At 36.9% G+C, this 288,358-nt stretch overlaps 1 protein-coding gene and 1 long non-coding RNA gene across 3 annotated transcripts in view; both read right to left on the reverse strand.

Moving 5' to 3' along the window:
- Positions 1 to 40,860: 40,860 nt before the first annotated feature.
- LOC101887757 (protein CBFA2T2) lies at positions 40,861 to 206,743 on the reverse strand. 2 transcript variants are annotated; one of them, XM_059128442.1, is made up of 7 exons: positions 205,252 to 206,743; positions 79,003 to 79,102; positions 49,177 to 49,799; positions 48,374 to 49,111; positions 48,121 to 48,300; positions 47,931 to 48,038; positions 40,861 to 44,769 (listed from the first exon to the last, which is right to left on the reverse strand). In XM_059128442.1, the coding sequence occupies exons 1-7, from the start codon at positions 205,252 to 205,254 to the stop codon at positions 44,554 to 44,556; spliced, it is 1,968 nt and encodes a 655-aa protein (XP_058984425.1). In that variant the 5' UTR covers positions 205,255 to 206,743; the 3' UTR covers positions 40,861 to 44,553. The 2 variants fall into 2 exon arrangements, with proteins under 2 accessions (XP_058984425.1, XP_058984424.1); XM_059128441.1 differs by lacking the exon at positions 205,252 to 206,743 and adding an exon at positions 101,028 to 101,171.
- Positions 206,744 to 287,947: 81,204 nt separating this feature from the next.
- The window catches only part of LOC109613206 (uncharacterized), a 2,554-nt gene continuing 2,143 nt past the window's right edge, over positions 287,948 to 288,358 (reverse strand). Inside the window, exon 2 of the long non-coding RNA XR_002194865.2 lies at positions 287,948 to 288,147. This is a non-coding gene — a long non-coding RNA (uncharacterized LOC109613206). The remainder of the gene's footprint in view (positions 288,148 to 288,358) is intronic.

Below are 288,358 nucleotides of genomic sequence, written 5' to 3' on the forward strand. Positions count from 1 at the left end.
CCAAAAACTCAATATTTAAGGAGTTATGGCCATTTTAAAGTATTCAATAATTCATGCCTTAAAAAGCGATCACAAATAATAGCTAAAAACGCCAAAAACTCAATATTTAAGGAGTTATGGCCATTTTAAAGTATTCAATAATTCATGCCTTAAAAAGTGATCACAAATAATAGCTAAAAACACCGAAAACTCAATATTTAAGGAGTTATGGCCTGCCTTAAAAAATAATAACTAAAAACGCAGAAAACTCAGTATTAACGGCCAGAGGAATAGTTCCTACAATTTTCACTTTACGTTAGATTGAGTTTTTTATGTTTTATAATTACTTTTAGGCGCTAACGACAGAAGCAAAATATTTACATACTAGAATGTGTCAGCGAAGAGTCCACCTTTAAATTTTAGGTTCGTTCCAACTGTTTGTGTTTGACATTTTAAGACTTAAAATTCACAAGTTTTTCATTTGGACAAACTTTTTTTTAGTCAAAACTTTATAGATCTTACTAAATTTTCAGACTTCCATTATTTTATATATTATTCAAGTTTTGCATTTTTCAGAATGAATTAGAGGAAAATATTTACCTTTAATAGCAAAAAGCCTCTAAAATCTTTCACGCCGACGTTTACCATGAAGGATATTAGTAAAACCATTGTACAATGGACCCATATCCAATTTTTTCTGTCCCTAACTATTTAAAAGTTTCCGAATAGCAACCCCAGAAACCAAAAGAAATCTGAATATCAAATTTCCGAATTTCAGCTCTACCTCTTTACTTAATACCAAAGGTAGTAACTTTTAGTACGCATATCCAACAGTGATCTAAAATAAGTACTTTTTGAACAATTATAGTACGCTTTGGTAAAACCACCATCAGATCTCAACGCTAAATACCAACAGAGACCTCAATATTAAATTTTGGGATCCCAACTCAATATATTGACTTTATGCCAAATTTAGTAACATTTAGTATTTTTCGAACAATTATAGGAGGTATTTCCAAAACAATCTCTATATCTTAAACAACAGTGACCTTAATATAAAATTTCAGTAATTCAGCTCTTTAATTTCCCCCATTACCAAATTTTGTACCATTTAGTACAATTATAGCACGCATATCTAAAACCAGGTCCTTCTCTCAACCACAGACACCAACAGTGACATCCATATCGAATTTCAGGATTTAAGCTTTATTCCTTCACTCTATGCCAAATTTAGTACAATTTAGTACTTTTCGTATAATTATAGCACAAATTTCATATCTCAACACCAGATACACACAGAGACCTAAATATCAAAATTCGGGATAACAGCTCTATCCCGTTTACCCAATATCCAATTTGGTAACATTTAGTACACATATCCAAAACAAGCTACATCTTTCATTGTAGACACCAACAGTAAAACAAATTTAGTACTTTTCGTACACTTGTAGTTCACATATCCAACACCATCTCGATATCTCAATTCCAGATACCAACAGGGGCCTCAATATCGAATTTGAGTTCTATCCCTTAATCCAATGCCAAATTTAGTACCATTTAGTTTTTTTCTCGCACAAATATACGACGCCTTTCCAAACCAACGTTAATCCTCAAACACAGATCCGTAATTTTATTATCAATTTTCAGAATTTTATCTCTATTCCTTAACTGAATAAGAAATATGGTACTATTTAGTACTTGTCATGCAATTATAGTACACTATTCTAAAACCACATTCATATTTCAATTCCAGATACCAATAGAACCCTCAATATTAAATTTGAGGATTCCAGCCCTATCCAAATTTAGTACCATTTTGTACTTTTCGTACACATATAGGACGTATTTCCAAAACCAAATCCATATGTCCAGCTTGCTCATGAATAGGGAGCCTAATACCAAATTTCAGATTCAAATTTCTAAATATTTTACTAAATTCTATTTAGTACTTTTCGTGTACTTGTAGTACACATTTCCAAATCCACCTTTTTATACCAAACCTACCGTCAACAGGGACTCCAATACAAAAAATTCAAAATTCCAGCGTCATCCGCACACCAAAAAATAACTGTTGCAAATTTAGTACCATTTAGACCATTTTCCACAGTTAGTAAAAAAAATTAGAATTTTTCGTATCCTTAAAGTTCGATTTTCCAAAAATCCCTTGGTACATCTATCCTACACTAAATCAGTGAATCTTATTCCAAATTGCAGAACTCTAGCTTATTCCGTATTCAATTTTTAGCACATTTTAGGATTTTTCGTACGCTTTAGTACAAATTTCCAAAAACCCAGCTCTATGACCTGTAAAAGCCTTCGATAGGACTTCCATCTTCCATAAAGCCTACCCTTTTTCCATTTCACTCCTCATTCCAATATTATTCATCATATACAATTGTCTTTCTTTTACTTTTACCCACCCTAATGTAGCGTTCTTTCACCACATTCCGTTGCTTTACGTGACGAATATTTTAAATTGCATAATTTTAGGCCCAACACTAACAAACTCAGTCACCTGGAAAAGCCTGATTCAGTCATTCATTGTTTAGATTTCCACGAAAACGACGATTACCACCGCCACCACCACTACCATGATAGCCACACCGCACCACATACTGTCCTTTAGCAGTTGGCCATTTATGTAATTGTATTGGTGACGGCGGTGCTGGTGTTGGTTTGAATTTTCAACAATAAACAAAATAAACAAACAAAAGATTAATTAATGTTTATTCGCAACAACATTTTATGGCAGCCGTGTCGTTGCTACACTGCTGCTACTGTTTCTGCTGATACCGGAAACTAAACAAATATCAACAAAAGTGTTCTATGAACATGAACAGGAGTGCGGACGGACGGACGGACGGACATAAGTGCATATGAAACATATTTACATTTGACAGCTTAAAAACGGTTGAAAGGGATAACAGCAAAAGCGTGAATGTGTTTTTGTAGTTTAAATAGCAAATAAACGAAGGCTGGCAAAAAGAAACGGGCCATCAACAACGGCTGGCAAATGAATAATTTGATGACAATGTTGTAACCCAAAATAGCCACTATTTTTAGTTACAGTGTTTAAAAAGGTACTAAACTTCTAAACTGGTACCATTTGGTATAAGGTGAAAGGATAGAGCTAAAAACGTAAAAATTGGTGCTAACATGTGCTAAAAATTGAATACCTTTTATTGGCCAAATGGAATGACTTTAGAATTCTGAAATTCGGAATAACAGTCACTGACGGAGTGTAGTTGATAGTTAATAGATAGTTGTACCAAAGGATTTTTGGAAATACAAACTTTAAGGGCACGAATAGTTCTAAAATGTTACTAAACTTCTAAAATGTTACCATTTGGTATTATGTGAGCGGATAGAGCTTAAAATTTGAAATTTAACATGAGAATCAAGGTTGGAAAGTAAGATTGATATATAAAAGGGGATTGTGGAAATGTGTAATAAATGTGCGAACTTGTCTAAATGGTACTAAATTTGGAACAGTTGCTATAGGGAGAACGCATAAAGCTGGAATTTTGAAAATTAGAAGTGATTTCGGAAATGTGTACCGCAGTATAAGTATTAAATGGTACTGTATTTTGTATTGGGTGAAGGGTAGAGATAATATTCAAGTGTTTGAGATTTCGCGGTGTTTTGGAAATGCGTACTATATTTACTACTATATATACTAAGCAGTACTTTAATTAGGCATTGAGTTAAGGGATTGGGATGGAATCCTAAAATTTAATATTGAGTTCTCTGTTGATATCTGGGATTGAGATATGGAGGTGTTTTTGGAAATGTGTACTACAAGTGCACGAAAAATAATAGGTAGAACTATATTTGGTACAATTTGATATTGGGTGAGCAGATTGTGCTTGAAATCTGAAATTTGGTATTGGTAATATTGTAGTCTGGACATATGAAGGATGCTTCGGTCAATGTGTACTATAATTGTACGAAAAGTATTGTTACGTTCTTGGATTTTACTTAATCCCGTGTAGACGTTGTTTTATTTCCCAATACAGCTCGTACCAAATAAAACGCGGGTTCTTTCGGATTACGATTATTACAATGATTTTATTCACACAACTTTACTTTGCACTTTACTTTACTCGACGGTTTCAATTCGCGATCTCATTCACAACTGACTAACTGCCTTTCCATTTCCCCTATTTATATGAGCCTCGCCTGTCGCTACAGAAGTTTCTAGACGATCTGGTAACGCCTAGATTACGAACAATCTACCAATGCAACAAACACATACAAACTTACATTGAGTGAACAATAACAACAACACATACAAACTTACATTGAACAATAACAACAACACATATACAGGAGAGGGGGTAACAAAGAAAGAGGAATTAAGCGATCACCAATGATGACGTTTAACAAGAATTGTACGTCAGCAACAAAATAGACAATGAAAGAGGAAATGGAAGGATGTAGAAAAATCTATACAGTAGTTGTTGTTGTGAAGTTATTCAAATAAACTGCGTAGTAGAAATTTACGTTACAATTCAAATTCTTAAATTAACGGAATTCATCTAAATTAACTTAAATCTAAAGTTATATTCGTAACATTGCCCCCCGCTTAAGCCTGTTCGTCCCGAATAGGCACAGTTCCCGTTCCGTAGGGGGTCAGCCGCTCCAAATGTACAACTTTCATCTTCGACCTGGGGCTGTCGCTCCTCTGGATGCGATAAACGACGTCATTTATTTTCGTGACAATCTTGTAGGGTCCTTCCCAGTGCGTTTGTAATTTGGGGCATAGTCCCTTCTTTCGTTGTGGGTTGAACAATAGTACCAGTTGCCCTTCTTGAAACCCATCGGTATTTGCCGCTCGATCGTACCTTGCCTTCATGCGGTTGCTAACCATTTTTATTCGATGTCGGACTGCATCGTGGACTTTACTAAAAGAGTTTTGACTGTCTTCATCTTGGTTCACATCGTCGTTTGGGGTAGCACCGAATATCAAATCGCCAGGTAGCTTTAATTCATTTCCGAACAGAACTTTGGCTGGGGTCCGGGATGTGGAATCATGAATGGCCGATCTATAAGCCAGTAAAAACTTGGGAATATGCTCATCCCAGTCGCGATTGAATCTTTCCACCATGCCATCTGATTGTGGATGTAGGGGCGTCGTTCTGGTTTTCTTGATTCCGTAGGAGTCACACATTTCCTTGAAGATCGCTGATTCAAAATTCCTCCCTTGATCGGAATGAACCTCAGATGGAACACCATAGCGAGAAATCCAATTTCTGCTGAACACATCCACAATTGTCCTGGCTTCTTGATTTGGGATAGCATAAACCTCTGGCCATTTACTGAAGTAATCCATGACCACTAAGACATACCGGTTCCCAGAGTCGCTTGTTGGGAACGGTCCAGCTACATCCATTGCGATTCTTTCAAAAGGGGCTCCTGAATTATACTGCTGCATGTAGCCTCGACTCTTCCGTGTTGGACCTTTAGCTCTTATGCACCTTTCACAATTGGCGATCCAGTCGGCAATGGATTTTTGACAGCCGACCCAGTAGAATCTCTGCTTTACCTTTTCAGCGGTTTTTGCTATGCCAAGATGTCCTCCACTTGGCCCATCGTGAAACTCCGACAAGACATCTCTTATTTTGGAGTCTGGGACGTCGATCAAGTTCCGGTGAGATTTACCGTCCTCACTTTCCCATTTGCGATATAGGCAACCATCTATTATAAGTAGACTGTCCCACTGGGCCCAATAGGATTTTAAAAGAGGGCTTTCGGAGGTAATTTCTTTGCGACTAGGTCGTTTGCCCGTTTCTATGGCCGAAATTACTTTGCCCAGAATGGGATCTCTTCGTTGTTCCGTCGACCAATCTTCACCCGACTCAAATTGCAATAGTCGGACATCAACGATATTCTCTTTATTCTCAGCCTTTGAGCAGTGCTTGCATTCTACTTTGCATGGCCGACGAGACAGGGCATCAGCATTACCGTGTTTTCCGCCGTTTCTGTGCTCGATTCTGAAGTCATAACTCTGGAGCCTCTCGATCCAACGGGCTAGTTGACCTTCCGGATTCTTAAACTGCAGCAACCATTGGAGAGCAGCGTGGTCGGTCCTCAGCAGGAAATGCTGGCCATATAGGTATTTGTGGAAGTGTTTAACGCACTCAAGGACAGCAAGCAGCTCTCTCTTCGTCACACAGTAATTCCTCTCAGGTTTCGACAATGTCCGGCTGTAGTACCCGATGACTTTTTCCTGTCCGTCGATTTCCTGGGAAAGGACGCCACCGATGCCGCACGCACTTGCGTCTGTGTCCAGGACAAACTTGCCGCCAGGTATAGGGTATGCCAAAATGGGGGCTCTGCATAGCATGTCTTTGAGCTTTCTGAATGCCTCCTCCTGGTCGTTGCCCCACTGAAACCTCTGGCCTTTTTGCGTCAAACGGTGTAGACAGGCGGCGATGTTGGCAAAATTTTGGACAAATCGACGGTAGTATGTGCAGAGACCCAGAAAGCTTCGCAGCTCATGGAGATTTCGGGGCTGCGGCCAATCTCTGACGGCTTGAATTTTCTCCTTATCCATCGATATGCCCTCCGGCGTCACGTGGTGCCCCAGGAACTTCACCTCTCGTTGGAAGAGACTGCACTTCTTTGAGTTCAGCTTGAGGCCTGAAGACGAAAGCTGCTGTAGAACATCCTTTAAGTTCTTGATGTGTTCGTCGAAGTTGCGTCCCATGACTATGATGTCATCCAGGTATATGAGGCACGACTTCCACTGCAGCCCTTTTAACACACGCTCCATCAGCCTTTCAAATGTAGCCGGGGCGTTGCAGAGTCCGAATGGCATGACATTGAACTGCCAGAGACCCCCATTTACGCCAAACGCTGTTTTCTCCTTATCTTTCTCGGCGATCTCTACTTGCCAGTACCCACTCTGCAGGTCGAGGGTGGAGAACCATGACGTCACGGCTAATGTGTCCAATGTGTCGTCGATTCTTGGGAGCGGATAGCTGTCTTACTTGGTGACATCATTCAACATTCTGTAGTCCACACAAAATCGGGTGCTTCCGTCTTTCTTCTTGACCAAGACCACTGGGGAGCACCATGGACTTGACGATGGTTCTATTACACCACTCTTTTCCATTTCACTTATCAGCTTCTGAACCTCGTCTCTTTTTGCCAGGGGAACACTTCTTGGAGGCTGTTTAATGGGTCTCGCGTCTGCTGTATTGATTTCATGATTCACCACTGATGTTCTTCCTTGGTGTTCTTTTGTCAACGCAAAGGTAGAGGCATATTTCCATAATAGGTGCTTAGCCTTGTTCCTCTCGGAAGGTGATAATTGGTGTGTCCACTCTTTTATGTAGCCGTCGAGGTGCTTCTTCTCCATGGCAGCTGGCTTTTCGGTGCTAGTTTCCAAATTAACTACAGCTTCAGCTGGTGTGCATTGTCCAACATCGGAAAATTGGCAAATTTGCTCTTGCTTGTTTGACAGGTTCAAAACTCTAACAGGAATTAATCCGTCCTTGTTGCTTTTCACCAGGGCATTCGCTATTAGGATGTTACTGTTTCTGTTTTCTGCTGGTTCCACCACCCACAACTTCTCGGCTCCACAATCTCCATTCATTGGTACCCATATTATTGCTTCGGCACAGGGCGGTATTATCTCTAGATGGTCCGTGGTCAGACGTCTAATGGGTGTACTTTCATCGTAGCCCACGTTTAACGGAATTTCGACGTTAGACCAGGTCATCACACGTTCTTTCATATCCAGATTGATACCAAAGGCAATCATAAAATCTGCGCCTATTATCACTTCGTCTACGATATCGGCAACTATAAACTCGTAATTCTCCGATTTATTGGCAATAGTTAGTCTCAGGGTAATCTTGCCGTGTACTGCCGCGGGCTCCCCCGTTGCTGTGCGCAGTCTGACTCCATTAAGTTGCGTTATTTTTCCCTTTACCAGATCTGATCTTACGATGGACTTTGATGCGCCAGTATCTAACGTCAGAACTCGCTTATCACCATTGATGTACCCAGTTGTTGTTAGGTTGTGACTTTCCTGTTGTACTATTGCTATGGAGATTGTGGGGCCATCGTCGATGGGAGCCAGTTCATGCCCCGCTGGACTGGCTCGATTTAGTTTAACTGTTGACTCATTGGTGGACTGTTGGGCCATTCTTCTACCATCTTTCGTTGGAGGTGGTGACGATGACCTGGATCGTTTGCGCTTAGCTTTGCATTCGCGCGCAATATGACCTGCTTTATCGCAGTTGTAGCATCTAACCCTGGGCTTAGTCATCCCAACTAACTTTGTCTCTTCTATTACCCGCCTCATGGCGTCTTCGATCGAGTTAACGAGAGATTTGGGTTCGCAACCTTCGGTCTCCAGTTGGCGAATCTTGTGGGTCTGGGGCTTAACAACTATTCTTGCCGTCTCTTGGGCAAGGGCAAACGACACAGTTTCGGAAAATGATGCTTTTGGTGACGCATATGTTGCATACTTAATCTCAGGGTCACGTATGCCATTCACAAAGGTTTCGATTTTCATACGGTCCAGCAATGGGTGATCCTCTCCTGGATACGTCATTAGCACCAAACGTACCACCTCAGCTGCAAAGTCTTGTACCGTCTCGTTTGCCCTCTGTACTCTTCCCCTTAATTCCATAAGGTAGATGTTTCGTTTATGTTCGCCACCGTACTTACGTTCCAGTGCAGCAATAACATCTTCATAGTTGTTTCTAGAAGCGACAGGAATACTCTGTATAACATCAGCAGCACTGCCCTTCAATGCCAGAAGTAGTGCAACCGCTTTGTCGCTGTCGTTCCACTAATTTCTAGAAGCCACTGTCTCGAACTGTAACTTGAAAAGATTGAATGACGTAGAGCCGTCGAATACAGGAGGTTTGATTTTTAGTGTGTTATCAGGAACTCGCACCGGACCACCTTTGATTTCCAGTTCCGAAATTTTCTTCTCCAGATTTGTAACCCTATGGTCGTGGGACAGAAATTTCTCGTCAACCGACTGCACTTTCTTATCCAACTCTTTAATTTGGACCTCCACGGTTTCCATTCTCCTTCCAATAACTTCTGTAATGTACTCGAGTTTCTCGTTCGTTATTCTCGAATTTTCTTCGACTGTTCTGAAATTTTCCTCAAACATTTTGGCTAGCATTTCTCTGAAATCGTCACCCCTGGCAGCTACTGACGAGACTTCCCCACCGTTGGATTCGCCCATTTCCGATAAATCCACTTCATCCTTACTGTCAAACTCATATGTATCGATGTTCATACCACGGCGCTCGAACTCATCCAACAGACGTTTTTGTAGTTCAGCCTTGTTGCCAGTAGAGGACAATTCCAATTTATTAAGTTCCTTCTTCAAGTCTTCCACTCGTAGATCCTTAAACTTCATCGTAGTATTATCGTAATCTCACTTCCGACACCAATTGTTACGTTCTTGGATTTTACTTAATCCCGTGTAGACGTTGTTTTATTTCCCAATACAGCTCGTACCAAATAAAACGCGGGTTCTTTCGGATTACGATTATTACAATGATTTTATTCACACAACTTTACTTTGCACTTTACTTTACTCGACGGTTTCAATTCGCGATCTCATTCACAACTGACTAACTGCCTTTCCATTTCCCCTATTTATATGAGCCTCGCCTGTCGCTACAGAAGTTTCTAGACGATCTGGTAACGCCTAGATTACGAACAATCTACCAATGCAACAAACACATACAAACTTACATTGAGTGAACAATAACAACAACACATACAAACTTACATTGAACAATAACAACAACACATATACAGGAGAGGGGGTAACAAAGAAAGAGGAATTAAGCGATCACCAATGATGACGTTTAACAAGAATTGTACGTCAGCAACAAAATAGACAATGAAAGAGGAAATGGAAGGATGTAGAAAAATCTATACAGTAGTTGTTGTTGTGAAGTTATTCAAATAAACTGCGTAGTAGAAATTTACGTTACAATTCAAATTCTTAAATTAACGGAATTCATCTAAATTAACTTAAATCTAAAGTTATATTCGTAACAGTATTAAGTGGTACTAAACTGGGTATTGAGTAGAGGGATAGAGGTGGAATCCCGAAATTTGATATTGAGGTCTCTGCTGATATTTTGGATTGAGACATGAAGGTAATTTTGGAAATCTGTACTACAATTGCACGAAAAGTACTAAATAGTACTAACTTTGGTATTGGATGGAGAAGTAGACCTGAAATTTGACATATACAGGGTGAGATGAAAAAACTGCAACCAACTTCAGACTGATGTTATTTCTAAGCCACTCGTCCGACAGCTGTTAAAATTATTTCAGTGACAGCTCATTATACTGTTTACAAGCGTACCAAAGCATTTTGGTAAGAATTTTCCAGAAAAAAAGTTATTCGTGATGAAATCAAAGCGTGATAGTGTGATTTCTTTATATTTGGCAGGAAAACCACAAGTGACTATCGTTAGAGTACTCCAGCATTTAAATGTGAATAAATCGTTTGTGTCTCGTACCATCGCTCGTTACCGTGAACCTGGTAGCGTAGCCCGACGTCAAGGAAGTGAACGGAAGAAAACAGCAACATCAGCAGAAATGGTTCGAAAAGTAAAGAAGCGACTTGATCGAAAACCGCGTCGCAGTGGCCGAAAAATGGCTCGCGAACTGAACATATCGCAATATTCCATTCGGCAAATATTGAAAAATGAGCTCAGGGTGAAGATATTTAAATTCCAAATAGTGCAAGAACTTACACCGCAGCAGAAAGAAAATAGACTCAAAAGAACTAAAGAGGTGCTTCGCTTGGCCGAAAGTGTTGAACTGCCAAATTTGGTTTTCTCCGATGAGAAAATATTCGTTGTTCAGCAGTTTGTATAGAAACAAAATGATCGTGTTTACTTGCCAAAGAGGTCAGCTAAAAATGTGCACCTTCGGTGGGCCACCAGAACTCAAGCGCCGGTCATGGCGATGGTGTGGGGGGCTCCATAACAGCCGATGGTCGCTCTCCGCTCATATTAATCGACCGTGGCATCAGAATAAATGCCGAAAATCATCGCGAAATGTTCTGGAGGCTGTATTAAAGCCTTGGGCACGCAAACATTTTGGCCGCAGACCTTAGACATTTCAACAGGACTCAGCACCATCGCACTCAGCACACGCCATTCAAGAATGGTTACAAAATTAGGTTCCTCGCTTCTTTTCCAGCGCACAAAATCTCCGGATTGGACTATTGTGTCTGGAGTATTTTGTATTTTGGCACTAAAAAATACCAAAGTGTCGATCACCTCAAATAAACGCAGAGCAACATTCGGGCAGCGTGTGACGGTTTCATTGGCCCTTTGAAGGCCATAATTCGTGCCAAAGGTGACCAATTCGAACAAATCTAAACTTTTTCTAAAATTTGATTCTATTTCCGACATTTTTTGCTTTCATTCAATAAAATTAAAAAAAATGTAAAAATTATAGCGTTTGCAGTTTTTTATCTCACCCTGTAAAAGAGTGGTAAGATAAATGACTGGCCCAGAATGAACACCCACACGAAACAACTGAAGCTAGAATCGTAGCGTAGATGTGTGATAAGGCTGGGTTTTTGGGAAATTCGTACTAAAAGAATTCTAAAATGTACTAAAAATCTAATACTTTTTATTGGACAGGAGAATGACTCTAGAATTCTTAGATTTGGAATAAGAGTTATTGATGGAGTGTAGGATAGACGGACCAAAGGGTTTTTGGAAATTCGAACTTTAAGGTTAAGAAATATTCTAAAATGGTACAATGGTACGAATAGAGCTAAAACCTTGAAATTTGGTACTAAAAATTGAATACTTTGTATAGGACGAACGGAATAATTCTAGAATTCTGAAATTCGGAATAAAAGTCTCTGACGAAGTGCCGAGATTATGAAAAGTTCTAAAATGGTAGTAAACTTCTAAATAGATACAATTTGTATTATGTGAACGGATAGATCTAAAAGCTTGAAAGACTACTGATGGCATCTGTGTTTGAAATTTGGCGGTGGTTTGCAAATGAGTCTTATATTCGTCCGATAAGTACTAAAGGGCACTAAATTCGATATTTGGTAAAGGATTAGGGCTGGAATCACGAAATATGATATTGAGATCTCTATTGGTATCTGGGATTGAGATACGGAGGTGTTTTTGGAAATGTGTATTGGGTGGACAGATTATGCTTGAAATCTTAAATTTGGTATTAGGCTCGCTCTTTATGTGTACCCTGGACATATGAAGTAAGTTTCGGCAAATGTGTACTATAATTGTATGAAAAATATTAAGTGGACCTAAATTGGGCAAATGAGTGGAGAGATAGAGCTGGGATCCCGAAATTTGAAATAGAGGTCTCTGTTGGTATCTGGGATTGAGATATGAAAGTGGTTTTTTGAAATGTGTACTATAATTGTACGAAAAGTACCATATCGTACTAAATTTGGTAGGGGGTGAAGGGATAGGGCTGGAATCACGAAATTTGAAATTGAGGTCTCTGTTGGTATTTGGACTGAGACATGGAAATGTGTTCTATAATTGTACGAAAAGTACTAACATGTACTAAATTTGGTATTGGGCGAAGGATAAGGGCGGAAATCTTAAAATATGATATAAATGTCACTGTTTGTGTCTGTGGTTAAGATATGAAGGTGGATATGCATTTGTGTATTATAATTGTTCGAAAAGTACTAAGTGTTACTAAATTGGGTATTTGGTGAAGGAATAGAGCTGGAAACCCGAATTTTGATATTGAGTTTTCTGTTTGTATCTGGAATTGGGATATTTGATATGAATGTCACTGTTGGTGTCTGTGGCTAAGTTGGTTTCGGATATGTGTACTAAAGTTGTACTAAATTGGTAATGGGGAATATGAAAGAGCTGAAATTCTGAATTTTAATATGAAGCCCTTCAACTAATATCTCGATAATATATGCAGGGGGTTTTGGAAATGTGAACTATAATTGTACGAAAAGTACTAAATTGTACTAAATTTGGTATTGAGTGAATGTATAGAGCTGGAATCCCGAAATTTGAAAATGAGGTTTGTGTTTAAATCTGTGATTGATATATGGAGGTGGTTTTGGAAATGTGTACTATAATCGTACGAAAAGTACTAAATAGTACTAAATTTGGTATTTTGAGAATGAGTAGACCTGAAATTTGATATTGATGTCACTGTTCGTAGCTTGGATTGAGATATACAGGTGGTTGTGGAAATGAGTACAATAGTTGAAAGAAAAGTGCTGAGTGGTACTTAATGGGGTATTGGATGAAGAAATTTTATATTGAGATTTTTCTTGGTATCTTGGATCGAGATATGGAGGTGGTTTTGGAAATGTGAACTATGAAAGTACTAAATAGTATTAAATTTGGTATTGGCTGGAACACCGAATTTTGATAATGAGGTCTCTGTTGGTAGTTAGAATTGAGATATGGGGTTGGTTTTGATATATGTACTATGAACGTACGAAAAACGCAAAATGTCACAAAATGTGCCGTTTGGTGTTGGAATAGAGATGGAATTCTGAAATTTGATATCGAGGTCACTATTGGTTTCTAGGGTAAACATATGGAGACGTTTAAATAGTTTTGGACAGAAAAACTACCATTGTGCAATGGTTTTACTAATATCCTCCTTGCTAAACTTCAAAATTAAAAATTTTGAAGACTTTTTTTTGTAAAAGGTGAACATTTTCCTATTATTCTTTCCGAAATATTAAAAACTTGAATAATATATAAAACTTTAAAAGTCTGCAAATTTGGTACGAAATACAAAGTTTTGATTTAAAAATCTTGTCAAACTGAACAAATTATATATTTTGGGTACTAAAAAGGCCTAACATGAACTGTTAGAACGAATCTAAAATTATTGGACTTTTCGCTGACGAAGTTGTGGTCATGTGCTAGTTCAGTATATTTCTGTACTTTTTGATTTGATTTTTTTTTTTTTGAAAAAAAAAAATATTTTATTTGTAACACCTAGAAACATACATTTAAGAGCCCCCGAAGCATATATATTTTTGATCAGCATAAAATTTAGCGATGTCCGTCCGTTCATATGTATTTTATGTCAGCAGGACTCTTGGTATTGAAAATGGGCCATATATGTCCATGTGTTCGTATAGCCTCCATATAACGGTTTTCATTTATTTTTTTTTTATTTTATTCCAAATGGTGTAGGAAATTAAAAGTTCGACTCGGCCGAACTCAAGTTCTGCTTTACTTGTTTTTCATTTAGAGTCACCTAGTTAGTAGGGCTATCATGTATTAATATTACTTCATTTGGCAAAATCCCATTAAAGTCTTCACTTCTTTATTTGTGTACAACTAAGTTGTTCCAAATTTTATTGTCGTTAAACCAATGTTCTTGTTTTACGTTTTTAATTCCAACTACCACCTTTCCCGCACTAATCCAAAGCCCAAAATCAAAAATCTCTAAAATAACCTGAGAAAAATAACCAGTGTTCATTTTCGCCAGGAGTGTTCCACACGTAGATATGTTCGTGTACCAAATGTGTTTATACACATGTATATGCGTGCGTGTGTGTGTGAATTTGTTTATTTGCATTAATGTGTGTGTTTGTATGTGGGAGTGTTTGTTTTTATACGATTACCCGACCACGGTCTGTCCTGCCTATCTCTCTATGCTCTATCCTGATTGTTTCCTTTCTTTTGTGGATTTTCTGAATGGGTGGCTTGCAATGGTTGGTGCCTAGGACGACTAGATGGTCGCTTGGCTGTCTGACTGCCAGCCTGACTGACTGTTGATGTTGACGTGGTGTAGTGTTTTGTTTGTTTTATTCCATTTAAAATGTTGAAATTGCGTGTTTTTGCATGCCAATGAAGCATAAAGTAAATTGTTGTTTACTATTTTCTCTGTCAGAAGCGAAGCGGATGGATGGATGGACGGCGAACCGATGAATTTCCCAAGCAGGCAGGCATGCAAACAAACAAACACATTAACATTATCTATCCAAACTCACACTCACAAACACAATATGAACAAACAGATACCCAGTAAACAATTTTTGCCGAATTCGGTCCGATTTCTGTCAGAATCTCTGAAAAAATGTCCGATTCTGATTCCGAATTCCTTCCGATTTCGGTACGAAAGTTGTATGGACGTGGTCACCGAATTCGGAAAGATTTTCTGAAAAAAATCTGAAAAAATATTAGATTTTCTGGACGAATTCGGTGAAAATTCTTGAAAAAATAGGAGAAAAAATTAGATTTTCGGAAAAGATTCGGAGGACAACTCCGAATTTCTGAAAGAAATCGGGCCGAATTCGTCTGGAAATTCGGCGGAATATTCAGATTTTCTAAAAGAAATCGGTCAGAATTCGAAAGAAAATTCGGAATAAAATTCAGATTTTCTGAAAAAAACGCTCAGAATTCGGGAGAAAGTTCCGATTTTCTGAAAGAAATCGTTCAGAATTCGGAAGAAATATCGAAAAAATCGTCACACCACTTAAAAATGAAAAAAAAAAAAAAAAACACATATTTATTTAAAAAACAAACAATTTATTTCGGGTTTCGTAAAAATGTAGTTTAAATATTACATCTATAATACATTTACATTATAAATATTATTTTTATTAGGAACATAACATACAGTATTTTAATGCACAAAAGAGTTGAACAGATAACAGATAATTCAATTATTTGTTGTTATTATATACATATATATAATTTTTGTAATTCACTGTATCTTTTTAAAACAAAAATAAAATTAATTCAGTCTTTCAGCCTAAGCTGATTCACAACAACAACAAAACGCACATTTTTACAACGGAAAATCTAACAGTTCACAATAACAATAACAAATAGCATTTTTGCTTTGCGCTTTGTTGTTGTTGAGATCTTGAAATGAATGATCACAACAACAACTACTATGGGAGAGAATGTGTCAAACCACCACAATCCGTTTACATGTGGGAGAGAATATGCCCGAGCAATAGACAATCTACTCTCTCCGTTTGTACATTTTTCGAGTTTTTTTCGCTTAAAAACACAGGAAAATGTGCAGAAATTCTAAAAAAAAAACGTTTAGAAAATCGGACCAATTTCTATCAGAAATTTCTGAAAAAAACGTCAGAAATTTCGGAAAAAAATCTAAAATCAGAGCAGTCGGAAAAAATTGTTTACTGGGTAGACATCCACGCATCCAGTCAGCCAATTCGCCAGGGTGACATCGCAGCACTCGGTCGTTGCTGATGGATGTGTGTGTTTTGGTTCACACGCTTTATTGACGCCAACACACAACAAAAACAACAAAGCGGCACACTACATCAAGTATGGGTAATTAGTGTGATTCTAATTTATTATTCCAGTTATTAGAGGTTGTGATTAATGACTAACTCGGTTTTCTATCTGAGAAATTGTGATACGATTTATTTGAGTATTGGATATATTTGGAAATTTGAAAAGAGGGATACTTTTGTGATCATCGCTTCTTTTCCCTCCGCGAGTACATGACTTTGAAAGCTTTAAGTGTTGCCACGGGTTTGAATCGTACTCCCAGATCTTTGGTTACAATCTTAAACGTAAAAGCCTGACGAACATTGTTCATCGTTTACTATAGGGTCATAGTTCGGCCTATTCGGCCAGGGGAAAAAGGTATATATATATACTAATATCCAGTAACATTTTGTGCGTTTATTAAAGCATACATATAGGCGTTTACCACAATTTTTAATAGAAGAGCATAAATTAATACATTTATAGTATACAGGATGAGATAAAAAAACCTGCAACCAAGTCAAACGCCATAATTTTTCCTTTTTTTTAAATTTATTGAATGAAAGCGGAAAATGTCGGAAATAGAATCAAATTTTACAATAAGTTTAGATTTGTTCGAATTGCTCTCCTTGGGCACGAATTAGGGCTTTCAAACGGCCAATGATACCGTCATAGCTGTCCGAATGTTCCTCTGCGGTTTTTGGCCTATTCCTGGTGAAGCGCTTGCTTGAGGTGGTCGACACTTTGGTATTTTTTAGTGCCAACCTTGCTTTCCAAAATACTCCAGACACAATAGTCCAACGGATTGATATCCGGAGATTTTGGTGGCCATTGTGCGCTGGAAATGAAGCGAAGAACGTCATTTTGTAACCATTCTTGGGTGGAATATCCAAGGTCTGCGACCAAAATGTTTGCGTGTCCAAGGCTTTAGTACACGCTCCAGAATATTTTCGCGTTAATATTCAGCATTTATTCTGATGCCTCGGTCGATTAATACGAGCGGAGAGCGACCATCGGCTGTTATGGCGGCCCACATCATCACCATGGCCGGCGATTGAGTTCTGGTGGCCAACCAAAGGTGCACATTTTCAGCTGACCTCTTTGGCAAGTAAACCCGATCATTTTGTTCGTTTGCAAACTGCTGGACAACGAATGTTTTCTCTTCGGAAAAAACCAAATTCGACAGTTCACCACTTCCAGCCAAGCGAAGAAACTCTTTAGCTCTTTTGAGTCGATTTTCTTTCTGTTGCAGTGTAACTTCTTTCTCTTTTTGGAATTTTAATGGCTTTAGCCCGAGCTCATTTTTCAATATTTGCCGAATGGAAAATTGCGATATGTTCAGCTCACGAGCCATTTTTCGACCACTGCGACGCGGGTTTCGATTAAGTCGCTTCTTTACTTTTCGAACCATTTCAGCTGATGTTGCTGTTTTCTACCATTCCTTGACTTTGAGCTACGCTACCAGTATCACGGTAACGATCGAGGTTGCAGTTTTTTCATCTCACCCTGTAAATATTCAAAATGTTGACCCTTTGTGGGGGAGGTACCATCTTCATAACAGATCTTGTGTTAGTAAAAATAATGGAATGGAAGTGAAATATAAAGAAAAGCTGATGCTTATTTCGGGTTTTTTAAAGTTTTTGGTTATTCAAAACTTTTGCCCTTTGTGGGGGAGGTACTCGAAAAAATTATCCGATCTCTATCGCCTTTATAACTGATCTTGTATTGATGGAAATAGTGTGATGTACCAAGTCTGAATGGAATCGGATGTTAATATCGCGTCTTATGAGCTTCATAAATATTCAAATTATTGGGAGATGTACCAGAAGGAGTTGACCGATATATTCCATCTTCACGCCAGAAGTTGGGTTAATAAAAATATTGTGATTTGTGTAAGTTGAAGACAATCGGACTCTTAAATCACATTTTATTAGATTTATAATTATTCAAAAAATTGAGCCTTTGTGGGGGAGATACTTTATGGAATGGACCGATATTGTTCATTTTCGGACCTGACTTAGAACTGATGCAAATAGGATTTGGAAAGTTGGAGAAAAATCGGATTATTCTTTCTTTCTCTCTCTCTGCAGTAAAATATTTTCGTTGAAAATTTCGACCTTTTGTGAAGGGAGGTACCAGAAGGAGTGACCCATATCCGAACTCTATCTAGGTATGATAATAATATTACGATGTACCAAGTTTGGACCAAATCGTATACTCTTCTGGGAGTTATCGTTCGCTCCAGCCAGCCAGATAGACGGACGGACATCACTAGATCGACTCTAAATGTCCTTAAACGGATTTGCTCCAAAGAGACCTAGGGTCTAAACTCGTTATTTCGATGAGGTACGTTTTGGCCCTATCAAATGTTAGGGTATATACCATCATTTGATTCTAGCCATATGGCTGAGGGTATAAAAAATGTAAACAATTGTACCTTCTTAATTCTACCATGATATTCATATTTTAGTTTATAAATTGATAGTGCGCCCAAAAGTATGCTATAAAAATGTTAATCATAAATATTGAATAAATCACTATACATATGTCACTAATATTATGTGTAAACTAGCCTTTAGGTCTAATAAATTTACAAACTGTACCTCTTGTTTCATTACCCTATCCATTTTTTTCACTCACTTACTCACATCCCTGTTTTTTAATGCAAATGTATTGATGCTGTTGTTTTCGTGTGTTTGTTTATTCCCTAAATTTTGCTTTTGTAAATATTTTGTGAGATTTGGAACACTTGTTCGTCGCCAATATAAACAAATGGTCATTTTGCTGTATGTTTTTGTTAATTGGTTGCAAAAAATTATGAATATTTAATATGGAAATAAATGTGAGGAATTGAATTAATCGACAGGTCTTTAAATCGTCGACAAAACCCTCTCCATGTATAGAATAAGAAAAATGCATGTTTACTAAAGGCTGGATTCCACATCGTATTAGTGTTATTGTGATGAAAAATTTTGAAGCACAGTTTTAAGCGCGCCCAAAATCTTTTAAACTTAAACGAAGCGCCATGTATTTTGAAATATATTATGTACAGTGTTATATAATATACATAAATATATTCATATTTACTACACTATAAAGAATTTCCTTTCAGAAAACAAATAATTTGAATCGCCTTAAAGTATGTTATAAAAATGGGTAACAGAAAAGTGAAAATCAAAATCCTATTTTGTACAAAGAGTGAAATTCGCTAGAATATGAGCGGAATAATAAATAGAAATAATCGAGCATTCTCTCTTTTCCTATCCTATTTTTCGATCTCGCTCGATTAGGAGGGAACATCTTTCGCCAGTTTTAGAATGAAAGTAGATTCTTCTCTTGCCGAGAAATTTATCAGTTTTTGTAATACCATTATTATTTTTGTAGGCATGTGTAGTTTCTCCAGACACAGCTGAAAACAAAACCATACACTTTGAAGATAATTATCGCCTACAAAATATATGTTTTAGTTCTTGCTTTCATAGGTTTTGTACACAAAATCCTCCGGCACATTGCTTCTCCTGTTTTTTATACCCTCCACCATACTATGGAAGGTATATTAACTTTGTCGTTTGTAACTCCTCGAAATACTCATGTCAGACCCAACAAAGTATATATATTCTTGATAAGCGTAAAATTCTAAGTCGATTTAGTGATGTTAACGGCACCTCCTTATATACGACATTTTGATAATTTTAGCTACATTATTCACCGTTTATTTCAAGTTTCGAATTTGAAGATGATAATGGCTTATGACAAACAATGCCTATGTAGGTCCACGTCCTATAGACCCCAATATAACGGCTATATTCGGTATTTTTAAAATTTTAACAGAATTTTTTAAGGATTTTATTTTTTGAAAATTTCCAACTTCGTTGCAAATGGTGGAGGGTATTAAAAGTTCGGCCCGGCCTTTTAACTTGTTTCTTCTTTGATTTTGTACACGATTAGCCCCTCCCAGGCTTTCCACCCGTTTCACACTTAAATGAAGCTCTTGCTCTATTTCGTGCGTTTCGACTCCTACTCTAATTTTTGAAATAAAAGTGACTTGGAGCGCTCCTGCATAAAATAAACCAGTGAAGAATAATTTTTCGACCACTCCCGATCGCGATCAAGTTTCGCTTCCGAGCAAAAACGAACAAATCTGATAAAAACCAGTAAAGAAAGTCTTAAAGTCGGGCGGGGCCGACTTTATGATACCCTACACCACTTTGCTAATTTAGTAGAGCTCCGCATAACAATTAAACGTTTTTATGGGAGAATTCTATCATACGCGCTATGATTATAATTATAATTTAAAGTTATGCCGAGGTACTTCTATCTTTTAAATTCGGACTTGTGTTGCCCATTTGGTGCACTAACAATTTAAAATCGGATAAAAATATATATGGGAGCTATATCCAAATCTGAACCGATCTCGATAAAATTTGGCAAAGATTTTTCTGAGCTGTATTTGATATATTTCCCTGAATATCGTTGTTACGGAGTGCATATTACGGTTGTGGGTAACAAATACCGATCTCGATAAAATTTGCCAAATGTATTTCTGAGCTGTATTTTATATATTTTCCCAAATATTGTTGTTGCAGAGTGCATATTACGTCTGCGGAGGACAAAAATAACAAATCGGAGAAACAATATATATGGGGGATATAGCTATATCTGAACCGATTTCTATCAAATTTGGCATACTTATTTTCAGGCCTAATTTGGGTGTATATGCAAAATTCCATACAATTCGGGCCGATATTACACGTTTGGTGCACAATAAAAGATAAATCGGACGAAGATATATATGGGAGCTATATCTAAATTTTGACCGATTATCTCCAATTTCAATAGGGTTCGTCCTTGGGCCAAACAAATGATCTGTTGAAAATTTCATCTGGATCAGACAATAAATGCGACCTGTACTTTGTTTACAAAAATACATGGACAGACGGACGGACAGATGGACGGACGGACAGACGGACATGCATAAATCGACTCAGAATGTGATTCTATGCAGATCATCAAAAGGAACTATGGGTCTATCTCGTTTCCTTTTGCCTGTTACAAACAAATGCGCAAAGACATAATACCCTGACCACCTTGTGATGTAGGGTATAAAAATATTATTACCCGAAGCCATCAGTCCGTCTCTCCATGTAGTTTTGTGAACAAAATGCATGTCGTATTTATTATCCGATTGAGATGAAATTTGTCAAACAATATTTATTTGTCCTAAGGACGAACCCTGTTGAATTGGTGAGAATCAGTTCAAATATAGGGTAAGATTAAAAAACTGCAACCAATTTCAGACTGCTGTCATTTCTAAGCCACTCGTCCGACAGCTTTACAGGCGTACAAAAGCATTTTTTTGATAATTTTCCAGAAAAAAACTATTCGCGATGGAATTCAAGCGTGATAGTGTGATTTCTTTATATTTGGCTGGAAAACCACAAGTGGCTATCGTTAGAATACTCCAGCATTTAAATGTGAATAAATCTTTTGTGTCTCGTACCATCGCTCATTACAGTGATACTGGTAGCGTAGCCCGACGTCAAGGAAGTGGGCGGAAGAAAACAGCAACATTAGGAGAAATGGTTCGAAATGTAAAGAACCGACTTGATCGAAACCCACGTCGCAGTGGCCGAAAAATGGCTCTTGAGCTGAACATATCGCAATATTCCATTCGGAAAATATTGAAAAAATGAGCTTGGGGTAAAGCCATTGAAATTCCGAAAAGTGCACGAACTTACTTTCAGAAAGAAAATAGATTCAAAAGAGCTAAAGAGTTGCTTTGCTTGGCCGAAAGTGGTGAACTGCCGAATTTAGTTTTCTGCGATGAGAAAACATTTGTTGTGCTGTAGTTTGTAAACAAACAAAACGATCCGCTCGTGTTTACTTGCCAAAGAGGTCAGAGGCCAAAAATGTGCACCTTCGGTTGGCCACCAGAACTCAAGCGCCAGTCATGGTGATGGTCTGGGCCGCCACAACAGCCGATGTTCGCTCGAATTATTCGACAGTGACATCAGAATAAATGCCGAATATTATCGCGAAAATATTCTGAAGGGTGTATTAAAGCCTTGGGCACGCAAACATATTGGCCGCAGACCTTTGACATTCCAACAGGACTCAGCCCCATCGCAATTAGCACGCGCCACGCATGAATAATTACAAAATGAGGTTCCTCGCTTCATTTCCAGCGCACAATGGCCACCAAAATCTGCGAATACCAATTTGTTGGACTTTTTTGTCTGGAATATTTTGGAAAGCAAGGTTGGCACTAAAAAATACCAAAGTGTCGATCACCTCAAGCAAGCGCTTCGCCGGGAATGGGACAAAATACCGCAGAGCACGGTTACGGTTTCATTAGCCGTTTGAAGGCCATAATTCGTGCCAAAGATGACCAATTCGAACAAATCTAAACTTATTCCAAAATTTGATGCTATTTCCGAAATTTTTTGCTTTCCTTATTTGGTTAATTGCTTGGCTTAAGGTCATTAAAAAAAAGCTATGTTTTTATTTTTGAATTTTTCCTTTTTTATTCATCCAATATTTCGATTTCCTCCGGAAATCATCTTCAGGGATCTGTTTTATAAAAAACACAAATTACAAACTGATTTTAACAATATATAACACAATAAATAACATACATTTTTAAAGTAAAAAGCTCGTCTATTGAGTTTAAATGTCACTATCAAACTAAGTTTTCTTTCGTCGGTGTTTATGAACTAGGCTTCTGTAAATGTGAGCACAATGGTCTGTATCAGTTTTATAATTAATTCGTTTGTCATTTGGTAAACTTATAATATGTAACATTTCCAATGTAAATTGTCTTTTGTAATTATTTTCTTGTGCTAATATGTCGACGGTTTTAAGGTCGGGTTTATGTCCTGTCAATGTGCAATGGCAGCTAAAGCAGTCTTCTGTTCGAGAGGCTTGTCACTTTTTTGATCCGATTTATGTCCGGAAAGTCTAGTTTTTAATTTCGTCTTTGTCGTGCCGACATATGACTTTTGGCATACGTCAGCGTCGTCCCCATTACATTAAATAAAATTTAAATAAAATTTAAAAAAAAAAAGTAAAAAAAGCTGTAAGTTCGACCGGGCCGAACTTTGAATACCATTTGGGATGAATTTGACAATTCTCAAAAACAATAAAATCCGTTAAAACTTCTGTTAAAATCTTAAAAATACCGAATGTAGCTATTATATTAGGGTCTATACGACGACATGAACCTGCGTAGGTAACATTTGTCATAAGCCATTACAATATTCAAATGCGAAACTTAAAAAAAATCGGTTATAATGTCGATAAAATCAAAATACCGAGTATCGGGAGGTACTGTTATATGGGGGCTATACGAAGACGTGGACCTGCACAGACAATTTTCTGTCGTAGGCTATAGTATCCATTACGAACTTCAAATGTCATATTTGAAACAATTCTGGTGAAAAATGTCCCTAAAATCATTAAAATACCGAATATCGGGAGGTACCGTTATATGGGGGCTTTACGAAGAGGTGGACGGACCTGCACAGACAATTTTCTGTCTTAGGCTGTAGTATCCATTACGAACTTTAAATACCAAATTTGAAACAATTCCGGTGAATAAATTCGCTAAATCATCAAAATACCGAATATCAGAAGGTACCGTTATATGGGGGCTATACGAAGACGTGGACCTTTCAAAATCCTCTCCATAGAAGGTCAAGAGTTTGAATAATCATAACAAAAGTTTTTTTTTTTTAAATTATCAAACATTGGCTGATGGTACGCATCTGTCGGCACAACCGACCGATACTTTTTTATATGGAAAGAAACGGAAATAGTATTTCGACAACATAAATCGAAAACACCCAATAAAGGATCTTAATTTTGAAAATTGTCCCGATTAAACAAATTTTGTAGAATAAATTTTTTCCAACACTTTGTCTAGATTAACTATGAGGTATATAAGTCCACTCCTTCTAGAACCTCCCCCGCTATAATGTATCGGTCCAATCCCCGAGAAGAGAAATTTTATAAACGAAATGGCCTTGTAGGAGCAATGGTCGAAATAATTATCGTTAGCCAGATAATTTCCCGAATGAGTAAATTCTACGTCATCGGGCAATATTTTAAGACTTTTTTATTGCCGCAATGAACAGTACTCCCAATAAGCTTCCCCATGGTACCCATTGTCTTTGTAGGAGCAGTGGTCAGAATAATTATCACTATCTCAAGATAATTTCTAAAATTAGTGAATTCGGTGGCATTGGGCAATATTCTTGAAATATTTTTGTGGCTATGGAGAGTACTCTCAGTAAGCTGTGTAATGGTACCATGTTGTCACGGTAGAATTGTCCTTGTAGGAGGAACAAACTCATACATATAGCTTGACAAAAATAATGCAACTGGCTGTAAAAAGATATCCAAAGGGTGGACGTATTTGGCAAAAATTTTAACAAATATAGTGAACGTTTGTATTTTATATTTAAAAATAATATTTTTGTTTAAAGTATAGTTTATTGTAAAAAAACAAAAAAAGAACTAGTAATGAAAGCCTTAAAGTCGGGCGGTGCCGACTTTATGATACCCTACACCATTTTGCCTACACAGTAGAGCTACACATAACAATTAAAAGTTTTTATGGGAGAATTCAATCATACACGTTATGATTATAATTATAATTTAAAGTTCAAAGGACTAAATATGCCGAAGCATTTGTATCTTTTAAATTCGGAATTGTATTGCCCATTTGGTGCACAATTAATTTGAAATCGGATAAAGATATATATGGGAGCTTTATACAAATCTGAACCGATCTCGATAAAATTTGGCAAAGATATTTCTGAGCTGTATTTGATATATTTCCCTGAATATCGTTGTTACGGAGTGCATATTACGGTTGTGGGTAACAAATATAACAAATCGGATGAAAAATATATATGAAAGCTATAGCCATATCTGAACCGATCTTCACCAAATTTGGTAAATATTAGACGTTTGGTGCACAATAAATGGCAAAATCGGACGAAGCTATATATGGGAGCTATATCCAAATCTGAACCGATCTCGATAAAATTTAGCAAAGGTATTTCTGAGCTGCATTTGATATATTTCCCCAAATATTGTTGTTACAGAGTGCATATTACGGCTGCGGAGGACTAAAATAACAAATCGGATGAACAATATATATGGGAACTATAGCTATATCTGAACCGATTTCGATTTCAAATTTGGCATACATATTTTCAGGCCTAATTTGGGTGTATATGCAAAATTCCATACAATTCGGGCTGATATTACACGTTTGGTGCACAATAAAAGGCAAATCGGACGAAGATATATATGGGAGCTATATCTAAATTTTTACCGATTATCTCCAATTTCAATAGGGTCCCTCCTTGGGCCAAACAAAAGATCTTTGCAAAATTTTATCTGGATCGGGCAATAAATGCGACCTGTACTTTGTTTACAAAAATACATGGACAGACGGACGGACGGACATGCATAAATCGACTCAGCATGTGATTCTATGCAGATCATCAAAAAGAACTATGGGTCTATCTCGTTTCCTTCTGCCTGTTACAAACAAATGCACAAAGACATAATACCCTGACCACCTTGTGGTGTAGGGTATAAATATGGTTCTGTTAACTTTAACAGAGCTCGGATAATAGAGTTGGTCATGATTGGCGTCTAGAGTCATAATAATCGAGTGTACCATCTTAGATGTCTTAATATTCGTGAAATATTTTTCTGTGTAAAGAGACGGGATCTTAAAACTTAGTACCTTTCAGCGGTCTTCAATGTTTTCTTTTTAGCAGATCACATTCCATTTAATACAGGGACGATATGTCCTTTTGTTTTTTCTTCAAGACTATTTACATCGAAATTATAACCCAACTCAACGATTTTAACTTCAATATGCCTCCAAGAGTATGGCAAAAAATTACTTACAAAATATAACGAAGGAATACTTAAAAAATAAATAAATTCTCTTTACAGGACATCGTTGCTCTGTTGTTGTTGCTGTTATTATTGTATATTGTAGGTAGTCGTGGTTATATCTGCTGCTGTTGTTTTGGCCCGTTCACTTTTGTTTTAACCACGACAATGATGGATTTTCAATTATCGTCAGCTGTGTACGACAAAAGTTTTCTACCGAAATGATGCTGGAACTGAACTGAACTGGCGATGGCAATGTGTGTGTGTTGTGTACATATGTATGTGTGTGTGTCTGTTTGTATTTTTTTCACATCAGCAAAACCCACATCGCATCAACATCATCATCAGCAGCAGCAGCATTATTGTCGTAGCCGTAGTCATCATCAGGAACATTCTCATAGCCGTCGTCATGAGCAGACATACACACACTCACACACAAAAGGAGCATTCACAGCCACTCTCTTTTCTAGTGATATCCATCCGACACACACACTCTCTCTCTCACACACATCTTCCTAGCCATTTTAAGGATTTCATATACCAATCTACACCTTAACATGTGTTATTTAAACAAGCAATTGCCATGCAAGCGTCAACGGTTGAAAGGCATTCCTGGGCGCTTTCCCCCCTCTCTCTCCCTTTTGCTGACAAAACAGCAGTTATCATTCTCATCCTTAGACCACAATGCAAAATAAAAAAGAAGGGCAAATTAACATAGAGGTAGACAGAGTAAGCAACAGGATCCATGAAAGAAAATATGATGGATGTAACACCGTTCGTTCTTATCACCAATGAGGAGTGAGTGGGTGGTTAGGTCTGTGTGGGAGAGAAATTAAAGCCAAAGATTTCTGGAATTGGTAAATTGAAATTTTCGAAAAAGAAACGAAAGATATATGTGACATCCGTCGATAAATAATGCAGCTGAGATGGAACAAAAGACCTCTCCAATATAAAATGCCATTACATAAGGAAACTACAAAGGTTGACCTCTATTGGTGTACCTCTAGAAATATTTTACTTTTAGCGCTGAATTCCATACTTTTAGATTTAGAATCTCGGAATGTCGTATGTACCAGGTTAGATAAAAAAAAAACAAACTCAAACGCCATAATTTTTACATTTTTTTTTAAATTTTCTTGAATGAAAGCAAAAAATATCAGAAGCATCAAATTTTAAAATAAGGTTAGATTTGTTCAAATTGGTAACCTTTGGCACGAATTATGGCCTTCGAACAGCCAATGAAAACGTCACACGCTGCCCGAATGTTGCTCTGCGGTATTTTGTCCCATTCCCGACGAAGCGCTTGCTTGAAGTGATCGACACTTAGTATTTTTTAGTGCTAACTTTGTTTTCCAAAATACTCCAGACACAATAGTCCAACGGATTTGTATTCGAAGATTTTGGTGGCCATTGTGCTCTGGAAATAAAGCGAGGAACCTCATTTTGTAACCATTGGTGGCGCCTGTTGAGATGTCCAAGGTCTGCGGTCAAAATGTCTATGGTCTGCGGTTTTAATAAACCCTACAGAATATTTTCGCCATAATATTCGGCATTTATTCTGATGCCACGGTCGATTAATACGAGCGGAGAGCGACCATCGACTGTTATGGCGGCCCACACCATCACCATGGCCGGCGCTTGAGTTCTGGTGGCAAACCGAAGGTGTAAATTTTCAGTTGACCTCTTTGGCAGGTAAACACGATCATTTTGTTTGATTACAAACTGCTAGACAAAGAATGTTTTTTCATCAAAGAAACCCAAATTCGACAGTTCACCACTTTCGGCCAATCGAAGCAACTCTTTAGCACTTTTGAGTTTATTTTCTTTCAGTTGCGGTGTAAGTTTTTGCACTTTTTGGAATTCCAATGGCTTTACCCCGAACTCATTTTTAAATAATTGCCTAATGGAATATTGCGATATGAGCCATTTTTCGGCCATTGCGACGCGGGTTTCCATCAAGACGCTTCTTTACTTTTTGAACCAATTCGGCTGATGTTGCTGTTTTCTTTCGTCCACTTCCTGTTTTGGTGTGACTGTTTTCTTCCGTCGGGATGGTACAAGACACAAAAGATTTATTCACATTTAAATGCTGGAGTGCTCTAACGATGGCCGCTTGAGGTTTTCCAGCCGAATATAAAGAAATCACACTATCACGCTTGAATTCCATCACGAATAACTTTTTTTCTGGAAAATTCTCACCAAAATGCTTTTGTACGCTTGTAAACCATATAATGAGGTGTCACTGGAATAATTTTAACAGCTGTCGGACGAGTGGCTTAGAAATGACAGCAGTCTGAAGTTGGTTGCAGTTTTTTCGTTTCACCCTGTACATTATTTGATAGGGCCAAAACGTGCCTCATCAAAAAAAAAAAAAAAAAACAGAAAAAAGGTTTTAGATTACGTTCTAAGTGTGCATGGTGTACTAAATGGTACTAAATTTGGAACAGTTTGTTATAACACTATAAGTACAAGAAAAGTACTATTTAGTACTACATTTGGGTGAACGGATAGTGCTTGAAATTTGGTGTTAGGGTCGCTGCTTATGTGCAGCCTAGACATATTGGAGTGGTTTTGGAAATATGAGTTATAATTGTATGAAAAATGCTAAATGATACTATCTTTGGTATTGGAGGAAGGGATAGGACAAAATTCTGACATTTGATATATAGATTACTGATGGTATCTAGAATTGAGATTAGGCAATGATTTGGAACTGTGTGCTATAATTGTAAGAAAAGTACAATTATTACCATTAAGTACTAAATTTGGTCTCTGTTGGTATCAAAAATTGAGATATGGAGGGGGTTTCAGAAATATATACTAAAATTGTACGAAATGTATACTGTTTAGCACTTTGGGTATTAGGTGAAGGAAAATAGCTGAAACTTAGAAATTTGGTATTGGGGTCAATGATGGTTTCTAGGGTGTACATATGGAGACGTTGAAGTAGTTCAGGAAAGAAAAATTGGATGTGGCTAATATCGATGAAAGACTTTGGAGACTTAATAATAATAATAATAATATAATAATAATAATAATAATAGTAATAATAGTAATAATAATAATAATAATAATAATAATAATAATAATAATAATAATAATAATAATAATAATAATAATAATAATAATAATAATAATAATAATAATAATAATAATAATAATAATAATAATAATAATAATAATAATAATAATAATAATAATAATAATAATAATAATAATAATAATAATAATAATAATAATAATAATAATAATAATAATAATAATAATAATAATAATAATAATAATAATAATAATAATAATAATAATAATAATAATAATAATAATAATAATAATAATAATAATAATAATAATAATAATAATAATAATAATAATAATAATAATAATAATAATAATAATAATAATAATAATAATAATAATAATAATAATAATAATAATAATAATAATAATAATAATAATAATAATAATAATAATAATAATAATAATAATAATAATAATAATAATAATAATAATAATAATAATAATAATAATAATAATAATAATAATAATAATAATAATAATAATAATAATAATAATAATAATATAATAATAATAATAATAATAATAATAATAATAATAATAATAATAATAATAATAATAATAATAATAATAATAATAATAATAATAATAATAATAATAATAATAATAATAATAATAATAATAATAATAATAATAATAATAATAATAATAAAATAATAATAATAATAATAATAATAATAATAATAATAATAATAATAATAATAATAATAATAATAATAATAATAATAATAATAATAATAATAATAATAATAATAATAATAATAATAATAATAATAATAATAATAATAATAATAATAATAATAATAATAATAATAATAATAATAATAATAATAATAATAATAATAATAATAATAATAATAATAATAATAATATTAACAATAATAATAATAACAATAACAATAATAATAATAACAATAACATTAAAAACAAGTAAAAAAGCAAGTTTTGGTACCTCCAGATATTCGGTATTTTTGGAATTTTTGAACAGAATTACTTCAAACTTAGTATTTTGAGTTCGTAATAGGCATCGCATACTCTTTCAGTAAATTGCCTTTAGGGGTCCATTTTTTCGTATAGCTCCCATAAAACTGTACCTTCAAGTATTCGGTATTTTGATAATTTTTGCCCACGTTTTTCCACAGAATTATCTTAAACTTGGTATTTGCAGTTCCTAGCAAACACCATCTTTTCAGGCAAATAATTGGCTTTAAAGGTCCACGTTTTTGTATAGCTTCATAACGTAACACCTGATTTCCTGATTGGTTTCATTTTATTTAAAGGATTTATTTTACATTGTGCAAGTTCCTTACAAATTGTGGAGGGTATTAAAAGTTGGGCCCGGCCGAACTTTGTTTTTTTATAGTTGTTTCTATTTGTATGCCCAAAATTTTCTTTATTTTACAGTCCTCTACAAGCCACAATTGTAGACCAATCGGCGTTTTGCATGCAGTTAGGATTTAGAAATGTTTTGTGTGAAAAATACCAAAATTTCCGTTTAACGGCCAATGTTTTTGACGATAAAAGTCACTTGCCTTCATAATCAAAAACACTTGAAAAGGGCACTTCTAACCTTTACCAATATGCTTTACCTTTACCGTGGATGACTCCCTACCAACAAAGATCTTATAGATCTTTTCGGGGGCACTTTCAAATGAAATATGTTGCCGCTTGCCAGTGTCAGAGCGAAAGAAATGAATAGGGCTAGCTCCCCGCAATGAAAAAGCTATGCCTGTGTAAACGTAGTGATTAGACTATTCCAACAATTGGTATTAGTTTCGAATGCCAAGTCTGGCCGAAAACTATTCTGATACCGCGGTTGTCAGGCCTCTGTTGATCTAGTCAGACTATCGAGAGGCTTCTCTTGTCGGGCCATATCGCGGGTAGAGCTTCGGCTCAATGTGATGTTGCATTCTCCACCGGGTGCTGTGATAGAGTAGCAGAGGTGTAAGATACTCCTAAACCCCATACACAACAAAGTGAAACCCCATACAAAGAGGGAAGTGAAGCTCATATAGCTGATAGCCGTGCTAAGGTCTGCCTGTATGGTCGGTGCGCACGAAAAGTATCGAAGGGAGTATTCGATTTGCTTCAAACTCGGTACATCCTAATATTATTGTCAATCTCATATATATATAGGGTTTGGAGATGGACAGTTTCGGTCCACTCTTTATTGTACCTCCCACACAAAAGGTATCATTTTTTAAAGAAAATAGTTTAGAAAGAGAAAGAATCATTCGTTTTTTCTCAAACATTGCAAATCCCCATATTTTTTCAATGCTAGGTTAGGTGCTAAAATGAACAATACCGGACCACTCCCATAAGAACCTTCCTCACAAAGGGTCAAAATTTCGAATAATTAGAAGTCTAATAAATGTGAAATAAGAGTCCTTTTGGTACCTCCCCCACAACGGGTCAAAATGTTAGTATCTGAATGAATATCCGAAATTTTTCGAATTTCACAGATTCCAACATTTAAATGGTATATATCGGTTCACTTCTTCCAATACCTCGGCCACAACGGGTCAACGTTTTGAATAATTATGACTCTCATAAAATGGTGTGAAGATGAAATATATCGATCCACTCTTTCTGGTACCACCCCGGGGATGAGTTTAACATTTTAAGTACTTATATCCTGCGAAACGAGTTAGCGATACTATTCAAATTTGCATACCAAATATTTCTTTCAACCAGGGACCTGATGTACCTTCTGGTACATTCTACACAAAAGCTTAAAATTCTGCTTAACAATTATTCGCATAAAGTAGTAAATAAATATTTCAATTTCATTAAATTTGGCACATCCCAAAATTTTTATCAGTATTAGATGAAGTGGAGTACTTCGATCCACTTTATCTGGTACCTCACGCACATGTTGGAGGTAGTATGGTAGTTGAGTATGGTGGAGGGTATAATAAGCACTCGCATTGTCTCGTCTCATTTCTATTGTTAAACCTCCATCCATTATACTGTGATATCTCCAGACGATATAGCGACACCAAATATTTACCCAATTTCCATTTGAAGGAAAAATGCATATAAGCATATGGGCGATGAGAAAGCCAAACAAAGCTTCAGGTCTAAGTAAATTTGCAATTAATGGGTGGATGATGTATTGGACATGTCTAGCTATTTCTGGTGTGATATCCATCCTTCCACCTCATTACCGGCTGGCTATTTCCATCTATTGAATTCTTATCCCCACAACATTAGAATGGCCTTCCCATTGGAGAAATACGAATCACCTGTAAAGATTGGGTGAAATAAAATATGTGGGAAGCTAAAAATATTCCAATAGTTGCTACTTTGGCACATGGAAGGATGCTGGAAGTACATTTTCAAATACTAGTACACTGTGTGTCTGTTTGTATGTATGTTATAGAGAAGTTGATTGTCTGGTATGATACAACAATGATGGCCTGCTGATGACGATGCTGATGGTTGCTGCTAGCCGTCCAGCCATATGGACACAGTTCTCACAGGATGTCGTTTCGGACAAATGGATGTGGACAAAGGACATGATTTTGTTTGAGAAGGTAAGGTGGGTGGCAGTGGGTCCTCGAGCCTTTAGCTTTATATACATACAAACATATAACTATACATATACATGTATATGTATTTGTGTGTTGCGTGCGTTTGCGACTGGAAACTTCGTTAGTTTATATCTTTTGTGGTTTTGCGCCAGCAGCTGTGTCTCTTCCAAAAAAAATGTATATCTGTGTATGTGTTTATATCAGTGTACATGTGTCCTCACAGTTTTTGTCGTTCCTTTTTTTGTTGTGAAATATTCTTACCGTTTTTTGCAGCATCCTTTGAAAATAAGTTTCTGCTATTTTAAGGATGTTGTTGTTGTTGGTTCGTCATCAACATCATTCATGTCGTTGACACAATACTCTGTTATGTTATATTACCTGAGTAATTTTGTGCATGTTTGTTCATGTTTTTAACCCTTGAGTGAATATTCCGAAAGTTTCTTCATCACAACCAAGCCATGCAACGACATCATCTGCATCGGCAGCAACATCGGGGACCACAATGACATATCCAAGAAAAAAAAGACGTCATTGTTTTTATGTAATTCATGCAAGTAAAAGGGTTATAAAGAGACCATGCCATAACTTTTGGATTTCCAAGAATGCTGTAGTGCCTTGAAAACAAACAAAGCTTAATATGTGGTTCGGACTTCTCCAGAATTTTTATACATTCAAAAAAAATCTGTGGATTGCATCCAAAATCATTGGCACAGAAAATTTAAGGCCTTTTTATACTCTACACCACAAGGTGGTCAGGGTATTATGTCTTTGTGCATTTGTTTGTAACAGGCAAAAGGAAACGAGATAGACCCATAGTTCCTTTTGATGATCTGCATAGAATCACTTTCTGAGTTGATTTATGCATGTCAGTCCGTCTGTCCGTCCGTCTGTCCATGTATTCTTGTGAACAAAATGCAGGTCGCATTTATTATCCGAATGAGATAAAATTTTGCAAACAACATTTGTTTGGCCCAAGGACGAACCCTACTGAAATTGGAGATAATCGGTAAAAATTTAGATATAGCTCCCATATATATCTTCGTCCGATTTACCTTTTATTGTGCACCAAACGTGTAATATCAGCCCGAGTAGTATGGAATTTTGCACATACAACCAAATTAGTCCTGAAAATAAGTGTGCCAAATTTTATCGAAATCGGTTCAGATATAGCTATAGCTCCCATATATATTGTTCATCCGATTTGTCATATTTGTTACCCACAGCCCTAATATGCACTCCAACGAGTGCATATCCACGATATTCAGGGAAATATATCAAACACAGCTCAGAAATATCTTTGCCAAATTTTATCGAGATCGGTTCAGATTTGGATATAGTTCCCATATATATTTTTATCCGATTTCAAATTAATTTTGCACCAAATGGACAATACAAGTCCGAATTTAAAAGATACAAATGCTTCGGCATATTTAGTTCACTATATATTATATATTTAGTTCATATTATATTCTCCCATAAAAATTTTTAATTGTTATGCGGAGCTCTACTAAATTAGCAAAGTGGTGTAGGGTATCATAAAATCGGCCCCGCCCGACTTTAGGACTTTCTTTACTGGTTTTCCTATTAAATATGAATATACAGATTTCTTTTTTTCAGAGACCCACAATGAAATTTGATCTAAAATAATTCTTCCATTGAGACTTTATCCAAAAAATGAAGTATTAAAGGATATTTTGAATTGAATTGGAAACGTGTTAAATTGAGAGTGAAAACGCAACGACATAATTTTCACTTGTAGTACATGAATTTCGATTGTAATTTTCATAAAAACCATTGTACCTAGATCTATAGTTTATTCTGAGATTTATAGTGAAATTTAGTGTAGAATATTTCCTCTTTTGACTTCTTCAGTCTAAAACTTAATTTTATATAACTTCTAGGCATAAACTCAAACAAAGGTCGCAAAAAATGTATAAAAAAATTAAGAAATATTTTCGGTTTTTGCGAACATTAATGCCAATATTTTCTTAGTATATAATAAAAATATATATTTCTTTTCGTTGGTGGCTTATAGTGAAATTTGATGAAGAATATTTTTCTCTTTGACGTCATCCCTCAACAACGATAATTTGTTGGAGATTTTTGCAAAAACTCACATAAAGTACGGTTTTAGCCCTAAAATGTGTTGTTAATATTTTTGAATTCCTGTTGTTTAGCTAATATTTAGAATTTTGATGTCTTCTAGGACCTATAGTAGAATTTTATGACAAATCATTTTGTAAACATTTTGATTTTCTACGATCCCGTTTAAAGGGAGTTTTTAACCATTTTTTTGGAAAAAGGACCAAAAAGATTCGCTTGAGGGTTAAAATTTCTGAGCAAAATAATCCTTGTATTCCATGGAATCATAATTCGAAAATATCAACAATTGTGAAAGGGTGGGCGGGGACTTGCTCCCTCTATTCTGCATACTTTGGTTAAGTTACCTTTCAAAACACCCATACACATGTCATCTATTTTTTATATCCTCGACCTTGAAAAGGAGGGTAAATTAACTTTGTCATTCCGTTTGTAACATCTCTAAATATTCGCCGATGACCCCATAAAGTATATACAGGGTGAGATGAAAAAACTGCAACCAACTTCAGACTGCTGTCATTTCTAAGCCACTCGTCCGACAGCTGATAAAATTGTTCCAGTGACAGCTCATTATATTGCTTACAAGCGTACAAAAGCATTTTGGTGAGATTTTTCCAGAAATGAAGTTATTCGTGATATTTAAGTGTAATAGTGTGATTTCTTTATATTTGGCTCGAAAACCACAAGTGACTATTGTTAGAGCACTCCAGCATTTAAATGTGAATAAATCTTTTGTGTTTCGTACAATCGCTCGTTACCGAGATACTGATAGCGTAGCCCGACGTCAAGGAAGTGGACGGAAGAAAACAGCAACATCAGCAGAAATGGTTCGAAAAGTAAAGAAGCGACTTGATCGAAACCCACGTCGCAGTGCAATATTCAATTCGGCAAATATTGAAAAATGAGCTCGGGGTAAAGCCATTGAAATTCCAAAAAGTGCAACAACTCACACCGCAACAGAAAGAAAATAGACTCAAAAGAGCTAAAGAGTTGCTTCTCTTGGCCGAAAGTGGTGAACTGCCGAATCTGGGTTTCTCCGATGAGAAAACATTCGTTTTTCAGCAGTTTGTAAACAAACAAAATGATCGTGTTTACTTGCCAAAGAGGTTAGCTGAAAATGTGCAGTTTCAGTTGGCCACCAGAACTCAAGCGCTGGCCATGGCGATGGTGTGGGCCGCCATAACAGCCGATGGTCGCTCTCCGCTCGTATTAATCGACCGTGGCATCAGAATAAATGCCGAATATTATCGCGAAAATAATCCGAAGGGTGTATTAGAGCCTTGGACACGCAAACATTTTTGCTGCAGACCTTGGACATTCCAACATGACTCAGCCCCATTGCACTCAGCTCGCCCCGCCCAAGTATGGTTACAAAATGAGGTTCCCCGCTTCATTTCCAGAATCTCTGGATACCAATCCGCTGGACTAATGTGTCTGGAGTTTTTGGAAAGCAAGGTTGGCACTAAAAAATACCAAAGTGTCGATCCCTCAAGCAAGAAATGGGTCTAAATACCGCTGAGCATTATTCGGGCAGCATGTGACGGTTTCATTGGCTGTTTGAAGGCCATAATTCGTGCCAAAGGTGACCAATTCGAACAAATCTAAACTTATTATAAAATTTTGATGCTATTTCCGACATATTTTGCATTCATTCAATAAAATTCAAAACAAAAAATGTAAAAATTATGGCATTTGACTTTGTTGCAGTTTTTTTTATCTCACCCTGTATAGGTCCACATTTTGGTATAGCCCCCATATAACGGTACTTCGGGATATCCAGTATTTTGATGATTTCTACCACATTTTTTTACGAATTTGTCCACAAATATTTATTTGTAGATCGTAAGGTTCTAGCTCCTGTGGCGGAACATAGTATATATAGGTCTACGTTTTCGTATAGCCCCAACATAATGGTACCTCCGGATATTCAGTATTTTGATGATTTTTGCAACATTTGTCTAAAAAATTGGTAGTTCATAACGGATTTTAGCTCCGGCGGCAGAACATTGAATATTAAGGTCACGTTTTCCTGTAGCCCACATATAAATATACCCACCGATATTCAGTATTTTGATTATCTTACTCACATTTACCTACGAAATTGTTTAAAAATTGGTATTTAAGAAGATTTGGTAGATGACAATCCTTGAAGTATAAAATTGTCTATAGATGTTCCCGTATTGGTATAGCCCCCATACAACTGCCTCACCCACTATATGGTTTTTTGAAAAGTTTAACAGGATTATCCAAACGGTCTTACTGGTATTTGTTTTTGAATTTGAACGTTTGAATTCAGATTTTTTTATATAGAAATGTTTTCTTTACCCAATGGTGAAGGGTATTAAAATTTCGGCCCGGCCGAAGTTGATATTAGCACCACTTTCATAATCTGTTCGTTATTATTGAGAATTAAAAAAAATGTTGCACAGTTTAATTTTCAATTATAGTTTTTTTAGTTTTCAATTGGTTTCCATGAGATCATGAAATCTCTGCAAATGTTACTTCTAAGCCCTATAATTTGTAATTAATTCCCCTATGTGGTTGGGCGCCAACAGGCTAATTTTAGGGAATTGCAACTCAAATAAACCCAAATGTTTGGTCTCTTATAAATGTATCTTGGCAAAGCCTCCAACCGTTTTATGACATTTTTATAAAAAGACAATTTACTGAAATAATTACATGAGCTGAAATATTCCTAGCCTTTTATAAAAGTGATTTCCATTTCTTTTTCAGTTAACTTCCAAAGCAATAACCCCATTCTTCATATGACATGCAGCCTGTGACTCACTATCCATGTTTCTTAACAATTTACATTGCATTTAACGAATGTTATCGCCTTAAGGACACCTTCATGCATTGCCTGTCAAAGTTGCCTCATTCCAACTCTGTCGGTAGTCGGTAGTCATTTGTACCGACACATAACGAAACAAATTTACTTTCATTGCCGGCATTAAGTCTCATCAAACTATCCTCAGTGTTCAGCTTCAAACGATGTATTTTTTGTTTGGGGGGGGAATCTCCCAAAAGGTAAACCCATCAAATTTGATTGCCACAAACACAGGTGCCGACACACACACACACACACATACATGCATCACAACATTCACATAACCACATTTCAAAAGACAAGCTGTTGCAGTTGATGGAAGATCGGAGATTCGGTTATGCCTTTGTTGTTTTAGGATTGTTTTATTTCGACAGCATTCTCCCCAGAGTCGTCCTTGGTGCCTGGATGTGTTGTAGGTTTGTGTGAATGTTGTTGTTTTTGCCATTGCATGAAGGAGCTAATTTTTTTCTGTGTAGACTTTTTTGATATTTTCTTTGTGTGTGTTGTGGTTGTTGCACAAATGTTTTGATTTAATTCGGAATATGGTCGACTTTATCATCTGGCAACAGATAGGTTTTTTTTTCAATTTTCTGGGATTGTCAATAAAGTCTGGGCAGATTGCAATTTCTTAAAGTGAATTTTTGTAGCATTCTTAAAAAAAATATTGTGTGGAAGTTGTTTTTGGAATTTAAATAAAATTGGTAGTGTGACCATACTGAACTCGGGGATCCAAATGCCAATTGTGGTGTATTAGAAATTAATCCAAAACGAAAATGACATCCGTAATGTAGCATTTTATTATTTTTGATTCAAAACGTTGACTGGGGGAGGATCTTTCGAACTGAAAATGACAGAAATATTAAGATATTGAGGCATGATATGTGAGATATATGGTTGTTTTCTTAATTTGGAACTTTTGAAAGGGAGAATTTTAAACAGGAAGTTTCGATTATTTTATTATTTTGAAATACAAGTAAAAACAGAAGATACATCTTTATTTAAATGGAACGATACTATTGCACTAATAGTAACCACAATATAAATTAACCAGCGAGCATAAACAATAACAACAACATCCACACACGAGCAGCATCATCCAAAAATCCAAGTATCCCTCAGCGGTCTCATTAAAAAGTTGGCTATCGACAAATTGCCGTTCACTGCATAGGGTAAATAATTATCGTTTACTTGGCGATGTCCATCACTACTGCTACTGCAGGTGGCTTGCATAGTTAGTGATTTTAACACATTCGCTGTCCTCAAATTAACTCAATTTTTAGCTGGAAACCCCACTTTGAACTGACTCTCATTAAGTTGAATCGACGGACTTTAATTTACACAGGAGTCTTTACCTCGTTGTTCCACAGAGTTATGTTTGTTTTAAATTTTAGAATTTATTAAATTATATTAATTTAAATTTTTTATTTTACTAACTAACTTTTTCATGAAAATTCATAGATTTATATTTTAATTAGAAGAACAAAAAAGCTAGAATAAGCTCTTTAAGATACCACAATTACTTATAATATTAACTAAATTGGGGTAGGAGAGTGGGAGTAGTGGATGAGTGTGTGATTAGATCGGAAGAGAGAGAGAGAGAGATGATTAGAAATTCATGAAGAAACTAGAGAGTTTAACTTTCAACTGTCGTGGTGATATTTTGCCAGGTATTGTATGGCGTGGGGTTAAATTTTAGCCCCTTCTTAATTTTACAATAAAGGTTATTTAAAGATATTTTTCGATAATTACTGGTTAAATGAGTATAAGCTTGCATATTTCAAATTACAATATTTAAAAAAAAAAATATTCTTGCCCGTAGCGGAACATCGCTACTGTCAGTTGCAGATCGAAGCATAAACGATTATACAACAAATTTCTGATTCATATAATGCGACGTGGACACAATCTATCAAATTTCCTGATTACCTTTAAATCTTCAACACAACAACCTGACATGTCTACATTTTAGTTCCCGAATATCTACAAATTATTAACCATCGGAATATCATCAATTTTATTCTCGATTGCCTACGAATCGTGGTGATCATATGACTTACACCCCCCAGGAAAGGTAGAAATATAGTCTTCTCATTCCATTCTCATTCTTGGGTTCTTATGGAGAATTTTACTATAATACCCTCTATATCAGATCAGAATTATGTGAAGTTTTAGGAAAATCTAGTGCCGAGGAAAAAAGGGCGAGGAAAAATGGATCAAAACAATTAGATAATATTTTCGCTTTTTATACCCTCAGTCATATGGCTAGGTTATATATTATTTGATATGGCCAAAACGTGCCTCATCGAAATTACAGTTTCAAGACATTTGGAGTCGATCTATTGATGTCCGCTTAAAGGCTTGACTTGCTACGATCCCGTTTTTTAACCATATTCTGAAAAAAGACCAAAAAGACCTCATTGTTGACTGACTTGAGGGTTAAAATTTTCAAACAAAATATTCCTCGTATTTATACCCTACACCAGAAGGTGGTCAGGATATTATGTCTTTGTGCATTTGTTTGTAACAGGCAAAAGGAAACGAGTTAGACCCATAGTTCCTTTTAATGATCTGCATAGAATCATATTCTGAGTCGATTTATGCATGTCCGTCCGTCTCCCATAAAAACTTTTAATTGTTATGTGGAGCTCTACTAAATTAGCAAAGTAGTGTAGGGTATCATAAAGTCGGTCCGCCCGACTTTAAGACTTTCTTTACTGGTTTTATCTGAATTATTGACAAAGAAAAATTGATATTTGTACTCTTCGCACTTTAGGCACTACGCATTTCGAATTGTCTAAATTTACATAAGCACTACCATTCTTATAACCAATTCCACCTCTATTCCATAACGACCTCTAATACCCTCATTCCAAATTTCAGATTTCCTGCTCTATCTCTATCGCAAATACCAATTTTAATACTGTTCACCACGTCCATATTTCAAACCCACCTCAAAAAAGTGACCCTAATAACAAATTTCAGATTTCAAATTCCATTCCTTTGTCCCATACATTTAACCAATGCTGTTTCTTAATAAATACTTGGCATATTTGAGTGAATTTCATCCATTTGCAGCCTAACAGTACTCCCATGTAGTACTATCTTTACCTTCTAAAAAATTAATACTCACCCATTTTAATTTTGATATTCACCCAAAATTTCCAAAAAAAAATGAAACATTTTAATAAAACCATTCCACTTTGTTTTTGTTTTGAACATTTGATTTATTTTTACGATTTTTCAATTGGGAGAGATTTTTCATATTGGGTTGTAATTAAGTTTTCTCGTCATCGTTACAATGGGGTTTTTGTTTTTGTTTTTTTTTTTAATTTTCCACTTTGTTGTTGTTGTTTAATATTAAATATTAAGAAAAAATTAACATAATTTTTCAATAGTATACTAATTACGTAATATTTAATTGATAGTGTGTGTGTGTACGTTGGTGTGTGTTTTTCTTGTGGTTTCATATACAATACAATAATTAAATATTTATTTGAATACAAAATAATAAAAATTATATAATAATAAATATTACAAGCTAGAGTTATGATAGAAGTTTGCTAAATGTAAATTTAGAAAAATATTTTCACGATTTTCCATTAAATTTTGTTTACTTTTGAATTCTTAGAATAATTGGGTGGCATTTTATTTAAATGCCTTAAATAATGAACATTAAATAAATATTATTATAAATAAAATAACAAAAATATATGTAATTTTTTGAAAAAAAAAAAAAAAAAAAACTTAATATAGCAGAAAGAGAAAATGCAAATTATTCCTTTTTGCTCTAAGAGCCTGTGAGATGGGTAATGCCGAGTATGGAATTGAAATATTTTCCAAGAAGTATTGGACGTGAGAGAGAGAAAGAAATCTGTAGACAGGAAAATCGTTATTCTGGTGAAAACAATTTCGTGTGGAGAGTTTAATTTCACTGAGTTATTTGTAAGCCTATTTACCAGGCGAAGATGTAGACCCGCGCTCGCCAACACACCGCCCATGGGCAATTCACCACACCCTACACATATTCATAGTGGCTGGCTAGCATTGGTCTACCAATACGAGAGCTTTGATTGTGTATGTTTCACAGATATGAACATCGAGAGAGTCTCTTCTTCTCTTGTGCTAATTCTATGCGAAATTTAAAAACATGAAATCAAGCGACCGGACGTCCTGCTTCATTGACCTCCTGCAATTGAAATTTGCGTTGGTAAATCAGCGAAAAGTTCTTGTGATGAGTTTACAGGTTGAGATGAAAAAACTACAACCAACTTCAGACTGCAGTCATTTCTAAGCAACTCGTCCGACAGCTGTTAAAATTATTCCAGTGAGAGCTCATTATATTGTTTACAAGCGTACAAAAGCATTTTGGTGAGAAGTTTCCAGAAAAATGTTATTCGTGACGGAATTCAAGCATGATAGTATGATTTCTTTATATTTGGCAAGAAAACCAAAAATAGCTATGGTTAGAGCACTCTAGCATTTAAATGTGAATAAATCTTTTGTGCCTCCTACCATCGCTCGTTGACGTGATCCTGGTAGCGTAGCCCGACGTCAAGGAAGTGGACGAAAGAAAACAGCAACATCAGCAGAAATTGTTCGAAAAGTAAAGAAGCGACTTGATCGAAACCCGCGTCGCAGTGGCCGAAAAATGGCTCATGCGCTGAACATATCGCAATATTCCATTCGACAAATATTGAAAAATGAGCTCGGGGTAAAGTCATTGAAATTCCTAAAAGTGCAAGAACTTACACCGCAATAGAAAGAAAATAGACTTAAAAGAGCTAAAAGTTGCTTCGCTTCGCCGAAAGTGGTAAACTACCGAATTTGGTTTTCTCCGATGAGAAAACACTCGTTGTCCAGCAGTTTGTAAACAAACAACATGATCGTGTATACTTGCCAAAGAGCTGAAATGTGCAAATTGTTCGGTTGGCCACCAGAACTCAAGCGCCGCCCATGGTGATGGTGTGGGCCACCATAACAACCGCTCTCCGCTCGTATTAATCGACCATGGCATCAGAATGAATGCCGAATATTATCGCCAAAAAATATTCTGGAGGATATATTAAAGCCTTGGCAACGCAAACATTTTGGCCGCAGACCCTGGACATTCCAACATAACTCAGTACCATCGCACTCAGCACGTGCCACTCAAGAATTGTTACAAAATGAGGTTCCTCGCTTCATGTCCAGCGCAAAATGGCCAGCAAAATCTCCGGATACCAATCCGTTGGACTATTGTGTCTGGAGTATTTTGGAAAGCAAGGTTGGCACTAAAAAATACCAAAGTGTTGATCACATCAAGCAAGCGCTTCGCCGGGTATGGGCCAAAATACCGCAGAGCAACATTTGGGCAGTGTGTGACGGTTTAATTGGCCGTTTGAAGGCCAAAATTCGTGCCAAAGGTGACCAATTCGAACAAATCTAAACTTATTCCAAAACTTGATGCTATTTCCGACATTTTTTGCTTTCATTCAATAAAATTTAAAAAAATATAAAAATTATGGCCTTCGACTTTGTTGCAATTTATTTTATCTCACCCTGTATATGTTTCACAGACATGAACAACGAGAGAGTAACTCTCCCTCTCTCTGTAAACATTGTGTGTGTTAATTTTATGTGAAGTTGAAAATCGTGAAATCCTGCTTCATTGACCTCCTACAATTGAAATTTGCGTTGGTAAACAAGCGAAAAGTTCTGGTGGTGAATTTACTGATCGATGGTGAGTTCTATGTACAAGGTATGGTGAATTTCCTATGGGCGGTTTGTTGGCGAGCACTGATGCAGACTGTATTTGTCCGTGTCCGTTTTTGTGCTAATGTGGATCAATGTACACTCTCTCGCTCTCTCTCATGGCCTGATTGCAAGAAGAGTGAAATGTTCCCTCTACAAAATCATATTTGCATACAATCTAAAGAGTTCTCTCTCTTCTCCAATTGAGATAAATTTTCGAAATTCTTTAAGAAAATATTTCAAAACTCAGAAATTTTAAACAAATATGAGAGATATTTTTTACCACATCTAATTCTAGTTTTTCTTTCTTTCTGTTCGTAACTGCAATTATGAAGTTTATATCTGTAATTGATTAATTAAATTCTCTGTTTTTGGTTTGCTGTAAGTCTGACAACTAGTCCTTGGGGGATAGGACCACAAAATTGACAGATAGTTTTTGAGTTATGAGAGAGAGAGAGTTGTATAAACAATTCTGAAATGAAATTTTATGACAAAGGCTTCTACCTTCAAGATTCCAATGAGATTTAAGTTTTTTATCTTTTTTTAATAAAAGAGAATATGCTATTATTTGAGATTTTAGAGAGTTAATTTCTCTGTCTCTCGAATATCATGAAAGTATGCTCGATGGTGAGAATACACACACAGAATTGTAATTGTGTGTGTTTTCTCTCATTAAGAGCCCAAGGGCGAAGTCATAAAGTTTCATTCCTGGATACATCCCACTCTCTCTTCGCTTAGTTTTATTGTTGTATTCTGGGGGAGGGCTGGTTAAGACTATTTTTGGGAGCATTATAATTTACTTATGTATTTCTTTCTCTTGTTTTAACTTCTTCAAATAATTTTCTCTTTTAAATATTAATTTGATTTAAAAATTCTTAATTTCTTTAATGTTCTAAGATCATTAATTGGGCTTGTGTGGGTGTGTTGTGTTTATGTCGGAATTATTTTTAATTGTATTAATTTTTTTAATGTTTTAAGTAAGTTAATCCGTTTTTCTTTTTTTGCAGAGAATCGACATGGTTGTCAATGTTGGGGGCGGGGCTTTTTCTTTCTTCTTCTTCTTATTTTCTTTTTGTTAATTGTAATTCTAGTAATAGTAGTTGTAGTAATTTGACTAGCACATGTACTTCTTTTTGGGTTTCATCATGCGAATACGTCATTTGGAACCAATGCCATTGGCTACCAATGAACTCGGCTGCGGTGCCGATGCTGCACTGCTGGTGGCTTGACTCGTCTGCGCTGGTCCATGGCCGGTTGACTGTACGGGTGTGGGTGGCGAGCGGGTGACGGCACCGCGTATTGTCGCCGACAGGGGTATAACTTGAGATGGATGTTTGGTGGAAAGATCTGTTGTTCGGGTGGTGCCGCAAATCTGAAAGAGCGAAAGAAAACGAAATGGAAAAGCATATTTAATAAAAATTTTTAATTTGAATTTTTTTGAAACATTATTCATTATGGTCGTGTGAAAATTACACGATTAGTATTCAGAGCTCCATTGAATTCTTTACCCAAAATCGAGTGAGAGTACTCCTCGGAGTAATAAAAAGAAATAAAAGCTCAATTTAATTCTTTACCAAAATCGAGGGAAAGTAATTCGGAGAGTAATAAAAGACTCAACTGTACTCGAATAAGAGCGATTATGCTATGCTCGTTTTCAATTGGGAGTAAAATTCACTCGAACTCAAGCAGATTCAACATTTGCGAGTATTCCTTTAGTTTCGGTTATAAAATGTGATGTTGGAGCTATTATCTTAGCTAAAAAAGGAAGACTAGTGTATCGCCGTTTTAAAAGTAACCTAAACAAAGGTGGCAAGTTCCCCTCTTCCACACTTTTGGAAATTTTCCCTTTAAGATTTTTTCGGAACCCGTGCATTTAAGGTATATCATGTCTTCGGCAATGCTGCAGATAAAAATAAGAGGAATACTTTGGCCAAAAATGTTAACCCTCAAGCGGGTCTAAAAGGGAGTATTTTTGGTCCTTTTTTAAATATGTTTGAAAACTCCATTTAAATAGGATCTAGCAATTTATGATATTCTAAAGAAAGATATATTTATGAAAAAAAAAACGAATATAGGTCCTAGAAGACGTCAAGAGTTTGAATCTTACCTAAACTCCAGGAATTCATACTAATTCATATTAAAGAGGCGCATTAGGGTTAACATCAAATTTTGTCTAAGTTGGTGCAAAGATCGGACCAATAGATATAATATATAATATTTACATTTTTTTTTAATTTTATTGAATGAAAGCAAAAAATGTTGGAAAGAGAATCAAATTTTAGAATAAGTTTAGATTTGTTCGAATTGGTCACCTTTGGCACGAATTATGGCCTACAAACGGCCAATGAAATTGTCACACGCTACCCGAATGTTGCTCTGTGGTATTTTGGCCAATTGCCGGCGAAGCGCTTGCTTGAGGTGATCGACACTTTGGTATTTTTTATGCCAACCTTGCTTTCCAAAATACTCTAGACACAATAGTCCAACGGATTTGGTATCCGGAGATTTTTGTGGCCATTGTGCGCTGGAAATGAAGTGAGGAACCTCATTTTGTAACCATTCTTGGGTGGCTCGTGCTGAGTGCGATGGTGCTGAGTCCTGTTGGAATGTCCAAGGTCTGCGGCCAAAAAGTTTGCGTGCCCAAGGCTTTAATACACCCTCCAGAATATTTTCGCGATAATATTCGGCATTTATTCGGATGCCACGGTCTATTAATACGAGCGGGGAGCGACCATCGGCTGTTATGGCGGCCCAAACCATTACTATGGCCGCCGCTTGAGTTCTGGTGGCCAACCGAAGGTTCACATTGTCAGCTGACCTCTTTGGCAAGTAAACACGATCATTTTGTTTGTTTACAAACTGCTGGCCGATGAGTGTTTTCTCATCGGAAAAAACCAAATTAGGCAGTTCACCACTTTTGGCCAAGCGAAGCAACTCTTTAAGTCTTTTGAGTCTATTTTCTCTCTTTTGCGGTGTAAGTTCTTGCACTTTTTGGAATTTAAATGGCTTTACTCCGAGATCATTTTTCAATATTTTCCGAATGGAATATTGCGAGCCATTTGTCGGCCACTGCGACGTGGGTTTCGATCAAGTCGCTTCCTTACTTTTCAAACCATTTTGCTGATGTTGCTGTTTTCTTCCGTTCACTTACTTGACGTCGGGCTACGCTACCAGTATCACGATAACGAGCGGATCGATGGTACGAGACACACAAGATTTATTCACATTTAAATGCTGGAGTGCTCTAACGATAGTCCCTTGTGGTTTCCAGCCAAATATAAAGGAATCTAACTATCACGCTTGAATTCCATCAGGAATATCTTTTTTTTTGGAAAATTCTCACCAAAATGCTTTTGTACGCTTGTAATGAATATAATGAGCTGTCACTGGAATAATTTTAACAGCTGTCGGACGAGTGGCTTAGAAATGACAGCAGTCTGAAATTGGTTGCAATTTTTTCATCTCACTGTGTATGGTGAGCAATAGCCGTAAAATCGTATGAAGAAATCTGAACCGATCTCGATAAAATTTGGCAGAGGTATTTTCGAGCCGTATCTGAGGACCAGTATCAAGTATCATTATTGTGGAGTACATATTGCGCATGTTAGGGACTTTAACCCCAAATCGGATGAAACATATATATGAGATCTATAGCTATGTCTGAACCGATTTTCACCCAAAGTTGAAGCACTTGCTTTTAGGCTGAATTCCGTCGGAAGTGTCAAAATTCAGTCCATTTGGTCTGATATTTGCAATTTGGTTCCAAAAACCCTAAAATCAGATAAAGGTATATATGGGAGCTATATCCAAAATCTGAACCGACCTTTGCAAAATTTTAAGCACTTATTTCTGAGCTGCATCTGATATTACGCATGTGAGGGACTTAAAACTCAAAATCGTATGAAACGTATATGTGGGAGCTATAGCTACATCTGAACCGATTTTCCTCAAATTTGATATACATTCTTCTGGACTGAATTTGGTACGATGTGCCAAAAATCAGGCTATTTGGACTGATATTGGCCATTTGGTGCACAATTAACCCGAAATCGGTTGAAGATATTAATGGGACCTATATTTAAATTTAAACCGATTCTCACCAATTTCGATAGGATTCGTTCTTGGGCTAAACAAATATGGTTTGGAAAATTTCATCTCAACCGGGTAATAAATTCGACCTGTATTTTTTCACAAAAACACATGACAGACGGATGGAAAGACGGATTGACATGCATAAATCGATTCAGAAAGTGATTCTATAAAGATCTTCAAGCATAATTATAGGTCTATCTTGCTTCCTTCTCCATGTTACAAACAAATGTACAAAGACAAAATACCCCTACCACTCTGTGGTGTGGGATATAAAAATCGACCCCATTCCTCCGAAAAAATTTATTATTATTTCTTTAAAATCCACTTATTTTCCAAAAAAAAAAAAATTTGAAAGAAATCTACGAAAATCCCCGGAATAAAATCTTTTAAAACTCCCCGGAATTTCTTCTTCCGAAAAAAGTACACATTTTTTTAAATTACCTGATGATGATGTTCCCAATCCTTATGCTGGCAAAATGCACCACAATATCTGGCTAAATTACAGCCGGAGCATGTTTCTGTTGCCTTGCGACCGCAATTCCAACAAGCCTAAAAAGAGGGGGAAAAACCAAAATAATATTCAAAATTTTGTCGAAACTTATATCGCTTTACTCAATTCGAAAGAACTTACATTTTGACTAGAACCAATGGAGGGTGATTTGTTGTCCAATTCACGTTCACTGCCGGAATGTCGACTCATTTCAACGAAGAATTTTTCCATGCGCAAACGTTCCTGGGCCATTACCTCGGCTGCCCGGGTTTCGGCAGCTACCACGGCTCTTTGAATTTCAATTACGGCTTGGCGTTTGACCTGGAAACAGGAAAAAGAAGCATTTGATTAAAATAAGTTCCATAAATCAAACTCTCTCCCACCCTCCACTTACTTGATTGACAGCATCTTCAGCATTCCTCTTGAATTCGGCTACCTTCTCCTCAGTTTGTCGCCTAATTTCCATCAACGTTGCTGGCGTAACTTCTCCATAACTCGGCTGCTGTGGTTCCACCCCTCTCTGCTGTAGTATGGTTATGGCTCGCTTTGTCTTGTCCACCATGGCAGAGATACAATTCAACATGGTGTGAATATTTTTCCATTCCTCCTCACCCTGCATGGGTCCACTACCACCCGGAGCTCCTCCGCCCGGACCACTACTGGCGGCTGGCATAACATTGCGTGCCAGCGGCCGATGGGCAGCTGGCTCTTGCGGCACCGAAGAACGTAGTTCCCGTTCATCTCGATGATTTGCCTTTTCCATTAAATTGTTGAAGGGTCCATCTGACTGGGCAGCTGCCACCCCGGTGGCGGAATAATCAAAGATGGTGGGTTGAGCCGAGGCGAATGGGATGCGAGATTCAGGCGCCGGTGCATGAGGATTGTGGGTATGTATACGTTTGGGTGGTGGATAGGCGGCCATGTAATCACTCCACTCTTGGGCGCCATTGTGGCCATGTGGTTCCATTAGAGTATCGGAAGGTCTTCGCTTGAATACCAAACTTGTGGCGCCGCCACTGCCATTGGGCTGGCCCTCAATTTGCACAAAAATATCGCTGTACTCAGCCGGCGGACCATGGGGAGAGAATTCCATGACTGTGCTTTCATTGCTGGTTACATACTGGAGAGTGGTCTGAAATGGGGGAGAATATATTGAACTTAATACCCAATAAGTAAATAGTTTTTGCTTAATCTTACCTGATTGGTGGCCCTTGCCAGGGCGGCAATTTCCCGTTGCAACAGGGAAACGTGATTCTTCAAAAGTGGAATGACATAGGGCCTTAACGGCAAATTAATGGCCTCCTGCAGGGCCATGCGAAACTCATCGATATTAATACCACCACTGGCCAGCGATATGACCAAAGCCCTCACCCGATCACTCACCTCAGGATGGACATCCTGAGCCAGTTGGACCAGGGAGCCAAGAAATTTACGTATCTTACCCAGCAGACGAGCCTGTTCCACATGGGCCGCGGCCGCAGCAGCTGCTGCCACAGCGGCCTGGCTGGCTGTTTGTTGTGCGTTTGTTGCTTGCGTTGGTGGTGGCGGCGGTGTTGTTGTTGCTCCATTTATAACCGGCGATGCACTCGCATTACGATTCGGTCTTGGCGGTGGAGCTAAACTGGAGTGATGTTGATGCAGCTGCGGAGACATTGGTGAGCGGGGCGCTATCGCTCTGGCCGATTCTGGAGAATCGGGTGTACGGCAAGATCGAGAATTCGAAGATGAACCGGTGGGATTTGTGGCTGAATTGGAATTGCTACCGTTGGAGTTGTTGGTGCTGGTGGAATCTTTACTGCTGCTGGAAGAGTTTGATGTGGCTGGAAAGGAGAGTAGAGAGAGTGAAGAGAAGTTGATTACTTTTTTTTCTCAATACCTCGAACATTAAAGATATGCAAGATGATTGGGTTCTTGAATCTTAACCTCTTAGATAATGAATATATTGTATCTATGGTACTTAGATAACTATGATATTGTATCTTAGGCAGCTAGACAATGGGGATATTGTATCTATGACACCCAGATAATTCGATATTTTATATAATTATATTTTATCTAAGGCACATAGATAATAAGATATTGTATCTAAAGGATTTTCATGATGTACATATTGTATCTAAAGTATGGGTATACATTGAATATTATATCTAAAGCAATAAATGTCGTAAATATTGTATCTAAAATATGTTTCAATGTTTAGATATTGTATCTGAAGCATTTTCATGAGGTGTATATTGTATCTAAAGTATTTTTTTATGATGTGGATATTGTATCTAAAGTATTTTCACGACGTGGATATTGTATCTACAGAATTCTTATGTATTTATGAAGTAGATATGGTATCTATAGTATTTTAATGGTGTAGATATTGTATCTAAAGCATTTTTGTGACTATCTAGAGTATTTTTATGAAGTAGATATTGTATTTAAAATATTTCTATGAGACTGATATTGTATCTAAAGAATGTTGATGACGCGGATATTGTATCTTAATTATTTTTATGAGATGGATATTGTATCTAAAGTATTTTTGTAACGTTAATATTCCATCTGAAGTATATTTTTGATGCGGATATTTTATCTGAAATATTCTATGACGCAGATATTGCATCTATAGTATATTTTTGACATGGATAATGTATCTAAAGTATTTTTATGAAGTGGATAAAGTATCTAAAGTATGCTTTTAAAGCAGATACTGTATTCTTTGACACGGATATGGGATTTAAAGAATTTTTAGGGTGTATTTTTATGACGTCGATATTGTATCTAAAGCATTTGTATGACATAGATAATGTATCTAAATCATTTGTATGATATAGATATTGTGTCTTAAGCTTTTTTGTATAACGTAAATATTGCATTTAAGATATTTAGATAGTATATGGAACAGTATCTAACGTATACTTCGATATTTTTTTTAATAATTTGGATATCTTGTCTAAGGCATTCAAGTAACGTAGAATTTGTGCCTAAGACTCTCAAGTGACGTGAATGACTTAAGTTAGTTAGAATTTGTTTTTAAATCGTATCTGAGACTGTTACGTAACATGACATATATCTAAGAATTTTACGTAACGTGATAGTAAGGTATAAGACTCTGAGTTAACGTGGAAATTTTATATAGTACTCTCAAGTAACGTGGAAGATCCTTACGATCCTTAAGTAAATATATTCTATCTAAGACTTATACGAAACGTGTGTGTTCTACATAAGACATTTAGATAACCCTGATCTCCGCTTGTACTTGTTCGAATTCGAGTAGAGATTGAAACTCCCTTGAAGCCCTCTTGGGAGTAAAAAAATATTGAGCATACTCTTTTTTTCGATATCGTTCGAATAAGAGCAAGAATGATTTCCTCATTTAAGAGTAGGATTAAAATTCGCTCAAAATCGTGCAGATTCTACTCTGGCCGAGTACTCTCTTAGTTTTTAATAAACCTTTATTTAATTGGGAGTAAAAAAGATGTGTCTCCAATAAGAGCGACCATGATTTGTTCCTTTTAGAGTGGGAGTAAAATTCGCTCAAAATTGAAAAGATTCTACTTTTGCCGAGTACTCTCTTATTTTTTAACTAACCATTATTGTATTTTTCTGAATCTACATCTGCAAATGAAACGATACCAAATCATATGAGAGTATCGTTGCTTTTTTGTGTGCTCAAAATACACCGACTCTCTGAGTCGACTGTTTTTCTCTTCGCAGCTTTTGTACCCGATCATCGTTCCCACAGTTCACAGTCATATCAAACCCGGTTTGCTGCAACGTACAAGCCCATACAAATCAGCAAACTAAAAGATGATTGTTTGCACTCGATGTCTTAGAGTCTTTGAATAAACTCTCACCTCATTTCGAGCGTTTCGATTTCCATTCTATATCTTCAAACATAAGCAACTGGAAAGAGCTCCCATACAATACAAAAGAGTGGAGAGTAAACTTCTCGTGAGACGTGTACTCTTCGAGCATTCCTGCTAGAGAGCAAGTTTCACTTCCGAATTAAAACGAGCAAATCCGAGCTATGAGATGATAAACTTCTTGTAAAACTTTTACTCTTCGAGCATTCCCGCTCTCAAGTAAGTTTCACTCCCAATTAAACACAAGCAAATCTGAGCTCCGAAATAATCTGTACTGAAATTACGTCAATAGTGTATCCAAAATGGTTAGAAATTCTGAACTCTTTATCTTGAGTACATCTGGGGTACCTCAGCTATTTATATCCACAAATTCATTAAGATGCTATTTCTTGTAAAAACAACTATGAAAAACTTGTACAACAAGGGATATTGCAACGCAAAAAATGACCAACTGGCGACAGTATCAGCATATAACAATGAAAACAACAACACCAACAACAAAGTGCATTCACTGGCAACAACTGCTGCTGCTGCTACTACGACTGGTGCAGCAACAGCATTCATCGTTAAGCAATTTGTACAAAATGTTGCTAATTTATATGCCATGTTTCTTGTGTTCAACCAAAGTGGCCCATGTTTCTACTGATGTTGCTGCTCTTGTTCGAGTTTCTGCTTCGGGTTGTTCTTTTCCTTTTCTCCAACATTTGTCCCACACCCCTCCTCTCAGCGAAACATAATATCCATGTCCATGTAACGTAGCAACAACTGACCGAGCAAGCGACCGGCCAACAGCTGTTGGTTGCTTCCTGGGGCCTCTGCCTACCTAGCCCACGGAGAGCCACTGGTCATCGTCAATAACACGAACAGGAACAACAACGACAACAATGCAAGTGTTTTCTTTACATTGTTCCAACAAAGGAATTGCATTAAGGCCGCCTGGGTGGCACCACCCAGCTCTCTTTATTGTTCGACTAGATGGACGGATGAATGTTAAACATCTTTTGCAACTTGATGCAGTTTCTGTTCGTGTAGTTGTTGTTGCTGCTGGTGGTGTTGGTGATGGTGGCAGTGGACAGATCCTGGCATCCTTTTGTCTATTCATGTTGTTTAACTAATGCATTTATGATGTGTGTTGGACAGATGTTGTTCTTATTGTGCGCTTTTCAGTGTGTCTGTGTGTGTGTGCGTTGGTGTAACGAAGACCAAGCCTTGTAGCTGTTTTGTGGTGGGCTTTGTGAGAGTGTGGGTGTGTGTGTTCCTATTCATGTCGCTATATCTATGGCATACATATCCTTATAGTTGCTAACAAGCAAACCACCATTAGACAAATGCCTGTTATCCTTTGGTCAAACATCAGTCGTAACAACTTGAATGTGGGAGCCTATGTTATGCTATCGCCCCCTCTTTTTCTCCCTTCTCTCTATACTCCCATTATACTCTAAGGCTTGCATTGGGCTCCTTGTGTGTGTTGGGTGGGTGACTGTGTCAAAATTAAACATTCCGCCAGGGTGATAATATTATGGACAGCTGATGTTTGGCTATTTCGGTGTTTATGGAGTTGCAAGCAAAGATGCGTTCGCCAACAAAAATGAGGTTAGACCGACCGACCGGTCGACCCAGGCGAATGCATCGCTGCCAGCAGCTGTTGTTCCATAATTTTTATGCATTTGCCAAATGGCTGCTTTAATATGCAAGAAATTATTAAAGATCATAATGTGTTGGGGCGAGGAAGAAAATTGTCATTAAAGAGAGATGGAGATGGAAAGGATTTGGGGGTTGGGAGGGCTTAGAAGTTATGTTAACCCTTTGTGGAGTTTTCTCTGTACCTATATTAATAAAATAGTAAAGTAATTGACTGACTGGCCGATTACTGACTGTCTTAACGACTCATCAACGCCCAGACGAAACGGCTGATGCTAGAATCTTGAAATTATGGTTGAGTGTCCCTTTGATCCGAAGCCTGATCCCTTCGGATCAAAAGTGACACACGCTGTTTTTTAGAAATTCGTACTAAATATTGTACCCTTTGTATTTGAGGAAGCAGTAGAGATAGAACCCTTCAATTCGGAATGAGGGCCACTGATGGGATATATGATACATATGCTAGAGGATTCTTGGAAATTCATCCTATAAGTGTACGAAAAGTACTAAAATGTACTACATTTGGTATCATTTCGTATCATGTGAACGGTTAGAGCTAAACAATTGAATTTTGGAATGGGAATCAAAGTTGAGCAGTAGATTCGAAATAAGGTAGTTTTGGAAGTGTGTACTCATGTACTCGAAAAGCACTAAACGGTATTAAATTTAGTACAATTTGAATTTGAAGGAACGAATGGAGCTGGAATCCTAAAATTTGAAATTAAAATTACTGGCGAAAAGTAGGATTGGGATATGAAGGTAATTTTCGAAATTTGTACTTATGTGCACGAAATGTACTAAATGGTACTAAATTTACTACAATTTCGATTTTGGTGAACCGATAGAGCTGAAATTTTGAAATTAGGCAATAAGATTACTATTGCAGTGTAGGACTGAGAAATGAAGGTTGTATTGGAAATCCATACTTATGTGTACTAAATTATACTAAATATAGCACAAAATTAATTTTGGGAGAACCAATAGTATTGGAATCCTGAAATTTGGAAATAAGAGTATTATTGCATTGTAGGACTGAGAAATGTAGGTAGTTTTGAAAATTCGTACTTATGTGTACTAAATGGCAATAAATTTTGTACAATTTAAGTTTTAGACGAACCGGCAGAGTTGGAATTCTGAAATTTAAAAATAAATTTCTTTTGGAATTAACAAGCTTTGGAAATTCGTACTTACGTCTACTAAATGGTACTAATTGGAATTGTGATGAACAGGTGGAGCTGGAATTTTAAAAGTTTTTCTTGAGGTCCGTGGTATACTGAATGTGCACGAAAAGTACTGTATTTTGTACAATTTTGTGTTGAGTGAACAGATAGTGCACAAAATCTAAAATTTGGCGTTAAGGTATTTTCGGAAATTTATACTTTTATGGTACGAGAAGTATTAAATGGTACTAAATTTGGGAAGGGAAAGGGTTGCACGCATAAAATTTGGCATTAGGATAACCTTTTGTGCGGTTCGGATGATACATGGCAGTGGATTTGGAAATATGTACTAAAAAGTGCGAAAGTACTAAATAGTATTAACTTTGGTATTTGGGGAAGGAAGAGAGCTGAAAATCTGAAATTTGGAGTGAATGTTTTTGATGTTGTGTCGGATGGACAAATTACGGGGTTTGTCGAAATTCTAAAACAACGAGTACTAAAAGTATTAAAATACACTTAATTTGGTATCATTTGGAACTAAGTGAGCGGATCGTGGTAAAATCTTAAAATTTGCTATGAGAATCAATTCTTGGAAATGGGGTGGATGTAAGGGGGTGGTTTTGAAAATGGGTACTGAGCGTAAGAACTGTACTAAATGGTACTAAATTTGGTACAATTCTATGTTGGGTTGAAATAACCTGGAAATTTGAAATGTTGGTATTGGCGTCAGTGCTGCTGGATAGGGTTTAGATAAAGAGTTGAGGTTGGAAATTCGTTCAGTGAGCGTACGAAAGGTACTAAATGGTACTGATATTGCTCGAAATCTGAAATTTGGCATTAGGTTTACTGTTAGGATAAGATTGAGAATTAAAGTTTGTGTTGGAAATGTGTACTACAAGCGCACGAAAAGTACTCAATAGTACAATATTTGATACAATTTAGAATTGGGTCAACATATAGTACTGAAACCTGGAATTTGGTATTTAGGATAGTTGTTTTGTATATCCTGGACGTATGGAGGTGGTTTCGGAAATGTGTACTACATATGTGCAAAAAAATTACTAAATCGTACTAACTTTGATATAAGTTAAAATTTTGAAATTTTATATTTAGGTTACTGACGGTATCTGAGATTTGGGCGTGTGTTTGAAAATGCGTCCTATATTTGTACGAAAACTACTAAATGGTACTAAATTTGGTATTGGGTGAAGGGGTAGACCTGGAGTTCTCAAATTTGGTATTGAGATTTTAAGGTGGCTTTGGAAATGTGTCCTAAGTGTGCGAACTGTACTAAATGGTACTAAATTTGGAACAGTTTGCTTCAGGGTGAACGGATGAAGCTTGAATTTTGAACATTTGTATTAGGGTCTCTGTTGATGGTAGGTTTGTGCTAAAGAGGTGATTTTGAAAATGTCTACTACATAGTTGGATGAAAAGTTCTAAATAGTATTTGGTACAATTTTGTACTGTCTATGGATTTGCGTACTATAACTGTACTAAATTTGGTCATGGGGGAAATTAAAAAGCGTAAGTCCGGAAATTTAGATCATGTAGTGGTCTTGGAAATTATAACGAGTAGTTTTAACTAAAGCTGAGATAAGCTCAGTCGCTGCCAGGGTCGGCCTAAGGACCCACAAACCTTAAGTGAAACACGAGTGCTTATAATTTCAATATTTATTATAATACTCTGGTGTCTACAGAACGAATAATATGTGAGGAATCAGGATTGGGTATGGTGCTCTGGTAGATGTTTTGATGATAATCGGATGTCGTTCCGATGGTAATCGGGCTATCACCGCCGATTCGTCGGTATTCGGATGCTGGGGTGGTTGACGTAAGGTTCGGCTCTGTACCCTTCCATGGCTGTCGATTCGGCAGTATATATATGACTTGGCCCTGTGGCAATCGGCTCGGTTCTTCAGTACTCTAATTACGGTCGACAGACTTCGGGTTGGTGACTGTGCTCTGCACAATTCGACTTTGCTGTGAGGAAAGTGATCGGTTAGAGGGAGCTGGCTAAGAGCATTGAGCTGGCTGTGAGCTTGAGCTGGCTAAGAGCTGGGAGCTTGTTAAGAAGCTGGGAGCGTGCTAAGCGCTGGAAGCTCACTAAGAGCTGGAAGCTTGTTATGAAGCTGGGAACGTGCTAAGCGCTGGAAGCTCACTAAGAGCTGGAAGCTTGTTATGAAGCTGGGAACGTGCTAAGCGTTGGAAGCTCACTAAGAGCTGGAAGCTTGTTAGAAGCTGGGAGCTTGTTAAGAAGCTGGGAGAGTGCTAAGCGCTGAGAGCTGACTAAGAGCTGGATCGAATCGTGGCTAACTGCGTACGAGCCACACGTCTGTTCGTACTCTGTAGGCTATTGATCGACGACTCTCGGTTCATATTGGAATATATATATATTTTAGTAGTCACACGAAGTAAATGTGAATTATTATCAGGTAGGATAGTCGTTAAATGCAATGGAGCTAACATTGGGGGGGGGGGGGGGGGGCATATTATGTATGGGGTATATTTAAAATGTGATCTAAAAGAGATGTAAGGGTTGTATGAAACGGTCACGTTACAAAATGTCTACTAAGTGGTACTAATTGGGGTTTTGGACAGAAAAATTGAATGGGTCTATTGTGCAATCGTTTTACTAATATTCTCCTCGGTATACGTCAAAATGAAAGATTTTGAAGACTTTTTGGTTTAAAATCTAAAATATTTTGTCAAACCGAACAAATTGTGCATTTCGAGTACTGGAAAAGTACTAATAAAAGACCTAACGTTGAAACGAATCTACAATTTTTAATCTTCATTAATAGTTCTTAGGTATAACCAATACCTGGAAATCAACAATCCACCCAACAAACACCCCACCCCCTTAATACAAAACTAGTTTCTATATAATCGCCTACTAAAAAATCCAAAAAAATCCTAATTTGAAACAGGTGTTCAACAACACACACTACACAACAACAACAAAAAACATTTAAGTTTTATGCAGTAGCATCTTGCAAATTTATGACAACATTGAAAGCAATCAAAATTGTCAAATTGAACATCTGAGACAAATTCAACCCCACACATCATTGCTTTAAGCTGGCCCAACCTCTCCTCATCACTGGGGCAAGAAGAGAACTAGGATTGACAGTGAAAAGATATTGGCAATTCTCTTCCACATAGATGCATATGAGTGTGTGTGTGTGGGTGTGGGTGTTGGAGAAATACAATGAAAACATTCGAATGTTGGAGAAAGGGTACACTAAGACAACATGGAAAATGGGCCTTGAAATGTTGCCTGTCGTTGAGACTGTGCTGCTGATGATGCTGCTTCTGGTGATGATGAGGTCTATCAATAAAATATTCATGATATGATCCATCATATTCTATGTTTGCAAACTAAATGGGAAAAAATGCCCTCAACTCAAATACATGTAAATAATATTTATAAATGTGCATATGTATGTATGCGTGTGGGTATGTGTGTGCACTCTGTATGTGTGTGCTCTTTGGCAAAAAGAAACATTCAATTTACATGAATTTAAACTTGAGATAGATATTGTTACACTGAGCACAAAAAATGAGAATAAATAGGAAATACGATCAGGACTTTTCAGGGTAGATCCATAGGGAAAATTAAAGAGCTGAAATCCTGAAATTTGATATTAAGACCACTGTTGGTGTCTAAGGCTGAGATTTGTAGATTGTTTTGAAAATGTGTCCTATAGAGGGTGAGATAAAAAAACTGCAATCAACTTAAGACTGCTGTCATTTCTAAACCACTCGTTCGACAGCTGTCAAAATTATTCCAGTGGCAGATCATTGTTCACAAGCGTACAAAAGCATTTTGGCGACAATTTTCAAGAAAAAAAGTTATTTGTGATGGAATTCAAGAGTGATAGTGTGATTTCTTTATATTTGGCTGAAAACCCCTAAGGGGTTATCGTTAGAGCACTTCAGCATTTAATTGTGAATAAATCTTTTGTGTCTCGTACCATCGTTCGTTACCGTGATACTGGTAGCGTAGCCCGACGTTAGGGGAGTGGACGGATGAAAATAGCAATATCAGCAGAAATGGTTCGAAAAGTAAAGAAGCGTCTTAATCGCAACCAGCGTCGCAGTGGCCGAAAAATGGCTCATGAGCTGAACATATCACAATATTCCATTCGGCAAATATTGAAAAATGAACTCGGCGTAAAGCCATTTAAATTTCAAAAAGTGCAAGAACTTATACCGCAACAGAAAGAAAATAGACTCAAAAGAGTTAAAGAGCTGGTTCGCTTGGCCGAAAGTGGTGAACTGCCGAATTTGGTTTTCTCCGATGAGAAAACATTCGTTATCCAGCAGTTTGTAAACAAACAAATTGATCGTGTTTACTTGCCAAAGAGGTCATCTAAAAATGTGCACCTTCGGCCGGCCATAGTAATGGTGTAGGCCGCCATAACAGCCGATGGTCGCTCTCCGCTCGTATTAATCGACCGATGCATCGGAATAAATGCCGAATATTATCGGGAAAATATTCTGGAGGGTGTTTCGTCGGGAATGGACAAAAATACCGCAGAGCAACATTCAGGCATCCTGGGACGGTTTCATTGGCCGTTTGAAGGCCATAATTCGTGCCAAAGGTGACCAATTCAAACAAATCTAAACGTATTCGTAAATTTGAGGCTATTTCCAACATTTTTATACCCTTAAATATTCGCCGTAGACCCCATAAAGTATATATATTCATAATCAGCATAAAATTCTAAGTCGATTTAACGATGTCCGTCTGTCTGCCTGTTGAAATCACGATACAGCCCACAATAATTTACGTAGAGCGCCAAAATTTAGCTGAGCAATTTGTATTGTGTCTAGGATGGTTGGTATTGAAAATGAGATATATCGGTCCACGTTCTGGTATAGTCCCCATATAACGGTACCTCCCGATATTCGGTATTTTGATGATTTATGCCACATTTTTTCGCGGATATGTCTGAAAATTGGTATTTGTAGGTCATAACGGGTCCCAGTTCGTGTGGCGAGACATTGCATGTATAGGTCCACGCTTTGGTATAGCCCCCATATAAAGGTACCTCCCGATATTTTGATTATATTTGCCACATTTTTTCACGGATTTGTCTAAAAATTGGTATTTGTTGGTCATAATGGGTTACAGCTCCGGTGGAGGAACATTCCATGAAAGGGTCCACGATTTGGTATAGCCCCCATATAACGGTACCTCCACATATTCGCTATTTTGATGGTTTTTCCACATTTTTTCACTGATTTGTCTAAAAATTGGTATTTGTTGGTCATAATGGGTACCAGTTCGTAGCCCTTACATAGCGGTACCTCCACATATTCGGTATTTTAATGTTTTTTGCCACATTTCTTCGCGGATTTGTCTAGAAATTGGTATTTATTGGTTTTAATGGATTCAAGCTCTTTTGGCGAAACACTGTATGTCTAGGTCCACGTTTTTGTATAGCCCCATATAGCCGTATTTCCCGATATTTTGATGATTTTTGACACATTTTCCCATGAATATGTCTAAAATTTGGTATATGTGGGTCATAGTGGGCTCTAATTTTTCCTTTACCCTAAGGTGGAGGGTATTAAAAGTTTGGCTTGGCATAAGTTTGTTTTTTTTACTTGTTTGCTTTCATTCAATAACATTTAAAAAATGTACAAAATTATGGCGTTCGACTTTGTTACAGTTTTTTTGTCTCACCCTGTATACACCGTCTTTTTCAGCTCTAATTTCACAATCTGCAGGATTTTCTCTGTAATTATTTTTTTTTGTTGCACAGGTTTCTTATAGTAAGAGCACCGATACGAGTTCGTACCCGAGGACCTCTGAGACAAATATTCCTGGCGTCAGTGAACATACACAATAGTAATTACAGCCAACAACACTCAATAGCAGCCATTACCCCACACTGCACTCTGACAACAACACCTCACATACAGCAACGTAATAGAGCGACGACTAACTCAAACACACCATAAGCAATTATTACAACGCTTATTGAAGCATAGCCACTCATTTACCACCAGCATCGCTACAACTCGTGAGAAATAATTCTCATTCACTTGGCTGGAGTTGTAACATATAGAGTTTCGTTGGTTAATCAGGCTCCCTACTGCAGATGGCTTGCCTAAAGGATACGTAGTGATTTTGAAATCATTTTCTTTCCACCGAATAACAGTTGTGAGCATATCATTTTTTTGGAATCGAGGAAAAACACCATCCAAATAAGTCTTACATTCGTAAATTGGCTTCCTTTGCATCTTTTAATTCCACTTCAATTTAAAATATCAAGATATCCAAATAAAAATTATCCCAGAATTGGATATTTACATCTAATTTCAGGAGACTGAGGTTTAGACAGTTTTTTGGACATTTAGATAGCGCCAGTCTCCTTTGTGATAAGCAGCTCTGAATATTTTCTCTCACATCTTTTCTCTCAGTGCAGATATGTTTTCTATTTTATCATAATTTAATTTGATCCTGAGAACTAAAACACCTTGTTCCAGAGGGGCAAATAAATGTTAGCAGCACGCTCTGGGTGCAAATGTAGACCCAAGCTGAGGCTTATGTCATGTGGACATTTCCATTTAGTATGCAAAATAAATGAATGAATGAAGCAACGAAAGAAAGGATGTTGGGAAGGATGGAAGTGGGTGACCACTGCTTCAACATCCATTGTTTTTCTGTGGGCTTTTTATGCTCCAGAAAAAATAATCTATTGTGTAAACATACAAAAAAAGGAAGAAACACAAGACATAAATGAATGAGTGAATGAATGAATGATAGACGAGCTGCTACAACATGACAAAAAGTGGTCATATTCTCTCGTATGAAGAGTGTGGTGAAGCTGAAGGATGTGGATTGTTGTAGGAAAGGAGGTTTGTATAGTTGAAAAGCTTGGAAATATAAGGCTCTTTCATTAGTAGGGCCCGAAAAATATCACATCTTCCTTATTAATTAACCTATCACTGTGAAAGTATATATTGTCTGGGAGAGGACAATCTCTGTAAATAAATTTGTGGGAAATTTTTCAATGGTCTTTCTTGAACTATGGAAGTTCTGGTAGAACCAAGCTGTAGTTTGTAGTAGTAACTGATGTATTTTTCAATGCCATCCCAAGTGTTAAGGGTATAGTAATTAATTTCGCAGTTTCCCGAAGACCACTACCATATATAACAAAAATATTGATCCGATATCGATTATTATATCCAAGAAATTACAATTTTTAATATTCTACGAAAACGTTTTTTATTTCTCAAATGACGAATATTTTCATTATACCCTCATCCATAGGCTATAGAGGATATACTCTCATTTGATACGGCTAAAACGAGCCTCATCGAAATAACGATTGCAGGCCCTAAGTCTCAGACATTTGGAGTCGATCTAGCGATGTCCGTCCGCTGGATGGTGCACACGATAACTCTCGAAGGGAGTATCCGATTTGGTCCAAACTTAGTACATGGTACTATTATTATCAAAATTAGATCGAGTCCGCAGATGGGCAATATAGCTTCTTCCGGTACCAACCCCACAAGAGGTCGAAATGTTCACAAAAAATATTTTACTGCACAGAAAGAGAAAGGATCATTCGATTTTGCTCCAACTTTGTAAATTTTAATGTTTCCGTCAGTGCTACTCCAGGTACGAAAATAAACAACATCAGTCTGCTACATCAAGTACCTCCCCCGAAGGGTCAACATTATGAAAATTACAATTCTAATAAAGAGTTATGTAAGAGTCCGACTGTCTTCATATTTCACACATACCAATAATTATATTAACCCAAGGTCTGGTGTTAAGATGGAATATATCGGTCTACTCATTCTGGTACCTCCCCCACAGAAGGCAAAAATTTTAAAAAATTTAATTTCTGCAAAAAAAAAGAGAAACGGTAATCCGATTTTGTTAAAACTTTGCGAATCCTAATATTTTCATCAGAGCTAGGTTAGGTATGACAAGTAAATAAGCAGTTTGAATACCCTCCACCATTTGGAACGAATTAGGACATTTTCAAAAAATAAAAATAAAATCCATTAAAAATTCTGTTAAAATCTCGGAAGGTGCCGATATATGGGGGGATAAACAAATTTATGTCTAAGGATAAAGTACTCACAAATAACTCCTTGTATAGAATTTAAAACAATTCCATTTAAAACTGTGGCTACAATCATCAAAAATACCGAATATCGGGGTGTACCGTTATATGGGGGATATACGATATCACGGACCTATATAGAGAACTCCCTGTCAGGGGATAAAGTGTTCACAAAGAACCCCTTGTGTAGAATTTCACACAAGTCCGTTGAAAAATGTGGCTAAAATCATCAAAATACCGAATATCGGGGGGTACTGTAATATGTGGACTATATGATATCGTGGACCTATATAGATAATTCTCTTTCAATGAATAAAGTACTCACAAGAAACCCCTTGTGTAGAATTTTAGACAATTCTGTCGAAAAATGCGGCTAAATTAACGAAATACCGAATATCGGGGGTACCGTTATAAGGGGGATATACGATATCTTGGACATATAGACAATTCTCTTTCAGGGGGTAAAGTGCTCACAAAGAACTCCTCGTGTGGATTTTCAGAGTATTCTATTAGAAAATGTGGCCAAAATCATCAAAATACAGAATATCGGGGGGTACCGTTATATGGGGGCTATACGATATCGTGGACCGATATAGCCCATCTTCGAACTTGACCTGCCTGCAGACAAAAGAGAGATCTGGGCAAAATTTTAGCTTTCTATCTTAATTCGTTTAGCCTGTAGCGTGATTACAAAAAACGGACAGACGGGCGGACAGGGCTAAATCGTCATAAAACTTTACGCTGATCAAGAAAATATATACTTTGTTGGGTCTAAAATAATTATTTCGATGAGTTACAAACGGAATGACGAACTTAATATACCCTCCTTACTATGTATGGTGAAGGGTATAACAATGGACAATATCCGTCCACTACATCAAGTATCTTCCCCAGAAAGAGTGAACATTTAGAATAATTATAGCTCGCATAAAATATGATGTAAGTGTCCGATTGTCTTCAAATCACAGTCATCACAATATTTTTATTACTCCAAGGTCTGGTGTGAAGATGGGATATATCGGTTCATTCCTTCTGGTACTTCCCCCACGAAGGGTCAAAATTTTGAATATCCATGAAGCTCATAAAACGCGAAATTAACATCCGTTCCGTTCAGACTTGGTACATGTCAATATTTCCATCAACACAAAATCTGTTGAAAAGACAGTAGAGGTCGAGCCATTCCTTCTGGTATCTGCCCCACAACGGGTCAAAGTTTTGAATTACCAAGACGTTTATAAAATCCGAAATAATCATACGATTCCCTCCAAATTACACAGATCACAATATTTTTATTAACCCAAGGTCTGGTGTGAAGATGGGATATATCAGTTCATTCCTTCTGGTACTTCCCCCACGAAGGGTCAAAATTTTGAATATCCATGAAGCTCATAAAACGCGAAATTAACATTCAATTCCATTCATATTTGACACATCTCAATATTTCTACTAACACAAGATCTGTTATAAAGATGGTAGAGTTCTGTCATTTCTTTCTGGTACCTCCCCCACACAAAGGGTTAAAGTTTTGCCAAGAACGATTATAAAATTCGAAATAAACATCCGATTATCTTCGAATCACACACATCACAATATTTTTATTGACCCAAGGTGTGCTGTAAAGATGGATACATCAGTCCACTCGTTCTGGTACTTCCCCCACAAATGGTCAACATTTTGAATATCCATGAAACTCATAAAACGTGAAATTAACTTCCAATTCCATTCAGACTTGGCACATCTCATTATTTCCATCAGCACAAGATTTGTTAAAAATATGGTAGAGATCGGAACATTCCATCTGATACCTCCCCCACAAAGGTTGAATATTTTAAATAACCAAAACGATCATAAAATCCGAAATGAGCATCCGATTCTCTTCAAATTTTATACATCCCATTGTTTCTACTAACACAAGACCTGCTGACCCCACAAAGGGTCACAAGTTTTAACACTTTTATCTGTCATAACTTGCGAAACAAGTTATCGATTCTTTACAACTTGATATATATAAATATTTCTCTCAACCAGAAACATCAGAAGAATATGGATTTTATGATCTCGCATGAAATTTGATATAAATGTTAGATGAAGTATCACAATGGAATACTTCGGTCGACTATATTTTCTAAACATTATCTCATATCTCATATAAAGTGAAGGAAGTAGTCGATACAGTCCAAACCTGGCACGTCGCAATATTTATATCACATTTATTTAGGTCCGATACGAAATGGACAATATTGGCCCATTCCTTAGGAACCTGACCCATAGAGGGCCAACGATTTAAATAATAATAACAGTGGTCAGTGGTCGGCAAAACCGACTGCCAGTTTTTAACTTGTTTTTATGCCGTATTAGTTTGAATATAATTATATTTAAATCTATAAATTATTCAAATCATATGAATTATTCGGAAAATTGTGATTTGACCAATACATTCGAATTTTAAATAAATGAGCGTCGGTAATTAATTATTTTTTAGCTTCTCACATGGGACCCATATTTAGATCCACCAAGAACCAAATATTATTATCCTCTCTGGAGGCCCATAATATAGGCCCTAGCTTGCTATAATGCTGCCAATTTTGTATTTAGAAAATTCCAACACAGTTAGCAAATCTTTTTGCCAGTACACACACGCACACCCATACATATTTTCAAACATTTGTATATTTTGATGTTGAAAATTTCACATTGAATGATGTATTATCCTGGGAAATCAAACACTCACGCACAGGCACACTTTTCAACACAACAAATTTATGATGAATGTTCCTTTTGTCTGTCTGTCTGTCCCTCTGTCTTTTTGCCTGTGTGTGTGAATTCATTCACATCCTTCAACCACAAACCCACAACCACCCACCCAAGCACACACACAGACAAAAATGGAATTCAATCAGACCATTTATTCATTGAAAGGAAACCGAAAAACAAAGATGATACAAAAACCAAGCATTTGTTGTTGTATTATATGTGAGAGAAAGGAATTATACCATTTGGTGGTGTTGCTGTTGTTATTTTTGTTTTGTTGTATTCTCTTTGTAAAAAAAAGCAGGTTAAAAGAAAGCTTATGCTTGAATGGCTGAGAAAACATCCAGTTGCAGCTGTATCCACAGCTATTATCGCAAAAGTAAACTCGACTAAATCCTGGCGTATAACACCGGCAGGACAATTTAAGCAACAACGACAACAATAACAACAGCTGAACTAGAATCCATAAAAAGGGATAACAACAACGAAATTGAAGTGGAAGGCGACATAAGCGACAAATGCTAACCCCAAAGAATGTCACAAAAAAGTAAAAAACGGAAGAAGCGATTTCGTTTTTAGAGGACCCAAGAATCATTGATACTGGCAATCAATTTTTGGTGGCAATATGTTTGACCAACATAAACCACACAAGAAAGACGAAAGTTGGGAATAGGGGGAAAATGATGGATACAATTCCATTAACTAAAATAAACAAAACTAATGGGAGATAAATGATTGTTTGGTGACCGATGAGAAGCAAATGAGGTAGGATGTTGGGCATTGATGATGAGGTGGGGGAGAGGACTCTAAACTTCAAAATAATTAAAAAAATAGCTCTCTCTCTCTCTTCTAGAGAGTCGAAAAGGGTAGGTGGTATAAGGGAAGCCATTTTTGCTGATTTATCGGCATTATGATGTTTTTTCACTCTAAAAATAGGAAAAATCCTATTTGCCGAAATTTAACGATTGATACAAATTGTCTTGAATGTAGCCAATCTTATTTTAGAAAATCTAAACGAAACAAATAATATGCGCCTGTCTTTTTTGAAAGGGTAATGAAGAAGAGGAATAGTTCTTTGTTAGATATTTTTTTTCTTCAAAACTTTGACCCTATGTGGGAAAGATACCAGAAGGAATGGTCCGACCTCTACCATCTTTATGTGTATGTGTTGATGGAAGTATTAAGATGTATCAAGTCTGAATGAAATCGGATGGTTACTTCGCGTTTTATGAGCTCCATAGGTGTTCTAAATTTTGACCCTTTGTGGGGGGTGTAGTAGAAGGGGTGGACCGTTATATCCCATCTTCACAACATATCTTGTGTTGGTGGAAATAATGAGATGTGTGAAAAATAAAGAGAATCAGATCGGTTTCTTTTTTCAGATTTTATGATCGTCTTGGTCATTTTGACCCTTTGTGGGTGAGGTACCAGAAGGAGTAAAACGATATATTTGTAATTTGAAGACAATCGTACTCTTGCATTCCGTTTTATAAGAGTTATAATTATTCCAAATTTTGACCCCTTTTGGGAGAGGTGCTTGATGGATATTGTCAATTTTCGCACCTGTCGTAGCACTGATGGAAATGTTGCAAAATTGGAGAAAAATCGGAACATCCTTTCTCTTTCTGTGCAGTAACACATATTTTTTGAATATTTCGACCTTTTGTGGGGGAGGTACCAGAAGGAGTGGACTGATGTTGTCCATCTCGATCTAAGTTTGATAATAATATTACGATGTATCAAGTTTGGACCAAATCGGATACTCCCTTCGAGAGTAATCATGCGCACCAGCCAGCCATATAGACAGACGGACGGACGGACATCGCTAGATCGACTACATGTGTCCTGAAACGAATGTGGCTCAAAGAAACCTAGGGTCTAAAACCGTTGTTTTAACTAGGCACGTTTTGACCGTATCAAATGATATATACCCTTTCTAGCCATATGGCTGAGGGTATAAAAAATTAATTCTGGGAAATGTGGTTGATATAAGAAGGTCGATTGGAAATGAGTTATAGGTGTAAAAACTGTACTAAATTGTATAATTCCGTTTTATGTGAACGGAAGGATCTGGTAATTTGAAATGTTGGTATTGCATTCACTGCTGGTGGGTAGGGTTTAGATAATGTATTGGGGTTGGAAATTCGTCCAGAAAGCGTACAAAAGATATTAAGGGTACTGTTATTGTTCGAAATCAGAAATTTGACATTAGGATAACGGTTAGTGTATAGGATCGAGAATTTTGTTAGGAAATGTAGACTACAAGTGCACGGAAAGTACTAAATAGTACTATATTTGGTACAATTTAATATTGAATGAACATATTGTGTTTGAAGTTTGATATTTATTATTAGGGTCGCTGTTTATGTGTCTCTCGGACATATGTAGTAGGTTTTGGAAGTGTGTATACTAAGTGTACGAAAAGTACTGAATAGTACACTATTTGTTATTGAAGGATTAGAGCTGAAATCCTGAAATTGATATTTAGATTTGACGGTGGTTTGGAAACACGATCTATATTTTTACGAAAAGTACTAAATGGTACTGAATTTGGTAGTGGGTGAAGCGATAGAACTGGAATCCTCTAATTTAATATTGAGGTCTCTTTTGGTATCTTGAATTGTGATATAGAGGTGCTTTTTGAAATGTGTACCATATTAGTTCGATAAGTACTAAATAGTACTAAATTTGGTATTCGGTGGAGGAATGGAGCTGAAATACGGAGATTTGATATTGAGAGCCTTTTGGTATCTGGAGGTGTTTTTGCAAATGCGTACTATAATTGTTTGAAAAGTACTAAATGGTACTAAATTTTGTCTTGGTTAAAGTAGAGCTGGAATCCTCAAATTTGATATTGTAGGTATCTGGAACTTCAAAATGAGATATTTTGAAGACTTTGTGGTGTAAAAGCTAAATATTTTCCTATTATTTCTTTCGAAAAAGGAAAGACTTTAAAAAAATAGAAAACATTAAGATTCGGAATATTTAGTACGATGTTGTGCATTTTGAGTACTAAAAAGACCTTAGAAACGAATCTAAAATTGTATGGGGGACTTTTCGCTGACGAAGTAGCGGGGACTTGATAGTCTCTTACAAAATCTGAAATCCCTTTGTTCTCGTTCTGGTACCTCTCCCACAGCGAGCTGAAATGAGCATTCGATTCTTTTCAAACAACCTAATTGTTCATCCAATGCAAGATATATTGAGATCATGATTCATCCGTCAATGCTTCAGGTGCATTCTACACAAAGGCCATAAAGGATCAATATTTTGAATAATCATAACTGATGTCAAGGTATATATTAATTAACGGACGTAAACTAAGGGTACACGTGTGTCGGAAAACCCGACTGATACTTAAAAAATAGATAAAAATAAATTGACTCAATGAAAATTATGAGATTCTATTCTTTCCATTAAATCATTTTTATTCCCATTCTACTTTCACACATGTTTCCCAAATTCTTAGACTCAACATTGACCTCCACATAAATCTCCTTAAGCCTCCGGCTCACACCACAAACGGTCAATCCACACCAACCCCTATAAAATAATGAAAAACTGTCGCAAAACATGTTTCCACACAATTACGAAAAACACAGAAGAGCGAAAGCGATGGAGATGGCGGAGACAAAACTTCAAACGATTACTCAACTATTTATGTTCTTGCCAGCCCCCCTGCAAAAAATAAACATTGGCCAAAACAACAATCACATGGTGCTCAATAAATTTCCATAGCCCGAAAAAAAAATATTCCCAAAACCGAAATTAGCCAAATATTGAGGCAAAACAAAAAGGATTTAAGTTTTTCAGTTCTCCAGCTTCCACTTCTCTCACACCACCAACGTCAAACTAAAGAGGTCGTGTGGGAGGCTAAAGTAGGTGTGGAGGCACTAGTTGGCATTTTAGTTCATAACAATAACTACAACTATCGATGGCTTAGCAACAGCTGATGTCATCTACTAAAACATAACCAAAATGGAATCTTGAATGGAGGAGAAAAAATGGCAGCTATGAATATTTTGCAAATCATCTAATCTAATGCGACTCGCTGCTGGACAAAGCGACAAACAATTATGCAAATTTTCAGATGTTGGTACTTGGTTAAGAGGTTTTGGGTGCTATGAGGCCTTTGATAGGTATTTCACCTGGAGAACGCTCTACAATGAGAGAGTTAGAATAAGGGAAGACGGGAGACAAACGGAATTACACCTAAGTATACTAATAATTATTTCAAACACTACGAGGTATACAGGGTGAGATAAAAAAACTGCAACTGCAAATGAAAGCAGCGAATGTCGGAAATAGCATCAAATTTAAGAATAAGTTTGGATTTTTTCGAATTGGTCACCTTTGGCACGAATTATGGCCTTCAAACGGCCAATGAAACCGTGACATGCTGGCCGAATGTTGCTCTGCGGTATTTTGGCCCATTCCCGGTGAAACGCTTGCTTGAGGTGATCGACACTTTGGTATTTTTTAGTGCCAACCTTGCTTTCCAAAATACTCCAGACACAATAGTCCAACGGATTGGTATCCCGAGATTTTGGCGGCCATTGTGCGCTGGAAATGAAGCGAGGAACCTTATTTTGTAACCATTCTTGGGTGTCGCGTGCTGAGTGCGATGGTGCTGAGTCCTGTTGGAATGTACAAGGTCTGCGGCCAATGGTCGATTAATACGAGCGGAGAAGGACCATCGGCGGCCAACTCCATCACCATGGCCGGCGCTTGAGTTCTGGTGGCCAACCGAAGGTGCACATTTTCAGCTGACCTCTTTGGCAAGTAAACATGATCATCTTTATACCCTCCACGTTGGAAAGGAGGTTATATTAACTTTGTCATTTCGTTTGTAATATCCCTAAATATTCGTCTTAGACCCCATAAAGTATATATTCATAATCAGCATAAAATTCTAAGTCGATTTAACGATGTCCGTCTGCCTGTCTGTCCGTCTGTCTGTCTGTCTGTCTGTCCGTCTGTCTGTCTGTCCGTCTGTCTATTGAAATCACGATACAGCCCACATTATTTGACGTAGAGCGCCAACGTTTGTGGGTCACAATGGGTCCTAGTTTGTGTAGCGAAACATTGTAATTATAGGTCCACGTTTTGGTGTAGCCCCCATATAACGGTAACTCCGGATATTCGGCATTTTAATGGTTTTTGCCACATTTCTTCTAATGGGTATTAAAAGTTTGGCCCGGCCGAACTTAATGTTTTTTTACTTGTTTGTTAACAAACTGTACAAGCTGGCCGGCCAAGCTAAGCAACTCTTTAGATCTTTTGAGTCTATTTTCTTTCTGTTGCGGTGTAAATTCTTGCACGTTTTGGAATTTCAATGGCTTTACCCCGAGCTCATTTTTAAATATTTGCCGAATCGAATATTGCGATATGTTCAGCTCAAGAGCCATTTTTCGGCCAATACGACGCGGGTTTCGGTCAAGTCGCTTCTTTACTTTTCAAACCATTTCTGCTGATGTTGCTGTTTTCTACCGTCCACTTCCTTGACGTCGGGCTACGCTACCAGCATCACGGTAAAGAGCGATGGTACGACACACAAAATTTTTATTCACATTTAAATGCTGGAGTGCTCTAACGATAGCCATTTGTGGGTTTCCAGCCAAATATAAAGAAATCACACTATCACGCTTGAATTCCATCACGAATAACTTTTTTTCTGAAAAATTCTCACCGAAATGCTTTTGAACGCTTGTAAACAATATAATGAGCTGTCACTGGAATAATTTTAACAGCTATCGGACGAGTGGCTTAGAAATGACAGCAGTCTGAAGTTGGTTGCAGTTTTTTCATCTCACTCTGTAGTCTATTGTAACGTCAGCGACATATTGACTTCAATGATGATGCCTTATGCTACAGAACATCGATAGAAATATTTAGGACCTGATTTTCTATGACAATACGAAAGATAATGCGAACGAAAAATGCAATTCCAAACATGATTTTAATTTTTAATTTTCTGTTTATTATATTTTTTTTTGATTTAATTAAAAAAAAATTTTTTTTGAAAGTTTCGTTTAGAAAGGAATTTTTTGTATTCGCATTCACTTTCGTATCGTCATAGAAAACATGTCCGTATTTTGTAGGGGTCTTAATTAGGCCTTCTGGTTATAAAATACGCGAATTTGTATCAATAGCTTAAAAGGTTGTATTTTAAAATTTTTAAATTAACCAATACAAATTTCACTCCATAGAAAATCCAAACGAATTCCGGAGACACCACTAAACTTATAAATCATCCCACACATCAGAGATTTAAATCTCCTTTACATGAACCCCCTATATACCTATCCCTTTTTCTATCACAAAAAAAGAAATGCAAGTAAAAGCCTCGAATATTAAGCCCATCTTAATGCAATCTCCCAATTTCATGTTCCAAACAATCCGCACAACATTCGCAGCATGGATTTAGTTATAAATTTTAGCTAGGCCCTCCTCTTTTTCTTCTTCTTGTTCTAGTTAATCCAAATACCTGTATTATTTGACCAAGCAAATTGATTTGGCGTTGCAAAAACTCCCACGAGTAACACATGTACATGCACACACACGCACACTCCGAAAACAAACATCCCAATATAACAAAGCAACAAAAACAAAACATAGAGAGAGCGAGAGTGGAGAGAGAAAAAACACACACAGTTTTATTATCTTTGTGTTATATCAAAAGAATTTTGCATTGTGAAAATATTTACACCTGTACGAATTCTCATACAAAATCACAAATACACACACACACGTACATGCAAACAAACAAATCGACAGAAGGACGATATACACGCTAAAAAATATCTATACAAATATTGCAAGGTAACAAGGATAGTAATTGTGAAATGAAAATGAAGAGGGGAATTTAAGAAAGCAGAAAATATGGAATTCTGTGGATAGGAAAAACGTCCATTACCAAATAAGGGGCTGCCTAATTCATTTTTGGACATGGTAATTACTTACAAATCAAACTACTCACCCCTTATTTTTACAAGGACATATCACTCGAAATAAGTGGTTATACTTTGGCCGCCAAAAGACGTCAAATAAGTAGAATAGAACAGCCATATGGCTACAGAGGACATATATCTTTTGATACGGCCAAAAGGTGCCTTTTCGAAATAACGGTTTTAGCCCTAGGACTTTTTGGACCAAATCCGTTTCAGGACATCTGAAGTCGATCTAGTCGTGTCCGTCCGTTTGTCTGGCTGGCTGGTGCTCACGATAACTCTCCAAGGCAGTATCCGATTTGGTCGTAACGATATTATCAAACTTAGATCGAGTTCGGAGATAGGCATTATGGGTTCATTCCTTCTGGTACCTCCCCCACAGAAAATAATTTATCATATACAACAAAGAAGGACCATCGCTGCCTTCTTTCGCAAGTTACGACAGATATAATTATTGAAAACTGTGACCCTATATGAGTCACGTACCAGAAGGGGTTGGCAGATATCTATTATTTTCACAACGGATCTTGCGTCAACTAAAATGTTGGATGTTTGAAGAGAGTTGGATGCTTATTTCGCTTTCTTTAAGCGTTTTGCCTTTCACCCTATGTGGTGGAGGTACCAGAAGAAATGGTCCAATCTCTACAATCTTTATAAGAGATCTAGTATAGAAATATTGAGATGTATCAAGTCTGAACGGAATCGTATATTTATTCGCGTTTTATGAGCTTCATGGTAATTTTAAATAACCTGGGCCTTTGTGGGGGAGGTACCAGAAGGAGTGGACCGATACATACCATCTTTTCAGCAGATCCTGTGTTAGTACAAAAATGGGATGTGTGACATATGAAGTGAACCGGACGCTTATTTCGGATTTTATAATCATTAAAACATTGACCCTTTCTGTGGGAGGTACCAGAAGGAATGGTTCGATCTCTACCATCTTTATAACAGATCTTGCTTTGATGAAAGTATTGACATGTGCCAAATTTGAATGGAATCGGATGTTAATTTCGTGTTTTATGAGCTTCATGAATATTCAAAATTTTAACCATTTTGGGAGGTACCAGAAGGAGTGAACCGACATATTCCATCTTCACACCAGACCTTGGCTTAATAAAAATATTTTATACGAGCTATAATTATTCAAAATTTAAAACCTTCGGGGGGAGGGGGAGAGGTACTTGTTGGAGTGAACGGATGTTGTCCATTTTCGCACCGGCCATAGCACTGATGAAAATATTAGGATTTGCAAAGGTGCAGCAAAATCGGAGCATCCTTTCTCTTTCTGTGCTGTAAAATATTTTCTTTGAAAATTTCGACCTTTTGTGGGGGGAGTGGACCGATATTGCTCATCTCCGAACTCGATCTAATTTTGAAAATAATATTAAGATGGACCAAATCGGATACTCCCTTCGACAGTTATTGTGCGCATAAGCCAGCCAGACTGATAGAAGGACGAACAGACATCGCTAGACCGACTCCAAATGTCCTGAAACGGATTTGGTCCAAAGAGACCTAGGGTCTAAAACCTTTATTCCGATGAGGCAACTTTTGGCCATATATACCCTCTTTAGCCATATGGCTAAGGGTATAATTATGCGATGAAACAAGTTTTGATCAAATCGGATACATTCAAGAATTATGCAGATCAAATCCAAATGTTCTACAACGCACCTTATCCAAAGACACTTGGGGTTTAAAACCATTGTGTCTATAAGGAGCAATTTGTCGTATTGGATGATAAAACTATAAGACTATTCATTTAACCTCTTCTATTTTGTGCTTTTTGTCTAAGTTCTGGTCGATCACAACACTAGAAATTAATTTTAGGCCTTATACCCCAAACTCCTCCTCCTTACTTATTATACCCTCCACCATGTTATGTAGGGTATATTTGCTTTGTCATGCCGTTTGTAATTCCTCGGAATATTCTTAATAGGCCCTAAAAAGTATATGTATTCTGGATCAGTGTAAAATTCGAAGACGATTTAGCGATGTCCGTCTGTCTGTCGGTCTGTTGTAATCAAGCTATTTTTCGAATGAATTAGAATACTACAATTTTGAACCAATATGGCTGGTTAAGTTCGTAAATGGCCCCTGTCGGTCTACGTTTTGGTATAGCCCCCATTTAACGGTACCTCCCTATATTCACCCGAATTGTTTCAATTTTCGTATTCAAAGTTCGTAACGGGTAGTATGTCCTATGTCAAAAAATTTCGTATGAAGATCCACATATTCGTAAAGCCCCCATATGACGGTACCTCCCTTTATTCGGTATTATGAATTGATTTTAAATGGGTACTACAGCCTATGACAAAGAATTACTAATGCAGGTCCACATCTTCGTATAGCCCCCGTATAAAGGTCATTATTTAAATTGTGTAGGGTATTAAAAGTTTGGCCTGGACAAACTTAGCTGCTATTTTACTTATTTCAACATAGGTTTTTCCTCGAGTGTATTTTATTTATTATCCTTAAATATTTTAAATAGCATTTCTATTTGCATGTTTTTAATGTTAACAAAATATTTGTACTAAAACCAAATAACCATTTGAATAAATTTCTTCAAAACAAATAAACAAACAACCAGGCGCACGGATGGACGGACAGACGAACAACAACGAAAGGGATTGTATTTAAAAGAAAACGAAGAAGATGTAAAAAAGATCGACATACACATTTAAAATGTTTTAATTGTTAAACATTTGCAAATGGTATTTTCTTCAGTTCAGCAAAAAAACAATTTTAATTAGAAAATTTCAAGTGTCTAATGGACATGTCAACAAAGATTTTTCGGCACACAAACAAATACATCCACTGACACACAGACAGACAGGCACACAAGTAATACATACAAGAGATTTTAGAGCAAAATGTAAAATTTCCTTTGGTCAATTTTTAAAGATATTTATTACAAGAGTTGTTTTTTCTCATGGAAGAAGGATTTTCTCGTCCTTTTCTTTGGTTTTCCATTTAAGATTGTGTTTGATTTCGAATATAGTGGAACCTTTGTCTTGTGCTTTTTTCGATATTTTGCTATTAACAATGTACCTCAATAAATTCAAGAACATTTGTGCTCAAAATAATCGAGAATGTTTTCAAATACTGTGAGGTCCCACTGTAGTTATTTAAATGGGCTGTAGCTTGGTATTTGTTTTTTTTTTTTTTTTAATCACAAATACTTGAACAGAATAAAGACATAAATTGAAAATGTGTTCTTTCTTTGGATCTTTCTAAAGTGGCAATGTTTTTGTGTAAATTGTAAGTAGAATTTTTATTAAGAATGTTTTACATGAAAATTAAATTGTTATTGACAATTACAATTTTTTGTGTAATTTAAATTGCTAAAATTTACAAAAATATGAATTTTAATAATCTTTTCGGGTTTGTTCATTAAAACAACAAAAGAAGAGTGGTTTTAAAAGGGTTGGCTTTAAGAAGTGATTTTTGTCAACTGCGTAATGTTATAATAGTATAGTATATGTTATATGTATATAACAATAAATAACCGATCTGAACCGAAATTTGGCAGCGGTATTTCTGACCTGAATCTGCTATCTTTTACCGAAAATCATTGCTATGGAACGGATATTACGTCTTTTTATGGGAATTATAGCTGTAAATCAACCGATTAAATAATATTTATGCCCTACACCACAAGGTGGTCAGGGTATTATGTCTTGTAACAGGCAAAAGGAATCGAGATAGACCCATAGTTCCTTTTGATTATCTGCATAGAATCACATTCTGAGTCGATTTATGCATGTCTGCCCGTCCGTCTGTCCATGTATTTTTGTAAACAAAGTACAGTTCGCATTTATTGCCCTACCCAGATGAAATTTTGCACAGATCATTTGTTTGGCCCAAGGACGAACCCTATTGAAATTGGAGATAATCGGTAAACATTTAGATATAACTCCCATATATATCTTCGTCCGATTTGCTTTTTATTGTGCATCAAACGTGTATTATCAGTCCGAATAGCATGGAATTTTGCACGTACGATCAGATTGGACCTGAAAATAAGTATTCCAAATTTGATGGTTCAGATATAGCTATAGCTCCCATATATATTGTTCATCCGATTTGTTATTTTTGTCCTCCGCAGCCGTAATATGCACTCTGTAACAACAATATTTGAGGAAATTTATCAAATACAGCTCAGAAATACATTTGCTAACTTTTATCGAGATCGGTTCAGATTTGGATATAGTTCCCATATATAACTTCGTCCGATTTACCTTTTATTGTGCACCAAACGTCTAATATTTGTCCAAATTGGATGAAATTTGGCACTTATGACCGTCTAGTCTAGAAGCTAGTATGTCAAATTTGGTGAAGATCGGTTCAGATATAGCTATAGCTCCCATATATACTCTTCATCCGATTTTTTATATTTGTTACCCACAGCCGTAATATGCACTCTGTAACGACGATTTTCCGGGAAATATATCAAATACAGCTTAGAAATATCTTTGCCAAATTTTTTCGAGATCGGATCAGATTTGGATATAGCTCCCATATATATCTTTATCCGATTTCAAATTAATTGTGCACCAAATGGGCAATACAAGTCCGAATTTAAAAGATACAAATGCTTCGGCATATTTAATCCTTTGAACTTTAAATTATAATTATAATCATAGCGTATATGATTGATTTCTCCCATAAAAACTTTTAATTATTATGTGGAGCTCTACTAAATTAGCAAAGTGGTGTAGGGTATCATAAAGTCAGCCCCGGCTGACTTTATGACTTTCTTTACTGTTTTTTTACTGATTATCTCCAATTTCAATAGGGTTCGTCCTTGCGAACTGTACTTTGTTCAAAAAAATACATGGACAGACGGTCATGCATAAATAGACTCAGAATGTGATTCTATGCAGATCATCAAAAGGAACTATCTGTCTATCTCGTTTTAATATATTTTCCGGCATACAATCGCTGCATTTTTAATGTCTCAATAAGCTTTCCCGGACTAAAATCGTAAATAAAAACAAATATTTTAAAAGGTCTTCTCGGAGGAAAATTTTAGATCTTTCAAGGACTTGCAATCACGGATTTTTAACCAATGTTTTTCTATTTTTAAATATTTTATTTGCAGTGAACATTTCAATTTATTATAACTTCAGCCATATGACTACAGAGACTCAGGTCAGAAGCGAAAATGGACAATATCGGCCCATTCCATCTAGGACCTCCCCCATAAGATGTGATGTGAAGATGGACCATTCCTTCTGGTACCTCCCCAACAACGGGTCATAATTTTGAATAATTTTATATCCAATAAATATTTTAAGCGTCAGATTTTTTTAAGTTTCTTGTATCCCAATATTTTTACTAAAGCAAGTTCCGATGTGAAATCGATAGATATTGGCTTACCCCTTTTGGTACCTCTCACACAAATTTTCTCGGTTTGCAACACTTATATCTGTAATAATGTGCGAAACAAGTCGGCTATTCTTTTCAAACTTGGTATATCTACAAACTTTTCTCAATCCTTTTTGTACCAATACCGAATCTCCAACTCACAATCTTCTATACCTACTACTTGCTAATTAGAAATGTTAAGAAATATCAGAAGGGTTTGCCGACAATGATCCTTAATATTTAAATATATTTTGACTTGCGTTATGATTATTCAAACTATTGACCTTAAAGGGAGGCTCCGAAGGGTGATGGGTCAACATTGTCCATTTTGACGCTGACATCAGATTTTATAAGAATTAAAATTAATCAAAATAATGACATTTTGTGAGGGAGGTACATGCTGGAGTGGACCGACAATTTTCATTTTCGCACCTGACCTACCGCGGACAAAAATATTGGAATTTTAAAAATTCGAACAAAATTGGTGGACCTATATTTTCCATCTCCGAATTTGATCTAACTTTGACAATAATATTACGATGTACCATGTTTGGACTAAATGGGATACTCCCTTCGAGAGTTAGCGTTCGCATTAGCTAGCCAGACAGATAGCTAGATCGACTCCAAATGTCCTGAAACGGATTTGTTCTAAAGAGACCTAGGGCCTTTAACCGTTATTTCGATGATACACGCTTTGGCCGTATCAAATGATGGCAGAATACAATTGTGGGTCTCCATATTTTCTTTGTGGTACTGCTCTATATAATCGCATTTTTACTATTAACCAAGTATATAAAACTGTCATGTTTGGACAAAATGCATTTTGATGTTTAATGAAGTAGTACAACTTTTAATATCCTCCACCATTTGAAAGGAACTTGAAAAGTTAAAAAAAATCCAAAAAATACCGCCTAAATGAATACCGTTTATAAGGGCTATATGAAGACGTGTAAGTATTTTTTTGTCATAGGCTGCAGTGTCGATTCCCAACTTGAAGTACGAAATTTAATACAATTATGGTCTATAATTTCTCTTAAATCATACAAATGCCGAATATTGGGAGGTACCGTTATACGAGGGATATACGGGGATGTAGGCATGCATATGTAATTTTTTGTTATAGGCTGTAGTACCCAGAATGGAAATGGCGCCCAAGCATTTAAGTTCAAACACATATTATAAATCTGACATTGTTACTCACCTTTATTTCTGCGTGTGGAATTTGCTGCGGATGCTGCTGCCTCATAGGCGTCCTTGTCTGTTATTTCCTCTTTTATGATTGTTTTGCCGTCGAGAGCCATCTGTGTAAAATGGGAAGGAAAAAATAAAACAAATACCAATTATTATTGGACACCAATTTGCACCCTTCGTGTGGAGCAGCAACTTAATATTAACATTAATAATAACAATAATAATAACAATGACCGAGCGAGCGAGCGAACGAACAAATGAATGAATAAATGGAAAATAATAACAAACAAAGAGCGAGCCATGATATTCAATCAGCAAGTGATGAATTTCTCACATTATTAAAAGCCACCATCACTCACTTACACACACACACACACCACTCACACACTAGTAGGGAGCTGCTGTTGTTGTTTACCTTTCCAAAAAGCATTTAAATTTATTTATGCCGGGAATTAGTGTCTGACATGCAACAAACAAACCCAACCAAAAATCAATCTGTCCACAGACCGAAATGTTCTCAGGCAACAAATCTGCGCGCGCACACACACACACTCACACATGGATATTACAATTTTTTTTCCCGAACTCTACAATTTGTCGATATTATCACCAAAAGCGGAATGGACATGACGTTTGCCATGTTCCGCAGAAAATGTAAAGCTGATGACGTTTCTCCTAATGTAACGACGAGGGCGGACGGAGGGGAGAAGAGGAGCTGTGTTGTCTGCCGATTTGCATGTGAAAAAGTTGTCAAAAAGAGTAAATTAAATGTGGGTATTGAACACCTCCCCCCTTCAAACCTTCTGCACCTCCTCATCCATGAGAAATAATGCCTAAACGCTACTGCTGCTCCAAATGTGAAAGCAAATTTGTAAACGGGAGTTGGGTCTATGGCAATAACCACCAATAAACAGTCGCGGTAACAGCTGCTGAAAATCCCTTCACAAATGGAGTAAATGACTAAATATGGATGTGTGTTTTGTATGGATCTGGGTGTGAGTGCGGCTGATTACCCGGGCACAATGTTCGCTGTTTATTCGTTCTCGGTTCCTCTGAATTATTCGCATAGTTAAAGCCATAAATTCAAACCGACTAATCAAATCGGCAACACTTGCTACCACACGCGGTCTGCACGATATGCCACCACCATCACCACTAACTGCCAGCCAGCTAGTCAGTCCGCCAGCCGTTCTCCCTTTCTCTGCTTGCCTGCCTGCCTGATTGAAGGCAATAAATGCAATACTGCCATTGTTTTGTTATTCCGGCCGAGGAGGGGTTAACAATCATTTACAACTCCATTAATACAAACACACAAATGACTAAACAAACAATCAAACGGACGAACGAATGAACGAACAACAAAGAACAATAGCAGCAACAACAACCAACGAAATTCTTCGATAAAATGCAATGAGGCAATTTGTGCAAGCAGCAGATGTTGAAGTTTGCCAAACAGGAACTTTGATTACAGCAGAAACGAACCAACAAAAACAAAAATTGGAACTTTTGAGCTGATTTTATTGAAAGATTTGTTTTGTTGTGCGTTTGCCTTACACTCGAGAAAAAAATGAACAGTGCAGCGAAGAAGATCTGATTCTCTAAATAGGTTTTTAGAACCCACAATTCAAAGTAAATATATATATATTCTTGATCAGCATAAAATTCTATGTAGATTTAGCGATATCCGTCCGGCTGTCCGTTTGTGGAAATCACTTTAGCTTATGAACGAAATGAAGTAGGTTAATGAAAATTTACTCAAATGTATATTATGTCCGCATGACTTTTGGTATTAGAAATGAGCCGTGTAGGTCCACGCCTACATGACCCCATATAACGGCACTTCCGAATTCGAAAAGTAAAGAAGCGACTTGATCGAAACCGACATCGCAGTGGCCGAAAAATAGCTCGTGAGCTGAACATATCCATTCGGCAGATATTGAAAAATAAGCCCGGGGGAAAGCTATTGAAATTCCAAAAAGTGCAAGAACTTACACCGCAACAGAAAGAAGAAAGACTAAAGAGAGCTACAAAATTGCTTCGCTTGGCTGAGAAAACATTCGTTGTCCAGCAGTTCGTAAACAAACAAAATTATCATCTTTACTTGCCAAAGAGGCCAAAGAGGTCAGCTGAAAATGTACACCTTCGGTTGGCCACCAGAACTCAAGCGCTGGCCATGGTGATGGTGTGGGCCGCCATAACAGCCGATGGTCGCTCTCCGCTCGTATAAATCGACCGTGGCATCAGAATAAATGCCGAATATAATCGCGAAAATATTCTGGAGGCTGTATTAAAGCCTTGGGCACGCAAACATTTTGGCCGCAGACCTTGGACATACCAACAGGACTCAGCACAATCCCACTTAACACGCGACACCCAAGAATGGTTACAAAATGAGGTTCCTCGCTTCATTTCCAGCGTACAATGACCACCAAAATCTCCGGATACTAATCCGTTGGACTATTGTGTCTGGAGTATTTTGGAAAGCAAGGTTGGCACTAAAAAATACCAAAGTGTCGATCACCTCAAGCAAGCGCTTCGCCGGGAATGGGTCAAAATACTGCAGAGCAACATTCGGGCAGCGTGTGACGGTTTCATTGGCCGTTTGAAGGCCATAATTCGTGCCAAAGGTGACCAATTCGAACAAATCTAAACTTATTCTAAAATTTGATGTTATTTCCGACATTTTTTGCTTTCATTTAATGAAATTTAAAAAAAATATATAAAAATTATGGTGCATGACTTTGTTGCAGTTTTTTTATCTCACCCTGTACGTTAAGCCTTCGTTAGCTCATTTTTGTACTTATTAAAGTCTGCCTTTTTGGAGCCTTTAACAACGTTACTCTCGAATCCATTCATAGCTCTCTCTTTCAAATCTTGTATAAAACCCAGATGACCGATATCCTACTGGAGCCGCTCCAAAGTGCGAACTGATGCTCCTAGTTTATAGCTGGGTCGGGATGTGTATTGGATCCGATCTTTTAAATTGATGGATGGTCGGTGGTGTAAGGTACTCTTATAGAAATGCGAAGTTCATAAATGGACGGAGAAAAGATTGTGACATACGAACATTTTTATTCGAAAACTTTCATTCAATCACATCGGCTTTATATTATCTGGAATGGAATGGGCTAAAATACAGCATAACAACATTCGGGCAGCGTTTGACGGTTTCAACCAATTCGAGCCAATCTAAACTTATTCTAAAATTTGGTACTATTTCCGTCTTTTTTTTCATTCAATAAAATTAAAAAGATGTAAAAATTATGGCGTATGACTTTGTTGCAGTTTTTTTTCTCGCCCTGTACGTTTAGCCTTCGTTAGCTCATTTTTGTACTTATTAAAGTCTGCCGTTTAAGCCTTCCAATCAATACCAAGTTTAGCTTTGCTGGCACTGTTATAGGTTCTCCGCCCAGCTTATATACATATAAGTGAATTAATTGGGCTATTTTGAGTGTCAGGAGAAATAATTATAGAGGGGGTTAAAATAAGTGATTAATTAGCTCGGAAACCGTTACCATTTTCAGTTCTGAAATTTCCTATTTTGAGGCTTCTTCAAACGAGTTAATTTTGGTATGACCAACATAATGCTCCGGTTATAATCTTGCAGTTGACAGACTTTTAATTTTCAAAAAACTTAGACAATTCCTGAACTCTTTGACGCACTTGTCGGATCTTTTCAAAAACGCATATTTCAATAAACCTCTTCAACAAAAACGCTTTTTTTCTATCATTCTCTCAATTAAAACCAAATTGTTTCTGGTATTTGCCTACGCCGTCGTAGCTTCATCGTGCCTTTTTAATTAACTTCCTACATTTAAGTGTTTCTAAAACAAACAATGAATGAAGAATGAATTTGTTGTTATTCGAAAAACATTCATTTTTCAATACGCCTGGACGGCACATGAATGGTGGGAATGAAAATATTCATTCTTTTCAATTGCGAGCGGCGGTGTCTGGTCTTTGTTAGTTGTTCTGTTATTTTGCCATTTTTATTATTGTTGCGTTTTTTTCCTCGTCGGCACACACTCTTCGCTTGTTGTGAAAAAAGTCCGCTATCATCATTGAATAAATTTCAGAAATTTCTCTGGAGATGAAACAGTTCGAGGCAAACACATTTTTTGTTGTTGTTGTTTTCAAATTCAGCTGTTGGCGTTTATTGTCGTCGCAGCATGTGCCTCATCTATTTTGTGTTTTTTTTTTCTCTCCTGCATTTCAGAACAGTTGGTCTATATCATTGATGATTTAAAGGAGATCCAATGGTTGGATACACGAAGCAGCAGTCGCTGCCATCAACCTAAAATAGTGAATTGTTTTAGGATTTCCTTGCCTGGGTAGGTGGCAGCATTGTTTTTCAATATTTCCCACTATTGATGAATGTGTTGGAACGTCGCAGTCGTCGCAGCTGATGCTGCCATCGTTGGGTATGATTGCTCGACAAACGAACTGACAGACAGACATACAGACAACTAGCAACTGCCTGCGAAACTGTTGAGTTTAGTAAAATGCCAAGTAATGCTTTTAAAATTGATGAAAAACAGCTGTGACCGCCTGACGGCTGCGTTAAGTTTAGTGGCTGCTGTTAGATAATGCTCATCTTATTGTCAGCTACACTCGAAGAGCAATGTCTGTTAATTTATATCAAAGTTTAGGATTATAATCTTTGCCGTGACAAGGATGTCATATTACATTAGCAAGGCCCCGCCCCGATGTTATTCGGTCTTTTGGTGTCTGGACTCCTCTAACTTATTGACCTCCATAACCACACCATTCATTTTGCAGTGCTTTATAGAAGAGCCCAATTTCTTCTGCATTTTAGATGTCCTCTGACGCATATTTTTCCAATAATGAAGCCAAAATATATTTCCTGACATTTGTTACAGACTCAGTGTCCGTAGAAGCACGTTCGTTCTGGCGTATTTTAAAATTAATATTGCCGTTTTTTTCTAAATTGTTGAGCCTTTTCCATAAGTGCTGGCCCAGTCACTAGTGGCTTCTTCTGTATCATTTGCTCGAACCACATTGACATTCTATGTCGATTTAGCAATGTCCGTCTGTCAGTCTGTGGAAGTCTCTCTAGCTTCCGAACAAAATAAAGTAAGTTGATAAAAATTTACTCAAATGTGTATTATGTCCGCAGGACTTTTGGTATTAAAAATGGACCATGTAGGTCCACGTCTTCGTAAAGCCCCCATATAATAACGGTACCTCCCGATATTCGGTATATTGATGATTTTAGCGACATTATTTACCGGAATTGTTTCAAATTTCGCATTAGAAGTTCATAACGAATACTACAGGCTATGACAGAAAATTGTCTGAGCAAGTCCACGTCTTCCTATAGCCCACATATAACGGTACCCCCGATATTCGGTATTTTGATGACATTATTTACCGGAATTATTTCAAATGTTGTTTTTAAAGTTCGTAATGGATACTACAGCCTAAGACAGAAAATTGTATGTGCAGGTCCACGTTTTATAACCCCCATGGTACCTCCCTATATTCGGTATTTTGATGATTTTAGCTACATTATAAACAGTTTTTTTCAAGTTTCGCATTTGAATATTGTAATAGCTTATGACAAAAGTTGCCTATGCAGGTCCACGTTGTCGTATATACCCAAATATAAGGCTACATTCGGTATTTTTAAGATTTTAACAGAATTTTTAACGGATTTTATTTTTTGAAAATTGCCAAATTTTCACCAAATGGTGGAGGGTATTCAAAGTTGGGCCCAGCCGAACTTACAGCTTTTTTACTTGTTTTTTTTATTGAATGAAAGCAAAAAATTTCGGAAATAGCATCGGAAATTTAGAATAAGTTTAGTTTTGTTCGATTTAATCACCTTTGGTACGAATTATGGCCTTCAAACGGCCTATGAAATCGTCACACGCTACCCGAATGTTGCTCTTCGGTATTTTGGTCCATTCCCGGTGAAGCGCTTGCATGAGGTGATCGACACTTTGGTATTTTTTAGTACCAACCTTGCTTTTCAAAATACCCCAAAACAATAGTCCAACGAATTGGTATCCGGTGATTTTGGTGGCCATTGTGCGCTGGAAATGAAGTGAGGAACATTATTTTGTAAACATTCTTGGGTTGCGCGGGCTGAGTGCGATGTTGCTGAGTACTCTTGGAATGTCCAAGGTCTGCGGACAAAATGTTTGAGTGCCCAAGGCTTTAAAACACCCCCCAGAATATTATCGCGATAATATTCGGCATTTAATCTGATGCCACGGTCTATTAATACGAGCGGAGAGCGACTATCGGCTAAAATGGCGGCCCACACCATCACCATGGCCGGCGCTTGAGTTCTGGTGGTCAACTGAAGGTTGCACATTTTCACCTGACCTCTTTAGGAAGTAAACACGATCATTTTGTTTGTTTACAAACTGCTGGACAATGAATGTTTTTCTCATCGGAGAAAACCAAATTCGACAGTTCACCACTTTCGGCCAAGCGAAGCGTCTCTGTAGCTCTCTTGAGTCTTTTTTCTTTCCGTTGCGGTGTAAGTTCTTGCACTTTTTGGAATTTTGATGCCTTTACTCCGATGCCCATTTTTCAATATTTGCCGAATGGAATATTGGTATAGTTCAGCTCACGAGCCATTTGTCGGTCACTGCGACGCGGGAAAAAAGTCGATTAAGTCGCTTCTTTACTTTTCGAACCATTTCTGCTGATGTTGCTGTTTTCTTTCGTCCACTTCCCTGACGTCGGGCTACGCTACCAGTATCACGGTAACCAGCTAAAGTTTTTTCACATTTAAATGTTGGAGTGCTCTAACGATAGCCACTTGTGGTTTTCCAGCCAAGTATAAAGACACACTATCACGATTGGATTCCATCACGAATAACTTTTTTCTGGAATATTCTCAGCAAAATGCTTTTGTACGCTTCTAAACATTATAATGAGCTATCACTGGAATAATTTTAACAGCTCGAGTGGCTTAGAAATGACAGCAGTCTGAATTCGGTTGTAAATCAATCAGAGCTCTCAATACATCCGAAGGTAATCAGCTCTGCTCAGCATGCCTAGACGAAACGAGGGCGCCTGTAACAATGTCACAGCCGAGTTCATTTATAACTCTCTCTCTCTCTCTTTCTCTTTCGCTATCCAGAATTAAAATCGAGAAAAATTTACTCGTATAAAGAAACATGAAATGTTTGACTCATGATTTAGCATTTGAGTATGAGCTCTGGGAGAGAAATTTCAGACTCTTCATTTATGAAATATTTTCCCTATTTCAGAATTTCCCCTATGAATGAATAAATAAGTGACGCATTCCAATAAATTCCTCAAAAACACATTTTCATTCAAAAATTAATAATACCAAAATATCTTTGGCAACATCCTGACTTGCTTGCGCAGATCAAATCAATTAAAAATTGAAAATTCCAAACAACAAAACATTCAACAATTACTCTTATGTGAAGGGAAACAAAACAGAACCCCACAAATGGATCGAAAGGAAACGTAACACAGTTTCAAATCAACTGCTACAACTACAACTGCTGGCCGACGGCCGACAGGTGAATGAAAGCATAGGCCAGCAGACATATATTAAACGATCCCAAATGAATCGAATCGAGCCAAAAAAAAAAAAAACTGAACAGAAAACAAGTAATAAACATTTGAGCTAACACCCGATATATCGAGTTGTGTGTGTGTGTGTGTGGATTGAACAAATGTGCAAACCGACAGCCTTGTTGGATGGACGGACAGACAGCTCCGACATATTTGTGGTAATGCTAGACAGATGGATACATCGGTCAATTGATAGACAGGCCAAGATGGACAAATACCATGTGGCACCATACTATGGTCGTACATTAAAACATTTCACAAAAAGTATGATTTGCTTTTGAGAATATGTATCAAAGAAAAAAAAAAAAAAAAAAAAAAACACAGAACAACAACAGCAACTGAGAATAACAACTGCAACATTTGCTGAAATTGGTGTAAATCGTTTACTATATCGTTTTGAGTGAAGGAAAAAAACAATAAACAAATGCACACAGTGGGGGATTTGGTAGAAATATACTTTGATGAAATAATGATTGATGAAATAATGATCAACCAAATCTAGTTGAGAGCTGTCATGTGCCAAGTCACTAAGCTAGACTCATACTATTTTTGGTAATTATACCCTACATCACATAAATGGCAAGGGTATTAAGTCTTTGTGCATTTATTTGTAACATGGAGAAGGAAGCGATATAGACTAAAGGGCTGCAAGTGTGACATTTTTCTCTATTTATGCCATGGAGGGAAAACGCTCGTCATGTTGTGCCCTGTTTGATCAAACGCATAACAGTACGTGACATCCAACCAAATGCTCGATGTCTCGTCATGTCGGTCAGACTCAAACCCATCGTCATAACATGTAATGACCAATAAAAGGGGATGTTGAGTAGTGTGTCATACAAAAATGTTCTATCAAAAAACAACAACATTTATGAAACAATTTCCAACGAAAAAGGTACACACGTGATGAAGGCAAAGCTCATTCGCTACCTGCTTTTCCGATATGTGAAAAAATAAATTTCTTGTAATAAAGAATTCCTTGGCGAATACTAAAATATTACAGGTACTTCTAATTGTTCCACACAATATGTCCACATTTCGTGGTTATTGACGAAACAATCTAAAAAGTTAATCCTTTTTAAAAAACAATAATCCCTCCGGTAGTGAGGTGTAAATGAGAATGGGTGCTACTGTAATTCACGTAACAACACTATATACTTCCATTGTTCAATTCTGTGCATATTCTGTTATTGAATGAGAGTCAAATCTCTGTCAACAAACTTTAATTTTAAAATAACACTATACGTAGATAGAAAATAGGCAAACAATATTTACCTCTTTTTTATGACCACATTTTTATGATAATCACCAATAAATTTGGATTGTTCAGTATATATTTCATTTTTTCTATTCATTTGTTGATGTCTATGCACATTTTGTTATTGAACTCAATTTTATATTTACGCGGTGTTTGTTACTTCAAAATTACAGCACACACAAAACACACCCTCACCGTCGAAAGTAACACACACACACTCTCAATTTAAGCACACGTACACAAATGACACACAATTTGACGATGACACGGTTCGATGTCATCGTCGACACCCTGCATTTATGGAGAACACCATGCAAATATTCGAGTCAGCCATGCCACGATCGAACCTTAGACAATGGCACACATGAATCAAAATGGGGGATGTTGTTGGTTGTCATTACCTATCAAATACATAGCACATGATTGAGTAGACAAAGTCAGTGTATCAAAAAAAGCATAATTCATACAATTCGGCTTGTGCAGGCCTTTAATATAGACCCATAGTTACTTTTGAGGATCTTCATAGAATCAATTTCTGCGCCGATTTATGCATGTCAGTCCTTCCGTCCGTCTGTCCATATATTTTTGTGAACAAACTGCAAGTCGCATTTATTATACGATTGAGATGAAATTTTCCAAATAATATTTGATTGGCCCAGGGATGAAGTCTACTGAAATTAGTGAGAATCGGTTCAAATTTAGATATAGCTCCTATATATATCTTCAACCTATTTCGGGTTAATTATGCACCAAATGGCCAATATCAGCCCAAATAACCTGAATTTTAGCACATTCGACCGAATCCAGTCGAGAAGCAAGTACATCAAATTTGGTGAAAATGGGTTCAGATATAACCATAGCTCCCATACAGGATGAGATGAAAAAACTGCAAACCAACTTCAGATTGCTGTCATTTCTAACCCACTCGTCCGACAGCTGTTAAAATTATTCCAACAGCATTCTGGTGCGAATTTTCCCGAAAAAAAGTTATTCGTGATGGAATTCTAGCGTGATAATGTGATTTCTTTATATTTGGCTGGAAAACCACAAGTGGCTATCGTTGGAGCACTCCAGCATTCAAATGTGAATAAATCTTTTGTGTCTCGTACCATCGCTCGTTACTGTGATACTGGTAGCGTAGCCCGAAGTCAAGGAAGTGGACGGAAGAAAAAAGTAACATCAGCAGAAATGGTTCGAAAAGTAAAGAAGAGACTTCAGCGAAACCCGCGTCGCAATGACCGAAAATGGCTCGTGAGCTGAACATATCGCAATATTCCATTCTGCAAATATTGAAAAATGAGGTCGGGGTAAAGCCATTGAAATTCCAAAAAGTGCAAGAACTTACACCACAAAAGAAAGAAAATAGACTCAAAAGAGCTAAAGAGTTGGTTCGCTTGGCCGAAAGTTGTGAACTGCCGGTTGGTTTTCTCCGATGAGAAAGCATTCGTTGTCCAGCAGTTTGTAAACAAACAAAATGATCGTATTTACTTGCCAAAGAGGTCAGCTGAAAATCTGCACGTTCGGTTGGCCACCAGAACTCAAGGGCCGGCCATGGTGATGGTGTGAGCGGCTATAACAGCCGATTGTGGCTCTATGCTCATATTAATCGACCGTGGCATCAGAATAAATGCCGAATAATATCTCGAAAATATTCTGGAGGGTTTATTAAAGCCTTCGGCACGCAAAAATTTTGGCAGCAGACCTTGGACATTCCAACAGGACAGGAGCAATGGTGCTCTCAGCATGCGTCTCCCAAGAATGGTTACAAAATGAGGTTCCTCGCTTCATTTCCAGCGCACAATGGCCACCAAAATCTCCGGATACCAATCCGTTAGACTATCGTGTCTGGAGTATTTCGGAAGGCAAGGTTGGCACTAAAAAATACCAAAGTGTCGATTACCTCAAGCAAGCGCTTCGCCGGGAATGGGCCAAAATACCGCAGGGCAACATTCAGGCAGCGTGTGATGGTTTCATTGGCCGTTTGAAGGCCATAATTCGTGTCAAAGTTGACCAATTCAAACAAATCTAAACTTGTTCTAAAATTTGATGCTATTTCCGACATTTTTAGCTTTCATTCAATTAAATTATATATGTTTCATCCGATTTGGGGATTAAAGTCCCTCACACACATAGTATGCACTCCGCATGAATGATATTTTGTACTTGATCTCAGATACGGTCCATAAACACCTCTATAAAATTTTATCGAGATCGGATCAGGATAAAATGTAGCTCCCATATATATATATATATATATATATATATATATATATATATATATATATATATATATATATATATATATATATATATATATATATATATATATATATATATATATATATATATATATATATATATATATATATATATATATTTATCTGATATCTAGTTTATTGTACACCAAATGGCTGTTATTAGCCCAAATGGACTGAATTTTGGCAATTCCGACTGAATTCATCCTAGAAACAAGTGATTCAAATTTTGGTGAAAATCGGTTTAGATATAGCTAAAGCTCCCATATATATGTTTCATCCGATTTGGTTTTTATGTCTCTCACATGCATAGTGCATATTACAATAATCTTTGTTACCAGCTCAGAAATAAGTGTTTAAAATTTTGCCAAGATCGGTTCAGATTTGGATATAGCTCTTATATATATCTTTATCCGATTTCAGTTTTTTTTTTGTGCACCAAATGGCTAATATAAGCCAAAATTGACAGAATTTTGGCAATTCCGACTGAATTTATCCTAGAAACAAGTGATTCAAATTTTGGTGAAAATCGGTTTAGATATAGCTATAGCTCCCATATATTTGTCTCATCCGATGTGGTGATTAAGTCCCTCATATGCGTAATATGCACTCCACAACAATGGTATTTGATTCCGGGCATCAGATACTGCTCGAAAATACCTCTGTCAAATTTAATCGAGATCGGTTCGGATTTGTATTTGCCTTCGATATACACCTTTATGCGATTTTTCGGTTATTGCCCGCCATAATAATATTAGCCCAAATTGAATGGATTTTTCATATTAAACCGAATTTTACCTATTGGAGAAATTCTGTCTGGTACATCTAATGTTCCAACCTTTTTTAACCCTTTTGACCTTTCCTCACTGGTTTTCTAAATATCTTTGACAAAAAGTCAGATTCAGAAGTTTTGATGACTAAGAGAAAAAACATAGGATCTTTCGGATATTTCTTTCCTTTGTCACTCCCCAAAAATCAAAAGCAGACGATTTTTCATTCGTTGGCATTTGTGCTCTCTGAGTTTTATTTGAAAATTAAACGGATATGTCTTGTAAAAAGCAATCGCGACTGTAAAATAGATGATATTTCCTGAAAATTGCAATTTGTGCAATTATTTGAAACCTCATACAGATAATTCAAAACGGTACTTGAGACAAGTAAAAAAAAAATTATTTAATAATTTTCATATAGAAAATATGGCGCCCAATGCGGGCCAATGTTTTATTAATTTTCATATTAAGGCTGGAATTCCTTGTAAACAACCTGTATGAGTTTGTTTCAGTCATGTCGATGTATGGCATATAAATCCAATCCCTGCGACGGCAATACCTCCGCAACAAATTGATACAGGCGAAAAAGCATCGGAAAATCTTTTAAGAAAATTCTTGAATTTTTTTAAATTAATCGATTTGTAATATCACCCACTGTTCCCCATTTTGTAATACGCTCGAACATACACCCAAATTGCTCCATATATACACTTGCTGGCCATAAAAATTGCCCGAACCGAAATCCGCATAAAATTTTGAAAGATTAAACAGCCGCCAGATAGACACTGACTGCCCGCCAACTCATGTTGTGCGATCGTGCAATTCCCATTGAGATTCAATCACGCTGCTTTAAATGGCATAATTCATGTGCTCAGATGTTCAGTGTAATCTACGGCTGTTGTCTGTCTCCCTGCTGCCAGCCAGCCAACCAGCTTGTTTGCCTTCACTCAATGCTAAGCAGAAATGCAGGTGTTTTGTTATTTTAGGGCCATTCAACAAAGCAAAAATTCTCTAACAGCAGTCGTCAGTAGTTGTGTGATTTAGTAGCCATTCAATATCCCCCCCCCCCCCCACTCGCCATAGACATCAGGGTAATGGTGTTATGATTTGAAACATTCTGCAGATGTCCAGATGTTAGCAGGTAGTGTAAAATGCAATACCGACAAAGTAATAAGGAATTTATTTCCTTATCGTTGATGTAAATATGGAAGGGGATTATTATTTTACTGGTGACCTGCAATAGGTTAAGTATGGAGGGGACCCGGATAAAGATGGTAGGGTAAAAATGTTTGCTTTTGGTGAGATTTTAAAAACAACAGTTTTGAAAATATTGATTTAAGGTAACCAAAATCTCCTTACAACTTAGGGAAAGAGAGTGAGAGAGACAGGCAGACTGAACCAGACAAGCAGACTGACGGTAATCTCATTTTCATTTGAACAATCGATCAGATTTACGCACAATACGTCAAACTGTTGAAGATGATTTTGCTAAAAATTATAGAAGATTTCAATTCGGGATGTTTTTAAAACATAGGCATTGAAGATATTGGTGCAGAATCGTAACAAAGGGAGAGCAATCTTAGAATTTAACAAATATTTAACGAAAACATATGTTCGGAGAACTCCTATCCCTTTCTATCTCTTACTTCATGTTTATACAATATCTGTCTAATTTTTGAACCAGTGATGTAACTTACAAAGAAATCTAAGGACCTCATGAAACGTGACGAGGTTTCATTCGTACCTTCACCCCTCTGTAATTATAGTGGAGCGACCTAAAAAATAAGCTATTCTTAATCAGTAGTCATAAAATTGCTGTGGCGCCCAAGGTGCATGTCTTACTCGCAGCTCTTAATGATGAAGTTTTCTATGTCGTAGAAAGTTTATGAAATATCACATGAGGACAATGGCGCCCAACGTAATTTTTTAAAGTTGTCATATTAATTCAGTACTCTATACAATAAAGAAGTGACATGTTATACGTGGTTCGTACCTGTAACCCTCTACCTCGATGGTGCGAGCAGTCTATAGAATTGGCAATATTTTATCAAAAGTAATATAAATGCTATGGCGCCCAAAGTGCACGTCTTATAGTAATGTTTTATCGTTGTCCTATTAAATTCAGGACTTTATGCAGTAAATGAGTTATATTTAATTCGGGGTTCGTACCTGTGACCCTTTATCTCGACATTCCTCCAAATACTCCAGTCTTTGATCAATTTTTTTTATTATTTTTTTTTTTTTGATGTGGCAAGACTCTCCTTTTTTGGGAGATGGTTAAAATTGGCTTGCGCCTTCGACAGGAGCTTTTAGAGTCTATACCGACTACACTCCCTACTCTATTGCCTTTGCTGACGAGTGATTTGAAAAATGAATAGGATTTCTTCTTCTGTGTTCCCCCAAGCATTTTAAATCAACTTCATTTCTGATATCACGTCATAGTTATTTGCTCTTGGGTAACCGTTCTTATTTCTTCTCTTTGGAATTGTATAAGTATTTAGGTTTCTAAATAATAGAAGTTTTACATTTGGCATTTCCCACTGGGACATCCGGTTTCTACAAAAATGGTGTATGAGAACTCTCTTAGCAGCTGCAATTTGGCTGATCCGAGTTGAGCGCTCGAAAGGATGCTTCAACATATATTTGGTTATTATCCATCCAATAACCACTTGGGAACACCCTCCCACTCAGGCTAATACCAACCTACTCATCCAAAAGTGGTGATAAAGTTATTTTCTGATTCTCTGTCGATGTGTTCAAATTTTTAACGTGATGGAGCCCAACGTGAGGACTTTTTTTGGTTTCTTAAGCAAGCCTTTGTCCAGAAGACTAAGTCTGATTCATGCCACACCTATTGTGTACAGACAAGAAACACTAAATTTGTTACATGCATCAAGACGTGGCGCCCAACGTAAGCTTGTTTAAGCCAAAATTAATATCCAGAATTATGAACTTCTTGGACATGTTCCAATTTTTTCAAACGTCATGATTGAAATATTAAAATTCCCGAAAAGTCTATGCCGACCCAAATTTTTCTATCACAAAAATGTAGCATATCCACTAACACTCTACGGATGTTTTGGTGCTTGGAGAGATGGAAGCACATTTTCAATTGATGGATAAAGTGGCGCCCAACGTTTGTCACGAATATTTCCGTTCCGTCATACTTGCCAGCAAACTCACCAGCGCCCAAATTTTTTTTTTTTTTGCTTTATGCCAGTCTGTTTGTGGATCATCGAAATAATCATTTTGAACCTCCACAAGGTATTCGATATAGACATGTCCATTTGTAGAACATACTCCAGCTTACGAAGAGAACGAAATAGTTTGACGAAAATCACGAATTGTTCTCAAAGTTTGCATTTGAAATTCGCAATTAGTACTGCCATCTCTAGCAGATAATTGTATATGCAGGTTCAACATTTTTGTATAGCTTCCGTATAATATTACCCCCCGAAAAACGAAATTTTGATCAATTTAGTCATATTTGTAAAATAATTGTTTGTAATTTGATGTTCGTAATTGGTACCATCTCCTCAGGAAGTATATTAACTTTCTTTTCCCGAGTTTTCATATAGCCCTCATATAACTATATCTTCCGATATTAGGTATTTTATGATTCAAGCAGCATTTATATACCGAAAACTTGATCCCAGTACTTATAGACACATTTTCAGAAGTGTTGTTTTCCAAAAAGTAAAGGATATTAACGGTTCGACGCTGGCGAACGTTATTGTTTAGTTAATTGTTTCTTATTTATTTTTTGCCACATAATGAGGTAGAAAATATAGCATTTTAGTATGACCTTTCATATTCACAAAAACTCTACGGATTTTTTTGGATGATCGGAAGAATGGAAGAACAAATTTGTTAGATAAATAAAAGGGACGTCCAACGTCCATTATGAATATTTCAATGCTATTCTACCAGGCCTTCAGTAGCTGAAATATTTAAAGTGGCGCCCAACGTTTTTTTTCTCATAATATTACATTATTGATTTTTAAAATATATGGAAAAAGGGGCGAATTATTGTGGAAGAAAAAAATTGTACAGGACATTTGGGTTATGATCAAGGGAATAATGAAACCGTCACTAGAGGCTCGTGGGAGGAACATGGCTCGACAATACTAATCATTACCTTAAAATTAATAAAAAGTGTCTCCATATTAAATTCGCTGTTAAAGTTTCTTTTTGTTTCTCCCCTAAAAAAATAGCTGCTTGGAATTTGCGGAAAAAAAAATCTACCGTCCTTCTGCATTATGGCTCACACACTCACTTTCCACTGTCTGTTGCTGCAGCAACAGCTGCTGCCGGGTTTTCATATTGCCCTCATATAACTATACCTTCCGATATTAAGTATTTTAATGATTTAAGTAACATTTTTGTATCGAAAACTAGATCTCGGTATTTATAACATATTTTCAGTTAGAGTTACTATCTAAATAGTGGAGGGAATTAATGGATCGGCGAACCATATTGTCTATTTTCTTTTATTTATTCTCTACCAAATAATTAGGGACAGAATTTTAGTATGACCTATTAGTCCACAAAAACTCTAAGGAATTTGGAGGTCATCGGAGAAGTGAAAGCTTAAAATTTAATTGATAAATAAAGTGGCGCCCAATGTCCATCATGAATATTTCAATGTTATTTCAATGCTCAAATACCGAATGAAGTGGCGCCCAACGTTTTTCTTTATAATATTGCATTACTGATTTATTAAAATATATGAAGACAAGGTTGGATCTATGGGTAGAAACATTAACACTTGTGCAGGACATTCGAGTTATGATCAAGAGATAGAAAAAAACTAAAATGTCATTAGATTCTTTGTAGAAACGGAGTAAGACAATCTTGATTTTTTCCAACTTGCCATCATAAAATTTATACAAATAACTCAATATGTATTCGCTGTAAAATCTTCTGTTTGTTTCTCCCCTAAAAAATAGCTGCCAGGAATTTGCGGAAAATTAATCTACCGTCCTTCTGCTTTATGGCTCACACACTCACTTTGCACTGTCTGTTGCTGTCTTTGTAAACTTTACATTGAAGTGCTTTAAAAATAACAAATGTGACGCGTTTTCAACAAGTGTTGTGTCAAGCATCATCAGCAGAACCATCAGCAGCATTGTCATCAGCTCAAGAGTCAGAAATGAGGCAAAAAGGGGAGGCTAACAAAAAAATCGCCAAAGAAAAGTAAAACCAAACAGCCAAATGCAGTAGCAGCAGCGGCGATGATGACGATGAAGATGTCTTGTGTTGATGATGCTTGTGATGATGTTGAAATTTCTGTTTTATATTTTTTTGCCCATTGATAATATGGCCATAACAGTGATGAAAAAGCACAGCAACACCAAGTACTGTAGATGTGCTGTTCAACCACTCAAAAGTGAAGAGTGGGAGAGAGATGGAGAAGGAAAAAAGAAATAATTTTAAAGTTCTTTTAACGGGCATTCTTGTCAAGTGTGATGTTATCAACAAAAAAGTCATCTTCTCAACAGTTTAGATATGGTTTACAGGCTTGCATATCAAATCAAAATGTGTGTGTGTGGGTGTGAGAGAGAGAGAGTAGGCAGCCAGTGTTCCGCAAGGAGGCGCCAGCCGTTGTTTGGCCCACCAAAGCAATGTGGATTAAATGAAAATACATATTTTATTGGAACACACTGCTCCTCTTCTTTCGGGCACGGCACCAGGCGCTCAACAATACTTCACTGCAGGAGCTGTCAACAGAGAATTGCTTTCACAGAGAGTGTGTGTGTATGTATACATCTGTGTGAGTTTGTGCCTCTGTGTATTTAAGTCTGGTGTGGCAGTCAGCTGTTGTTGACATTTTTAGAATGGCAAATATAATTTTTCTCCCAAAACAGCATGCTGAGAGTGTATGTTTGTATGTTGAGTATGCAAGTATGTCTCTGTGTGAGTGTGTGTGTGAGTGCGCTCTCAAAGAAACATGTGGAAGCCACTTGCTGCCTTATTTCTAGTCAAGAGGAAACCCTCAGCATTTGTTGGCCGCACAAATGACGAATGAAGCAAATGTCAGCAACAGCTGTTGGCACACAGACGTTCGCTCGCTCGCATACACACACACACACTCAGTGATCTACACACTTGAAGGCACAAACAAATGTACACACGTACTGTAATCACAGACTGTGCGGTACTTCACATGTTACAAACAGCAACAGACGCAGCAGCAGCAGTGACAGCATCAGAACGTAAAATATTTAATTTGTCTTTGGAAATAGATTTTTTTCTGTTGTTGTCGAAAGACAAATTTTTGCAGATTGTTTTCCTCCAGAGGGTGATTCACAGACTTTTGACGTTTGTCGTTGGGTTGAGAAGGTAAAGGGGTGACAAATTAAATGAAGCATTTGGTTCATGGAAAAGGCTTTAAGGAATACTTAAGCGAATTTTGAAAAGTTTTGAGATCAGTATTCGATTATCGTATGGCTTTAAAAATTCGTCTATAGAACAAATAACAGAACAATAACTTGGCGGAACATTTACCTTAGCAAACTCTTCAACTTCAATACATATTACTTAGCCCACATCTTACCGTGGAACTCAATCTAACCATCATATTGTTAACCTAATTCTCCAGGTCGGATTTGTCGGAGAGGATCTACATGTTCTTAAGAGGTAAGACCAAAGATATAAGTCTTCAATTCAGAAGTCGGTGTACATTAAAATCAATTTTATAATTGTCCTAAGGTCCGTTACTTCTAATTGATTAGTCATCTTTCCCTGGGGGTAGAAACCGAAATGGAGGCCATATTATTTTATAAAGAGCTTACACATTTTGGCACCAACAACCGATGTATCTAGGATAACTAGTATTAAAAAAGTGTCATATGGGGCCTTTGTTGTCGAACATCCTCCTTATAGCGATACCACATCAGTCCGATATTTTTTTATATTTCAGCTGCAATCTCAAACCGAATGGCTTTCATTTGATGAGGTCAAAATATGCCTCATCGAAATAATGGTTTCAGTCCCTGGGTTTCTTTTCCGTTTTAGGCCATGACTTTCCCATCTACATATATAATCGTCACAACAGAACTTGTGTTAGCAAAAATGTTTGTATGTGGAAAATTTGAAGAGAGTTGAATGAGTTAAATTTAGAGTTTCGCTTCCTTTGAGCTCTTTTGTTTGCCAAAACCTCGAACCCTATGTGGGGCAGGTATCAGAAGAAATGGTCCGACCTCTACAATCGTTACAACATATCTTGTGTTGTTGTAAATATTGAAATGTTCCAAGTCTGAATAGAATCGGATGTTAATTTCGCGTTTTGTGAGCTTCATGGATATTCGAAATGTTGACCCTTTGTGGGGGAGGTACCAGAAGGAGTGGACCGATATATCCCATTTACACGCCAGACCTTAGGTTAAGAAAAATATTTTGATGTGTGTAATTCAAGAAAACTAGATGATTATTTCGGATTTTATAATCGTTTTGGTTATTCAAAACTTTGACCCTTTGTAAGGGGAGGTTTCAGAAGGAATGTTCCGATCTCTACCATCTTTATAACAGGCTTTGTGTTGATAGAAATATTGAGTTGTCCTATGTGTGAATGGAATCGGATGTTAATTTTATGAGCACCATGGATAAAAAACATGGACCCTTTGAATGACAGGTACCAGAAGGAGTGGACAGATATATTCTATATTCACACCAGACCGTGGGATAATAAATATATTGTGATGTGTGTAATTTGAAGACAATCGGACTCTTACATAAAATTTTATAAGAGTTATAATTATTCAAAAAGTTGATCCTTTGTGGGGGAGGTACTTGATGGAGTGTACCGATACCATCCATTTTCCTCCTGACCTAGCAATGATGCATATGTTAGGATTTCCAAAGTTGGAGCAAAATCGGATTATCCTTTCTCTTTCTGTGCAGTAAAATGCTTTTTTTTTGGGAAATTTGGAGCTTTTGTGAGGGAGGTACTAGAATGAGTGTACCGATATTGCCTATCTCTGAACTCGATTTAAGTTTGATAATAATATTGGGATGTGCTTTGGACTAAATCGGTTACGGCATATGAGAGTTATCGTGCCAGCCAGACAGACATACAAACGGACTTCGCTAGATCGTCTCCAAATGTCCTGAAACGGATTTGGTTCAAAGAGACGTAGTGTTATAAACAATGAGGCACGTTTTGGCCCTCTCTAGCCATATAACTGAGGGTATAACAAGTTCGGCTGGGCCGCACTTTTTACACCCTCCACAAGTTGGAAAGTAACTTATGTATAAATATGTCTATAAATGCCGAAATTCCAGTATTCGAGTGGTATGCTTCACTTCGGTTATTAAAACCATCCAATCCAAATTTAAAACAATTCTGAAAAATAAATTTGACTTCAGTCATCAAAATACCGGATATCGGGAGGACAGGGGCTATAGAAAAACTTACGTAGAAATTTTGAAATATTAGCAAAAGAACTCATTGCGAGATCCATAAACTGTATTTAAAGTAATTCCGTTAAAAAATGTGGCTGGCAAAAAACCGAACATCAGGAAGTACCTTTATATGGGGGCTATAGGGAAACATGGGCCTATATAGATAGTGTTCTGCTGCAGGATATAGAATCTAATATGAACTCTAAATATCGACTTTTAAGCCATTCCGCTAGAACTTGAACCTAAATTCATCAAAACACCTAAAATGGGAATGTACAATTATATGGGTGCTCTAGGATCTTCTGCCAGTGGTAGTTTTCGGAATTGTTTTTTTGAAAAATTTCAAGTTTCTTTCAAGTGGTGGGGGTGAAACGACTTCCCACCAAAAATACTCCTTACAAATCTGGTTACTATACGATTTTTTTCAACAAGAGTATGTCGGACAAAATTGACATTTGGCCACAAACAAGTATTTTTTAAATTGAAATAAAAATTTGAAAAAAATCAGCTGGAATTATGTTTTCCTTCGGCATTCGTCATACAAGAACAGACCACAAATATGTATGTTATCGACCTTTAATGATCGGAAAGAAAAAACTGCAGATTTTGTAATATATGTCCTTGTTTGGTGGCTTAACATTCCGGGATGGTAAATCGATTTGTAATTAGTATTTTTTTTTGTCTATTGTGTGACATCCAGGGATATTGCGTTTGACTGCTATATCCTCTTGCATTTGACAGCTATATTCGTGGTGCCATAATTCCAAATACTCATCTCCAATTTTTCCGGGTTATCAGGATCTCCCTGCCTTTAGTGCCGAAAACACCTTTCTGGTATCGGGTAATCTATTGTTTACAATTTTTCTGAGTTATTGCATCTTTAAGATAAGTTTCTTGTAGCGATCAATAACTGTCAGCAGTTTTTTTTTTCTTCAAATTATAGAAGGCTATCAAACTTCCTCGCACAAATTTTTTTACCATGACATTTCTGATATTCGGCTATTGAATCATCTGTTTTAAATACTAGTTTACACATCACGTTAGAGCCATACGTAATGCGATTTTTTTTTCATTTTTCTTTAGCAGCAAATGTTTCACAGATTTTTGAGTTTGAGAATGTGAGCCTCTAGCCATCAGGAATAGTCGATAACTTTCAAACACCGCTTTTTTTGAAGGGTAAAATATTTGTCAATTACCCCGCAAAACATCTGTTTTAGGCACAAGAATCGACATTAATCAAGCATTTCAAAAAGAGTCGTGTTTACACTTTGACGTCTGTGGAACGTAGTATTATAGCCATTGGCAGATGTTTACCCACCACCAACCTACCATATTTGTTATTATTTACACAAACCAGATGCCATAACAATGCCATGTGTTGTACAAATCGACATTATTAATTTGTATAACAAATAATACAACGTAATTTCCAAAACAGTATTCAAATGATGACAATTAAAAAAATATATTACGATAATTATAATCCAACACAATTTCTTGCGAGAGAGAGAAAGAGATAATCCATTTTCAATCAGGTTTGGCACAGCAAAATTTCAACAATTCAATATTTAGGAAACTAAATATTGAGATTCCAATAATAATTTATTAAATTAGGAATGAAGTGATAAGCAATTATTTCATTCAAAATATTGAAATTTTCACAGAATATTTTTGGATTTGTTTATTTTTCAATTTTTGTTTTTTTTTTTTTGGAAATTTTATTTTGTTTTTATATATATTTTTTTTTTAATTCAGTTGAACTTACATTGCACAATTCCATATTCATATTGAAATACTTGTGAATATACTTTTTACTAATTTTGAACAACTTATGTTTAATTTATTTATTTTAAATATTTTTCAAATCAATTTTTTTATTTACATCACAACACACTCTTTTTAGGATTTTCATTCAATTTATTTCAATATTCTAATAAAAATTCCGCCGGTAATAAACTAATAATTTTAAATCTGTTTCACTCAATACAAATTACGCACGGACTTTTTTGAAGCGTTAAAAGACGGATCCATTAACAACACACCCGCGCGCTCTAAAAGTTTCCGATAAACAGAGAGTGGTTGTGCTGGCTGGTTGGCTGGCGGTGTGGTATGGTATGGTGTTGGTTGGATGGATGGATGTTTGGTTGGTTGGTTGCTTGCTTTGTTTGGTTGGATGGCTGTAGATATAATTGTTTGGTCTGAAACGTGTGACTCAACCACACATACACACACTCCCAAAGAGTGGCATGTCGAGATTGTTGCAATGACCATTTTTGTTGCCTGAATAACTCAGGCTGGGCTCACATGGCACGGCATAGACTCCTTTTATTGTTTTCTTCCAACTTGCCCAACTGAAATGTTTAACATAAAGTGAGGAGGCTTGACGTTGTAGTTGGTGCGAGTCTGAATGTACCGGCTGTTGTTATCAGACTTCTAACATAAATGTTTGATGCCAATGACACACATCCATGGTGGAAACCTATGTACACACATACAGATCCACCCACCCCTTACGCACCAACTGTTGTCACATTTGGAAGCAGACACAACTGAGCCACACAGACATATCCTTGGAATAAAGGAATGAAATGAATTCACACACAGAAGCACACAAACCTACACACAATGTGTTGCCAAACTATTAAGCACCGCAATTTGCCGCCAACTGTTTGCTGTTTGCCTGCCACTTTTAATACGAAAATCTCTACAAACACAAAGATATTGTATTAGTCAACACACACACACATACAAATATTGACGACCACAGATTCGTAGAAATAAAATGTGATTTCTTGGTAAGCAGTTGGAATGGGATCAAGTGAAGTAAGTCATTAGTGTGTGTCCTGTGCAAATTAAAGCGACAGTTAATCTCATTTTTGGGAGACAAACATGGAATTTTACCTGACTAGCCGGAAGACCATGGAAAAATTTCAAATGATGTATTTGTAAACATTTTACCTAGCTGGAAGTGTTTGATTTTCATAGCCAGTCGTTAAATTCGTATCGGCTTGTCAACAGCAAAGGTGGAAATATCGCCAGGTTTAACTTGCATTTGTGTCCTATGGAATCTAAATCATTTGTTGAAAAATACGTTTCTTTGCTCTTTACAGAGTCTAAAGTACACCGTATCATCTTCTCCTTATTTGGGAGTTAAGTTTCGTATGTTGTTGTGATGTTGGGCAATGGCGCCCAACATAACTTTTTTCGGTTTTATTAGAATCAAGTAAAAAAGCTTCGGCCGGGCCGAACTTTTTAATGCCCTCCACCACTTGGAACGAATTTGGCAAATTTAAATTCTGCTAAAATCTTAAAAATACCGAATGTAGCCGTTATATGACGGGGAGGCGCCGTAATATGGGGGCTACACGAAGGCGTGGATCTGCACAAACAATTTTCTGTCATAGGCCGTAGTATCCATTACGAACTTTAAATACCAAATTTGAAATAATTCCGGTTAATTACGTCCGAATATCGGGAGGTACAGTTATATGGAGGCTATATCCAAACGTGGTCCTGAACAGACAATTTTCTGTCTTAGGCTGTAGTATCCATTACGACCAAAACCAAATTTAAAACAATTCCGGTGAATATTGTCGCCAAAATCCTCAAAATACCGAATATCATGAGGCGCCGTAATATGAGATCTATACGAAGAAGTGGACCTGCACAGACAATTTTCTGTCATAGGCTGTAGTATCCATTACGAACTTTAAATACCAAATTTGAAATAATTCCGATGAATAACGTCACTAAAATCATCAAAATAACGAACATCAGGAGCTATTGTTATATGGGGCTATACGAAGAACTGGACCTGCACAGACAATTTCATGTCCTGAGCTGTAGTATCCATTACGAACTTCATATACCAAATTTGAAACAATTTCGGTGAACAATATCGGTAAAATCATCAAAATACCTAATAAAGGGAGGTACAGTTATATGGGGGCTATACCAGAACATGGACCTGTTTAGCCCGTTTTCAATACCAAAAGTTCTGCAGGACCAACATACAGCTAAGTAAAATGTTATTAACCTATTTCATTTCGTTTGGAATCTAGAGTGATTTCTACAGATGGATAGACAGACGGACATCAATAAATCGACATGGAATTTGATGCTGATCAAAAAAATATATATATGGATATGGATATTTCGAGATGTTACAAACGGCATGACTAATTTAATATACCCTCCAAACTATGGTGGTTGGTATAAAAAGAGGGAAACTGCTTGTCGTTTGGAAAGAATTAGCCATAACGGCTTCGGAACTGTGCCTTCATTAAGTGCCTCAATCAGTCGAACAAAATTAGATTGGGATGCTTTCAGCCAAACCTCGATGTTTATATAATTTTCCAGTTCTTTCCAGACATCATTTCCAGTTATCCTGCAATGGCTTGGAAGCTACAATACTCAATATCAAATTTATGCAGGTCCGAAGCATATCTCCATTCCGAAATGGTCGACGACTTCAAGATTAATAACATTAGCATTTTTAGAGAAACATGGCAATAGATCGTTCACTGAATGTCATATTAACTAGAAATTCTGTTTTTCTATACCCTCCACCACCAAAAATGAAGTCAAGAAGTCATTCGGAAGAAAGGTGGTCATTCTGTTTGCACCACCTCGGAATATTGGCGGAAGTCCCGATAAAGTATATATTTTCCTGATCTGTGTAAAATTCTATGCCGGTTTAGCAATTTCCGTCTGTCCGCCTGTTGAAATCACGATAAAGCCCGTACTATGAAAGATTGAGTACAGGTATTAATATTATTCCTAGGATATTTAATACTGAAAAATGGAATATATCGGTCCACGTTCATGTATAGGTCCATATATCTTTGTTACATATTTTCAATATTTTTGAGACTTTTAACCCATATTGTATTGTGATGCATTCTTCATATACATTTTTCGTAATTTACAACGGTACCCATTCCGCTAATAGTAATTAAAACATAAAACATATATTCACAGCAATAGCAACAACCAAAAGAACATACGACGATAGAAATTGGGGCACCGTCAACCCACCAGCCCAGTGTACGTTAGCCGTGAAATCGAACATTTGGCTACAAAATGCCGTTGACTGCATAGGGTAAATAATTCTCGTTGACTTGGAGATGCTAGTCACATATAGTAATAAGATTTTTGTATGAAGGGTTGGTGATTTGAAATCATTAAATTATTTGATGTCCTTCGACCAACAGAATCGGGAATACCTTTTGGAATTTGATTTCATTAAGTTCAATGGCTGGTAATTCATTTACATAGAAGCTTTCGGCACGTTGTTTTAGATAAGTTTTCGGCTCCTCCTTCTACCATGGAGGTCTCGGCCCGTTGTTCTACAGTAGTATTTTGTTAATTGTTACACGGGGGTTTCGACACGTTGTTTCACAGGAATCGGGTCTTTGCTGAAACAGTAGTTAAAATATTGGCTATGAAGTAGAGCTAGTTATAATCTGTAGTTCCAGCTAGTAAAATATCCTAGCCATTAGTGACGAGCTATACAACGAATTCCTTATTAGTCTTAAGCGACCTGAATTTCGGCTTCCGAACAATGAGTTGCGGTACAGGAATAAACGATTCATCAACGCCCAGACGAAACAGCTGAAGCTGGAATCTTGAAATTTTGGTTACTCTTGGTCCGATGGGGTCAGATAAGGCTGGGCTTTTGGAAAATTTTACTAGAACGGTACGAAAAGTTAGTAAATGTGGTACCCTTTGTATTTGTCGAATCAGTAGGTGGAATTCTTAAATTTGGAATGAGGGTCACTGATGGAGTGTGTGATAGATGTACCGAAGGTTTTATCGAAATTCGGCATATTAATGTACGAAAAGTACCAAAATGTACAATATATAGTACCATTTCGTATCATGTGAACGGTTAAAAATTGAAAATTTGGAATAGGAATCAAGGTTGTGGTGTAGGGTAAGGAGGTAGTTTTGGAAGTGTGAATTCATGTATATGAAAGGTACATAACTGTAATAAATTTGGAAAAATTTGAATTGCGATTTGGGTAAATACAAATTACTATTGTATTGTAGGACTAAGGTTTGTAGGTAGTTTTGGCAAATTCGTAGTTATGTTTACTAAATGGTACTAAATTTGGTACCATTTAACTTTTTGGGAGAACCTGAAATATGAAAATAAGATTTCAATGGGATTGTATGATGTGTGTATTAAATGGTACTAAATTTAGTACAATTTGGATTTGGGTGAACCAATAGAGCTGGTATCCTGAAATTTGGAAATAAGATTACTGTCGGAGTATACGATTGGGATATGGAAGAAGTTTTGGAAATTTGTACTTATATATAATAAAACGTATTAAATTTGGTATAATTATGATTTTGGTGAACCGATAGATCTGAAATCATAAAATTTTGAAGTTGGAGTGTAGGATTGGGGTATGTAGGATGCTTTGGAAATTCGTATTTATGTGAACTAAATGGATCTAAATTTGGTATAATTTGTATGTGGGCGAACCGATAGGGGTAGTATACTGAAATTTAGAATTAGGTTTACTAGGTGGAATACTGAAATTTAGGCTGCATGTATGAAGTTTTGGTCAAAGTTTTGAATACCTGCTGGTGTCTAGGATATAGAGACACGGATTGTTTTGGGTTTGCGTACAAAGTGTTACTATATTTGGTATCGGGTGAAGGGATTGAACTGAAATTCTGAAATGCGGCGTGACAAATTTGGACTATATCGACTACTTCCTTCATTTTAAATGAGATATGTTATAAGTTTTACAAAATATTTAAATGTGCGTGAGGTACCAGATATAGTCGACCGAAGTATTCCATTTTCATTCTTCATCTAATACAGAGAAAAATATTTGTATGGGCCAAATTAATAGAAAATCGAAGGTTTATATCCAGTATTATGCGAAATCATAAATTCCATATTATAAATTCCCCATCTTTGTGGGGGAGGTACCAGAAGAAATGGTCCGACCTCCCAAATATTGAGATGTAGCAAGTCCGAATGGAATGCGATATTAATTTCGCGCTTAATGAGCTTCATGGATATTCAAAATTTTGACTATTTATGATGAAGGTATCACAGGGAACAGACCGGTATATCCCATCTTTACAGCAGATCTTATGTTAGTGGAAATAATGGGATATGTGAAATATGAAGAGAACCAAATACTTATTTCGGGTTTTATGATCGTTTTGGTTATTCAACATGTTAACCCTTTGTGAGAGAGGTGCCCGAAGGAATGAATGGAATGGTATCAGAAGGAACAGACCGGTTTATCCCATCTTCACAGCAGATCTTATGTTAGTGGAAATAATGGGATATGTAAACAAGTAAGCAAAGGCTACAGTCGAGCGGGGCCGACCGTTGAATACCCTACAACACTACAATAAACGATACAGTTTATATAGGCGAGATACTCGAAAGAATTCCACAAGATATTGTGACAAATAATAAAAGAAAACCATCAGGTTTCGTTCTCTAATCTTCAAATAATGGCAACTTAAACTAATTTGCTCATTTCCAATTTATTGGTAGATGTTGCACTTAAATGGTCTTCCTAGATCTGGAACCAATATTTCTCAAAGACCTATAACCTCTCAGAAGTAGCAAAAGATTAACATTTATTATTGGTTTTTGACTGAAACGCATCTATATGAGATACAGACATTTGACTATATTCTTCAACGAAATCAGCGTTAACGAAATAGTCAGAAGTGCGTCTTTCCTGTATTTGTGAATTCTCCAAAAAGTCACTGGAATGGTCATTTTCGTATTTTGTCTACAAAAGTTGGCAAACTATTTCACACATTGAATATTTTTGGATGGCCTTCCAAAACTGCTTGACTTTTGCAATGTCCGGTAACCCCTATTCAAATGTGCGTGAGGATCGGGCGATAATTACGACCTGCTGATAATTTTGCAGTTTTTTGGTCCATTTCAACCCCTAAATATATGGCGATCATCTCCAAAAAGAGTAGGCTTCTATTCTGACCCTCATCTGATCCCCATGCAAAATTTCGTAAGAATCGGGCCATAAATGCGATCTGTATATGATATCCTGATATCCCAACTACTTAGTTTTGTTAGCTGTAGAAATATTCAAAATGAAAATATGCCAAAAATATGACAAAATTGAAAAAATATGAGAAAATGTTACAAAATGAATATTTTCAGCTTTAGAGAGATATTTTTATGCGATTTTTTTAGACGTTATTTCTTTCCTGCCAAGAGGCCATTCTAAATTAATGAGAACTGTCGAAATCAGTTCAGCCGTTCTCGACATATAAGAGATCTTTCAAGCATATTTTCTTTGATAGACATATATATCGCACATATTTTGCTATATATCCGATTTGTTGGATGTTAACATCAATGCAAAGATCAGAAGTAACCTTGACATGGCTTTGTGATTTCGCCGGGATTTAAAATATTCGCGGTTTAATGAAAAATTTTGATTTTTTTCAACAAAAAAGATATGGTCTATTTTACCCGCTAAATATTATCCGATGACCACCCAAATTGGTAGGCTTCTTCCCCGCCCTAAACTCTAGCTACATGTGAAATTCCGCGTCGATTGATCTATAATTGCGACCTGTATAGCTACTGCAAAATCCGACATTTTTTCAGTATTTGGTCCATTTCAACCCCTAAACATTTGGCGATCATCTCTAAAAGAAATAGGGTTCTATTCTGACCCTATCCCCACCTCCATTCTAAATTTCGTGAAGATCGGGCCATAATTGCGACCTGTAGAGTGATTACAAATTAACATGGACAGACGGGCAGACGGACAGACGGACGGACGGACATACATAGCTAGATCGACTCAGCTCGGCGAGCTAGGAAGATCCATATATACTTTCCTATATGGGAAACCAATATTTCGAGGTGTTACATAAATTCTGGCCCAATCAAACTTATAATACCCCCAACACATAGTGTTGTAGGGTATAAATATGAAGAGAACTAAATACTTATTTCGGGTTTTATGATCGTTTTGGTTATTCAAAATGTTAACTCTTTGTGAGGGAGGTGCCAGAGGGAATGACCCTATATACTTCATCCTCAGACCAAATTTCGTTTTATAAGAAATATTGGGGTGTGTGTGCAATTTTAAGACAATCAGACACTTATTTCGCATTTTATGAGAAATAGAATTATTTGAAATATTTACGCTTTGTGGGGGAGTAGGAGTAGACAGATATCTACAATCTTCACAACAGATCTTATATTGATAGAAATATTGGCGTGTGGCTAATTTTTAAGAAATTTTGGGATTTACGAAATTCTATACTGTCCAGATTTATTTTGTCAGTCTTTGATGTAACTCTAAGTTAAATCGAAGTTTGAACGACTTTATTCTATCCAAGGACTCAGTCCAGTATAGTATGTATCTTTATCATACTATGGCTTCCTGGTAATCCATTACCTAATAGCATGATTTGGAAGTAATGATTAGTAACTGATTTTTAATATACGACCCTAAGGAAAACGTAACATCAAACATATAAAATTACACATTCACAGATTAAGAGTATCACCTACACATACCAACACGCACACACATTGTTACACAATTTTTGGCTGAAGTTTGCCTCTGATTTTGACACTTTCCCAGTTGCGTTTGCTTTCCCAGTTTTTTTCTTTGTTTTGTCGGTGTGCCTCTGTAGTGAAGTTCTCTTTTGAAATCAACTCGGTTCTTATCGTTGTCATTGTAGTTGTACCTACGTACTTCTGTTTTCATATCCTTATAATTTCTGGTGCGTTTGTGTGTGTGTGTGTGAGAACTGCGTGAATTTTCCCGGCATTTACCGGATGTTTTTTCTCTGATTTCTTTTTTACTTGTTCGAAGTTGAGTTCTGCACCTCCCCCACCCCCACGCTTTAGAAGGAATGTCTGATGCCGACAGGCACACAAATTCCATCCAAACCATCTAACCACCCGACCGACGACTACACAATGTAAAAGTAGTTTGTAATGCTGATGTTGTTGTTCCTGCTGCCTCCGCTGTTATTGTCGGTTGTGATTTGGTCGTTCGGTCGGTCTGTCGGCTGCCTGTTTTGTTGTTGTTAGTTGCTGGTAGCTGAGAGCGAAAACAGATTTTAATTTCAATTTTCAATTTTGCATTAATTTTGAATTGAATGTTTTTGACATTCGCCCTCCAACAAAAGAAATGAACAGAACGGAACAGAGCAGAACAGAAGAAATGATTCAATTCAAAAAGAAAATGAATGAACGAACGAACGAACGAAAAAAACAGAAATGAATTTAACTTTTATTTTTGTTGATTGGTTAAGGGCCAAAGTATAAATGGCGAATTTGAGTTGGCGGGAGTGCAAGTGAATTTTTGAGAAATCAAATCAAGTTAATTTTTAAGGGCAATATCGCACAAATAGACGGTGGAATTCTTAAAAAAATGCGACATTTAAGCAAAATTTTCTGTGACAGGAATCAAATGGCGCTTTTCTATTGAAAACAAGTAAAATACTATCAGTCGGTTTTGCCGACAGAGGTTCCGAAGCAGTTGGCCACTATTGAATAATTTGTATCTGACCTAAGACTGATATACATAAATATTATAATGTGACAGATTTTTGGAAAATGTGGAAATATGCGTGAAGTAATAGATATAGCGAACCGAAGTATTACATTCTCATACTTCAACTAATACAGATAAAAATATTGGTATGTGCAACATTTGAAGGAAATCGAACATTTATATTGAATTTTATGCGATATCATAAATTCCGATATATTTAGATATAGCAAGTTGTAATGAATCGCCGACTAATTTCGAAAATTTATGACAGATATAAGCATTGAAAATTGTGACCATTTGTGGGTGAGGTACCAGAATGGGTTGGGAGATCTTCACAACAGATCTTGTGTTAGCAAAAACAAGTAAAAAAGTTCGGCCGGGCCGAACTTTGAATACCCTCTACCATTTGGAACGAATTAGAAAATTTTCAAAAAAAAAAAAAATAAATAAATAAATAAATAAAATTAATTAAAAATTCTTTTAAAATCTTTCAAATATCTAATATAGGAAGGTGCCGATATATGCGGGGATATACGATATTGTGGACTAATAAAGACAAATCTATGTCTGGGCGTAAAGTACTCACAAGGAACTCCTTATGTGGATTTTAAGATAATTCCATTGGAAAAAGTGGCTAAAATCATTAAAATACCGAATATAGGGGAGCGCCGTTATATTGGAGATATACGATATTGTGGACCTATATAGACAATGTGTGGATTTTCAGACAATACGATTGGAAAATGTGGCTAAAATCATCAAAATACCGAATATCGCGGGGCACCGTTATATGGGAGCTATACGTTATCGTTAACCAATATAGAGAATTCTCTGTCGGGGTAAAAGTGCTCACAAAGAATTCCTTGTGACCATTCCGTTGAAAAATGTGGCTAAAAACATCAAAATACCGAATATCGGGGGGTACAGTTATATATCGCGGACCTATATAGACAATTCTTTTTGAGGGGGTAAAATTCCCACAAGGGACTCCTTTTGTGGAATTTCAGACAATTCCATTGAAAAATGTGGCTAAAATCATCAAAATACCGAATACCGCGGGGGTACCGTTATATAAGGGCTATACGATATTGTGGACCTATATAGATAATTCTCTGCCGAGGTATAAAATACCCACAAGGAACTACTTGTGTGGATTTTCAGACAATTCCATTGAAAAATCTGGCTAACATCATCAAAATACCGAATATCGGAGGTAGGGTTATATGGGGGCTATACGATATCGTGGACCAATATAGCCCATCTTCGAACTTGACCTGCCTGCAGACAAAAGAGAGATCTGTGCAAAAATGTAGCTTCCTATCTTAATTCGTTTAGACTGTAGCGTGATTACAACAGACGTACGGACGGACAGACATACGGACAGACGGCTAAATCGTTTTAGAATTTTACGCTGATCAGGAATATACATACTTTGTTGGGTCCAAAATGATTATTTCGATGAGTTACAAACGGAATGACGAACTTAATATACCCTCCATACTATAGATGAAAAAACTGCAGCCAAATTCAGACTGCTGTCATTTCTAAGCCACTTGTCCGACAGCTGTTAAAATTATTTAAAAAAGCATTTTGGTGAGCATTTTCCAGAAAAAAAGTTATTCGTGATGGAATTCAAGCGTGATAGTGCGACAAGTAGCTATCCTTAGAGCACCTCAGCATTTAAATGTGAATAAATCTTTTGTGTCTCGTACCATCGCTCGTTACCTTGATACTGGTAGCGTAGCCTGACGTCAAGGAAGTGGAAAAAAAAAAACAGCAACATCAGCAGAAATGGTTCGAAAAATAAAGAAGCGACTTGATTGAAATCCCTGTCGCAGTGGCTGACAAATGGCTCGTGAGCTGAACATATCGCAATATTCTATTCGGCAAATATTGAAAAAATGAGATCGGGGTAAAGCGATTGAAATACCAAAAAGTGCACGAACTTACAGCGCAACAGAAAGAGAATAGACTCAAAAAAGGCAAAAGTGGAAAATAGACTCAAAAGGGCTAAAGAATTGCTTCGCTTGGCCGAAAGTGGTGAATTGGTTTTTTCCGATGAGAAAACCTTGTCCAGCAGTTTTTAAACAAACAAAATAATCGTGTTTACTTGCCAAAGAGGTCAGCTGAAAATGTGCAGCTTCGGTTGGCCACCAGAACTCAAGCGCCGGCCATGGTGATGATGCGGGCCGCCATAACAATCGCCACTCTGTGCTCGTATTAATCGACCGTGGCATCAGGATAAATGCGGAATATTATCGCGAAAATATTCTGAAGGGTGTATTAAAGCCTTGGGCACACAAACATTTTGGCCGCAGACCTTGGACATTCCAACAGAACTCAGCACCATCGCACTCAACATGCGCCACCCAAGAATGGTTACAAAATGAGGTTCCTCGCTTCATTTCCAGCTCACTATAGCCACCAAAATCTCCGGATACCAATCCGTTGGACTATTGTGTCTGGAGTATTTTGGAAAGCAAGGTTGGCACTAAAAAATACCAAAGTGTCAATCACCTCAAGCAAGCGCTTCGCCGGTAATGGACCAAAATACCGCAGAGCAACATTCGGGCAGCGTGTGACGGTTTCATTGGCCGTACGAAGGCCATAATTCGTGCCAAAGGTGACCAATTCGAACAAATCTAAACTTATTCTAAAATGTGATGCTATTTCCGACATTTTTTGCTTTCATTCAATAAAAATTTGAAAACATTTAAAAATTATAGCGTTTGAATTTGTTGCAATTTTTTTATCTCACCCTGTTGTATATGTATAATTTTTATACCCTCAGGGTATATACAGATATACATATATCTCGTAAAAACTAATGATATAGTCATAACTTGTTATATGACAATATCTATATCAGGTATAGATCGCACTCTTTTCGGTACCACTATATGTTTATATAGAAGCTAGAAGCTGAACCTAGAATCTCGAAATTTTACACAAGGGTCAGTTTTGGTGCGTAAACGTGTGATAAGGCTGGGTTTTTGGAAATTCGTACTAAAAGGGGTAGGGAAAGTACTAAAGTGTACTACATATTTAATATTTTGTATTGGACAAACACAGAATAAGTTAGAATTCAGAAATTTGAAATGAGGTGAATTCAGAAATTTGAATGGTTTTCGGCAATTCGGACTTCAAGGATACGAAAAGTTTTAAAATGGTACCAAACTTTTAAAATGGCACAAAACTTAAGAATCCGTTATAAGAATCAATGCTGGAAATAAAGTTTTATATATGTATGAAGGTGGTTTTGGAATGTGTACTAAGTGTGCGACCTGTACTAAATTGTACTAAATTTGGAACAACTTGATTTAGAATAAGCAAATGAAGCTGATATGTTGTACTGGGTCTCTGTTGGTGGTAGGTTTGTAATAAAGAGGTCATTTTGGATATGTATAGTACACAAAATGTGCACAAAAAGTACTAAAAAGTGCTATAATTGTTAGAATTTGGTATTGCGTGAATCGAAAGTGAGTGAAATCTGAAATTTGATAATGGGGTCGCTGTTCATGTATAGCCTGGACATATCGAGCAGATTTCGGAAATATGTACCATAATTGTACAAAAAGTACTGAATGGTACTATATTTGGTATTCGTTAAATGGATAGAGATAAAGTTCTCAAATTTGATACTTATATATTGGTAGTATCTGTGTTTGGGATTTGGCGGTGGTTTGGAAATGCGTCCTATATAAAATGCGTCCTATCGAATCATAAAGTGGTGCGAAATTGGTTATTGGGTGAGGGGATAGAGTTGGAATCCCAAAATTTGATATTGAGGTTTCTGTTGGTATCTGGGTTTGAGATTTGAAAGTGGTTTTGGAAATTTGGTATTGGGTTGAGGGATAGAGCTGAAATCCGGAAATGTGATATGAATGACACTGTTGGTGCCTGTGATTGAGAGATGGAGCTGGTTTAGTTTATGCGTACTCTAATTGTACTAAATGACACTAAATTTGGTAATGGGGGAAATTACAGACTGGAAATCTTGAAAATTGATATTGGGATCACTGTTGGTCTCTAGGGTTAACATGTGGAGAAGTTTAAATAATTTTGGGCAGGAAAATTGAATGTGGGCCATTGAGCAATGGTTTTACTAATATTCTCCTCGGTAAGAGAAATATTTGAGGAAATTTTGTTGTAAAAAGGAAACATTTGCCTATTATTCTCTCTCAAAAAGGAAAAATCTGGAAAAGTATATAAAATCTTGAAAGTCCGAACATTTTGTACGATATATGAAGTTTTTATTATAACCAGTAAAGAAAGTCTTAAAGTCGGGCGGAGCCGATTTTATGATACCCTACACCACTTTGCTAATTTAGTAGAGCTCCGCATAACACTTAAAAGTTTTTATGGGAGAATTCAATCAAACACCCTATGATTATAATTGTAATTTAAAGTTCAAAGGACTAAATATACCGAAGCCTACGTATCTTTTAAATTCGGACTTGCATTGCCCATTTGGTGCACAATTAATTTGAAATTGGTTAAAGATATATATGGGAGCTATATCCAAATCGGAACCGATCTTGATAAAATTTGGCAAAGATATTTCTGAGCTGTATTTGATATATTTCCCTGAATATCGTTGTTACGGAGTGCATATTCGGCTGTGGGTAACAAATATAACAAATCGGATAAACAGTATATGTGGGAGCTATAGCTATATCTGAACCGATTTACACCAAATTTGACATACGAGCTTCTAGACTCAATTCGGTCGTAAGTGCCAAATTCCATCCCATTTGGAGAAATATTAGACGTTTGGTGCACAATAAAAGGTAAATCGGACGAAGTTGTATATGGGAGCTTTATCCAAATCTGAACCGATCTCGATAAAATTTAGCAAAGGTATTTCTGAGCTGTATTTTATATATTTTCCCAAATATTGTTGTTACAGAGTGCATATTACGACTGCGGAGGACAAAAATAACAAATCGGATGAACAATATATATGTATATCTGAACCGATTTCAATCAAATTTGGCATACTTATTTTCGGGCCTAATTTGGTTGTATGTGCAAAATTCCATACTATTCGGGCTGACATTGCACGTTTGGTGCACAATAAAAGGCAAATCGGACGAAGGTATATATGGGAGCTATATCTAAATTTTGACCGATTATATCCAATTTCAATAGGGTTCTTCTTTGGGCCAAACAAATGATTTGTGCAAAATTTCATCTGGATAGGGTATTGTTTACAAAAATATATAGACAGACGAACAGACGGATGGACGGACAGACACAAATCGACTCAGAATGAGATTCTATGCAGATCATCAAAAGGATCTATGGGTCTATCTCGTTTCCTTTTGCCTGTTACAAACAAATGCACAAATACATAATACCCTGGCCACCTTGTGGTGTAAGGTATAAAAATGTTGTCATATTGAACAAATTGTGAATTTGGAGTACTAAAAAGGTTTAAAATGAACCGAACGAATCTTAAGTTTTAAGGTGGACTTTTCGAGGACGAAGTAGCGGAAAAGTTAATATTTTGAGTGATAAACATCTCTTAAAGAGGGGAGACCAAGTGCGCAAATGGGATATATCGGCCCACTTTTTTCACTATCTCTCCCAAAACAGTTCAGTAATATTGAAAAAATTATGCCACTATCTCATATAAAACGAGATCGATCGGGTACTGAAGATTATAGTCCAAACTTGGCACGTGATAAAATATATATCAAACAAAGTTCAGTAGCGAAAATGGCTGCTTCTCGTACCTTTCCAACAAAAGCCAAACTTTAGATTTCATTCAAAATTAACATATATTTCGGTTAGCACCATCGGTTGTCTCTCCCACAATAGGTCAACATTTTCATTATTTATAACTCACATAAAATTCGAAAAATTGTATAAAGCGAATATAAAGATGGAATATGCGGGTCCAATCTTTATGGTACCTCCCCAAAAAAAGTATACATAAATATAGGTCAAAAGCTGGGTATATTTCGAAAAGTACAGGTTCTGTTTGGTATGACCTCCATATAACTTTTCCGTCCATATACAGTTTTATCTGTATTTGTATACCAAGATTTCCTACTTTTTTTCGTGTTATTATATCCTCAATAAATAAAGTACACCGAATGAAAATATTCAGAGTAACCTTCAAAGTTACTGTTATTTTATCAATGTTAAAACAGTGCCATCCATGTTTACTTTTTGCTCGTCCAAAAAAACACAACAGAACAACTTTTTACCCGTTTCACCACACGAAGTTGTGTTCCACTATCACCGCAGAACATTTGTTATCCTTTCGGAAGTAAATGCGATACACAAGTGTTTGTCTCTCCCTTTTCACATACGAAAGGACCTAAACAAATATTACCCTGATGGCGGCAATAGAGTTATGGTTGCTGGAAGATAACCCACAAATATTTCGAGCAACGTACCTATCCTATCCTAGCCCAAAAAAATATCTATCAAGGCAAAACAGTCAGTTCTAGTCATAAAACTATTTGTTAAAGCCCTGTTAGCAAAACCCCCCATTAAACAATTTACCCAGTTAGTTAATTGTTTGACTGTGTGGGTGCCACACGATGTCTGTGTAGCATGCGAAAATGTGAGCTCTACTACCCACCAGCAGGAAAAAAATCTCTGTCTCTGACAGTCGGAATTCAGGCAAATTCAATTGCCTACCCCATATCAACGAAGCAATCACAGCCGTAATTAAAACTGAAACAAAAACAGAAATGAAACACATGTCAAGGGTGTCATGGGCATCGTCGTTTGAATTGTGTGCGAGTGTATGTTTGTGTACGTGTGTGTGAATGTTTTTAGTCTCTCGTTGTCTGCAAAAAAACCTATTTAACCGCAAATACATATATCATGTTGCATGCAACAAACACCATGCACCATACAACAATCAAACACACACTGGGGATGTACATGTGGGACAAGGCAAAGGAACGTGAATGCTGTGTGACAAGTGGAGAAAAGAAAACAAAAGGTATAATGGAACAATGTGAGTTTTGAATTGAAAAGAAGGATGGAATTAAGATTTGGACATAAAAAGTAGGTACTGGCGTTTGGTAAAAATGGAAAAAATATAAAATTGTCTTTGAACTTAGCTTGAGCTTTATCAGTTCCTGGGCCCTTGAAATTGGTAGAATTTCCAGTTGCAAAAATAACTTAACTTTGAAAATATGATATTCTTTTCAATTATCTCTAAAAATACTTCCAAAGTTGGCATTTTGATATTTATATAAACATATTGCATTTTGATATTTATATAAACATTTATTATTATAGCCTCAGCCATATGCCAAAACGTATCTCATCGAAATAGCGAGTTTTGAACTTAGATATCTTTGGACCTAATCCGTTTCAGGACATTTGGAGTCGATATAGCGATGTCCGTCCGTCCTGTCTGACTGGCTGGTGCGCACGATAACTCTCGAAGGGAGTAAACATTTTGGTCCAAATTTTGTGCATCGTTATATTATTATCAAACTTAGATCGAGTTTAGAGATGGACAATATCGGTACACTTCTTCTGGTACCTCGCACACAAAACTTGTTTTCATTTTCACAGAAAATAATTGATTAGGAGAAGGAATCATCGGATTTTTTAATTTTTGCAACTCCCAATATTTTTTTCAGGTCAGGTGAGAAAATGGACAGTATTAGCCCACTCCATCAAGAACCTCCCCCACAAAGGGTCAACATTTTGAGTAATTACAGCTCTTATAAAATGTGATGTAAGAGGCCGATTGTCCCCAAATTACACAGATCACAATTTTTTATTAACCCAAAATCTTTTGTGAAGATGGAATATATCGTCCACTCTTTTTAGTAACGCAACCAAAAGGATCAAAATTTTGGATATCCATTAAGCTCATAAAATGTTCAAAATTATAATCCGATTCCATTCAGACTTTATACATCTCACTATTTTCATCATCACAAGATCTGTTATAATGATGGTAGATATCGGGCCATTCCTTCTGTTACCTCCCCCCAAAAGTTCGAGAATTTCAAAAAAATTATATTATACTGCTCAGAAAGCGAAACGATAATCCGATATTGCTCCAACTTTGAAAATCCTAATATTTGCATCAGTGCTAGGTCAGGCGTGAAAATGGACAACATCTGTTCACTTTATCAAGTACCTCCCTCACAAAGTTTATAAATTTTGAATATCCACAAAGCTGATAAAACGCGAAATTAACACCCGATTCAATTTAGACTTGGTCATTTCACTATTTCTATCAACACAAGATCCCTTAAAGAGATGGTAGAGGTCGGATCATTCCTTCTGGTACCTCCCCACAAAGGGTCAAAGTTTTGAATAACCAAAACGATTATAAAATCCGAAATAAGCATCTGGAAATATGAAGGGAATATTTCACATATCCCATTATTTCTACTAACACAAGATCGGCTGGTACCTCCCAAGGAAGTCATCAATATAGTCCAAACCTGCCACGTCGCAATATTGATATCATATTTATTCAGGTCCGATGAAAAATTTACTATATTGGCCAATTCCTTCGGAACCTACTCCATAGAGGGTTAATAATTTGAATAATTTTAACAGAAGTCAAAATATATTTAAATAATCGAACATTGGCTGAGGGTACACATCTGTCGGCAAACCCGACTTATATTTTTTAACTTGTTTTTAACTTACATTTCTTATCAGTCAATTAAAAATCCTTACCTGAAATAAAGAAAATAATACATTTTTTTTTAATAAATATGAAATTGCCTTTGAAAAGGAGATTTGAAAATAAAATTTGTCATGAAACACCTTCAATATGATTTAAATACGTTTATGCTTAAAAATAACAAAAAATAGCCTGTAGCGTTGCAGGGGAATAAGGATTTCCACACTCTCAAGTGAAACCCAACGCAGAATAGGAATTTTGTGATATTCTGAAAAAAATCTCTAGTTTACACTGATGTGCTGCAAATCATAGATTTAAAGACAAATAATGTTGGGTTCATTGGTCGCTTTATACCACAAATTTAAATTACTCTTTTTTTCGGTTTCTAACTAAATGGTTATAATTGTTTTCATTGGGTAGATTCTCTCCATTAAAAAATTATTAAATTTGGCCTACTATTTGGAATAGCCCCTAATAATTGTAGCTCTCGAGCCTAAATCCAAATCTCGACGAGCTAAAATGCATTTTCTAATTTCAAAATTGGGAATTTTTCATTTTCGGAAGGAGTAATAGGAAAATATATACACTTTACACCAAAAAGTCTTCAGAAATTTTCATTTTGAAGTTTACCGAGGAGGATATTAGTAGAACCATTGTACAATGGACCAACATCCAATTTTTCTGTCCAAAACTATTTCAACGCCTTCATATGTGAGTGAGCCCTAGAAACCAACAGTGATCCCAATATTAAATTTCATAATTTAAGCTCTATCCCTTCACGCAACACCAAATTTAATACCACTCAGTACTTTACGTATAGTTAAAGAATGCATGTTCAAAACCATCTCCATATTTCAACCTAAGATACAAACAGTGATATCCATATCAAATTCTAGGATTTCACCTCTCTTCCTTCCTTCCCCCTATTCCAAATTTAGTACTCTTCAGTACTTTTCGTACAGTTATAGTACACCTTTCCAAAACCTCCTCCATACTTCAATTTCAGATACCAACAGTAAACTCAATATCAAATTTCTGGATTCCAGCTCAATTTCTTCACCCAATTCCAAATTTAGTACTATTTTTGTTCGAACAATTATATATTACTTTTCGAAGAATTTTAGTACACCAACAGAGACCTCAATATTTAATTCGGGATTCGAGCTCTTTCCCTTCACCCAATATCTAATTTAGTGCCACTTAGCACTTTTCGAACAATTATAGTACACATTCACAAAATCACCTTCAATCTTAACCACGTGTACCAACATTGACATCTATATCAAAAAGCAGGATTTCAGCTTTATTCCTTCACCTAATATCAAATATAGTAGCATTCAGTACCTTTCGTACAATTATTATTATAACAAATTTCCCAAAACACCTCCATATGGCCAGGCAACACAAGAACAGTGACCCTAATACCAAATGTTAGATTTCAAGCACTCTCTTTTCACCCAATATCAAATTGTACCAAATATTGTAATATTTAGTACTTTTCGTGCATTTGTCGTGCACATTTCCAAAACTAGGTTTGTGCTAAAACCTATCACCAACAGGGACCCCAATATAAATTCTGAAAATGCCAGCTTCAGCCGTTCGCCCTAAACCAAATTTAGAAACATTTAGTACAGTTCGTACACTTACTACACAACCTTCCAAACCACCTTCATATATCAAACTTACTTTCAAGAATTGATTCTCATTCACAGAATACCAAGTGGTATCATTTTAGAAGTTTAGTACCACTTTAGAACACTTCCTAAATTCAAAGTTTGAATTTGCAATAAACCTTTGGTGCATCTATCATGCACTCCAACAGTGTTCCTCCTTCTAAATTTAAAAGTTCTAGCTCTATAATACAAATGGTGTCATATTTAGTACCTTAATTAATTTAATATATACAATTGTTCGTGCTTTCTAATACGAATTCCCAAAAAACAAGCATCATCTGACCCCTTCGGACCAAAAGAGACCCTCAAGATTTTAGCTTCAGACGTTTCGTCTGGGCGATGATGAATCGTTAAGTTGGTCAGACAGTCAGTCAATAACTTTAATTTTTTATTAATATGGATATACAGGGTGTGATAAAAAACTGCAACAAAGTCAAACGCCATAATTCTTTTTTTTTTTTTTATTTTATTGAATGAAAGCAAAAATGTCGGAAAGAGCATCAAATTTTAGAATAAGTTTAGATTTGTTCGAATTGGTCACCTTTGGTATGATTTATGGCCTTCAAAAGGCCAATGAAACCGTCACACGCTGCCTTAATGTTGCTTGAGGTGATCGACGCATTTTGGTATTTCTTGGTGCCAACTTAACTTTCCAAAATATCCGGTATCCGGAGATTTTGGTGGCCATTGTGCGGTGGAAATGAAGCGAGTAACCTTATTTAGTAACCATTCTTGGGTAGCGCGTGCTGAGTGCGATGGTGCTGAGTCCTGTTGGAATGTCCAAGGTCTGCGGCCAAAACGTTCGCGTGTCCAATGCTTTAATACACCCTCCAGAATATTTTAGCGATAATATTCGGCGATCGATTAATACGAGCGGAGAGCGACCATCGCCTGTTATGGCGGCCCACACCATGACTATGGCCAGCGCTTGAGTTCTGGTGGACAACTGAAGGTGCACATTTTCAGTTGATCTCTTTGGCAAGTAATCATGATCACTTTGTTTGTTTACGAACTGCTAGACAAGGAATGTTTTCTCATCGGAGAAAACCAAATTCGGCAGTTCACCACTTTCGGCCAAGAGAAACAACTCTTTAGCTCTTTTGAGTCTATTTTCTTTCTGTTGCGGTGTAAGTTCTTGCACTTTTTGGAATTTCAATGGCTTTACCCCGAGCTCATTTTCAAATATTTGCCGAATGGACTATTGCGATATGTTCAGCTCACGAGCCATTTTTCGGTTACTGCGATGCGGGTTTCGATTAAGTCGTATTTTTACTTTTTGAACCATTTCTGTTGATGTTGCTGTTTTCTTCCGTCAACTTCCTTGACATCGGAATCCGCTACGAATATCACGGTAACGAGCGATGGTACTAGACACAAAAGATTCATTCACATTTAAATGCTGGAGTGCTCTAACGATAGCCACTTGTGGGTTTCCAGCCAAATGTAAAGAAATCATTATATGACGGTTGAATTCCATCGCGAATAACTTTTTTTCTGAAAAATTCTCACCCAAATGCTTTTTTTAGTTTTGTAACAATATAATGAGCTATCACTGGAATAATTTTAACAGCTGTCCCGCGAGTAGCTTAGATATGACAGAAGTGTGAAGTTGGTTGCAGTTTTTTTTTATCTCACCCTGTACATACCATTTCATTATTTTAGCTCCATCCTTTTAAATAACATAATGTAACCAAATCTGTACCTTTTTGTTATTTTTCGTTCGAATTTCCTTAAAAACCCGTTGGTACATCTATGCTTAATTTCAAATTTGAAAGCCCAAGTTCAATCGTTCCCCAGCACAAATGGTATCATATATAGAACCTTTACAGAATTGGACCACATTTTTTATATTTTTCGTACCTTTTTAGTACGAATTTCCATACGGCCAGCCTTATCTCCCACCTCCGCCCCAAAGTTTCAACATTCTAGCTTCAGCCATTTCTACCTCTTTTTTAGCAACAAAAGTTTGTACAAATTTAAGAGACCCGGAATCTTAAATTCCCCCTTTGACTTTAATACGTACCCCACTATGGGACCAAATTCGTAGTTTATTCCCTTTTTGTCTGAAAAAAATATATTTTTCAAAATGAATTCATAGTGTGTACAGATGTACATAACCGTACATGTGTGTACACATGTGTTTGTTTATAAGCTTTCCCATGTGTGTGTTTGTCTGGATATCCTTGCATGCACTTGGCCCAAAAGGAACAAAACACAGGTGTTGGCGACAGCTATGCGCCACTTGCTACACAAAATGAATTGAATGAATTTTGTGACTCCTGCAAGGGAATGGGAATGGTGGGTGGTAAGATCAGGTTGGGAAACGAGGGGGATAATAACGATTCAATGAATGAATTCATGTCTCAGATGCCACAAAATCTCAAACGATGTGAAGTGTGTGCGTGTGTGTGCATTAGTATGCGTGTGAGCTTGCCGGCTGGCTGAACTGTTGCTGTTGTTGTTGTTTGCTTAATAGTCTGCCTCGGTATTCGGTTCCTCGGTCACAAGTGCAACTTTAACAAAAACAGTGATTATGGCACACAATCGAGCCAACAAACATTCGTTCCACAAATACACAACGAATGGCATCCTCTGAGAGAATGGCTGTGCAAATGTGCGTGAGTGTGTTTGTGTCTGTGTGTGTGTGTGCTTGCAACACCAACAACATGTTTTTGTTGTCGCGCCAAAATAGGATAAAAGGATAAAAATGAGATTTTTTAGTTTATGGCGCCACATGCACACATACTTGCTTTGCTCGCTCTTTCGATGGCTGGCTGGCTGGCTGGATGATTCGATAGCATGCTTGCCTGCACGCCTGTTTACCAAATAACCATTGTATGACAGACACACTCTCTTCTTTTTTCTGGGCTTGTTTGGTCTCGCAGGAGGACATAATGCCATTGCACACACACACATACACTCATGCACGCACACAAATAAACATTGGCACACTCTTTAATCCAATGACTAACATTCCTCGTCGCAACATTATTATTGTTGTTGTTAAATGTCCTTGTGTTGTATCATTCACAGCTGAGACCACCGAACAACGGGTGTGTGTGATGTTCCAAGTATTTCGTCGGTGTTGTAGTTGTTGTTGCTGCTGTTTTTGTGTTTGTTTTGTTTTCCATTTCAATCTTTTTCGGGCGGAATTTGTAAGAGTTGTTGTCGAACAGTATGCTGACAATATTGTTTGGAATTATTTTCAAGGATTTGGTTTTCTGGTTGTTGTTGTTGTAACCAAAAATGGGTGTTAAAAATGAATATTTGTAGATTCACATATAGTTAAATATATTCTGAATCTTAATAGTGGACATTTTCATATGTGTCACTGATAATGTTCTATAACATTACATGGCTCGAAATCTTAATCGTTTCATCTGTGTTCCAAAATAAGTATTTTTTCTACAAACCACTAAAATTGTTTGATAGAATGTATATATTTTTTTGTTTTGAAGAAAATTTTACAATAACCGATCGGTTTTGTTAAGAAAATTCTTAAAAATATCAACTTCGCAGTTTTTGCATTTTTTAGAGTTCTTGGACACCAAGTCCTTGAAAAATTACTATTCTAAAACTTTTTCAGGATGTCCTTAAAATATATCCTTATTTCCTAGCAAGGATATTGTTGAACATTTATTCCTTATACAAATTTCTTTAAAAATGTAAATGAATTAAAAAAACAAGTAAAAAAGCTGTAAGTTCGGTCGGGCCAAACTTTGAATACCCTCCATCATTTGGAACGAATTTGACAATTCTTAAAAAACAATTAAATCCGTTAAAAATTCTGTTAAAATCTTAAAAATACCGAATGTAGCTGCCATATTAGGGTCTATACGACGACATGGACATGCAACGGTAACATTTGTCATAAGCCATTACAAAGTCGTTAAATCCTCAAAATACCGAATGTCGGGAGGTACCGTTATATGGGGGCTCTACGAAGACGTGAACCTGCACAGACACTTTCCTGTCATAGGCTGTACTATCCATTACGAACTTTAAATAGCAAATTTGAAACAATTCCGGTAAATAATGTCGCCAAAATCATCAAAATACCGAATATCGGGAGGTACCGTTTTATGGGGGCTCTACGAAGACGTGGACCTGCATAGACAATTTTCTGTCTTAGGCTAGTATCCATTATGAACTGCAAATACCAAACTAGAAACAATTCCCGTGAAAAATGTCGCTAAAATCATTAAAATACAGACTATCGGGAGGTACCGTTATATGGGGGCTATACCAAAACATGGACTTACATGGCCCATTTTCAATACCAAAAGTCCTGCAGACATAACATATATTTGAGTAAAATTTTATCAATCTACTTCAATTCGTTCGGAAGTTAGAGTGATTTTCACAGATGGACAGACGGATAGACGGACATAACTAAATCGACTTAGAATCTTATGCTGATCAAGAATATATATACTTTGTGGTGTCTAAAATGCGTATTTCGAGGTGTTACAGACGGAATGACAAAATTAATATACCCTCCATACTATTGTGGAGGGTATAAAAATACACGGGCTTTGGTCTTTATGTCGTTGAAAAATTACTCTTCTAAAACCCACGATATTTGATCAGGAGGTCCATAAGAGATAGTCATGAATCCTAGCCAGGAGGTATATAAAAATACATAATTTTAAGCATAAAGTCCTTGTAAAAATTTTGTCAATTTTTTTATTCTAAAAAAATATTTTATAATTTGCAGTATTCTTAACAAATTTACAATTTTTAAATAGGAGTCACCTGAAAAACTTTAAAAAATTCTAGGGCGAATGCCCCTAAAAAAGTCGCAACTACCCATGAAAAAAATATATTCGAAAATCCTCGAATTTACAAAGATGTCCATGATAAAATTCAAATTTCTTTGCCAGAAGGTAAACATGGATGAATTTCGGGCATGAAGTCTTTGAAATCGTACTCTTGAAATTTCATGATTTTTAAAGTGGAGATATTTGTAGAAATCTTTTTTAATTTCTTATTTTTGATCATGAAATCCTTGAAGAATTATTTATGAAATCCATAGATTATCTAGGGAAGATCCTTGTAAAACATTATTAATAATTTACGATTATTGATCTGCGTGTTCTTGGAGCATTTATTTTTTAACCAAACAAGCAAGAAGTCCTTGAAAAAAACCCATGGATATTAACAGGGTGCCCGTGAAAAAAATTCACAATTCTTTATTAGGAGGTTTTTGAAAAATAAAGGAATTTGGAAAAGTTTTCTCTGAAAATTGCCGATTATTGCCCCTAAAGTTCCTGTAAAAAATTGTTTACCGAAGATCATAATCATTTTGGCCAGGTATTCTTTGGAAAAACTTCAAACAAATTAAATATTTTAGGGCTTGTAGTCGATAGTATTGAAGTCTTTTAACATTTAATGTTTATAGGAAAACAATCGATGATTGTTTAATAAGAGAATCTTAAAATTCTTTCTTAAAAATACCACGATATTTGGATAACAGGTTGTTGAAAAAAAGTATTTTTTTAAATTCATTATTTGTTAAAGGATCTTTCTTATCAGCAGGTCTCTAATCCAGGAAGTGCATAAAAATTGACTGATTCGTAGGTTCTTGAAAAAAAATTTGCTTTAAAATCAAAAATTTTAATTCTGACGGTCGTTAGAAAATCTAAACCTTCGATTTTTTTCTGGAAAAATTTACGAATATTTGTCTTGGATAAATATTCTTTAAAAAATCTACGATTTTTAGTCAAGACCTCATGGTAAATGTTAATGTCAAAATCGTAGGTGAAAGGAAAATATCCTTGATTCTGGCAACTCAGGTTTTCGTCATTCCTTTTCAAAGATTTTGCCGCTCACTTATTAATATATGTATGCGTTCTGTTTTCGATTTCGGAACATGTCGTCTGTGCTTTCACAGACTTTTCCTTTTCTCCTTTTACTTACCTAAAATTTAGCCATTATTTTCAATAAAGAAAAATGTCTTTCGAATTTGTTTAACCAAAATTCTAATCCTACTTGTATTTTTATTTCTTCCTTTTTTCCGATTCAAGCCGAATTCCATATGGGAGAAATATTGTGTTTCCAAGAATATTTCTTTAGTTCTGTTTTTAAGCGCTTTCATCTTCTACAGTAAAATTACCGACAACTCCCTGGTATTTTCTGCAACTTTATAGATTTTTTGTAAGAAAAAAAAAAATTCTACGGTTTTTTTCAATTTTTGGTAGGAGATTGCCGAAAAAGACTTCTTCAAAATCCAATCTCAGATTCATAACTGAAATTGTTTTTCACGATGTCATTGAAAAAACTCCGCATTCATAGAGGTCCTTAAAAATGTTTTTATAAAAAAATTCAGAAATTTGTGCCAGAAGGTCCTTTGGAAAATATTACCTGATTTTTAATCAGAAGGTCCATAATTTATTCGTAAAAATCTTACGATCCTCGAAAATAGTGTTTAAAAATATAATCAAAGATTTTTGTAAGGAGTTCCTTGATTTTTTTTTTTCATTAAATTAAAAATAGCAACAGGGTTTTGGTTCAGGAGCTCCAAAAACGTTTTCAATTTGTTGGTCAGTATTTTTTTTTTATAAAAAAATCCTTCCTTTATTATTCTTAAGAATCTCCGATTTTTTCAGAAAGTCCTTGGAAAAAACACTTAAAAAGTCTGCGATTTTTGATCAAGATGTCAGAATGTCCTCCAAAAAATTATTTCAGAATTTAATACTTGAAAAAATAAACTTCTTAAAAAAATTTCACGACATACGGTCAAGTGATCCTTAATTCTTACTTTAAAAACCGGAAATATTTTATCAGGATTTATTGAAAAAATCTTTAAAGTGCAATGTATTCGGTTCAAGAGGTCCTTAAGAGAAATTTACAAAAAAAGAAATCTACGAGTTTCCTAACTAATTAAATTTTGTCCTAGAATGCTCTGTAATAAATATTTATCATAAGAAAGAAAAGTCTCCTTTTACACCCTTCACCATTTCAAGACTTTACCAACGGCCAAATCGGCTATTCTTAAAGTTTCTAAAACATAGAAAAACTATGTTAATAAGAATTATAAAATAACAGGCGATTTGGTGGGAAGATGGGCCGGAACACCGAAAATTCAGAAAATAAGTATTTTATATTGAAAATATTGCAAAGGGTTATATTGAAATACGGCTGATGTGGGGAGCAGAAACCCCTGCAAAAACACGAAACTGGGAAAATTATTTCATATGTTTTGAGATTTTTAAATAATCAGATTCCCTTAGAGGGACTTATCAGAAAGTGCGGACCGAAAAAAAAAAAACTTTATAACAAGTGATATATACTATAAGTCCATATTAGCTACTTCCTTTGCTTATTATGTAGAAAGAATATGAATGCATTAAATGATTTATTTAGATACATATATATACATTTCAATTGTTATTGAACTTGAAATTAAACAGATACAACAGTAACCAAAAATTCCACTTAACAGATACTAAATAAAAACAAAACAGAATTTAACAACAGACACTCCCAAATGAATTCGGGGTGAGCATCTGGTTTACATTGTTTCGAAGAACTGCAACAATTGTCTCAACGGCAGCAACAACTGCGACAATACGGCAGTGCACGAATTAAGGCACAGTGGGTTTAAGAGATTAGAAAAACCATTTAAAATAAACATTAGTAATTAAATAAATATTACTGAGCATGAACTTTTCTTCTTTTCAATTTCTTCGAAAACGAAGCTTTTTTTTAACACTAAAACACCAACATTCAATAAACATCTAGAGGATATTTTTTTTTTAAGCAATAATATTAAAATAAATCTTCCATGTGTTTTGTCTTTTTTGGAAAACTTTTTGATGAATTCAAAATTTATTGTTTTCCATCTTTAGTTTAAAGAATTGCTGTAACAAAAAACATAAATCGTCTTTCAAATTTTCCCCACTGTCTATGATTACATGGTGCATTCCAGAGGCTGTATATATAAAACAGACTAATATTCCACAGAACAATATAAAGAGAAATATACACCTCTCCTCCCTCACCAATATTAGCATTGTCTTCAATCCACCCTCAACCCTCCTTGAGCTCAATCAAAAAGGAATCTTTGGCCGAAAAAAGTTTGTTGCATTTGTAGAATAACTTGCATTCGAAGTCCAAAAAAGAGACTGTATGCCATATCGATTTAGCCTTTAGAACTTTGAGTGTCTTCTTCTACAGCTGTAATGGTGTTAGAATGCAGCTGTTCCATCTCATTTGCAAACAAATAAGAAAGGAGTTTGGAAAATGCTGTAAAGATGACTAGAAGGTACTCGTTATTGTTTTTTTTTTTAGAAAAATTCGCATATTATTTTAAGGTAGAGAGGTGAAAATTTATGTAAAATTTTAATGGCTCTGAAAGCTTCAAGCCAACCAATTATCAAAGAGCCCTGCTTGATTTTATTGCTTAGATTGAATATTTTAACCAAGGTCAGAGAAATTCTAAAAATAGCTCATCTTTGATCGTTGCCGATTATTATATTTATTTTACTCTAGGAAACAATTCCTAAACAGTTAAAAAAAACATACAAATACCAAATATCGGGAGGTATCGTTATATGGGGATACACGAAGACGTGGACCTGTATAGGAATATTTCCGTCATAGATTGAAGTACCCATTACGAACTCCAAATACGATTTATATCATCAAAATACCGAATAGGGTTTGGGGGGTATGCGATATCGTGGACCAATATGGACAATTCTATTCCAGGGGGTAAAGTACTCATAAATAACTCTTTGTGTAGAATTTCAGATAAATCCATTGAAATATGTGGCTAAAATCATCAAAATCTCCCAAAAATTGGGGTAAAGTTGTATGGCGACTATACGATATTGTGGAGCGATATATACCATCTTCGAACAATTCTAACAGACTGATCTGTGCTAAATTTTAGTCAACTATCTTTAAGTCGTTTTAACTCTAGCGTGAGTGCAACAGATAGAAAGACAGGCGGGAGGACAGAGCTTAATTGTCTTAGAATTTTAAGCTGATCAAGAATATACAGGATGAGATAAAAAAACTGCAACAAAGTCAAACGCCATAACTTTTACATTTTTTTTTTTTAAATTTCGTTGAATGAAAGCAAAAAATGTCGGAAATAGCATCAAATTTTAGAACAAGTCTAAATTTGTTCGAATTTGTCACGTTTGGCACGAATTATGGCCTGCAAACGGTCAATGAAAGAGTCACACGCTGCCCGAATGTTGCTCTGCGGTATTTTGGCCCATTCCCGGCGAAGCGCTTGCTTTAGGTGATCGACACTTTTTTAGTGCCAACCTTGCTTTCCAAAATACTCCAGACACAATAGTCCAACGGATTGGTATCCGGAGATTTTGGTGGCCATTGTGCGCTGGAAATGAAGCGAGGAACCTCATTTTGTAAACATTCTTGGGCGGCGCATGCTGAATGCGATGGTGCTGAGTCCTGTCTGCGGCCAAAAGCCCAAGGCTTTAATACACCCTCCAGAATATTTTCGCGATAATATTTGGCATTTATTCTGATGCCACGGTCGATTAATACGAGCGGAGAGCGACCATCGGCTGTTATGGCGGCCCACACCATTACCATGGCCGGCGTTTGAGTTCTGGTGGCCAACCGAAGGTGCTCATTTTCAGCTGACCTCTTTGGCAAGTAAGCACGATCATTTTGTTTGTTTACAAACTGCTGGACAACGAATGTTTTCTCATCGGAGAAAACCAAATTCGGCAGTTCACCACTATCGGCCAAGCGAATCAAATCTTTAGCTCTTTTGAGTCTATTTTCTTTCTGTTGCGGTGTAAGTTCTTGCACTCTTTGGAATTTTAATGGCTTTACCCCGAGCTCATTTTTCAATATTTGCCGAATGGAATATTGCGATATGTTCAGCTCACGAGCCATTTTTCGGCCACTGCGACGCTGGTTTCGATCAAGTCGCTTCTTTATTCTTCAAACCATTTCTGCTGATGTTGCTGTTTTCTTCCGTCCACTTCCTTGACGTCGGGCTACGCTACCAGTATCACGGTAAGGAGCGATGGTACGAGACACAAAAGATTTATTCACATTTGAATGCTGGAGTGCTCTAACGATAGCCAATTGTGGTTTTCCAGCTAAATATAAAAAAATCACCCTATCACGCTTGAATTCCATCACGAATTATTTTTTTAAGGAAAATTCTCAACAAAATTCTTTTGTACGCTTGTAAACAATATAATGAGCTGTCACTGGGATAATTTTAACACCTGTCGGACAAGTGGCTTCGAAATGACAGCAGTCTGGAGTTGGTTGCAGTTTTTTCATATCACCCTGTAAATACTTTGTTATGTCTTAAATTATAATTTCGATGAGTTACAAACGGAATGACGAACTTAATTTTCCCTACATACTATGTATGATGGGTGGATATAAAAACTAAGACATTATATTTTATGTTTTCATAGGTATTTAGTTCTCTTACATCAATATAAGTTATTACAAATAAAGTGCGTTTAATAACTGTGGCACAAACCACTATCAAATGCGTTTATTAGCATTTTGCCTTTCCTTCTAAAAATCAGTTTGTAAAACAATTCCTAAAAACACCAATTGGCCACAAACATTCGGAATATATCCCCATAATAAGCACTCACGCTCTCTCTCGCTCCCCATTTCCATAGGTAACATTTACCTCTAACGGTATATTGCATTACTGCAACATGGATTCCGTATTCCATTTAATACTTTGCCACATGTGGCAGTTATGCCCTCAGGCATGGCATCACAACACTCAGTGCCTGGGCAGAGAAGGCGGTTTGATTGGCAAACAAAAAGAAGAAAAAAAAACAAGCAGCAGCAACAACAACCTTGTCCACAAATTGATATTGACAAATGTTACTGCTGCAGGAGTGTCCACACAAATTTCACCAAAATTGAACGTTTTTCCACGTCCTCTCCCTGTCTCTCTCTCTCCGTACATTCCCTTTTTCGTGAACTTTTCTGCCCGCACACACACACTTGGTTTTTCGTTGGTTTGGCGAAATGAAAGACAGCACATTCTGTGACCGACCACATCACGTATGGAATGCGAATATCAAAACCAGAACAAACGAACAAACAAAAAACCACTGAAAAACAAATTGCCAAAACTTAAATAAAGGAACAAAACAAAAGCAAAAAACGAAACAAAAAAAAAAAAAACACAAACCAAACCAAAACGAATTCAGTTTCAAACACGTGCATCCAGCAGCCAGCACAAATGTTGCCTTAAGTGTTTTTTAATATCTGGCGAATGCAATGTTGTCGCCGACGAATCGTACAAATGGATGAATGGACATACATACATATATTGGCTGATATGCCACATTGTAGAAAGGTGTACAGCATAGGGTTCGGGAATGGGAACTTGGGGGGATATAAAGATCGATTTATCAGTCCATTTTGCTGACGACAGAATATATATATGGACTTTACGAAGACCTAGACCTGCATTGGCAATTTTCTGTCTGAGATTGTAGTACTCGTTGTGAAGTGCATATACGAAATTTGAAACCGTTCCAGTGAATAATGTAGCTAAAATCATCAAAATACCGAATACAGGGAGGCACCATTATATGGGGGCTATACAAAGACCTGTATTACCAATTTCCTGTCACAGGCTGTATGATCTATTAAGTACTTCAAATACAAAATTCGAAACAATTCCGGTGATAGAGTTACAGTTATATGGGGTCTGTACCTAAACGTGGACCTATGTTTCTATACTAAAATTCCAGCAGACCAAAGAGACATTTGATTAAAATTTTATGAACCTACTTCAATTCGCTCGGAAGCTAGAGTGATTTTCACACACAGACAAACGGACGGACATCGCAAAATCGACATAAAATTTGATGCTGATACAGAATATATAGTTTGTGGGGTTCAAAATTCATATTTCAAGTTGCCGCAAACGGAATGACAAAACTTAATACAGGGTGAGATGAAAAAACTGCAACCAACTTCAGACTGCTGTCATTTCTAAGCGACTAGTCCAACAGCTGTTAAAGTTATTCATACATACAAGCATACAAAAGCATTTAAGTGAGAATTTTCCAGAAATGGTTCGAAAAGTAAAGAAGCGACTTGATCGAAACCCGCGACGCAGTGACCGAAAAATGGGTCTAGAGCTGAATATATCGCAATATTCTATTAGGCAACTATTGAAAAATGAGCTCGGGGTAAAGCCATTGAAATTCCAAAAAGTGCAAGAACGTACACCGCAACTGATAGAAAAGAGACTCAAAAGAGCTAAATAGTTGCTTCGCTTGGCAGAAAGTGGTGATCGTGTTTATTTGCGAAAGAGGTCAGCTGAAAATGTGCACCTTCGGTTGGTCACCAGAACTCAAGCGCCGGCCATGGTTATGGTGTGGGCCGCCATAACAGCCAATGGTCGCTCTCCGCTCGTATTGATCGACCGTGGTATCAGAATAAATGCCGAATATTATCGCGAAAATATTCTGGAGGGTGTATTAAAGGCACGCAAACATTTTGTCCGCAGACCTTGGACATTCCAACAGGACTAAGCCACCCAAGAATGGTTACAAAATGAGGTTCCTCCCAAAATTCCCACATACCAATCTGGAGTATTTTAGAAAACAAGGTTGGCACTAAAAAATATCAAAGTGTCGTTCTCCTTAAGTAAGCGCTTCGCCGGGAATGGGCCAAAATACCGCAGAGCAACATTCGACGAGGCTTGTTCGCAGGCAACATTCTTTGCGTCAATTGAATTTTGTACGGGAACAAATGCAAATCAATGCGAATAATCCGTTGTAAAGTGGGCCGACTACTGAGAACGGCGTTTTTGGGATGTTCTTGGGGACCCCTCAACACTGGCTCGTACGGCAGCGATATTCTCGGCCGATCGCCTTGGTCGACTTTTATATGGCCTCTTCGGATTAGAAAGAGCCTTACCAGTCGAACATTTTTCGTATAAACGCTTAAGAACACCATAGAAGGCGCACTTCTCACATTTTTTTTTCACAATTGACTTCTTCTGTTGAACTATTTCAGAGCGCTCGCGTGGCGTGTATTGGTTCATGGTAAAAATCTGATTGGACTGACGCTTCAAACGCGGTATGTCATTAAGCGATGTGACATCTCTGTCAAAAGTTATGGCGTTGCCAGTTGGTTCCGTCGAATATGGGCAACCCTATATATAATGTTTCGCCACCGGAGCTAGAACCCATTATGACAAAAAAATAAAAATTTTTAGAACAATCCGAGAAAAATGTGATAAAAACCATCAAAATACCGAATATAGGGAGGTATCGTTATATGAAGGCTATACTAAAACGTGGACATATACATACAATGTTTCGCCACACGAACTAGGGTCCATTATGATCCATATGAAAAATACAAATTTTCAGACAAACCCTTAAAAAATTGTAACAAAAACCATCAAAATACCGAATATCGGGAGGTACCGGTATATGGGGGCTATACCAAAACTTGCACCGATATATCTCATTTTCAATACTAGACACATTACAAATTATATACAGACAGACAGACGGACATCGTTAAATCGAATAAGAATTTTATGCTGATTTTGAATATATATATATATATATATACTTTATGGGTTCTACGAGGAATATTTAGTGATGTTATAAACGAAATTACAAAGTTAATATTTCCTTCTTTCCAAGGTGGAGGATATAAAATTTTTAAAAATTATGGCGTTTTACTTTGTTGCAGTTTTTTTATCTCACCCGGTAAAGTGTATAAAATTCTGGTACGTTGTAATATTTTTATCATATTTATTTATGCCCGATACGAAATGGACAATATTGGCCCTTTCCTTCGGAACTTACTCCATAGAGAGTCAAACATTTGTTTAATTATAACAAAAATCAAAATATATTATATATATATATATATATATATATATATATATATATATATATATATATATATATATATATATATATATATATATATATATATATATATATATATATATATATGTATATATATATATATATATATATATATATATATATATATATATATATATATATATATATATATATATATATATATATATATATATATATATATATATATATATTAAACGAATATTGGCTGAGGTTATACCTCTGTCGGTAAAATCGACTGACACTTTTTAACTTGTTTCTAAAATCAAATACCTCGATCACACGTTCTCCACGATTCCCTAACCAGAAGCCATTGTCCATTTGATTTAGCAAAATATTTCCTGAATTACTTTACTCTTTGTTTCCAAACACAAACACCTCGATCACATATCTGTCACAATTCTCCATCCCTGTGCTGTACAACTGTTACAGTTATTCGGATGATATCGCAACAAAGAAAAAAGTAGGTGGTAAAATAATGAAAGCTTTGCAATGCGAAAGTATGCAACTATCGCCGTTATATGGCGGCGACACCGTTTAGCGACGACATCTGGCCAAATGCACGTTTCCAAGCGATAAAAGAAAGCCAACAAAAACGCCCACTGTATTCGGCTTACAATGAATGGCAACAAAGACAGCAATTGATGTAAACAGCCGGCATGTGCTCAGCTGAGTTGCTGATAAAAGTCAGCGAAAAAAAAAACAAAAAACACTAGCAAATATCAAATTCGCAATGCAATTGCAGTTTGGCCTACGTTTTGGGGCGTAGGTTGCAACCAGCACTTAGTTGGTCAGCCATTTGCACATGGTGGGAGCATCCAAGCAACCAACCAACCAGACACACACAAAACTCTAATTGCATTTGACTTTAAGTCAAAAAACGCTTGGGACACGTTTTCTGGTGTGTGTTCGCACAACCTCAATATATTTCCCCCTGCAAAGAACGAACAATCAACATTTCTCAATTGCCATTGGTAACATTTGCTGTTTTTGCTCTGCTGGGGGTAAATCACATTTAATGACGGGGTACGTTCGTTCGCCCGTCCATGTGCCGCAACAATCTGGCAGCTCTGCCATTTACCTTTGCTGTCGTCTCGGGGCCATAAAAGTGACAAAATTACAAATTACATTGCATCACATGCTAGTGACGCTGCCAATGGCGTTTCTCCTTCCTTCCATTTTCGTTGGAATCTGCAATTTGTGTTTTTGTACCTGGGGAGAGGGGTAGGATGCAAAACTGCCATTGCTCTCTCTCCTTTCGTAATGGCAAAACATGCCAACAACACACATACCTTGTTCTTTTTCCCTGGGTCACAACTATTAGACTTCAAAGGTATTTTCCGTAATGCTAGCTAGCATGTTTGGATGCTGTGGCTGTTGTTGTCGCTCTGCTACGTGCAGACGACCAAAGTAACGGCTGTTGTTGATGTTTCTTTAGTTTGGAACACAAAAACCACCGCTACTTTGCCAAAAGCACCCTAGAAGTTGGAGTTGGTTGTGTGCGTTGAGTTTGTTACCATAAACATATTCTGGTGGGGACACTGGGCAGAAATGTATGGGAATGTAATTTGAAGATGAAAATGGGACCATGTGGTCGGGAGCAAAATTCAAGTTATAGACTTGTCATAAAATTCTACTATATGTCACAGAATATATCATAAGTCTAGATCTTACCTAAACGTCAGAAATACATAAATATCAAAAGCATAGTTTTAGGTTAAAGCCGTACTTAATGTGAGTTAATACAAAATACTCCCACAAAGGATCATTTTAGAAGGTTAATGTCAAAGGCGAAAATATTCCTCATGAAATTTCACTAAAAGTCTGCAAAGAAAAGAAATCTCTTTTTTTGTTATATATCCCGAAAATATTTGCATCAATGTCCAAAATATTTTCTAATTTTTTGATCAATTTTTTATCAGTCTTTTTACGAGTTGACTTATGTAAGTACCATGAAACTTAGTTTAAGATGGGAGGTGTTAAAAGGAGAAATATTCTACACAAGGTTTTACTACTAATCTCAGAATTAAATATATATCTACGTTAAATAGTTATTATGAAAATTACATTGGATATTTATACATTACAAATGAAAATTACGTGTTTAGATTTTTTACTGAAAATTTAACACGTTTCCATTCCAAGTCAAAATCGCCTTTAATACTTTATTTTTTCGGGGAAAGTGTTGAAGGAAGAAATATTCAAGATTAAATTTCGTTGTGAGTCTATGAACAAAAGAAATGTATAAACTCCATGTGTATTAGGAAAAATCGGTGATAATGATTCGGCAAATAAATAGAAAAAAAATATCTGTTTTTCGAATTTTTTACAAATTTTATTATAATTTCGCGATCCAATAGCCCATATAGGTTGAGAAAAATTTCAAGTGAATTTGATGGTTTGAAGACCAAAGCCAAACATAAAATCGGGTTCTTAGACTTGAAGTTATAGATACTCCATTTGAGGGCCATTCCCCGAAATAGAATCAGGTTCTTAGGGCCAATCTTTTTTAGGAATTTTTTTTCGAAAGCTTTAATTATAAACAAAGGGATCAATATTTTTCTGAGTTATATTTCCTAGAATTTAATATATTATTTTGAAATTTTATAGGGGACCTTTGAATTACATCAAGAAGCAGTGGTTTAAAAAATGATCAGTCCCTCCACTTTTTGGCATAGTCGCTATATATAATGGCAAACCCCGATTTTAAGTTTTTAATATTTTGGGGCTCGAACTTTCTTGCTTTATGACCCTGAAATGCATCATACAATCGCCTAATATAGCTTGCGTAGCCAATTTTTGGCGATGACATATCTTTAGTCAAATCAAACCAAAACCACCTCCTTATCTTAACAGCAGACATCCACAGTGACATATATATATATATATAAATTTTCAACATTTCAGCTCTATTCCTTAACCCAATACCAAATATAGTACCATTCAGTACCTTTTGTACATATTTCCAAAACCTCATCCATATCTCAATTCCAGATACCTACAGAGAGCTCACAATCAAATTTTAATATACAAGACCTACTCCTTCAACCAAGTTCTCAAACAAAAGTTCTCAAAAGTACGCATTTCCAAAAACACCTCCTTGCCTCAACTACAGACACCAACAGTGAAATATATATCAAATTTCGGAGTTTTATCCCTATTACATCGTCAAATATTAAATTTAGTACTAGATCATACTTTTCGTACAGTTATAGTTAACATTTCCGAAACCACCTCCATATCTCAATTCCAGATACTAACAGAGATTCAAAATCAAATGTGGGTATTCCAGCCCTACCCCTTCACCCAAATTTAGTACCATTTAGTACTTTTCGTAAAAATGCAGAATGATTTTCTAAAACCACAGCCAAATCTCAAACATATCTAAATATCAAATCTAAAAATTGTATCTGTATCCGTTCACCCAATACCAAATCAAGTACCATTCAGTACTTTACGTACAATTATAGTACACATTGCCGAAACCACTTCCATATATCGAGGCAACACAGGAACAGTAGCTAATCAAATTTCAGAGTTCAAGCTCTACCTGCCAAATATTGTTCTATTTTGTACTTTTCGTACAATTATAGTACACATTTCGACAACCAAGCCAATATCTCACTCCCAGATACCAATAGGGACCTTAATATCACATTTCGTTATTCCAGCTCTATCCCTTCAACTTATACCCAATTTAGTACCATTCAGTAATTTTCGTACATATATGGTATACACTTCCGAAACCACTTCCATATATCCAGGCTACGCATGAACAGCGACCGTAATTCCAAATATCAAGCTCTATGTGTTCTCCCAATACCGACTTGTACAGAATATAGTACTATTAATTAATATTTTTCGTGCCCTTGTAGTACAAATTTGCAAAATCAGCTCCATATCTCACGTCCAGATACCAGCAGGGACCTCAATATCAATTTCAGCTCTATCATTTCACCCAATACCAAATTTCAACATTTCTGCCCTAATTGTACGAAATTTAGTACCATTTAGTTTTTGTCGTCCCAAACCAACACTTCGCCAGTAATGTTAATTTAAAATTTCAGGATACCAGCTCCCTCCGTTTCTCCAAATTCAAGTTGTCCCAAATTTAGTACAGTTTAGTACATGAGTACACTCTTCCAAAACTACCTCCTTACATCGAATCTACTCCTCAATCTTGATTCTTCAAAATGTCAAGTTTTTAGCCATTCACATGATGCTGAATTGTCCCAAATATAGTACAATTTAGTACTTTTCATACACTTATAGTGCGAATTTCTATACATCCATCATACACTCTATCAGTGACCTCCTTTCCGAATCTAAGAGCCCTAATACTACTGACTCGCTTAATACAAATGGTACCATATTTCGAAACTTTTCGTACTGTTCTAGTACGAATTTCCAAAAACTCGGCCTTATCTAACACCTTTGGTCCAAAAGTGACCCTCACCCAAAATGTCAGGATTATAGCTTCAGCCGAACCGGCTTGTTGTTGATTATCAACCCGACTAACAAATTAGTCAGTTATTTCACTAATCTTTTAACTTCAATCAAACAATCAAATCACTGTACCCCCAACAGAAGCCCTCAGCATTATAACAGCCTTAAAAGACTTCAGCAAAATTATATATTTACGTTTATTTCTCAATAGGAGTGTGCAAATGTGTGTGTTTCCCTCTCTTAGTTTGAGCCAAGCCAAGCAGCACAGATTCTCTTGTGGAACAAAACTATTAAAACCGTCTGTGTCTGTGTTTGGCAACATATGTTGGCACGTGTCGTTTTCATACATTCCACCATACCATATATTCGTACCATGCATGGATGCTTCATACACACATCGCCATCAACAACAATTGCTAACATCTTCGAAGTGCGAGTGTGTTTGTGTTTGTTGCCAACACATTTATGCAACATTGCGATGAGTTTCAATTTTGTTTTGCAGCAACTGTTATTGCCCGAAAATCTGCCTCTTTTCAGTTTGCATTCATTTGCTTCACATTGTTTTTGGATCCAGCCATCAGCCTCAAGAGCAGCCAACAATGACCAGAGCACCTCAATAATGTGCCACAGATGCGTCCAGTGTGCCATTGCGAGCAATTTTTGTATGGTAAATGAATGGTCTTGGTTTGGCACACAACACATGGAGTTCACATTAAAGCGTTCTGCACAGTGTTCGGCAAGAAAATGTGGACAATTTAACCTAACATTTTGACAGTTGGTTGTTTGCCCCTTCTTTGATCATAAGTAAAAATAAACCATGTTGGGCGCCATATTGTTTGTTTCTCTTAATTTTATGTAAATTGCGAAGCCACGGACAATAGACGACTTTCAGTGAAAAATAATCAGTTTCCCATAAAGTCTTAACGTCTTTATTTAAAACTCTTAAAATTGGTTTGGACCGTTATGGTACATTTTGTGTTCAAGCACACATTGGGCGCCATTGTATTTTTAAATAAAATAAATTCATTATCAGAGGGTATCTATCTATCTATCAGTTGAAATGTACCACATCCAAATACCCTATGACCCGAGGTTTTTTTTGCCACTTGCTCCACACTTTTTTCTTTTTTGTTAAAGCACACGTTGGGCGCAATTGCTTTTTTCAGGATATTTGTCGATCTAGTGGTGTTCGTCCGTCAGGCTGGCTGGCTGGTACGCTCGTTAACTTTCGAAGCTACTGCCCGGTTTGGTGCAAACTTGGTAGTCGTAATATTATTATCATTCTTAGATGGAATTTGAAGAAGGACTATATCGGTGTACTTTTTCAGATACCTCCCCCACAAAAGGTCAAAAATCACACAGAAAATAATTGATCTCATAGAACAACAAAAGATCATTCGATTTTGTTCAAACGTTGCAAATTCCAATATTTGTATCAGCGCTAGGTCAGAAGTAAAAATTAACAACACCGGTCCACTCTTTCAAGTAACTCTCCCACAAGGGGTAAAATTTAGCAATAATCATCTTATATAAAAAATTGAGAACTGAATGAGAATCATTGCCCAGACGAAACAGCTAAAGTTAGAATCCTGAAAATTTTCACGAGGTTAAATGCGTAGGTGTGGGATAAGGCAGGGGATTTGGAAATTTGTACTAAAATGTACTAAACACTTAATACTTTGTGTCGGACAAACGTAATGAGCCAGAATTCTGAAGTTTGGAATGAGAGTACCTTATGAACTGCTGGGTGGATGTGTCAAAGGGTTTTTGAAAATCCGAACATTAAGATAATGAAAAGTTCTAGAACTCCTAAAATTAAATTTGGTACGGGAAACATGGTTGGAATGTAAGTTTTATATATGAAGGTGATTTTGGAAATGTGTACTAAATGTGCGCGCACTGTACTAAATGGTACTAAATGTGGAACAGTTTGGTTCAGGGTGAACGAATTAAGCTGGAATTTTTAATTGGGGTTCCTGTAGGTGGTAGGTATGTTAATAGAGGTGGTTTGGTAAATGTGTACTATATCTAAATTTCAGATGCCAACAGAGAAAAGTACTAAAAAGAGATATATTTGGTACAATTTGGTATTGGATGAACAGATAGCGCTTGAAATCTGAAATTTAATATAGGGGTCGCTGTTCATGTTTAGTCTGGACATATTGAAGTGGTTTCGGAAATGTGTACTAAAAAAAGTACTAAATTTTATACTGGGTGAAGGAATAGAGATAAAATTCTGAAAATTGTTTTTTAGATCATTGCTGGTATCTGGAATTGAAAATATGTACGATATTTGTACGAAACGCACTAAAATGAACTAAATTTGGTATTGGTGAAGGGTTAGGGCTGTAATCCTTAAAATTGATGTTTAGGTCTCTGTTGGCATTTGCAATTGATTGATTATACGAAAAATCCTAAAAAGGACCTAATTTGTTATTTGGTAAAGGAATAGAGATAAAGTTCTGAAATTTGTACGAAAAGTAGTATAGTGGGTGAAGGGATAGAGTTGGAATCCTGAAATTTGATATTGAAGCAACTGTTGGTATATGAAATTGACATATGGATGTGGTTTTAGACAAGTGTTCTATAATTGGTCGAAAAGTACTTAGAGGTACTAAATTGGGTATTGGGTTGAAGTGATAGAGCTGGAATCCTGAAATGTAATATGAATGTCACTGCTGATGTCTGTGGTTAAAACAAGGATATGGGTGTGGTTTTGGAAATGTGTATTATAATTGATCGAAAAGTACTAAGTGGTACCAAATTGGGTATTGGGTGAAGGGATATAGCTGGAGTGTCGAAATTTGACATTGAGATCTCTGTTTGTATCTGGAATTGAGATATGGAAGTAGTTTTGAAAATGTGTACTATAATTGTACGAAATGAACTAAATTTGATAAGTCGTACTAAATTTGATAAATTTTGGTCATTCGTACCATGATTGCTCGAAAAGTCCTATATGGTACTAATTTTCGCCGTTGAGTAAATGGATAGAGCTTGAAATTTTATATTGAGGTCGCTATTGGTTTCTAGGATTTAGATATAGACGTTGAAATTGTTTTGCACAGAAAAATAGGATGTGGAATCTTTTTGCAATGCTTTAAATGATATGCCCTTCGGCAAATTTCAAAATTTCCTGATTATCTTTTTCCATAAAGGAACAACTTGAATATGAATAAAGGATTGTCGAAATAACGTGAGTACTTAAAAGAACTGGTGGAACGAATCTTAAATTTGAAGATAGACGTTTCGCTGACGAATAAGCGGGAACTTGCTTTTATTTTAAAAATCGAACATAAGCTGAAGGTATATATATATGTCAGATTCAACTGAAACTTTTTAACTTGTTCTATATTTAAATCTACTCCTTTAGGTTTATATTTGTTCTATATAAAATTAGTAAAAAATCAGCTAAGTTCGGCGGGACGAACTTTTAATACCCTCCACCATTTTGAAAAAAGTCAACAAATCGCCTCATGGAGGCTATACGAAAACGGGGTCCTGCATAATTAGCTATCGTACCAATGCCGAACTTTAAATACAAAATTTGAAACAATTTCCGTGAATAATGACGCTAACATCATCAAAATGCCGAATATCGGGAGCTATCGTTATATGAAGCCTATACGAAACCTGCATACCTGATTTAGTCATAGGCTGAAGTACCTATTACCAACTTTAAGTACGAAATTTGAAACAATTCCGGTCACAAAAATTACCAAAGTACCGAATATCTCCCGGTATCGTTGTATGGGGGCTATAAGAGAAAGTGGACCTCTATAGTTAATTATCTGCCTGAGAAGTCGGCGCCTATTATGATCTTCAAATACCAAGTTTGAGATAATTCTGTTGAAAATTTTATCTACAACCCTTAAAATATTGGAAATCTGGAGATGCAGATATATGAGGACTACACCAGAACTTGTAACTATATGGATAGTTCTAGGATTTTGCCTGCATGCTGGGAATACAAACTGGCCATTTACAGCAAGTTCGGGTTAAAATTGTGACTAAAACAACCAAAACCACTTAAATCTGGCAGGACCTGCATGAACAATTTTCTGTCATAATTTAAAACATTTCCGCTAAAAAGTCTGACACTAATCTTTAAAATACCGAATTTACGGAGATACATTTATTTGGGGCTATAAAAAACATAGACCTGCTTGGCCCATTTTCAACATCAACACTTCCGAAAGGAAGTAGGTTGATCAAATTTTATTCATATGTAGTTTATGTATCTGAATAAAATTTGATCAACCTACTTCCTTTCGGTCGGAAGCTGGAGTGATTTCCACAGACGGATGGACATCGAACCTATGTGGATCACTAAAGTCTGTATGAGTCGGAATTGATCTACGTTGGAAGGAGAAGGGTTCTTATAGATAATCCAGTAGCGCACCAATGCTTTTTGTTTGATCCTTCCAACATCATTCCTGCCATGGGTTTGAAGTCTCCCATATCCCTCCTCAATCGCAATGCTAGAAATGCTTATGTGAGGAGCACACAAAACCAGGTCTTGGAAAAAATCCCTCCCTTTCCCAGGTCCTTCCTACATTTATCCCGAAAAAGAACACCTGAATTATTTCGAGCATCAACAGCATTTCTTGTTCCCGAATACTGTTGAGCATCATACTCATACATAAATGTTGCTGCTACAGCCGCTGTTGTTGTTGGAATTCAATTAAAAATTGTAAATGACAGCAGGTGCAGTTGATTGCTTATTTCTTTGGTTTTATGTCGCAACTTGTTGGTGTTATTGCTTGTTGCCGTTGTTGCCATTGTTACTTAAACATATGTCGCCTCCATACATGTGTGTATGTATGTTAGCTCATAAGGACCTTTGTAAGTTTGTGTGCCAAGAAAAAAAACGTGTGTAAGTTTGGGCAAAATGTTTGTTGTAAAAATCCTTTTGCCTCAAACACTCAACACACATTTGGGAACAAAAACAAGTGTACAACAAAACAATTGCTATAACGGTGTGTATGAGAGAGAGGGAGAGAGAGAGGCAACTTACTCTCCGGCATTATACCTTAATTACGTAGCCAACAATGTATGCCTGGACTCATATTTGTAGATAGTGTCGTCCACAGACATCAACAAACCAAAATGGAACAAAAAAAGGAAACATTAGCCCCATCCATCCATGACCCGCATCATCATCATGCATGTTGTGTGTCCTTTGTTTGGGTGGAGGCATGGAGAGGTGAGGGGGCGACATAATCATATATTCCCACTGTTACCTGATGACATTTTTACCACAAAAAAAAGGCAAAAGAATGGCCCCGAACCGAACTTCGTGTTTAACATTCAATTATTGTCGTCTTCGTTGTCCTACGTTCGCTGTGATTTTTTCCCCATTCTACAACAACTGTTAAAATAGCCATTAAAACAATACGATTTGTATGACATTACGAGCAGATGGATGGACAGACGAACGGATAGACAGACAGACAGTCAGACCTCTAATTTGGATTTCACGTGGGTTGTGTGAATTGGCCGTCGAAGGGTGGGTGGGTGTTTGATGGTTTATTACAAAATATTTTCATATCGGAATAAACATTTTAAATGAAATGATTTTTGTTTTATTAATTAATTCCACACTCACTCTCTCTCTCGCGCTCTCTCCCTCTGTTGGACTTTCCACCAGACACTGGGGATGGGCAATGGAAAAGGAAAACAACCTTCCATAATTAAAATGTTGATGTAACAATTATGGGTATGGTCGGTCTTACGTATGTCATATGGGAAATAGGTTGAGGGGAAAACTCAAATTTTCAATGTAAAACTTTTTAATTAAAAACACATGGACATTTTACATTGATTGATTATTACAAGGCGTTGATAAATAGTTTTCTAGGCGGATTTAGCACATCCTTTTGGGTTGGTCCTCCTGAAAAGTTTTTGTGGATAAAAATTAGATGCGGTCATTGAGTCGAAGACCAAATGGGATATAATGCATACTATTGAAGTTGGAATGCCAAAGACCATTACCATTTGCCATGGAGAAATTTGTCAACTGGTCCACATTTGAAAAAGACCCACCCAATAGGACGACAATAATACTTCATTTTAAGTTCAATTTTGATCCCCACACTCTTTTTGTCTCCACATGTGTCAACAAGGAGGAAGTTTTTATGAACTTAACACGTGTCAAATCTAATGAAATTAATATTAACGGAATTGATTCTAGACATATATTTTTCTAGTCTCCATCATCAAATGTGTAAGGTGGTTTTCTCGTCGGCTTAGGGATGGGCAGGGGCCCATTTAACCTTATGATATAAGAAGAGTAAATTTCTATCTTTCTTTGGGTGCTGTAAATCCGATGATTTATTAATTTAAACACTAAACTCCTCCGGGTTCGACAGCTCAAAATACAGGGTGAGATAAAAAAACTGCAACAAAGTCAAACACCATAATTAGACTTTTTTAAATTTTATTGAATGATAGCAAAAAATGTCGGAAATAGCCTCAAACTTTAGAATATTTTTTGATTTGTTCGAATTGGTCAACTTTGACACGAATTATGGCCTTCAAACGGTCAATGAAACCGTCACACGCTGCCCGAATGTTGCTCTGCGGTATTTTGGCCCATTCCCGGCGAAGCGCTTGCTTGAGGTGATCGACACTTTGGTATTTTTTAGTGCCAACTTTGCTTTTCAAAATACTCCAGACACATTAGTCCAACGGATTGGTATCCGGAGATTTTGGATGGCCATTGTGCGCTGGAAATGAAGCGAGGAACCTCATTTTGTAACCATTTTTGGGTGGCACGTGCTGAGTGCGATGGTGCTGAGTCCTGTTGGAATGTCCAAGGTTTCCGTGCCCAAGGCTTTAATACACCCTCCAGAATATTTTCGGGATAATATTGGGCATTTATTCATTATATGTCACGGTCGATTAATACGAGCGGAGAGCGACCATCGGCTGTTATGCCGGCCCATATAATCATCATGGTCGGCGCTTGAGTTCTGGTGGCCAAGACAAGGAGCATATTTTCAGCTGACCTCTTTGGCAAGTAAACACCAAATTCGGCAGTTCACCACTTTCGGCCAAGCGAAGCAACTCTTTAGCTCTTTTGAGTCTATTTTCTTTATGTTGCGGTGTAAGTTCTTGCACTTTTTGGAATTTCAGTGGCTTTACCCCGAGCTCATTTTTCTATATTTGCCGAATGGAATATTGCGATACGTTCAGCTCTCGAGCCATTTTTCGGCCATAGCGACGCGGGTTTCGATCAAGTCGAACCATTTCAGCTGATGTTGCAGTTTTCTTCCGTCCACTTCCTTGACGTCGGGCTACGCTACCAGTATCAAGGTAACGAGCGATGGGACGAGACACAAAAGATTTATTCACATTTAAATGCTAGAGTGCTCAAACGATAGCCACCTGTAGTTTTCCATCCAAATATAAAGAAATCGCACTATCACGCTTGAATTCCATCACAAATAACTTTTTTCTGGAATATTCCCACCAAAATACTTTTGTACAGTTGTAAACAATATAATGAGCTGTCACTGGCATAATTTTAACAGCTATTGGACCAGTGGCTTGGAAATGACAGTAGTCTGAAATTGGTTGCAGTTTTTTCATCTCTCCCCGTATTCTTGTTCCAATTTTCATGAGATATACTGACCTTAGATTAATTATTCCTACAGTATAGGCAAATAATTCTCATTCACTCTACATTCGAAGGCCGAACCTAGTTGAAGCCTTTGTCTTACGATTAGATCCTTTTAGCCACTTGTGGGTAATCTGCGGTTCTTCCATTTCTGTAACATCAGCCCAACTACCACAAACTAGAAATTGGGTTGTAGTAGTTTTACGACGACCTGACTGCTCCAATATCATAGAGCAAAATATAATCAAAATAATATCACCAGCTCGAAAATCTATGTTCCACTGCATTATACGTCGACTATTATAAAGCCGATTACATCAGGACAAAAACCTCATTCCGACTTCATCGATTTTCGTCAAGTTGCTTTCTAAAGAATCACTAAAATTTTGAACACATGTTTATTTTTCAGTAGGCAGGTTAATTTCGTAAATGGGTCATGTAGATCCACGTTTTCATATAACCCCCATATAACGGTACCGCCCAATATTCGGTAATTTGATAATTTAGCGACATTATCCACCGGAATTGTTTCAAATTTGGTATTTGAAGTTCGAAATGGATACTACAGCCTATGACAGAAAATTGTCTGTGCAGGTCCACGTCTTCGTATAGCCCCCATATAATGATAGGCCCACGTCTTCGTATAGCCCCCATATAACGGTACCTTCAAATATTCGGTATGTTGATGATTTTAGCGTCATTATTCACCGGAATAGTTTCAAATTACGTATTCGTAGAGTTCGTTATGGGAACTACAGTCTGTGATAGAAAATTGTCTATGCAGGTCCAGATCTTCGAATTGGCCCCATATATCAGTACCTCCCTATATTCGGTATTTTGACGATTTTAGGTACAATACTCACCGAAATTGTTTGAGATGTCGTATTTGAAATTCGTAATGGATGCTACAGCCTGTGACAGAAAATTGTCTATGCAGGTCCAGGTCTTCGTATAGCTCCGATATAACGGTACCTCCCTATAAACGGTATTTTGATGATTTTAGCTACATTATTCACCGTTTATTTCAAGTTTCGAATTTGAATATGGTAATGGCTTATGACAAACAAAGCCTATGTATGTCCACGCCGTACAGACCGAAATATAACGGCTATATTCGGTATTTCTAAGATTTTAACAGATTTTTTTCGGATTTTATTTTTTGAAAATTTTTCAAATGGTAGAGGGCATTCAAAGTTCGGTCCGGCCGAACTTACTGTTTTTTAACTTGTTAATAAAGAACTTTTACCTCCTCAAAGAGGCTAAAAATTGTGGCTATCGATCAAGCTCACAAAACGCAAATTAAACATTTAATTCCATTCAGGCTAAGCACATTTCTAAATTTCTATCAACAACAGATCTGTTAAAAAAGGTAAATATCGGACCATTCCTTCTGGTACCTACCCCACAGAGCATCAAATTTTTAAATAGCAAAAACGATAATAAAATCCGAAATAAGCATCCGGTTATCTTTAAACTACACACATTACAATATTTTTATTAACCCAAGTTCTGGTGTGAAGATGGGATATATCGGTCCACGCCGCTGGTACCTTCAAAATTTTGAGTATCCGTGAAGCTCATAAAATGGGAAATTCCCATTCCATTCAGACTTGGTACATTTTAATATTTCAATCCACAGAAGATCTGTTGGATTATCTGATAGAGATCGGACCATTTCTTCTGCTACCTCCCCCGCAAAGGGTCAAAGTTTCGAATAAAACAAAATGATTATTAAATCCGAAATATTCGTAAGTGTCCGTATTTACAATATTGACCCATTCCTTCGGAACCTACTTCATAGAGAGTCAACAGTTTGAATAATCATAACACTAGTCAAAATATATTTAAATAATCGAACATAGGCTGAGGGTATACATCTTTTGGCAAACCCGACTGATACTTTTGAACTCTTTTCTAACTTGTCTGATATGATATTTACAATACCGGGCACTATGCAGTAATGTTATTTGGTTCATAGTTGGTATGATCTACATAAATTCCCAATATAAGCTGTTTAGTTACGGGAGCTCTACTTAATAGGCATAGTGGTTTATGGTATCATATAGTCGGCCGCGCCCGATTTTCGACCTTTTCTTACTGGTATTAAATTGCTTTGGGTCACGTTTAGGATCTTTAGCAAAACAACGGTTGGATCTAGAACCGATTTGCTCCTGACTAGAACAAATTTTAAAACTAGTTGCCCGAATTCCCAAAAACTTCAGCAGATTTTAAAACTGATTAGAAATTTTTATTGGGGTGACCAATTCGAAATTCTACAAATGAAATGACAAATTTAGTATACCCTGAATTGTATAATGGCGGATATAGTTGCATAATTTAAAATATCCTTCCTTCTATTTGCATTTCAAAAGCCCACAAACACAATTAATTGATGTTCCCATATGAATAACTTAGAGAGTAGTTCTACCGGTAATGGTTACAAATTAACTTAAAAATGTGTTTTCCTGGTGTTACATTTTACACCCCAACCCACCACCCACTGGAAATGCCAAACAAATGTTTCAAATTCAATGAAAATTTATAAATAAATTAATGTATTAATTAGAGGGAATATTTAAACTGTCTTCATGGGTGTCTGTGTATGTGTGTGTGTGTGTGTGTGTGAGTGTCTGGGTAGTTGTGGTTTATTGTGAAAAGTCGACTCAATGCGATGACGCTGCGATTCCGAACAATTGTTCAAGTTCCCATCGATGACGACAGCCTGGGCGCGACAGTGTGGAGTGTTGCTTTTACGCAGGAATTTTCATTCATAAAAACTTGTCCCGAACTATTTCCGTCACATGCTTTCGAATTTCATTTTAAGGATATTTTTATTTCTATGTGAGAAATTATTGGGTTCATTGCCAGCTGTGGCCTAATGCGAGGATTTAATTGATGGTTGGACGAATTTGTTGAACAAATGTGACATCTTTTTTGTTTGATTTGAAGAAATAATAAACCAATAACTTGCTTGATATTTCCATAGATACATTTTTAGTGCCGAAAATTATGTTTTAAAGCGGAAATCGTCAATAGGCATTCTTTTAGGAATAAGTAAATTTAAATTTTTTTATTAATAAATATAAAGATTGCGATAGATCCAGACAGCCCTGGAATATAACAAGCTAATAAATAAGGGCCAGAGGCAATTAGCATTATACAAGCAAATTGACTATTTGACACGACTAAGGAGAACGCAATGGACATTGTTATCAGGTGACGCAAATTGGCCGCCCATCTTTTTTAGGATCAGACTATCTTCCCCATTACATAATCGCTAAAAAGCCTGAACTTTCTTGTCAAATATGGAGACAAAAAATTCATCCTGGAGGCAACGAGACCAACAAATGATCCTGAAAAGTTTCCGTTGTTCAATCCTGCAAATCGCAGGGTAAGGAACTCAAATTGCTGAGGTAGTAATTTGGCCTATATTGACCAATTCGTATGTGAGCTAAGACTGATATAAATATTACAACTTTCCAGATTTGGACTATATCGACTACTTCCTACACTTGATATGAGATGTGGAAATTTTTGGAAAATTTGGAAATATGCGTGTGGTATCAGATATAGCAGACCGAAGTATTTCAGCATTTCCATCTAATACAGATAAATATGTTGGTATGTGCAAAATTTAAAGGAAATCAAACATTTTTATCCAATTTTTTGCGAAATCATAAATTTTGATAAATTACATATTCATATCAGATTTCTTGTTTCGCAAGTTATGACAGATATAAGTATTAAACATTGTGATCCTTTGTGAGTGAGGTACCAGAAGGGTTTGGCAGATATATATCATCTTCACAATAGATCTTGCATTAACAAAAATATTTTTATTTGTGAAATTTAAAAAGAGTTGGATGCTTATTTTGCTTTCTATGAGCGTTTTGTTTTTCTAAAAACCTTGAACCCTATGCGGGGGAGATACCAAATGTACCAAGTCTAAATGGAATCGGATGTTAATATTGCGTTTTATGAGTTTCATGGATATTCAAAATTTTGAGCCTTTGTGGGGGAGGTACCAGAAGAATTGGACCAATATATCCCATTTTCACAGAAGACCTTAGGTTAATAATGTGATGTGTGAATTTGAAGAGAATCGGAGGCTTATTTCGGATTTTGTGAAAGTTTTGGTTATTCGAAATTTTGAACCTTTGTGGCGGAGGTACCAGAAGGAATGATCCGATCTCTACCATCGTTATAACAGATCTTGTGTTGTCTTGTATGGAAATATTGAGATATGCCAATCCTAAATGCAATCGGATGTCAATTTCGTGTTTCTGTGGTGTGATGGAGGTACCAGAAGGAGTGGACCGATACATTCCATTCATCCACCAGACCTTGGGCTAATAAAAATATTGTGATGTGCATAATTTGAAGACAAATGGACACCTTCATCACATTTTATATGAGTTATAATTATTCAATATTTTGACCCTTTGGGGGTAGGTACTTGAGGGAGCGTATTTTCCATTTTCGCACCTGATCTAGCATTGATGAAATTATTAGCATTTGCAAAGTTGGAGCAAATTCGGATTCTGTGCAGTACATTATTTTCTTTGAAAATGTTTACATTTTGTGGGGGAGAAGGAGTGAACCTATATTGCCCATCTTCGAAATCGGTCTAAGTTTGAAAATAATGTCACGATGTAACAAGTTTGGACCAAATCTAATACTCTACGAGAAGTATCGTGCGCAACAGCCCGACAGACAGACGGACGGACGGATAGCACTAGATCGACTCCAAATGTCCTGAAACGGATTTGGTCTAAAGAGATATTGGGTCTAAGACCGTTATTTCGATGAGGCAGGTTTTGGCCGTCTTAAATGATATATACCCTCTGTAGGCATATGGCTGATGGTATAAAAAAGAATCTGGATAAGGCTTTTTCTTAGTTCCAACGTGAGATAGTTTTTCTGAAAGAAATTTGGAAAATTGAAAGATTTAATCTCTCCACACGATGACAGGTCTTGTCGACATTTTTAGATCCATTTCACATATAAATAGGCAACAGTAGTAAAGCAGTGAGCAGAGCAGTGCTGTCCTCAGTCATCAGCCTCCATTACCAACAAGGAGTGTCACGGATCTTCAAATTGAAAATTGAATTTTGAGGTAGTGAACTATCAATTGCCATTAAGTAAACCAAACTGTGGCAAATGCTGAAGGGAGTTCGGTGCTAAATGCGATCGGGATAATAGCGTTTGTTGACGATTGGTGGGTGATCGGGTATCATGATGTTGGTGTTCAGTGTCTAGATGGAGGTAATCGGTGATGAAGTTCAGGTTAAATACGATTTAAAGATAATCGGGAACTCTAATGACAGGTCTTCGGGGATCATAATGTTCGGGTTATAGAGGATCCGAGGATAATTAGGAATTCTGGAGAACGGTCGTCAGAGATCACGATGATGACACGCAGATTGTAGATGATTGGAAAATCGTATCGGTGATCGGAATTTAATAAGTCGAGCATACTATAATCTACAACTATCTCTAGGTTACTACTCTAGATTTCGGTTGGGAGAGCGAGCCCGAAGCTTCTGTGGGACAGTGAATGACTTCCTGTTACGAAATCACCACGTACTCTTTAGGCAGGCCCCCTACAGTAGCGAGCCTGATCTGTCAACCGAAACGAAAACCAAATATGTCATTACTATAGCGAATGAATGAGAATTATTTCTCACGTGTTGTTATGATGGTAAGCGTGTAATGTGGTGTAATCATTGCTTATTACATATTAATTTTGTAGGCAAAACTTACTGGGAGGGTTTTCGCGGTCCAGAAAACTACAGAAATAGCAACGGAAACTGTTAGCACCACTTCGCAAAACATCATCTTCAAATCTCCTACTCAAGAAAGCCCCAAAAGATTTGATCGCTCACCTTATAAAAAGAGATGACACTCTTCTTCGATGTTCTACATTTTATACATTTTAAATTTCCTCTTTAAAGCGATACTGAATTTAATAATTTCCTGTCTTGATGTTGTTATCGAACTCTCCGGCCATCACTTGCAGAAGCGAATCTTCTGACTGACTTAATGTGTCCATCCTGGTTCCATAACACATTTGTAGCAGCGCCGTTCTATTTACAATTTCATTTGCAATTCAAATCGATTTCAAATACGAATCGATTTACCATCAAGATGAGAAACTGGACAATTGTTTGGGGAAAGCTAATAAAATACATGGATGATTGGCCAGCCATGCTTCGGTGGCCAATAACAAGGGAATTTCAAGAGGTGAATGGCAGATAATTGCCAAGGGTGTGCATTGCAGAATGGGATTTCGTGGAAACAAAAATGTTTTATAGAAACTGGAGATGTTACTTGGGTTATTATTCAAATGCTCTGGTTTCTAATAATTTTAAATCTGATGGAATATCAACTGTGATTAACCAAGATATTGGTGAAGTATTTCCATTTCGTCCATTCTATGGACGATGTATTAACTTTGTTATTCCGTTTGTAACTCCTTGAAATATTTATAATAGACCCTACAAAGTATATATATTCTGGATCAGCGTAAACTTCTAAGACTATCTAGCGATGTCCGTCTGTCTGTTGTAATCACACTATCTTTCGCATGATGAGAGATGAGATTTTAATGCAAAAATAGGAAGGGAGAATATCTTTGGCCCCACCGTCGAAAAATTCAGCCTTCAAGCTGATTGACTTCGCGGCAGCCAAAAGCATGGTAATTAGCAGCACCAGATTCAAGCACCTCGATATACACAAGGCCACTTGGCTTTCTCCTGATCAAACAACGAGAAATCAAATTGATCATGTTGTGATAGACGGAAGGCATTCATCCAGTGTCTTAGACGTTTGATCGATCCGAGGAGCGAATATCGATTCGGACCACTATCTTGTAGCAGCCAAGGTTCGCACTCGTCTTAATGTAGCAGCAAAGTGCAACCTAACACAGCACGGAAACTTGACGTCGAAAAGCTGCAAACACAATAGATAGCAGAAACCTACTCCGATCAACTTACCCACCTGCTTGACGAAAACACTCCTTGTCTTGATAATATAGAAGCCCAATGGTAAAGAAGTACCCACTCTCTACAAACTGCAGCAAAAGCAACACTTGGGTACCAAAGACCACCAGCAAGGAACCCATGGTATGATCAGGAGTGTCGTAATGCTACTGAGGTGAAAAACGCAGCGTATAGGGTAACCCTGCAGACAGTAGCAACACGTAATGCAAGAGAGAATTATCGGGAGAAAAGGAGAGAGGAGAAACGTATTTTCAGAAAAAAGAAGAAAGAACAAAAAAAACGTGAGCGCGAGCAAATCGAGATGTACGGGAGTCAGAATGAAGTCCGGAAATTTTACCAACGAGTAAAACATCAAACCGAAGGCTTTGGTGCAGGCACATCCTCCTGTAGAGATGAAAAAGGAAATCTGGTGACAGATACAGATAGCGTGCTGAAGATCTGGAAGGAGCATTTTGCAAATCTTCTGGTATCAAATAATGGCGGTGAAGAAGATACCCCAGAACCAATGAGGGATGACGGTATAGAGTGTATACCACCTAGCCAAGATGAGGTCAGAATAGCAATTAATCGGCTGAAGAATAACAAAGCAGCAGGTGCCGATGGTTTGCCAGCCGAACTATTCAAGACCCGTGGTCAAAAGCTGAACAGGAGCATGCATCAGCTGATTAGTACAATTTGGCTTGAGGAATGTATGCTCAACGATTGGAACCTCAGCATCCTGTGTCCCGTTCACAAAAATGGAGACAGGACGATATGCGCCAACCATAGAGGAATAAATCTCCTTCCCATCGCGTATAAAGTGCTTTCCAGCGTGTTGTGTGAACGACTGAAGCCAATGGTCCATGACATTATTGGACCATACCAATGCGGCTTCAGACCTGGCAAATCCCCCATAGACCAGAATTTTCACTCTGCGCCAAATACTGAAAAAGACCCACGAAAAACATATCGACATATTCCACCTCTTCGTCGACTATAAAGCCGCATTTGACAGCCCTATCCCTTCAGAGGTGTTTAAAGCCAAAATTAATAAGACTATGCAGGATAACTTTAACTGGCACAAGGTCAGCAGTTAAAGTCGGAAAGGACATCTCGGAGCCCTTCAGTACCTAACGAGGGTTCAGACAAGGTGACAGCCTCTCGTGTGACCTAATTAATATCCTGCCGGAAAAGGTCATACGAGATGCAAAGGTGAACAAAAATGGCTCTGGCTCTGTGCACCAAACAGCTCATAAGGCATATCATGCCCCAGCTCATAAGGCATATCAAAGCGAGCATACTGATGGTTCACGCAGAAGGGGAAGTCCAAGAATTAGATGCAAAGATCAAGTCGAAGACAATATATCGGAATAGGGTCTTTCAAATTGGAAAAACTGCGCAGAAGACCGACGCGCCTGGAAATCTTTTCTAAACTCGGCTTATAGAACAAATGTTCTGTCTCAAGCCAGCATAGCATAGGTTATCAGTAGGCAGGTTAAGTTCGTGAATGGGCCATGTCGGTCCACGTTTTCGTATCCCGATATTCCCGATATTCGATATTTTAATGATTTCAGCGACATTTTTACCGGAATTATTTCAAATTTCATATTTGAAGTTCGTAATGGGTACTACAGCCTATCACAAATATTTTTGTGTGCAGGTCCACGTCTTCGTATAGCCCCCATAAAACGGTAGCTCCCGATATTGGGTATTTTGATGATTTCAGCGGCATTTTCACCGCAATCGTTTCAAATTTCGTATTGGGAGATCTTAATAGTTACTATAAACTATGGAAAAAAATTCGTATGCAGGTACACGTCTTCGTATAGCCCCCATATAACGGTGCCTCCCGATATTCGGTCTTTTCATGATTTTAGCGACATTATTTACCGGAATTATTTTAAATGTCGTATTTGAAGTTCGTAAGGGGTGCTGCCGCCTATGCCAGAAAATTGTATGTACAGGTCCACGTCTTCGTATAGCCCCCATATAAAGGTACCTCCCAATATTCGGTATTTTTATAATTTTAGCGTCATTATTCGTCGGAGTAGTTTCAAACTACTTATTTAGAGTTCGTAATGGGAACTACAGTCTGTGACAGAAAATTGTCTATTCAGGTCCAGGTCTTTGTATAGGCCCCATATATCAGTACCGCCCCTATATTTGGTACTTTGATGATTTTAGCGACATTATTCGCCGGAATTGTTTCAAATTTAGTATTTGAAGTTCGTAATGGATACTACAGCCTAAGCCAGAAAATTGTCTATTTTGATAAGTTTAGCTACATTATTCACCGTTTTTTTCAAGTTTCGAATTTGAATATGGTAATGGCTCATGACAACAATGCCTATGCAGGTCCACGTCGTGTAGACCCCAATATAATGGCTATATTCGGTATTTTTAAGGTTTTAACAGAGTTCTTAACGGATTTTATTATTTGAAAATTTCCAAATTCGTTCAAATGGTGAAGGGTATTCAAAGTTCGGCCCGGCCGAACTTACAGCTTTTTAGATTGTTGAAGTTCGTAATGGATACTATGGTCTGTGCAGGTCCACGTCTTCATATATCGCCCATATAACGGTACCTCCCAATATTCGGTATTTTGATGATTTTAGCTTCATTATTCACCGGAGTAGTTTCAAATTACGTATTTAGTGTTCGTAATGGGTACTACAGCTTATGACGAACATTTCTGTAGGCAGGTCCGCGTCTTTGTATAGCCCCTATATAACGGTGCCTCCCGATATTCGGTATTTGGATGATTTCAGCGACATTATCCACCAGAATCGTTTAAAATTTCGTAGTGGGAGATAGTAGTAGTTACTACACCTTTGGAAAAAATTTTGTGTGCAGGTGCACGTCTTCGTATAGCCCCTATATAACAGTGCCTCCCGATATTCGGTATTTTCATAATTTTAACGACATTATTAACCGGAATTATTTCGAATTTCGTATTTGAAGTTCGTAATGGGTGCTGTCAAAAAAAAAATCGTGCGTAGGTTTACGTTTTCGTATATCCTCCATATAACGGTACATCCCGATATTCGGTATTTTGGTGATTCCCTATTCGAAATACCCTATTGAAAATCAATGATGCCGCCTTATGTTACGATTTTTCCATTGTCCGGCACATGTCGATCAAGTGTTTGCTTTTTTTTATTGGATTTCCTTATGAGTTCTTTGTATTCCACTTCTATTCCAATTTGGGTACATCTCCTTCCTTATTCCTTTCTTTTACAGACGGAATTGTTTCAAAGTACATTTGAATTCAAGTACACCACGCATACTTATCCCCCCATAACAGCTTTGATTCGAACGAAATGTTCTGTCATTTTACGAATGCTTCCACTCAGGAGCATCCTTGAAAGTAGATGGATGGTTGGATGGCTAGCATGGCCATTTGTCTTGGACATAAAAGTCTGGACAATTTTGGCACATGTTGCCAATATTTTGTTGCCATTGTCGTTGTTGTTGCTACTGCTGTAATACTCCAAAGTTTTCATTGTCCATCTAGCCATTTGTCTGTTTGATTGTCTGCCGTCTCATGCCAGAGAGGAAAGTTTTTAAACTTAGCTGCTGTTACAGAGTCTATAGATTTTTGTTATTTCTTTATTTTTATTTCAAGTTTATTAGGTTTTTTGTATTTTTTACTTTCTTATTTAAATTATACAATTGCTTCATTATAATCTTCATCATGATTATTATTCTCCTTCTTTACTTTGGGAGAACTATGACAATTGCTTCGAACATTTAAAGGAATGCTGGGCACACATGTTGTTCGTTTGCCAGTCTGGCAGAAGATATTTGTGTAAAATGCTGCAGGCACAATCTGTGTCAGACATTTGTGCTGGACGAGATTTAATGGCAGTGCTGAAGAGAATTGTAGCCAAGTAGTTTAGGTAGAATATACACAAGGCACAGATGACTGATTTATGAACTCCCACCAACGCCATACATATTTGAGGAATTGGCATAAATGACATTTCGACAACAAAATATCTGAAAGACTTGGAAGAATATCAGAATGTAGAAACCAGAAGACCTCAAGGTGTTCCATAGCAAATAGAAGACCTCAAAGTCTTCTTTAGGAAACGGAATACCTCAAAGTCTTCTATAGGAAATGGATGGAATTTTATAGGGGTATAGAAGACCTCACGGTCTTGTATAGCAAAAAGAAGACCTCAAGGTCTTGTATAGCAAAAAGAACACCTCAAGGTATTCTGTAGCAAAAGAAGACCTCAAGGTCTTCTATAGCAAAAAGAAGACCTCAAGGTCTTCTATAGCAAAGAGAAGACATCAAGGTTTTCTATAGCAGTATAGAAGACCTCAAGGCCTTCTATAGCACATAGAAGACCACAAGGTCTTCTATACCCAAGAGAAGACCTCAAGATCTTCTATAGCCAAGAGAAGACCTAAAGGTCTTCTATAGCCAAGAGAAGATCTCAAGGTCTTATATAGCAAATAGTAGACCTAAAGTGCTTCTATAGCGAATAGAAGACCTCCAGAGCTTCTGATACCCAAGAGAAGACCTCAAGGTCTTCCATAGCAGTATAGAACACCTCAATGTCTTCTATAGCAGTATAGAACATCTCAAGGTCCTCTATAGCCAAGAGAAGACCTCAAGATCTTCTTTAGCCAAGAGAAGACCTCAAGGTCTTCTATAGCTAAAAGAAGACCTCAAGGTCTTCTATAGCTAAGAGAAGACCTCTAGGTCTTCTATAGCCAAGAGAAGACCTCAAGGTCTTCTATAGCTAAGAGAAGACCTCTAGGTCTTCTATAGCAGTATAGAAGATCTCAAGGTCTTCTACGGCAAAAAAAAAAAGACCTCAAGGTCTACTATAGCAAATAGAAGACCTCAAGGTCTTCTATAGCAGTATAAAAGATCTCAAGGTCGTCTATAGCAGTATAGAAGACCTCAAGGTATTCTATAGCGAACAGAAGACCTCAAGGGATTCTGTAGCGAACAGAAGACCTCAATCTCTCCTATGAACCATAGAAGACCTCAAGCTCTAATATGGACTGTAGGAGACCTCAAGCTCTCCTATGGACAATAGGAGACCTCAAGCTCTCCTATGGACAATAGGAGACCTCAAGCTCTCCTATGGACAATAGGAGACCTCAAGCTCTCCTATGGACAATAGGAGACCTCAAGCTCTCCTATGGACAATAGGAGACCTCAAGCTCTCCTATGGACAATAGGAGACCTCAAGCTCTCCTATGGACAATAGGAGACCTCAAGCTCTCCTATGGACAATAGGAGACCTCAAGCTCTCCTATGGACAATAGGAGACCTCAAGCTCTCCTATGGACAATAGGAGACCTCAAGCTCTCCTATGGACAATAGGAGACCTCAAGCTCTCCTATGGACAATAGGAGACCTCAAGCTCTCCTATGGCTAATAGGAGACCTCAAGCTCTCCCATGGACAATAGGATACCTTAAGCTCTCCTATGGAGACCTCAAGCTCTCCTATGGACAATAGGAGACCTCAAGCTCTAGTATGGACAATAGGAGACCTCAAGCTCTCCTATGGACAATAGGAGACCTCAAGCTCTCCTATGGACAATAGGAGACCTCAAGCTCTCCTATGGCTAATAGGAGACCTCAAGCTCTCCCATGGACAATAGGATACCTTAAGCTCTCCTATGGAGACCTCAAGCTCTCCTATGGACAATAGGAGACCTCAAGCTCTCCTATGCACAATAGGAGACCTCAAGCTCTCCTATGGACAATAGGAGACCTCCAGCTCTCCTATGGACAATAGGAGACCTCCAGCTCTCCTATGGACAATAGGAGACTGTAAGATCTGCTATTGTTAGTAGAAGACTTCAAGGTCTGCTATGGCCAGTAGAAGACCTCAATGTCTCCTACGCACAAAACAAAACCTCAAGGTCTCATAAGGACAATAGAAGACTACAAGGTCACCCATGTACAATATTTTGTTTTCCAGGTCTTTTGATGAGTCCAGTATCGGTATAAGTGACCTCAGCGTTTTCCTGACTTACATAATCGTCTTATTTTATTCGCCACACATAACTTCCTGAAAAAGTTCAGCCATACTGTATCATCTCTCGCATAAATTCCCCCACTACATGCATCCACTTCCTGTGGGTCATCGCCTTATGTTGATGTTGACAAAGTCAGATTCCAGGCACCAATTTCAAAATATGTAAATTCGAATACTCCAAATGCAATTGGAAGAAACAAACAACGATTTTAAGAAGACAATTTTATTGGAGCAGCATCTTTTCGATTTGTCCCTTTGGAAACATTGCAGCATATTGTCCATTACAATAAAACAAAAGTTTTTACTCCTAGAGAAGAATACACTTAAAAACATCAATACATAGAACCTATCAAACCAAACACACACACACACTCACGTACACGTTCAACATGTTTGAAGTGGGTTTCTTTGTGCTTCAATTCAATATTTCGGTTTGCAGTGGCAATGTTTTGCATATCCATAGGCAATGCAAGTATTTTCACTTAACTTCAAAGAGGGGTTAGGGTAGGGGAGTCATGGGAGTGTTGATATTTGGGATTATTCCATGAACGATAGAGAGGGAGGCAGGCGGACATGATGACGTTGCAGGCGAAGGCAATGTTGCCATACAGCTCCAAGCACCCACCCAACGCACCATATGTATCTAATAGCTTTAGCCTTTGCAAATATCGATAGAAAGAATAAAACAAACTTTTCGCCAGCATGGCTTTTATTTTTAATGGCAAATCGATGTTGTTTTTCCATCCGTCCGTCCGTCTGCCCGTCCGCCGGTCGGTCGGTCTGTTCGCTTTGCAAAGTATTGCGAATTTCGGAATATGCAATGCAAATGTTGCTATTTTTTCTAATACCATTTGCAGTTGTGTTTTGCTTTGCTCTGCTCCTCCACTCGTTTCAATCGACGAAAAAAGTTTTAGTTTGTTTAGAGATAAAATAGGATTTCATTAAATTCGATTCGATTGAATTTAATTGAACACCCAAATTAAAAACTTTTTTAATAGCAAACATTTGAAACGTTTCGATTATGCTAATATCGGGCAATTAGCCATGACTTACCGAATTTTGTAAAAACATGTTTGGCAGTTGGTATCTAATATGGCTCGAAACTTACCTAGAAGAAATGAAAAAATGGAAACAGATTAAATATAAAGTTCAACTCAGTAAAGCTAAAATTGTTTGTAATTTCTTTTTTTTTTTGGAATTTTGAAAATAGTGGTGAAAATTTATAATGCTTAGCACTGCATAGCACGGATACCCTAAAGGACAGTTTGCACATCACGTTAGAGTCATATGTAAACTGTATTTTTCATTAAAACACATGTGCGACAAAATTTCAATTTTTTCACAATGACGGGGAAAATTCTGCAGGTTATAGAAGTTGGCAAAAAAAGAAGACACGTGTATATTATCTCACATAAGTATTATGCATCCCACAGCAATAATATTTGGTATCACATATCAGATACAGCCCAAAAATACCATTGTCAAATTTTATAGAGATCAGTTCAGATTTGGATATAGGTCCTATATATATCTTCAATCGATTTCGGGTTAATTATGTGCCAAATGGCCAATATCTCTCAAAAAGTCCTGAATACATCCGACCAATTTCAGTCTAGAAGCAAGTACATCAATTTTGGTTCAGATATAGCTATAGCTCCCATATATATGTTTCGTTCGATTTGGTGTTTAAAGTCCCTCACATTCGTAATATGCATTCGACAACTATGACATTTGGTACCAGATATCAAATATAGCCCAGAAATACCTCTGCCAAATTTTGTCAAGATCGGTTCAGATCTGGACATAGATCCCATATATATCTTTATATCCGATTTCAGGTTTATTGTGCCCCAAATGGCTAATATCAGCCCAAATGGACTGAATTTTTGCACATCCGAAGGAATTTAGCCTAGAAGCAGGTACTTCAATTTTTTGTGAAAATCGGTTCAGATATCGCTATAGCTTTGTTACAGCCGATTTGGTGTTTAAGTCTCTCATATGCGTAATATACACTGCTCAACAAGGATATTTGATACCGGACATCAGACATAGCTCGAAAAAACTTCTGCCACATGTTATCGAGATCGGTTCAGATTTTTATATACCTCCGATATATACCTTCATCGAATTTTACGGTAATTGTCCACCATATATGTAATATCAGACCAAAATGAATAGATTTTTTTATATTCAACCGAATATTTCCATTTGGTGAAACGCGGCCCGGCATATACAGGGTGAGATAAAGAAACTGCGACAAAGTCAAATGCCATAATTTTTATTTTTTTTTTTTTGAAATTTTATTGAATGAAAGCAAAAAATGTCGGATATAGCATCAAATTTTAGAATAAGTTTAGATTTGTTCGAATTGGTCACCTTTGACACGAATTATGACCTTCAAACGGCCAATGAAACTGTCACATGCAGCCCGAATATTGCTCTGCGGTATTTTGGCCATTTCCGGCGAAGCCCTTGCTTGAGTTAATCGACACTTTGGTATTTTTTAGTGTCAACCTTGCTTTCCAAAATACTCCAGATACAATAGTCCAACGGATTGGTACCCGTAAATTTTGGTGGCCATTGTGTGCTGGAAATGAAGCGAGGCACTTCATTTTGTAACCATTATTGGGTGGCGCGTGCTGAGTGCGATGGTGCTGAGTCCTGTTTGGTTTGCGGTTTGCGGCCGAAAAGTTTGCGTGCCCACGGCTTTAATACACCCTCCAGAATATTTTCGCGAAAATATTCGGCATTTATTCTGATGCCACGGTCTATTAATACGAGCGAAGAGCGACATCGACTGTTATGGCGGCCCACACCATCACCATGACCGGCGCTTGAGTTCTGGTGGCCAACCGTAGGTACACATTTTCAGCTGACCTCTTTGGCAAGTAAACACGATCATTTTGTCTGTTTACAAACTGCTGGACAACGAATGTTTTCTCATCGGAGAAAACCAAATTCGGCAGTTCACCACTTTCGGCCAAGCGAAGCAACTCTTTAGCTCTTCTGAGTCTATTTTCTTTCTTTTGCGGTCTAAGTTTTTGCATTTTTTGATATATCAGTGGCTTTACCCCGAGCTCATTTGTCAATATTTGCCGAATGGAATATTGCGATATGTTCAGCGCACGAGCCATTTTTCGGCCATTGCGACGCGGGCTTCGATCAAGTCGCTTCTTTACTTTTCGAACCATTTCTGCTGATGTTGCTGCTTTCTTCCGTCCATTTCCTTGTTTGGGCTACGCTACCAGTAACGAACGATGATACGAGACACAAAAGATTTATTCACATTTAAATGCTGGAGTGCTCTAACCATAGCCACTTTTGGTTTTCCAGCCAAAGATAAAGAAATCATACCATTACGCTTGAATTCCATCACGAATAACTTTTTTTCTGGAAAATTCTTAACAAAATAATTTGGAATACTTTTAACAGCTGTCGGACGAGTTGCTTAGAAATGACAGCAGTCTGAAATTGGTTGCAGTTTTTTCATCTCACCCTGTATATTTTGGGGTTAAAGCCATAATTTGTATGATTTTGTGCAAAAATCTCCAACAAAGCATTATTTTAGAAGGAAGACAAAATTATTCTCCATCAAACTTTACTATAAGTCACCAAAGACAAGAAATCCCTATTCCAGATCAAAAAATGCTTTATCCAATTTTCCCAAAAAAACCTGGAAATATTCCCTAATTTCTTTGATCAGTTTTTCTTCGGACTTTTTTGGAATTGACGCCTGAAAGTAACATAAACATTCGTGTTTGACCGAAGGTGACAAAAGAAAAAATATTTTACTCAAAATTTCACGTGCCAGGTGTGGACTATATTGCATACTTACTTCACTTTATATGAGATATGTGATAATTTTTAGAAAATGTTGAAATGTGTGGGGTACCAAACATAGTGGACCGAAATATTCCATTTTCATACATCATCTAATACAAATATTGGTATGGGCAAAATTACAAGAAAAACGAACATTGCATGTGGTTTCGTTTTCTTGGAGAGTTTTGTTTTTCAAAATCTTGAACCCTTGTGTTGATGGAGATATTGAGATGTGCCAAGTCTGAGTGGAATCGGATATTAATTGCGTGTTGTATGATCTTCATGGATATTCAAAAATTTGACGCTTTGTGGGGTAGGTAATAGAAGTAGTGGACCGATACATCAAATCTTCACAGCAGATCTTGTGTAAGTAGAAATAATGGGATGTGTGAAATATGAAGAGAACCGGGTGCTTATTTCGGATTTTATGATCGTTCTTGGCTATTAAAAACTTTGACCCTCTTTACCATCTTTATAACAGATCTTGTGTTGATAGAAATATTGAGATATGAAAAATCTAAATGGAATCGGATGTTAATTTAGCGTTGTATCAGCTTCATGGATATTCAAAATATTGACCCTTTCAGGGGGAGCTAGCAGAAGGAGTAGACCGATATATCTCATCTTCACAGCAGATCTTGTGTTAATAGAACTAATGGGTTGTGTGAAATATGAAGAGAACCGGATGTTTATTTCGGATTTTATAGTCGTTTTTGGTTATTCAAAATTTTGACACTTTGTGGAGAGGTACCCGAAGGAATGGGCCAATGTCACACATATTCATAAAAGATATTGTATTGATAAAAATATTGGGAAGTGCCGAGTTTACGAGAAACCAGAAGCTCGTGTGGGGAAGGTTCCAGATAGAGTGGACCGATATATCCCACCTTCGCAACAGATCTTGTGTTAGTAGAAATATTGGGTTGTGTCGGGATTGAGAGCAATATTGAGATGTGCCAAGTCTGAATGGAATTTGATGTTAATTTCGAGTTTTATGAACTTCATGGTTATTCAAAATTTTGACCCTTTGTGTGGTAACAGAAGAAGTCGAACGATATATTCCGTCTTCACATCAGACCTTGGGCTAATAAAAATATTTAGATGTGAGAAATTTTAAAAGAATCGAACTCTTTTTCCACCTTTTATGAGAGTCATAATTATTCAAAATTTTGATCCTTTGTGGTACTTGTGGACCCATATTGTCCATTTTCGCACCTGACCTATCACTGATGCAAATATTGAGTTTTGCAAAGTTGGAGAAAAATCGGATTACCCTTTCTCTTTCTGTGCAGTTAATTTTTTTCGACCTTTTGTGTGGAGGTACCAGAGGTAGATTAACCAAGTTTGGACCATACCGGATACTCCCTTCGAGTGTTATCGTTCACACCAACCCGCGGACAGACAGTCGGACATAGCTAGGTCGACTCCAAATGCCCTGAAACGGATTTGGTCCAAAGAGGCCTAGGGTCTAAAACCGTTATTTCGACTAGGCACGTGTTGGCCGTATCAAATGAGAGTAAAGTTTTTGTCACTACTTCGACCTCATTAGAATTACTGAATTCCGACTACACAACCCTGATTTCAACTTTATCGAACAAGTATTTAAGGAACGGCATATATAATTAGAATTTTCGCAATTAACCAGAAGCTTTTATAAAAAATATCCCCGATTATATTCGCCAATATTCCATCCAATATAACCCACTAATTCATAAATGCCCAGGTCACCCCAAAATTCTATGAAGCATTATACTGACCCTGCAATATTCAACATCTCCCTCGACAATTTAAATGTCTTTCCCAACAGAAGCTTTTGCTCTTTGACCTTTTGTCGTGTGACCCAAACAAACTTGGTTAGCAATTCATAAAAGTTTGAGGCTATCGCCTAAATCCTTCTAAACAATTTATTTTCGCAGAAATATGTCTCAATGGAATTCCATTAACTGTGGACATGGAATTTTTCGTTTTGTTTTTTCACTCTCCACATTTTTTGCTTTCCGTTTTTTATTCCTGATGGAAATTGTGGAAAATTACAATTGTTTTTGACACATTTTCCGTTTGTTATGCTGCCCCTCCACAATCGTTGTGGCACATGTGTTTTGTTGTTGTTCTTCAAGGGGGAGGCTAGGGAAGAAAATTCTGGTCCCTTCGATTCTGCAATACCTTCCACATTCATGAATGGCGCTAACACACACACACACAACTCATCATGCAATGTGTCAAAAACACAAAATTTAAGGTAACGAATAAAGTTAGAGGTGGGTGGGAGGAGGAGGAGAAGGAGGAAGAGGAGAAGTCAGCCCAATACCATCAAAAATTTCGCAGTTTTCCTTTGTTTGTTGTTGTTCTTCTTTTGGTATTTCAGTGAATTTATTCTTCCACCTTGGCTGGTGGCTGTGTAGATGGTGGGCTGGTATTGCTGCCGTTTTACTACCAGTCATCAGTTGGCTTTTGTTTGCTTTGATATATTTTTTGCGTGATTTTTCCTCTGAACAACTACGGCAACAACAACAACAAATATCTGCTATAGAATCAAAAAGAAAACGTTTACGTTAAATGTCAGCTGACGGTTGCAGATAAACTTCCAAACAACAACGGACAACAACAACAACGACCAGGGGACGACAATGACAACCTGTAATAACTTGGCCAGTGAATAGAAAATTTTGTGATATTTGTTTTTTTTGTTTTTGGCCAAAAAATTCAAATACCAACAAAGGGACAATTCAACAGCAGGACACAAATTTAGTTCAAAAGAAGAAATTTTATTTTTGAAAAAAATTGTTATACCCTCCACCATAGTATGGAGGGTATATTAAGTTTGTCATTCCGTTTGTAACACCTCGAAATATACTTTTTAGACCCCACAAAGTATATATATTCTTGAACAGCATAAAATTCTATGTCGAACAATGTCCGTCCGACCGTCTATCCGTCTGTGGAAACACTCTAGCTTCCGAACGAAATGAAGTAAGTTGATAAAAGTTTACTCAAATGTGTATTATGTCTGCAGAACTTTTGGTATTGAAAATGGGCCATGTCGGTCCACGTCTTCGTATAGCCCCCATATAACGGTACCTCCCGATATTCGGTATTTTGATGATGTTAGCGAAATCATTCACCGGAATTGCTTCAAAGTTGGTACTTAAAGTTCGTAGTAGATACTACAGCCTAAAACAGAAAATGGGCCATGTAGGTCCACGTCTTTATATAGTCCCCATATAACGGTACCTTCCGATATTCGGTATTTTGATGATTTTAGCGACAATGTTTACCGCAATTGTTTCAAATTTGGTACTTGAAGTTCGAAATGGATACAATAGCATAAGACAGAAAATGGGCCATGTAGGTCCACGTCTTCGTATAGTCTCCATATAACGGTACCCATGATGATTTTAGTGACATTATTTACCGGAATTGATCCAAATATCGGATTTGAAGTTCGTAATGGATACTACAGCCTATGCCAGAAAATTGTATGTCTACCCTTATGACAAAAGTTGCGTATGAAGGTACATGTCGTCGTATAGACCCTAATATACGGCTACATTCGGTATTTTTAAGATTTTTGCCGAATTTTTAATGGATTTTAGTTTTATGAAAAATGTTAAATTTGTACCAAATGGTGGAGGATATTCAAAGTTCGGCCCGGCCGAGCTTACAGCTTTTCTACTTGCTTAATTTGAGAATTGAGAAAAATATATTCAGTTGAGGTTTTAAATCAAAGTGCAATATTCATTTGCCTCAGCCTCCCAGAAAATTTGCAAAAATTTATTCCGACATCCGCCTGGACTCATTTAAAATATTTTATTCCTTCCTATCTGTTATTTATCACTTTGTTTTTCCTCACTATTCATAAATTCACATGAAAATAGGAACATGAATGACGAATATTGTTTGTTTTTGGTTTTTATTTTTATTTTGATTTTTTTTTCACAACGTATGGCCACATTTGTCCCCATAAATAAAAATAAACGGAAAATATTTTTTAAAAATAACAACGTTAATAAAGCATTTCTTCAAACTATCATAAATTGCAATGTGAGCGATGATGCATATGGGTCATTCCATACAAAGGCAAATAGATTGTGCTAATTCTTCTTTTGTACTAAACAGTTATTCGTTGCATGGGCATTTTCATTAGAGTCGTAAAATTTATATCAACACATGGGTGTTTTGAAAGTTTATATCGGGCGATAACCAAAATAGGGTGGATCGAAGTTCTGCCTACTTTTATACCCTCCACCTTGGAAAGGAGGTTATATTAACTTTGTCATACCGTTTTTAGCACCTCTAAATATTCGTCATGGGTATATGTATTTATGATCAACATAAAACTCTAAGTCGAGTTCTAAGTCCGTGTGTCTGTCTGTAGAAATCACGCTACAGCCCACATTATTTGGGGTAGAGCTTAAAAATTTTGGCACAGTAGTTTGTATTGTGTCCAGGATGGTAGGTATGGAAAATGAGACATATTGTCAAAGACCTAAAATGGGAAAGACTAGACATTCTGAGCAAATGGTTTGTGTCTATACTATATACAATAACGGGCCATGACAGAGGCATGCTAATATAAACAAGTTTAAAAGCAGTAAGTTTTGCGGGCCGATCTTGAATACCCTCCATCATTTGGAATGAATTTGGAAATTTTAAAAATCTAAAATCCTTAAAAAAATCTGTTAAAATGTTAAAAATACCGAATATAGCCGTGTTTTGGGATCTATACGACGAGGACCTACATAGGCATTGTTTGTCATAAGCCATTACCATTTTTTTTTTCTTTATTGATAATATAATAATTGTTACAATTCATTATTTTCATAGTTCCACGAAGCTATTATAGGCTTGTATGTGGAGTAATTCAAAACTTGAAATAAACGGTAAAAAATGTAGCTAAAATCATCAAAATGTCGCATATAAAGGTACCGTTGTATCGGAGCTGTGCGAAGACCTAGACCAGCATAGACAATTTTCTGTCACAGGCTGTAGCATCAATTACGAACTTCAAATACGACATCTCAAACAATTTCGGTGGTTATTGTACCTAAACTTGTCAAATTACCGAATATAGGGAGGTACTGATATATGGGACCTATACGAAGACCTGGACCTTCATAGACAATTTTCTGTAACAGGCTGTAGTTCCCATTACGAACTCTAAAAACGTAATTTGAAACAATTCCGGTGAACAATGACGCTAAAATGATCAAAATACCGAAAATAGGTAGGTACCATTATATGGGGGCTATACGAAGACGTGGACCTGCATAGACATTTTTCTGTCATAGGCTGTAGTATCCATTACGAACTTCAAATACCAAATTTGAAACAATTCCGGTGAATAATGTCGCCAAAATCATCAAAATACCGAATATCGGAAGGTACCGTTATATGGGGGCTATACAAAGACATGGACCTGCACAGATAATTTTCTATCTTAGGCTGTAGAATCCATTTCGAACTTCAAACGCCAAATTTGAAACAATTCAGGTGAATAATGTCGCTAAAATCATAAAAATACCGAATATCGGGAGGTACCGTTATATGGAGGGTATAAAAATGCTTTTATAGAAAATAACGAGGAATACATAAACATGTATAGCGCCCACATTAGGGTACCTCCTGATAGTCAGTATTGTTATGATTTTTGCCACCTTTTTCCACGGGTTTGTCTAACAAATGGTATTTGTTCTTTGTAATGGGCACCAGCTTCGGTGACAGAACATTGGTTATATGTATAGGTCATGGTATTCGTAAGCTGCCATATAACGGTAGCTCCCGATATTCGGCACCCAATTTTGTCTAAAAATTGTTATTTGTGGTTCGTTATGGGTTCTAGCTCCATTGGAGGAAAATTCTATATATAGGTCAAAGTTTTCGTAATGCCACTATATAACGATACATCCCGATATTGAGTTCTAGCTCCCGTAGCAGAATATTGAGTATCTTCGGATATTCGGTATTTGACGATTTAAGCCACATTTTCTCATAGATTTGTGTGAAATTTGGTATTTGTACTTGATAATGGGTTCTACAACCGGTGTCAAAGCATTGTACATACAGGGTGAGATAAAAAAACTGCAACGAAGTCAAACGACATAATTTTTAATTTTTTTCTTTAATTTTATTGAATGAAAGCAATAAAGACGAAAATAGGATCAAATTTTAGTATAAGTTTAGATTTATTCGAATTGGTCACCCTTGTCACGAATTATGGCCTTCAAACGGTCAATGCAACCGTCATACGCTGCCCGAATGTTGCTCTGCGGTATTTTGGTCCATTCTCGGCGATACGCTTGCTTGAGGTGGTGATCGACACTTTGGTATTTTTTAGTGCCATCCTTGCTTTCCAAAATACGTCAGACACAATAGTCCAACGAATTGGTATCCGGAGATTTCGGTGGCCATTCTGCGCTGGAAATGAAGCGAGGAACCTCATTTTGTAACCATTGCTGGCGCCTGCTGAGTGCCATTCTGCGCTGGAAATGAAGCGAGGAACCTCATTTTGTAACCATTGCTGGCGCCTGCTGAGTGCGATGCTGCTGAGTCCTTTTGGAATGTCCAAGGTTTGCGGCCTAAATGTTTGCGTGTCCAAGGCTTAAATACACCCTCCAGAATATTTTCGCGATAATACTCGGTATTTATTCTGATGCCATGGAATTTCAATTGCTTTATCCCGAGCTCATTTTTCAATATTTGCCGAATGGAATATTGCGATATGTTCAGCTAACGAGCCATTTTTCGGCCACTGCGACGCGGGTTTCGATCAAGTCGCTTCTTTACTTTTCGAACCATTTCTGCTGATGTTGCTGTTTTCTTCCGTCCTCTTCCTTGACGTCAGGCTACGCTACCAGTATCACGATAACGAGCGATGGTACGAGACACAAAAGATTTATTCAGACTTAAATGCTGGAGTGCTCTAACTATAGCCACTTGTGGTTTTCCAGCCAAATATAAAGAAATCACACTATCGCGCTTGAATTCCATCACGAATAACTATTTTTCTAAAAAATTCTCACCGAAATGCTTCTAAACAATATAATGAGCTGTCAATGGAATGATATTAACTGCTGTCGGACGAGTGGCTTAGAAATGACAGCAGTCTGAAGTTGGTTGCAGTTTTTTCATCTCATTCTGTATATGAGACTTAGGTCAGATGCGAAATGAACAACATTGGCCCAATCCTTTGGAACCTCCCCCATAAACGATCACCAGTTTGAATAATCACATCGCAAGTCAAAATATATTCATATAAACGATCAGGGCTGAGGGTATACATCAGCGGCAAAACCGTAGTTTGTGGGTTTCTGTCTCAATTTCCAATAGAATCTACTTTTTTTGTATGTACAGTACTTTCCATAGACCTTACATAACGCCACTTCCGATTTTCGTTACCTTTTAAGGGAAACTTATTATTCCCTATTGTGGCAGTATATATCATGGTATATGGTACAAGAATTCTGGCCCGGACGAGATTTATCTTCGTTCCTATCTCTATTAGTTTTATTTTTCTCTACTTCCCTCCTTATGCTTTGCCATTCTGGTCATATCCGCAATCCCACTATGCACTTTAAAAAGCGATTAATGTTGCCAACTACTAATGATGCGGCGAACGACATTCATTTCGGGGCCCAGGTGAACACTGAATTGCACATGTTACACCTTTGAGCAGGACGACAGGTAATAAAACGAAAGAAGAAGAGGAGCAGCAGCAGAAGAAAAAAATGAAAATCCTTTCACAAAATACCTGGTGAACAATATTAGACAATTTCGCCCCGCTGCCACCAATACCAAACACAAATACACATACAAATATAAGGCAAAAGCTACAGCTGTTCTTGGCATTCTCTTTACCTCCCCAGGAGAGTGGGGGTGGGGAGCGGGGTACGTTGATGATGGCACAATGACGAGAACGGTGGCAAATGGCAACAGTTGGTACTGTTATATTTTGGTTAAACAAACCTCAATATTTTCGTTAGCTCCATTGTGCAGACCTGGCTGAATGGCTGGCTGTTGGTTGGCCTCCATTCCAACTTCTGTGCCTGATCTGGTTTTCTTTTCGTTTTTTGGAAATTTTTGCCATTTGCAAGAATTATTGATGTGCGGGGATGAATGATGGGTTTTTGGTTACACGATGAGTGAATGAGTGGGTGGTGGAACACACCTTGCCGTAACAGATGACCTCTTAAGTTGGCCCACTTGGTCTCTCTCTCACCGTTCTCCTCCCCCTCTTCCCATTGCTTCCACAAAGGAAAATGTTTTTCGCCATTGGGAAAGGAATGGTGAAATGCGTGCGTAAAACTTAACTGGAACACAGATGTTGACGACATTGAGTAGTGCAGACAGGCGAATAGTTTTTCCGACATTTAAGCCAGCCAACCAACCAAGCATTCAGCGTTGCAGGTCTTGTTTTCTGCTGTGGCACGTTTTCTACCGTTAGAGTTTTCTTTTTTTGAAAAATGCTATTTTAATGGTAATTAGACGACGTAACTGTAGAGTACGTCGTTCGTAACTTTAAGTGCTGGCACTTTGAAAACATGGTAATGGGTCGGGCCGGGCCATGGGGCTCCCTTGGCCGCTAGTTAGGCACTTAACCAAAACGCGAATTATGTACACTGCGCACACGGGGAATGAATGAGAAATGCGTTTTCGAAATGTGTAGAAAATTGCAATTCTTTCCAATTCGTAATTGGTTTTTCACAATTGACAGTTGATTGAGCGAATGGAGAATGAATGGAGCGGCCAGGATTGTTCGTTGATTGTTATTGATGAATGAATGATGGTGGCACAGGCGAAGAGCAGTAGTTGTTACAGTAGTGGCGGTAGCAGCAGCTGTTCTACGATAATTGTTTAGCCAATTTGCCCAACAACTCAATGCCATGTGCTTGTTTTGATGGGTAATATTAGTCGCGTCTCAGCCTGATGGGTTTTCGAACGATGCCAGGTGTAACATATTATTAACAATTATCATAATGAGTCTATGAATTTTCCCCGCAAACCTAGCTACCACTTACAGATACTTTATTTTGTTATAATGTCCTAGGCTACATTTTTATATCCCAAACGGTCAGGTGAATCCATCTATTGGTAGACCAGGTTCAAATTTCTCTCCAAGTTCAAAATACCCTGGTCCACCGATCAAAAAACAGCAATCGCTTAAAGAGGCAATGAGCCTATGTAAGATTAAATTCGGAAATATACAATAGAGGAAACATGGGCTATTCCGTAAATGGGAAATTTGATAAATAGGAATTGAAGAAAATTAGACCCAGACCCAAAGAAGGTCACCAATTTTAAATTTCCGATGAGTAAAATAATGAGTAAGGAGCAAAAAGATCAAAAATTCATATATCGTACCAAATTTTTAGACTTTCAAGATATTATTTATAATCAAGCTTTTCTTTTTCGAAAATAAAACAAGTAAAAAGCTGTAAGCTCGGCCTGGCCTTAAAATTTGGAAAGAATTTGGCAATTTCCAAAAAATAAAATCCGTTATAAATTCTGTTAAAATCTTAAAAAATGCCGAATGTTGCCGTAATATTGGGGTCTATACGACGACGTGGACCTGCATAGTCAAGTTTATCATAAGCCATTAAAATAATCAAATGCGAAACTTGAAAAAATCGGTGTAAAATGTATCCAGAATCATCAAAATTCCGAATATAAGGAGGTACTATTATATGGGCGCCATTCCCAAACGTGGACCTGCACAGACAACTTTCTGTCATAGGTTTTAGTATACATTACGAACTTCAAATACCAAATTTGAAACAATTCTGGTGAATAATGTCGCTAAAATCATCAAAATGCCGAAAATAGGGAGATACCGTTAAATAGGGGCTATACGAAGATGTGGACCGGCACGAACAATTTTCTGTCATAGGCTGCAGCCTTAGGCTGTAGTATCCATTATGAACTTCAAATACCAAATTTGAAACATTTTCGGTGAATAATGTCGCTTAAATCACCAAAATACCGAAAATCGGGAGGTACCATTATATGGGGACTATAGCAAAACGTGGACCAACATGCCCCAATACCAAAAGTCCTGCAGACATAGTACACATTTAAGTAAAATTTTATCAACCTACTTAATTTCGTTCGGAAGCTAGAGTGATTTACACAGACGGACAGACGAACGGACATCGCTAAATCGACATAGAATTCTATGCTGATCAAGAAAACACAGGGTGAGATAAAAAAAACTGCAACAAAGTCAAATGCCATAATTTTTATATATTTTTTTTTTAATTTTATTGAATGAAATTAAAAAAACATCGGAAATAGCATCAAATTTTAGAATCAGTTTAGATTTATTCGAATTGGTCACCTTTGACACGATTTATGGCCTTCAAACGGCAAATGAAACCGTCACACGCTGCCCGAATGTTGCTCTGAGGTATTTTGACCCATTCCCGGCGAAGCGCTTGCTTGAGGTGGTGATCGACACTTTAGTATTTTTTAGTGCCAACCTTGCTTTCAAAAATACTCCAGACACAGTAGTCCAATGGATTGGTATCCGGAGATTTTGGTTGCCATTGTGCGCTGGAAATGAAGCGAGGAACCTCATTTTTTTACCATTCTTGGGTGGCGCGTGCTGAGTCCTGTTGGAATGTCCAAGGTCTGCTGCCAAAATATTTGCGTGCCCGATGCTTTAATATACCCTCCAAAATATTTTCGCGATAAAATTCGGCATTTATTCTGATGCCACGGTCGATTAATACGAGCGGAGAGCAACCATCGGCATCGGCATAAAATTCGGCATTTATTCTGATGCCACGGTCGATTAATACGAGCGGAGAGCAACCATCGGCAGTTATGGCGGCCCACACCATCACCATGGCCGGCGCTTGAGTTCTGGTGGCCAACCGAATTTGCACATTTTCAACTGACCTCTTTGGCAAGTAAACACGATCATTTTGTTTAATTACAAACTGCTGGACAACGAATGTTTTCTCATTGGAGAAAAAATTCGGCAGTTCACCACTTTCGGCAAAGCGAAACAACTCTTCAGCTCTTTTGATACTATTTTCTATATATTGCAGTGTAAGTTCTTGCACTTTTTGGAATTTCAATGGCTTTACCACGAGCTCATTTTTTAAATGTTTGCCGAATGGAATATTGCGATATGTTCAGCTCAAGAGCCATTTTTCGGCCACTGCTTCTTTACTTTTCGAACCATTTCTGCTGATGTTGCTGTTATCTTCCGTCCATTTCCTTGACGTCGGGCTACGCTACCAGTATCACGGTAATGGTACGAGACACAAAACATTTATTCACATTTAAATGGCGGAGTGCTCTAACGATAGCCGCTTGTGGTTTTCCAGCCTAATATAAAGATATCACACTACCACTCTTGAATTCCATCACGAATAATTTTTTTTCTGAAAAATTTTTACCAAAATCCTTTTGTACGCTCGCAAACAATATAATAAGCTGTCACTGGAATAATTTTAACAGCTGTTGGACCAGTGGCTTAGAAATGAAAGCAGTCTGAAGTTGGTTGTAGCTTTTCATCTCTCCCTGTAGAGATACTCGGAAGAAGATTTCCCGGCAGCTCACCAGGCCTTTTAATATGGATGGGGATTTTTTTCGGCAGCTATCTGTTGGTTTGTTCGTGTTTAGCTGTTTGGCTAGAAAACGATTCTGGCTAGCACTACTGTAAGGATTGCCTCTAATTAACAACCAATATTTGAGCTATGATACGGTACAACGAGTCGAAACTCCTGCGAAATAGCGAACCGAGGCTTCTGCGGAACAACAAGTCGAAGCCCCCATGCAGCCGAACTACCGGCCACTCAACTCAATGAAAGCCAGTTTTAGCAAGCCTGTCTCATCTTAAGCTTAATCGAACACTATACGTGGCCGGCATTACCTAGTGAATGAGAATTATTTGCCTTATGCGGTAAACGGAATATTGACGAAAGCTGAATTGTCCATTACGCGACCAACGATTGTTGACGCTGTACTCATTGCTGTCGTCGCATGTTCTTGTGATCTTGCTTTTGTCGTTGTTGTTGTTGTTGTTGTTGTTACTATTGATACAATGGGTGTGGTTGTGAGATCATCACTTTACGTGGAGTCAGGAGTCAACATACAGTTCTCAACGTAACAAAGACATATAGCTGCAGATCATTGTTACCAATCTATACCAACAATGCATATAATAGTGTCCACAGACCTTCACACGGATCATAATTATAATTTCCACTCCATTTCTTAGAGTAAAATAAAACTCTATTTCGAACATTTTGACTCTCACTCCTAGTTTTATACCCACCACCAAAGTATGGAGGGTATATTAAGTTTGTCATTCCGTTTGTAACACCTCAAAATATACATTTAAGACCCCACAAAGTATATATATATTCTTGATCAGCATAAAATTCTATGTCGATTTATCAATGTCCGTCCGTCTGTCCATCTGTGGAAATCACTACAGCTTCCGAACGAAATTAAGTAAGTTGATAAAAATTTACTCAAATGTGTATTATGTCTGCAGGACTGGTATTGAAAATGGGTCATGTAGGTCCACGTCTTCGTGTAGCCCCCATATAACGGTACCTCCCAATATTCGGTATTTAGATGATTTTGGCATCATTATTCACCTGAATTGTTTCAAATTCGGTATTTAAAGTTCGAAATGGATACTATAGCCTAAAACAGAAAATCGTCTATGCAGGTCCACATCTTCCTATAGCCCCCATATAACGGTACCTCCCTATTTTCGGTATTTTGATGATTTTAGCGACATTATTCACCGGAATTGTTTCAAATTACGTATTTAGAGTTCGTAATGGGAACTACAGTCTGTGAGAGAAAATTCTCTATGCAGGCCCCATATATCAGTACCTCTCTGTATTCGGTATTTTGAAAATTTAAGATACAATACACACCGAAATTGTTTGAGATGTCGTATTTGAAGTTCGTAATGGATGCTACAGCCTGTGACAGAAAATTGTCTATGCTGGTCCAAGTCTTCTCACAGCTTCGACGTAACGGTACCTCCCTACATACGATATTTTGATGATGTTATCTACATTATTGGCCATTTATTTCAAGTTTCGAATTTTGAATATGGTAATGGTTTATGACAAACAATGCCTATGTAGGTCCACGTCGTATATATCCCAATATAACGGCTATATTCGGTACTTTTAAAATTATAACAGGATTTTTAAGGATTTTATTTTTCGAAAATTTCCAAATTCGTTTCAAATGATAGAGGGTATTCAAATTATGGCCCGATCGAACTTATAACTTTTTTACTTGTTTATATTCGATTAGCAAATCTCTTCAAAACGGAACTCTCTTACAACATTGTTTCGGACAAATGACAAATAATTTCTAAATTTTTATATCAAATCTGTTTTATATCTTGAATATGAATTTTTCAAAAAACAAACCGCTCAACAACATGAATGAGGAAAACAGAACACTCCAAAATGTTGCATCTGTTTTTATTCAGTTCATTCCACATTTCACAAAACGAGAGAAGCAAAAACAAAATGAAAACAGAAAAAGCGAAAAATAATGGAGCACTCACGCAGTCAATGACTATTCCAAATGTCAAACAACACTGTTGCAACAAAACAAACAAACAAACGTCGAGCAACTGGGAAGCATCATCCTCGCCAGCTTGCTCCGACAAAACGCGAAAAAGAAGAGTATGTGAATGTCTGGAGAATGTTGTTTTGAAAAAAAAAATCAAGAAGAAAATAAGTTTGCTTTGCACATTCATTACACCCCGACCCAGACGGCAATGAAGAAGATGAATATCCATCCGTCCATTCATCCATCCACCCATTCGAATAGTTAGATCCCAACAAGCCAACAGCAAGCTGTGGAATGTATGCCTCAAACTAACAACTAAAATAGCGCATCACCATTCCGTTGATGCTTTGCAGATGGACATTGGATGGATAGTTGAATGTGAATGACTGAAAACGGATTAAATTAGAACGTGTGGAATGATTTCATATGGTTCCATGGTCTTGAGGGGGCCTTCTAGAATCTCTATGCAGACTATGTTCTAAAAATGTCATATCAAAATAGCAAGAACAAGTAAAAAAAAGCAGTAAGTTCGGCCAGGTGGAACTTTGAATACCCTCCATCACTTGGAAGGAATTTGCAATTTTTTTTCTTAAAGTAGTGCTAAAATCATAAACTACGGAATATGGGAAATTACTGTTATATTGGGGCCAAGTCGAAGGCATGGACCCGTATAAACAATTTTTATCATAGGCCATTACGATATTCAGATACGAAATTTGAAAAAATTCCGCTGAAAAATGTCTCTAAAATCGTCAAATTACCGAATATAGGGAGGTACCGTTATATGAAGGCTATACGAAGACCTCGACATGCAATTTTCTGCCATAGGCTGTAGTACCCATTGGGAACCTACAGGGTGAGATGAAAATACTGCAACCAACTTCAGACTGCTGTCATTTCTAAGCCACTCTTTCGACAGCTGTTGAAATTATTCCAGTGACAGTTCATTATATTGTTTACAAGCGTACAAAAACGTTATTCCAGAAAAAACGTTCCAGAAAAAACGTTATTCGTGATGGAATTCAAGCGTGATAGTGTGATTTTTTTATATTTGGCTGGAAAACCACAAGTGGCTATCGTTGGCACATTCCACTATTTAAATTTGAATAAATCTTTTGTGTTTCGTACCATCGCTCGTTACCGTGATAATGGTAGCATAGCCCAAGGAAGTGGACGGAAGAAAACAGAAATATCAGCAGAAATGGTTCAAAAAGTAAAGAAACGACTGGCCGAAAAATGGCTAAACATATCGTAATATTCCATTCGGCAAATATTAAGAAATGAGCTCGGTGTAAAGCCATTGAAATTCCAAAAAATGCAAGAACTTACCCCGCAACGGAATGAATAGATTCAAAAGAGCTAAAGAGTTACTTCGTTTGGCCGAAAGTGGTGAACTGCCGAATTTGGTTTTCTCCGATGAGAAAACATTCGTTGTCCAGCAGTTTGTAAACAAACAAAATGATCGTGTTTACTTGCCAAAGAGGTCAGCTGAAAATGTACACCTTCGGTTGGCCACCAGAACTGAAGCGCCGGCCATGGTGATGGTGTGGTCGCGAAAATATTCTGGAGGATGTATTAAAGCCTTGGTCACGCAAACATTTTGGTAGCAGACCTTGGATATTCCAACAGGACTCAGGGCCATCGCACTCAGCATGCGCCACCCAAGGATGTTTACAAAATGACCATCACCTCGAGCAAGTGCTTCGTAGGGAATGGGCCGAAATACCGAAGAGCAACATTCGGGCAACGTGTGACGGTTTTATTGGTCGTTTGAAGGCCATAATTCGTCCCAATTTGACCAATTCGAACAAATCTAAACTTATTCTAAAATTTGATGCTATTTCCGACATCTCCAAACTCGATCTAAGTTTGACAAAAATATTACGATGTACCAAGTTTGGACCAAATCGGATACTCCCTTCGAGAGTTATCGCGCTCACCAGCCAGACAGACAGACGGACGGATATCGCTAGCTCGACTCCAAATGTCCTGAAACGAATTTGGTCCGAAGATACCTATGGTCTAAAACCGTTATTTCGATGAGGCACGTTTTAACCGTATCAAATGATATATACCCTCTCTAGACATATGACTGAAGGTATAATGACGGCACAGTAATATCTGGGACAACTTGTCTTTTCAATAAAAATACCTGTGTTGGCTCCAAGAGAAAACGTCGCTTATTTGATAATATCTAATCGATTTGTTTGGAGAAATTACAATTGCCAGTAATAACATTGGAGCGACAGACCGACAGCCAATGATTACTGACAGCTGAGCTATGCTGACAACAAGTTAAACAAAATGCAAGTAAATAAAACGCCCCCGTGATTGATAATTTAGTGCAGAAGTTAAGGGCAGGCAGGCAAGCATTCATTCACTCACTCTATCTCCCACACACACACACGCACCCCCACACACGTGCACACACTTTCCACTTCCCGTACGTCAATTCAAACCCAATTATTTCAGCGTTTCGTTTTCCAGCGTTCTAAATTCAAACGGAATAATGGCACTTTAATCTCTGGGAAAATTTCAGTGCAAGTTGTGAGACAAGTCAAATGGCTATGACAGCTTTTTGTGGAAACAAAACAAGGGGTTGGGTGCGCTTCGTTTGGGTTTGGTTTGATTGTGAAAGGATAAGGGCAGCCATGTGTGGAACACACGTTCATTTTATGCCACAACAACGAGATTGCTTGAGTGTGTGTGTGTTTGTGCGTTTATGATTTGTGAGTGCAATTTAAGTCCATGTGGATTGTTGCTAAAACGTTCACACGCCATAAATGGCGGATTAGACTAAATGCCGAACATTCATAAACAATCCATCATTTGGGCCGATCTATCAATCAAGTGATTAGCATTCTGAAGGATGTACGAGTGTGTGCGAGTGTGTGGTTGTGTACAAAGGTATCCATAATAATTACTATCAGCCGGCAACATTTATTCCATATGCCAATGGTTAAGACGAAAAGCTGTGGTTGTTGACCTTTTGATATCTTTGGCGAATCACAAAGGCTTATTCTGCAAAATTCTTATCATGTATGTCCAGAAGAGATACACAGGGGATTTAAAATATCATTTAGAAAGAGTTAAAGGTATCCTGGTATATACGAGGGCTAAAGTCGTGGACTCCAGAGGGCCACCAGAGGTTAAAATTAACCTTTTAAACCCCTACTAAAACTAAAAAAAAAAATATTCAATTGATCAAAATCACGATTCTAATTCAACCCGTTTGTATTCCGATATTCATTATGCTTTTTATAAGAGTTTTGAAGAGAAGTTCGGGCGATTGCAGAGTGTCTGAACTGGCTTAATGTAAGCACGAGACCGGCCACCATAAATGTCCTAACAGACAGATACTGTTTAAGGCAAAAAACGCCCACATATCACTATGGAACAATGAGGGCGTATGGAAAATCAAAAAAATCCTATGGGGCGATCCCAACGAGAGATTAGTGAGGTGACGGGCATTCTTAAGGGGCACCTGGGCCTACAAGCTCATCCGTACAAGATAGGATGTGCAGATAACAGCATATGCTGGGCATGCGGTGAAGATGACGAAACATTGGAACATTGTCTCTGCCAATGCCAAGCGTTTGCAAATATCAGACCCATATCAGATTTCTGGTTATTAGAAATATTTAGATATATCAAGTTGTAAAGAAACGCCGACTTGTTTCGCGCGTTATGACTGATAAAAGACAGATATTAAAAGTTGAGCCACTTTGTGGGCTAGGTACCAAAAGGGTTTCCCAGATATATAACATCTTCACAACAGATCCTGCGTTAGCAAAAATGTTTGTATGTGTGAAACTTGAAGAGAGCTGGATGCTTATCTTGTTTCCTTTCGGCGTTTTGTTTTTAAAAATCTTGAACCCTATGTGGGGGAGGTACCAGAAGAATTCTTTATGCCAAGGGGGAGGTACCAAAAGGGGTGGACCGATATATCCCATCTTCAAGCCAGAACTTGGGTTAATAAAAATATTGTGGTGTTTGTAATTTGAAGAAAACCCGATGCCAATTTCGGATTTTACGATCGTTTTTATACCCTACACCACACAGTGGTTAGGGTATTATGTCTTTGTGAATTTGTTTTTAACATGGTGAAGGAAGCGAGATAGACCCATAGTTAGTTTTGAGAATCTTCATGGAATCAAATTTTGAGTCGATTCATGCATGTCAGTCCGTCCGTCCGTCCATGTATTCTTGTAAACAAAATGCAGGTCGCCTTTATTATCCGATTGAGATGAAATTTTACAAGCAATATTTTTTTGAAATTGGTGGTAATCGGATCAGATTTAGATATAGCTCCCATATATCTTTAACCGATTTCAGGTGGCCAAGATAAGTCTTGAACACAACACCTGAATTACTTTAGAAAATGAAAATAGATTCAGATATAGCTCCCATATACATGTTTCATCCGATTTGGTGTTTGAGGCCCTCAAATTCGTAATATCCATTCGACAACAATGATATTTGAAAATACCTATTTTATCGAGATCAGCTAAGATTTGGATATGGCTCCTAACTATCCTTAATTCGATTTCAGGTTTATTGTGCAAATAATGGCTAATATCAGCACAAATGGAGTGAATTTCAGGACGTATGTTTAGGGAACTCGGCTCCGATATATATTTTTATACCCTCCACCATACACAGTATGGAGGGTATAATAAGTTCGTCATTTCGTTTGTAACTCATCGAAATAATCATTTTAGACCCAACAAAGTATATATAATCTTGATCAGCGTAAAATTCTAAGACGATTTAAAAATTCTGTCCGTCCGTCTGTCCGTCTGTTGTAATCACGTTACAGGCTAAACAAATTAATGTAGAAAGCTAAAATTATGCCCAGATCTCTCTTTTGTTTGCAGGCAAGCCAAGTTCGAAGATGGGCTATATCGGTCCACGATATCGTATAGCCCCCATATAACGGTACCCCCGATATCCGGTATTTTGATGATTTTAGCCACATTTTTCAATGGAATCGTATGAAAATCCACACAAGCAGTTCTCTAAGAGCACTTTACCCCCTGAAAGAGAATTGTCTATATAGGTTCACCATATCGTATATACCCCATATAACGGTACCCCCGATATTTGGTATTTTGATGATTCTGGCGACATTATTCACCGGAATCGTTTCAAATTTCGTTCTGAAAGATCCTAGTGGGTATTACAGCCTATGACAAAAAATTTTATATGCAGGTCCACATCCTCGTATAGCCCCCATATAACGGTACCTCTCGATATCCGACATTTTGATGATTTTAGGGACATTATTAATCGGAATTGTTTCAAATTTGGTATTGGATACTACAGCCTATGACAGAAAATTGTTTGCGCAGGCCCACGTCTTCGTATAGGCCCCATATAACTGTACTTCCCTATATTCGGTATTTTGACGATTTGAGCGTCATAACTCACCGGAATTGTTTCAAATTACGTATTTAGGGTTCGTAATGGGAACTACAGTCTGTGACAGAAAATTGTCTATGCAGGTCCAGGTCTTCTTATAGGCCCCATATATCAGTACCTCCCTATATTCGGTATTTTGACGAGTTTAGGTACAATACCCACCGAAATTGTTCGAGATGTCGTATTTGACGTTCGTAATGAATGCTATAGCCTGTGACAGAAAATTATCTATGCTGGTCCAGGTCTTTGCACAGCTCCGATATAAGTTTTAAAGTTCGGCCCGACCGAACTTACTGCTTTCTGACTTGTTTAATATAATCATTCTCATGCACTCTATAGCAATTTTATTTGGTGTAATAGATTAAAATGTCTTCTTCAAATTTAGTGTAAATCGATTCAAAATTGGATATGCCTCCCATATATTAGTTCTCTCTGAAACCCAACTATAACTGCTTTAAAGCCATAACTGCTTTAAAGCCAAAAGTTGATAGACGGACTATCTACTAAATATGCATAGTTGTGTAGTATCATAAAGTCGGGTCCGCCCGACTTTTGACCTTCCCTACCGGTTTCTATTTAAAACTTTGAGGTACCAGAAGGAATGGTCCGATCTCTACCAAATTGTTAACAGATCCTGTGTTGATGGAAATATTGTGATGTGTCCAGTCTGAATGGAATCGAATGTTAATTGTCTGAATGGAATCGAATGTTAAAATGTTATTCAAATTTTTGACCCTTTGTGGGGGAGGTACCAGAAGGAGTGGACCGATATATTCCATCCAGACCAGACCTTGGGTTAATAAGAACATTGTGATGTGTGTAATTTGAAGAGAATCAAACACTTACATCAGATTTTATCAAAGTTATAACTATTAAAATTTTTTACCCTTTTTGGGGAGGTACTTGATGGAGTGGACCAATATTGTCAATTTTCGCACCTGACCTAGAACTGATGCAAATGTTGGAATTTGCAAAGGTGGAGCAAAATCGCATTATCCTTTCACTTTCTGTACAGCAAATTATTTTCTTTGAAAATTTTGACATTTTGTAAGGGAGGTACCAGAAGGAGTGAACCAATATTGCCCATCTCCGAATTCGATCTAAATTTGATAATAATAATACGATATACAAAGTTTGGACCAAATCGGATAGTCTCTTCGAAAGTTGTCGTGCGCACCAGCCAGCCAGACAGAGAGACGGATGGACATCGCTAGATCGACTCCAAATGTCCTGAAATGGATTTGGTCCAAAGAGAACTAGGGTCTAAAACCGTTATTTTGACGAGTCACGTTTTGGCGATATAAAAACGCCAGGGCGTTTATGAATCACTGAAATATTTGTAAAATACTTGTTTCGAAATGAATGCAGTATTCACGGAAATTTACACATAAAAACATAGGTACGGACGTCACCTTTCATATGAAGTTTGCCGAAACAAAATCAGTTCGCGAATTCCAGAGAACATGTATTACTAACACTATTCAACTTATTTTTATAAATATATTTATTTTTTATAATTATTTAGAATGTGAAAAAGAACAGGGAATTGTAAATGGAGTTCAGGGGGGTACTTACCTCCCCATACGATCAGAAGCTATTTTCTTGAGAATAACAATTTGTCCACGCTAGATTCGAAATCAATGATCATCGACTTTTATACCCTACACCACAAGGTGGTCAGGGTATTATGTCCTTGAGCATTTGTTTGCAACAAGCAAAAGGCAAAAGGGGTCTAGGGTATCATAAAGTCGTCCTGTCCGATTTTTAGACTTTCTTTACTGGTTTCTGTTAACTAAATGAGTGTCTTATCTTTCGAAACAACTATCTTGTATGATTAACGTGATGCAATCAGGCATCAGGCATCCTTCTAACAAAAACAACCAACCCTTTTCAAACAGAGATGAGTTCATTAGCTTTTGTATTTCGGGACAGCAAATGTTGTCACCTCCTAAAAAATGTTAATTAACTCTGAAAGCCTCTCCTCGTTCCACACACCACATCCATGTCAAATGATAAGAAAATCAGATTTAACCCAATTTCCAATTACATTTTGAAATGTCAAAAATTTCCATAATGAGTTAACATTAATGGACACATTCGAAAGGCATAAAACTAAATTGTTAATTGCCATTGACAAAGAACTTAAATTTGCATAAAATTTAAGTCGTCGTCCGGTTAACGGCGAACACGTGTAACCAGGTACGAACATTGCGGCAATTCAGAGGAAATATGCCAAGCAGACATATTTATTAAATGTTCCATTAGGGGTTTTGTCGCATCTTAAAATGCCACAAAAAGGTGTTGTAGTCCGCTTGTTGTTTTTTTACGAATTTCAGCTGTTTGGTTGTCCACCGAACGAGATATCAATGAGAATAATACAAAAATTCCCCAAAGGATATGCTGGCAGAAAACACAAACACTCATACACACACAGAAAACAACATCGAACATAAACAATGTGCGGTTTGCATACCCGCTTCGCCAAAAAGGAAATAAAACAAAAGAAGGCAAATCCCGCAAAAAACAACGGCCAACAAAAAAACACAATGCCGCTTGGATGGCTGCATGAATGAATGATTTTGACAACAAACATATTAAAAACAGATGACAAATACACAACAACAAACACACACCCGTTCAATTCATATCACACTCAGCAGCCATTACAATTGAATTGAATTCATATTTGGAACGCTTTTGTTCTCACATCGAACTTACCTCATCACATACCAGGCTGTCATGCCACCACATACAACCATACACAGCCATACCTCGCAAATGTTCATACCAAAAACACCACAAACTACAATTGTTGTCGGCTCGGCCATATCGCATTCGCTTGAAAGCCCACAGTGCCGCATTAGCACTCGTTCGCTCGCTCTCTCTCTCTCCGATATTTGCGATTCAATGAGATTGCGATACGACCATGAGTTTGTTCGGGAATGTGTCTGTCCATGCATCTGACATCCTTTGTATTTGGCCTTTGTTTGAAGAAGTTTGTGTTTTAGACAACTGTCAAATCCAGAATCGCAGCATGTTTGATGTTGAACCTCGTTTTAATGTATGACACATATGTGTATGTAGATATGGCGATATAGGAGGTGCAATTATAAATTGTTGACAACAGTGGGAGGAAAAGTAAAAGTTATTTGCAGGATTGGAGAGTACGAGGCGTGGTCGAGTAAAAAAACTCAGTGAAGTGGCAACTTAAGATGGTGGTCCTTATTACATTACAGTCAAAATTATTATAATTCCTTTATGGAGACTATATCAGATGTTGAATCTATAAACTTTTTAGCGGGGAGAAGGTCTATAATAATGCAGATAGTTCGATTGGAAACGGTCGTTGATAAACTGTAAATACTCCAAATTGGGAGTAGAGTGGTATTGGGTCCACGTTGGACCATTTTATAATAGAGATATGTTTTAATACTCTCAGCGAATATACGGTTTTAGACCCTCTGTGGATCATGTCGTTTTCAGAACATTTGGAATCAATCTAGGGGTGTCCGTCCGTCTGTCTGTCTGGCTGGTGCGTGAAATAACTCTCAAAAGGAGTATCCTATTTGGTATATGGTAATATTTTATTAAACTTAGATCGAATTCGGAGATGGGCAATATCGGCCTACTACTTCTGGTACCTCCCCCACAAAAGGTCTAAATTTCCAAAGAAAATAAATTACTTCGTAGATTTAGAACTGATCTTTTGATTTTATGCATTATTTTTAAACTCGTCACACCCCAATATTTTATCAGCAGACGATCAGGTGTCCTCTATTTCTGGTACCTACCCCACAAAGGGGTTAACATTTTAAAGAACCATGAAGCTCAAAAAAAAAAAAGCGCAAATTGAGCATCCGATTATTTTCGATCTCGACACATCCCAATATTTCAATCACCATTAGATCAGGTGTGAATATGGCAAATTTCGGACCATTCCTTCCTATACCTCTCCTGCAGCGGATCAAAATTTAGAATAATTATATCTTTCATAATACATATATCTTAAAATTATGTCTTCAAATTTGACACATCGCAATATTTTTATTAACACAAGATCTGACTAAGATGATGTAGAACGATATCTATCCCTTCTGATACTTCACCTACAAAGGGTCACAATTTTAAATACTTATATCTCAAATAACTTGCGAAACAAGTCAGCGATTCTTTTCAAAATGACTGGTATCTCTATATATTTCTCTCGACCAGCGATCTGACGTGAATATGGAACTTGATTGAGTCGTTCTCGTACCTCCCCATAAAAATAATTATATGTAGCTGCCCGATTTTCTTCAAAATTTATACATTCCAACAATTTTTTCAGTATTAGTTGAAGTGGGATACTTATATCTCAAATAACTCGCGAAACAAGTCAGCGATTCTTTTCAAAATGACTCTTCGGTCCACTATTTTCAAAAAAATATAGCAAACTCGTATCTCATATAAAGTGAAGGAATGAGTCGGTATAGCCCAAATCGAGCAACTCGATATGGAAAAATTACAGCTAATTTGGCTGGAAATTATATCCCGAATTTAATGATTTCGAAAACTTGAAGTTATTGAAAAAGAGCTTAATAACAACAGAGAGATAATAACAGAGATATATTTAGCGTTTGATACAGCCAAAATGTGGCTCATTCAAATAATGGCGGCAATATCCATGTTCTTTGAAGGAAATCCGTTTCAGCACTTTCGAAGTTGATGGAGGCATGTCCGTCTGTTCGTATATCTGAATCGCATACATGATCGTTCTCCAAGGGATTAACATCTGGAACCTCCCAATTTTCAAAACTCTAATTATAGGGTGAGATGAAAAAACTGCAACCCAATTCAGACTTCTGTCATTTCTAAGCTACTCGCCCGAGAGCTATTAAAATTATTCCAGTGGCAGCTCATTATGTTGTTTACAAGCGTACAAAAGCTTTTTCGTGAGAATTTCTCAGAAAAAAAGTTATCGGTGATGGAATTCAAGAGTGATAGAGTGGCTTCTTTATATTTGGCTGGAAAACCACAAGTGGCTATCGTTAGAGCACTCCAGCATTTAAATGTGGATAAATCTTTCGTGTCTCGTACCGTCGTTCGTTACCGTGATACTGGTAGAGTAGCCCGACGTCAAGGAAATGAACGGAAGAAAACAGCAACATCAGCAGAAATGGTTCGAAAAGTAAAGAAGCGACTTGATCGAAACCCGCGTCGCAATGGCCGAAAAATGGCTCGTGAGCTGAACATATCGCAATATTCCATTCGGCAAATAATGAAAAATGAGCTCGGGGTAAAGCCATCGAAATTCCAAAAAGTGCAAGAATTTGCAACACAACAGAAAAAAAAATAGACTCAAAAGAGCTAAAGAGTTACTTTGCTTGCCCGAAAGTGTTGAACTGCCGAATTTGGGTTTCTCCGATGAGAAAACATTCGTTGTCCAGCAGTTTGTAAACAAACTAAATGATTGTGTTTACTTGCCAAAGAGGTCAGCTGAAAATATGCACCTTCGGTTGGCCATCAGAACTCAAGCAGAAAAATGTACAAAAATATGGCGTTTGACTTTGTTGCAGTTTTTTATCTCATCCTGTAGACGTCAGTAATATAAATAATATAATATATAAACAATATAATTTTTCCTTACTGGTTTAAAAGTTGTATTCAATCCTATTGACAAGATCCAGACGTATCCCATATTGTGGTAGAGTTTTGTGTAGGTTCCTATCCAGCAAAACTTCCTTACCTTACCTAAACAATTTCTGGCACTCGTATCCACTTACAAATAACGAACTAATCCATAAATTTTTACAGAAGTGTGTCATATAATATTCGTAGAATTGTTTTATTTTTTTTTAATCCATTTTCCCACTTTTTATACCCTACACCACAATGTGGTAAGGGTATTATGTCTTTGTGCATTTGTTTGTAACATGGAGAAGAAAGCGAGATACATCCATAGTTACTTTTAAGGATCTTCATAGAATTACTTTCTGAGTCGATTTATGCATGTCAGTCTATCGGTCTGTCCATGTATTTTTGTGAACAAAAGTAAGGTTACATTTATTATCCGATTGAGATGAAAATTTCTAAACAATGTTTGTTCGTCCCAAGGACAAACCCTATTGAAATTGGTGAGAATCGGTTCATTTAGATATAGCTCACAAATATGTTTCATCCGATTTCAGTACTTTTGTGCTAATGACTAATATCAGCCGCTGAGAAATAACTGTTTAAAATTTTGACAAGATTGCTTCAGATTTGGATATAGCTCCCATAAAGCCGATTTCAGGTTTTTGTGCACCAAATGCCTAATATCAACCCAAATGGGCTGTACTTTGGCACTTCCGACGGAGTTCACCCTAAGAGCAAGCGCTTCAAATTTTGCTGAAAATCGGATCAGATATAGCTATAGCTCTCATATATATGTTTTATCCGATTTGAGGTTATAAGTAACTCACATGCTTTCCACAACAATGATATTTGATACCGGGCATCAGATGCTGCTCGAAAATACCCCTGTCAAATTTTATCGAGATCGGTTAAGATTTGTATATGGCTTCGATATACATCTTCATCCGATTTTACGGTTATTGCTCACCATATACATAATGTCAGCTCTAGTTGAATATATTTTTTCATATTTAACCGAATTTTACCATTTGGTGAGATCGGGTCCGGCATATCTATTGCTTCAATAGATATTTCTTAATATAATTCTTATCGAAGTCATATCATGCACTATACAGCAATATTATTTGGTTCATAGTTGGTATGATCCACAAAACTTTTTTGTTACGTGAGCTCTAATAAATACGCAATGTGGTGTAGAGCGCCGGCCGACGTTTGAGACTTTCCTTACTGGTTCATTTTGTTATTCTAATGTTGAACCCGCCCATATCTTTTTTTAGTTGGAACACTGTGCCACTGTTGCGAACATAAATAGCTATTTTACACCTTAAATCTGCATTAACAACTCATCGTACCCGAAGCTGACTAGCGAACTTGCAACCTTTGACTTTATATTCTGACTCGCACGCTCTTTGCTGGCGTTAATCATTACTTGGTAATGAGAAGCATAATTTGGTTCGTGTTGTATTTTGTTAAAAAATAACAAATTATTTTTGGCCTATTTGTAATGCAGAATTTAGTGTTTATATTTCATTAGTTTTTCCTCGACCAAATGGGCCAGGAAGCTTTTCGTGGATTAACACCTTCGGAGATTCTATTCTATGAAACTGTGATAATTCATATCATCGCATGCCAACGGTTCTCCAATAGCAAATATTTATCTATGATGATAATGCTGATGCTGTTGCTGTTGTTATTATTGCTGCTGATGTTCTTTACATTCCAATATTTAGATATGTTCTTCGGCGAACAGTCATCAGAAACAGATGATTATTTCTTTGATACATCTCAATTCATACTTCTGCCACTGAACGCTGCGGCCAGGAATGGAAAAAGGTCTGCAACTGATGGTGATGATATTAAGTGGATGGATGATTTTGCTTGTGAATGAGCGAACGTATGGATGTGTGTGCGAGTGTGTGTGTGTGTGTACATGAATTTGGTGGGTTACTGCCAAAAACGCGATTTGCGTCTGTTCATAATTGCGTTTTATTATGCCCCAACCAAAAAACAACACACAAACGTCGAGCAAAAATATGCCAAAAAAAAGCAAAAGCATTCAAATGGCAATAACGACGACCAGAACAACAGCAGCAACCACAACAACAGCAAATGAACAAAAAACATATGTTTCGATTCTGTTTTCTATGTTTAACAATCATATTTAAGGGCACACGAAAAAATGAAAACTAACACCATTTGCCGACACTGTGTGGATGCGAGGGAAATTCGGAAAATTCGGTTTTATGGTATATTGAGGATAAGTGGGTCACATTATATTTATAATTCGGCGGTTCATCCAAATTTAGAATAAGCTGTTGCAATGAGATCAACTATCAGACACATTTGGTTTGGATAGCTCCCTGCTTTAATTTAGGAACCACTGTGTGAATATGCTAGGAATCACAGTCAGAAATCAATTCACAATCAATGAGTCGGGCTTTGAGATATCATTTAATATATTGCTATATGGAACCCATATATAATCGATCTCATTAAAAATATTATATATTTTACTATAAAGCCCACTGTGCAAGAATGCCCGCGAGAGCACCCTAGACTTTATACCATTGAAAGGTTGAATAGGGTTCTCAGAAAAAAATCACTTTAAGCCCCAGTTATTTTGGTTCCACATATATTCCAACATATATTATGAATGCGATTCAACGACTCGTTATTAAAATTAATCAATAATCCTTTCGCCACACATGGGATTTAGGATGTGTTCAAGAGGTTAGCAGTTTGTTTGGGGTACATAAACAGGAGGTATTTCAAAAGTACACCTCTTATTGGAAACCTTCATGAGATATATGTTCAATTTTTTATATCATATTTACAATTGACATAACATTGAAACATATTGGCATGAGCATACTTGTACGGGAGGTACAAAAAACCAGTTAAATGGTATCAGTGGGCTTTGCCGACAGATGCATAACCTCAGCCCATATTCGATGATTCATATAAATTTGACTTCTGTTATGATTATTCAAATTGTTGGGATTGGTCCATTTCATGCATTTTGGACCTGTATAAATATTATATAAATATTGCGACGTGTCAAATTTTGACTATATTGTGACCCTTTGTGGGTGAAGTACCAGAAGGAGTTCACAGATATATATCATGTTCACAACAGATTTTGTGAAGAGAGTTGGATGCTTATTTCACTTTCTGTGAGAGTTATATTTTTCAAAATATTGAACTCTATGCGGGGGAAGTACCAGAAGAAATTGTCCGATCTCTACCATATTTATGACAGATCTTGTGTTGATGGAAATATTTAGATATACCAAGTCTGAATAGAATTAGATGTAAATGTCGCGTTTTATGAGCTTCATGGATATTTAAAATGTTGAGCCTTTGTAGGGGAGGTACCAGATGGATTGGACCAATATATCACACCTTGACAAAAGATCTTGTGTTAGTAGAAAGAATGGGATGTGTGAAATATGAGAACCGGATGCTTATTTCGGATTTTATAACCGTTTGGGTTATTCAAAACTTTGACCTATTCTGCACCAGACCTTAATAAAAATATTGTGATGTGTGTAATTTGAAGAGAACCGAATATTTATTTCGGATTTTATAATAGATTTGGTTATTCCAAATTTTGACCCCATGTGGGGCAATAGGGGAAGGAACGGTCCGATTTCTACCACCTTCATAACAGGTCTTGTACATATAGAAAAAATATATGAAAAAACTGCAACAAACTTCAGACTCCTGCAATATCTAAGCCACTCGTCTAATAAATTTATTCCAGTTACAGCTCATTATATTGGTTACAAGCCTGCAAAAACATTTTGGTGAGAATTTTCCAGAAAAAAATTATTCGTGATGGAATTTAAGAGTGATAGTGTGATTTCCTTATATTTGGTGGCTATCGTTAAATCACTCTAGCATTTATATGTGAATAAATCTTTTGTGTCTCGTACCATCGCTCGTTACCGTGGTACTGGTAGCGTAGCCCGACGTCAAGGAAGTGGACGGAAGAAAACAACAGCAACATCAGCAGAAATGGTTCGAAAAGTAAAGAAGCGACTTGATCGAAACCCGCGTCGCAGTGGCAGAAAAATGGCTGGTGATCTGAACATATCGCAATATTCCATTTGGCAAATATTGAAAACTGAGCCCGGGATAAAGCCATTGAAATTCCAAAATGTCCAGGAACTTACACCACAACAGAAATAAAATAGACTCAAATGAGCTAAAGAGTTGCTTCGCTTGGCCGAAAGTGGTGAACTGCCGAATTTGGTTTTCTCCGATGAGAAAACTTTCGTTGTCAAGCAGTTTGTAAGCAAACAAAATGATCTTGTTTACTTGCCAAAGAGGTCAGCTGAAAATGTGCACTTTTGGTTGGCCACCAGAACTCAAGCGCCGGCCATGGTGATGATGTGGGCCGCCATAACAGCCGATGGCCGCTCTCCGCTCGTATTAATCGACCGTGGCATCAGAATAAATGCCGAATAATATCGGAGGGTGTATTAAAGCCTTGGACACGCAAACATTTTGGTCACAAACCTTGGTAATTTCAACAGGACTCACCACCATCGTGCTCAGCACACGCCACCCAAGAATGCTTCCAAAATGAGGTTCCTCGCTTCATTTCCAGCGTACAATGGCCACCAAAATCTCGGGATACCAGAAATGTGTCAAAATAACGCAGAGCAACATTCGGGCAGCGTGTGACCGTTTCATTGACCGTTTGAAGGCCATAATTCGTGCCGAACAAATCTAAACTTATTCTAAAATTTGATGCTATTTCCGAAATTTTTTGCTTTCATTCAATGGAGTTTAAAAAATGTAAAAAATATGTCGTTTGACTTTGTTGCAGTTTTTTTATATCAGCCTGTATAGTGCATGATATGACCTCGATAAGAATTATATTCAAAAATATTTATTGGGGCAATAGATATATCGGACGAGTTTCACCAAATGGTAAAATTCGGTTGAATATTAAACGAGTAAAAAAGCAGTAAGTTCGGCCGGGCCGAACTTTGAATACCCTCCACCATTTGGAACGAATTAGGGGTAAAGTATTCACAAGGAACTACTTGTGTGAATTTTCAGACAATTCCATTGAAAAATGTGGCTAACATCTTCAAAATACCGATATCGTGGACCGATATAGCCCATCTTCGAACTTGACCTGCCTGCAGACTGTAGCGTGATTACAACAGACTGTAGCGTGATTACAACAGACGGACGGACGGACAGAGCTACATCGTCTTAGAATTTTACGCTGATCAAGAATATATATATATATTGTTGGGTCTAAAATGATTATTTCGATGAGTTACAAACGGAATGACGAACTTAATATACCCTCCATACTTAATATGGTGGAGGGTATAAAAATATATTCAATTTCGGCCGATATTACATATATGATGAGCAATAACCGTAAAATCGGATAGAGATGTATATCGGGCTGATATTAGCCATTTGGTGCACAAAAAATCTGAAATCGGAGAAAGATACATATGGAAGCTATATCGAAATCTGAACCGATATTGACAAAAATTTAAACACCTATTTCTAAGCTGTATCTGATATCTAGTACCAAAGATCATTGTTGTGGAGTGCATATTACGCTTGTGAGGGACTTTATCATCAAATCGGATGAAACATTTATATTGGAGCTATAGCTATATCTGAACCGTTTTTTACAAAATCTTATGTACTTGCTTGTAGACTAAATTCCGTCGGATGTTCCAAATGATATTGCCATTTGGTGCACAATTGACCCGAAATCGGCTGAAGATATATATGAGATATATCTAAATCTGATCCGACTTTCACCAATTTAAATGCGGTTCGTCCCTGATCCAAACAAATATTGTTTGGAAAATTTAATCTCAATTGGCCTTCAATAATAAATGATTGAAATTGATTTTATGAAGATCTTCAAAGGTAACTATGGGTCTATCTCGCTTCCTTCTCTATGTTACAAGCAAATGCACAAAGACATAATACCCTTACCACTATGCGGTGTAGGGTAAAAAACAGCAACTTCCGCATCTGACATCGTAAAAAAAGGCTTCCGAAAATGTTTGTGTAATTGTTTGCCACGTCTGGTCCTTTTCTGGCAAGCGGTGTCCTTGTTTAACTGTTAAGCACACATTTTTTTTGCCTTTAACGCGTGTTTTTTGTGCCTTTTCTTTCGACGTTTTTATTCGATTATTTGCTATTTACCGTCATCATCGCCATCACATTTGTGAATTATCAGCTGGTCTGGGACAGACAGACAGACAGAGAGAAACAGCAGCCAGGCAGCTAGTTAGCCAGCCAGCCAGCCACCTGCATAAACAACATTTAACAACGTCTGTCTGTTGGTCCGTCTGCCCGCCAGTCCCTCTGTCTGTTGTCGTTATGAATGAATGTGGTTTGGCCCCTATGTTTGGCAAGAAATGTCTGAGTGGCTGGCTGACTGGCTGACTGGCTGCTGTTTGAAATAACCCTCTTCGGTTTCCTTCCTTCTCTCCCCGCCAAGCCTCCCCAAGCAAGAACAAGTGTTTGGCCAATGTGTTTTTTCGGAATTCCATTTCGTTTAACAGTAAAAACAACAAAATCCGAATAGAAGATAGTTATAATTTTTTTTCCTCCGGTGGCATTTGCCTCTACTTAACCCCTAAAACTTTATTTAAAATAAATTTATTGGGACTGGGATTGGATCCGCTTACCAACCCACATATGTTTGACATTTATTGTTTAATTAGCGAACACAATATGTTCCAATAAGTTCCGAATAAATGTTGCTGTTGTTGTTGCTGTTGCTTTTTGTTCGTCGAATTAACATTGCAAATATGTTATTGACTTTGTTCGGAGGGATCAATTGCAATATGTTTTCATATTTGTTGTTGTGGCCGCTGTTGTGTTTTCTGACAAATAGCTCGCCAATTACTTACTATGACGAGGACTAAAGCGTATTTCCCCAGAAAGAAAAAAAAAGAACGGAGTATGGAGAACATATGTTTTTTGTTTTCTGTTTCTGCTCTTTTTTGCCTTCTGCGGCACAACCTATATTTTTTCAGCTTTGTTTGTTCATTTGCGAGATGGCACTTGGCAAACTGTTTGCAAATTACTTTTTGTAGGCTATTGATCCGCCTTGGTGTCCTTGATGGGTCTATTAGCATGCTATTATCCGTATACTGAAAAATAATACTGGTGCGGATCCATGACTATACTTGTTGAGTTGGACGTGGCATCTAATAGCTTAAGATATCAAAGGGAGCATTGATAAAACAGGCTGGATTCATCTGAAGATTATTTGGATGTTTGAAAAATGTTTATTTTCAAATAAAAAATGATAATTCTAGTAGTTTGATTCTAAATTAAAGATTTGCCAAATACGATAACCTGATACATCTAACCTGAAAATGATAAAAATAAATGAAATGCCCCCTTCTGGCTTGTGGGCTACAAGGTCATTTTTGGGGCTCGTAGGTCTTGAAAAATATTTTCTGGTCTCGTAGATGTGTTAAAAACACTTTTAACGACTAGTGGATTTTTAGACACATTGTGAATTTTTTAAAAATATTTTTCGGCCATCGTTGATCTTTTGAAATATTTTTAGGACTGTTTTTAGGATTCCTGGATTTAAGAGCATATCTTTAGGACTTCATCGAATTTCTAGAAATATTTTTAAAAGCATCTTCGAATTTTAAGGCCCCATGAATTTTTATACCCTACACCACAAGGTGGTCAGGGTATTATGTCTTTGTGCATTTATTTGTAACAGGCAAAAGGAAACGAGATAGACCTATAGATCCTTTTGATGATCTGAATTGAATCACTTTCTGAGTTGATTTATGTATGTCAGTCCGTCTGTCCGTCCGTCCGTCTGTCCATGTATTCCTGTGAACAAAATGCAGGTCGCATTTATTATCCGATTGAGAGAATTTTGCAAACAACATTTGTTTGGCCCAAGGACCAACCCTATTGAAATTGGAGATAATCGGTAAAAATTTAGATATAGCTCCCATATATTTCTTCGCCCGATTTGCCTTTTATTGTGCACCAAACGTGTAATATCAGCCCGAATAGTATGGAATTTTGCACATAGAACCAAATTAGGCCTGAAAAAAAGTATGCCAAATTCGAAATCGAAATCGGTTCAGATATAGCTATAGCTCCCATATATATTGTTCATCCGATTTGTTATTTTTGTCCTCCGCAGCCGTAATATGCACTCTGTCACAACAATATTTTGGGGAAATATATCAAATGCAGCTCAGAAATACCTTTGCTAAATTTTATCGAGATCGGTTCAGATTTGGATATAGCTCTCATATATAACTTCGTCCGATTTACCATTTATTGTGCACCAAACGTCTAATATTTGTCCAAATGGGATGGAATTTGGCACATACGACCGAATTGAGTCTAGAAGGTAGTATGCCAAATTTGGTGAAGATCGGTTCAGATATAATTATAGCTCTCATATATATTGTTCATCCGATTTATTGTATTTGTTACCCACAGCCGTAATATGCACTCCGTAACAACGATATTCAGGGAAATATATCAAATACAGCTCAGAAATATCTTTGACAAATTTTATCGAGATCGGTTCAGATTTGGATATAGTTCCCATATATATTTTGATCCGATTTCAAATTAATTTCGCACCAAATGGGCAATACAAGTCCGAATTTAAAAGATGCAAATGCTTCGGCATATTTAGTCCTTTGAATTTTAAATTATAATTATAATCATAGCGTGTATGATTGAATTCTCCTATAAAAACTTTTAATTATTAAGTGGAGCTCAACTAAATTAGCAAAGTGGTGTAGGGTATCATAAAATCGGCCCCGCCCGACTTTAGGACTTTCATTACTGGTTAAGATTATTTTCAGGACTCGTTGATATTGTAAGACTATTGTAAAGATTTCTAAAAATAGTTTTAGGGGCTCCGGAATTTTTTGGTATATTCTTAGGGGCTAATTGCAGTATATTTTGAGGGATTTGTTTTTAGAAAATTTTTGGGATTAGTAGATTTTGTGGAATATTTTGGGGACTGCTGATTTTTTTTAAGACTCGCGGATTTGGTTAAGAACATTTTTAGGGTCTCGTATATTTTTAAGAATAATTTAAGTTGATCGTGCATTTTTTTGAAAATATGTTTTGGGCTTTGTGGATGTTTCTTTGAATATTTTTGGAGGCTCGTTCTTCTTTAGAGCATCTGAAAATGTGCTTGAAAAATTCCAAGAGCCCCTAAGGATTTTTTTCAAGAATATTTTCAGAGATTCGCAGATTTTTCAAGAATATTTTGGAAACTCTTTTAGAACAATTTTAGGAGCTTGTGGATTTGCCGTTATTTGGTTCCATTTTCAATCAAACCAGCGACAATTAGTTGTTTGGGCGTCTAAGTGAGTAAATTCATTCCTAAAAAAATATTCACTGTTTGATATAGCCCAATAAAACGATAACTCCTGATTCTCGGTATTTTGATTTTTTTTTTTTTTTGGTTAAAAATATTTTGTGAAGGTCAACTTTAAGCTATAGATCTATATAACGGTCCCTCCTAGTTTTCGGCACATTGAAGGTTTTAGTCGCATTTTCTGGCGAAATCATCTGTGATTTGGCATTTCGGATTTTCAGTGGGTGAATTAACTTCTTACAAAAATATTAAATTTGGTTAAAATGTTTGGTATGGGCGCCACATGACGGTAACCCCTGATGTTCGGTATTTTGAAGGTTGCAACCCCCATACGAAAACAAGAACAAAAATTTTATATTCCAGTATTCTAAAGATTACTTCTTAAAAAAAAGTGTATGCGAAAGTTCAGTTGCTATACCTCTACCGATACAGAGGGTGTATACCCTTTGATACGGCCAAAATGTGTCCGAGGTCTCCTTCTAGCACTTCCTCCAAAAAAAGGTCAATATTAATAATAAAAACCAGTAAGGAAAGGACAAAACTATGGCGGGCCTGACTTTATGATACCCTGCACCACTATGCATTTTCAGAAGAGATACATGATACAAATAATCGTTTATATAGGGAATTTATAGCGGTATACATTTGAAAACGGATGGAACCAACAAATGGTAGCTTTATGCTTATCGATTTCCGCTAAAATTTACAGGAGCAAGCAAGCAATTTATCGCTGCAAGAATCGTACCATTGAGAGCATGTTATGACAATGAAAACATAAATTAAAATCATGTGAAGCATGTATATCGGGACTTTTGCTACAATTGGACTGATTATTATAAATTGTACGTTAATTTGAATCCATTTAAATTGAGTTTATATTATATATAAGTTGCACAATTAACTTGAAATCGGAGGAAGATATATATGGGAGCTATATCGAAATTTAAACCGAATCCACCAAAATTATAAAGGCTACGTTTATTCTGTATCTGATATCTTGTACGGAATATTCTTCATATTATATATGTATTATATGTATTAAGAGTTTGGGTGGCTAAAATATCAAATTCGCCATGTTTGCTTACTCGCAAAATTCGGCCATATGAGAAAATATACATCCAATTTTGGCTAAAATTGCACATTTAGTGCACAATAAACGGGAAATCGGATATATATGGAACCTATATCCGAAACTGAACCAATCTAGACAAAATTTTACAGATGTGTTTCTGATATATATGGTATCCCGTACCGGATATCTTAGTTACATAATGTATATTACGGATGAGGAGGGTTATAATAACCAATCGGGTGAAACATATATATTGAAGCTATAGCTATCTTTACTGATTTTCACCAACTTTCGCATAATTGCTTCTTGGCTCGATTTGGTGATAATTGTAAAATTCTATCCTATTTGTGATAATATTACGCATTTAGTGCGCAATAAAAAACAAATCGGAAGAAGGTATATATGAAAGCTTTATCTACATTTGGACCAATTATTCAGATTTCATAGGGTTCGTCTTTTAGCAAATTTTCATTGTAATCGGTAAATAAATGCTTGTACTTTAAAAAATATGAAATCAGTGCACAATTTTGTTCCAATCAACCACATCCTAATAATTGAATGTATCAGTTCATGGTATTTTACACTGCTAACAAGATATGAGTCAAAGAAAATTTTAATATTTTCCAAAAAAAAAACTATTGTTATCTGAATTTACTATATTTTCGACTTTTGACCAGGAAAACGAAGTTTTTTTTAAGAAATATGTTCGAGAATTTGTGCCCGAGATAATATCTACAGCTTTTATTTTGAAAGCAAACTCGAAATTTCAAATACTATACGAAATACAAGCCGAAGCACAATTGTGTGTTTTCCAAAACAAAATCAAGTCTGAGAAGTAACTTCAAGTCAAAATGGGTGGGCTCGATTTTTTCGTAGACATATGGACTGTTTTCTTTTGTTCACTACAACTCCGGGAATTACAAACGTGACACCCCATTAATATTTTTTCGTTCCGTACTAATCGCGCCTAGGTGTCTTTGAACCAAATCCGTTTCATGACATTTGGAGTCGATCTAGGGATGTCCGTCCGTCACAAAGGGTCAATATTTTGAATAATTATAACTCTTATATAATGTAATGTAAAAGGCCGAATATCTTCAAATTACACACATCACATTATTTTTATTAACCCAATTTCTGGTGTGAATATGAGATATATCGGTCCACTTCTTCTGGTACCTCCCCCACAGAGGGTTGAAATTTGGAATACCAATGAAGCTCATAAAATGCCAAATTCTGATTCCATTCAGACTTGGCACATCTTAATATTTCGTTCAATACAAGATCTGTTATATGGATAGTAGAGATTGGACCATTCCTTCTGGTACCTCCCCCACAAATGGACAACGTTTTGAATAAACCGAACCGAATCGAACCGAATTATAAAATACGAAATTAGCTTCCGATTCTATTTATATTTCACGAATTCCATTATTTCTACTAGAATTATACCTGATGTGAAGATGGTATGTACATGTCCACTCCTTCCGGTACCTCTCCCACAAAGGGTCAACATTTTGAATAAAGCTTATAAAACGCGAAATTAAAATTAAATTCCATTCAGGCTTGGTACAATATATATAATTCCATCAGCGCAAAATCTGCTATAAAAATGGTAGAGATCGGATCATTTCTTCTGGTACCTCCCCCACATAGGGTTCAAGATTTTGAAAAACAAAACGCTCTAAAAAAACGAAATAAGCATTCAACTTTCTTCAAATTTCACACATTCAAACATTTTTGCTAACACAAGGTCTGTTGTGAAGATGATATATATCTGCGAACTTCTTCTGGTACCTCACCCACAAAGGGTTACAATTTTCTTGATTAGCATTTTTTTTTTTTTTTTGATTTTGCATAAAATTTATTCGATTTCCTGGTAATATTGCCCATTCCAATATTTTTATTTGTATTATATGAGGTATGAACATGTAATACTTCGCACATTTTAACATTTTCTGAAAATGTTCACATATCTCATACAAAGTGAAGGAAGTATTTGATATATTCCAAAACTGGCACGTCGCAATATTTTTATCGTATTTATTTAGGCTCTATAAAAAATGGTCAATATTGGCTCATTCCTTCGGAATCTACTCCAAAGAGGGTCAGTAATTTAAATAACCACAACAGAAGTCAAAATATAATCAAATATTGGCTGAAGGTATACATCTGTCGGCAAAACCGACTGATACTTTTTAACTGGTTATTTCAAAGATTAGTAACTGATACCGCAGCATGATAGAAGACCCAAAAAAAGAGAAGTCACTAACTCATCAATCAGTAGAACTCCATCTCCAAGGTATAAATTGCCAAATTTGTTTTTTTTTTTTTTTTTTTGTATAAATTTCCATGATCAACAACGAAAGTGTCAGATCATTCTTATCTACTGGTAGTGCAATTATTTTTATACCCTACACCACATAGTGGTAAGGGTATTATGTCTTTGTGCATTTGTTTGTAACATGGAGAAGGAAGCCAGATAGACCCATAGTTACTTTTGAGGATCTCCATAGAATCACTTTCTGAGTTGATTTATGCATGTCAGTCCGTCCGTCCGTCTGTTCATGTATTCTTGTGAACAAAATGCTGGTCGCATTTATTATCCGAACCCTATTGAAATTGGAGATAATCGGTAAAAAATTAGATATAGCTCTCATATATATCTTCGTCCGATTTGCCTTTTATTGTGCACCAAACGTGTAATATCAGCCCGAATAATATGGAATTTTGCACATACAACCAAATTATGCCTGAAAATAAGTATGCCTAATTTGATCGAAATCGGTTCAGATAAAGCTATAGCTCCCATATATATTGTTCATCCGATTTGTTATTTTTGTCCTCCGCAGCCGTAATATGCACTCTGTAACAACAATATTTGGGGAAATATATCAAATGCAGCTCAGAAATACCATTGCTAAATTTTATCGAGATCGGTTCAGATTTGGATATAGCTCCCATATATAACTTTTTCCGATTTAGCTTTTATTGTACACCAAACGTCTAATATTTGCCCAAATGGGATTGAATTTGGCACTTACAACCGAATTGAGCCTAGAAGCAAGTATGCCAAATTTCGTGAAGACCGGTTCAGATATAGCTATAGCTCTCATATATATTGTTCATTCGATTTGTTGTATTTGTTACCCACAGCCATAATATGCACTCCGTAACAACGATATTCAGGGAAATATATCAGAAATATCTTTGCCAAATTTTATCGAGATCGGCTCAGATTTGGATATAGCTCCCATATATATCTTTATCTGATTTCAAATTAATTTTTTCACCAAATGGTCCGAATTTAAAAGATACAAATGGTTCGGCATATTTAGTCCTTTGAACTTTAAATTACAATTATAATTGTTTAGCTCAGAGGGGCTCCGCCAATGGGAGTGAAACGCCGAATGCGTCGAGCAGTGGACCGTAGGGGGGTATGTAAGAAGATAAATAAAACACAAAGGTTTTCTTAGTATTAAATCAAACTATTTATTCTTAGTTTGGTAGGTGGGTAACAATATTACCTTTGGCAACAATATGCCTCACTATGCACAACGATATGTGCTGCAAACGATATTGCGGGTGTTGTCTGTCCGAATGACAGCGAAATACTACTTGATGTCTAAAGGAGGCGGCAAACAAGTGACAAGTGATTAGTAGTTAAAATGTCAAAGGCGCTAGCACAAGGTTGCAATAAACCGTAGCGCGTACATTTTAACGACTAATTAATGACCAAACCAGGGGTCAATAAATAGCAATATTTTATGCAATTCTAAATTAAACATGCCGACCCCCTTGAAACATCAAAGCATGTTTCAACACAATTAACTTAATCTATATTAGTTCCAGTAGTAGGTACGGGTTGTATAGTGCAGTGTGAGCTTTTTTTTTCGAACTAAATGTAGGGAATGGAAACGCAGATGAATCGGCAGTAACAGATTCGGGATCCATCTCCGCTACAACGATAATATGAAGCCGCAGATGAATCTGCAGTAACAGATTCGAACTTCAATCAAGCATATTATTACACGAAATGTAATATTTTGAAGCCGCAGATGAACCTGCAGTTACAGATTCGGACTTCAATCGAGCTACGTGTTTCCCGAAACGATATTCGAGGGGGGTTCCAATTGAGACCCTGTGCCAATGTCGGTATATACATTGCCAGTTGTCGCGAGACCGATTTTATGTGAAGGTCGTTTTACAACATTGCTTACAAATGTACATTTTGTTGACTGATTACTTTCCGATAAATTCATTTTTATAAACTTAATAAGGTTCTTTTTGGACATTTTGTACAGCGATTTCGAACGAACAAAATTAGATTTAGGATTTTCGACTCCAACCGATGTAGAGGATGTATATTTTGAGGGACGAAAAACTGGGGCTGCAGCTGACAACAACGATTTTGACGAGCTTGCCTGAGCTTTTGGAGTCAGAACCGGAAACGAACTATTCGGTTTTAATGACTCGCGATGTAGTAACGTATGATGACGTTGACCACATTTCCAACAACTATTTTTACTAGTACAATTTACTAGTTTATGTCCCTTTACCAAACAATTTATACAATGTTCGTGGCGCTTGACGAATGCAAACCTTTTTGCGGGAGATAATTCCTTAAATGTTGAGCACAAATGAAGGCGATGGGTTTTCTTATGACAAAGACGACACGATTTTCCAATAGAAGGGGGAGACGAACATTTAGATTTGGACTTTCTAGCGGTGTCAAGCGAATTTGAATCCTGCAAAGGAATGGATTTCTCTCCATAATTTTCCAAACACACAAGCGTGTTTATCCGCTCTAAAAGAAATGTGTCTAAATCTTTCCACGAAGAAAGAGCCGATTTGTTTTTGATACCTTGTTCCCACAGCAGTGTCGTTTCTTCCGGTAAGCGTTGCAGGCAAAGAAAGACAAGTATCGGATCCCATTGATCCGTGGGAACGTTATGAGTCGACATGGAGGAGATACAACGATTAATTCCAACTCTAATCTCTTTCAAACCAGAGATTGTTTCCTTATCTAGAATTGGAAGACTAAATAACGAAGACAACTGACGATGTACCAATATACGAGTATTGTCATACTCATCATTTAATGCTTTCCAAGCGAAAGCGAAACCACGATTTGTTAAAGGAAATTGGGAAACTATTTCCCTTGCATCACCAGTAGTCTTTTGCAGCAAGTAATACAGGCGCTGCACATCACTCAAGCGATAGTTATTTATAAAAATTGCACTAAACAAATCCCGAAAGGAAGGCCAAGAAGAAAAATCTCCTTTAAAATTTTCAATATCAATTGTGGGCAATGTCATATTGTGAACGATATCACAACCAGAAGAAATACTTGCGGCAATATTTTCCTGCGATTCAGGAACCAAAAGAGATTGAGCCGATTGCTCTTGATTTTTATCCGCGTTTTTAATCAAATTTTTTAATACACAACGAGTTTTTAAAATTTTTCTATTAATTGTGGCCATAGTGCTTGAATACATGTTTAAAGAAGCGTTGTGTTTATTTTCTGCCAAATGCAGATGTTCTTTTGTTATATTTTCCGAATTTTCTAAGATACGCAACGATTTATTTACCGATTGCCATAGTTTTTCTAACTTGCTCTTCCTTTCCTCTAAATAACTAATATCTATACCATCATCTACTGCACCGATTTGTGCACCAAATTCTATCAGAGCGTCTGAGTCTCTTATGAAATTTTGTAGAGGAGCGAAGGCCATAATTATCACAAAAAAACACTGAACCAATTTGGGGAAAAATTCAAAAATAAATAAAATAACTATTTTATTTTTATTTACTTAATTTTCCAGAATTACCGTCTATAGGTTGTATTAATTTTTAAATTTCCAAAACAACAACAAAAGAATAAAATTAACTAAATTATTTTATTTTAGTTGCAACTTTCCGATGTCCTATAACGAACAATGTAACTAACAAAAGTGACCGACCAACGTGGTGTAGCTACTCAACCTAAACGGACACGACAGAAAGAGGAATCAACAAAAATATTCTTCCTTCGTTTGTTATGTTCGTTCACTGATCTAACAATGCACAAACAACAAGTGCTGATTAGAGAACGACGACAAAGCAAGCAAACAGCGGTGGGGGTTCAAACAGTGTTGTTGTTGTTTGCGACAAACAAAACAGAAAATGAATTTGACTGTTGTTACAAGGAGAAAAAGAGAATAAATGTAACAACAACAATATGCAATATTAAAGCGGACAGACCAAACAAAAAGAATAATATTGCGGTCTTTGCTTTACGTAGTAAAGCACACCAAACTAAGAAATAACGTGTTTGTTGGTATCAACGAAACGAGATGTTTAATGTTTTGTTGTTTTAAATGAACCAAAACAAAAAGAATATTAGCAAACGATTTTTGCAATAATTTTCTTTTGGAGTTTTGTTTTGATTATGATGCTGCCGAATGCAAGCATCCAAAATAGAAGCCGACGATTGGCGGGCAACAAAACAAGAGGCAAAGAGGTGACGTTGTAAAACGACCTTTGTACCTAAACAAAACCGAATGTTTTGTTATTGTCGCGGCAATTTAAAAACGCGAGCTCACTTAAAAACACTGCACTATACGTACCTTGTAATGCAGGAGTAATGGACTGTATCTTTTGGGTTCCAAATGCGTTCAAGAGGGCTGGAATATCCGGTTCGATTGGACCAATGTTTAGCTCAGAGGGGCTCCGCCAATGGGAGTGAAACGCCGAATGCGTCGAGCAGTGGACCGTAGGGGGGTATGTAAAAAGAAGATAAATAAAACACAAAGGTTTTCTTAGTATTAAATCAAACTATTTATTCTTAGTTTGGTAGGTGGGTAACAATATTACCTTTGGCAACAATATGCCTCACTATGCACAACGATATGTGCTGCAAACGATATTGCGGGTGTTGTCTGTCCGAATGACAGCGAAATACTACTTGATGTCTAAAGGAGGCGGCAAACAAGTGACAAGTGATTAGTAGTTAAAATGTCAAAGGCGCTAGCACAAGGTTGCAATAAACCGTAGCGCGTACATTTTAACGACTAATTAATGACCAAACCAGGGGTCAATAAATAGCAATATTTTATGCAATTCTAAATTAAACAATAATCATAGCGTGTATGATTGAATTCTCACATAAAAACTTTCAATTGTTATGTGAAGCTCTACTAAATTAGCAATGTGGTGTAGGGTATCATAAAGTCGGCCCGCCCGACTTTCGGACTTTCTTTACTGGTTTAAAATTATTTCAGCGACATTTTGGGAGGTATTTGTCCACAGTTCAAAAATCACAATTTTCACTTTGCCAATTGATATTAAAATTAATCATATTCTTAATTAAAATTAATCATACTCACCATGGCTAATAACTGAATCGATTCAATCACAACGTATCCAAAACGAATTTATTATTTCTGTTATCTTAAATTGCAAGTTTCGATTTCTTTTGTTATTGACGCGCCAATAAATATCTTTGAAGTTTGTTTCTTTTGTAATTATATGTATTTGTTTTGAAATCGTATATAAGCCTATTAATTGCCAAGTAATTAAAGAAAACTTTCCGAGTCGTTGTATCACTGCTCAAGAATATTGTTGTGGCGGTAATTGTTGTTGTTTTCACTCACAGACTGTGTCAACATAAACAAAACAAGGCAACAAAAAATGTAAACAAAACACAAGAAGAAATGAAGTAGACGCGGATTTACAAAGCACACGCGTTTACGATGTAGTCATGTTTATACACTGTTTAAAGGGGACGCGTTTGAATGGTATAGAAGTTACACCGGAAGAGTCAGGCTGAAGATACACAATAGGATACGTACACCAACACACACACATGTGTATGCAGTGTCTGCCGAACACACAATGAAAGCGGCATGCACAAATTGACTTGCAAAATGATGAACCGTTATTTGCTTAGCACGTGTCGAACGAATACACAACCTTGAGCGATGCTAAACTTCTTTCAAATTTTTGGGTGCACATGTATTCTTTTGGTAACGCCACAATTGTTTCAGAAACCTTTTATTTTCAGTATTTTACAATTCAATTTTTTCTATGGTTCACAATTTTTTGACAATTGTTTCAAATAGTTTTTTTTTCAATATTTTTTTTTTTAATTTTTCTCCACAAACATTACAAATCCATTTTCTTCAAAGAATAAAAGTAGTTTTTCCAGTTTTATATTTCCTTTGCCGTTTTATTTTCCGCAACACATAACCGGCTGTGTCGACGTTTGCAACGCGACTGAATGCGTCTATTGGAATTTCCTCCGGTTCGCAATGTTGTGGCTCTGTGCAAAATCTTGTTTATTCACCGAAAACGCACAAACACACCCACCAACAACAGACAACATACAACAGTTATACGCACCCGATTGGCACAGAGAGCCTGCATTTGTTGTCGTTTCGTAAAACCGACCTACCCTCACTCGACGCTATCAGACAGTTCGACCAGCAGCAGTGGCAGCGGCAGCAGTCGCAACAAAAGCAGCAACATTGCCTGCTTCGATGTTTACACAGTTGTTTATTTCAATCACTCATCTAGTTTACATACATTCAGATATCCTCGCCTCCTACCCATTTACCTCTTGCATTCGAATATCGTCGGAACTTGGTATTGTTTCGGGGTATTCTCTCAGAGAATATATTCGACACACCAAACACTTGCTCTACCGCCTTTTTATTATTTTGTTCGTACGTTTTGTATCGCTTGGGAATTGAGTGTGTTTGGATCGAACAGACCAAATGAAAATAAGAAGTGAAATATACGATGGAAACCCGGCGAATATTGCCCAGACCGATTTATCCGATTGAACGTGTTGCCGTTACCACGTTCAGTGGTTGTATGATTCACACGAGGAATTCCAATCGGCAAGAGTTGCGACTGCATTGCCAAGTGTTGACCGTAAGTGTTGTCAAATTGACGCGAGAAGAAAAGCTGAAAAAAGGAAGAAACTATTGCTGTTTAAATTAATTAACGTTTCAATTTATACGAGGTTCCATTTGGGAAGAAGCTGTGGCTAATTTTTTTTTTCAAATTCTATATTTTTAGAAAAATCCCATGGATCTCTCAATTGCAAATCCATAACAAGTCTCAGAAAGAAAACAAGCCAATAAACAATTCATACGAACATAAAAATCTTGGGGAGCATTCTCCAACTGCTTATGGCGTCTACACTGAACTTGGTCTACCATAGCATTGTACAGGGTGAATTGGATATGAAAAATGGGCGCCCAATCGAACATACATGTGATACCTATAACAGAGATATTAAAGGCAATGTACCTATAACAGAGAGATTAGAGGTAATCATGACAAATTGGTTAAAAATGATCTAGACGTCTGACCCACCCAGATTTATCAAACAAAACTGTGTTTCTAATAATAGTAACATTACATTACAGATCATTCCGACATTCTTGTCATGACCCTGGTTTACCAGAGCTCTGTATAGGGTACATTGCACAACTTAGCATTGGCGCCCAATCAAACAAAAGTGAGATACTTAAAACATGGATGTTAAAGGCAATTCTGACACATCGGTTAGCCATTTGTCCTGACCCTGAGCTATGAACAGGACGTATTATGAGACGCATTGGCGCCCAATCAAACACACTTCACTATATTCCTAAAATAGATAATACTGCAGTTCAAAAGAGGAAGTTTCTTGCAGAGAAACTAAGTCAACTTATCCTTTTGGAATTCGGAACTAATTGCAAAATACTCAAGCTCCTTAATTTCACATACCCTTGTAAAAAAATCTAACAAAACTGAGAAAAAAAGCCGATCAACAATTTATCCCTATAGAAACCTTATTTGTCAGAACTCTAAACATCCGAATAAATGCTTTAATATATATTATATAGTTAGATTTAAGGCAATTAACCTATATGAGTATGAAGATGGAATTCATAAAATGACCGCTGGCTAAAAAATAAAGTAAAAATCGCGTAAGTTTGGCCTGGCCGAATTTTTAATACCATCTACTTCTTAGAAGGAACTTGAAAATTATAATAAAATAAATTTAAAAAATACCGTTTACATAAAAACCCTTATATGGGGACTATAAGAAGACGAGGACCTCTTTGGCAAACATTACCTCCGATTTTCGGTGTTTTTAGAGTTACTTCCACACTATCCAACCAAATAAGCTGAAACATTACATTTTGGGCTCTTGGTAGGTCTTTTCTCTCCCTGCACAAAATATTCGCTACACGTCCACTAATTGGTAAAGCTCCCATATAACGGCACTTTCCGATTACTGGTATTTTGAAGATTTCTTCACACAATTTCCAACCAAATTACCTGAAACTTGATAACTGGGGTTCTTGGTAGCTCTATATTCCCCCCACAGGGTTTAATTAAGGTCCACTAATTGGTGTAACTCCCATATAACGGTACCTCCCATATTCCATATCAGATTATAATATTGGTTTCGCTATTTGGGTAGTTTTTATACCCTTAGTCATATGGCTACAGAGGGTATATGTTATTTGATACGACCAAAACGTTTTAGGCCCTAGGTCACTTTGGACCAAATCCGTTTCATGAAGTTTGGAGTCAATCTAGGGGTGTCCGTGCATCCGTCTGTCTGGCTCACGATAACTTTCCAAACTTGGTACACCGCAATATTATTGTCTAACTTAGATCGAGTTCGGAGATGGGCAATATCGGTTCACTCCTTCTTCAAGGAAGCATCATCTAATTTTGTGTAAACTTTACATACCCCAATATTTGCGTCAGTGCTCTATAGGTTTACTCTATCAGGTACATCCCCCACAATAACTCAGAATTTTATGAAATTTGAATAACCATAGCTCTTATAATAAGAGTTCGATTGTTTTCGAGTTTCTCGCATACCAATAGATCCCCCAACACAAGCTCAGGTGTGAAGACGGAATATATCTGGTACCTCCTCCATAACGGCTCAATATTTTAAATAATTATATTTTTCTTAAAATGTGAAATAACATCCGTATCATTCTAAACTTCACACATCCCAAAATTTACACTTACAGAAGATATGATGTAAAGATGGTAGATATCGACCCACTCCTTCTGGTACCTCCCCCACAGCGGGTCAAAACTTTGAATAAACTTGTAGCTCATAAAACGGGAAATAATCATCCGATTCTATTTAAACTTGGCACATTGGCCACTCAATCAAGTACATCCCCCACAAAGCGTCGAAATTTTGAATAATTATAACTCTTTTAAAATGTGACATAAAAGTCCGATTGCATTGGAGTTCGCACATCTCAATATTTCTATCAACACAAGATCTGGTGTAAATATGGAATATATCTAACCACTACTCCTGGTACCTCTCCCACAAACGGCCATCAAGTCAGCAATTCTCTTTAAACTAATTATTCCATATTTGATTGAGAGGTTGTAAGATGCACTGCGTTCCGCAAAGTGACAAAACCCTTCTTAGTTAGTCCAAGACTGGTGCCCAACTACAAAAACTTGCTGCTTTGCAGCAATTTTTTGACAGTATCTTATTTAGAGGATGTTATCATAAGTGGTGTTATATCGAAACATAAACCGATGTAGGCTACCATCCATTTAAAAACCGCTAAATTGTTAATATCGTTCCCCTCTACAAATATTGTTCGCAAACAAACAAAATGCGTTCTCTCTCTCAGCAACTAATCCCTCTCCTTCAATCGTAAAAAAAAACAAAAAACGAAAACAAGTTAATGCAGTTTATCGCCAAAGAGCGGGCAGTTAACAGAACGCATGCGCTTTGCATGGTTCGGCACAAGTGTTATTTCTGAAAAACAGCTGTTTTTGTCACTTGCTTGTTGGTTCCTCTTCCGCTTGTCAACAACATGCAGCAGGCCCATCCATGTTAAAGAGTCTGTAACGACAACAACAGCAACAACGTCGTCAACGACGACACTATAATTACCAATTACCCAATACAAGCTGTGTGTGTTCCGAACAAAAGAAATGAAACAATACCTCAACACCAAAGACGTCAGCTACACATTTATGCGGAGCAGTGGCAACCAACAACAAGAATAACAACATTATTATGGTTGGAGGATGTAGCCCCAACAAATGGTTGGACTCGAACGTTGGTGGCAAAGAAACAAAAGGAATGTTGGACACCTTTCACATTCTTCTTGGCTCCTGGTACTTCCCATACATGTGCATGTTTTTTCAAACAAAGTTGTTGTACAGAGGATGAATAGACACAACAACAAATCAATTTGTTGTTGTTATAGACAGGAGTTGGTTGGTTGTGTGTGGACAACTGAGTGCGTCGTGTACGGACGGATGGATGTATAAATGTCAACAGAGAACAAGAGGACTGAATGCTTGCTTAGTTATCGGGTATGAACGATGTGAGTGAGCAAACAATTTGCTCGAACGACGACATCGTTGTCGTATTAGTTTTTGTGTCGTCGTCGTCGCCGCAGTTGTTATCGCATCTCAAACATTTGTTTGCACTTCTTATTAGACAACGTTGCCAAATGGTGGTCCTGCATGAACACCAGGCAGACCATCATTCATGTTGGTGCTGATGTTGTTTGGTCAATTACCTTCTTCCTTTCCAAACCATTTTTAGCCGGAGATAATCTTTATTTGAAACGGCCAGTGCCAGTTCACTGTAGATAACAGTTGGCATTTTAAGCCTTTAGCCAAACTGGATATTGTTTGATTAAATGCATCAACGTGTAGTTCTGATGTGTAGGTGGGTGTCTAATCCATTGATGGCTGGCATTTAAATTGTAAGGAATTTGGAATTCTAACTGAAGGGATACTGGAGACAAACATGAGTGGCACAATATTTTTCCCTGCGTTTTGAGAAGAGTCTAGACTATTCCAAAGGAAGAGGAATATTTTTCAAAATAAACCAATTAGGAAAAATCTAAAGACGGGCGGGGCCGACTATATGATGCCTTACACCACAATGCATGTTTAGTAGAACTCCCATAACAAAAGAATTGATTTGAAGTAGATCGTACCACCTACCAACATTTGGCTTAAGAGTAGTTATGGTTTGATTTCAGAGGGAACTACTATATGGGAGGCATATCTGAATTCTTAATCGATTTTCAATAAATTTGACGGAGACATTTTAATATTTTATACCAAATAACATTGCTCTGGAGTGCATGATATCACTTCGAAAAGGATTTTATTAAAAATATATATATCGGAGGCGAGTTTCACAAAATGGAAACGTACGTCCCAAAATTCATTCCATTTGATATTAGCCATTATTTACACAATAAACCTGAAATCGTATTAATGATATATATGGGAGCTAAATTCAAATATTAGCCAATCTCGATAAAAATTGGCAATGGTATATCCGACCTTTATATCGAATATCATTGTTGTTGAATGCATATTACGAATGTGAGGGCCCTAAACACCAAATCAGATAAAATATGCATATTGAAGATATAGCTATATCTGAACCGATGTCACCAAATTTGATGTACTTGCTGCTACACTGAATTCGGTCGGATGTGCCAAAATTCAGGTCATTTGGACAGATATTGGACATTTCGTGGACAATTAACCCAAAATCGGTTGAAGATATATATGGGAGCTATAGCCAAATCTGAACCGATCTTGACAAAATTTCAAACACCTATTTCAGAGCTGTATCTGATATCTGGTACCAAAGATCATTGTTGTGGAATGTATATTACGCTTGTGAGGGACTTCAAACCCCAAATCTGATAAAACATATATATAAGTGCTATAGCTATATCCAATCAGCTGTTCTGCAAATCTAAAGTACGGTGTTACAGGGTGAGATAAAAAAACCGCAACAAACTTTAGACTGCTGTCATTTCTAAACCACTCGTCCGACAGCCGTTAAAATTATTCCAGTGACATCTCATTATATTGTCTACAAGCATACAGAAGCATTTTGGTGAGAATTTTCCATGAAACTCACAAGTGGCTATCGTTAGAGCACTCCAGCATTTAAATGTGAATAAATGTTTTGTGTCTCGTACCTTCGCTCGTTACTGCGATACTGGTAGCCTAGCCCGATGTCAAGAAAGAGGACGGAAGAAAACAGCAACATCAGCAGAAATGGTTTCGAAAAGTAAAAAAGCGACTTGGCCGAAAAATGACTCGTGAGCTAAACATATCGCAATTTTCCATTCGGCAAATATTGAAAAATGATGCTGTTTCCGACATTTTTTGCTTTCATTAAATCAAAATAAAAAAAAAAAAAATATATATATATATATATATATATATATATATATATATATATATATATATATATATATATATATATATATATATATATATATATCATATATATATTATCATCCACAGATGATAAGTGGATAATATTGGTCCACTCCTACGGTATGTCCTCAATAAAGGGTCAATATTTTGAATAACCATAATGTGAGCCAAAATATTTTTTAATATATTGACATAGGCTGAGGGTATCCATCTGTCGGCAAAACCGACTGATACTTTTTAACAATCCATAGCTATGGCATTTGGTATGAGAGGCACCATAGATAACTTTGTATAATTTAGTGGAAATCGATTTAGATTAGAATTTAGCTCTCATATATGAGTTCCATCCGATTTCCAATTTCAATTGCATTAAAACCGCATTACATTACAAAAATTTCAATATAAATATTTATATCACACTGAGAAATCTGCAGACTACATTATTTCCCATGACTATATCCTTAGCCACCTAAGTGTATAATCATAGGGCATAATGTGTGCCCTACCCATTTTTGTTCTTTCCTTCCTGTTTTTTTATTTCATGTAAAATACACTAATTATGCCCTTCACTTTAGATCCTTTAGCCGCATGAACTTCAAGGCGTAATTACCGCTACTTTGTAACAATACATTAAATTTAAACGGGATTAATTTAACTTATATTTAATAATTATTGAAAAACAATGTCATATAAATGCACAGACAGACAAAAGACAACAGTGCCTTGGTCCCTCGGGCCAAAATGACATGTTTTAAATGACAAAGGTAGCAGCTGATGTTCAGTTAACTAAACACAAAGATGGCTCATGTTGTTGGTTGTGTTTGTTTGAATATTGATGATTTAGTAACATGATAGTGTATATCTAAATCTTATTTTTTTCCAGTGTTCTAAAAATCGAGTTCCTCGTATATCCAGAATTCCCACTAAAATCTCACCCAATCTTAAATTTTGAACACTAAACCCTATTCACTGAAGTATTTCATATGTTCCATTAAGGAATTTATCATACAACCACTGATCGTTCCATATTTGTTATCCTTCTGCTTATGCCTCAGCATGTCCTATATTAAAGTCCTCGCATTTTACATCAACGACAGTGCCTTCCCCAATTTAATTCTGGACCAAACACACAAAAAATATTACACATCGTTTATTTAAATTATTACCAAAATCCGTTTGTGACCTGGCCAAAAAAAGAACGAACGAATGTGGAGAAATTTAACGCTAATCCCCCAGAGGATATTCACAAATCATTGCGAATGTTTGCCAATGTGAATGTTTTGTGATAACCAATCGAAGTTTCACAGGAGGGATGGGGGGGAGAGGGAGGTAGAAATAAGTTGGGTTTCCCAGTTTCATCAATGGCATTTGCACAGCCAGCCATCCACCCATTCATGAATGTAGGCTTTGATGTGTTCGCTGGCTGGTGCTGTGATTAGGAAAAACTGTTGCCATCATTGGATATTTTTTTTTTCGTCTTGTCATTCAAATGTGAATCCACATTCGAATGATTCGGCGAATGCCACACAAAACTGTGTCAACCTCTAAAACGATTCTCAGCCACATGGTGTCTCTCAGTGCGACATGTAAACGAGCTTTTGGAAGTTGTGCTGATAAGGGCACAGGAGGGGCAGGGGTTTTTGCAGAGAGAAAAACAATTGAAAAATCCCAAATATACAACTGGCCATTTTATTGATAACATGTAGAAAGGTGGTATTAGGGCAAAAACGGATTACAGGATACGTTGGAGTTTGGAATTCAGAATCGGATGGGAATTGAAAAAAAAAGGATTTTTGAGAGTATTTAATCATAATAGGTGAGTACGATAACTCAAAAAATGTCGGAAATAGCATCAAATTTTAGAATAAGTTTAGATTTGTACGAATTGGTCACCTTTGACACGAATTATGGCCTTCAAACGGCCAATGTAACCGTCCAACTCTACCCGAATGTTGCTCTGCGTTATTTTAGCCCATCCCGGCGAAGCGCTTGCTTGAGGTGATCGACACTTTGTTATTTTTTAGTGCCAAACTTGCTTTCCAAAATAGTCCAAACACAATAGGCCAACGGATTGGTATCAGGAGATTTTGGTGGCCATTGTGCGCTGGAAATGAAACGAGGAACCAACCAAGGTCTGCGGCCTTAATGATTGCGTGCCCAAGGCTTTAATACACCCTCCAGAATATTTTCCCGACAATATTCGGCATTTATTCTGATGCCACGGTCGATTAATACAAGCGGAGAGCGATCATCGGTTGTTGTGGCGGTCCACACCATCACCATCGACGGTGCTTTTGTTCTGGTGGCCAACCGAAGGTGCACATTTTCAGCTTACCTCTTTGGCAGGTAAACACGATCATTTTGTTTGTTTACAAACTGCTGAACTACGAATGTTTTCTCATCGGAGAAAACCAAATTCGGCAGTTCATCACATTCGGTCAAGCGAAGAAACTCTTTTGCTCTTTTGAGTCTATTTTCTTTCTGAGGCAGTGTAAGTTCTTGCACTTTTTAGAATTTCAATGGCTTTACCCCGAGCCCATTTTTCCACATTTGCCGAATTCAGCTAATGAGACATTTTTCGGCCATTGCGACGCGGGTTTCGATCAAGTCGCTTCTTTTTTTCTGGAAAATTCTAACCAAAATGCTTTGCTACGTTTATTGACAATATAATGAGCTGTCACTGGAATAATTTTAACAGCTGTCGAACGAGTGGCTTAATATGAAGTTGGCAGCAGTCTGAAGTTGGTTGCAGTTTTTTCATCTCACCCTATTGAAATAGACACAGACTCCCAGATAACAGATGGTGTACATTTAAGCCGACACACTAACAATCATTAAAATTCGCACAGAATCAAACAACCGAAACTCCAATGACAACAACAACAACAACAAGCGACTCACATATCATTTTAATGCGAATACGAATTTTCGGTAATATGCGACAGCAATTTTTATTTCGTTATCTCTAACAACAAACATTTAAATTGAATTTATTTTGTTGGCTCACTTTTGGGATTTGTTGAAATCGGTTGGGCGGGCTGTGGTGGTATTGGCATCAGGCAACAGCAGCCATCCAGCCTGCCAGCCGGCACACGTTTATTACCAATTACAATGACAAAGGACCCAAGCAAAAAAAAATGCGCCAGCATTTTGTTATGTTAACACATTGCTCTCCCTCTCTCTCCTCTCTCTGTAACTAAATTCCCAGCAATATCAACAAACTTCTCCAACTCCGAATGATGGCATAGCTACTTAAGAGTACAGCCACATTGTGGCAGCTACCCAGAAAATGGCCCACAATCACAAACAAACAATTTTTGCCATCAACATTTTCACATTTTCCTCGAATGTGCAAAACGCACATTCTGATGCTGGCTATGTCTGGTTTTGCGATAACTGAAGTTTCTGCAATTCAGCAGGAACACAAATCTGGGTGAAATTTGACGAGGATGGGAATGGGAGGGAAGTAAATATTCTATATGCAGTAGAAGACCTCAAAGTCTTTGAGAGGCAGTAGAAGACCTCAAGGTCTTCTTCAGATCTTGTAAACCCCATAGGAGACCTTGAGGTTTTCAACAGTTCATAGAAGACCTTGAGGTTTTTGTACAGTTCATAGAAGACCTTGAGGTCTTATACATGTCATGAATATCTTGAAGTCTTCTACAGACCATATAGCTTCTACAGGCCATAGAAGACCTTGAGGTCTTTAGAGGCAATAGAAGACTTTGCGGTCTTCAAATGCTTATAGAAGACCATGGGGTCTTCTACCCTCTATAGAAGACTTTGAGGTCTGCTACCCTCTATAGAAGATCTTGAGGTCTACTACACTCTATAGAAGACCTTAAGGTCTTCTATAGAAGACCTTGAGGACTTCTACGGTCCGTAGGAGACCTTTAGGTCTTCTACTCTCCGCAGGAGACCTTTAAATAAAAAAAAAAAAATACAAAACTCTCCATAGAAGACCTTGAGGTCTTCTACTCTCCATAGAAAACCTTGAGGTCTTCTACTCTCCATAGAAAACCTTGAGGTCTTCTACTCTCTATAGAAAACCTTGAGGTCTTCTACTCTCCATAGAAAACCTTGAGTTCTTCTTCTGCCCATAGAAAACCTTGAGGTCTTCTTCTGCCCATAAAAGATCTTGAGGTCTTCTTCTGCCCATAGAAGACCTTGGGTTCTTCTTCTGCCCATAGAAGACCTTGGGGTCTTCCATTGCCCTTAAAAGACCTTGAGGCCCTTGAGGTCTCTTACTGTCTATGGAAGACCTTGAGGTCTTCTACTGCCCATAGAAGACCTTTAGGTCTGCTACTGCCCATAGAAGACATTGAGGTCTTCTACTGCCCATAGAAGACTTTGAGGTCTTCTACTTTCCCTAGAAGACCTTGAGGTCTTCTACTGCCCTTAGAAGACCGTGAGGTCTTCTAATGCCCTTGGAAGACCTTGAGGTCTTATAATGCCCTTAGAAGACCTCGAGGTCTTCTACAGCCCATAGAAGACCTTGAGGTTTTCTGTGCTGCACAGAAGACCTTGAGGTCTTTTGCGCTTCATAGAAGTCCTTGAGGTCTTCTGCGCTCCATAGAAAATCTTGAGGTCTTCTATTTCATTAGCGATTTCCCAAAAATTCCTCTTCCCTCCCCCCTTACCTACAATCACATTAACCGAAAAAGTAAAATAACTAAAATGTGTTGAACCAATTGCTGTGATTTTCATATTTCGAACTGTGTGTAGCCAGCCTTGGCTACAACTCCCCGCTACAGCTTTACCTTCCCCCCCTCCACCACTCCGATGAAAGCACTCACTGCCATCTGACACACAATTCTCGAATACAGCAACATTTGGAGTAGTCATTTGGCATTTGGTTATAATCGGGCGTCTGTTTTATTTGCCACATCAGCAGTTAGACTGGAAATGGCAGCTCCAGCAAATGTTACCATCCACAACTTGCCATCCAGGCAGCCAGCCAGCCAGCCATCCAGCCACTCGGGTAAAGTACAAACTTTCAAACATGGAGCCAAGTCAAGGCGTAGCATGCCAGCAACAGCAGGATTTAAACAGTTGTGCGGACAATTTACTTTTGCCGACACCACAAGTAAACGTAAAACGTTTGTTCCCACACCCCGTCCCCCGTCCCTGCCACAGGCAGTGGGCTAGTCAGCACCATTCATTGTCACAGCCACCATGATTTCTCTTTTCTTACAACGTTTGCAGCAAGAAGGAATTGGTGTTTGGCGCTTTGAAAAAATCTAGCCGGGCCAAACGTTGTGTGCCACCAGACAAAAAAAATGGATTTCTTTGTAGGTGTAGGTGTTGGTTGGTGTGCGTGTGTAGGTTGTTGGTTTTCTCTACCGAAATCTGTCACTGGCACACATCACACCCATCCTGGCTGCCATGCCAAGCCATCGGAGTGGTCTGAGTCTTGCTGTTTCTCTTTTTCTCAGCTGTAGAAGTTGCCGCTGTTACTGAAGCTGTTCCTGCTGCCTGCCATTGCCACTGCTGATTATTCCCCAAATGTTATTGGTGTGCGTAAATCTCACCTAATGGTGTTTTTCATCATTTGCCGCCTGATGCTGTTCCCAATACTTAATTTGTTGTTGTAGCTGCTGCTGTCGTTGTTGTTGTTGTAAAAGCTTAAATTTTATTTTCTATTTTTTTTGTGTCGTTTTGTTTTGATTTTGTTCCAGCGTATTTTCTATCGCCATTTAGACAGCTACAGTGGTCTGATAAATGTAATTGCTGTTCGATGAGGGAATTGTAATGGCATGATTACGAAAAATTAGTCACCCAATGATAATTGAACATCTGTGGATCGAACATGTAATGTATATCATAATTATTTATGGGTTATTAGATCGCGACTTTATAAAAATTCTTTCTTCGAAGGATTGAATAGCACCAGAAGAAAAAAATGAAATGGCTTTTGTAAAATTAGGCAAAGGTTGAAGTCCCTTTTAAGAAAACCTTATAGAAATGGAAACAAATTAGAAAGACTTACCCAGAGTATATACCTCTGCATTTATATGTATAACCTTTATGGCGGAGGTACACGAAATAGTGGACCGACGTATCTACTCTTCACACCACATCTAATGTTTGCGACATTTGAAGGAAATCGGGGAATTTAAAAATTTACAACTTGACCTAAGCCTTACACAAATATTTTCTGGTGCGTGTTTGAAATTTAATAAAATGCCCATTTGCTTTTCATAAAATGTGTGATTTTGTTTTAAAAAAAGTTTGAAAGGAAGGGGTGGACCAATCTATCAAATTTTTAGGATGTTGTTAAAAATTTTGCGATGAACGAAGTTGGAACAAAATCGAACACTACTTTTGATTTTCATGAGAATCATTAATATTCAAAATATCTATCTTTTGTGGAAATTCGAACTATACAGGGTGAGATGAAAAAACTGCAACCAACTTCAGACTGCTGTCATTTCTAAGCCACTCGTCCGACAGCTGTTAAAATTATTCCAGTGACAGCTCATTTTATTGTTTACAAGCGTACAAAAGCATTTTGGTGAGAATTTTCTAGAAAAAAAGTTATTCGTGATGGGATTTAAGCTTTATAGTGTGATCTCTCTGTATCTGGCTGGAAAACCACAAGTGGCTATCGTTAGAGTCAATAAATGTGAATAAATCTTTTGTGTCTCTTATCATCGCTCGTTACAGTGATACTGGCAGCGTAGCACGACGTCAAGGAAATGGACGGAAGAAAACAGCAACATCAGCAGAAATGGTTCGAAAAATAAAGAAGCGACTTGATCGAAACCCGCGTGGCAGTGGCCGGCAAATGGCTCGTGAGCTGAACATATCGCAATATTCCATTCGGCAAATATTGAAAAATGAGCTCGGGGTAAAGCCATTAAAATTCCAAAGAGTGCAAGAACTTACACCACAACCGGAAGAAAATAGACTCAAAAGAGCTAAAGAGTTGCTTCGCTTGACCGAAAGTGGTGAACTGCAGAATTTGGTTTTCTCCGATGAGAAAATATTTGTTATCCAGCAGTTTGTAAACAAACAAAATGATCTTCTTTACTTGCCAAAGAGGTCAGCTGAAAATGTGCACCTTCGGTTGCTTACCATAACTCAAGCGCCGGCCATGGTGATGGTGTGGGCCGCCATAACAGCCAATGGTCACTCTCCGCTCGTATTAATCGACCGTGGCATCAGAATAAATGCCGAATATTATCGCGAACATATTCTGGAGGGTTTATTAAAGCTTTTGGCACCCAAACATTTTGGCCACAGACCTTGGACATTCCAACAAGACTCAGCCCCATCGCACCCTTTCAGAGTGAGGTACCAGACCCTTTGTGGGTGAGGTACCAGAATGGGTTCACAGATATATATCATCTTCACAAGAGATATTGTATTAGCAAAAATATTTGTATGTGTGAAATTTGTGTTGGGAAAGGTAACAAAATAAATGGTCTGATCTCTACCATCTTTATAACAGATCTTGTTTTAATGGAAATATTGAGATGTACCAAGTCTTCAATGGGATATTCATGGATATTCCAAATGTGGACCATTTGTGGAGGAGGTACCAGAAGGGGTGGACCGATACATTCTATTTTAATACCAGACCTTTGGCTAATAAGAATATTGTGATGTGTGAAATTTGAAGATATCATCACATTTTATAAAAGTTATAATTATTTAAAATGTTGACCCTTTGTGGGGAGGTACTTAATGGAGTGGACCTATTTTGTTCATTTTCTTACCTGACCTAGCACTGTTGCAAATATTATGATTGGCAAAGTTGGAATTATTGCTTCTCTTTCTGTGCAGATAATATGTTTTTTTTTATTTTTTTTTATTTTTTTTATTTTTTTTTTTTGTTTTGAAAATTTCGACCTTTTGTGAGTGAGGTACCAGAAGGAGTAGACCGATGTACTTCATCTTGGTTCCAGACCTTGGGTTAATAAAATTATTAGAATGTGTGAAATTTTGAAGACAATCGGACTCTTATGTCACATTTTAAAAGAGTTGTAATTATTCAAAATGTTGACCCTTTGTGTTGGAGGTACTTGATGGTGTGAACCGATATTGTCCATACTCGCACCTGGCGTAGCACTGACGGAAATATTAGGATTTGCAAAGTGGAAGCAAAACCGGATTGTCGTTTCACTTTCTGTGCAAAAATAAAATATATATAAATAAAATAAAATATATATATAATTTCGACATTTTGTGGGGGAGGTACCAGAAGGAGTGGGCCGATATATTCCATCTTACAGCCTATGGCAGAAAATTACTTACGCAGGTCCACGTTTTCGTATAGCACCCAAATAACGGATATCCTTTAAACGATATTTTTCGATGGATTTTTTTGAAAATTTTCAAATTTCTTCCAAATGGTGGAGGGTATTTAAAGTTGGGCCCCGCCGAACTACTACTTTTTTACTTGTTATTATATAATATTAATATTTATTTTTTTAAAAATAATACTTTGATTCGTGAAACCTGTAGTTGTAGTAGTATAAACACCAAGTCTATGTGTAAATATTGGCAGGTTAGTTCCAGGCTTGACTCAGCCTCGGGGACGAAACGCTTGCGCAAACTCTTTAGCCTGTAAAACAAAACGTTGACAGAGTTTCTCAAGGGCAAAAGAGTGGTACTCTCCCTGTAGTGAATCTTGACGATTTTTTTCCATTTCTAGTCTAACATAGACTAGGAATATGACATTATGTATCTGGAGCCCTATATTATTCAAAATTAAGAACTCTACACAATAAAAGTTTTCCCGTTGAAGGTTTTCTGTCTTTGAAACTTTCTTTGAGTGGACATTTTATACTCTTAACCCCTTGCTTACAAAGGGGTACGCAAATTTAAAATTAACACAGATACCGTAGACTGAGGGTTTACAGCTAATGGAAAATGGACTGTTATATATCTCCCCTATTAAATCTGCTTAATGTACACCGCACAGATTTTTTCAGCTATCAGAAAATTATTTCATAAATTTAGCGCACACCTTTATATATTAATTTTCTGAATAATTTCAAATCATGCAATTAGTTAAACATTTGATATAAATTCATCATAAACCCCTATTTGCAAAATTTCCAATTTTCCAATTGCTTTTGCTATTTATCAAATTCCTTCATCGGTATTACAACCCTACCAAAAAAAAAGAATAGCTCCTCTGGTCGAAGTTGGTGCCACTTACGTTTGACTTTTGTGTGCAAAAGTTCCATTCAAGTCAAACACATTCTTGCCATTGCAGTGTGCGTACCACGTACCACGTTGGAGACCACCGAGAGACCGAAGACCTTATGTGTCGGTCGGTGGCAACAGTTCAATTCGTTTAACAAAACTTTCGTTTCATTTCCAGTTTTTAGTTCATGTTTTGCATGAGACGTTTGTTTCCTTCCTCAATTAGTGGTGTTTGAAGCCATTGGAAAGGTTTCACAGTAAGTGTGCATTGTGAGGGGAAAACATACACCTCCACCAAGTGGGCGATAGAGTGGCTGAGAATTAGTAACTGCGTATGGGTGTGGGTTTTTTCCAAGAAAAATCCACCATAAATTGCTGAATTTTATTCTCAGTTTTTCATTTGTTGTGATTTTTTTCTCTTGGTCTGCTCTGAGCTGCTTTCTTCTGGTTGCCGACAACAACAGGCAGCAGCAGCCAACACCACTTGTTGTAATTATATTTTTGTGGATTTATTTCTTTGAAAACCGTTTGGCTGTTTTTGACTGCTTAAGTTGGAAATTTACTTTTTCTGCGTTTTTTTTTTTTTGAGGTTTGATTTTCCTTTCCTTTTTGTTTGGATTGCCATCCATGTCGTTTGATTGCAAATAGGAATGGGTATTTGGATGTCATTACTCAAATTAGTTTGAAATGTTAATCGCCATGTTCGAATGGTGAGGAGGTTTGACGCGAATTTTAATTTTTGGTAGAATCATTTTTATACCCTCCACTATAGTATGGAAGGTATATTGAGTTTGTCATTCGGTTTGTAACACCTTGAAATATACATTTTAGACCCCACAGAATATATATACCTTATTCTTGATCAGCATAAAATTCTATGCCGATTTAGCAATGTCCGTCCGTCTGCCCGTCTGTGGAAATCGCTCTAGCTTCCGAACGGATTGAAGTAGATTGAAAAAAATTTTACGCAAATGTATATTATGTCTGCAGAACTTTTGGTATTGAAAATGGGCAATGTAGGTCCACGTTTTGGTATAGCTCCCATATAACGGATCCCCTAATATTCGGTATTTTGACGATTTTAGTGATATTATTCACCAGATTTGTTTTAAATTTGGTACTTGAAGTTCTAAATGGATAGTACAGCCTAAGACAGAAAATTGTGTGTGCAGGTCCACGTCTTCGTATAGTCCACATATAACTGTACTTCCCTATATTAGGTATTTTGTTGATTTTAGTAGGCGTGGATTTTTTTTAAATTATTTTTTAAAATATTTTTTAAAGAATCAAATATAGGCGTGCATTTTTTAAAATATTTTTTAAAGAATCAAATATAGGCGTGGATTTTTTAAAATATTTTTTAAAGAATCAAAAAGAGGCGTGGATTTTTTAAAATATTTTTTAAAGAATCAAAAAGAGGCGTGGATCTTTTAAAATATTTTTTAAAGAATTAAAAAGAGGCGTGGATCTTTTAAAATTTTTTTTTAAAGAATCAAAAAGAGGCGTGGATCTTTTAAAATATTTTTTAAAGAATCAAAAAGAGGCGTGGATCTTTTAAAATATTTTTTAAAGAATCAAAAAGAGGCGTGGATCTTTTAAAATATTTTTTAAAGAATCAAAAAGAGGCGTGGATCTTTTAAAATATTTTTTAAAGAATCAAAAAGAGGCGTGGATCTTTTAAAATATTTTTTAAAAAATCAAAAAGAGGCGTGGATTTTTTAAAATATTTTTTAAAGAATCAAAAAGAGGCGTGGATCTTTTAAAATATTTTTTAAAGAATCAAAAAGAGGCGTGGATCTTTTAAAATATTTTTTAAAGAATCAAAAAGAGGCGTGGATCTTTTAAAATATTTTTTAAAGAATCAAAAAGAGGCGTGGATCTTTTAAAATATTTTTTAAAGAATCAAAAAGAGGCGTGGATCTTTTAAAATATTTTTTAAAGAATCAAAAAGAGGCGTGGATCTTTTAAAATATTTTTTAAAGAATCAAAAAGAGACGTGGATCTTTTAAAATATTTTTTAAAGAATCAAAAAGAGGCGTGGATCTTTTAAAATATTTTTTAAAGAATCAAAAAGAGGCGTGGATCTTTTAAAATATTTTTTAAAGAATCAAAAGAGGCGTGGATCTTTTAAAATATTTTTTAAAGAATCAAAAAGAGGCGTGGATCTTTTAAAATATTTTTTAAAGAATCAAAAAGAGGCGTGGATCTTTTAAAATATTTTTTAAAGAATCAAAAAGAGGCGTGGATCTTTTAAAATATTTTTTAAAGTACCCACAATAGGCTTTTTAAAAGACAACGTTATTTTTTGATTTTAGCGACATTATTCATCAGAATTGTTTCAAATTTGGTTTTTGAAGTTCGAAATGGATAGTACAGTCTGTTACCGGAAATTTTCTGTGCAGGTTCACGTCTTCTTATAGCCCCCCATATATTCGATATTTTGATGATTTTAGCGACATTACTCACCAGAATTGTTTCAAATTTGGTAGTTGAAGTTCGAAATGGATACTGCAGCCTAAGGTAGAAAATTTTCTTTGCAGGTCCACGTTTTGGTATAGCTCCCATATTATAGAACCTCCCTATATTGATGTTTTTGACTACAGTTATCACCGATTTTTTTCAAGTTTCGCATTTGAATATTGTATCGGCATATGCAGGTCCACGTTGTCGTTGAGACCCTAATATGACGGCTACATTTAGTATTTTTAAGATTTTAAGAGAATTTTTATCGGATCTTTTTTTTGAAAATTGCCAAATTCGTTCCAAATGGTGGAGGGTATTCAAAGTTCGGACCGGCCGAACTTACAGCTTTTTTACTTCTTTTTATTTTTTTTATTATTATTATTTTTTTTTTTTTGTAAAAAGAAGAATGTCTCACCTAAAGAATGTGTTTTTTTTTTAATTAAAAATTATTTCAGCATTCGAAATTAAGTTGTAAAAAATCTTGTCAAAAGGATCGTCTTAAATTCATTCTATATAAAGTGCACATGTGTGTGCGTGTGCTTCAAAGATTGCAACAAATCCTTTAACACTGTCGATGTTGTCGATAACCCAATGGATTTTGTTTTAAATAAATGTTAACATAGCAATTCGTTTCCTCTTCGTGTTTCGTCATTTAAAATTTACAAATATTTTGATTGTCAGGCTGGTTCGTCCGATGCTTGCACACACACACTCACATACAACACCGATTTGTTGAAGCATTTCCCCAGCAGATGCAATTATGTCGGATTTTCTCATGTATCCATTATTTGACAATGTGAGATGATTGGTTGTACAACATGCAGTGGCACATAATCGCACACACACACTCGCACGCATGCAAACACGAAAGGATAAATCCCCGAAATTTCCCTGATGTTGTTGTCGTTATTCTTGTTGATATTGTTTCTGTCGATGATGCCAATTGTTGGCCTATCGCCTTTTGTCTCTTTCTCACCGATGCTCTTTGGCTTTGTGCGAGAGCAAAACTGAATTTATCGTTGCCATTGTTGCTGTTGTTGTAAGGATAAATCCGGGTAAACTTGGAATTGTGCTTTTAACAACATTTGATAATGGTGTCGATGTCGATGTTAATGTCCATTGTTGATGCCGTTGATATGTTGTGTATGTTGGCAGATGTAGAACTGTCGAAGGTTATAGGGTGCGTCAATATTTAGCAGCTTGGATTTTTATAAATGTTAATAAATTGTTAAAAATATTTTTTTAAAGGAAAAGAAGCTTGAAATTTTTCAAAAAAAAAAAAAAAAAAATAAGAATCCGAAATAACTTCGGATATTTTTAACAATAAGCCAGGATTTATAAAAATAAATTTTAAAGTACCCACAATAGGCGTCGATTTACTAAAATATTTGTTAAAGAATCCAAAATAGGCGTGGATTTTTTTTAAAATATTTTTTAAAGAATCAAAAGTAGGAGTGGATTTCTTAAAATATTTTTTAAAGTATCAAAAGTAGTCGTGGATTTTTTTTAAATATTTTTTAAAGAATCAAAAGTAGGCGTGGATTTTTTAAAATATTTTTAAAGCATCAAAAGTAGGCGTGGATTTTTTTAAATATTTGTTAAAGAATTAAAAGTAGGCGTGGATTTTTTTTAAATATTTTTTAAAGAATCAAAAATAGGAGTAGATTTTTTTAAATATTTTTTAAAGAATAAAAAATAGGCGTGGATTTTTTTAAATATTTTTTAAAGAATAAAAAATAGGAGTAGATTTTTTTAAATTTTTTTTAAAGAATAAAAAATAGGCGTGGATTTTTTTAAATATTTGTTAAAGAAACAAAATTAGGCGTGGATCTTTTAAAATATTTTTTAAAAAATCAAAAATAGGCGTGCATTTTTTAAAATATTTTTTAAAGAATCAAAAATAGGCGAGCATTTTTTAAAATATTTTTTAGGGAATCAAAATTAGGCGTGGATTTTTTTAAATATTTTTTAAAGAATCAAAAGTAGGCGTGGATTTTTTAAATTATTTTTTAATAAATCAAAAGTAGTATTTTTTTGTATTTTTTTTTAAATATTTTTTAAAGAATCAACAGTAGGCTTGGATTTTTTTAAATATTTTTTTAATGAGTAAACAGTAGGCGTGGATTTTTTAAATATTTTTTAATGAATTAAAAATAGGAGTAGATTTTTTTTTAATATTTTTTAATGAATTAAAAACAGGAGTAGATTTTTTTAAATATTTTTTAATGAATTAAAAATAGGAGTAGATTTTTTTAAAAATTTTTTTAATGAATTAAAAATAGGTGTAGATTTTTTTTTAAATATTTTTTAAAGAATCAAAAGTAGGCGTGCCTTTTTTTTTTGAATATTTTAAAGAATCAAAAATAGGCGTGCATTTTTTAAATTATTTTTTAAAGAATCAAAAATAGGCGTAGATTTTAATAAATATTTTTTAAAGAATCAAAAATAGGCGTGCATTTTTTAAAATATTTTTTAAAGAATCAAAAGAGGCGTGGATCTTTTAAAATATTTTTTATAGAACCAAAAAGAGGTGTTGATTTTTTAAAATATTTTTTAAAGAATCAAAAAGAGGCGTTGATTTTTTAAAATATTTTTTAAAAACTCAAAAATAGGCGTGCATTTTTTAAAATATTTTTTAAAGAATCAAAAAGAGGCGTTTATTTTTTTAATTTTTTTTTAAAGAATCAAAAGAGGCGTGGATCTTTTAAAATATTTTTTAAAGAATCAAAAAGAGGCGTTTATTTTTTTAAATATTTTTTAAAGAATCAAAAGAGGCGTGGATCTTTTAAAATATTTTTTGAAGAATCAAAAAGAGGTGTTTATTTTTTAAAATATTTTTTAAAGTACCCACAATAGGCGTGGATTTCTAAAATACTTTTTAGAAGACCCAAAATAGGCGGGGATTTTTTAAAATATTTTTTAAAAGACACAACATAGGCGGCGATTTTTAGAAATAATTTTTAAAAGACCCAAAATAGGCGGGGATTTTTTTAAATATTTTTTAAAAAACCAAAAATAAGCGGGGATGTTTAAAATATTTTTTAGAAGACCGAAAATGGCCGGGGTTTTTTAATAATATTTTTTAAAAGACCCAAAATAGGCGGGGATTTTTTAAAATATTTTTAAAAAAACGCAACATAGGGGGGTATTTTTTTAAATATTTTTTAAAAGACCAAAAAATAGGCGGGGATTTTTCTGTTAGTGAGCTGAAAATTTTCCATTCACAGATATTGAAAACTGAGCTCGGGGTAAAGTCATTGAAATTCTAAGAAGTGCAAGAAGTTACACCGCAACAGAAAAAAATTGACTCAAAAGAGCTGAGGAGTTGCTTCGCTTGGCCGAAAGCACGCGCCACCCAAGAATGGTTACAAAATGAGGTTCCTCGCTTCATTTCCAGCGCACAATGGCCACCAAAATCATGACAAGGTGACAAATTCGAACAAATCTAAGCTTATTCTAAAATTTGATGCTATTTCCGACTTCTTTCATTCAATAAAATTAAAAAAAAAAATGATATAGTATGGCGTTTGACGTTGTTGCAGTTTTTTTTTATCTCATCCTGTACTTTATGTCCAAAACTGCCTACATATACCAATCCTAAACTCCGACAGTAATCTTATTCCAATATTCAGGATACCAGCTCTATTGGTTCAACCAAATCCAATTTGTATATAATTTTATACCATTTTGTAAAATTGAGTACAACATTTCCATAACTACCTACATCATACAGTTCGAAAGAAATCTTATTTTCAAATTTCAGGATTTCAACTTTATTCGTTCTCCCAAAACTTAAATTGTATCCAATTTGGTACCATTTAGTACACATAATTTCGAACTTCCAAAATTACCTGCATTCCTCAGTCCAAAAATGCAATAGTAATCTTGTTTCTAAGTTTCAGAATTTCGTGAACTAGAATTTCGGAAACTTCCCCCATGTCCCAATCCTACACTCCGCCAGTAATATTAATTTCAAATTTCAGGATTCTAGCTCCATCCGTTCCTCAAATTGTACTAAATTTAATACTTTTCGTAGACATGACACAATTCTAAAACTAATTATAGCATTTAAATTTAAGGGAGTTTTTAACCATATTTAAAAAGAAGAACCTAAAAGACCCCTTTGCTTACTCGCTTTAGGGTTAAAGTTTTCAATTAAAATATTACGCACAGATGCCATTGTAAATAGCATTCATTTAGCATTTTTCATAGCATTCATCTCTAAAGATATTCGCTTGTTTCCCGATGGCTGATTGGCCGGATCATGGTACGCATAATTGATTTCGTTACGTATACGACAAAGAGTCCTCTATCCGCAATACATGAAATATCATGTAAATATTGTTTTGAATATTCCTACGAAATATAATCATAATTTTAACCCACAATAAACGTCTAAATTTCATTCCCTTCTTTCCTCTCCACCCTGTACGGGCACAAACATTTCATTTCACCCGAAATTTGTTGTAATTCATAAGCTTGAGTAATTAAACAAAATTTTAATTTTTAACATCAATGGATTCGGATGATGGTAATGGCTGATGATTCCATGCCAAATGTTGTTGTGTATATCTGTATGTACTCGTACATGTGGGTCCATGTTGGATGCATTGCGTATGTCGGAAAGTGTAGCGCAGTGTACGAAGAGTACATTTCGAACAATCCATAAAACGTTACGAAGAAGCTGTCACCAACAATGACAGATGTTGTTGTCGATACATGAAATGTTCGACATGCGAGTACACAGTGATTGAAAGCTGTGCTGAAATCCACCGGCAAAACTGATTAAAATAACAAAAATTATAAATGTTCAAATAGGTGGTGTTATTGTTGTTGTTGGAAAATTTGGTGGTAGCCCCTGTAATTGATGCATTAGTGGGTGGTGTTGGATTAAAGGGGAGTACTTCTTGCAAGTAGAGTTGGTGGGGAATTTCCTTATAAGGATCTATAAAGAATCTTTGGATACCCAAACACCATCCTAAATATTTTACAATATTATGGTACACAGTGAATCATTGTGACACTGGTCTAATTTCTTCCTAAAAATACAATAGTAAATATAGTCTTACATATTTGCAGTATAGTACTTTGTACCCTCATCCATCACCTATATTCAAAATATTCAGTGGATGTTTTATAAAATAATATTTGAAAGTCCCACAGTGAGTGTGGATTTAATTTTTTCAAGTCTCCCACATAAGGCGGTTATTTAAAAAAATATGTTCTTATGTTCTTCCCTAAACCAATTAGCTAGGAATTTTTTAAGGGAAAACTAGTTAAAAAATATCGGTCGGTTTTACCAAAAGATGTATACCCTCAGCCAATGTTCGATTATTTAAATATATTTTGACTTCTTTTATGATTGTTCAAATTGTTGACCCTTTATGGAGTAGATTCCAAAAGAATGGGCCAATATTTTCCATTTCGTATCGGACCTAAATAAATATAATATGAATATTGTGACGTGCCAGGATTGGACTACATAAACTACTACCTTCATTTTATATAAAATATGTTATAATTTTGAGAAAATGATAAAATGTGCGTGAGGACCGAACGAAGCATTTAATTTTCGTATTTCATGTAATACATAAAAAATATTGGTATGGAAAAACTTAAAAGAAAATCGAAAATAAATTCCATAAATCATAAATTCCCAAATCATAAATTCCATATTCATCTCAGGTTTCTAGTTGAATCACTGACTTGTTTCGCAAGTTATGACAGCTTAAAGTTTTGAAAATTGAGACCCTTTGTGGGTGAGTTACCAAAAGGCGTTCGAGGTATATATCATCGTCACAAATTATGTTTTTATGTTTTTGTATATTTTTCAAAATATTGAACTCTATGTGGGGCAGGAAGCAAAAGAAATGGTCCGATCTCTACCATCTTTATAATAGATCTTGTGTTGATGGAGATATAGAGATGTTCCAAGTCTGAATACAATCGGATTTTAATTTTGCGTGGGTATTCAAAAGTTTGACTCTTTGTGGGGGAGGTACCAGAAGAAGTGAACCGATATATCTCATCTGAACAGTGGATCTTGTGACAGTAGAAATCATCTGATGTGTGAAATATGAAGGGAACCGGATGCTTATTTCGAAACGTTTTGGCTATTCAAAACCTTGACCCTTTGTGGGGGAGGTACAAGAAGGAATGCTCCGATCTCTATCGTCTTCATAACAGATTGTGTATTGATAGAAATATTCATGTATGCAAAGTCTAAATGGAATCGGATGTTAATTTTGCATTTTATGAGCTTAATTGATATTCAAAATTTCGACCTTTTGATGGAGTGGGATTGGGCCAATATATTCCATTTTTACACCAGATCTTGGGTTTATAAAAAATATTGGTATGTGTGAAATTTGACATTTTATAAGAGTTTTAATTATTCAAATGTTGACCCTTTTCTAGGGGAGGCACTCGATGAAGTAGTTCGATATTATCCATTATTGCACCTGACCTAGAACTGATGTAAATATAAAGATTTGCAAAGTTGGAGCAAAATTGGATTATTGCTTCTCTTTTAGTGCAGAAAATCCTTTTTTTTTTTTGAAAATTTCGACCTTTTGTGGGTGAGGTACCAGAAGGAGTGGGCCGATATATTCAACCTTAACACCAGATCTTGGGCTTATAAAAATGTTGGGATGCGTGAAATTTGAATACAATCGGACTCTTACATTATTTCATATAAGAGTTATAACTATTCCAAATGTTAAACCTTTGTGTGGGGCAGTAAAATATTTCTTCAATTTAATCTCTTTGTAGGGGTGGTACCAGAAGGAGATTCCCGACATTGTCCATCTCCGAACTCGATTTAGGTTTGATAATAATATTTCTAAAACCGTAATTCCGATGAGACACTTTTTGGCCGTATCAAATGATATGTACCGTCTCTAGTCATATGGCTGAAGGTATAACATGTTGCTTGCACCGTGGTGCGTATGATGGCTCTCGTTCAGTATACGGCACTTGAAGAAAGTGCCAAGTAGATATTATTTTGATTATTTGTTGTTCGCACAAAAAATAAAAAAAAAAAAAACAATTAAAATTCCGCATATAAATTCTTAATTTTAAAGCCCATAGAAAACTAGAATTTTATAAAATATTTTTTAAACGTGGAATACTATTATCTGAAGGTCCCGCAAAAAATGGTTATTTTAAAATATAGTTTTAAGTTTCCACAATAAACGTGGATTCTTAAGCTAATTTCTGTAGTGCCATAAAAAGAAAGGATTTTTAAAAATATGTTTAAGGTCACATAGGAAGGTTGGATTTCAATTAATATTTGTTAGAGGTTCTCCAATAATCGAGTTTTCCTTTTTTTTTTTTTTGAAAATATTTTAAATTTCATTTAAATTTAAATATTTACCGTTTCTTTTGTCACAGTTATTGTAGATTATTCTGTGCTATTAACAGCAATATGTGTTCGATAATGAGCAACGGCAGTCTGTCTATCTATCGATAACGCATGGCAAAGGATGTTTGCCAGAAATATCGACATTACAGTTGCTGTTTAAAAAATTAACGTATCACATCGTAGAATATGATGCAAGTAATCTGCTGTTTGAATTAAAATCTATTTGATTATTGCTGCCAATTATGGACGAACATGCAATTATGGACGAACATCGATTCGATAATGACAAACAACTGCCCTAGCATCAAACATTAATTGCTTTCCAACCAATGAACTAAAGCAACAGCATGGAGTAAAGAAGATGTAGATCATTAAAAAATATGAAACACTGCTTTGAAAAAAGGGGAAAATTCATAATTGCTGCAAATCATAGGAAGGAAGCTTTGAAAATATTCGGGAGATCTTAAGGTCATTTGTATGCCTTACAATACTGTGTTGTTGGGGGTATGATAAGTTTGATTGGGTCAAAAACACTCTCCGTCCTTCCGCTTGTCACATGAAATTTTGGATGAAGGGAGGGTAAGGTTCAGAATAGAGAAGCCTGTTCTTGTTGCTGATTATCGCAAAATATTTAGAAGGTGAAGTGGTCCAAAAACTGTTGCTGTTGTTGCTTTGCAGTCGGTCACAAATATGGACCGAAATTTTGCGTGGGGTTAGAGTTTAGGGAGGCAGAGCCTCCTCTTTGCATGCACGCATGTGACAAATAACAAAATTTCCATACAACCGCGAGTATTTTTAATACTGAAAGTCACATTCCAAAGTAAACCCTTGTACATAAAAGTGGCACATTTGACATTTGGAATGATGTTTTTCTCAAGAAAATCCAGGTCAGAAAATTGTAAATATATTTATAAAATAATCATTTTTTTTTTTGCCAGGGTCTATATGGAATTTCTGAACAGTAGGTCCCAGAAATTTTATTTGGTAATACCTTATTAAAAAATTTTAGGGATAAGTTAAAATTACTTTTTAATCAGTTTAAAATTATCAGTCGGTTTTTTGACTGATGTATACGTTCAGCCAATATCCGTTTATTTTAATATATTGTAGCTTGCATTAAGATTATTCAAAATGTTGACTCTTCATGGAGAAGGAGCCAAAGGATTATGCCAATATTGTCCATACCATATGTGACCTAAATCTGATATAAATATTACAAAGTGCATTTGGTTCAATATTGTGAACTGATATATCCCATTTGCATACTTCCTCTAATTTAAAAAAAGACATAGGGATGAGCAAAGATTAAAGAAAATCGAGAAATGCTTTCCAATTTTATGCAAATAATTGTTACACAAAATTGTAAGGTTTGTGGAATAGGTTGACCGATGCATCCCATATTCACATTAAATCTATGGGTGATAGAAACATTGAGTTTCACGAAATTTGAAGAAAATCAGAGGGGTGGACCTATATATCCCATGTCCACAGCAGATTGTGGTAATATAAGTATTGGGATGTGGGAAATTTAAAAATAATTGGATTGGTTCTTGTTACGGAGTGTATATTACGGCTGTGGGTAACAAATATAACAAATCGGATGAACTATATATGTGCATGTGCAAAATTCCATACTATTCGGAATAATATTACACGTTTGGTGCACAATAAAAGGCAAATCGGACGAAGATATATATGGGAGCTATATCTAAATTTTGACCGATTATCTCTAATTTCAATAGGGCTCGTCCTTGGACCAAACAAATGATTTGTGCAAAATTTCATCTGGATAGGTCAATAAATGCGACCTGTACTTTGTTTACAAAAATACATGGACATACGGACGGACGGACATGCATAAATCGACTCAGAATGTGATTCTATGCCGATCATCAAAAGGAACTATGGGTCTATCTCGTTTACTTTTGTCTGTTACAAACAAATGCACAAAGACATGGTACCCTGACAACCTTGTGGTGTAGGGTATAATGAATCATATTTATTCAAAATTATAACCCTTTTGTGGGAGAAGTACTTAATGGAGTGGACCGACATAGCACTGATAAAAATATTTGATGGTCCTTTCTTGTTCGGTGAGGTATAAAAATGTTGAAAATGATGCCTTTTTGTTTGGGAGGTACCAGAACGAGATCACCGATGTTGCTCTCTCCGAACTCGATCTAATTTTGCCAATGGCGTTATAATGTATCAAGTTTGGATCAAATTGTATACTCCTTTCGAGAGCTATCGTGCACGAATAGTACTAAATTGTACTATATTTGAACAGACGGTGCTTAAAATCTGGAATTTTGTATAGATGTCAGTGTTGGTGTCTTCGGTTAAGATATGGAGGTAGTTTTGGAAATGTGTACCATTATTGTTCGAAAAGACCTAAGTGGTTGAGCTAATGCATTGAGCTGAAATTCTGAAATGCATTATTTAGATAACTGTTGGCATCTAAGGTCGAGATTTGGAGGTGGGCTTCGAAATGCGTCCTATATTTGTATAAAATGTACAAATGGTACTAATTTTGCTATTGTCAGAAAGGATAGAACGGAAATTATAAATTTTAATATTTGGATTATCGATTGTATCTGAGTTTGGGATTTGGCAGTGGTTTGGAAAAGCAACCTATATTTCTTCGAAAAATACTAAGTGGTACTAAATTGGGTTTTAGATGAAGGGATAGAGCTGGAATCCCGACATTTGATGTTGAGGTCTGAGGTGTTTGTATCTGGAATTGTGATATGAAGGTCGTTTTGAAAATATGTACTATAATTGTTCGAAAAGTACTAAATGCTACTAAAATTTATTATTGGGTGATGGAAAAAAGCTAGAATCATAAAATTTGATCCGTTGAAATTGTTTTGAATGCAAAAATTGGTTGTGGGTCCGTTGTGCAATTGTTTTACTAACATCCTCCTCGGATAATCTTCAAATGAACGATTTTGATTTAGTAGATGTACGAAGTTTTGATTAAAAGAAAATTTGTCAAACTGAACAAATTACACATTTTCACTACTAAAAAGCAAACGAACTATTGCACGAATCTGAAAATTTAAGGTGGATTTCTTGCTGAAAAAGTAAAGGGACCATTTCTGCTGATGTTGCTGTTTTTTTCCGACCACTTCCTTGACGTCGGGCTACGTTACCCAGTATCACCGTAACAAGCGATGGTACGAGACACAAAAGATTTATTCACTTTTAAATTCTGGAGTGCTTTACCGATAGCCCCTTGTAGTTTTCCAGCCAAATATGAAGAAATCACACTATCACGCTTGAATTCCATCACGAATATCTTCTTTTCTGGAAAATTCTCACAAAAATGCTTTTGTACCCTTGTAAACAATATAATGAGCTGTCACTGGAATAATTTTAACAGCTGTCGGGCGAGTGGCTTAGAAATGACAGCAGTCTGAAGTTGGTTGCAGTTTTTTCATATTGCACTCGGTACTAAAGATGGAGCTTTAAATCAGGCATAGATATTATAGTTGATTGAAAAAAAAAAAATTGAAAATTCCGTTTAACGATAAGGTATAGCCCCATATAATGGTACCTGCTTGTCAATATTTCGGCCGCAATTTACAAACAAATCGCCTGTAATGTGGCATTTCGGATTATCAATGGGAACTTTTTCTCCTCGCAAAAATATTCAATGCACGTCCACTTCCTGATTTTCGGAATTTTAAAATTTACGTCCCCAATTTTTCACCATATATATTTTTGGTTCTAGGAAGGTAGAGTTATTTTTCCAAGAAAAAATTGAAATATACATAGAGCCGCCATAAAATTGAGCTTCGAGATTTTTAAGACAATTGTTCATAATTTTTATCATTTGCCCAGGAGGCTGCAGAAGGAATGAATGGATATACCCCCATCAGAATATTTAGATGGTCGAGTTTGAAATAAAAGTTGTTATTATTAAAATTGGAGCCTAACCTAAATCTGATATAATCATTAAAATGTCAGAATTTTCTACTCCAATGATTTCGAAAAAAAAATATTTTTAAAATTTTCTTTTTTTGAAAATTTTTATTTTTTGGACCTGTCCTCGGTCTGATGTAAATATTGTAATGTGCTTACTTTGTTTTGTTGAAAATTGTAAACTTTCTAGAACGAATGGACCGATGCTGCGAATCCGATACTCCCTTCCAAACTAACAGGCAGAAGGACGGCTATGGTTACATCGACTCTAAATGTCCTAAAAGGGATTTTGCCTAAAGGGACGAAAATTCACCTATTCCATGGTCATATTGGGTTTGAAAATATTAATTAAAAATCCACGTCTTTAGAGTTAGGGGTAGGTTGGAAAATGTTCTTTAAAAATCCACCCTTCTAAAGTTCAGGGAGGAAAAAAAATATTTTTTTTTAATTCGCAGTTGGTTTTAATTTGTTTTTGAATTCTCGTCTCTGGAGCTCAGGTTAGGTTTAAAAAATATTCCCTCAAACCCCACTTAACTAGAGTTCAGGGAAGGAATAAAAACGACGACGACTCTGAAGTTCGCGTAAGGCGTGGAAACATCTTTTAAAAGTCCACGTCTGTGGAACCCAGGGTAGATTTAAAATGTTCCTTTAAAATCCATCTTTCTAGATCTTAAGGAAGGAATTCAAATATTTTACAAGTCCACATCTTTGGAGTTCAGAGTAGGTTTGACAACGTTTTTTTTTAATCCGCGTCTCTGGAATTCAGGGTGGGTTACAGAACATTCGTAAAAAATCAGGTTTCTAAAAGTCATTGTAGGCCTTGAAAGTATTGCTTAAAAATTATTGTTTCTGGAGGTTATGTTAAATGAAAAAATAAATAAATAAATAAATAAAAACAATATCTCTGGAACTCAGGTTTAGCTCGAGGATTAAAATCAGAGCCCATGATAGTTTAGAAAATATTCTTAAAATATCTACGTCAGGCTAGGTCCAAGTTTTTTTTTAAGTTCATGGTGGACTTGGAAATATTCTAAAAATCCGCGTTTGTTTTTAGAGGTCATCTGGGTTTAAAATACTTTTTGAAACCCATATTTCCATAGGTCGTGGTTAGTAAATAAAATAATCCTTAAATTTGCATGTCTGTGAAGGTGATGGTAGGTTTAAATATATTCTTTATATGTTTACTTCCTTAGGGGACATGAACCAAAGATGAACATTTTGAAAACATTTATTTCGCATACATTTTCAGTCTAACATTCAGTGTTGAAATTATTTGGCAACTTTGTAACTTCTTTCAAAATTTAATTTATTTTCATTTCTGTATTTCAAAAAACTAATTAGATATTTTTACAGTTTTCACACACACGTGAAAGACCTTTTTAAACAAACATCAACAAATCCTTAAATTTCTCGCTCTGTCTTTTGTCCAGGCATTAGCAAAGAAAATTCCATTCCACACAAGCAGTGCTGTTTAAATATTACGAAAATCGAACTGAATTGAAAATTGACTTGAAATGATTAATTATTATTCAATCGCCAGCCATTCTCGACAGTTTACAGCAACATCTTCATTGTCGATGGCTGTTGGGCTGGACAGACGGCTGTGGACCAGCAGTGGCTGTCATCCGCATCATCATTGTCGTTATCGCAAACTCAGGCAAACGCAGTGAGTTGCCATCGAACATCCACGGATGGATATCACAATAAATTGTCGTTGTTGTTAGTGTTGTCGTCGTCATCGTTCCATGCTGTGGCATTCCCTGGCGATGAAACATTATTTACAATTAAGCATTAATAATTCATGAGCCACATGTTGAAAGGATGACAAATAAGAAAAGACGTTCGTTCGCTTGGTCTTCGATCTGCCTGAGACATCGTCAGTTGGTGTGCGATTGTTATTCATTTTTTTCTCGCTTGCTTTTCATTTGAAGGATAATGGCGTATTTGCGATTAAATTTAAAAATTTGGGAAATTAAATTTTTGAGACAAGTAATTTGAAAAACTAAATTTTGGTTAAAATGAATTATTTTTGATACCACTTAAAGTGGAAGCTTTCCCACAAATGTCAAGGTCACAGTCGGTTGAGATATAACCAATCAAGCGTACGACTTGCAGTCGACTCTAAATATTGTCCCTTTGCTTGTAAGTCTTCTTGTTGATCTCGGCTCAAAAGTGAATTACTCTGAGATTTGAAGTATAAAACAATTAAAAAAACATTAAGATCGACCGGGTCAAACTTTTAATACCTTCCACCATAGGGTAAGGGAAACATTAGAAGAAATGTGGCAAAAACCATCAAAATGCCGAATATCGGGAGGTACCGTTATATGGTATATATAATGGGTTCGCCAGCGGAGCTGGAACCCATTATGACCAACAAATACCAATTTTAAGACAAATCCGTGAAAAATGTGGCAAAAATAATCAAAATAACGAATATCGGAAGGTACCTTTATATGGGGACTATACCAGAACGTGGACCGATATATCTCATTTTCAATATTAACCATCCTAGACACAATAAAAATTGCTCTGCTAAATTTTGGCGCTCTACGTCAAATAGTGTAGAATGACAAAGTTAATATACCCTCCTTTCCAAGGTGGAGGGTATAATAAAGTACAATTGGCACATGTAGCCAATTAGATAAGTCTAGGGCCTGCTATATGCGCAGCAGGATTGCTATAAACCAGACTCACTCGATTTTGCTCAAAGAGTGCAACTCATTCGAATTCGAGCGAACGCTCTCCTGGGAACTGACAAAAATTTGAGAACACCAATTTTATCGATGTCACTCGAATAGGGGTGAGCATGTCTTCCTCGTTTTTTAGTGAGAGCAACATTTGTCCAAAATCGAGCAGATTCTACGCTTAGAGCAAACACTTGATATATTTTGAGTGATTCTGCTCTCACTGTAATTTTTCAAACAGGAGTGACTCAGGAGTGCTCCTACGCAAAACAAAAGAGTGAAGAGAAAGTTTCGCTCACGAGTAAAAATGAGCAGATGCGAGCTCTGCCATAAACATGAAGCTGGCTAGGCTATTTTACTTACGTTCGGCTCGAAAGTGTTCTGGTTACTTTTGTGTCGGAGTAATCGGATGAATTAATCTAAACTTGGAAATATTTGAGATACTACAAGTCCGAAAGAAACGTGGTGAATTGCTCCAAAGTGCTTGGTTTGCTTTTAACTCGGCCTTATTCAGGGTGCAGCGCTAACCAGGCCTCCGAAAAAGTAACTCGAGTTTGTTCATAGATTGAAATTAAATCGAATTTTTCCATGTCGCTTGAATACAGGTTGAGATGAAAAAATTGCAACCAACTTCAGATTGCTGTAATTGCTAAGCCACTTGTCCCACAGCTGTTAAAATTTTTCCAGTGACAGCTCATTATATTGTTTACAAGCGTACGAAAGCATATTGGTGAGAATTTTCCAGAAAAAAAATTATTCGTGATGGAATTCAAGCGTGATAGTGTGATTTCTTTATATTTGGCTGGAAAAACCACAAGTGGCTCTCGTTAGATCACTCCAGTATTTAAATGTAAATAAATCTTTTGTGTCTCGTAGCACCGCTCGCTACCGTGATACTGGTAGCGTAGCCCGACGTCAAGAAAGTGGACGGAAGAACACAGCAACATCGGCAAGAAATGGTTCGGAAAGTGATGAAGCGACTTGATCGAAACCTGCGTCGCAGTGGCCGAAAATGGCTCGTGAACTGAACATGTCGCAATATTATATTCGGCAAATATTAAAAAATGCCCGAGATTTTGAAATTCTAAAAAGTGCAAGAACTTACACCGCAACAGAAAGAAAAAAGACTTAAAAGAGCTAAAGAGTTGCTTCGCTTGGCCGAAAATGGTGAACTGCCGAATTTGGTTTTCTCCAATGAGAAAACATTCGTTGTCCAGCAGTTTGTAAACAAACAAAGTGATCGTGTTTATTTGCCAAAGAGGTCAGCTGAAAATGTGCACCTTCGGTTGGCCACCAGAACTCAAGCGCAGTCCATGGTGATGATGTGGGCCACCACAACAGCCGATGATCGCTCTCCGCTCGTATTAATCGACAGTGGCATCAGAATAAATCCGGAATATTATTGCGAAAATATTCTGGAGGGTATGTGTATTAAAGCCTTGGGCACGCAAACATTTTGACCGCAGACCTTGGACATTCCAACCAGACGCGCCACCCAAAAATGCTTACAAAATGAGGTTTCTCGCCTCATTTCCAGCGCACAATGGCCACCAAAATCTCCGGATACCAATTCGTTGGACTATTGAGTCTGGAGTATTTTGGAAAACAAGGTTGGCACTAAAAAATACCAAAGTGTCAAGCATCTCAAGCAAGCGCTTCGCCAGGAATGGTTCAAAATACCGCACAGCAAAATTCGGGCAGCGTGTGACGGTTTCCTTGCCCGTTTCAAGACCATAATTCGTGTCAAAGGTGGCCAATTCGAACAAATCTGAACTTTTTCTAAAATTTGATGCTATTCCGACATTTTTTGCTTTAATTAAATATGATTAAACCAGTAATAAAAGTCCTAAAGTCGGGCGGGGCCGATTTTATGATACCCTACACCACTTTGGTAATTTAGTTGAGATCCACAGAACAATTAAAAGTTTTTATGGGAGAATTCAATCATGCACGCTATGATTATAATTATAATTAATAGTTCAAAGGACTAAATATGCCGAAGCATTTGTATTTTTAAATTCGGATTTGAATTGCCCATCTGGTGCAAAATTAATTTGAACTCGGATAAAGATATATATGGGAGCTATATCCAAATCGGAACCGATTTTGATAAAATTTGGCAAAGATATTTCTGAGCTGTATTTCATATATTTCCCTGAATATCGTTGTTACGGGGTGCATATTACGGCTGTGGGTATCAAATACAACAAATCAGATGAACAATATATGTGGGAGCTATAGCTATATATGAACCGATCTTCACCAAATTTGACATACTAGCTTCTAGACTCAATTCGGTCGTATATGACATCCCATTTGGGCAAATATTACACGTTTGGTGCACAATTAAAGGTAAATCGGACGAAGTTATATATGGGAACTACACCTAAGTCTGTTTTTACACGGTCTTTTTGTACACGGTTTTGATATAACACGGTTTGAAAATTGAATACTTTTAATTTATTTACACGATTTTATTCCATTTAGCACGATTTGAAATTTTATGTACTTAAATTTTTTTGTCAAATTTAATTTTTGCGAAGTATGTTCATATCACAAAAAAGTATTTATGAAAGAAAAAAGTCTGAAACCATCGATAGTATCGATAGTTTGCGAACACTGGCTTAAAGATTTAAGTGAATTCCCCTTTAGCGCGTACAAACAATTTTTACTGGTCAAAGCAAATGTGAATAGCACTATGTGCATATGTACAATAAAATTTACTGGTCAGAGCAATTGAAACGTGTTAATATTTTGTGAACTGTTAATGCAATAAGACGTGTTTGGCAAAGAAAAAAATAAAAATTCTTGTTTTTCACTAATTTTAATAGGTTTTAGAGATTAGGAATAAATCACCCATTTTTGTATAAGATCAATGTCTTTTTTACACAGTTTTTTTTAACACGGCTTCTTCTGGAACCAATCTACCGTGTAAAAACAGACTTAGGTGTATATCCAAATCTGAACCGATCTCGATAAAATTTAGAAGAGGTATTTCTGTGCTGCATTTGATATATTTCCCCATATATTGTTGTTACAGAGTGCATATTACGGCTGCGGAGGACAAAAATAAAAAATCAGGTGAACAATATATATGGGAGCTATAGCTATATCTGAACCGATTTCGATCAAATTTGGCATACTTATTTTCAGGCCTAATTTAGTTGTATGTGCAAAATTACATACTATTCGGGCAGATATTACACGTTTGGTGCACAATGAAAGGCAAATCGGACGAAGATATATATGGGAGCTATATCTAAATTTTTACTAAATACTAAATTTTTTCTACAGTACACAGCATCATCAAAATATTTGAAAACAAAATATTTTTTTCACTCATTTTTACTCTTAGAGCAAACTCTTGCTCTCTTTTGAGCGATTTTGCTCCCATTCTAATTTTTCCAACAGGAGTGACTCGGGATTGCTCTCAAACATAACAAATGAGTTAAGAGTAGACTCCGTAAAAAAATTCCACTCTTCGAGAAATCCAGCTCGCGGGTAAGTTTTGCTCCAGAGTGAAAATGAGCAAATCTTGGCCATGGTACTACAATATAAGGTTTGATGACACAAGAGGGAGATAGCCGCAGATACTTAGTGCATGGAGCCTGTTGAGCTTAGATCGTCTTGCTACGATGTTGGAGTATACGGAACTCAACGAGCTAGCTAAGGATGTGGGGAGAGCATAAAGCTTCTCATTACAAAAGTGTCATCTTTATCTTCTCCACTCCCTTCCAAATCGGAATAATACCTTGAATTTTTTCTCATTATAACAAGAAAACTACAAAGTTGTTTGTCCACTATCAACGACACCACATGCTTTGTTGCAGTTCACACAGCACCCAACTGGAGTTTAATTGCAAACACCAATAGCGTTAAAATCTCCAGGAGATCAATTAACAACAAACTTGCCAACGTTCTTTTCTTTATTTTTTTGTGACTGACTCTAAGTGAAACTTTAAGAATCACAAAGTAACGCTAACAACTAAGGCAAGGAGCAGCAGCAGCAGCAGAAGAAGAAGGCGCCTTGTGGCAGTCACCAAAACAACAATTCTCTGGCTAGAGTAGTTCCTACTCTTCTTCTATATCATCTTTCAACAGCAACCGACGAACGAATGTCACAACTGCAACTGACACTTGTGTATTTCTTGGACAATACAAATGGTTGTCGCAACAAGCGCTCCGGGCAAACAATAATATGCGCTGCCCTCTCTGTTCGGAATGCTGGCGCCACATTGGCTAACAGTAAAAACAACTAATGCAGGAATCGAAATAACAAGGACATGGGCATGGAATGTGGTGCGCTGTGTTGGTGAGTTTCCTTTTAAATTTTAAGTTTGTGTTAGTGACTCGGCAGATTTGAACATTGCTGGGATACACGAGAAATTTTTCGAATAGAATACCAATTAGGACCGAATATTGCTATGAGAAAACATGGATATAGTTGTATTTATCGATATAGTATAGTGTAACTTCTCTAGGGGTTTTTCCAATTAATTTAAAATAGCATTAGAAGATAAAAGTGTTCAATAAGTTTATCGCACTGGTTAATAGATGTGGCTCATACATTCAGTCAAAAAAATTAAATCCTACTACTAACTAATGACGTTTAGAATGGTATGTCATCCAAAATAAGTAGAACAAGTTAAAAAGTATTAGTCGGTCTTACCGACAGATTTATATCCTCAGCCAATGTTCGATAATTAAAATATATTTTGAATTCTGTTACGTTTATTCAAATTTTTAGCCCTCTATGGCGTAGGTTCCAACGTGGGCCAATAATATCCAATTCGTATCGGGCCTAAATAAATATGATATAAATATTGCGACGTGCCAGGTTTGGACTATATCGACTACTTTGTCACTTTATATGAGATATGTGATAAATTTTAGAAAATGTTAACATGTGCCTGAGGTACCAGATATAGTCGACCGAAGTATACCGTTTTCATACTTGATCCATCCCAGATAAAAAGATTAATATTGGCAAAATTAAAAGAAAATCGAACATTTATATCCAATTTGTGCCAACCTTTCTTTCTAAAATACTCCACACACAACAGTTCAACGGATTGGTATCCGGAGATTTTGGTGGTCACTGTGCGCTGGAAATGAAGCGAGGAACCTCATTTTGTAACCATTTTTGGGTGGCGCCCTGAGTGCGATGGTGCTGAGTCCTGTTGGAATGTCCAAGGTCTGCGGCCAGAATGTTTGCGTGCCCAAGGCTTTAATACACCCTCCAGAATATTTTCGCGATAATATTCGGCATTTATTCTGATGGCACAGTCGATTAATATGAGCGGAGAGCGACCATCGGCTGGTATGGGGGCCCATACCATCACCATGACCGGCGCATGAGTTCTGGTGGCCAACCGAAGGTGCACATTTTCAGCTGACCTCTTTGGCAAATAGACACGATTATTTTGTTTGTTTACAAACTGCTGGAAAACGAATGTTTTCTCATCGGAGAAAACCAAAATCGGCGGTTCACCAATTTCGGCCAAGCGAAGCAACTCTTTAGCTCTTTTGAGTCTATTTTCTTTTGGAATTTCGATGGCTTTACCCCGAGCTCATTTTTCAATATTTACAGAATGAAATACTGCGACAAGTTGAGCTCAGGAGCCATTTTTCGGACACTGTGGCGCTGCCACGTTTCGATCAAGTCGCTTCTTTATTTTTCGAACCATTTCTGCTGATGTTGCTGTTTTCTTCTGTCCACTTCCTTGACGTCGGGCTACGCTACCAGTATCAGGGTAACGAGGGATGGTACGAACAAAACAAAAGATTTATTCACATAAATTGCAAGCCAAATATAAAGAAAACACACTATCCCGCTTGAATTCCATCACGAATAACATTTTTTCTGGAAAATTCTCACCAAAATGTTTTTGTACGCTTGTAAACAATATGATGAGCTGTCACTGGAATAAATTTAACAGCTGTCGGTCGAGTGACTTAGAAATGAAAGCAGTCTGAAATTGGTTGCAGTTTTTTCATCACACCCTCTATATGTTCTTTGTTGGGTCTGATATAAGTATTTCCAGGAGTCAAAAATTTAATACTGAACTGAGCTTATCCGTCGTAGTTGCGGAAAAATGGCTCGTGAGCTGAACATATCACAATATTGCATTCTGCAAAAACTGAAAAATGAGCTCGAGGTAAAGCCATTGTAGTTCCAAAAAGTGCAAGAATTTACACCGCAACAGAAAGAAAATAGACTCAAAAAGCCAAAGAGTTGCTTCGCAACTCGAAAGTGGTGAACTGCCGGCAGTTTGTAAACCAACAAAATTATCATGTTTACTTGCCAAAGAGGTCAGCACAAAATGTGCACCTTCGGTTGGCCACCATAACTCAAGTGCCGGCCATGATGGTATAGGTCGCCATAACAGTCGATGATCGCTCTCCGTGTGTTAAAGCCTTGGGTACGCAAACATTTTAGCCGCAGACCATGAACTTTCCAACAGGACTCAGCACCATCACACTCAGCACGCGCCACCCAAGAATGATTACAAAATGAGGTTCCTCGCTTCATTTTCAGCGCAACGTGGCCTCCAAAATCTCCGGATACTAATCCGTAGGACTATTGTGCCTGGTGTAATGGAATGCAAGGTAGGCACGAACAAATACCAAAGTGTCGATCACCTCAAACAAGCGCTTCGCCAGGAATGGGCCAAAATACCGCAGAGCAAAATTCGGGCATTGTGTGACGGTTTCATTGGCCGTTTAAGTTCGTAGGCAGGTTAAGTTCGTAAATGGGCCATGTGGGTACACGTTTTCATATAGCCCCCATATAAAGGTATCTCCCTATATTCGGTATTTTGATGATTTTAGCTACATTATTAACCGGAATTGCAAAGTTGGTATTTGAAGTTCGCAATGGGAACTACAGTCTGTGTCAGAAAATTTCTATGTAGGTCCAGGTCTTCGTATAGGCCCCATATATCAGTATCTCCCTATATTCGGTATTTTGACGAGTTTAGGTACAATACCCACCGAAATTGTTTGAGATGTCGTATTTGAAGTTCGTAATGGATGATACAGCCTGTGACAGAAAATTGTCTATGCTGGTTCAGGTGTTCGCACAACTCCGATATAACGGTACCTACCTATATACGATATTTTGATGATCTTAGCTACATTATTCATCGTTTATTTCGAATTTGAATATGGTAATGGCTTATGACCAACAATGCCTCTGTAGGTCCACGTCGTATTCGGTGTTTTTAAAAATTTAACAGAATTTTTTAAGGATTTTATTTTTTGAAAATTTCCAAATTCGCTCCAAATGGTATTTAAAGTTCGGCCCGGCCTAACTTAGTGCTTCTTAACTTGTTTTATCTCACTCTATACCTCCTAATTCGGTATTTTGATGATTTTAGTGGCAGTATTCCGCGGAATTGTTTCAAATTTCGTGTTTGAAGTTCGGAATCGGTACTACAGCTTATGAAAAAAAAAAAATACTTATGCAGATCCACGTCTTCGTATAGCCCCCATATAATGGTTTTCATTCAGACGGTATTTTTCGACATAGTTTTTTTAACTTTTCAAATTCTTTCCAAATTGTGGAGGGTATTGAAAGTTCGGAGAGGCTGAACTTGGGTGCTTTCTTAGTTGTTCATATTTCATTTCTCCTTTTGATTGGTATTTGGATATACTGTGCCCTCCGTCACCATGACGAACAAATTTTGCTTATGGTTTGTTTGCTTACTGCCGCGGCGATTCGAATCAATGGCCTTAGAATTTGCAGTCAGACGTGCGCAATCTGTGCCAACTCTACTTATTACTCAAAACTTATTTTTTCTCGTAAATTTTTGTGTTATTCCACTCTTACATGTGATTTAAAAGGTACGTTGGTACTGAATAAGTGCGTGCCAAGTTGTAAGAAGCTACCGCATAGAGAGTGATTTTGCGATACATTCATGTTGACTTACTTTGGCATTTCTTTTTAAAAAGTTGTCCACAACGAGGGCGCCTCATTGGGATATCAAGTCAAACCCCAAAACAATTGCAAAATTTCTGTGATTGGGTTATGAATTGAAACCTCATCCGCCATACTTTTCCGATTTTGAAGCTACGTATTTCCTAATTTCGAACATACAGGGTTGCCCATATTCGACGGACCCATCTGGCAACGCCATAACTTTTGACAGAGATGTCACATCGCTTAATGACATACCGCGTTTGAAGCGTCAGTCCAAGCAGATTTTTACCATGAACCAATACACGCCACGCGAGCGCTTAAAAAATGTGAGAAGTGCGCCTTCTAAGAACACCATTAAGCGTTTATACGAAAAATTTTCGACTGGTAAGGCTCTTTCTAATCCGAAGAGGCCATATAAAAGTCGACCAAGGCGATCGGCCGAGAATATCGCTGCCGTACGAGCCAGTGTTGAGAGGTCCCCAAGAACATCCCAAAAACGCCGTTCTCAGCAGTTGGGCATGGCTCGGTCCACTTTACAACGGATTATTCGCATTGATTTGCATTTGTTCCCGTACAAAATTCAATTTACACAAAGAATGTTGCCTGCGGACAAGCCTCGTCGATTGGAATGGACCCAAAGGGCCCAAAGGTCCGTCGAATATGTAGTTATTACCTACCTTTTCCTCCATTATAAAATTGTAGCAGCCAACATTTTAATTATTCTCGAAATTTTACAAACATTTAATTTTCCAAAAAAAATCGCCATGGTTTCTTGAAAAATAGCGAGAATGAAGCCAAGAAGAATGGAATATCTGCATCCACAATAAGCTTTACTCCAGCATAAACCTACACATTGTTTCTTTTTTTTTTTTCGTTGGTTTCTCCTCTACATCTTCTTTCGTGCAACCGTCAGACTGACTGATTATAAATCACGTTAAAACATTGATTTACATGCTTTCATATCCGCATAGCCGGTCTGTCTCATTACCATGATTGACCAGGGTGCACTTGTAGCAGCTGACAGCTGTTGGGAATGTTTCTTTTTTTTTCGTTTTCTTCCTTTTTTGTTTTCCATTGTAAGAAACCATTATCATCGTTGCTTGTAGTCGCTGGGTCTCAAGCCGAAACTCTTAACGTCGTCGTCGTCATCGATACACTGGCAAAGAAAATTGTTAAAAATTGCAGCAAAACTTTTTGTGTGTGTAAAGAAAGAAAAAACAACAACAACATCGGTAGCAGCAGCACAACAACAACAGCAAATATCCAGAAGTGATTGGGCAAGTGACTGATGGCTGTTGCAAAAAGTAAATGAGCGTATAAATGGTGACGCACACCACAAGTGGAGGCAAGTGGCTGACAAATGATGCAGCAGGTGGCCAATCCATGTTGTTGTTGCTGTTGCTATTGCTGTTGTCGACATGCAATGGACACAAAATGCAATGGGCCAAAAATACTTTAAACCGAGTCCAGCAGCCAGCCGCAGCAACAACAGCCGAACAACGGCCAAAAATAAATTGCGAATGCCTGTCTGACTGCTTGGCTGGCTAGTTGTTGTGGATGACTTGACATGCCATGACTGGGCACAGAGAGGTGATTCAATGCAATGAATAGCTTTATTCAGTGGTGAAGGGCAACAAAGGAGGGGGGTCAGCGTAAAATTTCATTCTTCCACAAATTTAAATACTCCCGCAATAGGAAAATTACTTTACGAACTTAAAGGAAGAATATTGTATTCGTGTAATATACACAAGTTCGCTGCGACATTTGGAGAAGTATTTCGAATTTTTTGGGAATGTTGTAATTTATAATATTTCGTATGTGAATCTAGGACTTCAATTGTAATTCAAAAATTTCATTGGTAACTCGAAGCATTTCAAAGATGATTCCATTTGCCATATGATCTGGGATCTCTTTGCTCTTTGAGATCATCTCAGAAAATCTAGCTAACCGACACCAATTTTTATACCCTCCACCTATAATAACTTTCTCACTCCGCTTGTAACATCCCTAAATATTCGTCGTATACTCATAACCAGCATAAAACTCTAGGTCGATTTAACGATGTCCGTCCGATGTCTGATGAAATCACGATACAGACTACATTATTTGAGGTAGAGCTTAAAAATTTGGCAGAACAATTTGAATTGTGTCTAGGAGGGTTGGTATTGAAAATGAGATAAACCGAGATATATTGGTCCACTTTTTCGTACAGCCCCCATATAACATTACCTCCCGATATTCGGTATTTTGAAAAAATTTCCCCACATTTTTTATGGATTTGTCTAAAACTTGGTATTTTGTAGTTCGCTAAGGGTTCTAGCTTAGGTGACGCAACAGGGTGAGATGAAAAAAACTGCAACCAACTTCAGACTGCTGTCGTTTCTAAGCCACTCGTCCGACAGCTGTTAAAATTATTCCATTACATTGTATTGTTTACAAGCGTACAAAAGCATTTTGGTGAGAATTTTCCAGAAAAAAAGTTGGTGGAATTCAAGCGTGATAGTGTGATTTCTTTATTTTTGGCTGGAAAACCACAACTGGCTATCGTTAGAGCACACCAGCATTTAAATGTGAATAAATCTTTTGTGTCTCGTACCATCGCTCGTTACCGTGATACTGGTAACGTAGCCTGACGTCAAGGAAGTGAACGGAAGAAAACAGCAACATCAGCAGAAATGGTTCGAAAAGTCAAGAAGCGACTTGATCGAAACCCGCGTCGCAGTGGCCGAAAAATGACTCGTGAGCCATTCGGCAAATATTGAAAAATGAGCTCGGGGTAAAGCCATTGAAATTCCAAAAAGTGCAAGAACTTACACCGCAACAGAAAGAAAATTGAATCAAAAGAGCTAAAGAGTTGCTTCGCTTGGCCGAAAGTGGTGATCTGCCGAATTTGGTTTTCTCCGGTGAAAAATCAAAATGATCGTGTTTACTTGCTAAAGAGGTCAGCTGAAAATGTGCACCTTCGGTTGGCCACCAGAAACCAAGCGCCGTCCATGGCGATGGTGTGGGCTGCCATAACAGCCGATGTTACTCTCCGCTCGTATTATTCGAACGTGGCATCAGAATAAATGCCGAATATTATCGCGAAAATATTCTGGAGGGTGTATTAAAGCCTTGGGCACGCAAACATATTGGCCGCAGACCTTGGACATTCCAACAGGACTCAGCACCAACGCACTCAGCACACGCTTCGCCGGGAATGGCTCAAAATACCGCAGAGCAACATTCGGGCAGCGTGTGACGGTATGTTAAAATAAAAAACAAGTTAAGAACAAGTTAAAAAGCAGTAAGTTCGGCCGGGCCGAACTTTGAATACCCTCCACCATTTGGAACAAATTTGGAAATTTTCAAAAAATGAAATCCTTAAAAAATTCTGTTAAAATTTTAAAAATACCGAAGAAGAAAATACCGTTATCTTGGGGTCTATACGACGTGGACCTACATAGGCAATGTTTGTCATAAGCCATTACCATATTCAAATTCGAAACTTGAAATAAACGGTGAATAATGTAGCTAAAATCATCAAATGTCGTATATAGGGAGGTACCGTTATATCGGAGCTGTGCGAAGACCTGGACCAGCATAGACAATTTTCTGTCACAGGCTGTAGCATCCATTACGAACTCCAAATACGACATCTCAAACAATTTCGGTGAGTATTGTACCTAAAATCGCCAAAATACCCAATATAGGGAGGTACTGATATATGGAGCCTATATGAAGACCTGGACCTGTATAGACAATTTTCTGTCTTATGCTGTAATATCCCTTTGGAACTTCAAATACCAAATTTGAAACAATTCCGGTGAATAATTTTGCTATAATCATCAAAATACTGAATATCGGTAGATACTGTTATATGGGGGCTATATGAAAACGTGGACCTATGTGACCCATTTACGAACTGCCTACCTACTGGAAAAATAAACATGTGTGCAAAATTTGAGCCTTCTATCTCAATTCGTTCGAAAAATAGCGTGTTTACAACAGACAGACAGACAGACATCGCTAAATCGGCTTAAAATTTTACACTGATCAAGAATATATATACTTTGTTGGGTCTGACATGAGTGTTTCGAGGAGTTACAAACGGAATGACAAAGCTAATATACCCTCTATAGAATGGTGGAGGATATAAAAAGCTAAGTTCGGTCGAACTTTTAATACCCTCCATAATTTGAAAATAACTTAAAAACATAAATAAAATCTGTCGAAAAATTCCGCCTTAATGAAAACCGTTATATGGGAGCTATGCGTAGACGTGGGTCTACATAATTTTCTTCCATATGCTGCAATACCGATTTCGAACTTCAAATAAGAAATTTGAAACAATTCCTGTGGGTAATGTCTCTAAAATCATGAAAATACCGAATAAAGTCAGTATTCATGTCTTCGAGTATTTCGAGGAGTTACATAGCATGATGGAGGGTATAAAAATTACATTGGTTTCAGCAGGACCTATTTTTAAACCCTCCACATTCATAGTATGAAGGTTGCATCAAATTTGTCATTCCGTTTGTAACTCATCGAAATAATGAATTTAGACCCTACAAAGACCATATATTCTTGACCAGCACAAAATTCTAAGACGATTTATCCTTGTCTGTCCGTCTGTTGTAATCACGCTAGTTTCGAAACGAATTAAGATCGGAACCTAAAATTTTTGCACAGATCTGTATTTGGCCTGTAGGCAGGTCAAGCTCGAAGATGGGATATATTGGTCTACAATATCGCATAGTCCCCCTGTAACGGTACCTCCCGATATTCAGTATTTTGATGATTTTAGCCATATTTTTCAGTGGAATGCAATGGAATCTGAATTGCGATCTTATTGTGCAGTCATGAATCTGACGAAATCTTGTCTATAGCCCCCATATACAATTATTACCAAATATTCGATATTTTCATAATGTTGGGTAATTATTTTATGGAATTGTCTATCCCTATTCAAAAACTGCTTTTTATACCCTCCACCATACATAGTATGTAGGGTATATTAAGTTCGTCATTCCGTTTGTATCTCATCGAAATAATCATTTTAAACCCAACAAAGTATATATATTCTTGATCAGTGTAAAATTCTAAGACGATTTAGCCATGTCCCTCCGTCTGTCCGCCTGTTGTAATCACGCTACAGTCAAAACTAATTAAGATAGGGAGCTAAAATTTTGCACAGATCCCTCTTTTGTCAGCGGGCAGGTCAAGTTCGAAGATGGGCTATATTGGTCCACGATATCGTATAGCCCCCATATAACGGTACCCCCCGATGTTCGGTAATTTGATGATTTTAGCCACATTTTTTAATGGAATTATCTGAAATTCCACACAAGAAGTCCCTTCTGAGTGCTTTATCCCCTGAAAGAGAATTGTCTATATAGGTTCACGATATCGTATAGCCCCCATATAACGGTACCCCCCGATATTTGGTATTTTGACGATTTTAGCCACATTTTTCAACGGAATTGTCTGAAATTCTACACAAGGAGTTCTTTTTGAGCACCTTACCCCCTGAAAGAGAATAGTCTATATAGGTCCACGATATCGTATATCCCCCATAAAACGGTACCCCCGATATTAGGTATTTTAAAGATTTTAACTGAATTTTTAATGGATTTTATTTATTTATTTTTTTTTTTTTTGAAAATTTTCTAATTCGTTTCAAATGGTGGAGGGTATTCAAAGTTCGGCCCGGCCGAACTTACTGCTTGTTAATTGTTATATGTTCCATCATATAAAAATCTGACTTAAGGCCAAATCGACCATCCCAAACCTTTGAAAGTTTCTATAATTTGGAGGCTTTGCTTATACTTAACCGATTCTACAGGAATCGATGAATATTTTGAGGCGAGATTATGAAAAGTACTGTTGTTTGGTGGTCATTAACCCAATAGCCTAGAGACTCATGAGCTGAGGCTATACATCTCTCGGCAAATCGACAGATACTTTCCACCTTTATTTTATTTTCGAAATTAATTCCAATTTACAATTCAGCGGTCACTTCGGTGGAAAAATTTTGCTAATATGGAAGTGTCAGTGTGGTGGTGTTCACATCTTCTAGCCATCAATTACCAGTTTTCAATCAATGAAATGTCCCATGGCATTTGTTTTATTTTCCTATGTGGATGGACAAACAAAGATCTGCAGCTGCAGGTGAAATGCATTGTGACATTTTTACGAACCAGAAGACCACAGCCAGATATTCGTTTTGCTTGTTTTATTTGTAAAAACAACAAAACAAATCATTATTTTCGTTCTAGACTTTCAATAGTGTTTTTCGGGATGCATTCAATCAGCCACTGCTGCTGCTGTTGTTGTTGTTGTTGACTATTTGTAATTGCTCTTTGTTCCAGCCAGGCGACGAGTAATGCAAATGACAGCGGAGGTTAGACAACTTTGCCAACACACATACATACACACAGAGAAGTGATTACACAGAACTGTAACAAACAGTCCATGTGCCGGGTAACAGCAACAAGAACAAGAACAGCATATTAGATGGCCAGCCAGCTGAATGTAGGTACGTGACCGACCGAACTCTCTGTGGGCTTTTCTAGTCATCCAGTCGAATGTTGTTGACATTGATGGCTTTTGATATTGTGGAAAATTCGAATTTTTGCCGCTAGCATTTTGTAAATATTCCAAGTCCACACAAACACCATTCTACCGGCACCACCGGCTCCATCACCACTACACACACATACAACGCCGATAAATAAAAGTTTCTAAAACATGCAAGTTGGGTGGTGGTGTGGCTCGAACCGAAAAGGCAAAATTGGTTGGTATTTGCATTAAAGCAACATGGACACTTCTCCATGTGGTTCTGTGTCGAACTCCCCGAGAGAGAGAACAAAGGATATTGATTATAGTGAAAATCAAATTTTCTATTAGCTTTTGTAGTCACTTGCATGCATTCGAACACGCAGAGAGCAGCGCATAGCGTACATTTGATAAGCAGCATATTTTGTATTTGTCGCTGTCCATTGTTGTGACATCAGCAGATGTCAAGTAAAGTAATTCGAAATAATGCAAAGAGAAATAAAATTTGGAGAAAAATATAATGGAGAATAGAAATTGTATTATTTTGAAAAATCTGTAAAAATTGTACTAATATAAACAAATTGGAAAAAAAAGTCATTTTACTGATAGACATATAAACACTGATTGAGAGAGGCTCCACGTTTGCCTTATCTAATCTTCATACAAGATCTAGTGTTGTTAGAAATATTGGAATATAGAAAGTTCGAAGAAAATGAGAGGAATCATTTCTTACTTTATGAGAGTTACGATTTTTAAAATATTGTCCCTTTATGGGGGAGGTACCGCAGTGAGTGTATTGATATTTTCCATTTTCGTCCCTGACCTTAATTTGACCCTTAAATTGCAAAGCTTTTACTTGGACGAACTTTTTTATACCCCACACCACATAGTGGTAAGGGTATTATGCCTTTGTGCATTTGCATGTCAGTCCGTCTGTCTGTTCATGTATTCTGGTAAACAAAATGCAGGTCGCATTTACTATCCGATTGAGATGAAATTTTCTAAACAATATTTTTTGGCCCAAGGACGAACCCTATTAAAATTGGTGATAATCGGATCAGATTTAGATATAGCTCCCGTATACCTTCAACCAATCTCGGGTTAATTGTGCACCAAGTGGCCAATATAAGTCCAAATGACCTGCATTTTGGTACATCCCACCAGATTCAATCTAGAAACAAGTACATCAAATTTGGAGAAAATCATATCAGATATAGCTGTAGCTCCCATATATATGTTTCATCCGATATGGGGTTTTAAGTCCCTCACAGGTATAATATGCACTTGACAAGAATGATATTTGGTACTGAATATCTGATACTGATTGAAAATACCTCTATCAAATTTTATCTAGATCGGTTCAGTTTTGGATTTAGCTTCAACCGATTTCGGGTTAATTGGAAAAATGGCCAATATCAGTCCAAATGACCTGTATTTTGCTACATCCCACCGAATTCAGTCTAGAAACAAGTACATCAAATTTTGTGAAAATCGGTTCAGATATAGCTACAGCTCCCATATATATGTTTCATCCGATTTGGTTTTTAAGTCCCTCATATGCGTAATATGCACAGCACAAGGATTATATTTGGTACCAGATGTCTGTGGAACTCGGAAATACCTTTGCCAAATTTTATCAAGATTGCATAAGATTTGGATATAGCTCCCATATATATATTGAACCGATTTCGGGTTAATTGTGCACCAAATGGCCAATATCTGTCAAAAATTCCTAAATTTTGGTACATCCCACCGAATTTAATCTAGAAGCAAGTACATCAAATTTGGTGAAAATAGGTTGAGATATAGATATGGCTCCCACATACAGGGTGAGATAAAAAAGCTACAACAAAGTCAAACGCCATAATTTTTACCTTGTTTAAAAAAAAAATAAATTTATTGAATGAAAACAAAAAATGTCGGAAATAGCATCAAATTTTATAATAAGTTCAGATTTGCTCGAATTGGTCACCTTTGGCACGAAGTAGGCCTTCAAAGGCCAATGAGACCGTCACACGCTGCCCGAATGTTGCTCTGCGGTATTTTGGCCCATTCCCGACGAAGCACTTGCTTGAGGTGATCGACACTTTGATATTTTTTAGTGCCAACCTTGCTTTCCAAAATACTCCAGACACAGTAGTCCAACAGATTGGTATGTAGAAATTTTTGGGGGCCATTGTGCGCTGGAAATGAAGTAAGGAACCTCATTTTGTAACCATTCTTGGGTGGCGCGTGCTGAGTGCGATGGTGCTGGGTCCTGTTGGAATATCTAAAGCCTGCGACCAAAATGTTTGCGTGCTTTAATACATCCTCCAGAATATTTTCGCGATAATATTCGGCATTTATTTTGATGCCATGGGCGATTAATACGAGCGGGGAGCGACTATCGGCTGATATGGCGGCCCACACCTTCACCATGGCCGGCGCTTGAGTTCTGGCGGCCAACCGAAGGTGCACATTTTCAGCTGACCTCTTTGGCAAGTAAACGCGATCATTTTGTTTGTTTACAAACTGCTGGACAACGAATGTTTTCTCATCGGAGAAAAACAAATTCGGCAGTACATCACTTTCGGCCAAGCGAAGCAACTCTTTAACTCTTTTGAGTCTATTTTATTTCTGTTGCGTTTTTGGAATTTCAATGGCTTTACCCCGGTCTCATTTTTCAATATTTGCCAAATAGAATATTGCGATATGTTCAGCTCACGAGCCATTTTACGGCCACTGTGACGAGGCTTTCGATCAAGTCTCTTCTTTACTTTTCGAAACATTTCTACTGATGTTGCTGTTTTCTTCCGTCCAATTCCTTGACGTCGGGCAACGCTACCAGTATCACGGTAACGAGCGATGGTACGAGACACAAAAGATTTATTCACATTTAAATGCTGGAGTGCTCTAACGATATCCACTTGTTGTTTTCCAACCAAATATAAAGAAATCACACTATCACGCTTCAATTCCATCACGAATAACTTTGTTTCTGGAAAATTCTCACCAAAATGCTTTGGTATGCTTGTAAACAATATAATTAGCTGTCACTGGAATAATTTTAACAGCTGTCGGACGAGTGGCTTAGAATTGACAGCAGTCTGAAGTTGGTTGCAGTTTTTTCATCTCACCCTATATATAAAATACCCTTGCTACCAAACGCTTTTTGTAGAAGATGCCTTGGTAAAGGCTCAACCTAGCTGTATATTTATGTAATCTGAATTAAAATTGTATGCTTTCTTCTAGAGTTATCGTGCTTACCGCCCGACCACACCGACAGACAGAGAGACGAGCTGGGGCAGTATTCTTGTTCTATGAAAATATGAAATGAAAAATATTTCCTTAATAAAATTTTTCATTTGAAATTTCTTTCCTTTATAATAGTTTTCATTTCACATATTCATAGAACAAGAATTGAAGCCCTGGCCTCGTTAGAAGGTATAACCAGTAAGGAAAGGTCAAAAGTCGGGCGGGCCGACTATATGATACCCTACACCACTATTCATATTTAGTAAAGCTGCATATTACAAATCTGAGGGACTTTAACACGAAATCGGATGAAAAATATATATATGGATGCTGTAGCTATATCTGAACCGATTTTCACCAAATTTATTGTACTTTCATCTAAGCTGAGTTTGGTCGCATTCAAGTCATTTGAATTGATATTGCATATTTTTTGCACAATTAACCCGAAATCGGTTGAAGTTATGTATGGGACCTATATCCAAATCAGAACCGACCTTGATAATATTTGGCCGAGGTTTTTCTGGGCTGTATCTGCTAACTGGTACCAAAGATCATTATTGTCGAATGCATATTACGCTTGTGAGGGACTTTAAACACCAAATCGGATAAAACATATATATGGGAGCCATAGCTATATCTGAATCGATTTACACTAAATTTGAATTATTCGTTTATAGGATAAATTCAGTCGTAATTGCCAAAATGTAGTCCATTTGGGGTGATATTAGCCTTTTGGTGCACAATGAACCTGATATCGGATAAATATATATGGGAGCTATATCCTAATCTGAACCGATCTTCATAAATTAAAATTTCAAAGATGTATTTTCAAGCGGTATCTGATGTCACGTACCAAATGTCATTCTTGTGGAGTAAATATTACGCATGTGAGGAACTTAAAATCCCATATCTTAACCGATTTTCTCCAAGTTTGATGTACTTGCTGCTAGACTGAATTCTGTGGGATGTACCAAAATACAGGTTATTTGGACTAATATTAGCCATTTGGTGCACAATTAACCTGAAATCGATTGAAGATATATGGGAGCTTTATCTAAATCTGTTCCGATTATCACCAATTTCAATAGGGTTCGTCCTTGGGCGAACCAAATATTTTTTGGAAATTTGCATCTCAATCGGATAATAAATGTCACCTGCATTTTGTTCACAAATATACATGGACGGACGAACGAACAGACGGACTGACATGCATAAATCGACTCAGAAAGTGTTTTTATGAAGATCCTCAAAAGTAATTATGGGTCTATCTCGCTTCCTTCTCCATGTTACAAACAAATGCACAAAGGCATAATACCCTTACCACTATGTGGTGTAAGGTATAAAAATATTCCCAACTCCTAAATATTGCTCATGTTCCTATACGTTCCATACATCCCACAGTATGCGGATGTCCTTGAAATACATACACACACATACGCAGTTATTAATAGATGTTAGCATCGTTTCTTCTTATCATTCGTTTCATAGCTAAATAATCACTGCTAAATATAAACATAATTCACATTTGATTTATAATCTCTATCTCTCTCCTATCGTTGAGTGGAAGTTGAACAGTCGAAGGACTAATAAGTGTAGTTGTTTGGCATTCCTGCTTCATCCTCCACCACACGCACACTCAAACACATAAACATTAAATATTATGATGAATAATTGAACATAATGAATTTTCTTATCTCATTCACAACAATTATGTATCAACGAACAACAACAACGACGACAACAAATATCGCAAAGTACACAGCACACCTACTCACCATTACCACACACACACACACTCTCCCACTCTCTCTCTCCCTTCGAGCTTTCTCACACCTTTCTGTGGAAGGATGCTGCCTCTAATTCTATAAGCAAACATTCGGAAAACACGCGTTCAAACAAAACATAAAATCAACTGCTGGACTGTTGCACTGTGTGATGTTTGAACGTACCAGCACACACAAACACACACACCCTCAAGTGTACACAAGGACTTGATTTACTCTGTTGCTGCTGTTGTTGGGGAGGGGACAAATACACTTTGCCTTGCGTGTGTGTGTGTTTGGTGTTTTATCTCGCTCATTGCAGCACACACACAATAAGCAAATGTTTGTGTATCGCATTTTAGCCACTGCTCCGGCATTCAGTTGTGTCATTTCGTTTACTCCCCACATACAAACACACATACACGCCACGTATGAACACACGTACCGTACCGTACGATGTATGTAGGTAAACGCACCGAATGCAAACCCATATGAAATAACACAATTTAAATGATTATGCTTCGAACAAACAAATGACAACACGAACGTTGAAATGGATGTCGGAACTGCGACAATGCCAATGAATTCATTCCGTTCTCCAGCTGAAGATATAGTGTAGTGGAGCGCTATTATTAATCTGAAGAGTACAAAGTGTAGACAACGTGGCCACAACAACTGTCATAACATACATATAAACGCCTTAAAAAGGATGGTATGTGTCGAACTTCTTTCTACATTCGTCATCTTTTGATTGGACTTTGGCACAGAGGGTCTCATTGGCGGGGTATGAGTAGATCCATTTGAAAATATGTATATATAGTTTAGACTTATTTGATTTTTTTCACAACAAAAAAAAAAAGCATTATTATACCCTCCACCATACTATGGAGGGTATATTAACTTTGTCATTCCGTTTGTAACTCCTCGAAATATACATTTTAGACCCCACAAAGTATATATTCTTGATCAGCATAAAATTCCATGTCGATTTAGCAATGTCCGTCTGTCTGTCTGTTGTAATCACTTTCCTTCGAATTGAGATAGAAGGCTAAAATTTTGCCCACATGTTTATTTTTTCAGTAGGCAGGTTAAGTTCGTAAATGGGCCATGTAGGTCCACGTTTTCATATAGCCCCCATATAACGGTACCTCCCGATATTCGGTATTTTAATGATTTTAACGACATTATTCACCGGAATTGTTTCAAAGTTGGTATTTGAAGTTTGAAATGGATACTACAGCCTAAGAGAGAAAACTATATGTGCATGTCTACGTCTTCGTATAGCCCCCTCCCGATATTCGGTATTTTGGTGATTTTAGCGACATTATTGAATTCTTTCAAAATTGGTATTTGAAGTTCGTAATGGATACTACAGCCTATGACAGAAAATTATCTATGCAGGTCCAGGTATTAGTATAATTTCGATATGATAATAATATAATAATAATAATAATAATGTAGCGTTATAACAAACAATGCCTATGTAGGTCACGTCGTATAGACCCAAATATAACAACTGTATTCGGTATTTTTAAGATTTTAACAGAATTTTTAACGGATTTTATTTTTTGAAAATTTCCAAATTCGTGCCAAATGGTGAAGGGTATTCAAAGTTTGGCTCGGCCGAACTTACTGCTTTTTAACTTTTTTTTTTATCATTTCTGTTCACCGTTCTTGGATGGAGTTACTTATTTGGAGAAGGAAGCGAGATAGACCCATAGTTACTTTTAGTATCTTCATAAAATCACTTTCTGAGTTGATTTATGCATGTATGTCCTTTTGTTCGTCCGTCCGTACGTCTGTCCATGTATTCTTGTGAACAAAATGCAGGTCACATTTATTATGCGATTAAGATGATATAGCTATAATATATATTTTCAACCGATTTCAGGTTAATTGGTATATCCCTGACTTTTGGTACATCCCACCGAATTCAGTCTAGAAGCAAGTATATCAAATTTGGAGAAAATCGGTTCAGATATAGCTATAGCTACCATATATATGTTTCATCCGATTTGGGGTTTTTAGCTCCTCACTTGCGTAATATGCATTCCACAATAATGATCTTTGGCACCAGATATGAGATACAGCCCAGAAATGCCTCTGCCAAATTTTATCAAGATCGGTTCAGATTTGGATATAGCTCGCATATATATCCTCAACCGATTTTGGGTTAACTGTGCACCAAATAGCCAATATCAGTCCATATTACCTGAATTTTGGATATCCGACCGAATTCAGTCTAGAAGCAAATAAATCAAATTTGGTAAAAATCGGTTCAGATATAGCTTTAGCTCCAATATATGTTTTATCCAATTTTGGGGTTTAAAGTCCCCCACAAGCCTGCTATGCATTCCACAACAATGATCTTTGATACCAGTTAGCAGATACAGCCTATAAATACCTCTGCCAAATTTTATCAAGATTGGTTCATACTTGGATATAGGTTCATATATATCTTTAACCGATTTCGTGATAATTGTGCACCAAATAGCCAATATCTCTCAAAAAGTCCTGAATTTTGATACATCCGAAATTCCACCAAATTCAGTCTAGAAGCAAACATATCAAATTTGGAGGCAATCGGTTCAGATATAGCTATAGCTACCATATATATGTTTCATCCGATTCGGGGTTTTAAGACCCTCACATGCGTAATATGCATTCCACAATAATGATCTTTGGTACCAGATATTAGATACAGCCCAAAAATACCTCTGTCAAATTTTATCAAGATCGGTTCAGATTTGGATATAGCCCGCATATATATCCTCAACCGATTTCGGGTTAATTGTGCACCAAATAGCCAATATCAGTCCAAATGACCTGAATTTTGGGATATCCGACCGAATTCAGTTTAGAAGCAAATAAATCAAATTTGGTGAAAATCGGTTCAGACATGCCTTTAGCTCCGATATATATGTTTTATCCATTCGTAATGTGCATTCGATAACAATAATATTTGGTACCAGACATCTTATAGAGCTCGCAAATACCCCTCTCAAATTTTATCATGATCTGTTTAGGTTTGGATATAGGTCCCATATATATTTTCAACCGATTTCGGATTGATTTTGCACCAAATGGCCAATATCTCCAACAAAGTCCTGAATTATGATACATCCAAAATTCCACCAAATTCAGTCTAGAAGCAACTACATAAAATTTGGAAAAAATCGGTTCAGATATAGCTATAGCTGCCATTTAAATAGTCCCTCCCATTCGTAATATGTATTCGACAAAAATTGATATTTGGTAGCAGATATCTTATAGAGCTCGGAAATACCATTTACAAATTTTATCGAGATTGGCTCAGATTTGGATATAGTTCCCATATATATCCTTAATCCGATTTCAGGTTTATTGTTCAAATAATGCCTTATATTAGCCCAAATGGATTGAATTTCGGGACGTACGTTTCCATTTTTTGCAACACGGCTCCGATATATACTTTTATACCCTACACCACATGGCGGTCAGGGTATTATGTCTTTGTGCATTTGTTTGTAACAGGCAAAAGGAAATGACATAGACTCATAGTTCCTTTTGATGATCTGCATAGAATCACTTTCTGAGTTGATTTATGCATGTCAGTCCGTCCGTCTGTCCATGTATTCTTGTGAACTAAATGCAGGTCACATTTATTATCCGATTGAGATGAAATTTTCCAAACAACATTTGTTTGGCCCAAGGACGAACCCTATGAAAATTGGAGACAATCGGTAAAAATTTAGATATAGTTCCCATATATATATTCGTCCGATTTGCTTTTTATTGTGCACCAAACGTGTAATATCAGCCCGAATAGTATGGAATTTTGCACATACAACCAAATTAGGCCTGAAAATAAGTATGCCAAATTTGATCGAAATTGGTTCAGATATAGCTATAGCTCCCATATATATTGTCCATCCGATTTGTTATTTTTGTCCTCCGCAGCCGCTCTGCAACAACAATATTTGGGGAAATATATCAAATGCAGCTCAGAAATACCTTTGCTAAATTTTATCGAGATCGGTTCAGATTTGGATATAGCTCCCATATTCAACTTCGTCCGATTTATTTTTATTGTGCACCAAACGTCTAATATTCGCCCAAATAGGACGGAATTTGGCATATACGACCGAATTGAGTCTAGGAGGTAATATGCCAAAATTGGTGAAGATCGGTTTAGATATAGCTATAGCTCTCATATATATTGTTCATCCTATTTGTTGTATTTATTACCCACAGCCGTAATATGCACTCCATAACAACGATATTCAGGAAATATATCAAATACAGCTCAGAAATACCTTTGCTAAATTTTATCGAGATCCCATCTTTATCTGATTTCAAATTAATTTTGCACCAAATTGGCAATACAAGTCCGAATTTAAAAGATACAAATGCTTCGGCATATTTAGTCTTTTGAACTTTAAATTACAATTATAATCATAGCGTGTATGATTGAATTCTCCCATAAAAACTTGTAATTGTTATGTGGAGCTCTACATAATTAGCAAAGTGATGTAGGGTATCATAAAATCGGCCCCGCCCGACTTTAGGACTTTCTTTTCTGGTTTTAATATAATCCTTCTCCAAGTGATATCATGCACTCTATAGCAAACTATAACTGCTCTAAAGCTAAAGGTTGATAGTTAGTATGATCTACCAGTGATAAATTCTTTTGTTACGGGAGCTCTACTAAATATTCATAGTATTGTAGGTTATCATATAGTCGGTCCTGTCCGATTTTTGAGTTTTTCTAACTGGTTGGTACTTAAAATGCACAATTTGTTCAGTTTGGTACCATTTTAGAACTTTTCGTGACCTTGAATTTCGAATTTCCAAAGCTCCTTTGGTAAATCAATCCTGCACTCCATCTGTGACTCTCATTCCAAATTTGAATTGTAGCTCATTCCGTTTGTTCAATACAAAATATTCAATTTTTGGTACCTTTTAGTACTTTTTAAATGCTTTTAGTACGAATTTTAAAACCCAGCCAGTTATTTAATTAAAAAATATATGTAAAAACCAGTAAGGAAAGCTCAAAAGTCGGGCGGGCCGACTATATGATACCCTACACCACTATGCATATTTAGTAGAACTCTCGTAAAAGAAAGGTTTATATTGCAATTTCTGAGCTCTATGACATATCTGGTACAAATGCATATTCCGAAAGTTGGAGATTTAAACACCAAATCGGATGAAACATATATATGGGAGCATATTTGAATTTCTTCCTTCTATGCTAAACCCGGTTGAATTTCGAAAATTCACTCCATTTGGGATAATATTAGCTATTCGGTGCACCATAAACCTGAAATCGAATAATGATATATATAGAGGCTATATCCAAATCTGAACCGATCTTTATAAAATTGAAACAACTATTTCTTGGCTACATTTGATATCTGGTACCAAATATTATTCTTGTATCGTGTACCAAATTTGAAGTACTTATTTCTATACTAAATTCGGTCTGAAGTGCCAAAATTCACACCATTTGGACTGATATTAGCAACGTGGTGCACAAGAAACCTAAAACCGGATGAAGATATATATGGGAACTGTATCCAAATCGGGACCGATCTTGATAAAATTTCAATCATGAATTGCTAGGCTGTATCTGATATCTGATGCAAAATATCAGTCTCGTGGAGTGCATATTACGAATGTGAGGGACTTAAACACCAAGTCGAATGAAACATATATATGGGAGCTATAGCTATATCTGAACCGATTTTCACCAAATTTGAAGCACATGCTTGTAGGCTCGGTCGGATGTAGCAAAATTCACACCATTTGGGCTGATATTAGCCATTTGGCGCACAGGAAAAATAAAATCGGATGAAGATATATATGGGAGCTATATCTTAATTTGGACCGATTTTCACCAATTTCAATAGGGTTTGTCCTTGAGCCAAAAATTTAATCTCAATCGAATAATAAATGCGACCTGTATTTTGTTTACAAAAATACATGGACAGACAGACGGACAGACGGACATGCATAAATCGACTCAAAATGTGATTCTATGCTGATCGCCAAAAGGAACTATGGGTCTATCTCGTTTTCTTCTCCATGTTACAAACAAATGCACAAAGACATAATACCCTTACCACTATGTGGTGTAGGGTAAAATGAACGGGCGGAACTGAAGTCTGAAATTTGGCAAATAGACAACCTGTATGTTATGTTTCTATATATTTTGGGACAATTTTTTGCAGTGTTCTCGGGTTTATCGCATCATAAAACAGAAATTTGATCTACTGCCAAAATTTTCTTTTAAAATTATATATTGTCCAAGGGCTATCATCACCAAAAGAAATTTTCCGCATACCTGAAAATGATCTTCAATTTGTGTCATAGTGTTATCAATTAGCCTTTAAAACATAATTTTTTCAAAGCCCTTCAAATTCCTCATGAAACACCTCATACGCAGAAATTCCCATAATTAGCCACATTCCTGAACGGATAAGGAACTTAAAGATGTTTCGTCCTGTCTGTCCAATTTGAGAGTGAACAAAAGTTCTGTCTGAACTACTAACCATCCAACCGTTTGTCATTATCTGTGTAGTGTGTGTGTGTGTACGTTTGTTTGAACTGTGCCACTATCCCTGTTGGGGTTACGTCAAGATATGCAACATTGAAAGACTAGAGAATGGGGAATTGTATTTTGGAGTCTTTTAAACACAGACAAAAGCACATCCTGGATGAATGCAACTGAATGTGAATGTGCTTTGCCATTCAAGTGGATTTCTGACTGGCTGCCTGGATGGCTGGCTATCTGGCCGGGATATGTTTCTGTTTCTGTTCTTGTTACCGGTTACTGCTTTTGTCGCTGAATGCCTGTTGACATCAAAGGAGTTGGTGTGCGTGCGTGTGTGGCCAAACACATACAGCCACTCTCGCACCCACACACACATACCGGAGTATAGTGTGAGACAAGTTAATATCATTTGCCCGGCATTGTCTTGTGCGGTGTGTTTCGTGGCGATAAAGAAGTTGTTTATTCGCATTTTCCACACACTTCTTTGGGTGGGGTTGGAGTGTCTTGCTGTTTGGTGGGTCGGTTGGTCTGTCTCTCTGTGTGTTAATTGTTGTCAGCTCAGCCAACCAAGCATTTTTGCCCTGCTACCCATATCATGGCCACCAACAGCACCAGCAACATCAGTGACCAAAGAGATAGGTCGTTCAGTTGGTCGCTCGGATCAACAGCATGTTTTTTTTTCGGCAAAGTGTCTGTCGTCTGGCTACTTGGTTGTCAGAATTGTTTACCTTCTTCTTCTTCCTGCTGTGGGATCTTTGGCGAAAAGAGAAAGAAATTAAGCATCATGCAAAGCCAAGGGACCCAAACCGGCCGCCTTCATTCACCAGCTTACCTTCAGTTGATTACCGGTCATCATCGTTCGTTAGTTGCTACTGCCTTGGCCATGGAGTTGTTGATGCTGCGATTTGAGTTAACAACGGTATGACAACTGCTTTCAGATAAACGACTTAATGTAGCATAACCTACGCATTGGCTGTGAAAACAGAGAAGAATGCTGGCAAAAGGTTGAGCGACCACAAGCAGCTCCAGTAAGAGATTTTTATTCATTACCCAAAAACAGGGAGGAGAAGAAGTGGAAGAGGAAGAAGGAATGTTGCAAGGACAATATTTGTCTGGAAACTGCGAAAGAGCAACCAAACATTCACAAAATAAAATCTTGTTGATTTATGTTGATTGGCCCGCTTTAAACGAGGGTAAGATTATGCTACTTCCTCGTGGCGCGTAAGAATATTCGGCAACTGCTGAATTAGCGAAAAGTGTTTTGGTGACTGGTTGGAAAAAGAACGGAAGAAGTTAATGACATTTATTTAGGATTGTGTACTTATAATCAACTCTAGTTGTAATTTCAGAATCTATGGGAGAATTCTCAAAGTTATTCTAAACAAGTAAAAAAGCAGTAAGTTCGGCAGGGCCGAACTTTGAATACACTCCACCATTTGTAACGAATTAGGACATTTTCAAAAAATAAAAATAAAATCCATCAAAAATTCTGTTAAAATCTCTGAAGGTGCCGATATATTGGGGGATAAACGATATTGTGGACCTATATAGACAAATCTATGTCTAGGGATAAAGTACTCACAAATAACTCCTTGTATAGAATTTAAGACAATTCCGTTTAAAAATGTCGCTAAAATCATCAAAATACCGAATATCGGGGGGAACCGATATATTAGGGATATATGATATCATGGACCTATATGGAGAACTCTCTGTCAAGGGGTAAAGTGTTCACAAAGAACCCCTTGTGTAGAATTTCAGACAATTCTGTTGAAAAATGTAGCTAAAATCATCAAAATACCGAATATCGGGGAGTACTGTTATATGTGGACTATATGATATCGTGGACCTATATAGATAATTCTCTTTCAATAAATAAAGTGCTCACAAGGAACTCGTTGTGCGGATTTTCAGACCATTCCATTGGAAAATGTAGCTAAAATCAAAATCGCGAATATCGGGGGATACCGTTATATGGGGTGTACAAAATACTTTGTACATACTTTTGAGTGCGATTGAGGCGCTGGGAAAATGTAGCAATAAAAATAAATGGTCTAAAATTAAATATTTCCCAGCCGCCATAAAATATCACATGTGAAGAATTCAGTGATCTTGTGCGCTGACGCATACGATAATGTGTGAGATAATAAAGGTTATGACCCACAGGCACACATATCGATGCGCTCAGTAGATGCACAAGACCACTTGAATGAAATTATAAGCAGCCCTGCAATGTTCTCCATTCAATATTAGAATAGATAAGAACAATTGTGTGGCTGCGACTAGGTTAAGTTAGATTAGTTTCAGTAGTAAGTAAGGAACATATTTTTGAAATAAAATCAGAATTGAAATAGCACCCTAACGAAGCGGTCGTGTTTCTTTTCTCAGAGAAAAAGGGATAGAGTTGACAATCGAAGAGGGAGATTGGACTCTATTCTAATTTACATGGGGTTTATACGATATTTTGGACCTATATAGACAATTCTCTTTCAGGGGGTAAAGTGCTCACAAGTAACCCCTTGTGTAGAATTTTAGACAATTCCTTCGAAAACTGCAGCTAAAATCATCGAAATACCGAATATCGGGAGGTACCGTTATACGGGGGATATACGATATCGTGGACCTATATAGATAATTTTCTGCTCAGAGATAAAGTGCCCTTAGAGAACTGCTTGTGTGGATTTTCATACAATTCCATTAAAAAATATGGCTAAAATCATCAAAGTACCGGATATCGGTGGTACCGTTATATGGGGGCTATACGATATCGTGGACCGATATAGTCCATCTTCGAATTTGACCTGCCTGCGGACAAAAGAGAGATCTGGGCAAAATTTTAGCTTTCTATCTTAATTAGTTTAGCCTGTAGCGTGATTACAACAGACGGACGGACAGGGCTTAATCGTCTTAGAATTTTACGCTGATCAAGAATATATTTAGTTGGGTCTAAAATTATTATTTCGATGAGTTACAAACGGAATGACGAACTTAATATACCCTCCATACTATATATGGTGGAGGGTATAAAAATAGAGCAAAAATATCTATATCTCTTATTTAAAAAATATAAGGTTATTTTCGTTCATTATTAGATTTTTTAAAAACACTGTGTGACAACATTTATTTTTAAATAATTATAAAGAAAAACTAAATAGATTATGAAAGTAGAGATAAAAATAGAAGGCCCGTGTATCGGCGTTTTGAAAAGAGTGTACGAACAAATTGAATTAACTAGAATTCTGAAACTTGAAATAAAAGCCACAGATAAAGTGCAGGATAAATGTATCAAAGGGTTTTCGAAAAATCGAGTTTTAAAGGTACGAAAAGTTCTAAAATGATACCATTTGTTATTATGTGAACGGCTTGGGCTAAAAACTTGAAATTTGGTATGGTTTTGGAAATGTGTGCTATGTGTCCGAATTGAACTAAACGGCTTTTTTAATAAAGAAGTGGTTTTGGTAATGTGTACTGCAAGCACACGAAAAGTACTAAATAGTACTATATTTGGAACAAATTTGGTACTGGGTGAACAGATAGTGTTTGAAATCTGAAATTTGGCATTGGGATCACTGTTCTCGTGTAGTCTGGACACATGGTAGTGGTTTCAGGTGAAGACATAGAGCTGAAGTCCTGGAATTTGATATTAATGTCTCTGTTAGTAACTGAGATTGGGATTGTTTTGGATATGTGTGCTATAGTTGTGCTAAATAGTACAAACTTGGTAATGGGTGTCTGAAATTTGATATTAAGTTCACTCTGGGTGTCTGGTAGTGGTTTTGTGAAAGAGTACTATAATTGTTCGAAAAGTACTAAATTCAAATACGAAATTTAAAACAATTCCGGCGAATAATGTCGATAAAATCGTCCAAATACGGAATATCGGGTGGTACCGTTATATGGGGGCTATAGGAAGACGTGTACCAGCAAACGAAATTTTTAGGCATGGGCTGTAGTACCCATTACAAACTTCGAATACGAAATTTGAAACAATTCGAGAGAATTAAGTCGATAAAATCATCAAAATACCGAATATCGGGAGGTACCGTTATGTGGGTCTATACGGAGACGTGGACCTGCATACGAAATTCTTAGGCATAGATTGTAGTATCTATTACAAAATTCGAATACGAAATTAGAAACAATGAGGGAGAATAATGTAGCTAAAATCATCAAAATACCGAAATCGGAAGGTACCGCTTTATAGGGGCTATATGAAACATGGACCGACATGGCCCATTTACGAACTTAACCTGTATACTGGCAAAATACACATGTGTGCAAAATTCTAGCCTTCTATCTCAGTACGTTCGAAAGATAGCGTGGTTACAACAGACAGACAGACATCGCTAAATCGTCTTAGAATTTTGCGCTTATCCAGAATATATATACTTTGTAGGGTCTATCATGAATATTTCGAGGAGTTAGAAACGGAATGACAAAGCTAATATACCCTCCATAGAATGGTGGAGGGTATAAAAACTTTGGATACTATATAAAATCTTGAAAGATTGACACGATGCATGAAGTTTTGTTAAAAAAAAATTGTCAAACTATGTGCATTTTGAGTTCTAGAAAGGCCTAACATGAACTTTGAGAATGAGAAAAGGAGGACTTTTAGCTGACGAAATAGCGGCAGCGTATAGAATAAACGGCTAAAATCTTGAAATCGGACATATAAATAGCTATTTCGGCGCAGGTAGGCAATGAGGCGAGGTCACTTAAAAATCTCTACTTTTGAGCAGTTTTTATACCCTCCACCAAAAAAAGTATGGAGGGTATATTAAGTTCGTCATTCCGTTTGTAACTCATCGAAATAATCCTTTTAGACCCAACAAAGTATATATATATTCTTGATCAGCGTAAAATTCTAAGACGATTTAGCCCTGTCCGTCCGTCTGCCCGTCTGTTGTAATCACGCTACAGTCTAAACGAATTAAGATAGGAAGCTAAAATTTTGCACAGATCTCTCTTTTGTCTGCAGGCAGGTCAAGTTCGAAGATGGGCTATATCGGTTCACGATATCGTATAGCCCCCATATAACGGTACCCCCCGATATTCGGTATTTTGCTGATTTTACCCACACTTTTCAACGGAATTGTCTGAAAATCCACACAAGGAGTTCCTTGTGGGTACTTTATACCTCGGCAGAGAATTGTCCATATAGGTCCACGATATCGTATAGCCCCCATGTAACGGTACCCCCCCATATTCGGTATTTTGATGATTTTACCCACATTTTTCAACGGAATTGTCTGAAAATCCACACAAGGAGTTCCTTGTGGGTTTTTTATACCTCGGCAGAGAATTTTCTATATAGGTCCACGATATCGTATAGCCCTCATATAACGGTACCCCCGATATTTGGTATTTTGATGATTTTCATTCGGTATTTTGATGTTTTCAGCCATATTTTTCAACGGAATGGTCACAAGGGGTTCTTTGTGAGCACTTTACCCCCCGACAGAGAATTCTCTATATAGGTTAACGATATCGTATATCCCCCATATAACGGTACTCCCCCATATTCGGTATTTTGATGAAATTAGCCACTTTTTCCAATGAAATTATCTGAAAATCCACATAAGGAGTTCCTTGTGAGTACTTTAGACGCAGACATAGATTTGTCTTTATAGGTCCACAATATCGTATATCCCCCCATATATCCGCAACTTCCTATATTAGATATTTTAAAGATTTTAAAAGAATTTTTAATGGATTTTATTTTTTTGAAAATTTTTTAATTCGTTCCAAATGGTGGAGGGTATTCAAAGTTCGGCCCGGCCGAACTTACTGCTTTTTTACTTGTTTTTGTTTATATTTTTGATAAAATAGTAAAATTTTGGCCTGTGTCCGTTTATTTAAATATAATCTGATTTGCAATATGATTATTCAAAATATTGATACATATGGGCATAAATATTACGAACTACCAGGTTTAGACTATATGGGCTACTTTCTCTTGGCCTATAACCCAAGATTATGAACTTCTTACAACGTAGAACCGTTACAACCTAATTACGGCTCGAGAAACTGATTCAAACCACTTGCTATACGTTCAAACCTAACTCTTATTTTAGGATTGTTATTATAGCCTACATAACGTAATTACACATGTATGTATATGTATTCAAATTAAAAATACCCATACAAACATACATACATTCCAATCAACAAATTTAGGGCATAATGAATAAGCAGCTTCTGTCTAAAATATCAACATCTCAACTGCAGATATCAAAAAATATTCAATTTCAACAGCATTCCTGCCAGTCTAACAACAATACACATTAGATGGTATGACTGTGATTTTATGTACGTGTGTATGTACATATGTATTTATCTTTGCATTACAACCCCTACACCACGCAATCTAAACCAGTCTTCGTATTCTAATGACATTTCCATTCCCTACCATTCATTATTTTTGCCATTGCCTTTGTCCAAAAAATAATGTTGAAAATACAAATAAAGAGAACTCTCTCTCACACACACATACACAACCTTCATGCTTGGCTCTGACAATGCGTTTGCTTTTTCCTTGGCGTGTGGAACGGGGCTGGTAGGGAGTGAATAAAACAACTTTTGCAACTGACAGTTTCATAATTAGGTATTCAAAATATTTAATAACATGTAACGGTAACTTGGCTCCGCTCGGCAAACTCTAAAACTGTTCGTCTCACTACTATCCGGCTTTTGTTTAGGATATGTATTTGCTGCGTTGCCGTTGAAAGATTTTCCCGGAAGAAAGTTGTGGGTTAATGTTTAAGGCTTTGTAATTGGGTTTGTTGAGAGGTTGGAAAATATCTGAAAATTAGATCCTATAGTGGCAAAGGAAAATTTCAATACTTCCTTGGAACTTAGGAATCAACACGGATTAACAAGTAAGAATCTTATATAGTTAACTACCGGAAAAACTTTTTTATAACATGATAATAAATTACGAATTTGGAAAGATAACATGAGTACTGCTTATGTTATAAAAATTTCAACATGTCCACTTGAAACAAATTGTATTGAGTTGACTCCTTAGTTTAATCGTTGTTCTATACTGTGTGTTCACTGGGGTCTAAGGCTACAAAGTGACGAATGAGTGTTGGAATATGTTTGGGAGAGAAAATAAGTCTTCAGTATTTTTTTTTTTGCTGTATGTAATACGAATATTCAAGTGTCATTTAATCGCTAAGTTAAAGATTTGCAATTAAATTAAAAGTATTCATCACGGGTGGCAGGCCAAACTCCCAGGAACACATAGAGTTACCAATAAGAATTTTCTGGAGATCATTTCTCTGCCTGTATTTTCTAATAATATAAAAATTGTCAAAATTATTCGTTTTTTATATCCATAGCCACATGACTACAGAGGGTATATATCACTTGATATGGCTAAAAAGTGTCTCATCGAAATAACGATTTTAGACCCAAATTGGACCAAATCCGTTTCAGAACATTTGGAGTCGATCTAGGTGTGTGTGTCCGTCTGTCTGTCTGTATGACAGTTTGGAGCGCATGATAACACTCGAAGGGACTTTCCGATTCCGTACACACTTGGTGCATCGTAATATTATTGTCAAACTTATATCGAGTTTGGAGTTGGGAAATGTCGGTCCACTCCTTCTGATACCTCCCACACAAAAGGTGAACATTTTCACAGCAAATAATTTTCCGTATAGAACAACAAAGGATCGTCCAATGTCATTCAAATTTTACAAATCCCAATATTTGTATCAGTGCTATGTCAGATGCGAAAATGGACAATATCGCTCCACTCCATCATGTACCTTCTCCGCAAAGGATAAGCATCCGACTCCCTTCAAATTTCACACATCCCAATATTTCCACTCATAAAACGCGAAGAGAGCATCTGATTCCGTTCAAACCCGGCAAATCTTAATGTTTCATCCAACACAAGACCGGTAGTGAAAATGGAATACACTGGACCATTTCTCCTGGCATCTCTTCCGTAACGGCTCAAAATTGAAAATAATTATGACTTTCATAAAATACGAAATAAGTGATCGATTCTCTTTAAATTTCATACATTCCAATATTTTTATCAACACAAGATATGGTGTGAAGATGGTAGATATCCGCCTACTCCGTTTTTTGAATAATTAGAACTCTTATAAAATATGAAATAAGAGTTCGATTATCTCTTAATCTTGCACATCTCAATATTCTTGACTTATTTACTTTGAATCCTTATAGGGAAGGTATCAAAAGGTGAGGGTCGAAAAAAAATCCATATTCACATCAGATCTGGAGTTTAGTCAAACATTGAAATGTACTTAATTTAAAGAGAATCGCTGACTTGTTGCGCTTGTTATATAAGCTAAAAAAAACAATATTCTTATTGTAAGAGTTAAAAGTAGTCACTACGTGGACCCTTTGTTGGGGAGGTACCAGATTGAGTCGTCCGATAGACCTTATTTACAACAGATCTTATGTTAATATAACTATTGAGATATGCCCAGTACAAATGGAATCGGATATTTTTTCCCCATTTTTTTAAGTTCATAGTTATTCCAAATTTTGATCCGTCACATCAGATCTTGTGTTAGTAGAAATATTGAAATGAGTGAAGCCTACAATGAATGGGATGCTTATTTCGCATTTCATGAGAGATATAATTATTCAACATTTTGACTTGTTATGGAGTGGACCGATTTTGTCCATCTCCGAACTCGATCTAAGTCTAATAAATAATAATAATAATAATAATAATAATAATAATAATAATAATAATAATAATAATAATAATAATAATAATAATAATAATAATAATAATAATAATCATAATAATAATACTAATAACAATAATAATAATAATAATAATAATAATAATAATAATAATAATAACAATAACAATAATAATAATTATAATAATAAAAATAACAATAATAATAATTATAATAATAACAATAATAATAATAATAATAAAAATAATAATAATAATAATAATAATAATAATAATAATAATAATAATAATAATAATAATAATAACAACAATAATAATTATAATAATAATAATAATAATAATAATAATAATAATAATAATAATAATAATAATAATAATAATAATAATAATAATAATAATAATAATAATAATAATAATAATAATAATAATAAAATTAATATTCCTTCGAGAGTTATCGTCCCACCAGCCGGATAGACAGACGGACAACCCTAGATCGACTCCAAATATCCAGAAACGGGTTTGGTCCAAAGAGACATAGGGTCTAAAACCGTTATTTCGATGTGGTACTTTTTGGTCGTATCAACTGCCCACTCCTTCCGATTCCCCCTACCCCACAAAAAGTCAAAATTTTTATACACTCAAAAGAGCTAAAGAGTTGTTTCGCTTAACCGAAAGTGGTGAACTGCCGAATTTGGCTTTCTCTGATGAGAAAACATTCGTTATCCAGCAGTTTGTAAACAAACAAAATGATCGTGTTTACTTGCCAAAGAGGTCAGCTGAGAATGTGCACCTTCGGTTGGCAACCAGAATTCAAGCGCCGGCCATGGTTGTGGTGTGGGCCGCCAAACAGCCGATGGTCGCTCTCCGCTCGTATTAATCGGCCGTGGCATCAGAACAAATGCCGAATATTATCGCGAAAATATTCTGCAGGGTGTATTAAAGCCTTGAGCACGAAAACATTTTGGCAGCAGACCTTGTACATTCCAACAGGACTCAGCACCATCGCACTCAGCACGCGCCACCCAAGAATGGTTGCAAATTTAGGTTCCTCGCTTCATTTTCAGCACACAATGTACACCAAAATCTCCGGATACCAATGCGTTGGACTATTGTGTCTTGAGTATTTTGGAGAGCAAGGTTGGCACAAAAAATACCAAAGTGTCGATCACCTTTTGCAAGCGCTTCGCCGGGAATGGGCCAAAATACCACAGAGCAACATTCGGGCTGCGTGTGACGCCTTCATTGGCCGTTTGAAGGCCATAATTCGTGCCAAAGATGAACAATTCGAACAAATCTACACTTATTCTACAATTTGATGCCTTTTCCGGCATTTTTGCTTTCTTTCAATAAAATTTTAAAAAAGCGTTTGGCTTTGTTGCATCATAATTTACAGAAATTTTTATAACAATAATTTATCAACAGCCTACGGAACGTTTGAAAATTATTATTTATGTCCGGAGTTGTGTTAATTAGCTCAACCCCAATTCTACAGCCCCTGTTATTAAAAAATATTTTCTTTACAAAAATGGAATAAGAATTGAACCCCTGGTCTCGATATGTTGAACCCAAGGCACATGAACCAAAATGTATTCCTGGTCAATTTTCATTGGTTACAGCAGATATTGCATTGCATGCCACCATAATTGCTTGAGGATACTTTTACAAAACTTCCCACCTTCCCAAAAACAATAAAAATTTTAAATCACACTAACCACAACATGGTTCCTACGGCAGTATTTCACCTCAAAATTAGATGATAGTAATTTTGGCATAGGCCAAAAAAAGTGTTGGCTTTAACTAATTAAATTGCCATAACTAAATCACAAATGGCATTTAATTACCGAATATGTGTGTTGTCATCGTAAATCGCCAAAAGTCTAAAGAACAACATCAGCAGCAATAGCAACAACAACATCACCGAACAGCAGCACTAACGAACCAATGAAACATTTGGCCAATGGCAAAAATGCGATAAAACCAAAACCAGAACATTCTCTTTTTTCGGACAACACTTGTTTTGTTATCGTTATTTTTGTTGTTGTTGCTGTTACTATTGTTTTTTCTGTTTGTTTGTCAGTTTGGTTTCCAGAGATCCAATGGCCAAAATGTTTTGTTGTTGTTGCTGCTTTACACCTATAAATAGTGACACCATCTGTGACAAAACACATACAAAATTTGTCGAACATGACTGGTAAAAGTGGGCAACCCATGTCCACTTCTGGCACCCACACCCCCTATCCCCTTGACACAACCCTTCAATAGTCGAACATAGTTTGCAAATAAACAAAAGCAACAAAAATGTCAGCATTTCACACAGCCCGCATCATGGCATGAAACTACTGTTGGCCATTAATGGTGGCATATGAAACGGTGGCCAACTAATGGACTGTGGTTTGTGGGATAAGTTATTCGGAATCTTTCTGTGGCTGCTTTATATTCTGAATGAACCCATTTCATAAAACAGTCAAATATAAGAGTTTCTCACACAACATCTTGTGTTAATAAAAATATGTTTGTGGGATGTGTGAAATATTAAGTCAATCGGACTATTATTGCATATTTCATAAAAATTATTCCAAATGCTGAGCCTTTGTTGGGGAGGTGCCAAAAGAAGTGGTCCTATATATTCCATTTTAACACCAGATCCTATTTTTCTAAAAATATTGAGATGTGTGGAATTTAAAGAAAATTGAATGCTCAATTAGAATTTTATGATCGGTTTGGTTATTAAAAATGTTAGCCATTTGTGAGGGATATACCTGAAGGAGTGGGCCGATATTTACCATCTTCACAACAGATCTTGTGTCGTTTTATGAGGTTAATGGCTATTCAAAATGTAGACCCGTTGTATGAGACCTTTGAATTTTTGTACTTAAGCTGGTTTATGTTATAAAAAGGTGTACCCTGCTAAAAGAAGTAAAAGTTACTATATACGGTACTATTTGGATAGAGTTAGAAATTTGGAAAGAGGGCCACTGGTGGAGTTAAGCATAGGGTTTTTAGGAAATTCGAAGTCTTAGCGTGCGAAAAGTACTAAAAACTACTTTGTTGGTAACATGGTGATTTTTAACAGATAGAGCTGAAGTCATGGAATTTTATATCGGAATCAAAGTTCGGATGTCTGTCTAATATAATTAGGTGGTTTTGAAAATGCGTACTTAAATGTCCCAATCGCATCAAATGTTACTAAATATGGCATGTATATGACATACAGGGTTGCCCATATTCGACGGACCCATCTGGCAACGCCATAACTTTTGACAGAGTTGTCACATCGCTCAATGACATACCGCGTTTGAAGCGTCAGTCCAAGCAGATTTTTACCATGAACCAATACACGCCACGCTAGCGCTCTGAAATTTACATTCAACAGAAGAAGTCAATTGTGAAAACTCAACGTGCTTTTAAAATATTTAAAAATGTGAGAAGTGCGCCTTCTAAGAAAACCATTAAGCGTTTATACGAAAAATTTTCGACTGGTAAGGCTCTTTCTTATACGAAGAGGCCATATAAAAGTCGCTGCCGTACGAGCCAGTGTTGAGAGGTCCCCAAGAACATCCCAAAAACGCCGTTCTCAGCAGTTGGGCATGGCTCGGTCCACTTTACAACGGATTATTCGCATTGATTTGCATTTGTTCCCGTACAAATTCAATTGACGCAAAGAATGTTGCCCATTTTTTTTCTTTGATTAAAAAAAAAAAACATGGGTCCGTCGAATATGGGCAACCCTGTATATATTTTGGCATTAGGATAGCTGTGTGTGGGGCGAGTTTAGGTAAGGTGGGGAATTTTAAAAGTGTGTACGAAAAGTACTAAATTGTACCAAATTTTGTGTAGAAAAAAAATCTAGAACACCATATATATTACGGACCGAGCTTAACCAAATGGAAAAATTCGGTTGAATATGAAAAAAAATCTATCTAATTTGGGCTGATATTACATACAGGGTGAGATAAAAAAAACTGCAACAAAGTCAAACGCCATAATTTTTACTTTTTTTGAATTTTATTGAATGAAAATGTCGGAAGTAGCATCAAATTTTAGAATAAGTTTAGATTTCTTCGAATTGGTCACCTTTGGCACGGATTATGGTCTTCAAACGGCCAATGAAACCGTCACACACTGCCTGAATGTTGCACTGCGGTATTTTGGCCCATTCCCGGCGAAGAGCTTACTTGAGGTGATCGACACATTAGTATTTTTTAGTGCCAAACTTGTTTTCCAAAATACTTCAGACATAATAGTCCAAGGGATTTGTATCCGAAGATTTTGGTGGCTATTGCGCTGGAAATTAAGCGAGGAACCTCATTTTTTAACCTTTCTTGGATGGCAATGGTGCTGAGTCCTGTTGGAATGTCCAAGGGCTGCGGCCAAAATGTTTGCGTGCCCAAGGCTTTAATACACCCTCCAGAATATTTTAGCGATAATATTCGGCTTTTATTCCGATGCCACGGTAGGTTAATAAGAGCGGAGAGCGACCATCGGCTGTTATGGCGGCCCACACCATCACCATGGCCGGCGCTTGGGTTCTGGTGGCCAACCGAAGGTGCACATTTTCAGCTGACCTCTTTGGCTAGTACACATGATTATTTTGTTTGTTTACAAACTGCTGGACAACGAACGTTTTTTCATCGGAGAAAACCAAATTCGGCAGTTCACCACTTTCGGACAAGCGAAGCAACTCTTTAGCTCTTTTGAGTCTATTTACTTTCTTCTGGTGTAGGTTCTTGCACTTTTTGGAATTCCTATGGCTTTACCCCGAGCTCATTTTTCAATATTTGTCGAATGGAATATTGCGATATGTTCAGCTCAAGAGTCATTTTTCGGCCACTGTGACGCGGGTTTCGACCAAGTCGCTTCTTTATTTTTCGAACCATTTCTGCTGATGGGGCTGTTTTCTTCCTTCCACTTCCTTGACATCGGGCTATGTTACCAGTATCACGGTAACGAGCGATGGTACGAGACACAAAAGATTTATTCACATTTAAATGCTGGAGGGCTCTAGCGATAGCCACTTGTGGTTTTCCAGCCAAATATAAAGAAAACACACTATAACGCTTGAATTCCATCACGAATAACTTTTTTGTGGAAAATTTCACTTTGATGCTTTTGTACGCTTGTAAACAATATAATGAGCTATCACTGGAATAATTTTAACAGCTGTCGAACAAGTGGATTAAAAATGACAGCAGTCTGAAGTTAGTTGCAGTTTTTTCATATTCCCTTTTTATCTTCCAATATAAGGTCTAAAGTCAAAATATAATATATGATCAATTTCTCTTGTCATATCCCTACAAAATTTCAAGATTTCCAAAAAACTTAGGTTAAACTGTAAGTTTTATTTGCCTCCAATTTGTATGAATTTGATACAAAAACGTGTAAATTTTACAGTCTGCACCCTTTACAGTACTCTAAATGTATAATCCAAAATCCACCTACCCCTCGCATAATTTTAGTGCGAAGTATCAAAAATTCGGAGGCCTCCGCGACTGTTTGTCGCTTTTCGTATCATTTCATTATGGATTTCCAAAAACAAAAGCTACCTCACACAGACAATCTTTGCTACAAAACTCATCTAAAAGATCTCCGTTTTAAGGGTCTTATGTACTTTAGGGTTTTACATAACAGGTTATGACCTATTTACCCATTTCTAAACCCCTCTATCCATAAAAATCCACAGAAATCAACTTTCCAAACCACTGTCAAATGGTTAGTTTTGTTCGATTGAACTGAAAACGCAACTGGCCAAGGGTAGGATGACAGTTGAAAGACCACAGGAAATTTTAAAAACAAAGTTTCGATGCCACATCACGTTTTCAACAAAAACACACACACACACATACTGGCAATTTTCAAAAAATCCACACGTACACACACATATATTCGCATACTTAAAAATATGCGTGTGTGTGTGTTTGTGGACATCAATGCAATCAGTCTTCTATGGCAACACCCCATCTGAAGCATGAAAAAAATCCACTCGAATTCAGTTCTGAAAAGAGTAAACAAAACCACTAAAATGTTTTAAACATGGCATGGTAATGTACAGACACATGCACACACACGCTCACATATGTATGTAAGTGTACTTTCTACAAGTACATGTAAATGCTACATGAACCCAAACACAGACACATACAATCGTCACAAGTTTTTACCATAAACAAGATGGGATGTTACCAAACATGGGATAACCCCCTCTTCTGGCCAATACCTTTTGGCCAAAAAAAAATCGAGTGAACAACGTAATGTTGCAAAATAATGGATAGACAAAACGTAAAACTTGTTAAACAATCATTAAAAGCTGTTAAAATTCCAAAAACGAATATTACCGCACGCACACATGCACTCACACACCCACACACACACATGTTCGAATGCTCTTAAATGTTTGTATTCCAATAGTATTTGAAAAACACACCCAACAAATCCAATACTTAAATGGACAGTTGTATAACCACATGACTATTAACGATCTAAAGGATTAGGTTGGGCGGGTGGAGGACAATAAAAACATGTGACGAATGTGTGTTCTTTTTACTAAGGGGAGCAAGAAATTTTGCACGGAATCCTTAGAAATGCAAAGTTTATTGCTTTTGAGCGAGGAAATCATCTTTGCAATTGATAATGACTTCCCGGCAGTTTTTTTTTTTGGAAAATTATCAATAGATTGGAAACGAAATCATAAGTCATAGGGGAAAACCCCCAGTAGAAATAGAGCCTTTTTCAAATGCTGTGAGAACCTAAAATGAAAAAAATTCCGCTGATTCGGTTAGAAATTGATGCAAATATCTTCAAAATAATGGAAAACAGAAGCAATATTTATATACAAGTCGAGCAGTTTTGGCAAATAGAAAACATCATTAGGTATAACATTTTAGCTAATTTTATTGGAGATTATGGAAAACCTAATCACACACACATGAGAGAATTAGAAATATCTATAAAAATATTTGAGCTTGGCTTATTTTCCACCAGATTAAAGTTTAATAATACACTAATTTCCAGACCTTTTTATACCCTGAACCACATGGCATTAGATACAACCAAATGTGCCTCATCGAAATAAAGGTTTTGGACCCTAGGCCTCTTTGGACCAAATCGGTTTCAGGACATTTTGAGTGGATCTTTTGGTGTCCGTCCGTCCCTCCCTCTGTCTGTCTGGCTGGCTGGTACGCACAAAACCTCTCGAACTGAGTATCCAATTTGGTCCAAGCTAGGTACATCGTAATATGATTATCAAATTAAGATCGATTTCGGAGATGGGCAATATCGGTCCACTCTTCTGGTACCTCCACCATGACAGGTCGAAATTTCAAAAAAATATATATATATATATATATTTTACTGCACAGAAAGATATAGGACAATCTGATTTTGCTAGTCCAAGTGCGAAAATGAACAATATCAGTCCACTCCATCAAATACCTCCCCCACAAAGGGTCAAAATTTTGAATAATTATAACTCTTAGAAAATGTGATGTAAGAGTCCGATCGTCTTCAATTTACATACATCACAATATTTTTGTTAATCCAAAGTCTGGTGTGAAGATGGAACATAGCGGCCTACTCCTTGTGGTACCTCCCTCACAAAGGGTCAATTTTTTGAATATCCATGAAGCTCATAAAATGCGAAATTAAAATCCGATTAAATTGACACTTGGTATACTTATTTCTACTAACAAAATTCCTGGTGTGAAGATGGTATATATCGGGCCACATCTTCTGGTAACTACCCCCACAAGGTTCAACATTTTCAATAACCAAAACATTTATAAACGCGAAGAAAGCATTCGATTTCTCTTCCAATTTCACACATCCCAATATTTCTATCAACACATACTCGTAGTCATGTGTAAATATAAAATATATCGGGTCACTCATACTGGTACCACAAAATTGCTCAAAATTTTGAAACACAAAAAGGTTAATAAAACGCGAAATAATCATCCAACTCTCTTCAAATTTGACTCATTCTAACATCGGCTGTGTGGATGATAGGTATCTGCCAACATTTCTAAAACATCACATATCTCATATAAAGTGAAGGAAGTAGTCGATATAGTCCGAATCTGGCACGCCTATCAGAAAATGCTATCGACATTGACCAGACGACGTGCCACGCAAATGGGTATCAATTGACGGTCTTCACAGCAAATTTTCTTAGAAGTTTTGAAGGTGTTTCCGTACAAAGACCGCCAATCGACGCTCAAGCCATCCTTAATCACCACCAAGAAGATGATGATTTTCCATCAAAAATAATCATGAGTGATGAGGCCCATTTCCATCTTAGCGGGGACATAAATAATCAAAATTTACGTTTGAAAATCCGCGCTCCACGAAGAGCCATTACACCCGTTCAAATTCACTGTATGGTGTGCTGTTTTCGCTGGAAGAGTCATCGGACCTTCTTTCTTCAAAGATGTCGCAGGCCAAACGGTTACTGTGAATGGTGAGCGCTACAAAGCAATGATCAACGACTTCTTTTTGTCGCAACTTGATGAATAATGATTGGAAAACATGTGGTAACGGGCAAGAATTTGAGGACTTATCGCCCGAAGTTTTGGCGTACAAAAGCATTTTGGTGAGAATTTTCCAGAAAAAAGGTATTCGTGATGGAATTCAAGCGTGATAGTGTGATTTCTTTATATTTGGTTGGAAAACCACAAGTGGCTATCGTTAGAGCACTCCAGCATTTAAATGTAAATAAATCTTTTGTGTTTCGTATCCTCGCTCGTTAACGTGATACTGGTAGCGTAGCCCGACGTCAAGGAAGTGGACGGAAGAAAACAGCAACATCAGCAGAAATGGTTCGAAAAGTAAAGAAGCAACTTGATCGAAACCCGCGACGCAGTGGCCAAAAAATGGCTCGTGAGCTGAATATATCGCAATATTCCATTCGGCAAATATTGAAAAATAAGCTCGGCGTAAATCCATTGAAATTCCAAAAAGTGCAAGAACTTACACAGCAACTTAAAAAAATAGACTCAAAGAGTTGCTTCGCGTCGCCGAAAGTGGTAAACTGCCGAACTTGGTTTTCTCCGTTCAGAAAACATTCGTTGTCCAGCAGTGTAAGCAAACAAAATGATCGTGTTTACTTGCCAAAGAGGTCAGTTGAAAATGTGCACCTTCGGTTTGCCACCAGAACTCAAGCGCCGGCCATGGTGATGGTGTGGGCCGCGATAACAGCCGATGGTCGCTCTCCGCTCGTATTAATCGACCGTGGCATCAGAATGAATGTCGAATATTATCGCGAAAATATTCTGGATGGTGTATTAAAGTCTTGGGCACGGAAACATTTCGGCCGCAAACCTTAGACATTCAACAGGACTCAGCGCGCGTCACCCATGAATGGTTACAAAATGAGGATCCTCCCTTTATTTCCAGCGCACAATGGTCACCAAAATCTCCGGATTATAATCCGTTGGACTATTGTGTCTGAAGTATTTTGGAAAGCAATGTTGGCACTAAAAAAATACCAAAGTGTAGATCACCTCAAGCAAGCGCTTCGCCGGGAATGGGCCAAAATACCGCAGAGCAACATTCGGGCAGCGTGTGATGGTTTCATTGGCCGTTTGAAGACCATAATTCGTGCCAAAGGTGACCAATTCGAACAAATTTAAACTTATTCTAAAATTCGATGCTATTTCCCACATTTTTTGCTTTCATTCAATAAAATTTAAACAAGTAAAAAAGCAGTAAGTTCGGCCGGGCCGAACTTTGAATACCCTCAACCATTTGGAACGAATTAGAAAATTTTCAATAATATCGGAAGGTGTCGATGGGAACCTATATAGACAATTACCTTTCAGGGGTTAAAGTGCTCACAAAGAACTCCTTGTGTGGATTTTCAGACAATACCATAGGAAAATATGGCTAAAATCACCGTTATATGGGGGACATGCGACATCGTTAACCTATATAGAGAATTCTCCGTCAGGGGGTAAACTGCTCACAAACAACCTCTTGTGCACAATTGCAGACAATTCCGTTGAAAAATGTTACTAAAATCATGAAAATAACGAATATCGGGGGGGGGGGGGGGGCGTACCGTTATATGGGGGCTATACGATATCGTGGACCTATATAGATAATTCTCTTTCAAGGGATAAAGTACCTACAAGGAACTCCTTGTGTGGATTATCAGACAATTCCGTTGAAAAATGTGGGTAAAATCATGAAAATACCGAAAATCGGGGGTACCGTTGTATGGGGGCTATACGATATCGTGGACCTATATAGATAATTCTCTTTCAAGGGATAAAGTACTCATAAGGAACTCCTTGTGTGGATTATCAGACCATTCCATTAGAAAATATGACTAAAATCATCAAAATACCGAATATCGGGGGGTACCGTTATATGGGGGCTATACGATATCGTGTACCGATATAGCTCATCTTCGAACTTGACCTGCCTACAGACAAAAGATGGATCTGTGCAAAATTTTAGCTTCCTTTAATTCGATTAGACTGTAGCGTGATTACAACAGACGGACGGACATGGCTAAATCGTCTTAGAATTTTACGCTGATCAAGAATATATATACTTTGTTGGGTCTAAAATGATTATTTCGATGAGTTACAAACGGAATGACGAACTTAATATACCCTCCATACTATGTATGGTGGAGGATATAAAAAAATGTAAAAATTATGGCGTTTGACTTTGTTGCAGTTTTTTTTATCTAACCCTATCGTCATCGAAAACAAAGTCCCGACAAAACGGGATCTTTTCCCTAATTATATAAAAAGTTCGGCCCAACTGAACTTATCCACCCTTAATTTGTTAACCCTTCCCTTTAAGAAGAACCTAACTCCGCACAGTGGGATGATATCCTCGAAAATGGAGAGTAATTCAGGGAAGCATTCTTTCGTTATAAAATGTTGGTCATATATTTATATTGCCCATAGAATAATTGGTATTGAAAACGGGACATATCGATCCAGGTTTAAAATAGTCTCCATAAAACTTCCTGATGTCTAGTATTTTAAATGATTGGACCAAAAATGCAAACTCACATGCAACAGGAGAATTAAAGTTCAAAGGGAATATAATCTCTCTCTGTCTCTCTCTTCAAAACATTATAAAGAAAGACCCACATAGTTTTTTATGTGACTCCCACATTATACTTTTATACATTTATAATTATTTACAAATATATCTTCTTATGTTAATTATGACCAATAACATCTAAACAAAATTCTTATAATGTCATGCCCATATGAGCCTAAATTTAGAATTTCATCTAATTTTAATGATTAAAATTGTAAATTTAATAAAAATTCATAATTGAATAAAAAATTAACTCACCACCTTCTTTAAGGAGCGAAGAAATACCCACATTCGCCAATAAAAAGTAAACACTCACACTCTAAAATGTCCTGCCTTGTGCTACATTGCTGGCAACACCTCATCTGTTCAATTGCTGTAAAAATGTAATCAATTATCCTTGAAACAATACGCACAGACGTGCAACGATGAAGATGTTCCCAAAAAAAACCCTCGACAGACAAACAAACAAACCAACGCACGTTCAAACATACACACACACACACATACCCACAGATGATTGGTTTAAAAAACAGGATGTTGTGCTGGAAGTTTTGCACATCCGCCACCATTGTATGGAGAGGAGGGTATGGCAAAACGAAGACTCTGAATTGAAATATACAGACATCCGAATGTGACAGTTTAACACTGATGGGAAAAACGTTGATGGGTCTACATCCCATACCCCCTCCCCTGCCTTATTTTCTCTTCGTTTGTTCTTTTTTTTTTGCGTTTCTATCAGCTATCGATGAAAAGCTGCTGAAGATGCTAATGATGATGATGGCTGTGGTTGGTTGGTTGATGACGAACAACGTGGTGGCATTAGCAATGATGGAGCTGACGCATTAATGTCTACAAATTTTTTAGCCCCTTTTTTCCGAGTTGCTCCGGCTTGTCGCTACATGGCCCTGGCAAAAACAAGCGATTGAATGAATGAATAACAGCAACAGGAGAATATTTCACACAGGAACCCTTTGTGGGAACAAAAAAGCTGTGTTGTGTCTTTGTGAGTGTGTCGGTGTGCGGTTTTACCCTTTGCAAGACTTCCACAACTCTGTCAGCCAGAAAAGTGGGCATTGAAGGAAACTGATCCTTTGTTAAATTTACCACAATCTGGGAAAATTCGCACAACAGCCAAAATGTAATGGGTATGTCTCCGTGTGTGTGTGTGTGTGTGCTCGTATATATGCGTCACTGTGTATGTTTGTAAAAGTGTCTATGTCTCCAAAGAATTTCGATGAATTGGCAATCTCTTGAATGTATCGTCTCTGACTGCACAGTAGTTCAAATAAAGGACTAGACAATTTTTAATCGTCTTTGAGAAGAAGATTCAACAGATCTTCTTTAAGAAGACCCTTTGGTTTTCTAAGGAAAGAAGTCTCACTGGTCTTCTAGGAGAAGGAGATCAACATATCTTCTATTGGAAGCAAAAGTCCCACTGGTCTTTTATGGGAAAAAGAAGACCCACTGGTCCTCCCTTGGGAAGAAGAAGAAGGAGGCCCAGTAGTCTTTTAAGGAAACCCCAGTGGTCCTCTATTACCCAAATGCCTTCTATGTCAAAAACAAAGACCCACAAGTCTTTTATAGTCTTCTATGGGCGGAAGAAGACCCACTGGTCTTCCAATGGCAGAAGAGAACCCCTGGTCTTCTATGGACAGAAGAAGTCCAAGTGGTCTTCTATGGAAGGAAGAAGACCCACAGATATTCTATTGGAGGAAGAGGACCCACTGGCCTTCTATGGGAAATAGAGGACCCACATGTCTCCAATGGGAGGAAGAAGACCAATGACTCTTCCTCTATGGGAGGAAGAGGACTCAATGGTTTTCAATTTGAGGAAGAGGACTCACTGGTCTTCTATTGAAGGAAGAAGACCCACTGGCCTTCTCTGGAAGGAAGATGATCTATTAGAAGGAGACCAACATGTCTTCCACTGGAAGTAATAGACTCACTGGTCCTCCCTTTGAAAGAAGAATGAGAATAAAAAGACCAATGACAGAAGAGGACCCACTGGTATTCTAAAGGAGGAAGAGGACTCACTGGTCTTATATTGAAGGAAGAAGACCCACTGGTCTTCTATGGACAGAGGAAGGTCCAGAGGTCTTCTATGGACAGAAGAAGACCCACAAATCTTTTATTGGAGAAAGAAGACCCACAGATCTTCTATTGGAGAAAGAAGACCCATTGGTCTTATATGTGAGGTAGAGGGCCCTCTGGTTTTCTATAGAAGAAGAGGACCAGCAGGTCATTAATGGAAGAAGACCAATGACAGAAGAGGGCCCACTGGTATTCTATGGCATTCTCAGTGGTCTTCTATTGGAGGAAGAAGACCCAATGGTCTTCTCTGGAAGGAAGAGGTGACATTGGACTTGTATGAGGAGGAGACGAACAGGTCTTCTTTTGGAAGTAAAAGACCCACTGGTATTCTCTTGAAAAGAAGAGAAGAGAAGAGAACCCACTAGTCTTCTATGGACAGTAGATCCACTTATATTCTAAGAGAGGAAGAGGACTCATTGGTCTTCTATTGGAAGGAGACCCACTGGTCTTCTATAGAAGGAAGATTGGTCTTCTATAGAAGGAAGAAGACCCATTGGTATTCTATGGGCAGAAGGAGACCCAATTCTCTTCTATCGGCAGGAGAAGATCCAGTGGTCTTCTAAGGACAGAAGAAGACCCAGTGGTCTTCTAGGGACAGAAAAAAACAACAGGTCTTCCATGGGAGGAAGACCTACTGGTCTTCTATGGGAAAAAAGACCCATTGGTCTTCTATGGGCAGAAGTAAATTCACTTGTCTTCTATGGACCGAAGAAGCCCCACTGGTGTTCTATGGGCAGAAAAAGAACCGCTGGTCTTCAGTAGGAGGAAGACTCATTGGTCTTCTATTGGAAGATGAAGAACCACTGGTCTTCTATGGTGGTCTTCCTTCTATAGAAAGAACCCCTAGTGGTCTTCCTTCTACGGGAAGAAGCCCAAGTGGTCTTCCTTCTATGGAAAGGAGCCCAAGTGGTCTTTCTTCTATGGAAAGAAACCCAAGTGGTCTTCTTCCTATGAGAAGAAGCCTAAGAGGACTTCCTTCTGTGGAAAGGAGCCTAAGTGGTCTTCCTTCTATGGAAAGAAGCCCAAGAGGTCTTCCTTCTATGGAAAGGAGCTCAAGTGGTCTTCCTTCTATGGAAAGAAGCCCAAGTGGTTTCCCTTTTATCGGCAGAAGATCAAAGGGTTTTCATTCTATGGGAAGAAGGCCAAATGGTTTCCCTTTTATCGGAAGAAGATCAAAGGGTCTTCATTCTACTGGAAGAAGTCCAAGTGGTCCCCTTTCTTTGGGAAGAACTCCAGGTGGCCTTCCTTCTATAGGAAGAAGACCAAGTGGTTTCCTTCTATGGGAAGATGATCAACTAGCCTTCCTTCCATGGGAAGAAAACCAAGTGGTCTTCGTTTTATAAGAAGAAAACCAACTTGCCTTCCTTATATGGGAAGCGGTCTTAATTCTATGGGAGGAAGACCCACTGCTCTTTTCTAGGAAGAAAAAGACCCACTGGTCTTCAACAACAATATATTGCTCTTCTTAAAAATATTGGAATTCGTTTCTTTTAGAAGAAGACGAATATTTTCCCCCATCGACCCTCACATTTCCCAAATGTAATCCTTCCCATCCCACTGTCCTCACATCCTTTCTCATTCCATTGTCCTATCTGCTTGAGATATTTTGTGTGTTATCACAGCTGCACTTGTTACGCTCGATAGCTGATGACATTCCATGCTATGGTTTGTTTTCTTTGCGTACTCTGTTTCTTCTCCTTTACCTTCTCCTCCTCCGGCTTTCCATTTTCCCATCCAAGGTGATTGTCGTCAAGAACGACTACAACGTCGTTAATGTTGGTTGTTATTGTTGATGCTCCTGTTGGTGTTGTTTATTTCGGTTCACATTGGTTGAATGGGAGTTAAAACCACACCACGGACACAAACGTACACACAGACAATCACCCCTCTCGTTTCCAAGTAGTGGGAGTCGAAACATACGTTGTCAGTTCTGTCTGTCCATCAAAATTCCTAGAAGTTCGTGTTGCTGTTGCTACTGCTGTCATCCCAAAAAACAGCAAGACCGGTCGTTTAAAGTGCTGGCGCCCAAGTGTTTGGGTTCACAAGAATGGGCAAATTAATTCGACCCACGTGTCCATCACGTTAAATGTTCTCATCATTTGTTTGCAAAGTGTGTGTGAGTGAGTGAGTGTGTTCGGGGTTGAGTATTTGCATTCCTGGGGAAGCTCTTCATTAACAAAGAAATAGAAAAAAGTGGGTTGGTAATGTTCCACCATGAATACGTTTGCTTGGAGGGCACCCTCAATTGTATGTTTGTATTGTTGGATTTACATTTGATGGGAATCCAATCATTTGAGTGTGATTTCCTCAATGAATTTGCATTTGTCTGTAATTATGGCATCATTAGTCGTAATTTCTTGGGTAGGTGGGTGGGTGGTAAATAATTACACAATTCGTATTGATTTGAATTACATTTGCCGTTTATGTATGAAGTGGTAATGGAGGTATGATGAAGGATATATTAATCGCTTTTACAATCTAAAATTTCTCTAGTTTTGTTAGCATATTATATAACCTTAAGTATAATCCAGACATCTCGTTTGCCAGGAGCCAAGGATATAAAAAATCATAATTCCTATTGTCATAGTTCCGCTTATCCTGGAAAAATAAACCACATATTCGGATTCACAGCCTGTGTGGCAATGAGCAATTTATTCTAAAATGTTTTATACCCTCAGGCATATGGCTAGAGAGGGTACATATCTTTTGATACGGTCGAAACGTGCTTCATCGAAATAACGGTTGTAGACTATAGGCCCCTTTGGACAAAATCCGTTTCAGGACATTCGGAGTCGATCTAGAGCTATCC

This window comes from Musca domestica, unplaced genomic scaffold, assembly GCF_030504385.1.
Source record: "Musca domestica strain aabys unplaced genomic scaffold, Musca_domestica.polishedcontigs.V.1.1 50, whole genome shotgun sequence".
NCBI lineage: Eukaryota > Metazoa > Arthropoda > Insecta > Diptera > Muscidae > Musca > Musca domestica.

Bases quoted from the DNA above. Each gene is read 5' to 3' on its own strand.
- LOC101887757 (XM_059128441.1), bottom strand. From the start codon at position 101,048: ATGAATATGGAATTGTGCAAT. The intron at 49,112-49,176 runs GTAAGATTAAGC...CCCCCATTTCAG, and splicing joins TGGCAAGGGCCACCAATCAG to ACCACTCTCCAGTATGTAAC. The intron at 48,039-48,120 runs GTAAGTTCTTTC...CCCTCTTTTTAG, and splicing joins CCATTGGTTCTAGTCAAAAT to GCTTGTTGGAATTGCGGTCG.